General features: G+C 39.5%; 3 protein-coding genes, 1 long non-coding RNA gene and 1 pseudogene across 15 annotated transcripts; 4 read left to right on the forward strand and 1 right to left on the reverse strand.

The window, feature by feature from the left end:
• The first annotated feature begins 9,718 nt into the window (after window positions 1-9,718).
• mtmr2 (myotubularin related protein 2) lies at window positions 9,719-89,342 on the forward strand. 3 transcript variants are annotated; one of them, XR_011342082.1, is made up of 16 exons: window positions 9,719-9,986; window positions 36,031-36,130; window positions 40,208-40,283; window positions 43,747-43,841; window positions 51,359-51,469; window positions 54,485-54,586; window positions 57,824-57,907; window positions 62,268-62,417; window positions 71,439-71,627; window positions 72,449-72,634; window positions 73,399-73,605; window positions 76,116-76,208; window positions 77,223-77,336; window positions 78,219-78,395; window positions 79,240-79,830; window positions 85,170-89,342. XR_011342082.1 is itself a non-coding variant. In XM_069890780.1 (15 exons), the coding sequence occupies exons 1-15, from the start codon at window positions 9,889-9,891 to the stop codon at window positions 79,396-79,398; spliced, it is 1,941 nt and encodes a 646-aa protein (XP_069746881.1). In that variant the 5' UTR covers window positions 9,719-9,888; the 3' UTR covers window positions 79,399-80,551. The 3 variants fall into 3 exon arrangements, 2 of the variants coding, with proteins under 2 accessions (XP_069746881.1, XP_069746882.1); XM_069890780.1 differs by lacking the exon at window positions 85,170-89,342 and having other exon boundaries at window positions 79,240-80,551; XM_069890781.1 differs by lacking the exons at window positions 51,359-51,469; window positions 85,170-89,342 and having other exon boundaries at window positions 79,240-80,551.
• A 5-nt stretch (window positions 89,343-89,347) lies between these two features.
• On the reverse strand, window positions 89,348-145,888 carry LOC138739202 (centrosomal protein of 57 kDa-like). Of its 4 annotated transcripts, XM_069890784.1 has the most exons (12): window positions 145,498-145,888; window positions 145,171-145,350; window positions 135,197-135,353; window positions 128,303-128,482; window positions 124,683-124,804; window positions 120,611-120,724; window positions 111,919-111,996; window positions 111,311-111,424; window positions 110,505-110,582; window positions 100,913-101,157; window positions 95,789-95,933; window positions 89,348-91,519 (listed from the first exon to the last, which is right to left on the reverse strand). In XM_069890784.1, the coding sequence occupies exons 3-12, from the start codon at window positions 135,318-135,320 to the stop codon at window positions 91,280-91,282; spliced, it is 1,440 nt and encodes a 479-aa protein (XP_069746885.1). In that variant the 5' UTR covers window positions 135,321-135,353; window positions 145,171-145,350; window positions 145,498-145,888; the 3' UTR covers window positions 89,348-91,279. The 4 variants fall into 4 exon arrangements, with proteins under 4 accessions (XP_069746885.1, XP_069746884.1, XP_069746883.1 ...); XM_069890783.1 differs by lacking the exon at window positions 145,171-145,350; XM_069890782.1 differs by lacking the exons at window positions 145,171-145,350; window positions 145,498-145,888 and adding an exon at window positions 144,919-145,121.
• Window positions 102,054-129,715, forward strand: LOC138739204 (uncharacterized). Of its 4 annotated transcripts, XR_011342087.1 has the most exons (4): window positions 102,076-102,250; window positions 108,887-108,975; window positions 120,051-120,109; window positions 129,195-129,715. It is a non-coding gene; the product is annotated as an uncharacterized lncRNA (long non-coding RNA). The 4 variants fall into 4 exon arrangements; XR_011342085.1 differs by lacking the exon at window positions 129,195-129,715 and having other exon boundaries at window positions 102,054-104,263; window positions 120,051-120,580; XR_011342086.1 differs by lacking the exon at window positions 129,195-129,715 and having other exon boundaries at window positions 102,054-104,259; window positions 120,051-120,580.
• A 77-nt stretch (window positions 145,889-145,965) lies between the features above and the next one.
• fam76b (family with sequence similarity 76 member B) lies at window positions 145,966-186,377 on the forward strand. Of its 4 annotated transcripts, none has more exons than XM_069890788.1 (10): window positions 145,966-146,290; window positions 156,795-156,859; window positions 156,937-156,991; window positions 159,392-159,556; window positions 161,246-161,409; window positions 161,785-161,832; window positions 166,305-166,388; window positions 179,246-179,378; window positions 180,073-180,174; window positions 182,597-186,377. In XM_069890788.1, the coding sequence occupies exons 1-10, from the start codon at window positions 146,210-146,212 to the stop codon at window positions 182,684-182,686; spliced, it is 987 nt and encodes a 328-aa protein (XP_069746889.1). In that variant the 5' UTR covers window positions 145,966-146,209; the 3' UTR covers window positions 182,687-186,377. The 4 variants fall into 4 exon arrangements, with proteins under 4 accessions (XP_069746889.1, XP_069746890.1, XP_069746891.1 ...); XM_069890789.1 differs by having other exon boundaries at window positions 159,392-159,547; window positions 179,243-179,378; XM_069890790.1 differs by having other exon boundaries at window positions 159,392-159,547.
• An 85,267-nt stretch (window positions 186,378-271,644) lies between these two features.
• Window positions 271,645-275,499, forward strand: LOC138740045 (protein regulator of cytokinesis 1 pseudogene; annotated as a pseudogene).
• Window positions 275,500-288,358: the final 12,859 nt, after the last annotated feature.

The following is a 288,358-nucleotide window of genomic DNA, read 5'->3' on the forward strand; positions in this document are numbered from 1 at the left end:
ACAGTTTTTTTTTAAATGCAAACAGATTCTTGCTTATGTTAAATAATGTCTGCAGATGCTGTGATTGTAATTCAATCAACAAAAGTGCTGGAGAAGCACAGCAAAGATATGCAACCAACATTTCAGGCTTGAGTCCTTCATTAAGGTATGAGCAAAAAGTGCATTCTCTTCCAGAGAGCATTTGTGATGGCCACACAGAGCAGTGTTCCTCAGCACCTCTTCCTGCACGCTGCCATATGCAGGTTGACAGCATTCATTTCTGAATACCTTACAATGGACAGCCAATATGATTTGGGTAGACCAAAGTGCATCTTTCACCAAGGTGCTGGTCATCCTGCAGCGGTTGATGATTGTCTCAGTATGTGTTCCTGGGAAGAGTCTGCAGCTCACACAGTCCTCTGTGACACAGTGCTCGGGGTGCACATCGATAAGGCCTATTGCATCCTTTCTTGGTGATTGTCATAAGGCAGGAATAACATTGATGCGTTGTGACACATTTTTTTTAATTTCATGGTATATATTTTAAATTTTAATTTAAAAAAATTTAAATTTAGACATAGAGCACGGTAACAGGCCATTTCGGCCCACGAGTCTTCCCAATTTACACCCAATTAACCTACAACCCTGGTATATTTCGAACCAGAGCCCCAGGGAAAGTCCATGACCTGCTCTGAAAATTGTATTCGCGGTAGAACATGTCCAGTGGCCATTGCAATTCATGCCAATAGGAAAATCTTATCCAGAATAGTGATAGTAGCTGATGTACAATAAGCATAAAGAACTTATCAAGTTAGGTCACCTTTATTTATCACTCATATCATGTTCGCTTGATAAAATCAAGATAGCGTTTCTCCAGGACCACAGAGCACATTTACATAAATATGTTAGAATAAAAGTTAAACACATTAAAATATTAAGATGTATACAGTTACAGTCCACAGTATCCTATCCACAAATGTTCTGCGAATTCAGGAGTCTCATGGCCTGGGGGAAAAAGCTGTTGCCCAAACTGGACGTAAGGGATTGAGTGCTACAGTACCTCCTACCAGATGGTAAAAAGGGAGAACAGTTTATATGAGGGGTATGTGGAGTCCTTCACAATGCTTATTGCTTATTGCCTTTTGCCTGCATCGAATGTTGTAGATGTCCTTCATGGGAGGAAGAGAGCTGTCAATGATCTTTTCCACTGAATTCACTATTCTCTGCAGGGTCTTGCTGTCCGAGGAGGTTCAGGCAGTGATGCATTTGCTCAGAATGCTCTCAATGTGTCATCTGTAGAATGTAGTGAGGATGGAGGGTGGGAGATGAACTTTCTTCAGCCTTTGTAGAAAGTAAAGCTGCTGCTGGGGTTAAGGGACCAGATGAGATTCTCTGCCAAGTGTACTCCAAGGAACTTGATACTTTTGACGACCTCAACAGTGGAGCAATCAATGGTCAGTGGAGCGTGATCCCTCCCGGCCCTCCTGAAGTTGACAACCATCTCTTTTGGTTTGGAGCAAGGAATCAAGCAATTATTTTTTGCCAGCAAGTGCATCTTGTGTTTTGTGCTCCAAAAGGGCTTTCTGATTCCTTGCAGCTCTCTTGGCATAACTTTTGCTTCCTCGAAGCCTCATATTTTTATTCATCTTTCCTTTCAGTAAATCTGTTTTGCTTTCCTGAACAACCAAGATATTGAGTTCTACAATCTACCAAATCTTTGCTTGAAGAGATTTTCCCTCAACTTCCAATAGATTAATTTGTTTATTTATATATTTGTGACCATCAATTTTGATTTCTCCCGCAAGTTGAAACATCTCAAGAATTACATTTTTGAACCCTTTTGTAAATCGATCTGACTGAACAAATTTCATCTTTACCTTCCTGAGAGGCAATTACCCTACAGTTTGCTATTGTCTTTGTGAATCATTGCAGATACTTTTGAGTCTCTAAACCCTTTATATAATATGGAGCCAAATTAAATACCAGTTATATTTAGGACTTCCGGTGAACTGAGATGCGGTACACCTTTTCAATCAGTCTCTGAGCCATCCTGAAACAGGCCACAGCATCAAATTACACTCTTCCATGAAGATCAGGTCTTGAGGACTACACATTTTATTTAGCTCCTACAGGTAAATTCAATTAATGGTAATTTGCAATGAGTCAAAATTGCAAAAGCAACCTTTTAAGCAGGAGTGTATTATCATTATCCAACCCCCTTTTTCACTCTTTCCAAAAAATAACTCCTGTGTGTTTTATAATGTATATGAACTGCTGCAGTGCAGAACAATAACACAGGAACTGGCTATTTCCTGATCCCAAGGACAACTGAGAAATCCTGCTGCTTTGCAGATGCTGTTTAATGCTGCATTGAAGGAACTCTTTTTTCTTTGGCTTGGCTTCGCGGACGAAGATTTATGGAGGGGTAATGTCCACGTCAGCTGCAGGCTCGTTTGTGGCTGACAAGTCCGATGCGGGACAGGCAGACACGGTTGCAGCGGTTGCAGGGGAAAATTGGTTGGTTGGGGTTGGGTGTTGGGTTTTTCCTCCTTTGCCTTTTGTCAGTGAGGTGGGCTCTGCGGTCTTCTTCAAAGGAGGTTGCTGCCCGCCAAACTGTGAGGCGCCAAGATGCACGGTTTGAGGCATTATCAGCCCACTGGCGGTGGTCAATGTGGCAGGCACCAAGAGATTTCTTTAGGCAGTCCTTGTACCTTTTCTTTGGTGCACCTCTGTCACGGTGGCCAGTGGAGAGCTCGCCATATAACACGATCTTGGGAAGGCGATGGTCCTCCATTCTGGAGACGTGACCCATCCAGCGCAGCTGGATCTTCAGCAGCGTGGACTCAATGCTGTCGACCTCTGCCATCTCGAGCACCTCGACGCTAGGGATGAAAGCGCTCCAATGGATGTTGAGGATGGAGCGGAGACTAGTTCACAGTCAACTAACTAGTTTAATGGGGATGCCAAATGCCAAATGTATTAATTGATGTTGGAGCTTGAAAACTGCCAATGCCAATGAAATTGAGAACTAGTGTTACTTTGATAGCAAGGAAGATGATGCAAGCCAAAGTTTGTCTCTACAATTCATAATATCTGAAACAACTTGCATATTAATGAACGTACTACTGTATACTCGATCTGATGCATCTTCAGTCAGTGGTTTTAAACATCTGAAATAAAATTTAATCTTTTTAAAATTTCTTATAGTATTGTTTATGTGGATAAAGAATTATCAGTGATGATATTATTGAAATTACAAACTGAATGTAGCCTTTTTCCAATCATCAGGTTCTGACTTAGAAATGTGTTGACCAATTAATATTTAAATATTTTTGAAATTAAAGCCAAAATTGAAACAGTGAGCAGCTGTAGCAACAGCATGTGTTGCTATGAGAAAAATTGCAATGCTTGGGAATGTGTCCATCAAATGGTTAAAGGTTGTGTCGTCCCCACACTGGAGAATGGGCACCAGCTGGAGAAAATCATGTAAAAGTTAAAAGTTGAAATGCTGAGATTGCAACTGAAGACAATATAGGATAATGGATCAACTCACAGAGTTGAAAGCTGAGAGACAATGATGGTAGTTTTAAAATTTTTAGGCACATTGGTATGTCAGTTATATCCCCAGCATCGACTCCACATTGCTCTCTAGGGCAATCTTCGCCAGAACTGTTCACAGCTCTGGTTTCAAAGTACCCCTCTCTTTTCCAGCATTAAAGTGGTCCACGATTCTCAAAGCATTGACTCCACAGTAGTCCCAGCACATGTTCTAAGCATTCCGAATTGTTCCCTACGCTGTCTCCACAAGACCACAGCAATTCTCAACATGGACAAAACCACACTTTCCTATTCAAGATTCAAGATTCCTTAATCTTTATGTAATAAAACAGGTGTAATAATATTCAAAATTGCATTTAGTCTGCCATAAGGCAGACAAAGATTCGCCGTCAGCAGAAATTTCCCAGTGCCCCTTAAAATCAGAGAAAGAGAAGCAAAAAACAGCCGCCCCCACCAGAAACATTAATATTCCATGAATTCACCTCTAGTACTCTCACAGCCTCTTCTGTCTAAACCATCGGCAACTTGAGGTCCAGATGGAAACCTCTGATGTGATCAGGAAGCCTTCAGCACCCTTGCCACCCTCTCACATTCCAGTTCTGATTCCTGTCTCTAGCCAGTCTCCAGCAGTCCACAGCCTGGTGTGAGCCATTTGACTGCAGTCGCCAGCAGCCCACAGCCTGCATGGTTTCCTTGCCTTGAGTCACCACAGCCCCACACCTGTGTGCTTTTCAGCCTCAGAAGCCCTCATTGGTCCTTTGCCATGGTCACTGTTCCATAGGATCATCTCCTCTGCTTTTCCTTCTCAAGGAGAGGGGCGGGGGGGAGGGGGGGCGGTGTGGTCTCCACATTTTCTGGTGCCCTGCGCCAGTCCTCTGTTTCCCCAGAATCTGTAACCCCCGTCAGGCTCCTGTGAACACAGGCACCACTATCTTGAGCCGAGAACTCCCGGTTGCAGGTTTTTAAAATAAAGCACTGTTGACACCTTTAATAGGCCATTTAAAGCCAGTATGGAGCCGCTGGTAGTTGGACTGGGTGGTAGAATCTTCCTCTTCCTACACAACTGGTGAGTAAATTTCAGTGTTCAAAGTTCAGATTTATTGTCAGAGTTCATGCATGACATCACATACAATCTTGAGATGCTTTTTCCTGTGTTTCAAGCAGAATTTTTATTTATTGGTAGTGCAAAAATCTGTACTCAAGGAAAGATACGTATACAAAAGAGAGAAATGTAAAGAAAGAAAGAAATGCAAAAAAAACTGACTGTGCAAAACAGAAAACGAATATTCAAAAATAAATAATGTGCAAAGTGTCTCTGATTGAGTTTGTTGTTTAGGATTTTTATAGCAGAGGGGTAGCAACTGTTCATAACATGGTAGGAATCTGGTGGCACCTGTACCTCTTTCCTGATGGCAGCAGCAAGATGGAGCATATCCTGGGTGGTGTGGATCCTTGATGATTGACTCCCTGACAGTAGCATTCCATGTAGGTTCTTGAGTCCAGCTGTACCCTGGATCCAGACCACCCTCAATTGTTTGCAGCACTCACTGCACAGCACTGTTTGTGTTTCCCAACACACTCCACAATGACACCTGTGGTCCCCAGCAACACCTTCACAACACCACAGAAATTCCAAGCATTAACTTCAAAGCACCCCTCCTGTTCCCAGCACATGTAACAGTTTCTTCCAGCTGTTCCCAGAATTGACCCCTGATCCAAGCATTAAATCCATATTATTCCCAGCTGATTGGAGCATTGTCCATAAGCAACCCCTCTCTCCATAGTTCCCCCAGTTGTTCTAGCACTAAATGAGAAGCTGGAAAGACTGAACGGCTCAGAGAGCATCGGTGGAGAGAAATGGTCAGTCAATGTTTCAGGCTGGGACTTTGGAATCAAAGATTATCCCTATTTGAAATATAGATTGACCATTTCTCTCTACGGAAGCTGTCCCTCCAATTTCCTATTGTTTGCTCAAGATTCCAGCATCTGCAATTCTTGTGTTCCTCCATTCCAAGCACTAATTTTAATGCCCATCCTGTTCAAGGCACTATCATTGGTGCCCCCATCACTGTACAATGCCATCCACTATACTGTGCACTGACTCAGCAGCACCCCCACAAGATCCTAACAGTGACCAATGTCCCAACTGCTCCAGGATTCCCAACATTAACCACATTAAGAGAAAGAAGATAAATCGAGAAATAGGGCCTCGAAAAATGCTGACTGACCATTTCTCTCCACGAGTGCTGTATGAGCCCCTCCCCCCAACACCCCAACCCCCTCCAGCTTCTCTTGCTGAGTTTCTCCAGCATTTCTGTGTCTTTTGGCTCTTTATTAGTGAAAAAAAAGTGATTGTAAAGACAGATATTCTCTGTCTTTAAATCGCTTCACTTACCTCCATAGAAGGTCCGAAAGAGGATCGACTAGTCGAACTTGCTCCATCTTCCATCCTCTGGGGGGGGGGGGGGGGGGGACTCAGAGGTGGAGAGAAGTCGCTCCACCTCCTTTGTAAATGGATTGTCACTCAATGCAGCGCGTGTTCAAAGAGGAGGGCTGATGATGTTGCGATGACACTGTCAGCCCGCAACCCGGAAGTGCGAATTTTAAAAGACCCATATGGTCAAATAAGGTGATTAAGTTGCACAGGAGATCTGCCTGAGTCCTAAGACTACTTGCAAAGATCTCGACTAGTGCTCCTACCAGCTCTTCGGTTGCCATTTTCTGTATAGGCCATCAGTTTGGCGTCATGTTGGCAGGTGGTGCTACTATACTTCTCCCCTCGCCTCCTTTAGTTTCAGAAGTCGGCTCACGATTCACCCCTGCATAAAAGCACTGTGTGTTCCACATTTTTGGTCGTCAGCATAAAAGATAAATTTGTCTTTTTAAAAAAAATGTGAGCAAGCAATTACACACCTTTTGTGTATAAAACCCTTTTTACTACAATCACAGCATCTCCAAATTTTTGTGTTTCACTCCATTCAGTTGTTCAAGTGTGAAATCGCTTTGAGGGATGCCTACCTTAAAGAAATTAATATGCCTGTCCATGGTGTCACGGACTGAGATCACCAGCAAATTGGAAGTTTGTGACCCACCCAGCGCAGCTGGATCTTCAGCAGCGTGGACTCGATGCTGTCGATCTCTGCCATCTCGAGTACTTCGATGTTAGGGATGAAAGCGCTCCAATGAATGTTATGACATTGCCTATTGGCCAGGAGCCTTTAATGTCCCTCCAGATGCCTTATCCAGTGGATGTTGTGCTTCTGCGCACACCGGCCAACACCGCTCATTTTGTCAAGTTCTGTAATTTGCCATACTCAGTAGAAGACATCAGGGAGATGACTAGGTCATGCCAGGTCTGCGCTGAGTGCAAGCCACATTTACATCACCCCGCAAAAGCGCACCTGATCAAGTCATCCAGGCCCTTCAAATGGCTCAAATTTTAAGCGATCTCTCCCCTCCATGAACAGGAACATCTTTTTCTCTGTCATTGATGTGTACTCCTGCTTCCTATTCACCATTCTGTGCTCAGACACATCCGCTTCATCAGTTATGAAGGCCCTAGACTCTATTTTTATCCTGTTCATGAATCCCGGCTATATTCATGATGACCGGGGCTCATCCTTCATGAGCGATGAGCTGCGTTATTACCTGCTGGTGAAGGGATTCATGTCCAGCAGGATTACCAGCTACAACTCCCGGGGGAACGGGCGAGTTGAAAAAGAGAATCCCACATTCTGGAAGGCTGTCAAACTTGCCCTGATGCAAAAAGGCCTTCCAGATTCACACTGGCAGGATATCCTCCCTATTGTGCTCCTTAAGAAGCACATGAGGAGAAGCAAGACCAACCCCCTGGTGGAATGGATGAAAATTCTTCATGCCAATCCCATGTACACCTATGTGGAGTACCCAGATGGAAAGGTGGACATTGTCTCCATCAGAGACCTGGCACCGCCAGACCAGAGGGTTCGTTGCCTCAGGTGCCCCATGAGCTATCGAGCTCTTTCTCTCCACCCCCACCCAGGGCCTCAAGGGATCCAGTTCAGGAGAAGAGAGAAATCCCCTCTATCGTCAAGCCAGAGCCCCAGCCCACTACTCCTTCATCACAGGGGGACCAGGAAACCCAAGGAGCCCAAGGCCCCTCGGTGCTAAGGTACTCCACCAGGATCTCCAGACCTCTGGGCCGCCTAAATTTGTAAATAATGTATGTACTGTATATTCTTTTTTTCTGTCTTTTGCCAGCTTCTGATCCCATGTTCTCTTCATCCATAGACCCTTAATTCTGCAGGAAGGGGTGAATGCAGTGAACTGGGATTCGCTGGGAGAGTGTGGTATTGATGTCTGGCCCCACCTCCTGGGTCCACCCCCATATATAACCCTGGTTGCCTGCCTAAACCCAGAACCCCTCTGAAGCCTTCTAGTGAACCCTACTGGTTGTTGGAAGCTAATAAAAGTGTTTGTTCTCCCTCCAATCATGTGAGAGCTTTTATCTACGCTACACAGTGATTTCTCTGGTTTCTGTTTCCTCTACACCCCCGCCCCTCCACCATCTTTCCCTATGACTAAGTTCTGTCTCTCTTTCCCACTGTAGGCTTGTCCCCGTTCTGCTTTCAGAGCCAAAAACCACCCCCAACCAATTCTCACTTTTCTGCTCTGCACCCATCCCCCCCCCCAGTTGTTTAATTTAGGCATTTGCCTACTTTATACTCATACCTTGAGGAAGGGTGCAGGCCTGAAACATCAGTTATGTATTTTTCCCTCCTATGGGTGCTGCGAGATCTGCTGAGTTCCTCCAGCATTTCTGTGTTTTTTCTCATTGATTAATGAACGTTATTCCCATCATTGACTCCACAGTGCCCCACAATGTTCTCTGCACTTTCTCCACATTGTCCCAGGAGTCTAGAATTGTTCTACTTACTTTCCAATACTCTCCTTCGCTGCATTTCAGAAGTATCTTGAGGGATCGTAATCAGGCTTTATTTTAATGAACATGTCACAAAATTTGTTGTTTTACAGAAGCATCACAGTGCAAACATTTATAGAAACCACCTGACAAAACAAATAAAAATAGTGCAAGATAAAGTAATACGGTGTCTGTGGTTTATTGTTCTTTCAGGTATCTGATGGCAGCAGGGAAGAAGCTGTCCATGCGCTGTTGAGTGCTTGTCTTCAGGCTCTGGTACCTTCTTCCAGATGGTAGCAGAGTGAAGAGGGCGTGGCCTGGGTGGTGAGGGTCCTTTAAGATAGAGACTGCTTTCTTTAGACACCCCCTCTTGTCGATGTCCTCAATGGAGTGAAGTGCCCATGATGTCACAGGCTGAGTTAGCAACCTTGTGGAGCACTTGATTTGCAAAGGCAAAGTGACATGCATGTAAATGAAACAAGTATCAGTAAAGCTATAATCATCCCAGATCCTTTGGACTTTCTGAACGATTGGATATTACCCAAGCACACTTTTAATAAACTTTAAAAAAATGTTTTTCACTAGTACAATAAATATTGTGCAGTATTAAGATAAAGTTTTGAGCATAATAAATAACATGGTAAAGTTTCCGTGAACCTGGTGAGTTAATGAAATAGTTACCAAGTCATCAGAGTTTCCAAACAGATTACTGGATTTTACTGCAGATGAGTACCGTTTGGTTGCCAAGGACATGTTGGGCTCCCGGAGTTGATTCCCAATACTTATGGTCTTTAGACTGCAGGCGTGTAATGGCACAATCAAGGAATTCTCCTGCTACACAGGCAGTTTAAGAAGGAATATGCAGGAATTTTGAGTCAATTCCTGCACTGCGATTTATCCTGCAGGACCCCTACAACTTTTTGGAGGAAGCCTGCAGTGTAAATCGTACCAGAAAAACCCATTGATGGTCATCCACTCTACTGCATGTCCAACCACTGGAGTGTTGCACTCAGGTACTTGCAGTCAAACAAGGCGTCCAGTGTGAATGACCACACGGGCAGTAATTATGTTTTTTTTTGAGCTGCTCTCCCGGCATTCCAGTCTAAAAAACATTACTGACTCCAGATGGATCACTGGTTTTGATTGTCAACACTGAGCCCAAAGTGACTGCTGTGGGTACCCATCAGCGGGAAACAGCGCCCCTGGTGGCGATCCCAGGCACTGTCTTGGCAGTTCCTTGCACCGATCCCACAGCGCCCTCCGGTGGTGGCCACCACTGACCATTCCATCCGGCGGGTGGTCCCGGGACGGACTCCGCGCCGCCACCCTCTCCCTCCTCCGCGGTTGGTGGGCGGGCGCTCGACTCCTGCAGATGCCGCGTTGCGGCCTGGGTTGTGATGACACGGGCCAAGGGCGAGTGAGGAGCTGCAAGTCAGGAGCTCTGGGCGGACATGGAGAAGAGCGTCAGCAATGACAGTATTGCATCCAGGCAGTCGCTGCACAGGAGCGGCTCCGAGTCCAGGCCGCCCAGCCCTGGTTCCGTCGGCAGGTGGGAGCGGGTGTGGGGGTGGGGGGGGAGAGGTGACGAGGGGAGGGAGGGGTGGGGGGAGGCGGAGCAGGGACGGCGAAGTCCGCTCGTCTTGTTGGGATGCCGGTGGCGAGCAGGCGGCATCGGTTGACCATCCCTCGTTGCCCTTGGGAGGTGAGTGAGGAGCCAGGCGGGGGGGGGGGGGGGGGGGAATGAGTGAGCGTCCTTTGGACGGCATCAGGTGGACTAGTTCCCGCGGGGTGGGTGAATGGTGAGGGAGGACCAGGATTTGGAGTCAGCCACAGGGAAGGGACGGAGACCCGTTTCCAAGTTCGGATGGTTTCCCTGCATCTGCTGCCTCCGACCTTCTGGCAGAGATCACGTATTTGGAAGTGGTTACAGGAGTACTCTGGGAGAGTGGGGGAATGTTTCGTGTGGTTGATGATCAACTTATTATTGTGTTATTGGAGCTGAACTCATGTAGGGAAGTGGATAAAAGTCCACTGTGCAACATGTAGATGGATGGAAAAGTTTGGATAGCTAGGATGTGAGTCTCTTGATGCAGGGGTATCTCTCCTTTGGTCTTACTGTGCTTTTGTGACCTGTCTGCTCTTGGTAATTCACAATGTTGGTAGAGTTCCTGGTGATGGTAATTATGTTGGACGGTGATGCGGTCCTCGCTGGGACTCAACATCCCTCTCTGTAATTGGATTCTGGACTTCTTGACCCACAGGCCACAGTCAGTCCACATTGGCTCAGTGTGATTTTGATACCATAACACACCTCAGGGCTGTGTGCTGAGCTAGTTCTTGTTCATGCTGCTGGCTCACAACTGCTCCGCTAGATTCAGTTCTAACCGAATCATCGAGATGGGAGAAGGATACCACAGTATTTGGCCTCACTGGCAACAATGAGGAGTTGGCTTACAGTGAGGAGTTTAGGCGCTCGTAAAATCGTATGAGAGCAACAGCCCGAGTCTCAATGTGGGCAGGACAGAAGAAGTGATTTTGGACTTCAGGAGGGCAAACATCAACCATTCTCTATTACACATCAGTGGTTCTGTGGGGGAGAGCAGAAAGTTTCTTAGTGTGTCTATAAAGGACTCTCAACACCTTGTTAGTCAGGAAGATGCCTACACTTCCTAACCAAGGTTGAGGCTGGCAAGGCTTATCTTGACAATCTTTTATAAGAGCACAATTGAGAGTGTCTTGTCTGAGTACATCATTGCGTGATATGGTAGATTCAAAGCATCAGATCAGAAGTGATACAGAGAATCCATAAAAATGGTTGAGAAGATCACTATGGTCTCCCCTTCCTCTATTGATGATGTTTGCCAAGAGCAATGCTTCAATATGTTTGAAGAATTATAGAGAACCTTTTCCATCGAGCACACAGTGTATTTGATCCACTGCCATCAAAAAGAAGGTACAGGAACATCAAAACCAGGACTTCTAGGCTAGGAAGTAGCTTCTTCCCATAGGCTGTGAGATTGATGAACAGTTTCCTGTAACCATAACAAAACATTCATATTTATTTATGAGATATGTGATTATTGTGTTCTCTGTGTGTGTGTGTGTGTGTGTGTATATATACACTGTAGTCCAGAGAAATACTGCTTCTTTGGGTTGTACATGTGCACTCAGATGATAATAAACTTGACTGACGATAGATAAGATTGACCCAGATGTTTGTGTTGCAAATATTATTTCATACTTATTATCCCAGCCTGGCTGCTGTTAAGGGCTTGCTGTATGTGCTTATGACCTGGCTTATTTTCTGAGAAGTTATGAACATTAAGTTGTGCAATTTTCAGTAAATATTTTCATTTCTGACTGAGTGAAAGACTTTGATTCAGGTGTAGTTAATTTCGCTAAGGACTTGATTCTGAGAAACAGAGGTTGAGATGTATGACTTCCACAAACACAAGCATCTTCCTCTGTATGACTCCAGCCTGTGTGGTTATTGTACAGTCCTACCTTGGGGATTTGATGTCATGTCAAATAAATACTGTATTACCTTTTGTCAAGAGCAGTTTCCATCAATTACATTGGTGTGCCTGTAGTCACATTTGGCTATTCATGTTAAGGATAGTTGATTCCTTCCATCAGTACAATAATAATTCAGATAACTTATATGATCCCCTAATTTCAAAGTCACCATGTCATGATGCTAGCATTTTGTTACATTCAGATTTATTCAATTACTTGAATTTAAGTTTCCCAGATGCCTTGGTGGGATGTGAGTTGCCTCTGAATCAATAGTCCAGCACTCTAATGTAACAATCTTCTGGGAGGTTGAGCAAGTCCTAGATAAGACTTTTGAACAAGAGGTTACACCCAGAGTGCAGGATTCAACTGATAAATGGGTGAACACTGAGAGGGGTAAGGGGAGAAAGAAGTCAGCGCAGGATCACTCTGGGTATTCTCCTCAGCAAGAAGAATACCCCTTTGGATACTGTTGAGGGGGATGACCTATCTGGGCCAGACAGCATCCAGACCAATAGCACTGTGGTTGGCTCTGAGCCTCAGAGGGAAAGGGTGAAGTCAGGCAGAGTGATAGTCATAGGGGACTCGATATTTAGAGGAACAGGTAGAAGATTCTGCAGCTGCAAGAGATGCCTGGATGCTGGGTTGCATGATGGGTTCTTTGGCTCAGGATATCTCCAAGCGGGTGCAGAATATGCTTGAATGAGAGGGTGAACAGCTAGAAGTTGTGGTACTTACAGACACCAATAACTTAGGCAGGAATGGGTAGAGGTCCTGTGAAGTAAGTTTAGGAAGGAAGGTGAAAAGCTGGATTTCAAGGTGGATTACTCCCAGAGCATTGATTTAGGGAAGATCAGAACAGGAAGATAGTGCAGACAAATGAATGGCTGAGGAGATGGTGCAGGTGGAAGAGTTTCAAGTTCTTGGATCATTGGAACCTTTTTTTGGAAATGAGTGACCTGAATTGGAGGAGAATTAATATCCTGGAAGGGTGCTTTGCTAATGTTGTTGGGGGTGTGGGGTGGGTTAAACTAGATTCACAGGGTTTGGAACCAAAGTGAAGAGTCAGAGGAAGGGGCAGTTGGTGCACAAGTAGAGATATCTGGTAGGACAGACAGACAGGGGAAAATTGTAGACCGTGAGATGGACTGCAATGCAACAGGGTCATAGTAAAAAGTAACAAATATAGGAGTAAAGGTTTTGTATTTAAACACATGGAGAAATAAAGTGGATGAGCTGCACATTGGTAGATATGATGCTGTGGCCATCATAGGGATGTGGTTAAAGGATGGATGTCATTGGGACCTGAATGTCTAAGGATAAACAGTGCATCAAAAGGATAGACATTTAAGCAGAGAGGATGGTGTGGCTCTGTTGGGAAGGCATAACATTAAATCATTAGATAAATGTGATCTAGGATCAGAAGATTATAAAATAATTGAAGGTTGAGTTAAGAAATGACGAAGGGGAAAAATGCACTGTTGGTAGTTATATACAGACTTCCAAACAGTAGCCTGCATGTTGGCAATAAATTACAACAGCAAGAAGAAAAGGCTTGTCATCATGGGCGATTTTAACAAGTAGATTGGGAAAACCAGATTGGGACTGGATCTTGAAAGAATTTGTAGAATATCTATGTTTTAGAGCAGCTTGCTGATGAGCCCACTAGGGGATTGCTGTACTGGATTGGGGGTTGTGTAATGCACCAGAGGTTATTAGAGAGGTGAAGGAACACTTAGGAGGCAGTGATCACAATATGATTGAGTTTATTTTGAAATTTAACAAGGAGAAACTAAAGTCTAATGTGTCAATATTTCAGTGGCATGAGAGGGAGTGGCCAAAATGGCTTGGAAGGAGAACACCAGTACGAAGGATAGCAAAGCAGCAATGGATGGAGTTTCTGTGAGAAATTAAGGTGCAGGGTGGATACATACCACCAGTCTTCACTGTGGTAATCATTCGCAGTATATATCAGAGCAGGGAAATGAATGCAGTTACTATTAAAAGGGAAATGGTGCTCAGAAAGCTGAATGGTCAAGGGTAGATAAGTTTCCCTAACCACATTCAGGTTCTGGAAGAAGTAGAGGTAGAGATTGTGGAGGCATCAGTAATGATCTTTCATGAATCAATAAATTCTAGCATAGTTCCAGATAACTTCAAGATCACAAATGTCATTCCACTTGGCAAACTTTTACAGATGTGCTGTATAAAGTGTGCTGATTGGCTGCCTCGCGGCCTGGTATGGGGGCACTAATACCTTTGAGTGGAAAGCCCTGCAAAAGATAGTGGGCAAAGTCCAGTACATCACTGGCAAAACCCTCCCACCATCATGAATGCTACCGTTGGAGAGCAGCAGCAATTTATCAAGAATGCACACGAGCCAGCACACTTTCTATTCTTGTCACTGCCATCAGGAAGGAGGTATCTGTGCCACAGATTCAGGAACAATTGCTACCCCTCCACCATCAGACTCTTAAACAGCAGACAATCAGAGACTCATTTAAGAACTCTTACTTGCACATTATTTATTACTGGTTTTTTTTGTATTTGCATAGTGTGTTAACAATTTTTTCCTTGTTTACATTTTTTCCTTGTTTACTTTTCTCTCGTTGTATGCATATTTCTTCTTGAGTACAATTGACAGTTACCGATAAGTAAAAATTCTGCCTGCCCTGCAGGAAGAATCATCTCAGGCTTGTATGTAATGATATGCATGTTCTCTGACAATAACTTTCCACATTATTCAAGGGAGGAAGGCAGCAGAAAGGAACTTGTAGATGGGTTAGTCAGACATTAGTGGTTGGGAACGTATTGAAGTCATTTGTAAAGGATGAGGTTACAGAGTGCTTGGAGTCACATGACAAGGTAGGCCAAAGCCAGCATAATTTCCTTAAGGGACAATCTTGTTTGACAAATCTATTGGAATTTTTTTGAAGTGACAAGCAGTCTTAATGAAGGATAGGCAGTGGCTGTTGTGTATTTTGATTCAGAAGGCCTTTAACAAGGTGCCGTACATGAGGCTATTTAAGGTAAGAGCCCATGGTATAACAAGAAACATACTAGCATGGGTAGAGCATTGACTGATTGGTTGGGAGTCGGAATACAGGTATCATGGTTGCCAGTTGCTGGTGGTGTTCCACAGGGGTTGGTTTTGCTGCCGCTTCTTTTTGTGTTGTAAATCAGTGATTTAGATTATGCAATGAATGGCTTTGTGGCCAAGTTTCTTGATTATATGAAGATAGGTGGAGGAGCAGGTAGTGTTGAAGAAACAGAAAAGTGCAGAAGGACTTGGCTTAGGAGAATGGGCAGAAAAGTGGCAAATTAAATAGAAAATTGGAAACTATATGGTTATGCATTTTGGTAGAAGAAATAAATGGGATACTAATTTTCTAAATGGGGAGAAAATTGAAAGTGTCCAGATGCAAAGGACTTGGGTGTCCTCATGCAGGATGGCTTGAAGGTTGAGTTAGTGGTGAAGAAGGGAAATGAAATGCTGGCATTCATTTCAAGAGGAATAGAATGCAAGACCAAAGATGTGATGTTGATGCTTTATAAGGTGCTGTTGAAACCACTTGTAGTATTGTGAACAGTTTTGGGTTCCTTATTAACAAACTCTAATGTGGGAGAGGGTTCAGAGGAGGTTTACAAGGATGATTTCCAGAATGAAAGGGTTATCACGAGGAACATTTGATTCTTCTTTGCCTGTACTCTTTAGAATGTAGGAAAATTGAAGCATTTTGAATATTGGAAGGTATGTACAGAGTAGATGTAGAAAGGTTTTTTCCCATGGTGGGAGAGTCTAGGACAAGATTTCATAACTTAAGAATTGAAGGGCGTCCACTTAGAACAGAGATGCAGAGAAATGCAGAGGGTGGGGAATCCGTGGATTTTTTGCCTCAGCCAGTTGAGGACGCCAAGGCAAAGATTCTTAATTAGCCAGGTCATCAATTATTGGGAAAAGCCCAGGGAGTGGGCCTGTGGGAGAATGGATGACTCATAACTGAATGGAAGGGAAGACTCTGAGTCTTATGGTCTTAACCCTAGATGGAAACCAGGGTATACATGGGCAGAGAAAGCAATCAGGGAATAGCGTGGGATAGAAAGGACAAGTGAAAGGGAGTGATGGGGATGGGTGAGAGACAAGGAGATGGTAGAAGCAAGAGAGGAAAAAGGAGATTAAAAAAACTCAAGAAAGTAACATGCTTAGACCAGCTGGTACATTTAACAATAACAGAAAGGCAACCTCAGAATTAAAGTCTTTGAATATTTGAATTATAAAATAAAAATCATCTTATTTCTGGTATGTTATTTGCATATCTGGTTTGATATTTTACACAAAATAAATAATTGCTTTAGAATGTGTTACAGTATGCTAATGCATAAAAAAAAAGTTGAAAATTGATATCCAAAAAACTGAAGCTATTTAACTGTCATTTTTATAAAATGATGTAAAAGTAACTTGCTTCTGAATGTAGCACAGTAACTTCTGGTACATAGAATAGTTTAAAGTTTTGAACATTCATAATTTCCTTTTAAAGAATATGTCAGGCTTTAGTTGGCAATAGAGAGTTTTGGTAACCTCAAGAACTTGTATTGTCCATGTTAAAAACATTTTAATGGATGATAAAAGCAATAATTAACGAAGCAAAGTTTACTATTTGTTTTCAACTGAAGAGTGCTTTCAGTTTATTTGTAAAACTTGTTGCTTGAAAGTTAATTCGTTATAAGATAGTAAATGATAAAAAAAGATGCTCTTCCAGTGTTGCTGTATCGGCAGCTCTGCCACTGGTGTGGACACAGGAGAATATAGAAGCACTGCTGTTCCGAAGGGTCTAAGGGCAGCGGCTCTATACAGATTTTAAATGGGCTGTTCTGGGAGCTGATGGCTTTTTTTTTTAAACCAAAATCCTGCAAACATGGATCTGTGTCCAAGTTGGCGTTGCCTGTGCTTGGCAGTAGCCACGGGAGGTTGATAACTCTGGGGACAGGATAACCATTGCAGGGCACCAAAAATGGGGGAGCACCCCACCCCAGTTGAGAGGGAAAAGCAGAGGAGATGACGCTATAGGACGCTGACCACGGCAACGGACCAGTAAGGAGCTCAGCAATTGAGGGTCCCCCGCAGGCTGTGGGCAACTTGCAGTTGGGGGACTCGCACAGGCTGCAGGCTGCTGGAGACTGGCTCATCAGAACTGGGATTAGAGAGAATGTTGAGGGCAAGAAAGGCTCCCAAAAGACCTTGGGTGCTGAAGGATTCCTGATCATGTTAGAGGTTTGGATCTGGAGCCTGAGCTGCAGATGGATTAAACTGGAGTCTGTGCAGCTGCTGAGGCTGCGGGACCATTGGAAGTGAATCCAAGGACACTCGGTGACTGAAAGGACTTCCTTGCTTCTCTTTCTCTTGGACTGTGAGGGGTGGTGGCCGACACTAATGTCTGCCCTACGACAGACAGCAGACAATTTCACGTTATCACGTGTTCTATAGTTTTACATGACAATAAATAAATCTTGAAAGATTTTATTTAATTTGTTGCTTACAACAAAAAAAAGTTGTTTGCTATAATGAAGGGTAGGGATTGCAATTGGTGACTTTTCAAACAGATTCCTGAAAAAAAGGAAAATTTAAGTCTTTTTGATCAGGTGAATAGAAAGGTGTCATGTTAGGAAGAGTATCAGGTTTGGTAGGTTCAGAGAGATAAATCTGGACACAAGTGTTACTTTAATTAACACATGGGAGACAAACAGGACAATGTCAAACTGTACTCAATTACTATATTAAACAATGTTACAGATATTCACATTGGACTCCGATATCAGTGGCCGCACGATCACACATTTGAGTACACACTCTACGCACAAGGACTTCCACACACAAGCCTGGTTCCCTCTACCATCGGGGCAGCGGCTCTCTGCAAGTACTGATATATCGCAGTTCTACAGCTCAGCTTCAGTGTAATGCACACCTTACCCGCAACACTTACAGCGATGTACACAGTAGCAACCTGGCATGGAGCGATGTCTGAACTTGGACCATGAGGCAGAGAGAAAGAATGTATTATGCATTGATGTTTTATACAGTTCTGATCTGGGTATTGAGCCAATAATGACCCTAGGTGATTTAAATTAGCCAACGGCAAGGTGTGCACTAATGGGTGGCCGTAGTCCAACCTTGATTGACAGATGATGTGACCTCTGAAAAAGTTTCAGTCAGGGAGGACACATGACCATCCGCAAACCACAATATTCCAGACAGGCAGGGAGGCCATGTATTTCTCCACAATCCACATATAGCAGAAGACATCTTAAATAATCCATTTAAAATGGGGAAAATTATCGATCACTTGCAATCATCCATTTGATAACAATGGTTATTGTATGAATGATTTGTAAATAGCAGGTATTTCAGCTTGTTTTTATAAAAAAAGTGCATATCAGAAGAAGATTGACTAACTTCCGACTTCTTGCCATTCATGGCTGCTGATTTCCCCTGTGAAAATTAAAAGCTTACTCATAGAAACATAGAAGATAGGAGCAGGAGTAGGTCATTCGACCCTTCGAACCTGCTCCGCCATTCAACGAGATCATGGCTGATCTTAAAGTTCAGTACCCCGTCCCCGCCTTCTCTCCGTAACCTTTAATACCCTTATACTGAAGAAATATATCTAATTCCCTCTTAAATATATTCAATGAACCTGCCTCTACTGCCCTCTGTGGCAATGAATTCCACAGATTCACCACCCTCTGGGTAAAGAAATTCCTCCTCATCTCGGACCTAAATGGTTTCCCTATTATCCTCAAACCATGGCCCCGGGTTCTGGATTTTCCCATCATTGGAAACATTCCATCTGCATCCATTCTGTCCAGTTCTGCCAGAATTTTATAGGTCTCTATGAGATCCCCTCTCAATCTTCTAAACTCCAGGGAGTACAATCCCAATTTGCGCAATCTTTCCTCATAAGTCATTCCTGCCATTCCAGGTATCAGCCTGGTGAATCACCTCTGCACTCCCTCCATTGCAAGAAATTCCTTCCTTAGATAAGGTGACCAAAACTGCACACAATACTCCAGGTGGGGTCTCACTTAGGCCCTGTACAGCTGCAGTAAGGTATCCTTGTTCCTATACTCAAACCCTCTTGATATGAAGGCCAACATACCATTTGCCTTTTTAACTGCCTGCTGTACCTGCATGCTCGCCTTCAGAGACTGGTGTACAAGTACCCCTAGGTCTCTCTGCACTTCCCCATCTCTTAATCTATTGCCATTCAAATAGTAATCTGCCCTCCGGTTTCTATTACCAAAGTGGATAACCTCACATTTATCCACATTGTAGTGCATTTGCCAAGTATCTGCCCAGTCCCTCAATTTATCCAAATCACACTGGAGCTTCTTGACCCCCTCTTCCGTGCACACAACCCCTCCTAGCTTAGTGTCATCTGCAAATTTGGAGATATTACATCTAATCCCCTCATCCAGATCATGATCCCAGTACAGATCCCTGTGGCACCCCACTGGTCACCGCCTGCCACTCAGAAAACGAGCCATTTATCCCAACTCTGTCTTCTACCTGCCAGCCAGTTCTCAATCCACATCAATACTTTGCCACCAATCCCATGAGCCTTGATTTTGGTAGCCAGTCGTTTATGCGGGACCTTATCGAAGGCCTTTTTGAAGTCCAGGTACACCACATCCACTGGCTCTCCCCCATCTATTTTACCTGTCACCATCTCAAAGAATTCCAATAGATTTGTCAAGCACGATTTACCTTTGTTGACTCTGTCCGATTCCTTCTCTGCTAGTCATATGCTCTGCTATTACATCCTTAATAATGGATTCCATCATTTTGCCCATTACTGATGTAAGGCTCACCGGCCTATAATAACCTGTAATAGGGATCTTTTGGAGCTTAATCCCTATGTTAACTGGGGTAGTTCTGCACTAATCTTTTAATCAACAAAATTGAATTCCGATGGAGAGTTCTTTATCTGCCTTCTATGACTGTATGTTGCATTACTTGATTATATGTATTGAAATACAGTAAAGCCCCTTATATATAGCACCTATAGGAATTGGTAGGTGCTGGATAAGCAAGTTTTCCGTTTGCTTGGGACTCATTCTTAATGCACCTGCATTAAGAATAAACTGTTTAAAAGACAAAAATACTATATTGTACTTGCACTGAAGAAACTTCACCTGCATGAATATATAAACCTTAAAGCATTTTAATTTATTTTCAGTCATATTGTTTGAAAACATTTAACCTTCCCATCCGCAGATCTACCCGAAAGATGAACAATAACATCATAATTAACCACTCTCTACCAAGTTTACAGATAAAACCTTACAAATATACTTATTAATATACTAATAAAGATGATTACCTAAGCAAGGATAAGGAGACACTTTAAGAGAGTCATCCCAACAGTAAGCGTCATTAACCAGCACTTCATCCTGGGCAACACCATTTTATTCAAACACAACTTTATTCAAATAACTGCTACGAGCAAATCGCGACCAAGGCACTCCGATGGCTGAATATTTGTTCCCATCTTCACCAAAGATTTGTATTATTTCAGAGAACATTTATTATTACAATTTTAATTTTTAAAAAAATTCTTATTTATTTGCTCCAAATTATTTATTTTCCTTTTTTTGCTAGTTGCTTGAATTCTGGATAACAGAGTTTTTACTGTATTTATGTAAGTCATTTTAATTTTTGCACTATTCTGTTATAGTTGATGAGTCGTGTACTTTGATTGCACATGCCATGTCACATAAAATGCTGTTGTTCCATTTTAACCTTAAATTTGTATCATTACTGGATTTCATTCCTTTTACCAGCAATCCTTATTTGACTGGTCATAAGATTAATTTGAAACATTTCTGGAAAAATCTTGAGGTGAGCTATATTGCACCTTTAAGTGATACCTATTTTGCTGGTATGCTGAGAAATTGTGACAAGCCAAAGTGGATGCTGTCTGGCTTCAGATGTAGTTAAAGTTGTATGTACCAATTTTAGAAGAAACATTTTGCATGTATTTAAATGATGTAGGTAAATGTAGAATTTGAGCAGAACCAAGAATTAGAAGCAGTTGCAGGTCATGTGGCTCTTTTGAACCTTGCTTGCCATTTATCACAATCATGGCTCATCTTCTACTCCCCCTTGACTTAATTTTCTTGCAGTTTCCCCAGTTTCCTTGATACCCTTTAGTATCTAGAAAACCTTTTACAGCCCTCAATTTACCATGTTGTGAGTGAAGAAGTTTATTTCATCTCAGTTCAAGATGGTGTATCCCTTATTCTGATTCTGTGACCCTTGGTTCTGGACAAGGGGAAATACCCTCCCCACTATCACTGTGTCAGTGCCTATGGTGATAAGCGAAGGGTTAAGTACAATCATTTAAACACACGGACACACCTGCATCCACTAATTTAGATTTGCAAGTGTTGTTGTTCACTCATTTGAATGATGGAGTTGGCTTCATGGCCTTCTGTTTTGGTTCTTCTGTAACATTTACTTGAATCAGAAATGCAATTAACCGCTTCTCAATTTAATCAGTACTTTTGAGTTTGATAAGTCTGAGAACTGCCCTCTCATATGCCTCTTAATTATTCTGTGGCCTGTGGAACAATGTATCTAACTGATTATTCTGGCAACTTCAACACCAGACAAGCAATGTGGAATCAGCAAGGTGGGAGTTAGGAAGGTGAAGTCAAATTGTTCTTTCTTACAAAATACATAGAGCCTGATCTTGTTACCTCTTATCGCATATGCAAGTGCCAGATTTTATTGTAATACTTCCAGTCCAGAAGTTGTCACTCTTATTTTGTGGTTGTTTGCAGGTTTCCATGTCTCCCATTGTAATGATCTCTGGTGGACTGCGCATTGGCTAATCTCTGCAGTCTCCATCATCTTATTATAAAAGCACCAGTATCAATGGAAATGTTGCTGCAAAAATGATATTAAGCAGTTAAGGACCTTTTACATGTAACTATTAAACAGTGCCTTATTGACCACCTGTTAAAACAACATCAAGGCAACCACAAACTTCAGAGACGATGGGCTGGCCTGAAGCCCATCCTAACTGGCATTTCTGAAGAGACTATCCACATATTACCTCCTGCCTTTGGGATCATACTCCTCCCCTCATTCCATATTGTTCAGACACCTGCCGACATTTTTTTTAATACCTTGATGAAGGGTTCAAGCCTGAAATGTTATCTTTATATTTGCTACATCAAGTACATTGATTGACCTGATGAGCTTCTCCAGAATTGTGTTTTTATTTCTGGAGATTTTTGCTTTCTCTGCTAAGAAAGGCAAGAACTGTTTTGATGAGAATAATCATGAGATCTAGTGGCCAAATAATCACATATGCAAGGTCTTTATGGATTGAAAGTTCCTCTGCAACCTGAGAAAATAAACCGCTCTACATACACATTTGAAACTTGTGACTTAAGGAACATACATAATAGGGGGAGCCCAGAAACTCATTGACAGTCATGTCTTGCACAGGTTCTTCCTTCTCTGTTGATTGTCACCATCTTGTGGTGGAGAAGCTTGTATGGTCCTGTGATCCCGAGAGTGATGCTGTCTGGAGCTATGCTCCTGGTAGGGCCACCCAGGGTGGTAAGGTCAAGGGTGAGGTGAAAAAGAACAACCCAACCAAGACCTCAACTGTGGAACATTTAGGCAAAGTTACTTCAAGCTTGTGAAGTATTGTGTGCTTCTTGGGAGTGCAACATTAAGTACACATGAAACAAATACACGCACAGGCGCATTCACTCTGGACTATTTCCTCAAGTCTTTCAGCAATCGAGAGAGGGTGACAGGAGCAAGGAATGTGATGGCTGGAAGCTCCTCGCCAAGAACCAGCATGAAAGCGGTGAATACTTGATTCAGTCACTCAACCTTTGGATAGAAGCAGGAAAATTTTTCGTCAGTAGAATTCAAGTGTGAGCAGTCCTATTTAGGATCCACTCTGCTCACTCTGAACTGGGAGGGGGCTAGAAAAAGTGCCCTAAACATAGTCTGCTTCCCTCCATCCTGTCTGGAATCGCCATCATATGATTGAAAAACATAGAGAAATATAATTATGAAGTTGGAACCTGGAATATACGAACTCTGACAAACTCAGACTGATCAGAGAGGAGAACTGCCTTTGTTGCCTGGGAACTTTAAAAATTAAACTTTGACATTGTTGCTTTAAGTGAGACACAGAGCTGGAGAAAGGCAACTAAAGGAAGAGAACGATCAATATACCTTTATCCTGAACAACTGAGGATTCATGGAGTAGGTTTTCCATTCTGAAATAGCCTACTTCAGAGCAGCCACTGGGAATTAATGAACATCTCATGACTCTGCAAATCCAGTTCATCAAGAACCAACATGCCACCATCATAAGCACTTATGCTCCAACTCTGGATGCTGAAAATGAAGTCAAGATGAACTTCTATGCCCAATTTGATGATGTCCTTTCCTCTGTTCCTAACAATGACAAGATCATTGTCTTAGGAGGCTTCAGTGCCAGAGATGGGAACAGACATAGGCTCTGGACTGGAATAATGAGCAAAGAAGGAGTTGGCAAGGTCAATGCCAATGGAACACTTCTCACCAAATGTGCTGAACACAACCTGGTGATTACAAACACTATTTTGCCAGAAAATTAGGCAGAAAGTCTCCTGGCAGCATCCTCATTGACTACATCATCGTACGATCTCTGGACCAACAAGATGTCGACACCAGTCACAGGTCTTGTTACCAGTAGGAGTGCTGGACAGACCATTGGCTCATCTCATGTACCATTAGAATGAAGATTTAACACAAAAGGAAACCTCAAAATCAGAACGCTATTTAGAAATTCAACGTTGACACCTTTCAAGACATCAACTATGTACAGAAGTTCCAACAATATCTCCAAGAACAACTGCCTCAACAAATACCGCCATCTGCAGAAGAACACTGGAATCAATTGAAAAACACTATAATCTGCAAAGAAGCAATTGGGTTCAGAACAAAAAAAGCATCAGGATGGGTTCGATGATGAGAAATTCTTTCATCTTACAAAATGATGAACAATCAGCAAACCAAAAGGAAATGCTGTCCGCAATTCAAGGCTGCAGTCGAGAAGAATACCCGAAACCTGAAAAATCAATGGTGGAGGAAGAAAACTCAGGAAATCCAACAACTAGCAGATGCCAGTGACATTCAAGGGTTTTTCTTTATGCAACTAAAGTTATTTTTAGCCCATCTACTCACGGTCAAACCCCTCTCAAAAGCAAGGATGGTTCAACCATCCTGAAGAGCTGACATCAATTTTTGATGGAGGGAGCACTTTGAAGATCTTCTAAATCAAACCATCTCATTTGACAGGAATGTGATTAACAACATTCCAAAACAGCCCATTAACGACTACCTAAACAAAATACTAACAATTGAAGAAGTCAAGGGAGCCATCAAAACCTTTAATAATGATATGGCCAGGGGACCCTATGGAATACCAGCTGAGGTCTACAAAATTGGAGGTAACCTGCTTCATTACCAACTGCATCAACTTCTCATCAAGATCTGGATAAATGAAAATGTACAAGTAGACTTTAGAGACTCAGAAATGATTACCATCTACTAAAGGAAAGATGATCGATCTGAATGTGGAAACTATCATGGAGTTTCCCTGTTAGCAACAGCAGGAAAGATCCTCACCTGCATCATGAATGATTGGCTCCAGCCTTCAGCTGAGAAGATCCTTCTGGAAACACAAACTGGATGGAGACCATTACGTTTAGCAATCGACATGATCTTCACAATACCACAACTGCAAGAAAAATGTTGTGAACATCTTCAACCTTTGCATATGGCATTTTATCGACCTCACCAAAGCCTTTGACTCGGTATCACGGGAATTGCTATGGGATGTTCTTTCCACTTATGGATGTACTGAAAAGTACATGTGAATCCTGAGACTCCTCCGTGATGGCATGTTTGTCACGGTCATGGTCAGCAACAGTAGCCATGAGCCTTTTTAAGTCAAATCTGGAGTAAAACAGAGATGTGTGATTTCCCCAACTTTGTTCACCATCTCTATTGCAGCAAACATTCACATTATCAAGGATGATCTACCCCCCAGGAATCAAAATTGTCTACAGAACTGATGGCAGACTTTTCCATTTTGTCCAAAAACAAGACACCATGAGTTCCCTCATTGAGTTCCAATACGCAGATGACAAAGGTATTGCAGCTCTCTCAGAATACAGGTACACGGTCCTTTATTTGGAACCCTTGGGGGACAGTGTGTTCCGAATTTCAGATTTTTCTGGATTTCTGAAAGCCCACCCGAATTGTGCTGCCGTATCCACCCACATCCCTTTCCAGTCGCCTGACCGCGGTCCCTTGGCCGCCCAGACATCTCCCCCGATCGCCGGTCCCTCGGCCGCCTCCCCCAACCGCCGGTCCCCACTTGCTGGATTTTGGAGTTTTCCGGATTTTAGATGTCTGGATAAAGAATCGTGTACCTGTACCACCTACAACAGATTCTGACTGCCTTCGACCATGCATACACAAAACTTGGATTTGCCATCAATTCCAAGAAGACTCAAATCATCTATCAACTGTCACCAACTGAGATAAATCAGATAGAACCATCAATTCAACTTGGCGAAACAACACTGAAAAAAGTGGACCACTTTCTGTATCTTGGAAGTCACTTCCAATGTCAACTTTAATGACAAAATCCAATATCGTTTTAAATGCGTTGGAATAGCTTTAGGACGTTTCTGAATAAGAGTCTTCTACGATTGTGACATTTGAACAGACACCAAAATATTAATGTACAAGGCAGTGGTGATCCCAACACTTCTGTATGCATTCGAAACATGAACAATATACCAACAACATCTGAAGACTCTTGAAAAGTTCCATCAACGGTATCTTTTAAATGTCTTAAATATCAGCATGCTAAATGAACCAAAAACATCAAGCGTTGAAGTCTACATCATCAAGAACCAACTAAGATGGAGCGGACATGTTGTTCAGAAGGAAGATAAATGTCCTGCCTTAAGGAAGGCAAGTGTAAAAAGAGGGGGACAACTGAAGAGATTCAAAGACGTCTTAAAATCCAACATGATAAAATGTAAATGACATCAATGGTTAGGAAACCAATGCCAAGGACAAAAACTCTGGCAAGCCATCATCTGAGAAGTATCAGCAACTTTTGAAGCCAACAGATATGCAGAACTAGAAGAAAAGAGAAGTAAACGGAAAGAGAGGCAGCAACAACCAAAGTCTGATCTGCCATCCTGAATCTTTCAAAGCCAAGATTGGACTTGTAAGCCACTTGAGAGCTCATAAATAGATGAATAGAACCAAATCTATCATACTTAACCTCATGGGATCACCACAATGATGAAAGGTTCTTCAATTCTGTCCAGGCTTTGAAGAGCCCAATCTCTTTCAGTGAGATCAAGGTGCAAATGCAATTGAAATATGCGGAAAGGAACACCTGAAGACCACCTCCACTGTGACCATGTTCTTGATGTGATTACCCTTGATTCCACTCCACAGGGAGCCAGTCAGTCCCAATTTGTTGCCAATAATGATACAAGAGGCTTAATAGGCCACGAAGAGTAGAAAAAAAAACCAAAAGAACTCAAACAATGGTGTCCTTGCTCAAGTCTTAAAACTAGGTAGTGAGAAGCTTGATGACAAATCCGCAGCTTCGTAACCCAAACAGAAAATGTGCCAGTGGACTTCAGTGCAAGGGTAAACAATGCCAACAAAGGAGACATATCCAACTCTGGTATGTAAGGAGCTACATCAGAGGGCAAGTCATTACCAATGTCTTCTTTAACCATCTTCCAGTGCCCGAAGAGCTGTTTCTATTGTGATTCTAATCACTGAGCTCCATAGTGAATGTGATCTTAACTGCATTTTATTAAAGGAACAGCACCAGCGCAGTCTTTTTATACATCACAAATATCTCCAAGTGGAAGGGATCTGATTATGAAACATTCATTTTATTTAGTGAGGTCTTATTTGACTGTGATGCTAGTGAGATTCAATCTGCCTTGTTCTGCTTTCCAATGTGGACAGTTCTTCAATGATAATCTGTCGTCCTTGTTAGCCCCTGTTCAAGGTGGTAAAGTCGCAAGTTTTTTTTTACACATTGTCACCTAACCAGATGAAAGATCGCTTCTCTGGATAACACTGTAGCTGTGTATTATGTATATGTACATAATAATTGAAAAGATAAATAAAAATATAAATATTTTGAAATAATTTGCTTGTCTCATTTATGAGAGACCAAAGATTAAAAGATACTATTCATCAATCTTGCAGCCTGTGGAATAAGCTATTTCCCAGCCTGGCAATCCTGATTTTGATGCTTTTGCACATCCTTACTCATGGCAGTAGGTCAAAGATCCTGTAGGGATTCTCAATAATCCTTGGGTACCATTTAAGCAATTGAATGTCATCAATAGAGGAAAGAGTAATCAGTAATCTTTTTGGCTGTTTTTATGATCCTCTGGTCCGATGCTTTGCAGCTATTATGCAGCACAGGATGCTCTCAATTTTGCTGTGTGACAGAGTATATAGATATGTTTTTGGGAGATAAATTGGGAAAGGTTTGTTAGAGTAGGTCACATACAAACACTTTAAAACAGATCTTATTGGAAATACTGGAGCTCTGCTAATGCTAGACATATCGACCCCACAGCCTTTGCAAGAGCTTTGGAGAGTGCTAAAGAGACTTCACCAAAGGATTGGTGTTTACAAAAAAGCAACAGATGAAAGATCTTGTCGGAGCCGTGTTCTGTCTGGAGGGGAGTTTGCTGTTCTAGGACGGTCATGTGGTTTTGCAAGCAGAGAGAGTCAAACAGGCTTTCTTTGAGAGAGAGAGAGAGAGCGACACACAGGTCAATTCTACAGTGATATAGTCAGTAACAACAGCTGAAACCTATTTCTCTGCTTGCAAACCACATGTCCCTCTAAGAACAGCAATGAATGGAGTAATTTCTTTACTAATAGTGTTGCCAAAATTATTTTTAGTTTCTACGTGCTGTGTCATGCAGATATGATGTGTCATGCAATTATAAAAATGAGAAGAACTTGTGTTCAATTATTCTAAATTTCTAGGAGAAGCATTGTTTTGTCAGAAGCCAAATGTAAAAAAATCTTTGGAGTATTTTGATACAATGAGGGAATTAACCTTGCTTCTTCAACCTTCATTAATAAAAGATTGTTTTATTATTAGTTGGTCCCACTGCTTTCATATTATCCTGTTTTAAAGTGATCATTTGTGAAATCTAATGCTCCCAATTTTGGAGGCTGCATCCTTAAAACCTGTGTGGACTAACTGGCTGGAGATTTTGCAGACATTTTCAACCTAGCACTATGGTTTGAAGTTCCCAACTGCTTCAAAATAAGAGAAAAATGATCTGCCTCAATGACTACTGGCTTGTGGTACTTGTTTCTGCTTTGATGATGTGTTTCGACAGGTTGGTTGTGAAGCAATCAACTCCTATCTCAGGAAGGACCAGACCCACTTCAATTTGAGTGTATAGTTCCTATACACTCATGATTGCATAGCTCATTTTGGCTCCAATGCAATTTATAAATTCGCTAAGAATGATGCCATTGTTGGCCAAACTAAAGGAAAGGATAAGACAGAACTTGGTATGGAAATGAAGAAGTGGTTGTGTGATTCCGGAACAATAATCCTGCTCTCAACATTAACAAGAGCAAGGAGTTTATTGTGGATTTTAAGAATGGAAGGCAGAGGGATCATGCACCTGCCTACATCGACTGACTGGCAGTGGAAAGGATTAATACTTTCAAGTTCCTTTGAGTCCTCGTATTGGAAGACCTCTCCTTCAACCAGCACATTGAAGCAACCATGAGGAAGACACACCACACTTCTACATTTGAAGAAGTCTGAGGATATTTGGCATGTTGTAAAATACTTGATTAAAGTTCAACATGTATACTGTGTAAAATATGCTGATTGATGCATCACAATCTGCTTTTGAAACTAAAGTGCCCAGGAATGCAGAAGACTGCAAAAAGTGGCAAACCTAGCTGAGTCCATCACAGGCACTAATCTTTGTGCATGGAAAACATTGTGTCAGATGTTGCTTTAAAAGGCAGCCAACATCATAAAGGACTGGTATCTACTTGGTCAAAATCTCATCTTGTTGCTTCCTTCAGACAGAAGGTACAGAAGCCTAAAGTCCAGCACCTTTAGGCTCAATAACAGTTTTACTGGAACAGCTTTTGGTTATCAAACCTTCCTCGACAGCCTGAACCAGAAACCACTTCAGGATTTGGAAAGATCCGTCTGCACTACTGAGACATCACTTTTATTCTTACATTACTGCAACTATTAATATTTATCTTTCTGTACAACTGAGACATCATTTTTATTCTTGCACTAACAGCCAATGTGAATATTTATCTATCTATCCTTTGATTTTTATTATCTCTTTCTGTATTGGCATATTGTGATAATTTATATTATAATTAGTATATCTTGTATGACTGATTACAGCAAGTAAGAATTTTGGTGCATTTATTTGTGCATTGTATTAGAATCAGGTCATTGTGTCATGAAATCTGTTGTTTTGCCATAGCATCACTGTGCAAACAGTACAAATAAATAAAAATGGTGGACGAGTATTTGTGTATACGACAATAAACACTAATCATTGGACCTCAATAAATACTTTGGAATGAGATTTTTGTTTAAAATAACCATATAGAGATCCTGCAAGAAATTACATTTTACAACAGTCTTTCTTTCTGACGTCTCATTCCATGTGGTTTATTGCAGAAGTAATTTTATGCCCCCAACATTAGAACATGGCATTTATAATTATAGTTGCATGCTAGGATGGGCTGCTTTGTTTTCAGGGAGATTTCAGTGGTCTATTCAGCATATTTTTCTGTTGGAAAATTTTATAATTCATCAGTTATGTCTTTATATTGGTGTAACCACAGGCACAGATGAAATAGCTATCTCAGTGCACTTTAACTTTTTTAGATTTCAGAGGTCGGAATTTGACTTTTGCCTTTGTTTTGGTCTGAATGCTGCTTCATTATGTGTGAGAAATCCTTGTTGATTTAATTTGCATTTTCAATAGCTGTGATAGTCAGAACATTTTATTTAAAAAGTTACATTTCAATCATTTTATTCATTAACCCTGTCTTGCTATGTGTGAGAAATCTGTTTTTGGCAACAATGGAATCCATTCTTCTGTTTTTGAATTGCAATCTGAGTAGAAGAATGTAAAAGAGTTTGAAGTTTAAAAAAAAGTCCATTTGACTTGCAGCAAATGTCAGACCTCCAAGAATATTAACCACTTTATGTCATTCTATCCCTTCTGTATGTTTTTCCTTTTACTTTTTAAATATTATTATGGGTTTTGCATCCACTGCCGATTTAGTAACTTGTGAAATGTTTATATGGATCTTGTACAGGCTGAAGAGTTTCAGCTTAATGTGGCATAGTGTTCAGTGGAGACAGTGTGGGTTGAAGGGCCTGTTTCTGTGCTGTACTCTTCTAAAACCAAATCTCTTGACATCACCTTGTGACATTAATTTTGTTCCAGTTGAATATCCACTCTCCAGCTGTTGGAAATGTTGCTGAATTTACTGTTTAAAGATTTTCTTCTATTGCAAACCATCTTCTCAAGTCTACTCTAATCTCATATCCATCCATCCAAATCTTTGAATGTGTTTTAGCCTCCCAGTTCATGCATCCCCATGTGAAATGTGTTTGAAACCCTCTACTTACATGACATCACATATAACCCTGAGATTCTCTTTCCTGCGGGCAAGACAGAATTACCACTTATTGTTGGTGCAAAAAATCTACAGGGCGTACGCATGAAAACAAATAAAGAAATGTAAGCAAGTAGTACAGAAAGAAAAAAAAGTCAATAAAGTGCAAATGTAAGAGTCCTTGAATGAGTCTCTGATTGAGTTTGTTGTTGAGAAGTCTAATGGTGGAGGGGTAACAGTTGTTTCTGAACCTGGTGGTGCGAGTCTTGTGGGACCTATACCTCTTTCCTGATGGCAGCAACGAGAACACTGTGTGTGCTGGGTGGTGTAGATCCTTAATGATTGCCACTGTTCTCTGACAATAGTGTTCCCTGTAGATGTTCTTGATGGTGAGGAGGGTTTTGCCTGCATATCTAGCGGTACTAATACCACAGATGAGGACCAACTGCTGAAAATCCACGTAAATTCACTTCTAGTTAGAAATCATTAAATCATTTTTATAATATTTAAATTTGAGAATATATTGAGCCATAATCTGGTTTATTCCTTGGAAAATTAGATAAACCTAAATGGGGTACAGGTACATTGTAATCTGGGAGTATACAAATTAAACAGGACAATTTAATTAACACTCTGTAGAGGATTAATGCTGAAGTGTAATTCTTTTTATTTAACCTTGGTTAAGCTACAGAGTAGCTCCGCAGGGATCTGTTCTGGGACCCCCTCCGTGAGTTTTGTAAATAACTTGGATGAGAAAATGGAAGAATGGGTTAGTAATTTTGTGGTTGGCATGAAGGTGAGTAGTATTGTGGCTAATCTCTAGGGTTGCCAGAGGTTACAAAGGGTAATTGATAGGATGGAACGATGGGCTGAGAGGTGGCAGATAGAGTTTAACCCAGGCAAGTGTTAAATGGTTCATTTTGGCAAGTCATATTTGAAGGCAAAATATAATGTTAGTGGGAGGACTCAGCAATGTGGACAAACTGAGAGATCTTGGGGCTAGTGTCCACAGGACGCTCAAAGCTGCTGCACAAGATGATAGTTTTGTTAAGAAGTCATATGGTGGTTTGGCCTTCATTAACCGCGGGACTTCAAGCCAAAGCCCAGGAACAGTAAAGCCCCCAGAAAGAGGTTCAATGTTGGAAACCTGCAGTCAGATGAAGCGAGAGGAAACTTCCAGGCAAACCTCAAAGCAAAGCTCGACGATGCAACCCGCCTCACGGACCCGTCCCCTGAAACCCTCTGGGATCAGTTGAAGACTACCATACTGCAATCCACTGAAGAGGTACTGGGCTTCTCCTCCAGGAAAAACAAGGACTGGTTCAACGAAAACAGCCAGGAAATCCAGGAGCTGCTGGCAAAGAAGCGAGCTGCCCACCAGGCTCACCTTACAAAGCTGTCCTGTCCAGAGAAGAAACAAGCCTTCCGTCGCGCATGCAGCCATCTTCAGCGCAAACTCCGGGAGATCCAAAATGAGTGGTGGACTAGCCTCGCCAAACGAACCCAGCTCAGCACGGACATTGGCGACTTCAGGGGTTTCCACGAGGCTCTAAAGGCTGTGTACGGCCCCTCACCCCAAGTCCAAAGCCCGCTGCGCAGCTCAGACGGCAAAGTCCTCCTCAGCGACAAGATCTCCATCCTCAACCGATGGTCAGAACACTTCCAATCTCTTTTCAGTGCCAACTGCTCAGTCCAAGATTCCGCCCTGCTCCAGCTCCCTCAACAGCCCCTAAGGCTAGAGCTGGATGAGGTCCTCACCCAGGATGAGACATATAAGGCAATCGAACAACTGAAAAGTGGCAAAGCAGCAGGTATGGATGGAATCCCCCCAGAGGTCTGGAAGGCTGGCGGCAAAACTCTGCATGCCAAACTGCATGAGTTTTTCAAGCTTTGTTGGGACCAAGGAAAACTGCCTCAGGACCTTCGTGATGCCACCATCATCACCCTGTACAAAAACAAAGGCGAGAAATCAGACTGCTCAAACTACAGGGGAATCACGCTGCTCTCCATTGCAGGCAAAATCTTCGCTAGGATTCTACTAAATAGAGAAATATCTCGTGTCGCCGAGAATATTCTCCCAGAATCACAGTGCGGCTTTCGCGCAAACAGAGGAACTACTGACATGACAGCACCAAGAAAAGTGCAGAGAACAAAACAAAGGACTCTACATCACCTTTGTTGACCTCACCAAAGCCTTCGACACTGTGAGCAGGAAAGGGCTTTGGCAAATACTAGAGCGCATCGGATGTCCCCCAAAGTTCCTCAACATGATTATCCAACTGCAGAAAACCAACAAGGTCGGGTCAGATACAGCAATGAACTCTCTGAACCCTTCTCCATTAACAATGGCGTGAAGCAAGGCTGTGTTCTCGCACCAACCCTCTTTTCAATCTTCTTCAGCATAATGCTGAACCAAGCCATGAAAGACCTCAACAGTGAAGACGCTGTTTACATCCGGTACCGCACGGATGGAAGTCTCTTCAATCTGAGGCGCCTGCAAGCTCACACCAAGACACAAGAGAAACTTGTCCGTGAACTACTCTTTGCAGACGATGCCGCTTTAGTTGCCCATTCAGAGCCAGCTCTTCAGCGCTTGACGTCCTGTTTTGCAGAAACTGCCAAAATGTTTGGCCTGGAAGTCAGCCTGAAGAAAACGGAGGTCCTCCATCAGCCAGCTCCCCACCATGACTACCAGCCCCCCCACATCTTCATCGGGCACACAAAACTCAAAACGGTCAACCAGTTTACCTATCTCGGCTGCACCATTTCATCAGATGCAAGGATCGACAATGAGATAGACAACAGACTCGCCAAGGCAAATAGCGCCTTTGGAAGACTACACAAAAGAGTCTGGAAAAACAACCAACTGAAAAACCTCACAAAGATAAGCGTATACAGAGCCGTTGTCATACCCACACTCCTGTTCGGCTCCGAATCATGGGTCCTCTACTGGCATCACCTACGGCTCCTAGAACGCTTCCACCAGCGTTGTCTCCGCTCCATCCTCAACATCCATTGGAGCGCTTTCATCCCTAACGTCGAAGTACTCGATGGCAGAGGTCGACAGCATCGAGTCCACGCTGCTGAAGATCCCGCTGCGCTGGGTGGGTCACGTCTCCAGAATGGAGGACCATCGCCTTCCCAAGATCGTGTTATATGGCGAGCTCTCCACTGGCCACCGTGACAGAGGTGCACCAAAGAAAAGGTACAAGGACTGCCTAAAGAAATCTCTTGGTGCCTGCCACATTGACCACCGCCAGTGGGCTGATATCGCCTCAAACCGTGCATCTTGGCGCCTCACAGTTTGGCGGGCAGCAACCTCCTTTGAAGAAGACCGCAGAGCCCACCTCACTGACAAAAGGCAAAGGAGGAAAAACCCAACACCCAACCCCAACCAACCAATTTTCCCCTGCAGCCGCTGCAACCGTGTCTGCCTGTCCCGCATCGGACTTGTCAGCCACAAACGAGCCTGCAGCTGACGTGGACTTTTACCCCCTCCATAAATCTTCGTCCGCGAAGCCAAGCCAAAGAAACCACCGGATTGAGTTCAAGAACCGTGATGTAATGTTGCAGCTATATAAGACCTTAGTTTGACCCCATTTGGAATGTTATGTTCAGTTCTGGTCCCCTCATTAAAGGAAGGATGTGCATGCTATCTGGATTGGAGAGCATTGCCTTATGAGGATAGGATAAGTGAACTTGGTCTTTTCTCCTTGGACGGGGGATGAGGATGACCTGATAGGTGTATAAGATGATGAGAGGCATTGATTTTGTGGATGGCCAAAGGCTTTTTCCTAGGGCTGAAGTGTGCTTGGGAGTAAATTTTTCAACGAGAGTAGTGGGTGCATGGAATGTGCCTAAAGCAATGGTGGTGTACAATAGGATCTTTTAAGAGACTATCAGATAGGTACATGGAATTGAGAAAAATGGAGGGTTATGCAGGAAGGAAAATCTAGGCTGTTGTTAGAATAGGTTATTAGGTCAACTTTGGATTCACAACCTATGTTGCGATTGTAAAGCCATTTGACAGTTTAATTTGAGTTATATTTCCTACTATTTTGAGTTCAGAAAACCTCCAGTGTTTAAATGGAGTAATATTAAGGAAAAGTTTGAGAAGCATTAACGTGGAGGCAGTGAAGAGGATGATTGGGATGAAAAATGATTTTTAATTGCTGCTGTTAAAAAGAGATGAACAGGTTGAAGCTCTTTTATGAAAATATACTTGGTTAACCCAGTAAAGATATTTAAGATTAAGAAAGGTTTTGATAGCATAAATACTTGGCTATAACACCAGCAGCCATTAATATATTTAAAAAATTGTCAGGTGATCAAAGGATTGTGTAGATCTGAGAACTACGAGGATTGTTAGATAGTTGGGAAACTTACTGAAGTGTACAAGGGGAAAGGAATAAAACAGTTATGCTGATAGGTTTAGGCAAGGAAGAATTTTAGGAGGCTGTTGTGATGGAGAACAAATGTAGAATGAATGGTAAGATTCTTGGGAGAAAGTAGAAGAGGGACATTCATGTTTTACCTAGTCTTTTGCACTCATGTTGTGCTTTGCCATCTTAATGGGTGGAGGATGTGCATGGAGCCTTCTTTTCATTATATTTGACCCTCAGCCTTTATCCATTCCCCATTGGCTGAACAGTAGCAGTTAGCATGCTGCTTCCACTATTCAACGTGCACAGTTATGAATAAAGGTGGCCCCCTACTTTCAATCTATGCACATTATGACCATCTGTACATCCAAAAAAATACTGCATAAAAATTTAAAAATGTAAATATAAAAATTACATGTCGGTCCCGGGGATCCAGGGCTGTTTATTTTGACAATCCAACATGGCGGTGGCCATGGTCCAAGAGGGTGCCAAAACTCCACTGCTGTATTATGCATTCTATTTTCAGGACACGAAGACAGTGATGGACCCGGTGTTTGAGGTAGGGGAGGTGAACATAAACCAGGTGCTGGGTGGTGGTGGTAGACAATGGGTCTTTCCAGTGCCAGGCGGTTGGGCTGTGGATGAAGTGCCTCGGCTCCAGTTTAAGAATGTGTCAGCCCGGAGTAGCATGCATCTGACTTGCTTCCATTTTGAGATCTGACCAGTTGGTCAGAACGGAACTTGGACATATGTACATTACTCACAGCTGAGACTATTGAGTAGCACACTGCAATGATTTGTATGTCATGAAATAAAATTTGTTTTCAATTTGTGGTTGTTTTGTACAAGTGTAGAATCAATAGAGTGTAAATTAGCTTCTTAATATAACTTTTCAGCTGAACTATCTTTACCCTTTCTTTCCATAGTATCTCATCGTCTGTATCTGAGCAGTCTGTGCATGACAAGCCTACTACAGTTATGTCCTCTGATTCTGTTTCTTCTACAGATTTTTCTTCAGATTTCAGGGTAGGTAACTGTTTTTCAAGGAGCATTTTTGTTTAATTTATTCACAAATGCCAGAAAAAAAATCTGCTTGCTAAAAACTGTGATTTGTAGCAATTTGCTTTTCTTTTTCAAATTTCAAACTTGTGTTTGAAATGCTAGATTTGCAAAATCTAGATTTGCAGACATGTCTATCACAGTCAAATAGGAGGATTCAAGAAAAAGTAATAATATTATTTATTTGTTACTGTTCTGGATGAGTATAGGCAGTACCCAGATTATGAACAAAATATGTTCCTTGGCCTGTCTCAGTCAAATTTGTACATAACTCAGAACTTGCTGTATATGCAGCTTTTAAATCATTGAAAGGGCTTTGAGCCTTTTCTTGCACCAAAGTACAGGCTAACAGGCATATTATGCTGATTTTGATTGTCAACGGCAGCACGATCAACTCAAAATGGTGGACGGCATTCTCCTTCCTCAAGTTGATGAACCGCTGAAGCTGCGTGTAGTTCGTTTGTAAGTACGAGTTGCTCATAACCTGGGAACTGCCTACATGTCATGACTGCCTCTTCCAGGCATTGTTCAGGGCATTATACTTGTAACTTCCTAATTTTTTTTTTCTCCAATATTTTGCCAGTTTAATTAACTATTAAAAAGGTCTCAGACCTGAAATGTTGGTTATATATCTTTACCTCCTTTGGATGCTGCTTCAGAGTCCCCCAGCAATTTTGTGTTTTTACTACAATCATGGTGTCTGCAGATTTTTGTGTTAATAACTCTTGTATTGTTTTCAAATATGAATGTGTATCAAAATTAATTATTATTAATTAACATGACAATGCAATCTGCAGTGTTAAATGAGATCTGTACAAGTTAATTAGACCCAGTGATTCAAGATGCAGGTTCCATGCATTGACAAAAGGTGGGACCATCTGAAAAGCAACTGGTTGAGGTTTTTTTTTAACCTTTTTTGCCTTGGGATCAACTTTGAGTTAAACCTCGACATTTTGAAGATTTGATTTCTGAAAATGAAATAATGTGGAATAATGTGCTTTATTTTATAATGTTTTCAATTCATAGGGATTAAAAATAAATTGTTTGTTTGTCATAAGTCCACTGCTATTATTAGTTAATTTAATCCAAAATTTTCTAGGTACATAAATAAATTTCAAAGTCAGTTAAGGTTTTGGTGATTGAGTGTTCAAATCTGCATGTTTCTTTCCGCGCCACACTGCCCCCCCCCCCCACCCCCAACCAGCTAACCACCTAAGCATCCCATTAGTCACCACCCGCCCCATTTGTCAGCAATTTCACACTGGCTATGTCAGAACCAACCAGAGTGGAACTAAGTGAAGCAAGTCTTCCACAATCCAAAGGGACTACTGAAGGAAGAATGAAAGCATATGTGACAATTATGCTTTCCATCTACATATTCTGACAATATATATCCTTGCAATACCCTTGACAATAAACCATTTCTGTTTTTTTTAAATGTCTTCATTAATTGAGGATAAGATAGTTCTGTCCTATATTGGTTTATTATCTAGATTTTTTTATTTACTGTCCTGTTTTAAGCAATTAAGTATACTATGGTAGTTTTTAGTTGCTTTTTTTGTACGAAGTAGTCATTCAGTTGCAAATTAAGAATTTGGTGCATGTGTACAATGTGTATGACAATAAACTCATCATCAACTTGCCGAGAAAATCAAAAGCTGCAATTTACTGGTATAACTGAATGGGTCAGACAACATATGGGCCAGTCAACATTTTGGGTTGTAACCCTCTATCATGGCAAAGATAAAAAATATGAAATTACATATACAAAGGGGAAAAGATCTGGAGGAGAGGTCCAGAGGTGTTGGGATAGACCACAAAATGTATGGAAGCTAGAGAGACAGGTAGATGAAAATGTGAGGAAGAAAAGTTAAAGAAATAAAATTAAGTAGATAAAGAAGAGGAAATATTGAAATTGGATGAGGGTTACTTAAAATTAGAACAAATTATTGTTCATGCCATGAGATTTAAAGCTATGTTGCAGGAACAAAGTGTTGTTCCTCAGTTTACATCCTGACAATGGATGAGGCTGAAGACCAATGTATAGCTGTAGGATATGTTGGGGTAGTTAAAATGGTTAACTAAAGAAAGATCAAGTTTAGACCCACAATGTGAATGCAGATGTTTAGTGACATAGTCAATCAATCTGCATTTGGTCTCTCCAATGTAGTAGAGGAGACGACACCTGATACACCAAGTGAAATAAATTAGATTGGACCATGAGTATGTAAAGTTCTGCCTCATCTGGAAGGTCTTTTTGTGGCTCTAGATGGAGATGAGGAGATGTCTGGACAAGTTTTATACTTTTTGGAATTACAGTGAGAAGTTTCTAAGGAGATCGAAGGGTGGGTGGAGAGGGTGGAGCAGACAAGGGAGTCTTGGAGAGGCTCATCAATGTGAAAAAAGATCACGTGAAAATTGATCACATCTAGGCTCCTCCTCCAACTTCTTTCTATCTTTTTAATATTTATTTCTCCTTTTTGTCTTTGCCTTGGTAACCCAAAAACCCAAAATGTTGACTGACCTGCTGAGTTTCTCCAGCAATTCTTTGTCACATCCAGTTCTATTTTGAGTGCTGTTTAGTTTGCAAATTTTTAGTTGAATTTGATTTATTTTTGTATCATCGAGACACTGTTCTTAACAAATGTGGAAAATATCTCACTTGGGTGTTTTAATTTGAACATTAGCTTCTATCTTGGATGGATGTATGTGAAATCTTTGGGTGTTTTCTGATTTTTCCAGATAGTTCTTTCCCCTTCCTTACCTGTATATTTTCATGCTGTGTTGAAGATTTATATAATGGGCTGTACCTTTTTAGAAGCATTTGTTTCATGGAAAGGGTAGGTTGTAGAAATTGTGAACTCAAAGGAATGTGACTATTGGACTCTTTTTTTGCTGGTAAATACTTCGATCATGAAGGAAAATTGCTACCAAAATGTATTCTTTCACGCTAAATTGATTTACTGTAAGTGATTGGTAACAGAGTAATTCTCTTGTTTTTGCATGCAGCAGTTTAACATTTCTAATCCTACTATCATTCATTGTTGTGAGCTTGGCAACAGTTTCTTCACACTTTGAAGAGGTGTTTTTATAGAATAATTCTTCTCGTGCTTTTTTTTTTGATGGGAGCTGCAAGGATTTTTTTTTAGAGTTGTCTGTAAGGAATTTGTAGGTTCTCCCTGTGACTGCATGGGTTTCCTCGCACATTTCATCAAGTAAGTTAATTTGTCATATGCATGTACTTGGGTGGCATAGGCTCATAGGTCAGAAGAGCCTGTTACTGTGCAGTATCTCTAAATTAAATTAAATAATTATCCTTCTCATTTTTTTCTTAAGCAATCACTTGAGATCGAGGATTATGCAATTCCACTGTGGTTTTATGGGTTCTGAGTTGACTATTGATGGCAATGTGGAAATCTCAGACTCATCCACAGATGATGGGAGTTAATGGTGGCAGGTAGTGCAGGTGGATCGTTGATGATATGATGTAGTTTTACCACTTATGCAGGGTCACTACACTGCCAACGCATGGTTCTGTTCTCTATGCTATCCTTCATATTCCTCTACTTAGAAATTGTGAACTAGTAAGTTCGGGAATCAGTGGGAATAATGTTCTTTCTCAGAGAGTTTGAGTATATCCTTGAATTTCTTCTGTTGGTCTCTGAGTGACAAAGTTTGGAACTTTTTTTTTAAGGAGTCTGATGTAGGGCATTCAAAGGATATGGTCTGTCCAATGTAGCTCTGTTTCAGTACTGGAGATCTTGGGGTCCGGAGAGAATGCAGACATTAGTTTGGTTTCCTTCCAGTGAATCTGGAGGATTTTCCAGAGAATGGTGGTATTTTTGCAGTGCTGTGGGATGCCAGCTGTAAGCAGTCCAAGTCTCAGAAACATGTAGAAGGGCAGGGATCAATTTTGTGTCAGGTGCATTAGTGATAATGTTAAGAAAAAATACTATTTTTTTTAAAAAGTACAAAATATAACTATCCTTAAGAAGAAAATATTCTTTTGTCATATCAGCTTGAGTTTATATGTTCTGCTTTTAGGTTTTAAGGGATGGCAATAAACTGGCTCAAATGGAAGAAGCACCATTGCTACCAGGAGAATCTATAAAAGATATGGGTATGTCTAAACAATCCAAATACATGGCTCACAGTGCAAATCAACCATTCTGAAATAGAACTTTGACTGGTGTTTCTACGATTAACTATTTGATCTATTTCTTTTCATGGCTTGTGACTGACCCACTGAGTTCACCACTTGCACAAGATTCCAACATCTGTGGTTTTTGTATTGCTTCAACTATTTGGTACATGTAGTGCCTTTATGTTAAGTCTGCTGATATTTAAGTTTTCTAGTGTAGCGGCACGTTACCATCGCAATTGGGCCGGCGCTCTGGGCGATGAGTGCAACCAGGAGCCACAGACCACGCAGCAGCACTGGCCCCAGCAAGCAAACTGGCAGTCATACGGCTAAGGCAACATAGGGGCCAGCTTCCCCAACATGGCGCTGGCCCCCGCTGCACAGCTTGGGGATAGCTCGCGGGGGAGGAAGGGATTGTAATGCAAGAAGGGGACCTATGCGCTGGGAAGAAGGCATTGTAATGCAAGAAGGGGAGCCATGCGCGGGGAAGAAGGCATTGTAATGCAAGAAGGGGAGCCATGCGCGGGGAAGAAGGCATTGTAATGCAAGAAGGGGACCCATGCGCGGGGAAGAAGGCATTGTAATGCAAGAAGGGGAGCCATGCACAGGGAAGAAGGCAACGAAATACAAGAAGGGGACCCGTGCGTGGGAAATCCGCTATTGTTATGCGGGTGGTGATGTCAGTTGATGGGGAAAATGGTGGGAATGGCAACAATATAAAAGCCAGGCTTTAGCCTCAATAAAATAGAGATCTATACCTCACTACACCCATGTGTGCCTTTCTTTGAGTAGTGAGCGGCTACTCTAGGAGGATTTTTATTAATTATAATCCTCACATCCTGAATAACAAAATAACTAAAGTAAATAAAATTATCTATACCAGCAGAATCCATTTTTAACTATCTTAAATTTCAAAAAGGTGGGATAATTTTTTTACGTTTGATAACTATGCTTCATTAGGTGGAAATCCAATGTCAAATTTGTAAAATTGTTCAAATATTGAAGCACGATATGTAAAACTAGGTTTGAACTAACAATTGTGATGCAGAGCTTTTCAAACTTGTATGTCTTTGACTTGCATCATTCATGTTTATTTGCTAATAATAGATGCAAGTTGCTGCAGCAAGAGGTCAAGATTTTTAATTTTAATAAATGAATAAAAAAAATCATGCACTAGTTTAGCAAAATGTGTATTTCATAGGTAGAACACATATTTAAATTAAAAATTCCTATGCAGTATATTTTTTATATTTAGAGATAAAGTACAATAACAGGCCCTTCCAGCTCATGAGCCCATGCTGCCCAATTACATCCTTTTCTTTGGCTTGGCTTCGCGGACGAAGATTTATGGAGGGGGTAAATGTCCACGTCAGCTGCAGGCTCGGGATAAGCAGATACGGTTGCAGCGGTTGCAGGGGAAAATTGGTTGGTTGGGGTTGGGTGTTGGGTTTTTCCTCCTTTGTCTTTTGTCAATGAGGTGGGCTCTGCGGTCTTCTTCAAAGGAGGTTGCTGCCCGCCGAACTGTGAGGCGCCAAGATGTACGGTTTGAGGCGATATCAGCCCACTGGCGGTGGTCAATGTGGCAGGCACCAAGAGATTTCTTTAGGCAGTCCTTGTACCCTTTCTTTGGTGCACCTCTGTCACGGTGGCCAGTGGAGAGCTCGCCATATAACACGATCTCCAATTACATCCATGTGACTAATTAACCTACTAACACACTGGATAGGTAACCAGGCTAGCAATCCAAAGGCTTGGGATAGCAATCCGAAGTCAAAAATTCAAATCCTATCACATCTATTGTGGAATTGAAATTCAATTAATGGAAAAGATTGGAATTTAAAAATTCATAGTTTTATTAACAAAGTTTAGTAAAATGCTGGAACCTTGCAGGATTCCATCTGATTCAGGAACATCTTTCAGGACAGGAAATTTTGTGCCCTCACCCAGACCAATACTAGTGTGATTTAACACTCTGCCTTTCTGTAAAAAAGCCATTGACTTTTTTAAATAAAAGTATCTGGTTTAGAAATAGCACCTAATTCAGACACAGCAAAGTTGCTTTCAGCCCCAGACCTCTTTATAAGCAACTTGGAGGATGAGTGGTCTGGAGGGAGGGACCAAGGCCTTGGCATTTCTTGCTATTGACTCAACGCATGGGGCTTCATAGCAACAGATCTAAGCATTGTGGTTACTACTGATCTTGCTCAACCAAATAAATACTTTCAAAGGCACCTTGAGGATAAGCAAGCAGCATACTGCAGTTAACTCCCTAATACTTAAATTGGGTTTTTTTCAATGCCTCATTAGACTTGGTCGAAACATGGGCAGGTGAGGGTGACTTCCTTAGTATCATGGAAGCATTTAATTCAGTGTAGCATCAAAGAACTGGTGAACATGAACAATTGTTTTCTCTTTTCCCACACTGGATTCGAGGAACTATAGCTGATCTCTACATTCAAGCCAGGAGCTCAGCAGATTATGACTTTGAATACAAATCTGAAGCTGCCAATTTTAGTCTTGTCCAGGGGTTAAATCCTGAGAAAGCACAGTGCACCATTGAAACTTCTGCTTTGAAGCAGGTTCCTGTTATCTCCTGCTATGCATTCTGATGGTTTGAATTGGTCTAGTTTTGGCTTTCAACTTGTGTTTTCCACCTTTCCAAGCTGACTTGGATTGGATGAGGAGGGCTGATCTAATTATCCACCCAGACACTAGGAGGCATCCAGCAAAACCTACTCAGGTATAGAGGCAAATAGGTCTCAGGCACCATTCTGACAATGCTCTTCCCTTAAGTGCTCTGATGATCTTTGATTCAGGGCATAGCTGAAGTCAGAGGTTTGTATGTTGATTAAGCCAGGACTGTAATATAAAGATTTTTAAATATTTCTGATATTGAGGTATTATAGAGGACATAAGTGTCTTCAAAATGTAAGTTATTGATTTTTTTTTAAATATAAAAGTGAAATGCATTAAATACAGCTTTAAAGTACAGTACAATCTTTTTATGGAAAAAACTTTGTTTTCTTCATAATCTCCAAATTTTACTGATGTAGAATGACAGAGAAACCTCCAGTATAATGCTAGGGAGAACTCTCCTTTTGGACTCGGGAGTCCAGTGATTACCAGTGATGGATGTCTTGGATGTGTCACTTGTTTCGTTCTGGATTTGTGGTGGGTCACTATGTCTTGAACTTGTTTGCAGAGAAGCTGCTAAACACCACCTTTGAAACATTGGTCACTTTCTGAAGATTTTGGCCTGTTGTAATTTGGAAGTTTTTCCTTGGCTGTATTTTGATGGCTAATGGGAAATTTATAATTTCAAATATGATATTTATTACGTATTTGCAATATGTGATAATGTTTGCACTTGACATAGTGAAATGCAATTTCTTAATTTTCAATGTTGCAAGTTATTAACACCAGTTTCGTTTTTCTTCCACAGCCAAAGATGTTACTTACATTTGCCCTTTTACTGGCACTGTGAAGGGAACACTGACTGTTACAAACTACAGGCTGTATTTCAAAAGTTTGGAGCGGGTAATCAGTTAAAACAAATTTCTTTGTCCAATTTTGAACTTGAGACTTTTTATATTATTTAAGGTCAAAACTGGATGGAAGGTTCAACATTAGGAGGTTAAAAAAATTATATGAGAAAATAATTATGTTAACATGATCTCTCATCAATGCGGAATCTGAATAGCCAAACAAAACCAAACTGTTGCATCTATTCAAATCTATATTGCAGTTTAAATTTTAAGATCTTTCCTAATGCATGTGTATTTCTTTGGCGATGTTGTGAAAGCTGTATTGGATGCTCTCTTTGCCTGTGCTTCTAAAAAGCTCAGCAGCTCTTCATTTTTAAGGCAAGTTAACTGAGGGCCTCACATGAGGGAACTGAAGATAGTAAACAATATAGATAAGTATAGAAAATACACGATTAGAACAAAAAAAATTCAAATTAAAACATTAATGCAGGACAAAAGTTAGAATACAAATAAAGACTGATAATGGAAATCTTCGCACTAACATGAAATGGACTTCAAAGGATTGAAACACTAAATGAGCAAAGAAGTACTTCTGTACTTTTTGGCCTAATTTAAGTGTGATTTTGATTTGAATACTTTTGTCATTCATTCTCGCAATCACTGGATTTATAATTTTGTAGGAGGACGTTCCTCCACTTTAATATATTGCTTAGAGTATAAAATCTACAATGTCGATTAGCAATTACAAGTAAGTTAGACTCTATTAACATGAATTATTTTATAGAGGAAATTGTTGTAGGTTTCATGTACTCAAAGGATGAATTAAGGTAGTAGCTATATTCTGAAGCCAATTGTCAATTTATTCAATGTGTATCAAATTCTGTTCCAGAAAGCATCCACAGTTTCATTTCAAAGCCATGACAGCCTGATATTTAAAAGTAAAGGCAGATAACAAATAGCATGAGTAGGTAACTAAGAAATTTTTCACCTTGACCAGTCGTTTTCAAACTTTTTCTTTCCACTCACATCTTCTTTGGCTTGGCTTCGCGGACGAAGATTTATGGACGGGGTAAAATGTCCACGTCAGCTGCAGGCTCGTTGGTGGCTGACAAGTCCGATGCGGGACAGGCAGACACGGTTGCAGCGGTTGCAGGGGAAAATTGGTTGGTTGGGGTTGGGTGTTGGGTTTTTTCTCCTTTGCCTTTTGTCAGTGAGGTGGGCTCTGCGGTCTTCTTCAAAGGAGGTTGCTGCCCGCCAAACTGTGAGGCGCCAAGATGCACGGTTTGAGGCGATATCAGCCCACTGGCGGTGGTCAATGTGGCAGGCACCAAGAGATTTCTTTAGGCAGTCCTTGTACCTTTTCTTTGGTGCACCTCTGTCACGGTGGCCAGTGGAGAGCTCGCCATATAACACGATCTTGGGAAGGCGATGGTCCTCCATTCTGGAGACGTGACCCACCCAGCGCAGCTGGATCTTCAGCAGCGTGGACTCGATGCTGTCGACCTCTGCCATCTCGAGTACTTCGACGTTAGGGATGAAAGCGCTCCAATGAATGTTGAGGATGGAGCGGTGACAACGCTGGTGGAAGCGTTCTAGGAGCCGTAGGTGATGCCGGTAGAGGACCCATGATTCGGAGCCGAACAGGAATGTGGGTATGACAATGGCTTGATGGCCAATGACAATTTTTCTCAAGCAAAATATTTCAGTAACAATTGGTCTAGAGCAGTGGTTCTCAACCTTTTTCCCCCCCAGTCACATACCACCTTAAGTAATCCCTATACTTTAGGTGCTCTGTGATTAGTAAGAGATTACTTAAGATGGTAAGTGAGTGGGAAGATAAAGTTTGAAAAACACTGACCTCTACAGAGATAAGAGACTGCAGATGCTAGAATCTGGAGTTAAAAAAACAAACTGCTGGAGGAAGTTAGCAGGTCGAGCAGCATCTGTGAAGGCAAAGGTTCTTTACCAACCTGTTTGAAAATAGTATTGAGGCTATCACAAACCTAGACGCTAGGATCATTATTGTATATATCAAGAGCATGCAGAAGCCTATTTAGATGTCTGGAGGTAAATTGGTGATGTAATATTTCAGCCCAACCAAGACTTTCAGGATCAACATTTATTGTCTGTTGTATTACTTTACCATCAGGATTGAACAAGAACTTGAAGGGCAGAATCAAGAGGGGAGTGAAACATGAAACCCACCAGCACCAGCATCTACCATGACTGCACCTCTTTACACCCTGTCCTCTGTAAGAATTCCATTCCTTTCTCTCAATTCCTTTGTCTCTGTTGCACCTGCTCCCAGGATGATGTCTTCCATGACTGATTAACAGAGGTGTCCTTCAAACAATGTAGCTTCCCATCTACCACCATTAACTTGGCCCTCACCTGCTTGTTCTCCATTACCCACACATTTGTCCTGGCCCCCTCCACCCCCAAGTGCAACAAGAACAGGATTCCCCTTTGTCACCTACCTTCCCACCAACCTCCCCCATTTCTGCCACCTACTGTGTAATTCCAACATTAGACGCATCTTACCTGCTCCTCCCCTCTTTACCTTATGCAGGGACTGCTCCCTCCATGACTCCCTCATCTACTCCACCCTTCCACTAATCACCCCCTTGGCACTTACCCGTAGGTGCTCCACTTGCATCCATACCTCCTCCCTCACCACCATTTGGGGTCTCAAACACTTCTTCCAAGTGAAGCAACAGTTTACTTGTGAATCTGCAGGAGTCATCTACTGCATTTTGTGCTCCCATTATGGTCTCCTCCTACATTGGAGAGACTGGATGCAGACTGGGAGATCGCTTTGTTGAGCACCTCTGTTCTGTCTGCCACAATAGCGGGATCTCCCAGTGGCCAGCCATTTTAATTCCCCGCCCCCTTTCCTTGCCAACATGGTCTCATGCACTGCCAGATTGAGACCATCTGCAAGTTGAGGAACAACAACTTGAATTCCATCTGGACACCTTTCAACTGAATGGTAACATTGACTTCACCAGTTTCTGTTAGCTCCCCACCTTTGTCTTTCCCTTTGTCTCCTTTCCTCATCTCTGTCTCACTCTCTCTTCCTTTTTCTTTGTCTCCATTTCCCTGAGTCCCAAACAAACCCCTCCTCCCTCAGTGAATTTTCACCTTTCCTCTTTCTTGTGTCTCAAACATATCCAATTAACACCTTTTGGGTGTTTTCTTGCTCATTTCCCCTCCCCAACCTTTTAATTCAGGTGCCTGCCTGCTTTTTACTCACACCTCGAAGAAGGGCTCAGGCCTGAGATATATCTTTTCCTCCTATGGATGCTGTGAGACCTGCTGAGTTCTTCCAGCAGTTTTGTGTTTTTACTAGAATCAAGTGTGGACCAAGGTACCCAGAATTCCTGATGAAGTGTGCATTCAGGCAATAAAAATTTTGGATAAGACCTTGTTGCTATATACTTCACAGAAGTGTCCAAACTACTCAGCGCTTCCCTTCCCCTCCCCAAATGGACATATTGAGTTGGGCAAATGCCTCTAAAATCCCAAATTACTATTTATCCCATTTCTTTCCTTTGGAAGTTTTCATCATTCCATGAAAGATTTCAGTGCTTATCACTAGTATTTTTGCATAAGTGCATTCTTTGTACGTATTTTCTGTGACCATAGCCTAAATTGCCACTCCCTCAATGTAGTTTAGTTTGCTAGCTGCTGATTGTCAATTTAGGTTTCAGTGGCAGTGCTGGATCACTGTTCTGCAATGTTTGATTCTACAGTCACTTTTGGATTTATCTCTTTTTGGGTCTAATGCTAGTTATTTCAGTCAAGTTTTCTTGTTGCGCAACCTATGGCATCATCCTGTGCTCCCGAACCCTTGTCTTTCTTCTCTAGATATGCTTGTGTTCCAAGTGCTTCAACACAATCAGTGAATGACTAATTTTCCTTTGGTTCCTCTACTTATTAATCCTGAGCAAGACTCTAAAATTTGGAAATCATAGAAACTAAAACAATAATCTGTTCCTAAAAGATATGGCGTGTGAAGATGGGACCTCTGTTATTTGTGTTCTATCAGTTTGTGTTAAAATTCTTATTAACTTAATGGTTTGATTTTTGGTTTATTTTCTGGCAGAAAATCTGATATGAAAGGCAGCAACCATGAGATGCATTTGGGAATTCATTATCCACTTTACATTATTTTCATGCTGTGCTTCACTTGTCTCACTTAGTATAACTTTTTGCTCAAAATTCATTGTGATTAATGATATAAAAATGTCACAGTTTATAGATTTGGGTGTGTTTCTGAGTCTGGGCAAACAATGTCCTGTTATAAATAGTTAAAATGCATCAATGAAAGAATTGCTTGGTTTGTGCCTGACTAAGAGCAAAAGGAATGGGGAAAGAGGGTATTTAGGGTGGAGGGGGAAAAAAAAGTTTATCTGAAAAGATTGTAGCTTTTAGGCATTTTTCAGCTTTTGCACAGCTCAAAGGTATTATCCTGTGTCCAAAATCGCTGATTTGGAAGCCTTCACCATTTTGTATCTGTGCCCATTAGTTTATGGGTTTTAATTCTCAAGACACAATAATGGTATTGAGATGCAAAAATTTAAATTTCAAGTAATATGCAGGCAAAGACCCAAATGGCCAAATTCCAAATCCATCTTGAGTATGAATCGGGCAGTTTTTTTTCAGTGTGATAATAATTCTTGTTTTTTTTCTCAAATTTCTATCTCTGTACAAGGATTTATGTCTGCATTGTCTTAAATTCTCCCTCAAAATGGGAGAATTAAGCTATTCTTAATAATTCAGGCCAGGATAAGGAGTAAATAGCCTTAGTATTAATCATTTTTATCTTCTGTAATAATACTAAGCTGTCATTATAGCCTTTCTGCAGATTGTAACTGAACATCACAAATGTAAGCTTAAACAAAAACCTACATAACAAACATTTAATCAATTTAGTTAACATCCTAATGAGGTATCTCATTCAAATTTACTCTAATACGGACCTCTCTATGGATGCTGTTGAACCTACTAAGTCCCTGATTCATCTTTGTTTGCTCAAGATTCTACCATGTAGTTTCTTGTTCCCACCTTCTATACCCACCCATGGTAGGGGATTCTTAACTGAGAGGGCACAGGTTTAAAATGAAAGGAGAGATCTGAAGGGTAAGTTTTTCAGACAGATGGTGGATATGCAGATCAAGCTGCCAGAGGAAGTGGTAGCTGGAATTGCAATGTTTAAAATGCATTTGGAAAGGAAGAGAGGGACACTGGTCTATTGCAGAAAAATGAGATTCACGCAGCTAGGCATCGTGGTCAACGTGAATGAGTTGGGTCAGAGGATTTGTTTCTGTGCTGTTTTACTCTGTAATTAATTAATTCCCATTTTGTGTCATTAATGTTTTCACTTGTGTTCTTCAAAATTTATCTTCAGAGACATTCCCTTAGATTAGAAATGCAAGTTGTCATTCTGTATTTTAATGAAAAGGAAAGAAAAGAACAAGTTCCAACAGCTAATAGTGACTATGACAGAGTGTGCATGCTATCATGGAATCTAAAACAAAGCCCAGCAGTACAGAATGCAGCAGATTTTAAAAAAAAATAAATTTGGATATAAAGCACGGTAACAGGCCCTTCCATTGAACCATGGCAGAAACCATTCTCTAGCTCTCCACTTCGCCTTGGAATATCTGGATGCTAAGCATATGTATGCTAGACTACTGCTCATAGGCCTGCCTTCACAACCACAGCCTCCAGCAAACTCATTCCCAAACTTCAGGATCTGGGCCTCAGCAGCTCCCTTACCCCATCTATCACAACTGGATCCTTGTGTTCCTGTTTAATAGATTGCAATCGGTGAAGAATTTCCTCCACAATCAAAATCTGCACCAGTGCTCCCAGAGGATGTGTACTCAGTCCACAACTACGCTCAACTGTACTGATATATACTGACCCACCTCCATCTTCAAATTTGCTGATGGTATCACAGTAATGGGCTGGGTATCAATTATCAATAAGACAGAATGCAGGAACGGGATTTTAAATCTAGTGGCATGGTGCCAAGATAACAACCTCTTTCAATGTCACTAAGACAAATAAATTAACATAATTTGTGGAATTGCTAGAGTTTACAATTAAGAATGTCGAATGTGTGTCGTGGCTTCGTAAAGGTTATTTGATGCATGATGAGTCTGAATGAAACCTTGAAGAGATAACTAATGTAGTAAGCTCAAAACAAAATATGGATAATAATTATTAGCAATTAATATAGTACTTCATTTTTGTACTTAGCAAAATTTGAAACTCAGAGTTTGGTTATTGTTAGATTACATACATGACATCATCTATATCCCTGAGATTCTTTTTCCAGAGGGCCAGGCAAAATTTAACATATTAGTAGTGCAAAAAACTTTACTGAAGATACATATACAAAAGAGAGAAATGTAAACAAAAAAATGGAAACAAACTGCAATACAGAAAAAAAAAATATTCACTAATAAATAATGCACAAAGTAAGAGTCCTTAAATGAGTCTCTGATGGAATTTGTTGATTGGAGACTGATGAAGGGGAAGCAACTGTTCCTGAACCTGATGGTACGAATCTTGTGGCACTTGTATCTCTTTTCTGATGGCAGCATTGAGAACAGAGCGTGGGCTGGGTGGCGTGGATCCTTGATGATTGTTGCTGCTCTCCGATGGCAGCATTCCCTGCAGATGTTCCCGATAGTGGGGAAGGTTTTGCTTGTGATGTCCTTCGCTGTGTCCACTACCTTTTGGAGGGCTTTATGCTCAGGGGTATTGGTGTCCCCATACCAGTCCACGATGCAGCCGGTCAGCACTCACTGAATTTTTCACTAGATGTTTGCCAAGTTTTTGATGTCTTACCAAACTTCAGCAAACTCCTGATGAAGTATAGGTGCTGATGTGCTTTGCACATGATGACATTAGTGTGTTGGGTCCAGGAAATGTCCTCCAAGATAATGACTTCCTGGAATTTAAATTTCCTCATCCTCTCCATGTCTGATTTCCCCCAGTGATCACTGGATTGTACACCTCTGGTTTTCTCCTCCTAAAGATCACAATCAGCTGCTGATTTTTTTAAAAATTGTTATTGTTCGTGCACTATTCAGTCAAGTTTTCAATCTCCCTCCTATATGCTGACTCATTGCCACTTTGTATTTGACCCATTACCATGGCATGATCAGCAAATTTGTAGATGGTGTTGTTGTAAAACTGAGCCACACAGTGATTGGTATAAAATAAGTAGAGCGGGGAAAATTCATAGAATTGAAGACAAATTCTAGAGCTTGTTTGGGTACTAACAATGACAGGAGTTTGGATTATGAATAGGCTCCAATTGGCGGAATGCTTAGAGGGTCTGTTTTGAGGCCCTTACATTTGCTGTTTTTCTAAATGAGCAAGATGATAGTATAGAAAACTGCATACCTTGATAAATTGTTTCAGTTTTGTGTTGGATAATTTATCTGAGTTTTATCTTCATTATTATGTCGTATTTTTAATACTACTCGTAGTGAAGTTGAAATGCTTTTGTTTGCATAATCTAGAAATTTTTGTTTGCCATCATTTTTGTAGGATCCACCTTTTGTTCTTGATGTTCCGCTGGGTGTGATAAGCCGTGTTGAAAAGATTGGTGGCGCATCCAGCCGAGGGGAGAACTCTTATGGTCTTGAAATTTTCTGTAAGGTTGGTGTTTGTGTTGAAAAAGTTGATTTGTCTATTGTTTTTTTTCCCCACATATTATCTTCATTATTTCTATTCATTGGTAGCCTTCACTGACAATTATTAGTTTGAGAAAAAGTATTGCACACACACAGTATGATTAAACTGGACATTCCAAAGTGGTAGACAACAATGAGCTGTTTTAAGGTGAAATCACTTTATGCCGATAGGTTCAGATAGTTGAGACATTACTCCATAACATTACCTTATCTTATTCTTTATCATAAAATTTACTGTATTTAGTATACAGTTTCTCTCCCAGATGATGCTGTTTAAAGAAGTATCCACTGTTTTACAAAAGTTTTTGCAACATTAACAATTTGCATTTGTGTGCCTTTTTAAATCTCCTGCAGGATAGTATTTATTAATTTCTTTGTTTGAATCAATTAACATACAATTTGTCAATGAAGATGAATATTGGACAAGTGGAAATATTCCTTTTGACACAACTTTTGTGCAGTGCCACTACCAATACTGGCCTTTGTACTGATTCATGGTGACGTACGTCACGTTATTGAGTTGGTATGCTGCATAAAAAAAGGATATCAGTGTGGATGGACATCAAATCTTTCCATTTGGACCCAAAAGAATACAACTGAATAGCTAATTCTGAATAGTATAGCACTAGAAACAATGGAAGTCAGAGAAGGCTTTAGGATTCAAGTCTATAGATAATTAAAATGTCATGGGCACAATAATGGTGGAATGTACATTTAGCATTAATTTTACAATTCTTTGCAGAAGGAAATGGTGAAAAGTCTGAGGTGTTTACTTGGAAGATAACATTTTGGGTCATTTCCATTAAATGTGATTAATAAAGAAATGACTGGATTGATGCTCTGTCTTGTCTTTAAAAGCAGCAGTTGTGCTGAACATTGGGACTTAAATAAAGATAAAAGATCTAAACTTATTCACAGTGGTACAGATAAAAAGATGATTTCCCAGCACTTTCATTTGACATTTTATTCTGTTGATTTACACATTTTTTTTTAGGTGCTTTTAATAGTCCATTCAGTCATGTTTGAATGTCTTTGATAGATTTGGCAACTGTTAGATCTTACATGAGGATTAATTGGTTCTCAAAGCAGTTCTGGGATGGTAGCTATTGGTTTCAGTTGAAAAGGCCATGTGCTGCACAGGACCTTGCAAATTAATTTGGAATTGGCTTCCTGAAAGAAGAATGGGGTTGATGATCTATCCATGAAAAGCAGATTTCAAAGGCAAATAAATGCTGAGTTTATGGGACTCATTCATCAGCAGAAGATTCAGGCGATTGTTTTCAATCACAAAAGATATCTATAGTAATTTTGTAAAATAAAATCAGGATTTAAAAAAAATAACTGATAACATGACTTCTTGGTAAATTATTTGGTAAGTTCTTAGTTTCTTGCCATCTGCAGAATGAGTACATTGACCAAAGTTTAGCCACAAGTCTGAAGAAACTGGAACTAGCATGTTAAAGTGAGAAAAGAGAGCTTTTTGTTCTCTTGGTTTTGTGCTTTATTTTGGAACAACAGTGTGAAATTCTTAGTGTTTTAGTATCTATTTCATTGGATCCTTGCTGCAGTTGTCAATTCATTTGTTACAGGAATAGCTTTCCTGTACAAATGAGTCTGGGGAATTATTGGAATTTTCTATTTTAATTACAGTACAACCCTGATGATTTGAAATGGTCAGGACCAGGCCTATTTCGGATAACCTTTTTTTAGAAACAGCCCGGTTGCAACAGCAAATCACTTGTAACAGTGTTTAAAACAACAGCAAACAACAAGGGAAGGCTTTTTAAACATTAAAATAATGTTTAATTTTCCCCCAAAATTGCTGGCCATCACTGAGGTCTGCTGCTGCCAGCACGGGGAGCCCAATAACCCCGGTCAGTTCGGCTCAAAAAATTTGGATAAATGAGGATTTCTGATATGTTTTGGAGAATCTGATTTTGGATAATTGGAGTTGTGCTGTATTTTTTTTTTAATATGTGCAACAGAAGAATGCATTTATTGCGTATCACTGGTTATTTATGGTAGACCACTTATAATTCTTGTAAAGCTAGTTATTTCTCAGTGCTCAATACACATGTTTTGGCTGTTTTATTCCTTATTGTGTCCAAAGATGCTACCTGTAGCAAGCTGCATACCTTCACCGTTGACGTGCGCAAACAAAAACTTGATTTTTAAAAAATATGCTGACATAAGTGCCAACCCAATTTGGCAAGGCTGTGTTTGGTAGTTGGTATCATATGCCACGGCACTTCAAATTGTTACAGCAAACCAAATGTTCTGTTACCAACATGAATTGACAAGAGGTGGTGGAATGAGCTCTGACCAATCGTGAAAGCTGAGCATATATAATCAATTGTATAAATGTGGAACAAGAATATAAGGGATTACAAAGGTTGTTCATCAACAAATTTGTTGATGAACAACCTTTGTAATCCCTTATATTTGTTAACAAACAAACCTTACTACAAATATTACAAATGGCTACAATAAATGCCCAAGACTGAGCTTTTAATTGAACATAAATACTACAGCTTCCACGTACAGTTCATTTAAGGAAACAAAGTTGGCAAGCCACCTTCTTTGAAATGAAAGGAGTTGGTGTTCTCTTGCAATTCTCTTCAATTAGAATTGACATCATGAACCTGTTAGGAAATTGCCAGCATGACTTTGTCAAGGTACTCCTGACTTGATCATTTATGTGGAAGTCCTGAATTTTCTTACAGAAATTCCAGTTTTTCCATGTGGGTCTGCCAATATTTCTCTGGAAAATCTCGACCAATGTTTAGGGAGTGATATTATTTTATTTTGAAATAAACTGGTTAAAATATTCAGTATAGTCTGAAAAATGTTTTATTTTAAAATGTCTTTCAATTACTCACAATACAGTTTTAAGCTCTAAGAACTAGGGAAGAAATTATTTTAAAAAAAATGTGTTTTGTAGGGTTGAGTGACAATTTAATAATCCCTTTTCCATTTACAGGACATTCGGACTATCCGTTTTGCTCATAAACAAGAAGGTCACACCAGGCGACCAATTTTTGAGAACTTAACGAAATATGCATTTCCCACATCCAATAACTTGGTATTTTATTCATAATTAATCATGTTTTCTGCATGCTTTAAAAATTGTGGTTTATGTGATCTGATGTAAAGTAGTAATTGTTGTAAAGTAGATTTTAAATAGCTATGTATATCTCCAAAAAAAACTTGAAAAATTTTGCATGTTTAAGTCTGTTTAATGTTCTACTCTTCATGAAAAATAATATTAAATGTAAAGCTCTGTACAGGATTACCTTGGGTACAGATTGCTATTTTCACAGTGTTTATACACTTCACCTGTGAAGTGAGTAAAAAAAAAAATGGCAATAAGCAAACCACACTGGAAGGTGATCGTGTATGTTGGGTTGTTCTTTCATGGAATTAGATTACAGGCAAATAAACCAATTTCATTAATCTTGGTGTTTACCTGGGAATGATTAATGTTCTACTAATAAACAGAATGAAGATAAATACAAAATGGTCAAGTGATAACCTGCACTTAAATATAATTTGATAAAATAGAAGCAAATAAAGACTATGTTGTCACTTGACCCTGTTGTGCCTTTCAGTTAGATCAAGACCAACCTTACCCTGAGTTCTATTGTCCTGTATGATGACCAAAAACATAGATTTTAGTCCATAAAATATTTATTCTATCTTGGCAGATTCATAACCCTCTGAGAGAAATACTATCTCATCTCTTATTCTGAAACCATGCCTCCTAGTTCTTTATTTCCCCACAGGAAGAAGCAACTTCAGAGCATCTACAGTAACTTCACTTTTATCCAAACAAATGAAACTTTTCAATAATATTTTTGTGTAGTCAGTCTGTGATCACTACATTTACTGTTGCCTCACACCACAAAGATGTACGTAGTTTCAAACTATAAAGGATGCTAAATGAAAAAAAAATGGTTCATCCATAAAAATTGAAATAAGTGTTAAGTATAATTGATGTAAAAAAATTATAGTTAATCATTGCATAATGAGCATTTATCAATCTAGTTACACTATCATAACATATCTAACCAATCATCTTCGGTAAAAATAAAACCAGTATCCGCCTCCCATTTACTTTTAGATCTATCCCAACCCTTTTTATCCATACCATCCTGTAATGTTTGATACATATATGAAATATAACCCTTCTCTGGTACCTTCATAAGAAAAATCTCAAATTTAGTCATTTCAGGTAAAATCATATCTCTACCAAACATACATCTTACCAAAGATCGAATTTGATAATAAAGAAATAAAGAGTTCTTATCAATACCAAAACCTTCCTTCATCTGATTAAAAGATAAAAATTTACTCTCTTTAACACCAATCTCCCAAATTTTACACACCTTTAAATCTCCAATGCAATAAACTTCGATTATGTATTGAAAAAGGAATAAGTTGATTATTATACAACGGAGTCAAAGCCGATAATTTACCCCTAGACCCTGTCATTTTATTTTTCTTTATCCATAACTTCATTAAATGTTTTAGTATAGGCACATTATATTGTTGTAACAAATTTATATTCCATCTAAACAAAAATTGAAGTATTTCAATTTCAGAAATATTTGCCATCTCAATTTTGGCCCAACTAGGAGGCCGTACCAAATCCATCAATGAACTAATAAATTTAAGTTGGGCTGCTTCATAATAATTTTGAAATGTGGTAAACGTAATCCCCCTAACTCGTATTTCCAAGTTAATTTATTCAAAGCTACTCTCAAAAATTTACCTCTCCATAAAAACTCCCTAACCATTTTATTCAAGTCTCGAAAAAAAATTATTATCAAGTAAATACGGAATAGATTGAAACAAATATTGTATACGCGGAAAAATATTCATCTTAATTGTATTTATCCTACCCATTAAATTAATAGGTAAATCTTTCCATTTGATCAAATCAGTTTTAATTTTTTTCATTAATGGAACATAATTTAAAAAAATTTTAAAAGTATGGTTTTCATGAATCTGATTTGTGTTTTAGATGTGGTGATACAGTTGGAACTTTTTTTCATGCCGTTTGGTCATGTATACATATACAATCTTTTTGGAAGAAAATTCATTCGTTTTTAGAATATCTGTATAAGATTAAAATAGTTTTAGATTCAACAATATTTTTATTGGGTAGTTTGCAACCTTTTAAAGGCTTGAGATTAGATAAGTTTCAGCTTGCTTTTGTATATTTAGCTTTATCCGTAGCCAAAAAATGTATTGCTAGTACGTGGAAAGATACAAATATGACTGATATTAATGGATGGCATAATGAGATGAAATATTGTTTAATAATGGAAAAAAATTATGTATGTTTCACATGATAATTATATTTTTTTATTAATAAGTGGTTGTTATATTCAGAATATTTACATTTCAATTTACATTGATTAGATTTTAATATGTATATTTAATTTTTCTTTAATATTTTTTCTTTTTTCTTTCTTTATGGCTCTCCTTAGGAGAGTTGGCTAAGGGGGGGAGGGGTTCTTTTCTCTTATATATAAAAAATAACGTTCATGTTTATGGATAATTGTTGTATATGTCATATTATTTGTTTTTGAACGAATAAATAAAGTTTAAAAAAAAAGAAATTGAAATAAGTTAAGGCCGAATGAAGAGTACTGCATGTGGTCTAGAACTTAAAATAATTTTAATTCCATCCCTGAAAATAAACAAAAGCTGCAGATGCTGTAAATTTAAAAAAAAAAGAGAAATTGCTTGAAATACTAAGGGGTTAGTCCTCATCATTGGGAAGAGAAAGAGTTAATGTTTCAAGTCAAGGACCCTTTATTAAAAGAAGGTCTTCAACCTTAATTTTCAGCATTTTGTCTGTTATTTTAAATCTGTACCTTCTGTCTGGATGTTTGGTCTTCTAGCAGTTGGTGCCTGTGATCCATGAAAATTTTTCACATTTAATAATGTAGGGCAATAAAATATGACTGGACGACACAAGGAGGTCTACAATAAATCTGCAGATGTTGGGGTCTAATGCAGGTCATGCCACATCGATTAAAAAGCAAAAGGTAGTTGACATTTGAATTCTTCCTCACCGGTTAATAAGAAATCCACAGATGCTGGGGTCTAGTGCAGTAAACAAAAATGATGGAAAATCTCAGGAGGTCATGCAGCATCCATAGAAGGAAAAAGGTCTGAAGAAAGGCACAAGCCTGAAACGTCTGCCTTTTGTATACTGCACTGGATAACACAAACCTTGTAATTTTTCTGTTTGGACATTGTGAATTTTCAACATGCTGGCACTGAAAAATTATTTTTATTTTTCCCTCAGCCATTATTTGCATATGACTACAAGGAAATGTTTCCAGAGGATGGGTGGAAAGTTTATGACCCAATTGCAGAATATAAAAGAATGGTAAGATCAATGTGTTTATTAATTTTCTTCAGTGTATGTTCCACTTGCATGTTAAGTTTTTGGGATCAATGTGTGTGTGCATCTGTGTCTTGGAATTTATAATTTTGAAGTTCTTTATTCATTAACTGAATCTTTAATTAATGTATGAAGAGGATTTACTCATCCTCGTCTTCATCTTAAACATTGGTAAAAATATATACCCAGAGTTTTGTTGTGACTGCTGCAGGAGCTGAAGTGTTTACATTACAGGAATATATTTGTGTGATATCATTTCCAAATGTTTAAAGTTATTTGGTTTTTGCTAGTATTTACAATGTGACAAGTAAGTGGAAATTACCATTTGTTAAAAATCCATACATAAGATACAGAAATTTAACTGTGACAATTAAGTGAATATCTAATACATTGCAGATGATTGTAGTTTAATGAGTTCTTGTGTGGGAAAAGTCCTAATCTTGTGCCTGCTTTGCCAAATGATAAACATGACTGACAAACACTATTTAAGACACATACCTTGCATACTTTCGGCTTTTCAACTGCTTTAAGGCATTTTCTTTGATTATTTCCTCCATTTCACTGATGACTGAGTATTTTGGAAGTGACTGTAACTTGGGCTGTGATAGAAATAGTTTATTTCACCTACAGGTGCTTTGATAGATAGTATCTTTGGATCTGAGCAAGGGAGTGAGTAATATGAACAGGTTTTAGAATATGCACCCAGACTTGTCAACAAAAACTTTGTCTTTCAATTATGGTACAATCTAAATGCTTCACACAAATACCGGATTACAGGCTGGCACTAGATTTTTCCTTGCATTCATTTTATCTGTGCAAGTTCATTGGCAGTGTAGCCTGGTCTCCAAAACACACGTGCCAGTCTTCGAGCAGATGCCTACTTGAAATTGATCAATTGATCTTGCATCTTCTTGAAGGCTCTCCTGCTTCTGAGTTACCAGAGGGACTCATTTTCAACACCAGGGAAAGAGGGAATGAGTTATGGAATGTGTAAATAGGCCTTTTGGCCCAACTTGCCTATGCTGACCAAAATGTTCCACCCTCACTAGTCCCACCTGACTGCTTTTGACCCATATCCTTCTCAACCCATTCTATTCATTTTTTCTTAGAAGTTGGAATGGTTCCTGCCTCAACCACCTCCTCCAGCAACTTGTTGCATACTCCATCCTCTTTGTTTTTTTTAAAAAGGTTGCCCCTCAGGTTCCTGTTAAATCTCTTTCCTTTCACCCCCCCCCCTCCACAAATCCTCATCTTAAATGTATGAACTCTGGGCAATGCTTTGGGCAAAAGACTTTATGCATTCTCCTGATCTTGACCTGTGATGCCTTCATGGTGAGATAGAAGGAACTATTGAAATATGACTTTTCCAGCTGTGACTTGGCTATGACTTTCCCCCTAGTCCATGATGTTGGAATATTGTAAGTGGTTCCCTACTCTCATGAGTCATTGTCCCTTTTAAATTATTTTCACTTCTTCCTTCATCTTTACAAAATATTTTGGTACCATTTCCTTTTGCCAAGGGCTGATCCATATCTCCTTTCTCTCTTGGGTTCTGAATGCTTTTATTTATTGATTTTTTTTTTCCGGTATTGCAGTCGATTTGTTTACATTTCTTTATTTGGTTACATGTGTATGTTGAGTCGGTTCTTTTTTGCACTACGTGGTAATTCTAACTCACCCACAGAAAAAAAATCTCAGGGTTGTATATGATGTCATGTATGTACTCTGATAATAAATCTGAATCTGCAACATCTTGCCGTATTATTTATATCACCATAGAATTGTTATCTTTGAGATTCAGTTTGCCTGGTTCTTTACTTGCCTATCCACCCAACTGGAGGGTATCTTTGGAAGTATTTTCTCTTCTCACCTATTGTCTACCTTGGTGGTCTCCTATTACTTTGTTCTTTGTTACAATGTCATATGGTGAGTTTCACAGAAAAAAAAAGAATATTGAAAGAGAAATCAACCAGTGTGCTTTTTTAGTTCTTTAATTAGGGAGCAAAGTTTGAGCTGTGGAAAGGAGTGTATAGAAGAGGAGTATAGATAGATTTTTATTCATTATGCTCCAGACCTCGGATTGCAGAATTATCTAGTCTTTTCCTGCATGCCAGTTTTATAGAATTATGTACATTCCGCCATTAACATTATTCAAAGGAATAGTGTCAGTTTGGCCATGTGTATTAATGGTTCTGTACTCCACCTCACCAACACCTTGATTTCTCTTTCCGCGAGCACTGTATTTCTGCATGTCTCTTCTTTGGCTTGGCTTCGCGGATGAAGATTTATGGAGGGGGTAAAAGTCCACGTCAGCTGCAGGCTCGTTTGTGGCTGACAAGTCCGATGCGGGACAGGCAGACACGGTTGCAGCGGCTGCAGGGGAAAATTGGTTGGTTGGGGTTGGGTGTTGGGTTTTTCCTCCTTTGCCTTTTGTCAGTGAGGTGGGCTCTGCGGTCTTCTTCAAAGGAGGTTGCTGCCCGCCAAACTGTGAGGCGCCAAGATGCACGGTTTGAGGCGATATCAGCCCACTGGTGATGGTCAATGTGGCAGGCACCAAGAGATTTCTTTAGGCAGTCCTTGTACCTTTTCTTTGGTGCACCTCTGTCACGGTGGCCAGTGGAGAGCTCGCCATATAACACGATCTTGGGAAGGCGATGGTCCTCCATTCTGGAGACGTGACCCATCCAGCGCAGCTGGATCTTCAGCAGCGTGGACTCGATGCTGTCGACCTCTGCCATCTCGAGTACTTCGACGTTAGGGATGAAAGCGCTCCAATGGATGTTGAGGATGGAGCGGAGACAACGCTGGTGGAAGCGTCCTAGGAGCCGTAGGTAATGCCGGTAGAGGACCCATGATTCGGAGCCGAACAGGAGTGTGGGTATGACAACGGCTCTGTATACGCTTATCTTTGTGAGGTTTTTCAGTTGGTTGTTTTTCCAGACTCTTTTGTGTAGTCTTCCAAAGGCGCTATTTGCCTTGGCGAGTCTGTTGTCTATCTCATTGTCGATCCTTGCATCTGATGAAATGGTGCAGCCGAGATAGGTAAACTGGTTGACCGTTTTGAGTTTTGAGTGCCCGATGGAGATGTGGGGGGGCTGGTAGTCATGGTGGGGAGCTGGCTGATGGAGGACCTCAATTTTCTTCAGGCTGACTTCCAGGCCAAACATTTTGGCAGTTTCCGCAAAGCTGGACGTCAAGCGCTGAAGAGCTGGCTCTGAATGGGCAACTAAAGCGGCATCGTCTGCAAAGAGTAGTTCACGGACAAGTTGCTCTTGTGTCTTGGTGTGAGCTTGCAGGCGCCTCAGATTGAAGAGACTGCCATCCGTGCGGTACCGGATGTAAACAGCGTCTTCATTGTTGGGGTCTTTCATGGCTTGGTTCAGCATCATGTTGAAGAAGATTGAGAAGAGGGTTGGTGCGAGAACACAGCCTTGCTTCACGCCATTGTTAATGGAGAAGGGTTCAGAGAGCTCATTGCTGTATCTGACCCGACCTTGTTGAATGGGTTTAATTTTGTCCAGACAAAATCTGTTGAAACCTGATGAACATCTTTCACTTCTGAAACAAATTCTGTAACATCTCCACCAATTCTATTTTATTTCTCTTTGGTGGTTTGATCTAGACAGTTTACAACTGATGTAATTGGTAACCTAAATTATATTTTCAGTAATGATTCATTTCACATAAAAAACTGTCATGTTGTACTTTGTGGTATCATTCACTGACTCGACAATAGGTTGTCTGATATTTTCAAACCCCAGCTATCCTCTATTTGTCCTCCATTCACTGCAGTCTGTAAATTCTAATGTCCAGAATTTGCATCCTGACTTTCACAGCAACTCTCCCTTTCAGTCTCCAACCCAAACTCCGACTCTTTCATTAGTGTCGATCCTCACCTCCCTCCCTACCATCTGCTCTTGGTGCCATTTGCTTCTTCACTTGCACATTCAGGAATTTCATACCTTTGTGGTTACCCCTCCTATTTCTTCTTTATTATTTTTAACCAAATTATTGTCTATCCTGTTAAACTTGATATTTTAAGAATCCTACCTGATCTGTAAGTATTTGGTAAATACTCACACAATCTATTAGCTAGTGCCTTGCTATAATTTTGTAGTCTGCATTCAGACGTGATATTAGTCTGTATGAAGAAAAATACAAATGCTGGAGAAATCCAGCAGGTCAAACAGTGCCTTTATATAGCAAATGTAAATTAATCTATCAATTAATTTATGATTTTCAGGAATTCTTTAGTTCCACATTAACTGTTGTGAAACTTTGTAATTATGCATTGATGTGAATTTCAGCAAGAAGAATCACTTCTTATTTCTGCTAACTGCTTTAGGGTCTCCCCAATGAAAGCTGGAAACTAAGTAGGATAAATGAAAATTATGAACTTTGCGATACTTACCCTGCTCTACTGTTAGTACCAGAGAATGTTCCAGAAGATGAGTTGAAGAAAGTAGCAGCTTTCAGATCTAGAGGTCGTCTACCAGTAAGTGCAAAGTATTTATGGATATTGATGATTCTTGAATTATATTTGAGCATCTGTGAAATGGCATCTTCCTTAATCTATTTTATACATGAAGAACAGTTTCCTTTACTTTGCTGTGAAACAGTTTTTTATTTAAATCTGGCGATTATCACGTATTGAACTTTGAATCAATCATTGGTTGGCTGACTGTTTAGAAAACAAAATTAGAGCATCAAATAAATACCCCTTTTTTTATAATTGTTTGACATTTATTTTTAGCTCATCTTATCAAATATATTGAAATAGTGAGTGACACAACTCTAATTTAATTTCAGAAAATACAGCTACAAATTTCTCTCTGGTTTTAAAAAAAATATGCAGTTAAACTGATATTTTGCTATTGACATGAGGTTAGCACATTCTGAGATATTCATAACACTGGTTACATTTATATCTTTTCTTTTCATCTTTGTTTTAATTAGTAGTTGAGGTGCAGTTTGTAAAAATATTTTGTTTTTTTCCATAAATATATATATCAAAATTTTCCATTTTCAATAAATATATGCATATAACTTTCTTTGTTCTTGCAAATCAAAACTCAACAACCCCTTTTCCCTCCCTCCCTCCCTCTTCCCAGTATAAATACATACACCGTCAGGGCTTACAATTAGATTTAAAGAAAAAGACAATTTTCATCAGGAAGGTCACATATATTTTTATAATAAATGCACATTTTTATATTTGGGACCCTATATAGTCCAGATATGGTTACATATTTTTATAAATGTCATATTTTTAAAAAATTTATGTGATTTTTTTTTTCTCCCATAGGAATACAACTATTCATCTCTGTCTTCCATTGTGCTCTCTGTAGAGGGGAGTTGGACTTCCATGTAATCGCAACACATTTTTTGCCACAACTAAAGCTGTTTTACCAAATGAAATTTGGAATTTAGTTAGTTTGTTACTTGTTTCAATAAAATTGCCCAAAAGATAAAGCTACAGGTCGTCTGTAGCCACCCTTTTATCATTGTTAGTATTTCAGTAATATCATGCCAGAAAGGTCTCACCTTCACACACAACCACATAGCATGTAAGAACATTCCTATCTATCCCAAACCTAAAACACATTTCCAATATTTCAGATTTTGATTTATGCAACTTCTGTGGTGTGAGATATAATTGGTGTAGGAAATTATATTGCACTAATCCATACCTTGCATTTATAATTGACGTCATACTATCCAAACACCAATCAGACCAACATCTTTCCATTATTGCGACTCTTAGATCTGACTCCCATCTCTCTCTTGATCTCTGTAAACCTGGCTTTGCACTTTCATTTTAGAGAGAAAAGTACATCCTAGATATAAATTTAGGTATATTCCCCAGCCAAAATTGTTCTTTCCATCTCACTAACTTCAGGTGGGGCCAAGTTTGGTCCCCATATTTTTCTTTAGAATGATCTTAACTGGAGAAAGCAGAAGAAAGTCCCATTAGCTACTCCATACTTATTTCTTAATTGTTCAAAAGACATAAGAGATTCTTCCATATAACAATCATCAATATATCTTATTCATTTGAAATACCATGAATTCAATATTTTGTTACCCAGATTCATAGGCAGTCGTACATTTTTACATAATGGTGTCCTCTGTGATAGACCTACTTTTTCCCCAATACATTCATTTATTTCTTGCCATATTCTAATCGATCATGTGTATTAATATAAGATTATCTGGTTATTTTTGTTATTGATTTGACCTTCCACTTATAAAGTCCTTCATTGTATCCTCTTTAATTGAATTCAGTCCCATTCATATCCACGAGGGGGACTTTTTTCTTCAAAGAAAGATGATAAAAATCTTGCTTGTGCTGATAGATAAAACTTCTTAAAATCCAGAAGTCTAAGTCCTTCCATTTTATTCCAGTGCAATTCTGGTTTTTGTTATTCCATAGGAATTGTCTTATACAATTATGTAATAATTTAAAGAAGTTTTTAGTTAGTACAATAGGCAACGATTGAAAGAGATACTGTTGTCTTGGCATTACCATTTTTATACAAGTTACCCTTCCTATTAATGTCATCGGCAGATCTTTCCATTTCTGTAAACCTTTTTCTATTTTTTTTTCTAGAACAGGGATATAATTAAGCTTATATAAATTTTGTAAATTTTTATCTCGTAGCAGCCCACGCATGGAGATGTGGACTGGCGCACAAAATGTTTGATGAACACAGTGACCACACGGACCTTGGGATGACACTGGCTGTTGTCCCAGGTGACCTCCTGCATGACGGGAAGACCGTGAACTGTGGTGGGAACACCTGCCAATCCTAGGGCGGCACTCCGATGATGCAGTGCCCCGACATCAGCACCTGGGGCCCATATAAACGTGATGGCTAGTGCAACAGACCAGTCTCGACTTCAAGGCTTTGGTGTGCATGTCAAATTTCTAACTGCCAGCTTAGCATAAAACTACAATCTGTCATTATTCCTAAATATTTAATTCTATCCTTCTATTTAAATCTACTGCCTTTTTGATATAACTCATAATCAAAATTCGGCAAGGTATTCTCACTTTTATCCATATTTATTTTTATATCCTTATACTATATTTTTTCTAATATTGTTTGTAATCGTATCAGTAATTCAGCTGGGTCAGACATATATAATAGCACATAATCAGCAAATAAACTAATTTTTTTGTCCTTCTTGTCCAATTTTGAGGCCCATCCATAATATCTGGATCTTTTCTTATAGTCTCCACCAGAGGTTTAATAGCTAGAATAAATAATGCTGGTGATAGGGGACACCCCTGTCTACTCGATCTACTCAAGGGAAAAATAGATGACAGTTGGTTATTAGTTATAATTTTAGCTTGTGGTTTATGATAGAGTTTTAATTCAATTTATGAATTTCTGCCTAAACCAAATTTTTCCAGTGTTTTGTATAAGGAAGGTCATACTAATCAGTCAAATGCCTTTTCTGCATCTAAAGAAATAGTTATGTTTGGATTCAATGATTTTGTCATATATGTATTATATTGAATAATCTACTTAGACTATTTAAAGAATATCTTCCTTTAAAAAATCCTACCTGATCAGTAAGTATTTGGTAAATACTCACACAATCTATTAGCTAGTGCCTTGCTATAATTTTGTAGTCTGCATTCAGACGTGATATTGGTCTTTATGAAGAAAAATACAAATGCTGGAGAAATCCAGCAGGTCAAACAGTGCCTTTATATAGCAAATGTAAAGATACATCACCAATGTTTCAGGCTCCAGGTGATGTATCTTCACCATTGCTATATAAAGGCACTGTTTGACCTGCTGAGTTTCTCCATCATTTGTGTGTTTTTTTTTTCACTTAAACACGGTGTCAACAGAATCCTGCATTTTACACTTGGTCTGTATGATGAGGTTTTTAGTGGGACTCTATCTTTCTTAGGTAGCACTGAAATTGGAGCAGTTGAAAAAGTTTCCAGGGGGGTTTGGGTCTCCACCACCTGGTCCAACACATCCATCAAAAGAGGCATTAACAAATCTTTAAATTGTCTATAGAACTCAGGAGGAAACACATCTTCACCTAGAGACTTATTAGCTTGTAGAGTATCTAAAGCTTTCTCTATTTCTTCCCTTGTAAAAGTTGCATATAAATAATCTTTTCTCTCTCTTCTAGTTTAGGAAATTCAACATTTATTAAAAATTCTTCCATTTTCATCTCCTACTAATTTTGATTTATATAGTTTCATATAGCATTGTCTAAACATATTTCTTTCTTTTTCCTTGTATGTTATTGTATCAGTTTCTGTTTCTATTGCTTTTATCATATTGGATAACTCCTCTGCTTTTATCAGCCAAGATAACACTTTGTGTACCCGTTCTCCTCGCTCATAATATTTTTGTTTAGTTTTTAGTATCATTTTTTCCATTCTTTGTTTGTAGTGTGTTATATTGTAACTTTTAAAATTCTCTAATACTCTATATTTTTCTTGTGTTCCTGATAACTCTTTCTTTAAACCTTCTAATTCTCTTGCATATTCTCTCTCAAAAATTTTCATATAAGAAATAATTTGTCCCCTCAAGTAAGGTTTAAGTGTATCCCATATTAGAAAACTATTGTCAGTTGAAGGAAGAGAGTTTTCACAAAATATTTCTGACTCAATAAATTCATAAAAATCCTTCTTCTTTAGTAATGTAGCATTAAGACGCCATCTGTACATACTTTCTTGATTTTCCGTTATCATAATAGTTACATTAATAGCGAGTGGTTTGATAGAAGTCTTGCCAAATATTCTGTTTTTACCACTCTACTTTGTAACTGAGTTGACATTAAAAATAGGTAAATTCTTGAATGTGACTCGTGTACCCTTGAATGGAAGGAATAGTCTCTTTCTAAGGGGTTGAGCCACCTCCATATATCAGTTAAATTTAAATCATTCATATATATTAATGTTGTTTTTGCAGATTTCACCCTTGTTATTGTTCTCACTGATTTATCCAATATTGGATCTAAACAAAAATTGAAATCTCCCTCAATCAATATATTTGTCTTCCCCCTGTGGTTTTTAAAACAATATCTTTCATAAAGTCTTCATCGTCATAGTTTAGGGGGTAAATGTCCATGATTCAGCAGGAATTTTACAATGTGATATTTCAAATTTTTCAGCTTGATTTGTTATTGCCTCTTCTATTATTATTTTTATTAATTAAAGTCCCTACACCTCTTGCTTTTGATGCAAGTGAAGTTTGATATTACTTGCTCTCCATCTTTTTTTAATTTACATATTCCAATTTGATAAGATGTGTTTCTTTATATTTTTAAAGGTATGCCAAGACCCATTTTCTCTTCCATTAATTCCATTGATATTAAATCTAATACATTTTAATGTTCTATCCATATTCTTCTTTTTTTAAAATATAAAAATATAAAGAAACACATCTTATTCTATTTTTAGCAATTAAATCTCTTAGACTCTTTAAATAGTAAAGAAAAAACACTCAATTTTCCTGCCCCGATGGTGACATGTATGTAGATCTCCGAAAGCCTGTGAAAAAAGCCCATGGAATCTCCCAAGGAAGAACTCCTCTCTTTAGTGCCATCTTTTTAATTACTCGTTTCCAGGTGCCATTCTCCCCCTTAGACCAGGGACTCCACCCTGATATTGCTTTTCCCAGATTATTTTTTTCCCTTTTACTGAGCTCGCCATGAACATTTCTATACTTATACTTTTAAACAGTAGGTACAAGATGATAGCAAAAATTTAAAAAAAAAATACTGTTACTAAGTTCCATAAATATTTCACAATCTTCTACCTTGGCAACCTCTATCTTTTTTTACAAACTTGGCAGAAAATCCTTCACCTCATTGGCATTGGTGAGGCCAAGTTTGCAGTATTGTGTGCAGTTCTGAGTGGTGGACTAGCCTCGCCAAACGAACACAGCTCAGCGCGGACATTGGCGACTTCAGGGGTTTCTACGAGGCTCTAAAGTCTGTGTACGGCCCCTCACCCCAAGTCCAAAGCCCGCTGCGCAGCTCAGACGGCAAAGTCCTCCTCAGCGACAAGATCTCCATCCTCAACCGATGGTCAGAACACTTCCAATCTCTTTTCAGTGCCAACCGCTCAGTCCAAGATTCCGCCCTGCTCCAGCTCCCTCAACAGCCCCTAAGGCTAGAGCTGGATGAGGTTCCCACCCTGGATGAGACATATAAGGCAATCGAACAACTGAAAAGTGGCAAAGCAGCAGGTATGGATGGAATCCCCCCAGAAGTCTGGAAGGCTGGCGGCAAAACTCTGCATGCCAAACTGCATGAGTTTTTCAAGCTTTGTTGGGACCAAGGTAAACTGCCTCAGGATCTTCGTGATGCCACCATCATCACCCTGTACAAAAACAAAGGCGAGAAATCAGACTGCTCAAACTACAGGGGAATCACGTTGCTCTCCATTGCAGGCAAAATCTTCGCTAGGATTCTACTAAATAGAATAATACCTAGTGTCGCCGAGAATATTCTCCCAGAATCACAGTGCGGCTTTCGCGCAAACAGAGGAACCACTGACATGGTCTTTGCCCTCAGACAGCGCCAAGAAAAGTGCAGAGAACAAAACAAAGGACTCTACATCACCTTTGTTGACCTCACCAAAGCCTTCGACACCGTGAGCAGGAAAGGGCTTTGGCAAATACTAGAGCGCATCGGATGTCCCCCAAAGTTCCTCAACATGATTATCCAACTGCACGAAAACCAACAAGGTCGGGTCAGATACAGCAATGAGCTCTCTGAACCCTTCTCCATTAACAATGGCGTGAAGCAAGGTTGTGTTCTCGCACCAACCCTCTTTTCAATCTTCTTCAGCATGATGCTGAACCAAGCCATGAAAGACCCCAACAATGAAGACGCTGTTTACATCCGGTACCGCACGGATGGCAGTCTCTTCAATCTGAGGCGCCTGCAAGCTCACACCAAGACACAAGAGAAACTTGTCCGTGAACTACTCTTTGCAGATGATGCCGCTTTAGTTGCCCATTCAGAGCCAGCTCTTCAGCGCTTGACGTCCTGCTTTGCGGAAACTGCCAAAATGTTTGGCCTGGAAGTCAGCCTGAAGAAAACTGAGGTCCTCCATCAGCCAGCTCCCCACCATGACTACCAGCCCCCCCACATCTCCATCGGGCACACAAAACTCAAAACGGTCAACCAGTTTACCTATCTCGGCTGCACCATTTCATCAGATGCAAGGATCGACAATGAGATAGACAACAGACTCGCCAAGGCAAATAGCGCCTTTGGAAGACTACACAAAAGAGTCTGGAAAAACAACCAACTGAAAAACCTCACAAAGATAAGCGTATACAGAGCCGTTGTCATACCCACACTCCTGTTCGGCTCCGAATCATGGGTCCTCTACCGGCACCACCTACGGCTCCTAGAACGCTTCCACCAGCGTTGTCTCCGCTCCATCCTCAACATCCATTGGAGCGCTTACACCCCTAACGTCGAAGTACTCGAGATGGCAGAGGTCGACAGCATCGAGTCCACGCTGCTGAAGATCCAGCTGCGCTGGATGGGTCACGTCTCCAGAATGGAGGACCATCGCCTTCCCAAGATCGTATTATATGGCGAGCTCTCCACTGGCCACCGTGACAGAGGTGCACCAAAGAAAAGGTACAAGGACTGCCTAAAGAAATCTCTTGGTGCCTGCCACATTGACCACCGCCAGTGGGCTGATATCGCCTCAAACCGTGCATCTTGGCGCCTCACAGTTTGGCGGGCAGCAACCTCCTTTGAAGAAGACCGCAGAGCCCACCTCACTGACAAAAGGGAAAGGAGGAAAAACCCAACACCCAACCCCAACCAACCAATTTTCCCCTGCAACCGCTGCAATCGTGTCTGCCTGTCCCGCATCGGACTTGTCAGCCACAAACGAGCCTGCAGCTGACGTGGACTTTTTACCCCCTCCATAAATCTTCGTCCGCGATGCCAAGCCAAAGAAGAAGAGATGAGTACATGAATGTGAGGGGTTTGGATGGTTTTGGGCAGGGAGAAGGTAGGTGGAACTAGTTGAAGTTTCACGTAAATCAGTGCAGACTAGAAGGGCTGATATGGCCTGTTTCAGTACTGTAATTGCTATATGGTTATTCTTGGTCTTGAAGAGTCGCCAGTTTCCTTCTGCTACTTCGACCCTCAAAATCGTGGGGCATATCATTGAAAATTTTTCCACGTAATCGTCTTTTCACATCTTCAAATTATTTTCTTTGTTTAATAAAAGGTTGGGCTAAAGTCTTGAAAGAAAAAGTACCTTTTCATGATCAACCTTGGGCTTGCCATTATTCTGTTCAGAATAGTTAAATGCTGCTCCCAGAATTATCTCCTGTTCTCAGTAGCTTAAAAGCCTCACCTGAACTGGTCTTGGTCTCTGGCTCCTGGGTCCAAGTGTTCGGTGAGCTCTCTCGATGTGCAGTTTTTCTCCAAATTTGTCTTCTCCCAACACTTGTGGGATCCATTTTTGCAAAAAGTTCATGGGGTCTCTTCGCTCAATTCCTTTCTTTAGTCCAATAGTTCGGACATTGTTCCATCGCTTGACGTTCTCCATATGGTTAATTTTATCCAGCAGTCGTTGTTTATCCAACTCCCATTCTTTGACTTTTTTTTCCAAAGCTTCAAGTTTTTCATGCGTTTTCGTCAATTCAACTTCTGTTTGACCCATTCTCTCCATCAGATCTTCAACGATCTCTTTAATTTTGTTCTTTTTTTTCCTTCATATCTCTCATCGCTGTTTCAACACTAATGATTGATTACTGAGATTCTCCAGTTTTTACAGGATGATGCTCAGCTCTTGACCTGACTCCCCATTTTGCCTAGTTCTGCTGGTCCCATCCCCATTTTTGCACCACTCCCTTTTGGGCTTTCACCCAAAGTTCCCTGTTGAAGAGGAGCTTCTTCAGTCTTGTTCTTGGTTGCCTTGGCTTCTTTGTGTTAGTTTTATCTATTTTTGATGAAGAAAATCTTGACTTTCAAGCTTTAAACACATATTTAGCACTCTTAACGGAGAGCTCAACCAAAACACGTCTGTCTAGGTCCTTTGCGTGGCCACGGCCACGGTTTAGGTGCAGTTTAAAGGAATCGATGTTTCACTTCTCCTTAATGTGTGAATTTCAATCACCTGGATTTATTGTATATTCTAATCATTTCAGTGCTAGAATTGTGAACAGAGGACTAATCTAATAAATTGGGTTATTTGGTGAAATTATAATAATAATCAAATATCGTGATCATTTTTGCCATGGTGATATGCACATGTGGGTTTGTTAGTAAAGTAGTCCTTTTCTAATCTGATTTTTTAACTTTTAAAAATGCAATAGAAAGTTTGTCAAAATACTTCAGATTCAATCTCAATGCCACAATTTAAACACTGTGAATAGACAAAGTTATTTTTTGAAAGTATATTCCAAAGATCTATGGTGCAAATGGCAGCTTTGCAAAATAAATTCACATTTATATCTACAATAAATTATGATTTTATGATAATTCATCTTTTTGGCAGGTGGTGTCGTGGATGCATCCAGAGAGTCAGGCGACAATCACTCGCTGCAGTCAGCCTCTGGTTGGTATGAGTGGAAAACGCAGCAAAGATGATGAAAAGTTTCTCCAGATTATAATGGATTCCAATGCACAGTCTCATAAAATCTTTATCTTTGATGCTAGGCCCAGTGTTAATGCTGTAGCTAACAAGGTAATGTAGATTTTATTAAAATTTATTTGGAACTAACAATTTTCTAAACTCAATTATTAAAGAATTGTGTATTATGCTCTTTTTGACATATTACTCACTGAATTCTGTCCAATCAATGATTTATTTAAATGCTGTTGCCACCAGTATTTTTTAAATGTGCTAGTGCGGTGAGTGCATCTTGTAGGCTGTGGAGCTGGGGCAGAAGGTGGTGTTGACTGGGAGTGCGTGTGCGTACAACTGAAACCAAGTTGCAATAAGTGGGTGAAGGTGAGATGAAAGGTATAACATTTAGTGAATGTTCATCACATTTTTTATGTTTAGAGGAGGAAGCTTTGAGGTTTAATATCTTAGTCAATTAATTGCATTTAATTTTCCTAAGGTGCGTGATTTTTATTTGCAGTGTTGTTCTTGTAGAATTAACCCAAGTTTGCGTTCTCTGAAATATGCAAACAGTCTTCAGGTTTGTCATGGAGGCTCATAGCTATCAAATATTGTTTCTTTAGTTGAGCTTCCTTGTCATCTTTACCTTCTAACATTGTCCCTTGGTGATAAATGAAGTAGGTGTCAAAAACACAACATCCTTTAGACTTACAGCTTTAATACATGGCACTAGATCTACAATGAGTCCACAAACATTTTTCATAGATAGTAAAGCATGTAACAAATATCCTTGGACTTGGCTTGTTTCATTCATCATGTCACTAAGGATAGAAGATGACGCTGACGTTTTTTTTCCTTTGTAGCTTGATTTGCCAGTGTATTTATGTTTAATTACTGACTTGGGAATAGTGATTATTTTGCTTGAATTATGTTTTGCTCAGGCAAAGGGCGGTGGCTATGAAAATGAAGATGCTTATCAGAATGCAGAGCTGGTCTTCCTGGATATCCACAATATACATGTAATGAGAGAATCCTTAAGGAAATTGAAGGAAATTGTTTATCCCAACATAGAAGAATCCCATTGGTTATCCAATTTAGAATCCACACATTGGTTGGAACACATAAAAGTAAGTTTGACTACAAGATAATGTTTTGGTCTTTGGGAGATGCATTTATGTTTTTAGCATCTTGAAAGTGGAAATTTAAATTTTAAACTTAAATTTTTAAATAAATTTTTACATTTAAATTTAAAGTTTTAAATTCCATTTTTTTTAAAAAATGCAGTCCTACATCACAGTAACAGGCCCTTTTGGTCCATGAGCCCGTGCTGCCCCAATTACACCCAGTTAACCTTCAACTCCGGTACATTTTTGAAGGGTGGAAGGAAACTGGAGCACCTGGAGGAAACCCATGCAGACACAGGGAAAATGTACAAATTTCTTATATATAGCACTGAATTGGAATCCCGTCGCTGGCACTATAACAGCATTGCACTAAACCACTACGCTAAGCATGAGGCCTGAAAGTTTAGTTCATCCACTCCTGGGCTTTATCCATTCAATGTAGCATCTATGTAATACTTAGAATAAAGTAGAAAAGTTGGCTGTTCTTAAAACAAAATTCAGGTACATGGTCTCCCAATAACTTAAAATAGTATTAGTTACTATATTACCTCGTACTTCTGACACATCAGCATAATGAAGAGCATGGACACTGTTAGAAATTCATATAAAGCGATGCAACTGCTAAAGAATGTTGCAAATTTTAGTGAAATTATTTTATTTCGCGTATTTATTATTATGACTCTATTTTCAATTTTTTCCATTATTCAATTAACACTTGACCAGTTCACTTAGTTTACATGTTCAATTTATGCTTATTATTCTTGTAGCTTATTTTAGCTGGTGCTTTGAGGATTGCTGACAAAGTTGAATCTGGAAAGACATCTGTGGTGGTACATTGCAGTGATGGTTGGGATCGAACAGCTCAGTTGACATCTTTGGCTATGATAATGTTGGACAGCTATTACCGCACAATTAGAGGCTTTGAAGTCCTTATTGAAAAAGAATGGCTTGGCTTTGGCCATAGATTTCAATTTGTGAGTATTTGTGCTTTTTGCAATAATTCAATGCAACATTTCAAAGTAACCCTACCTGAAAAAAACATGGAAGAACTACACAAAATTATCCATTTACTCCATTAAAGATATTGAATGAAGTTTTGCATATTATTTAGTGCCATTCTCTCAGTTTTAATGATTTTGTCAATTTGGTAGTTTCTGCTGAGATTGTGACGTCTGTTTTAAATGTCTTATTTTTGCCATTGTGTATCAATCCAACTGTGATAAAGTAGAATATTTTAAACGTCTCCTAGAGTAGAAGATTGGAGCTAGACTCGAGTGTATTTATTTTGGACCCAAATGCCAGTGTTTTTATTTTCCCCTTCGCTCAAAACAATCTGACCATCATCATTCGTGGCAGCAGTTTTGTTGTTGCTGCTCGCATTTAGTGCTGCTTAGCAAGTCATCCTGTCCTGAAATACATAACTCAATCCAATCCAAATTTGAATGTTTTATTAATAAATGTCACCAGCCTCCGGTTGTGACTCTTCAGGCTCAGTTGGGTAGCTAGTCTCTTGCGGCTTGGTCTTCTCCAGTTGTGTTTACTGTGTGCATATCCTAAAATGTTGGGCAAGAAATTGCTGATTTGACTTGGGGTTAACAGAGATGTTCAGAATTTTTGATCATGTAAAGATACAAAAGCATCAAAATAATATTGGTATAGGAATATTAACATTTCAGCTGTGAACTTGGCAATGGTGCAGTTGCTCGTCTGCTCAGCCAATAAAGGACAAGGAAACAAAAAAAAGTGAAAAACAGGTGCAGAAAAGGAAATGGAGAATGTAAAATTGGATTAAGATGGAAAGAAAAACAAGAAAAAGTGCAAATATAAATTAGAAATTGTAATTTGGGCAGTTACTTGCATTTAAGACACCAGATTGGATTGCGAACTAGTGTTCAACTTTTTAAATCAAGGAAAAAATCTAGACCTTTCAAATCTTTAAAATTTATACAAACCTCATACATCTAGCCTATCATGTTTCTTCAGATACCTTGATGAGGGTCTCAAGGCTGAAATGTTGGTTCTGTATCTTTATCTTTGCTTTATAAAATACACTGTTTGCCTAGCTGAGTTTCTTCAGCATTCTTTTTACTTTAACCACAGTGTCTGTAGACTTTTGTGTTTTATTTGTTTTTCCAGTTGCCAGTTTTGAGAGACCCTTTCATTTCCCGTCTCCATGTCGTCTTTGGATCACGCTTGCACTCTATTTTTACCCTGCAAGTTTCAAGAAAGAAAAAAAATTGAGCTTTTAAAAAAGTTCAAGTTCATTTGTCATCCGATTGTACCACACCTCAATTAAACAGCATTCTCTGGTCCAGTGTGCAGAACAATGCAAAACATGCATTCAGACCTAATACAGACAAATGAGTACACATAGTACATATGAACATGTATTGAAATATATATTCTTAATAAATAGTGGAATCACGGAGAGTTGTTTTAGTATTCAGCAGTCTCACTGCTTATGGGAAGAAACAGTTCCTCAGCTCGTTACTTCTGTATCCTTTGCCCAACAGGAGTAGCTGGAAGATGCTGCTTGTGGACTGGTGAGCGTCCTTCCTGATTTTGAGTGTTTTACAGTACCCAAATCTGCTCTGCTGCCACAGTTCCTCAAAGTTTAGGATACAATTTTAGTTTTGACATCTAGGTCTGTTGTAAATCCCTTGAATCTCCGTACTTGATACCTTGTGACTTCTTCAGTGGACCATTATGGGTTTAACTATTTCCCCCCTCCTTCCCCTACAAGAGGATGAACTGTTTGAATCCATTCTCAATCTTCATTTTTTAGCATATCATCTTTGTGCTATCTTTCAAAGCAGTTCACTTCTTTAAGGGCCAATTAGTTTTTATTCTGTTTTAGTGTACCACTTTCTGTTAACTAGTTTTATATTATATTTATTTGTCTCTTTTATGTATTATAATATAAGTCATCAATAAATCATATCTAAACTGTTAGCAAACTTAGATATCATTTAATAATTTAATATCCTATATTTAATTTTAATTGTGTTATATTTATTTTGAAATCTTTTAAAGTTATACCCACCTGTGAGTAAGTACCAAAACAATATGGAAATTCACTTGCTCTTTAATACTGAGTTTATTGAGTGAATTATTCCAATAATACAGTAATGCATTATGCACCAGTACTTAACACTTTGACAAATGAGATTGTTCTGTTTTACTATAAGTCTTCCTGTAATAGCTTGAGTTGATTTGATTTAATCTGTTCCCAGTGCTATTCCAGGTTTTTGCTTTAATTTGTCACTCTTATTAAAATATTATGCTAGATTTCTAACCACTTTCCCTAGTGATTCTTTGAGTTGTAGAATAATTTGTTTATTTGAGGAAGTACTTTGCATCCTTTTGTTACTTCACATTGCGATTTATGCCCTCTTTGGAAATAATGTTTTTTTTAGCTTTAACTCATGCGTTCCATTAAGACTACTTTAAATGTAGATTATTTAGTGCGCAACTCTCTTTACAGAGAGTGGGACATGGTGATAAGAACCATACAGATGCTGACAGATCACCAGTCTTCTTGCAGTTTATTGACTGTGTGTGGCAGATGATAAGACAGGTAATGCCTTTCAACTTGCTCCTTTTATCTCATGTTATCAATCACAACCATGAAGAATTTGACATTTATATTACTAATAAAATCTGTTTTCTTTCTCCCAATAGATTATATGTTTGAATAATTCTGTTGGTAACTGATTCAGTTGTGTTGATTTTTCTCTGAGCTCCCCAATTCCATTGACTGTGATATTGTCTACTTTTGATTTGGGCTCTGTAGTTGTCTCAGCACGGAGAACAATTCAATCTCTATGTCTGGTTTCAATTCTTCAAATGAGGGATAGTGTCTATCTGCAAGTGACATCGTTGGACGGACAAAATTTGCAAATCAAAGTCACCACTGTTAGCTTTGTATGGCAAAAAAAAAGTGATTTGCCCCCTGTCCACCCCATAATCTTGGTCTATTCTTTTAAGGTGAAGTTTTCTGGTGCTGGCACTTCTATAGGTGTGGGTGGAGAGTGCAGATGTTTCTTGGTCTAAACTCGTAGGCTATGATGGAAAGGGTGCCACATGACTCACCAGATGGCAATTGTATCTAATTCTTTAATTTGACAAATGTAATAATTCAAGTTGCTATGAAAATTGACTGAACTGTTCTGCAGAACAGACTCTATCCTACTGATGATTGCAGTTTAAGATGGGAATGAAATTTTGTATGGGATTCTTCTTATCCAATTAAAATTTGGACAAAAGTTCCTAAAAGATTACATTAGAGAGATATGTATTCATTCTTTGATGTATGATTAATATTACTATATTCCAAGGTGCTGTCTCAAAGGAACAATGTAGAGGTAAAAATACAATTTGAAACTTGAAATATAATCCCAGAACTGAATATTACATTTCTTAATCTCTTATTATTGATTTTTATTTTATTTTGGATGATTAATAATAGAACAAAATTGAGTTTGTTGATCTTCAATTTTAATGTTTATCCGTTCAGTTTGCTCAGTTTTGTCTTTTGTTATTAAATGTTAGTCAACTTAAATTGAATGTCTGCTAACTTTTATTTTCTCAGTTCCCAACAGCCTTTGAGTTTAATGAGTTTTTCCTCATAACAATTCTTGACCATTTGTATAGCTGTTTGTTTGGAACATTCCTTTTAAATAGTGAACAACAGAGAGTGAAAGAGGTGAGTCTGATCAAATTCTAGATGTTAATTTACCCTTTATTGTCATGGACCAATGTTGATCTTTATAATGGAGGTATGAGTAGAGATATAAAAACATGCATTATATACACTGACAAATGTGTAAATTGTATTAGATTTTGTTAATAAACATAAAATATGTGTGATTCTATACTCTTTAATATTCCAACAATTCCCCATAGTTTTAAGTAGGATTCCCATGACTGTTTCCCTAACAGAGGAAATGTTCTTTGCTTTTTAATTTTAATCAAAACTTTAAGAATCTTATAATGTTCTAAGTGCTTTGGAGAAAATAATCACAGTTTTAATACAAGGATTTCTGTTACCTGACAAACCTATACCCTTCATAGGTTCCTAGACAGATCTAAATTATAATCATAACTTCTGTCAAAAACAATGGTATTTTATAAATAATTTCTTCTGATCAGCATCCAGTGATCTCTGCTGGAAAGGTTTATCAATGCTATATGGGGTATGAGTAAGCTTGATTCATTGTACTGGCTCAAACATGAAGAGTAACCACTTGGGAAGAAAATTGTAATTATATGCTTGGATATCAAGGTGACTATTATAACACAAAACTTACATTTATCTATGGTTTTTTTAAAGTATGCACGATGTTGCACAATAATTAACAGATAAATATTCCTTTGGGATATAAACATTGTTATTTAAGATGTATAGCTAATTAATACATAGAACTTACATTGAAGACCATTTGTACAATGGGTTTGTCAGTCTCATTTGACATAGCAGCAGTTGACAAAGAAAGAGACATATAAAGTGTAATTAAGCATATTAAAGTTAGAAAATGTGCATTGAAAAATGCTCTCTGCAAAATTGTTATTTAATTTTTTTTCATAGGAACTTCAAAAAAATACTGTATCATTATGGGCTTACATAAACAGCCAGTTGGAAGAGTTTATCAACCCCCTGTACGTGAATTACTCTAACCATGTGTTGTATCCTGTGGCAAGCTTGCGCCATCTGGAGCTCTGGATTGGATACTATATCCGCTGGAACCCAAGGATGAGGCCACAGGTAACCATTTTGGGTGTGTGGTATAACTGCATGTGCATTTAACCTATTAATTACACCAGACGCCAACATAGCACAAACTTTTCATTCCTTCATAATCTTCCTTGAGTTTGTTAGTCCTTATTGCTACAATGTTTTGCATCACTGCTACCTTTTGAGATCTGTGCTAACTTCTGTTTCCATGCTTTTCCCCTACCTGGCTTGCCTCATCATTGATAACTCTCCTTTCTTTTTTTCATCTTTTGGATGCAGCCTCTTAGCTTGTAAGCATCACGTTTAGACAGTAGTTCTAATCACTTGTCTGTGCAGTGATTTCTTGATAAAAGTTGATGCTAATGTTGCAAATTTATTTAATTCTTTCTATTTTACTTTTCCTGTACTCTGAAATGTCATCCTTAAATTTTCCATTCTGTCACTTCTCCTTCACTTTTTAAGATCATATTTAAAAGCCACCTCTACATCTGTTTTTAGATCCTTACTAATATCTCGTGGTTCAGTATTATGTTTTGTAATTTGTACTTCAGTAAAACCCCTTTATGTTTTATTGTTACCATTGTATTTTACATGCAGTTGCAAAAAAAAATTTACCCAAATCTGCTAGCTTAATTGGCATTTTCTGAATTGTTGGCCAAAACAACATTGTTTCATTATCCATTAAAAATTAATAATTTGAAATGAAAACTGTTGAACATGCTAACTGAATCTTTTAGTGAGACCTAAAGATTTGCTTCTTAAATTAACTCCGTTTCTTGGGGAGGAAAAAAAGCCAAGTATAATCATGAATATTGTTGAATGGTGACAATAAAAAGACTTTGCACTCTTTTTAATGATTCCTTTCTGAATACAGGAGCCTATTCATCAACGTTACAAGGAACTTTTAGCAAAGCGAACAGAGCTTCAAAAAAAAGTAGAAGAATTACAACGCGAAGTTTCCAATAGATCAGTTTCTTCATCAGAGAAAGCGGGCTCACCATCACGTTCAGTTACACCAGAGCAGACTGTTTGAAAATGGAATGCATTTAAGATTATAATAATAGATGAGGGAAACACAAGGATATTCTGGTATTTGCAGAAAAATTGTATCCAACCAAGAAGCATACATAAAAAGGATTACTGTAAATTATAAAGTAACTTTGTAGGAGCAATAATAACATTTACTGCTATTTAAAATAATTCAAGTGTTCCCAGCAGATATATTACGAAGTAGTCTGTTGATTTGGAAGCAAATGTTGTTTATTACACTGACATTATCTGCCATTCTTTAATGTAATTCTAAGATTAACACTAAAGCTTGTGGTAATAACTAATGTGTTTTAGACCTGTCAGCATTCTACAGTTTAATACTACAGTTCCTAACAACCAACTGTTCCATACTGGGTCTCTTGTCCCTCTTCCTTTTAACAAGGAGCCATAATGACAAGACAATTCAACATACTTGGTGAGTACAAAAGTTGAAATGTATATATGATAAAATATTTAAGAAAAACTTATAAAGGAAAAGATGGACAACTAAACAGGGAAGATATGTTGATAGTGATTGGAAATTGTAATTTACCAATGTATGCAGTGTTAATTTTATATTGTCATTTTGCTATTACAAAATATTTCCATCATTGTTGCGCTGCAGTTCCGTTCACGTTGCACTGAAAAGATTAGTCCAGTTAAAGTATTTTTCTATATGAAATGTATATGAGAGTCAAATGTTACAGTGGGGTTTCCATTGTCCAAGCCACGTGTCCAAATGGCAAGACACGGGAGAAATGCAATTAGTGCCTGCTTGGTTTTTTTTTTCTGTAAACTACCAGCCTTCTTGAATCCTATGTTTAATTTGGCTTTGGTCATATACTTGAACATCGCATTGTTAAGCAAGAATTGAAAAAAATCTGTTATTTTATCAAAATATTTTCATATAAAAATGTTGAAGCTAGAAAATTTAATTGCGTGTTAATAAAATGTCTAGTTTTTAATAAATTGGGAAAAGCTGTTTATATAAAACACCATTTCCAATATAGACTTGGTCATTAAAACCAAACCTGAATTTCAGGGAAAGTGTTACTAAAGTGTAAGTGGATTTAGTAAAATGCATAAACATGTATTTCCAATAATCACTCATATAAATTGAGAAACATTTAATCCCACATTTAAGGATCTTGATTGATTATTAATTTAATTTGCTAATGAATCAGTTTGTTTTATGGACTAAAATCTTACTCCATGTTTAATTGTGAAGTTAGATTCTTGTCAAGTTGTTCATGATTACTGATAAGCAATTTCATGTTTTGTGTCCAAAATTTGTCATAAGTTTTCATATTCCAGATAATACTGTAATGTCGTCTGCTAATGCTCATCCATTGTGAGCCTTGATCCTAATGCCATAAACATTACTCAATGTTTGCAAAATCAATAGCACCAAGGAGGTGCCTTGCATCTGCAGTCTAAGTGTACTTTGAAGGAAAATTCATTGCATTTTTGAATTTTAGCTTGATGTTTAATCTATTTAACATTTAATTCACTGACAATTACTGCTGCTGTAATCAAATTATACAAAAATTATAAGCAAGAATTTAATATGGCTGCAAATTTAAGGAATGTGGGATTTTTCGATAAATTATAAAGAGCTAAGATCATTTAATCTACTGCCATTACATGAATGATTATATCAAGAGAAGTAGGAAATCAGGGAAATAAATAAACTAGGAACTCAAAGCATAGACTTCCTCTATTATTTTTATTGATACTAAAACATTTTTTATTAACTTAATTTTGAAATAATTAGGATGTGACTTGGAAATTGCATTCTGTAAGTAAGCCATAGTACATACATTGCAAATGGAAGCTAATGTGGAAATAATTTTGACTTTTTGAACAAAAAGATAATTTTGGCAAATTAGTCGTGTTATTTGATTAGATATTGTGAACAAGTTCTTAAAGAACATAATGGCTGCGTTGTGCTAGAAATTGACTTGACAGTGTTAAACTGGTGGTATTGAAAGCATCATTTCAATATTTAAGATCTATTACTTTAGAAACTGGATCTGCCACTTGTTAATAAGCAACATCAAACTTGTCAATTCAGTATCACTTATATTGGAGAAAACAATTCACTCAGAAAATGTATGTTAAATTTAGTGTATCAAGTACATTATTGGCTGCTTTTGATGACATTTTGGGGCTATAAATCATTTCAGTGCCCAAATTACCCAATTCAGAACTACTTTTTTGCTTACTATATATAAGCATTTCAATTTTCACATTTTACAGTAACATTGAACAAATGTGAAAATCCACTATCAGATTTTTTTCAGAAATCATATATTTGGCTCGTGATTCAGTTTCAGCACATCTTTAAACTAACCAGCAGTCTATTTCCATGTTCCCTTTAAACTCAGCAGGGCATCATTTCCATACTCTATTTAAATTCACATTGGACCTGATTCCTGAACTCCCTTTAAGCTGTTAACTGCAGTGTACCCTGTTAAAAGTTAATTGGTGTACTTATTGGAGTAATATATAATCTGGTAGATCTGATCTGATTGCAAATTGTTGGAATTTTACTGTAATATGCCAATGCAAGACTTCAAAATAGAATTGGGAAGAGAAAGTGAAAACCCAAAAATGCAACACAATTACTGATATCAATTATGGTTTGGTGACGGAGAGGATTGAGACAGGATTTCCAAGTCATGATCAACACTGGAACACCAAGTCTAAACATTTATTTTTCTTTTTAAAAAGACTCTTGCCTGAAAGCCATTCTAATAATTTGGCTCCCTGTCATGGGGAATACAGTCCAGGAAAAGAGGGGTTTAATGTTGGTTAAGTTGCATATGGTAACAGGAAGTGGGTATGATGTGGTTTGGGGAGTGAATGTGGGATGGGTTAAGGTTAAGTGCTTCTGAGGATGGAACACTTAAGCAGGGAGAAAGATATTTAGCTGTTGAGCTTCCTGAACATGAGGCAACTCAATCAGGGCACACTAAAGCTGGCAGAGATGTAAAATCTGTGGCCCATGCATCAAAATGAGCAACTGAGAATTGATTAGATAATTGCTTCTTTTTTTTTTCTCCCCTCAAGATTTGCATCTTAGTACCTGCTTTCCAGTTTTAAAATTGCTTGAGGTTCTGAGGATACAAAGTTAAAATTCCTCAATTATATGGAGATGTGCTTTAAGTCCTGTTCACAGAGACAGTGACATTTTTGTTGGCAGATTGCTATTCCTCAAATAATATTAATGTATTAATTAACTTGACTATTAATGATAAAACAAAATTCATTGTTGTAATATGTACATTACATCTGAATTTTTTTGGTTGAATTGTGACTGCTTATAAATGTGTGTATTGATAACATTGAATAGTTGCAGAATGAAGTGTTTCATTAAATCCTAAAGAAATCAATGTTTCATAAGAGAAGGAGCAGGAGTAAGCTATTTGGCCCATTGAGATTCCTTCACCAATCAATAAAAGCATGGCTGATCTCATGATAGACTCATCTGCAGCTACCTGCATTTTCCCCATTTCACTGAATTCCGCTACTATTCAAAAATTTATCCAATCTTAAATATGTTTACTGAGGTAGCCGCCACTGTTTCCATGGCAGGGAACTCCATAGATTCACCACTCTCTGGGAAAAGCAATTCCTCCTCATCAGTGTCTTAAATCTACAACAAATTCTGAGGCTATGACCCTCATTCTCATCTCACCTACCTGTGGAAAAAATCTACCTACCAATATCATTTTTATAATTTTATACGTTTCTATAAGATGCCCTCTCATTCTTCTGAATTCCAGCGAGTACAGTCACAGATGATTCAATCTCTCCTCATAGGCTAACTCCTACATCTCTAGTATCAATCTAATGAACCTCCTCTACATTGTCTCCAAGGCCAGTATATATCTTTCCTCAAATAAGGAGACCAGAACTACATACATTTCTCAATATGTGGCCTTACCCATACCCTGTACAGTTGCAGCATAAGTTCCCTGCTCTTAAATTCCATCCCTTTAGCAATGAGGGCCAATATTTCATTTGCCTTCTTGATAGCCTGCTGCACCTGCAAACTACCTTTTGCGATACATACACTAATACTCCCAGGTCATTTCTGTACAGCAGCATGCTTGCCATTTAAGTATTAATTTGATCTTCCACTTTTCCTTCCAAAGTGAATAACCTCATATTTACCAGTCTCTTGCCCATTCACAACCTATCTATATATCTCTCTGCAGAGTCCCTGTATCCTCTGCATAATTTGCTTTTCAACTCAATTTAATGTCATCAAACTTGGATACACTACACACAGCCCTCTCTTCCAGATCATTAATGCATATTGTGTACAGTTTCAGGCCCAGTACTGACCCCTGTGCCACACTGTTCACCAGCAATGATGGCCAACTAGAAAAACACCCATGTACCACAACTGTCTACTTTCTATTGGTGAACCAATCCTCTATACATGCCAGGACAGCACCCCCAACTCTATGCATCCTTATCTTATCGATAAGCCAGATATGTGGCACCTTATCAAATGCCTTCTGGAAATCCAAGTAAATAATATCTTCCTGTTCCCCTCTATCTATAGAACCATAGAACACTACAGGACAGAAACAGGCCTCATTGGCCCTTCTAGTCTGTGCTGAACCATTTTTTTTTGCCAACTCCCACTGACCTGCACCCAGTCCATAGCCCTTCATACCTCTCCCATGTATCTGTCCAAATTCTTCTTAAATGTTACAATTGAGACCATATTCACCAATTCATTTGACAGCTTGTTCCACACTCCCACCACGATCCGTGTGAAGAAGTTCCCCGCCTCCCAAACTTTTTCCCTTTCACTCTTAACCCATGTCCTCTGGTTTATATTGCACCTACCTTCAGTGGAAAAAGCCTATCTACATTTATTCCATCTATCCCCCTCATAATTTTAAAAACCTCAATTAAATCTCCCCTTATTCTTCTACGTTCCAGGGAATAACCTGAGGATGTGAACAAAATAGAGTACAGAGCAGATTCACCAGAATGATACCTCGGTTTCAGCACCTAAGTTACAGAGAAAGGATAAACAAGTTAAGTATTTATTCCTTGGAGCATAGAAGGCTGATGGGGGATTTGATATAGGTCTTTAAAATTTGAGGGGGATAGATAAGAGTAGATGTGGATAGATTTTTTTCATTGAGGATAGGGGAGATTCAAACAAGAGGATATGAGCTGAGAGTTAGGGGGCAAAAGTTTAGGTGCAACACAAGGGGAAGCTTCTTTGTGGTGTCTGTGGAATGAGCTTCCGGAGGAGGTGGTGGAGGCAGGTACAATATTATCGTTTAAGAAAATTTGGATAGGTATATGTAAAAGGTATGGTGGGTTATGGGCAGAATGCAGGTCAGTGGGACTAAGAGAGTATTAGTGTTTTGGCACAGACAAAAAGGGCCATGATGTTTCCATGCTGTAATTGTTAGATGTTAACTTTTCCATGTATCTCAGTTCCTGAGGTCTGGGCAACATCCTAGTAAGTCTTTTCTGCACTCTTTCTACCTTTCCTGTAGTTAGGTGACCAAAACTGCATACAATATTCCAAATTTGGCCTCACCAATGTCTATTACAACTTTACCATAACATCCCAATTCCTATACTTAAGACTTTGATTTATGCCAAAAGCTCTCTTTACAACCCTATCCACTTGTGATGCCACTTTCAGGGAATTATGTATCTGTATTCCGAGATCCCTCTGTTCTATTGCACTCCTCATTGCCCTAACATTTACCATTTTTCACCCCATTTTTCCAGCTGGTCCAAACCCCTCCTCAAGCCTTGAAAAATGTCTTCACCGTCATCTGCAAATCTGCTGATCCAATTTACCACATTATCATCCAGATCATTGATATAGATGACAAACAACAATGGTTCCAGCATCAAACCTTGAGGGACGCCACTAGTCACAAGCCTCCAGTCTGAGCAGCAATCATCCACCACCTACTCTCCGGCTTCTCCCATGCAGCCATTGTCGTATCTAGTTCACTATTTCACCATGAATACCTAGCGTCTGAACCTTCCTGACCAACCTCCTATGTGGGACCTTGTTGAAGGCCTTACTAAAATCCATGTAGACAACATCCACAGTCTTTCTTTTGTTAACTTTCCTGGAAACCTCAAAACTCTATACAATTGGTCAAACTTGATCTACTCAGTGGCGTTACTAGGGTTGGTGTCACCACCCCCCCATACCAGATTATACAGAATCCTTCATAATATTTTTTGTACTAATGTTATATAGTTGTAAAAATGTAGAATAACGTGTGATAAATATAGTTGTAAATTGCTTAATTGTAATATTTCTTAGATTATATGAATACTAACAACAAAATTGTTTTGTAATTACATTGAATTACAACATTATTAGTAACTGAGTAGAGGCTTCTCTTTTGTTTTTCTTTTTCTTTAATTGCTACTTCATTCTCCAAAAAGTTATTGATATAGGTTCACAAATACTAATTACCACAATATCATAGCTAAAGCACCAGAAAATTTGACAAAAACGGTGACTATAAAACACCAGCAGCAACGAAAACAACAGCGTGTGCTTGTAGTGCACTCGGACAAACCATGTGATTCGAAGTGTCTTTGTAATTGGGTAATTTGATAGCTCTGACCAAATGCACGAGAAGGTTCAAAAAGTAAATTCGAGTTTTAATTTTGTGGGTACATGTAAACTGGGCTTACATAAAAATTGTTTTTGTGGTTATAACTATAGGGATATTTTTTTATTTAAAAAAAAATTCTGCTGGAACACCGCACAAAATTTTTTAGGCAGCCCTTTTGGTGTCACTTCATCTCATGGTGTTACCCATTGCCGTCCGCACTGCCCTAATGATGCCAGTGGACCTACCATGCACAAAGCCTTGTTGATTATCCCTAATCAGTTTCTGGCTATCTATATAATTGTATATTTGATCTCTTAGAACACCTGCAAATAATTTGCCTTCTACTGATGTCAGGCTCACTGGCCTATAATTTCCTGAGAATCCCATGATCTTGATCGATCTTAGACCCCGGCACCAGGGAGGCAACATGCCATTTGGGATACTCAATCTCTCTTCCACAGAGCCTATCTGTCACCCCATCTATGGAATCCCTTATCACTACAGCTCAACTCTTCTCCTCCCTTCCCTTCTTAGCCACAGGTTTAGACACTGTGCCAGAGACCTGATCATTGTGGCTTGTCTCTGGTAGCCCCACACCGCACCAACAGTATCCAAAATGGTATACTTGTCATTGAGGGGGACGGCCACAGGGATGCCCTGCACTGCCTGTTCCCTTTCCTGTCACCCATCTACCCTCCTCCTGTCTCCTAGGTGTGATAGTGTCTCTGTAACTCTTGTCTATCACCCTCTCTACCTCCTGAATGTTCCAGTTCATCCATCCCCAGCTCCAATTCCTTAACACGGCTTGTCAGGAGCTGTAGCTGGATATACTCGCAAATGAAATCATCAGGGATACTGCTGGCTTCTCTAATGACCCACATTCTGCAAGAAGAGCATTCCTCTCCCTTGGCTGCCATTTCCACGGTTTATGAGTAGTGAAACAAAATGTTTATCTGAAACCTGCTCTTATCTGTGCCTACCTGCTGAATCCTTTTTGTTTCTTGAATAGGGTGGCCCTTTCTTACTTCACCTCCTATTATCCCTCATCTCCCACCTGTTCTCGCTGAACCCTGTTGAGCCAAAGCCTGCTCACTGATGATGACTGCTCACTTGATGTATCTATCCTCAAAGAATTCCAGTAAGTTTGTCAAACAAGACCTGCCTTTCCTGAATCCATGCTGCATCTGCCAGATGGTTCCAATTCATTCCAGATGTCTCCCTATTTCTTCTTTAATGATAGCTTCAAGCTTTTTCCCCCCCAGTACAGATGTTAAACTAACTGGCCAAAAGTTCCTTTCCTTTTGCCTACATCCTTTTTTGAATAGTGCCATGACATTGAGCATGTTTTGGCAGATTGGAAGATGGTGAAAGTCCAAAGTGTCAACTATAACTTATGCCATTTATTTCAGTACACTGGGATGTATTCCATCAGGACAAGGGATTTGCAGAATCTATCTTTAGGCCCCAAATTTGCTAAGCACCACTTTTTTCAGTGATCGCGATTATATCCAGGTCCTCACTTCCCGTCACATGCATAACTTACATATCTTTGGCATGTCCTCCACTGTGTAGATTGATTAAAAAGTGTCATTTAATGCTTTGGCCATTTTTTCACTACCCAATACCAATTCTCCAAGGGGCCTACATTCACTTTAGCCACCCTTTTCCACGTTTTATAATTGTAAAACCTTTTCTGTCTGCTTTTATATTTCATGCCAATCTTTTTTTTTCATAATCTACCTACTCTTTCTTTATTGTTTGTGATTCTTTGTTGCTTTTTAAAGTTTTCCTAATCTTGTAGTTTCCCACTGCCCTTGGTGACTTTGTATACATAGGCTTTAAGTTTGTTTTATTTCCTTCATTATCCAAATATGGCTGTCCCCACCCTTACTGTCCTTGCTTTTAACTGGAATATACTTTTGTTGAGCACCATGAAAAATCTCTTAGAAAGTTCCGCTGTTCTTCAACCAATGATCTTTGCTTTAACACAAAATTTGAATAGGAAAGGAAGGCATTAGCAAATTGATGTAGATTTGCAACATTATTCATTAATAACAGCTTCTTGGAAAAAAAAAGTTTTATTGATTTTTACAGGATCTGGGTGCTGCTGAGACTGGTATTTGTGGTGATCATAATAAAATCTAGTTGTTGAAAATTCTAGATTATTAACCCTAATTTAAATTCCATAGTTGCATTGGTGTGGTTTTTTTTTGAACACTGATCTTTGGGTCCAGGATTACTAATTGCTGTGCCCACTGTTGAACAAGACACGCTGGCACTGCTACCTATAAAGATAATTGAATGCAAAACAACTATCAGGAAAGGGATTATTTTATAGTTTGCCAATTTTAACACAAAAACTATATTTTGTTCAAAAATAGCTGATGATGCTGGTTTATCCGAAATTCTATAATAGAATTTATTGTAATAGAAAATATTATAAAACCTAGCAAAGTGATTTTGTTACTTGTCCAGTATTCATGTTGAAGATTCAATGCTAGTTGTAAAAACTTTTGATAAACCATATTCTAACATAAATGACAAGTTTTTGCCTAATAACGTGAAAGATTTATTATAGTTCCCTAATTATCCACATATTTAAGCAAGAATACAGCAACCAATATATTTAATCTATGCAAATATTAATATTTTAATTTTAGATATGACATCAGAGTATGTGTTCACTTCCTAGTAGATGTAGTTTGTTTGTCTATTCCACTGGCTGCTTTAAACTAAATTCAGATGAAAAAGTCTGTTAGTTTAACAATGTTTTACAAAGACTATTCATTGTTTTATAATTTGTATGAAAATGCATTTTTCTGAGAAATACAATTGCACTACAGTAAAATCCAAATGGCAAACTATTCTGAGAGGGTTAAATACCATTCAACAATCATCTGATCAACCAGCTCAAGTAATTTTTGCCTCTATGTTTAATGGTGTTTTCTGACATCATTTACCATTTTGTGCTGTTATGGTTTAATGAAGCATGATTAAGTACTCAGGATTAATCTCCAATTATTATAAAATAGCTGAACAGAAATTTCTCCGTGGTGGAAAATGGTGCTCCTATTTTTGAGATAAATAAGTTAATATTTGTGCCCATGATTATAGTTTTGTTGCTGCTGGTTTTGATCTTTGAGTTACAAATTATTCTTGTATAGTCCCAGCATTAAGAACAATACTGTATTTACCATTGTTAAAGCATGTTGTGAGTTACTGGAACAGGAACTGCTTTTAAAATGCACTGTACATTTTATTTTAATCCATGTTCTTCCAATTGATGCTATAGTATCCTACAATAAAGACTTGCACGAGGTGGACTATTTGCAGTGTCCTTTATTACACACTTTTACCCACGCCCCTATTTTGGAGCTTCAGCACTAACTAGCAAAACAGAACTTAAAGTAATCAAGTATGTTGCAGAAAATTAGAAAAAAAACAGGCATTTGGATTCCAAGATACAACTACAGGACGATAGAAACAAGGCAGAGGGTTGGGAAGTTTAATTTACTGGATGTAACTTGATCTTGGGTAGCGTTTGGAGCAATGAAGGAAGCAGTCAGAATGACAGTGGAATGGAAAATTAAGAAGTGCCTGAGTTTCTCATTGCCTGTCATTTTAATTCACTGTTTCCCCATTTGACTTGCCTCTCTCCTATTCACTCAAATTGACTCACCCAATTCTCATTTTGTGCTCTATCTTCCTGGAATGCCTGTTTACTTGTAAAGATGCCTCTGTCTCTAGTCTTGATGAAGGATCCAGTCTGAGTTCACCCAACAATTCTTTGAAATTATTTTGACTACATTATGATTTGACTAAAAGTCCCCATTTAATACTTTATTTCACATCACAAAATATGTTCAAGTATTATTTACATAGCTACAGAAGTTTCATATTCTCCTCACATCCCAAAGACCAGAAATAATGATGTATCCAGTATTTTAGAGATTCTCTTTCCTTTAAAAAATGTGCAAAAGCTTGAGCTATCTCAATAATTTCACATGGTGGTTATTGAAATGGAGACTCAAAGCATTGTCATAAATACTCTATCAGATATATTTAAAAAGACAGAAAATGTTTTCTTCAATATAGACATTTGGCTGCCAAATTAAATCAAAAACACTTTTGGTACACAGTAATCTTGTGCTGAAATATTTCTGTGAATTCAGTCACCTTCTTAATGGCAGATGGGTTAAAACTACAATTCAAAACAATAGTGACATACATGGCCATTAATTTTGTACAAATCATGAAACTGACCGTCAGTATTGCTTAATGCTTCAGCAAAACAAAGTTAAAACTTAGACTATTTGCAGTATAGTAAATTAGGAAACTAAAGGGCAAGTCTCAAATCAGCACATTGGGGTTTTTTAAATATTCCAAAGACGACATTTAATTAATGAAACGAGATTGAGCCGTACGAAGCCCTCATAGAAAATGGATTTTCTTGTACACAAAAAATCAGAAATCCAACATGAAACAAATTCCTTTCACTCTTCGAAATAGTTGAAATGAGTTTTCCCACCCCTACTTAAAAATTTTTTTAAAAGCCTATTTTTGGAACACCAATATTATTTTGGTTTATTAATAAAAATGCCTGTAAATTAAAATTCTGCAAGCACAAGGTACTAAAACAGATTTATTATTTGTAGAGGGCTAACTTGTCAAAAGCAAAAATATTAATGGTCTATTAAATTTTAAAACTTGATTATTTTGCACATTCCCTATACAGATCCCTCTAAATTGTAGTTTTAATAAGAATAATTACAAAAGGATGATCACTAAATGAGATCATTATTTGTACAAGTTCCCTGAGTAAATACACCAGCCTGAAGTTCATTTAAAATGAAGTCTTCAAATTCTGTTGCATGTTAAAAATTGTGCAAGTTCAGTCACATTAATTATCATCAAAATGACCACAAAGGAATTGCTCATTGGTAATTTGGAAGAGCACAAATACAGATGATGGCAAATCTGAAAATAGCAAGCATCATTCCAGAAGTTCACTAGTCCACAAATAGGATGAAGGTAGATTTTACAAAAAGTGTATGGATTTTGACATTTCATCTTCAAAGCCCTACAACTCATAAGCAGAAATTTCCATTGAATAATGGAATTAAGTAATTGTAAATGATTGCAGCCAAGATGCTTCATTGACAGGATGACCCATGGTTGGAGAATCAGCTATAAAATGCACATCCTTCTCATGTAGACACCTGGGACAGAATTACATTCACTTTTTAAAAAAAAACTTCAATAACCCCACTGTATATCATCTTTTCGGAGGGTGGTTTGTAGAGTCTGCATATCCCTTAACAAGCAAAGGCTCCCCTTGGCTTTATTTCTTGGTTGTACTTTAATAGCAGAGGCATCCTTTCCTTTAGTCGTTACAGTGGTTGTAATTTGCACTTCGTTTGCACCACGAGTTATTTTCTGATTTGTCATTGCTCTGGCAGAATGTTTTTTCCTTGATGTTTCCTGGAATTTTTTAAGCTAAAAGAGAAAACAAAAGAACAGAATTTGAATCAACCACAGAACAAAAGGAGTATAGATTTAACAAATATTATATATTGTATTTTTAGTCTTTTACAATCTGAAACATCAGCCAGGGTTCAGATGGTAGTTATCCTGCCTGATCATGACAAGTGGCAGACCCAAGAGGGTAGTGCACTGTGCTCAAAATAGATTTCCAGTATAACAGAATGCTGCACTATTAGAACTTCGAACAAAGAAATCTACAGTCCACATTGTTGTACTGACCTAATAACCTACTCTAACGCTGCTTAGAATATCCTGACTCAATAACACTCCTTTTTTTTCCCCATCAGTTCCAAGTACCTATCTAACAGTTTCTTAAAAGATCCTATTGTATATACACCACCAATCTGTGGAAAACACAATTCTTACATCCCTCACATACTTATTACTGCCCCGCTCCAAAAAACTATGCTCCTTCATGTTGGTCACCAGCTCTGGGAAAAAGCCTCTGGCTATCCACATGATCAATGCCTCTCATCATCCTGTATACCTCGAAAGGCCCCCCCCCCCATCTGTTGCTTCAAGGAGAAAAGACCAAATTCATTCAACCTATAAGGCATGCTCTCCAATCTAAGCAACATCTTTGTAAATCTCCTCTGCACCCTCTTTATAGCATCCACATCTTTCCTGTAATGAGGGGACCAGACTGAACACGATATTCCAAATGGGGTCTAACCAAGGTCTTGTATAGCTGCAACATTATCTCATGGTTCAAGAACTCAATTCCATTGTTAATGAAGGCCAACACATCAGACATCTTAACACCAACAACCTGTGCGGCAGCTTTGAGTGTCCTAAGGATTGGTTAGAGTCCTTTCATTAACATTGTATTCTGCCTTCAAATTTGACATGAAATGAATCAGTTCACACTTTTTTGGGTTAAACTCCATTTGCTACTTCTTAGTCCATCTCTGCATCCTACCAATGTCCCTTTGAAACTCCTGGCAACCCTCCAGACCAACCATATCTCCACCCACTTTATGTCATCTGCAAATTTACTAACTCACCCTTCTACTTCCACATCATTTATAAAAATGACAAAGAGGTGGGATACCAGAACAGATTTATGCAGATCAACACTGGTCAGACCTCCATGCAGAATATGAATCATCTACAGCTACCCTCTGCTTTCTCTGAGCAAACCAATTTTGTAACTACAAAGCAAAGCATCCTTGGTTTCAAGCCTCCTTACTTTCTGAATAAACTTTGCATGGGGAACCTTATCAAATCCATTAGTGAAATCCATATACACTACATTCAATGTTCTTTGTTCCATCCTCAAAGAATTCAATCAGGTTTGTGAGATATGACCTTCCCCTGATAAAGTCTTGTTGACTATCCTTAATCAGATGATGTCTCTCTAAAGGCTTGTAAATCCCATCTCCTGGATCTTCACAGCTTGTCCATCACTGAACTCAAGTGTCTATAATTTCCTGGGTTAGCTGTACTCCCTTTCTTGAATGGGGGAACAACATTTGGAAATCTCCAATCCTCCAGTACTTCTGTCCCCAGTGAAGATGCAAAGCTTATTACCAGTAACTTAGCAATTTCCTCCCTAGTTTTCTGTTTGATCCTGGTGAGTTATCTAACTTTGTGCTTTTCAACACATACTTTTTCTTAAGGTCAATATGCTCAAGTGTTTCAGTCTGATTTAAGTCATCCTCAAAATTGCCAAGGACCTTCTCTCAGGTGAATACTGAAGCAAAGTATTCATTAGCTACCCCCTCTGACTCCATGTATGTTTCTATCATCACCCTGGAGAGGTCCTAACTTCACATGACTTATCCTCTTCTTCACATATTACTGATGCTATCATTCAGAGAGAACTTTAAACTCATGTCCTGACCACAGTTTCAGTTATACATACCAATACTTACAGGATATTCTGGCAAATATCTATGCCCCAGTCAAACCCCAAACACGGATAACCTGTGTATTATCTGTTGGTGAGAATTGGCTACTGTATTTTCTATAGTTACAAAAATTCACACACACAGATCTTTGAGGATTAAGTTCAAATATATATTTTTAACATGACCAAACATCATTAAATCAATAGAAAACAAAAATAGTAGAATTATTTCACTTTATGATCAGTAAGGTCCCAAATGAACACTGCTCACATGCATTTACCATGGGGAAAGGGAGAGGCTAAGGATTTCAAAGTAGCAAACAACAATGTCTTGAGGAGGGACTGGAGGTCTAAAAATACATAAAGGTAGACAAATCCCCACGGTCTGATTAAGTGCATAACAGAACATAAAGAAACTGCAGAAGCCTTGGCAGATAGATTTGTATTACTGTTTCTTACAGGTGAGATTCCAAAGTAACATTGTCCCTTTGTTTAAAAAAGACTGTAAATGACAAGCCAACAAACTACAGCCCAGTGACCTTAATAGCAGTCATGGGTAAGTTACTGGAGGGGGTTCTGAGACAGGAGATCCTTTGCATTTTGAAAGGCATAGTATGGCTTTCTGCATGGAAAATAATACTTTACAAATTTGATTTATTTAAAAAAAAGAGGTTACTAAGATGATTGTCAATACGCAAATATGCTGGAAGACTCAGCAAGTCACATAAGAAAACATAGGAAGTAAAGAATAACCAATGTTTATAGCCTGGGCCCATTGTCATATACCCAGTTTCTCTAGCACAGCAGCTGCAGAATTGTTTAACACTAAGACAATTAATCTGGGAGAGCAGTAGATTTTTTTAATCTACATGGACGTTATCAAGGCTTTTGACATAGTCAATAAAATTCACTTGATGGTGAGAGTCAGTCGGTAGTAGTGAATGATTATTACTCAGACTAGAAGCCCGTGACTGGGAAAAATCAGTGCTAGGTCTACTATTCTACATTAAAAATGACTTCAATGACCACATAGTTAGTTTTATTAACAAATATGCAGGTGTCTCCAAAATTGGTTACCTAAGATTGCCTCAGAATCTACATGAACTCTGGGCCAAGGAATGGCAGATGGAATTAACTATGAGATGTGCAAGGTGCTATACTTTGATAGGTCAAACCAAGACAGGACTTGCAAAGTGAAGGGTAGGCACCTAGTGGATGCTATAGAACAAAGAGACTTTAGGATCCATGAAAGTGACAATTCAGAGTTGTGAACAAAGTGTTTGGTATACTTGCCGTCATCAATCAGGGCACTGAGTACAGGAGCAAGGATGTCATGTTACAACCGTGTATATGTTGGAGGGAGCTCCTAGAAGTATTGTCCACAGTTTTGGACACCCAGCTATAGAAAAATTATTATTATGCTGGAAAAGATTTAAAGAAGACATATTACCGAAACTGGTAGATGAACAAGGAGAGGCTGGGTCTTTTCTTCTTTCCTGGAGCGGAGGGGTTGGGAACCTTATGGAACTCGAGAAAATTGAGGGGTGTAGATAAGGTAAATAGCCATAGTCTTTTTCCCAGGGGAGAAGAATGAAAAATTAGAGGGAAAAGATTTGCTTTTTCATCTGGAAGAAAATGCTCTCTCACCTTCCTTCCAACTTTTCACCCACAGCAAGAAGCCTCTAAATATCATTTGGCATGTCCTGAGTGTATTAGAGTCTGAATTTATATATCTTTACACGGTGACCTTTTGCTATTAAATTATGCTGCTGCAAACGATTACCAAACGATGCTAAGGGATGTTTTCCATTCTTTGTTTCCTTAAAATTCAAATTGATCTCAACTTTGAGAGAGCCTTACTTTACAATATACTGACAGCAGTTATTTTTAAGTAAGGCTCTCTCAAAGTTGAGATCAATTTGAATTTTAAGGAAACAAAGAATGGAAAACAAATCTCAATTAAAACAATTCTGAAACTTAGAGCCATGTGAAATTCCATGCAAGGATAAAAGATAGAAATAGAGCCTCAAATCACTTCCATCTGTAATGAAAAGCACTGCATAATTATTAAGATTAAAATAACTTACCAAAACAAGGTTCCTTCAGTACAACATTTCTCATAGGCTGGACATTATTAACATTGCATTCAATGGAGGGAATCCCAGCTTAGTTCATTCCTGTTATCATCCTTTACTTTCAAACAAAGTTCCAGATAAGGAGTAATGATAGAAAGTGTGGCAAAGTGCCTCTTGACTGCAGCTATTTACAGCAGCTAAAACTTATGGAGCCCAAAAACAATCATGTATTCAACTGCATTTTTTATCTTCTGGAATTACTTTATAAATCTTAAAAAAATATAATTTTAGTCTTACTGATGCTTGATGTTTGCGGACTTTAGAAATCTGATCTCCTTTTGCTTCCATTCTTTTCACCAATGCTTCTAACTCTCGCTCCAAGTCATCTCTCGTTGCATTTGTTTTTGCTCCATGTATTTGTTTAACCAATTCTTGGTGCTCACTAGACAAGATAAATAAATAAAATCATTTGTACTAGCTGCAAGAAAATTATGTTTATTTCTCCCCCCCCCCCCCCCCCACCCATATACAAGCAGAACTCATTACTTTTACTGGTGCCGAGAAGCACGAGAGAAACAAAATAGAGAATGCTTAAGTTTAGCTTGCTTTCTTAATACAGAATGTTTCCAATTATCCGAAAATCAGTTAACTGAAAATCTCAGTTATCCGAACTATTGTTCAGCGGCAATATTACATCACAAGTTGAAAAATAATTTTCACCTGACATGCTCACATTGGGCTCTGTCACACTGCTAGCGCCAGTTTGGTAACAACAGAGCTCAGAACCAGCCGGGAAGACATACACTGAACAGCTGGATACCAGCTCTGAGAAGCAGGCTGGAATCTTGAGCTATCAGTGGAGGAAGTTAGCAGGCCAGGCAGCGCATGGGGAGATTGTTCTCATTTCAGGTAACTCCCGTTCCTCTCTCTTTCCATTTCTTATTTACCGTCTACTGTACTTGGTCTTCCACTGTCCCAGCTTTAACAAGGAGAACAACCACAGGCAGGAGCGGGATTTTGGGTTCCCAGACAGGATTGGCAACAGCGGATACAAGTAATTGACCGATGCTGCTGAGCTGCTTAAAGCCAATATTCAGTTAACTGAAAAACGCCTCGTTCCAAGCATTTCAGATGATGAGAAACGTATAAACAGCCATATATTTCCACATCATTGGTTTACATCCCTTCTGAAGCCAACAGCATTTAAGGTGTACAAGAGATGAGCAAAGTACTAGAGAATTTTTTTTTTTTTGAACACCCACATTTCCCCTCCTCTGCACTCTTGTCACGCCTACCTCTAATGTGCTCAGTGTAAATTAAGTGCAAATAATGGAAAACATGTTTTTATTCTCCCTCCCCAACCCCCACTTCCCCAGGCAAAATGATATGGGACTGGGGAAGAAGGCAACGACATGAGGCCACATGGAGTTGGCTGTTAGGAGGTTGCAGGGATCAGCTACAAACTGGAAAGAGGACCAATGTAACTCGATGAAAAATATTTTGTGCAGCAATCCTTGAGAAATGTAAAAAGTAATTAGGAATGGATCTTTGTGGCATTAATTACACTGGACAAACAAGAATTCGCTTCCTTTTGGGTGTATTTTATGGATTTTGGGCTGCTGATCATGAAAAATTGCAAAATTTTCCTATCATGTCCCATTTTTAGGTATAGCGTCATTGAAAGTTCATTTTCTGCATTTCCACTTGGACTTCTCTCCCCTGCTGATCTTGGTGCAGTCAATAATGAACATGGTGAAAGGTTTCACCAGGACATTGCGACCATGGAAAAGCGGTATCAGGGCAACTGGATTCCATCATTGCTGGCTGGCTATTGTTGGACACCGACTCAAGAGGCATCAGAGGCGGAGGACAAATGAAAAGCAGCAGCAAAAATTTTTTAGGTCAGTTGAACTAACAATGTATCAGCATCATTATGTGATTAAACTTGGTCAATTCAATATTTCTCCAACTTCCTACTTGAGACAGCAAACCTGAAATTATCACTGGTTCAGCTTGAAGTTGTCCATCATAATCCTCCCCAAAAAATTGTTGTCCACTGGTATAGGACATACTATTTTTTTTTCACAAATGAACAGAAGCATGAAATCAAGTTTAACATAACATGGCAAAACATCAACATTTTCTAAAATTTCACACCGAGCTCCCCCAAGAGATACTAAAACAAGCATTGTCAGAAATGTATTTTAAAGATGCAAGCTGTCTATACAGCTGGAAAGTAGAAATGATCAATGGTGGAAAAATGTAGACCAGATAACTGAAAGGCCAGGTGCAGTTTCACAGATAAAGATAAAGAATAATATTCAAATTCTTAATTATGTGCCTGATTCTATAAAGAACATCCTTTCAATTTAGTATATGTAAATAACTTGCACGCTGTATAATTTCTAACATTACAGAAGCACCAGATTTTTAACATGATCCAGGTATGCAGCATTTGAGATAAGAGAAAGGAGAAGGAGTAGATCCTCAACTTGGTGTTAATACAGACATGTGTAAGTTTTTGGTTTTACCACGCAGGATTTACAGTAGTTTGATATACCAAAAGGTAAATGCACACATTTGCACTATTGTAAGAACCAGAGCCCCAACCTCAGTGACACCCGTTTGCAGGCTTCCAAAATCTCTGCAGAGAGAAGTTTTGGCTGCCTTTCACATTCTGTCTCAGGTTTGCACATTGTCAATACATTTTAATTGAAATGGTGGCCACATCCTTCTGGAGGAAACTGAACATTCTGGATTTCCACCACTCCTTAGATAATAAGAGTTCTCAACTTCATTACTGCCTACCCTAGTTCTCAAACCCAGAAGATTTTTTTTGTTTAAAATTTAAATTATAATTACATTCACAGCTCTGGATACAATCTGCCTCAATTTAACTCAATAATTCAATCATGATTTTGCTAAATTTGTACAACATTCCTTCCACTGTCAATGCATCTACTGTGAGACATGTTCTCTTTTATAAATGATGCTAAACTGAAAATACACATGTCCTCAAGTGAATGCAAAAGGCTCTAAGCTACTGCAAAAGGCAGTTCCATATAACATCCTAGTCAATATCTATTCTGTCTTTAGTAGTACAATTACCTAGTATTTATGGGCTGTTGCAGTACACATTTTACCCAATGTAATTTTTTGCATAATATTATTGAGCTTTGGAGAATTACCTTAAAATTTGGCGTATAAGACAGCCCTTGAAGTACCCAAAAAATATTGCCATAAACAAGTGCCGTCTTTTAGGCCAGATTCAAACACTTGACCCTAAAAATCTACTCACTCAAAATATCACTCGATTGGTTCCATAAACCACCCTACCACAAATTTTTAAGATACTGGAATATTAGAAATAAATTTTTATTATATAAAAAAACCATCTAAAATCCTTCAAAATCACTATCATTGTCTAAGGCAAAGAAGCCAGTAAGCACACCTGGAGTCTCACTAGGTGCTTTCAAATTGCAGCACCCGGGTAGCCCTCCCTGGACCTAGGTGAGATTACTGGGTAGTGTTGTATTACCAGATTTTTCCTGTTCATGACACAGTTGCTTAAGACTACGGTCTTAAAATCTCTACTGTGTCCTGGGTTTGACCTTGCCATCTTCAGTGGATATGCTCTGATTTTATTTCTTGTGACTATGTAGCTATCTTGCGTCCGTTGGAGTATGCATTCTACAACGAATGATTCCTCAGATGACGATAGTGATTTTGAAGGATTTTAGATGATTTTTTTTTTAAACAATAAAAATTTATTTCTAATATACCAGTATCTTAAAAAAAATGTTGTTGGGTAGGTCTGAGTAGGTCATAGAAATATTTTAAGGTCACATTTTTGTATCTTTAGCATTTTTCTTGAAGCATTTCCATTCTTACCATCTTCTCATTTATGTCAAATTTGCTTGCACAATTGGTCGATTCCTTGGCCACTTCAATGACTTTTAACTTAAAACTGGCTTCACACTTTGGTCATTTTGCTGGAGGCTCCATGATAACATCCATCTTCTGGCCACACCCAACAGTTCAGTCAACGCAACATGAACTCAGTCAACACACGTATTTTTTTTGGTGGGGGGGGAGGTTGTCTTATACACACGATATATGATAAAACGATGAAATTCAGGCTGAAATTGGGTCATCTTATAAGCCAAAATGTACAGTAATACAATTTTGTCACCCACTCCTTTTACTTTATTGGGCCAGAAACGCATCTTAGAGATGGATTCATCTCAAAATTCATCTCCAATCTAACTATCAAATTCATGAAATGCTCCATTTATTTTTAAGCCCATCTTGTATTTTGTAGTCCACAACAAAAATGGAGTCAAACAGCACAAATTTAATATCTTTGCATTTTCTCGCCCAACATTCATTCTCCCTGCTTCAACTGAAAAGCTTGCATCTTTAATTTTCTTGAGATACTGGAAGGTGGAGACTTGAAGGGTTCCAGCCTTGAATGTTGACTGCATTTTACTGCAAAGGGGCGTTGACAGACTTGTGTTTTAGTTCCAAAATGTTGACTTTTCTTCTGCTAATGCTGCTCAACCCAGAGTTCTCCAGAAGATTTGTGTTTTGCTTTCATTTTCTTCCCATGTTCTTTAGCAACCCTTATCATTTTCCTTACAGATTGTACCTCTTTAATCCAGCTATGTTGGGACCTAGCCATTGCCTGACCACAGAAACAGTAAATGAGCCCTAAGGGAACTCCCTATGTAAACATATCAAAGGTAGAACAAAGCTTAAAACAGGAAGTAATACTGTGGGGTGGCGTGGTTAACGCAACACCTTTACAGTGCCAGTGATTGGGACCAGGGTTCAATCCCGCACTGTAAGGAGTTTGCACCAACGGTGACAGATTCAAGCGTGCCGGACCACAGAGTGCTGGATAAGAGGCACAACCTTGTATCACGCTGCTTTTTAAAAATAACTTTCCATTCTACCCATTTAGCACACAAGGAAATCATTGAATCAATCAAGCATTTTCGATTCCTTTATCTCAACCATCTTTTCTTTTCTCAACTATCTCCTTTTTAAAAAAAACCTGAAGTAATACTCCGTCCTTTTCTGTGAATGACAAACAAGTTGCAATGATAGCAACTTGAGATATTTTTTTAATCCATCCATTTAAGACAGGACCTCTATCCTGCAGTTTTCTTATCCAACGTCTTCTATTCAGTACACCAATCTGAAACATTTTCACAATTGCCACTTAAACTAGGTTCAGCTGAAAACCTTGCAGAGTTCCAAGATAGTGTCCAGTCTACATCTAAATCTTCATATTATTTTGATTTATATATTGTAATATTACAAATAAAGTGACTTCAATATTGTTAAGCTATAACATTTCAACAGAGAACAATAGAATTAACATGAGAAATGCAAGGCAGACATGAGGAGAATACTTACAAAGTCATTTGTCCAAATTCATCTTGTAATGTCAACAAAAGTTCAGACAGTACCTCATGGGAACTGGAAGATATAGTAGACCCAGAAGAACTTTCAGTCACTGAATTGGAGGTTTTGGAGTCTTTTATTTTGACCATCGGCTGCTCACTCACCACTCGGTCATTGCAAAAGATTTTGTTATGTTGCTTTAACAAATGCAATACATGCTGAACATTTGCACGGACTGAATGACTTGGACTAGCTGACTGGAAGACAAAGATAACAATAAGCTTTAAAAGAAATGAGTAAAATTTGAAAAAAAAATTCTAAACTGATGTCTGTTAGAGTCATACAGCACAAAACAGGCCCTTCAGCTCTTCTTGACCCTGCTGATCAATCTGGCTGATCCCATTATTCTTCATTTGATCCCTATCCCTCCAAGCCCATCCTTTCCCCATATCTGATCAAATGCATTATTAATGTTGTTAATCATACCGCTTCCATAACTTCTGGCAGCTCATTCGAAAAACAGTCCACCCTCAGTGGAAAAAGTTGCCTCTTATCTCTCTACTCTTACTTTAAATCAAATGCCTTCTCATGCTAGAATTGTCTACCATGGAAAATGGACTGTGAGCATTCACTTTATTTATGATCCTCATGGTTTTATAAACCTCCATCACCTTTCAGCCTCCGACGCTTTTGGGAAAAAAGACCTCTCCCTATAACTCGACTCCTCCAGTCCTATCTTGGTGAATGTCCTCTGCAACCCATCCAATCATAGCATATTCTTTCTATGAACTGCAGAAAATTCCAAGTGTGGCCTCACCGTCTGATTCAGCCGAATCATGAAGTTCCAATTTTTGTACTTTAGCCCCACCCAATGAAAGGAAGTATTCTCAATCATCCTGTTCACCCAAAGACCCTCCGCATCAGTAAGAGATGTCAGAGTACTCTTAAGAGGGAATTAATCAGGGCAAATAGAGTACTTTCTCAAGAATACCCCTGCATCTCTTACAGTCATGGAGAAATTTGTTATCTTTAATCAATGAACTCTATTCTTAGATTAACCAAAAATGGAATAGGCAAAATGCTTTTCTTTTAAAGAACATATTGTGGTCGGTATGCTGTGTAACGATGAAAAAAAAACACACACACAGAAGCTGTGAGTGAGTTGAACCAACCAACTTACTTTACTGGATCTCTCAGAGCTCATCAGCATCACTCCCATGATCCTTTTCTGCCCCTCCCACCAGGACGATTGTGATGTCAGCCCAGTGCGAGTCTGCACCTCCGTGACTCAGTTTGCTTGTGAATCAATACAGCCTGCTACATGACCCTTCCCAGAACTGGCGTTCAAAGGTACCAAGTCTACAGTTTGTAAACAGTCTGTACATTTGGGAGGCCGACCTCTCTGCTGAAGGGCTGCAACAGTTACTGGTTGGTGGAGGTTCAAGTGAGCTGGTTTGAGGCGGTCAACCGTAAGCATTCCCTGCCTACCACCAATGTTGTCCCATTGTGTCGTAACACTTTGTATGAATACTCGTATGGGCACTGAAGGGGTGTCTGATGCGCCCCTCTCCTTATGAAGATGTATTCGCAGTCTTCGAGATCCTTTGGGATGTAGAATGGAGCTGGACAGTGGCATGAGGTTGGTACGGGGACCAAGGTACCCACCTTCTTGTGAAGTCACGTTAGCAGGGCCGAAGGGATTTCCTCCTGGCTGCAATCAGATACACAAACATTCCTGGTACTGTCAGCAGGGTCCCATAGAGGTGTCAGCAGAGGACGTGACCAAATCCTCTTTTGGCGCTGTGCGGATGCCAAGGAGCTCCCAAGGCAGCTCGTCCACCCAATCCAGGCCTCGGAGCCGCACCACGAGGGCCATCTTCAAATGCTGATGGAACCTTTCCACCAGGACATTAGATTGTGGGTGGTAGGCTGTGACGTAATGTAACTGGGTCCAAAGAATCTGTGTCAATGCTGCCCATAGGCCGGACATGAACTGTGGCCCCTCGTCCAACGTGATATTGGAAAGAAGGCAGAAACGGGTTATCCAATTGGCAATGAGGGACCTGGAGCAGGAGGTCATGGAGGTGTCTGAGAGTGGGACAGCTTCCAGCCATCTAGTGAACATGTTCACCATTGTGAACAGCTACACAGCGCCTCTGGAAACCGGCAACAGCCTGACGATGTCCACGTGGATGTGATCAAATCATCTGTATGTGGGCGGGAAGGACTGAAGAGAGGCTTTCACATGCCTCCTGCACCTTGGATGTCTGACAGCGCAGGCAAGTTCTGGCCCAGTGGCCGACCTGTTTACGCAGGTCATGCCACATGAATCTCTCTGGAATCTGTTGAGTTGTCGCCCGGATGGATAGGTGGGCCAACCCATGTAGCGGGTCGAAGACACAATGCCTCCACGCAGCGAGAATGATGGACCTAGGTCGGCCAGTGGACATGTCACAGAAAAGTGTGGCTTCCAATGGCTTGAAACAAATGTCTTCCAGCTGTAGCCCTGAGACTGCAGTGAGGTAGGATGGTATCACCATCCTGTCACTGGGCAGCTATGAGCACAGTATGGTCAATTCCGTGTGACAGGGAGTGCACAGTCAGAATGGATGTGCAGGACAGTGTCAGCCACAAGGTTATTCTTGCCAGAAATATTGCTTGATAACCATTATGTTCTCTGAGATACAAGAGAGGCAACACTGCTGCCTTGCCGACCATGGATCTGACATCTTGGCAAAGGCCAAAGTGTGGGGCTTGTGATCGATGAAGACTGCCCTTTGAGGAAATAGCGAAATGGCATACGGCGAGGAAGAAGGCTACAACTCCCTGTCGAACAACGCACTCCTCTTCTGCTCTGGTGGGGGGGGGGGGGGTCCACAGATGTCTGCTGAAGAAAGCAAGCTGTCTCCAGTGTCCATCAATCAGCTGCTCCAGGATGCCGCCAACGGCCGTGTTGGATGCGCCAACTGTGAGGCCAGTGGGCATATCAACGTGCAGAAGGGTGGCATTTGCCAGAGTGTCTTTGGCCTGGTCAAAAGCTGCCGCAGACACCGCATCCCAGTGGAGTTCTTTGGTCTGACCGGACAGCAGCTTGAAAAAGAGGTTACATGATCCTGGCAGCTGGCGGCAGGAAGTGATGGTAGAAATTGACCATCCCAACGAACTCCTGCAAACCTTTGACCGTAGTTGGCTTGGTGAACTTACGAATAGTCTCAACTTTGACGGAAGTGGGACTGCCCCATGTCGGATTGATGCAGTGCTTGGGCAGCCACTCTCCTTGAAGATACCGGGACAAGGGATTCTTCTGTCTGCTTGCAGTTAGGAGGCACAGTTTGAGAGGGAGAGAAAAGTCAATAGGGGTAGGTAAGGAAGAAATAGAATGAGAGAGGGGAGGGAGTTACCTGAAATGAGGACAATCATTGTTATAATTTCATGTCGAGTGAGGATTTCGGAGTATCTGATTTCAGATAATCAGAGTTGTACGGTATTTTCTTTCAGATGAGCACAAGAGGCTAAATGACCCTGTTAAATATCAGATAGCTAAATGGATGGATCGGCCAATATTTATTCCTGAATTAAAATCCCTTTGTACAAAAAGATGTTGTTTGAGAGATCCAAGCAGATATTGTCTTCTGTGTTTCATCCATTACTGCAGCAACTTTATTTCAAATTCAAAAATGTTGAAATTGGAATGAAAATAGCTGTCCTATCTAAAATGCCTTTGATACAAAATCGTTTTACTCCATTTTTAATGGATAACCCATTTTTAAACATTTGGACTCAGAAAGGAATTAGATATATAGAAGATTGTTATGAAGGAAAGAATTTAATGTCATTTGAACAATTAGAATTATCAGATACCAAACAATACATTTTTTTGTTACTAGCAATTAAAGGCTTATTTAGATAAATTGGGTTTATCTCTTACCAAAATACAGTGATGTAGATATGTTGATATGTAGTAAATATATCAGGAAATTTATTTCAGCTATGTATACTTTATTGTAAAAGAGGACTTTTAAACAGGGAATACCTAGGTCCAGACAACATTGGGAGACAGATCTAAATACTAAGAGGTAAAACACAGGATCCTGTTGACACCATGGTTAAGTGAAAAAACACACAAATGCTGGAGAAACCCCACAGATCAAGCAGTCCCTTTATGTAACAAAGGTAAAGATACATCACTAACGTTTCGGGCTTAAGCCCTTCATCAGGGTATGGGGGACCATGAGAGATGTCTGAACAAAGTGGGGGGGGGAGGGGAGGGGTGGTGAAGGTGGGAGATGATAGGTGGAGGGTGAGGCAGGGAAGGACCATAGGAAGGGGGTGGGTGGAGGAATCTAGGCTAGGTGGAGAGTGAAAGGAAGTAAGAACTGGAATGACTAGTTAAGGGGTGGGGGGGGGGGGAAAAGACAAGCTGATTAGTGGAATGCAGTGAACTTGATGTTCATGCCCTGGGATTGGAGAGTGCCCAGACGAAAAATGAAGTGCTGTTCCTCCAATCTGCGGGTGCTCAGGGTGAGGTAGTGTGAAAGGCCATGGACAGACTTGAGCTTGAAAGTGTGTCTCAGAATTGAAATGGTTGGCTACAGGGAGGTCGCTTTTGTTGCGGACAGAGAGGAGGTGCTGAGTGAAGCGATCTCCTAATCTGCAACCGGTCTCTCCAATGCAGAGAAGGCCACAGAGGGGCCCTGGATGAAGTAAATGAGTTCTTTGGAGGTCACCTGAAAGGTCTGTTTGGGACCTCGGACCATGGTGAGGGAGGTGTGGGTGCAGGTATTACACCTCCTACGAACACAATGGCTGATGCCCGGGGTGAGGGGGGGGGGATGCGTGAGGAGGGATGAGTGCACAAGGGAGTCATGGAGGGAGTGGTCCCTACAGAAGACTGAGAGGGGAGAGGAGAAGGAAGGAAATATGTGTCTGGTGGTGGGGTCCTGTGGTAATGGCCGGAAATTTCAGCAGATAATGTGTTGGATGCGGAGGCTGATGAGGACGAGGGGGGCTCAGGCAGATAAGCAGGGAATGGAGGAGATGTGGGTGAGGGCCGAGTTAAGAGTGGTGGAGGGGAAGCCACGTTTGTGGAAGAAGATAGACATTTCAGAGGCTTTGGACTGGAAGACTTAATCTTGGGAGCAGATGCGGCAGAGACTGAGAAATTACGAGAAGGAGATAGACTCCTTACAGGGGTGTGAGGACATGTAGTCCAAGTAGTTGTGGGAGTTAGAGGATTGCAATAAATGTCAGTGGAGAGTCTGTCTCCCGAGATGAAGACCGAGAGATCCAGAAAAGGGAGAGGGTCATCAGAGATGGACCAGGTGGGTTTGAGGTCAGAGTGGAAATTGATCGCGAAACTGACGAGCTCATAGCGGGTGCATGAGGCCGCCCTGATGTAGTCGTCGATGTACCGGAGGAAAAGTTGGGGGGTGGAGGTAGGAGGTCTTGCTTGTGTAGGCTTGTCATATGTTTTTCTCCACAAAACCCACAGACAGACATAGCTGGGACTCATGCAGGTACCCAAGGCTACTCCTTTAATCTGGAGGTAGTGGGTTGAATTAAAGGAAAAATTGTTAAAGGTGAGGACAAGTTCTGCCAGATGGAAAAAGGTGGTGGAGGAAGGTGACGGCTCAGGTCTGAGGTCCAGGAAAAAGCAAAATGCTTTGAGGCCTTCTGTGTGGGGAATGGAAGTGTAAAGGGATTGGACATCCATCATGATGATGAGGCAGTCCGGTTCAGGGAATCTGAAGTTGGTGAGGAGGTGGAAAGTGTGTGAGATGCCATGGATGTAGGTGGGGAGGGATTGAACTAGGGGAGAAAAGACGGAGTCAAGGTAGGATGAAATTAATTCCATGGGGCAAGAGCAAGCAGAGTCAATGGGTCTGCCTGGAAGGTTAGGATTATGTAGCTTGCATGGAAAGTAGAAATGGGCAGTGCGAGGATGGTTGGTGGCCTTGTGGGGGGTGGGGGGGGGGGGGGAGAGGAGGTGCCAAGAGTCAATGAGGTGAGAGATGGTGTTGGAGACAGTGGCTTGATGGGTGATGGTGGAGTCTTGTGGGAGGGGTTGATAGGAAGAGGTGTCAGAGCTGTCCACTGGCCTTAGCAAGGTAGAGGTCAGTGTGCCAGATTAACAGCACCACCCTTGTCTAAGGGTTTGATAGTGAGGTGAGGTTTTGATCTAAATACTAAAATTGATGAAAAAAATTGGTCAGATTTGTGTCGAGAAAGTAGGACAATACTATAAATGTTTGATATAAATTAGTTCAATACATGAACTATACCTCACACCACAGATGTTAAACAAATTTAAATCAAATTTATCAAATCAGTGTTTTTGATGTAGTCAACAGATAGGTACCTTTTTACATTCTACTTGGTCTTGCCCAAAAGTAAATTTTTTTGGTCAAATTTGGCAATTTATTTTGAACAGGTTATAGGAATTAAATTTCCACAAAATCTAATGTTATTTTTATTAGGTAATATTGAAGGGATAAGACCCAAATTGAAATTATCTATATAATCAAAAAGAATTTTTAAAGATGGCCTTGGCCAGAAAACATATAGCAGTTACATGGAAATCAGATACGCACCTAGGTATAGAGTGATGGAACGCAGAGATGCATAGCTGCGTTCCTTTGGAGAACATTACTTATAATCTGAGAAATAAGTATGATGTATTTTTGAAAATTTGACGCCTGTATTTACAAATTGAGGGACCTAATTTATAGATGTTTTCCTCAAGCCTCACTACTCTCCGTGGATGTATTAAAAGATACAAATGACTAGCACCATGTAGTGAGGGGTGCCCTCCAGCAACCAGGTTTCTATTCTTGTTTTCCTTTTCTTTATGGCTTTTCTTATTTATTTTTTTTCTTTGGGTTTATTTGGGAGGGAGGGGGTTGGGGTATGTATTATCATGTAATGGATTTGATACTAATATTTGATTATTGTATATTGTGTCTGGCTACGATTACATGTATGGAAAACTTAAATACAATTTTCAAAAAAACAAATTCAAAAATGGTTAAAACATAAAGTGGCATATTATGAGGATATGAACTTAATTTAAAATTTACATTAATGTCATTCACAACATGAATACACAGGATACAAAGGACCAAAAAATGCAAGGTAGGCTTCTCTCAGCATCTCTAAACAACAGCTACGAGTAAGTAAATGAGCAAAGGTTAAAATACATAACCGAAGTTTTGGGCCAAGTTTCAGCCCGAAACGTCAGTTATGTATTTTTACCTTTGCGATATAAAGGACACTGCTTGACTTGCCGAGTTTCTCCAGCTTGGTGTTTTTACTTCAACTATGGTGTCTGCAGATTTTCATGTTTTACTTTTTGCTTTTCTAAAGATCTAAAATCTCTAATAAACAAATGACACTGGTCATTTGATTGTCATAAGATAGTGGCCATCCCAAGACCTCTATCGCATTCAAGTTCTTAAAGGCAGACAGAAGGGCTGGGTTTTACTGTGGGAATAATATGTAACTAGAGGCCTGGATTAAAATTACAAAACACTCACATGAGACTCATGTGGGGAGTGAGGTCCTTGATTGATCCAGTGGGAGAAATTTGCATTGAGCAAGTTGGTTTTGCAATTAGTTCAGCTAGTCATCCCACAGTACAGCAAGTAAAATGCAGTGCAGAGTTAGAAAGAAATCAGATAGGAAGAATGCGTTTACAAAATTTAATCTCTAATTGAAATAAATTGATCAATAGAAATATTGGACCAAAAACCTAAAGATTATTAGTGAAGGTGGAATACAAAAAATAAAACTTGGGACCCATTATTCAATTTGGAAATCAGAAAGTTTATGATTATTAATTAATAATGACAACCTCCTCAGTCGAGGCACTTTACTGTTTTGGAGTTTGAAAATGGAGATTTTTGTGCATAATGGATCTTTGGATCAAGTTTTTCTTTTGCAAAGAACACGGCATGACTCCAGCATTTTTGTGTAAACTATTTTTTTCAGCATCGCCTTGGCCACAGTCTGCTGATAGGATGCTGACTCTAAGCTGTTAAGATATGTCCAAGTGAAAGAAAAACAGAGCAAAGATTTAGGTGGGTGATGGCCTCCTATCTCAAGCTGCTGGCTGCAAACTTTTGACAGCTTTGTGGGGATCCCACACCAAAGTCACAACCTCTCAAAGCCACTTGACCTCAGCAACTCCCCCACCCCTGAAAATGGATCCTTGACTTGCTTTCAGTGAAAAACGTGAAGCAGCAATTCCTCCATAATCAGGCTCAACATCTGCACCTCTCAAAGAGGTGTACTCAACCTCCTACCATATTCAGTGACATCAATGTCACTTCGGTCAAAGAAATATCGTTCAAGCATATCTACAGGTGCCCCATTGAAAGCATCCTCACTGAGTGCATCACAGCATGGTACAAGAGCTGCTCTGCCCAAGATCAGAAGTTGCGATAGGTGGTGAATGCAGCTTAGATCATCGCACAAATCTTCCTCCCCTCCATCAACATCATCTACACCTCCTGCTGCCTCAGAAAAGCAGCCAACACAAAAAGAACTCATCTCATCCCCATCACACTCTCCCCCCTCCTGTTAGTGCAAAGGTTCGAGTGAGATTGCAAACAAAAGGTTTAAAGAGATTTTTCCTCACAGTCATCAGACTCCTAAATAATGTCTCATGAATGAACTCATGCTGCCATTGCTATGTATTAATTGATCTTTTCACTGTAACACTACACATTGTAATGTGCTCTTGCTTTTCCACTTTGTACTGCTGAATGCACATTAGAGTTGACTTGCATGAATACTCAGGAAATGAACACTTGTCATTGTATCAACTTGAACTCATCTTGAAATTGTGGATATCTGAATGCTTTGTGGATACCAAAAAAAATTGTAAACAATTTTAAAATTACAAAGACATACGATAAACTTAATCAAACAAAATAGCCGATTTGCTATTCTTTTGACAGCCATTTCTTCTAACTGAACTATGATTTAGGGACGGCACAGTTGCACAATGCTGTTATAGCACCAGCGAATGGGACAGGGGTTTGAATCCCACTCTATAAGGAGTTTGTAGATTCTCCCTGTGTCTACGTGGGTTTTCCCTTGGTGCTCCAGTTTCCTCCCACCGTTCAAAAAAAATAACATACTAGGGGTTGAAGGTTAATTGGGTAGCACAGGCTCAAGGGCCAAAAGAGCCTGTTACCGTGCTGTATGTCTAATTTTTTTTAAAACTTAAAAAGTAACATTCACATATAGTCAAACCTGACAGATGGTCAACTGGAAAATCTGTGCAATTACTCCCATTGAATTCTAATGCATTCCAGTCTAAGCTTTGGAATCCTATACATTCATTGAGATGTGCAGTCAAAAGTACTTACAAAAATAAATAGGAAAAATCTAAAATTTCATATGCACATATTTCAATATTTAAACTCCTTGAAGAACATATCTATTTGAAACAAACATGAGAAATTCTAGGTAATCAGCCATCGGTAACATTGGAAATTGTATAAAGAGTTGGTTAAAATGAATAGAAACATAATTCTGTAGTATAATAGAAACAAGACAACATAGTAGCACATGCAAAACTGGTGCAATTGTTAGTACTCACTTTTCCTGCAACAAATGGAATATCACCCAGATTAAAGCGATAATGGGGTTGTGCATGAGAGTGGTTTGTACAAGATTTCTAAAAGAGAGGAGAGAAAACCACGTTAACTAGACAATTTCAATTCATCAAGGTTCCTCTCAACTGCCAAACGTTGACCATCAAAACTTTAAAAATCATAAGTAATCTAATTTTAATTTCAAAATATACGCACCAATTGATTCCATTTTCAGTCAAATTAGATGTTTGCAGGTACAAGTTTGCTCATACGACATGAGCACAAACCAAGCCTGATACTTCCAGGGAGGATTGTAAGAGCTGAATAGGTGTGTAATATTAGAGCTGCCAACTTTAAGGCACAGCATTAAACTGAGATGCAGTTTTCTGTCTCATATGGACACACAAGAAGTTTTGGCATTATTTTGAATAAGAACATTTGGCAATACTTTTGATCTTCAGTTCATCAAATTTAATTAATATAAATACTTGGATTTCTGCAGTTACTGGCTCTTAATTGAAGTACAATTTCCACTGCGGAACACAGGCACCACCACTTTGGCCCCAGAACTCTCAGTTGCAGCATTTTAAAATAAACCATCATCAGTTCCTTTAACAGGCCATTTAAAACCTGGATGGAGCAGCCGGTAATTGAACCCCACTGTTTCACTGCGGGTCTGCACCCATGGCAGTGCTGCCATTTTCTTTTCTATCCACCAATTCTCACACTAAACCACAAAAAGCTTTTGTTCTAAAGCATTTTAAACGCCTACACACCAGATAGTGATCAACTTTAGCACAATTAAATTTACCTTCACCAGATGCTGGTTCTTGTTCTTTACTTTCTTTGCCCTTGGTTGTGTTGGTTCTTGTATTGGTGACACTGATTGTAACAAAATTCTATTTCTTTCCAGGCCAGTCTGCAACTAAATTTAAATAAATACATACTTTAAAACACAAATATGATCAAAGAATTACAGCTTTAAATATGATCAAAGAATTACAGCTTAATTTTACAGAAAAGATGTATTAAATTGAAAAAGGTAATCAAATCAATATCGTGTTTGAACGAACGTGGGCAGCAACCCTTCATAGCAGTCTATAATTATTGTTCAATTCTGCAGTTCCTCCCCATATCCTTATATTATCCTGGGTCATATACTAATTTTTGGCAGCTGTCATATGGAACCACATAAAATTTAGTCACTGTATTATTAATTAAATGTGATTAATAGTCTTAATGGTAGAAATCTAAAATTTTCTAACTCTATCCACAAGCAATAACAATTAAATATTTTCTCTCCAATCTTAGATTAGATCCTAAGGAATGTTATATATTGAATATGACAATTAAGTACTTTTTGTTGGTAATGGTGGGCCCCAACTACTTAAAAGAGTGTATAACAATGCTTGCACAAACCTGTGCAGCTTTATCCTGGATTAGTTTTCGTTGATGTTCTTCCTCACGTAACTTCTGTTCTAATTCACATATTTTTTTCTGGATGCAAGAACAAATTAGCTTTCAATTTATCAAGAGTATGAAAAGGCAAATTTAATCAAATAAATTTTAATTGTTACACTCTGGAATTTGGTAGTGTTACACTGTCAGACTTCCTGGACTCGTCAAGTTTATTGTCATCTGATTGCACAAGTACAACCCAACACTTCAGTGTTCTACGGTCCACAGTGCAAAACACACAGACACACAACCAGACCTAACACATACATATGCAGGACAAATATTCATAAATACAAATAAATATTGCTTCATGAACATTAAAATGTTGGATGGTCAGTGGGAGCAGTTCCTTTGGTCATTCAGCATTCTCACCATCTGTGGGAAGAAGCTGTTTCTCAGCCTGGTGGTGCTGGCACTGATATTCCTGTATCTTTGTTCCAACAGGAGCAGCTGAAAGATGTTATGTGTGGGGTGAAAAGTGCCCTCAATGATCTTGCATGCCCTCTTCTCTGCAGAAACTGTACAACACTGCAGCCAGTCAGAATACTCTCAATGGAGCTAGTGGAGAAAGTTGACCTAATGGTGACCTGTAGCCTTGCCCACTTCAGTCTTCTCAGGAAGTGCAATCCTGTTGTGTCTTCCTGACAAGTGAGGAAATGCATATCCATGATGTTACTAGTTAAATGAACTCCAAAGAACTTGATGCTCTCCACTACAGATTTGTTCATGTGTATTGGAGGGTGGTCAGTCCTGGTCCTCCTGAAGTCCAGTATCATCTCCTTCGTCTTGTCCATGTTAAGACTCAGGTTGTTACTCTCTCACACCATATCTTGAGATTTTTCACCTCTTCTCTGTAGTACGACTCACCGTTGTTGCTGATGAGGCCAATTACTGTTGTTCCATCTGCAAACTTGATGATACTGTTGTAGCTGGATCTGGCAAAGCAGACGTGGGCCAAGAGCACGAGCAGGAGCAAACCTAGCATGCAGCCCTGAGGTGCGCCAGCGCTCAGCATGACAGTTTTTGACCTTCTGCTACTGACCCCGACACACTGTGGTCTTTCCGTTAAGAAGTCCAGAATCCAGTTACAAAGAAAGGCATTGAGCCCCAGTGAGGACAGCTTCTCCACCAGCCTCTGAGAAATGATCGTATTAAACACTAAGCTGAAGTCAATGAACATCAGCCATACGAGGCTTGATTATCCAGGTGAAGGAACAAGACTATAACATCGTCTGTGGAACCATTTCTTCTAAAAGCAAATTAAAACATGTCCAGGGTATCTGGGAAGTGTACTTTGATGCATTATATCACCAGACTCTCAACATTACATAATGGCGGAGGTCAGTGCCACGGGCAGTAGTTATTGAGGCCTGTTAGTGGCAGTCTTAAAACTTTCAGGAATGATGGACTACTGCAGTGAATTGTTTAAGATGTTCATGAAGAAAGATGCTGGCCTGGTTAGTTTTTGGATAGCATGACATCAATTATGAATGCAAGATACAGATTATTACAATATAATTTTCTACACCAATTACACTTCACACCACAGATATTACATAAATCAGAGATGAACAGTTGTATTCTTTTGGGGGGAAAAAAAAAATCACTTACAATCCAAAGAACAAATACGACTTATTTATAAAACTATGGCAACCCATATTTAGACTATATTGGGGCAAAAATTATATAAAGGTGCTACTATGGCGGCGCACATCTCTGTGAGCAAACCAGCCCCGTTTGTACCGCCACGCTGGCGGGGCAGCTGCAGAAGAAGGTGCCGTCGGGGCTTGCTCATTGCCTTGTGGCTTAGGCCACAGTTCGTGCCCCGGGCAATGTGATGATATCACCGCTGTGCTGGACAGAACTCCCATTGGCCTTAAAGGGGCGCACGCAAAATTCAAATAAACAATTCTACTGGAAACCCCACGGAGTTCAGTGGTGTGTTTTCGGTGTTGTAGCAGCCCAGACGTTATCTGGTCTCACAACATGGATTCATAAGCGATCAGTGCTGTCTCTGTGAAACTCTCCCCCCCCCCTCCCCTTTTGGACACATCTCCCCCACAAGTGATTCCGGCAGGCAGAGGTGCAGTTTCGACTTAAGCAAATCATCTCTGACTCCACCATGTTCTACCATGTGGTGAGCATCCTCAATGAAGACACGGCGGCCAGAGTGGACAACCTAATCCACGATCCTCCTGAGGGGGGGGCAAGTATATCACCCTCAAAATCCTCCTCCTCCTCATCACCTTTGGTCTCTCCCGTCAGCAGCGCGTGGCCAGGTTGATGCACCTCAATGGCCTGGGGGACAGAGCCCTGTCCGCCTTAATGGACAAAATGCTCACACTGGCAGAAGGTTACAAACCTTGTCTGATGTTTGAGCAAGCTTTCCTCAAACAAATGCCAGAGACATCCAGCTCCTGCTAGCGGACGAGGATTTCTCGGACCCCAGGAAGGTCACAGCCCACGCCAATGTGTTGTGGCGGACTAAGCGAGAGAACAATGCCACCAAGAACTATGTCACCCACCCCGATCCCAGCCGACCAAAGCACGCCCCTAGACAGAAGACAGAGGAGCACCAACTGACCTGGTGCTACTATCACCTACACTGGGGAGCACAAGCCTGCAAATGCCGCCACCCTGCTCGTACCAGGGAAACGACTGGGCCAGCCGCTGCTGACGGCTGCAACAGCTGGCCACACGAACCGCCTCTTACACATGGTGGACAAGACCAATGGACAGGGTTTCCTGGTGGACACCAGAGCAGAGTTGAGCGCATTGCCCTCGACCACCCTCGAGACCTGCACGAGACCCCAACCTGTGGGCAGCGAACGGCACCGACATAAAGACCTTCAGCACACAGATTGTTCAGGTACAGCTGTCCAGCACGCACAGCCCAGGGATAACAACCGTATGCACACCCAAAGATGAGTACTCCCCACCATCTTACCGCCACCATGCCCCAGCAGGGAGTCCGCCACCACATTGCTACGCAGGGCCGTCCACTCCACGCCAAGGCCAGACGAATGCCAACGGAGAAGCTGCAGTTAGCGAAAATGGAGTTCTCCCACTTCCAGGAGCTCGGCATAGTTTGCAGTTCAGACAGCCCCTGGGCCTCTCCCCTGCACATGGTCCGCAAGGCCTCCGGGTGTTGGCACCCGTGGAGGGACTACCATTGGCTCAACGACGCAACCACGCCTGACCGATACCCCATCGCCCACGTCCAGGACTTCACGGCCAACTTGCACGGCGCCAAGGTTTTCTCCAAGGTTGACTTAGTCAGGGGCTGCCATCAGATCCCCATACACCCTGATGACATTGGCAAGACCGCCATCATCACCCCATTTGGACTTTTCAAATTCCTTCAGATATAATTTGGCCAGAAGAACGCAGTCCAAACCTTCTAGCGGCTCATGGATGCAGTGGGGAGAGACTTGGACTTTGTGTTCATCTATATTGACGACATCCTCATCGCTAGTTGAGATCACAATGAGCACAAGACCCACATTCGCACAGCGTTCGTCTGCCTGGCTGAATTTGGCCTCATCATCAACGTGGCCAAATGTCAGTTTGGGAAGGAGTCGCAACAGTTCTTGGGCCATACCATTACCGAAAATGGGGCAGCACTGACGCAAGACAAGGTCAAGGCCATACAACAGTTCCCCAGGCCAGACATCCTCAAATGCCTGCAAGAGTTCACCGGGATGATCAACTGCTACCACCATTTCTTTCCGGGGCTGCATGCTTAATGCGCCTACTGTTCACCCTGATCTCCACTAAACAAAAGACGCTCGAGTGGTCAAAGAGGCAGAGACAGCCTTTCCGCAGACCAAGATCACCCTCGCCGGCGCCACCCTACTAGCCCACCCATGACCTGACGCCCACGCGGCATTCTCGGTGGACACGTTCGCCACAGCTATTGGGGGCGCCATTGAGCAAAAGGTCAACAGGATTGGTGCCCATTGGCATTCTTCAGCCGGCACCTCCGACCACCCAAGTTGAAGTACAGTGCATTCGACAAGGAACTCCTGGTCTTGAACCTATTGATTAGGAACTTCTGCTACTTCCTGGAGGGCAGATCATTCACCGCCTTCACGGACCACTCAGGTCCTCACCATGGCTAAGGATTTCTGGTTGGTGCGCCAGCAGCGACATCTTTCCTACATCTTGGAGTTTACCACTGACTCTGACACCGGGCAGGTAAAGACAATGTCGTTGCCGACACGCTTTCCAACTTGTCCCCTGGCCTGAACTATGGCCAATTAACTCAGGCCCTGAGGGACGACGAAGAGATGCAGGCCCTCTGAACCGCCATCACCGGCCTGCGCCTTGAGGACATGAAGCTGCCAGGCAGCCACGACACGGTCTTGTGCGATGTCTCGACCGACTCGCCACGACCAGTATTCCCCCCGCATTGGAGGCAGGAAGTATTCCGGATGATCCACAATCTGGCTCACACCTCAGTCAAGACAACGATGTGCATGGTGGCAGAACGTTTCATCTGGCATGGGTTGAAGAAACAAATGGCCCAAATGGTGAGGAAATGCACACTTTGCCAAGCATCCAAAGTTCAACGCCATGTCAGAGCCCCGATACAGCACTTCAACCTGCCAGCCAGGAGGTTTGACCATATCCACATTGACATAGTGGGCCCCCTACCAGTGTCCAGGGATGCCCGCTACCTCCTGACCATGGTCGACTGGACGACGAGGTGGCCGGAAGCCATCCCTATCAGGGACACTTCTGCAAAATCCTGCGCCAGAGCCCTGCTCACAAACTGGGTCGCCCATTTCAGCGTTCCAGCCCACATGACCAGCGACAGGGACGCCCAGTTCACCTCTGCCCTCTGGGCACATCTGGCAAACTACTTGGGGATCAAACTCCACCACACCACGGCCTATCATTCCCAAGCAAATGGACTCGTAGAACGTTTCTACTGACACCTCAAGGTGGCTCTCATGGCGTGGCTAAGAGGACCCAATTGGACAGACAAGCTGCCATGCGTCCTGCTTGGCATTCTAACGGCTCCAAAAGAAGACCTCCAGGCGTTGTCCGCAAAACTCATGGGATTCTTTCGGAACAGGTGCTGAACCCGGAGGTGAGACCTGGGCCCTGCTCGTGGATCTCCGCAACAAGCTTGCTTCATTAGCAACCCCACCGCCTACCCACCACGGCAAGCACCCGGCGAACATCCCCAAAGAGCTGGACTCAGCGGAGTTAGTGTTCATCCGGTGTGGCCCGCACCCAACCCCCCTGCAACGCCCATATGAGGGCCCATACAAAGTCCTCCATTGATCAGGAAAGGCCTTTACTCTAGACATTTATGGCAGGGATGAACTTTACATAGTCGATTGACTTAAAGCCAGCACACGTGGACTTAAACCAGCCCATGCAGACAGCCCAACCTAAACAGAGGGGCCAGCCGCCCAAGCGGTGGGACACATAAGTCAGTTAATTTGTTGTGTGGCGGCCCACATCTCTGAGCGAACCAGTCCCATTTGTACTGCCTCGCTGGCGGGGCAACTGCAGAAGATGGCGCCGTCAGGGCTTGCTCATTTCCTCGTGGCTTAGGCCACAGTTTGCACCCCAGGCCACATGAATACGTCACCGCTGTGTGGGACGGAACTCCCGTTGGCCTTAAAGGAGCGCACGCACAAAATTCAAATAAACAGTTCTACTGGAAACCCCACCGAGTTCAGTGGTGTGTTGTAGCAACCTCTACACTACTATTATAAAAATAAAAGTGACCTCCCCAATGAAGATTTTCTTTTTTAAACTGAATTGTAAGCTCTGGTGTACAGATTTATACTAGGAAGAGGGAGGGAGGGAGGGGATTGTTGTTTTGTTTTGTAAGAAAATGTTATCTACATATATATTTACATATTATGAAAATGGAAAATTTAGAAATGTATATTTATGAAAAAAATTTTAAAAAATGCCCATCAAGACCTCAGTAAATTGGTCTGCGCAGTCCTTCAGTACCCAACCAGGTAGGGTGTCTGATTCTACCGCCTTGTGTGGGTTCACATTGGATAGGGTTCTCTTCACCTGGGCCCTGGCAATCCAGGGGGCCCATTTGTCAGGGGGACACGCTCAGTCTATTCGGATGGGAGGGGTCATTGTCCTCAACTCGCAAGGTTGATTTGTGATCCATTATAGTCTTGATCCCTTGTCACATGTGCCTCGTGTCACTGCTGTCATACAGCAGTCTCTGGATCTTTGATGTGCACCCCTTCTTTGCCTTCCGATTGCACAGGAGAGTGCAGCCCTGGCTGATCTTAGTGCCATTCTACACCCTGTCCAGAAAGCAGCATCATGAAATCTGAGAAGTACCTGGACCTCTGCATCCACCCATGTTTCTGGTTAGCCCTGGTGGTGAAGCAGCTGATCTCAGTGACATCCTCAATGCACTTGCTGGTATAGCCAGTCAATGAGTTTGTGTACCCCTTAATGTTTACATGACAGTTGTAGCTGGTTGCCTCCTTGAAACAGCTCTTGTCCATGTTTTCAAAGCAGTCTTGTAACGCTGCTGTGCCCTCCTACCCCCAGCCACATCCTGATCTTCCTGTGAACTGACCTAGTTTGCTTTGCTAGCGCTCTGTACGCCAGGGTTAGCTGGATGAATATGTGATCCGAGTAACCAAGGTATGTGCGAGGGGCAGATCTGTATGCAGACGGAGAACCAGGGACATTGGTGTACACCTGATCCAGGGTGTTCTCTCCTCTGGTGGCAAAGTTGACATGCTGTTAAAACTATGATAAAACTATTTTCAGGTTGGCGTGATTGAAGTCGCCAGCAACAATCATGGCACCATCAAGGTAGGTCATCTGTGCTTTGCAGATGGCACCATAGAGCTCTTTCATGGCTTCACCCTCATTAACTGAAGGTGGAACATAGACTGTGCAATCATTGAGGTCAAGAATTCCCTGGGCAGGTAGAAGAGTCTGCATTTCACCAGCAGGTATTTTATCTCTGCTGAGCAGGATTTCACAATAGAGACATTGGCACATCAGTTCTCACTGATGTAGAGGTGCAGTCTCCCTCCTCCAGTCTTGCCAGAAGCAGCAGGATTTCTGACTGCCCTAAAGGAGACAAGGCCATTCAGCTGGATCACAGAGTTCTGGAATAGTGTCCTGGAGCCATGTTTCTATTAATCATCAGAGCAAAGCATCCTTGCAGTTCTCTCTGGCTCAGATGCAGCCTCAGGTAGCCCATTTTCTTCTCCAGCAATCTTGTATTTGAGAGCAAGATCATCAGGAGTGCGGGTCTGAAGGGGTTAACTCTCAGCTTAACCCCGATAATGGCCCATTTTACACACTTCTGCCTTCCCCAGCAGCAGTCCCATTGTCCACCCACTCATCTCCCTTGCTCCACTCAGCAGTTTCCTGCAGGCTATGTTCCCTGCTTCAAGAGGTTAAAACTGCTCAGAATCTTACCAAATCGATCTGCTCCACTCATAACTATCATATGGCATTTCTATCAATACCCCAAAACACTTTTAATTCACATTTTTGATGTGTTATTTTCATGGTATTATAAGCAAAATTCCAATGAATACAACAAAAAAGAGCATGGCATTGGGTGTATTTAAGGCAGAGATAGGCTCTTGTTTAGCCAGGACACATGGAGAAAGGGACAGGCAGTGGGGCTGAGTAGGAAAACCGATCAGCTCAAAATTGAATGGTGTGGCAGACACGATGGGCTGAATAGCCTATTTCTGTTCTTATGCCTTATGGCAAACATCAGCTGGCAAGCCTGATGCCATCCATCAGGATCTCCAAATAGAAGATTATCAAGTTTTGCTTGATAAAATAAATATGTACTTAATTTATTGTAGTCGCATCTCAAGAGAAGGATATCTGTGATGACTCAAAATGAAAACATGACAAGCTGTTATTCATGTTGAGCCTTTATATTGAAGATAAAAAGTCAATTAGTACAGAATTTAAAATTACATATTTTTTTTACTACTTGCTTCTCATCTCTCATTTAATTCTAACTTCCTTTCGCTAATCAGGTCACTAAAGCATGATTTAAACATTGAATTTGATTAGAATTAGACTGATGATTTTTTTTTTTTTTACCCCAATTACAGGTACAACAGCAGTACTGCTTAACCGGTTTACATGCTACAGAACCCAAGCAAAGAATGAGGTAATCAACTGTATGCCCAACAAAAACAAGATTCTGCTCTAATCCCTAGTCTGAGAATATAGTGCAGCACAAAGGATGGCAAATGGAACTTCCTTGCTATCTACCAGTTACCAATAAGAGTGAGGGAGTTTTGTGCATAGACTTCAAACTACTACTACAGTAAAACATTGGTAATTCAGTTCTCTCAGGATTCTGGTGGTGCTAGATTACCAGATTTTCTGGATGACTGCAGTTAAATGCATAACTCACTTTGATCCACAAAATAATAAACTGTCCAGCAAGCCAAGCAAGCAGGAAGAAAGTGTATGAACCAGGGCCACAACAAAAGGGAATGCAGCAGACATTACTGATGAACCAGATGCCAAACCATCAGGATTTCCAATTTATTGGAGCTTTACAGTATACCAAAATATTACTGAACATTAAGTGACAAATATATATTTATTTCTAAATAAAAAGATATTTTAAATCAGGAAATAAATTTTAGATAGTATCATTTACCTCTGCTGCAGACTGCGTTGCTGTGAGCTTGAGATACTCTCGCTCAATTAAGTCAAGTTTTTCAAGCTTTGAGTGCAAATCTGAATGCTCCATTGAGCTCTTTTCCAAAGAAGCCTGGTTTAAAAAAGGATGCAATCGAAATCATTATTCTTATTGTACTGTATTTATTCAAATTTGTCACTTCAGAGAATATAATTTTGTGCATCACCTCCCAAAAAAAATTATAAGCACAGAGGAAAAAATAGATCCTCTTAGCTCATCACTTGTCAGGTAGTTATGAGTGATCTTATTTTTAACTCCATCTGATTCTGCAATGCTAATATTGAAGAATACCACAATTCTGTCATAGCCCAACTTCTGGAGATAAATGTTAAAATTATCCCATTTGGTTTTCATACCTGAGTTTTTGTACTTGGGTCTAAATCTTTCTGAGGCCTTTGCAGAGCCCATTAAAAAAAAAATTCATATCTATAATTTGCTCTTAAAATTGAGTCTAGCTCATTGTATTTTTATATTTTCAACTCTGACAGCTTATCCTCAATGTCTTAAGGATAAATATGCAAAATAGCCTGCCACCTCATGATTGCCAATAATTTGTTTGCCTCAATCATTGTTCACTTTATCCTCTTACATTTGTAAAAATTATTAGCACTTTAGGTGTGATATTTTTTACTGGCAGTTTCTCGCTCTTATTTCAGATCTTGCTAATGTCTTTGTATCTTTTTTAATTTATGCAACTTCCACTATGCCATGAAAGTCATCCCAAATATTTATATATATTTATTTTGATTATTTATGTGATCATTATATCCTGTGTCTTGGTGTGAGCTTGCAGGCGCCTCAGATTGAAGAGACTGCCATCCGTGCGGTACCGGATGTAAACAGCGTCTTCATTGTTGGGGTCTTTCATGGCTTGGTTCAGCATCATGCTGAAGAAGATTGAAAAGAGGGTTGGTGCGAGAACACAGCCTTGCTTCACGCCATTGTTAATGGAGAAGGGTTCAGAGAGCTCATTGCTGTATCTGACCCGACCTTGTTGGTTTTCGTGCAGTTGGATAATCATGTTGAGGAACTTTGGGGGACATCCGATGCGCTCTAGTATTTGCCAAAGCCCTTTCCTGCTCACGGTGTCGAAGGCTTTGGTGAGGTCAACAAAGGTGATGTAGAGTCCTTTGTTTTGTTCTCTACACTTTTCTTGGAGCTGTCTGAGGGCAAAACCATGTCAGTGGTTCCTCTGTTAGCGCGAAAGCCGCACTGTGATTCTGGGAGAATATTCTCAGCGACACTAGGTATTATTCTATTTAGTAGAATCCTAGCGAAGATTTTGCCTGCAATGGAGAGCAACGTGATTCCCCTGTAGTTTGAGCAGTCTGATTTCTCGCCTTTGTTTTTGTACAGGGTGATGATGGTGGCATCACGAAGATCCTGAGGCAGTTTACCTTGGTCCCAACAAAGCTTGAAAAACTCATGCAGTTTGGCATGCAGAGTTTTGCCGCCAGCCTTCCAGACTTCTGGGGGGATTCCATCCATACCTGCTGCTTTGCCACTTTTCAGTTGTTCGATTGCCTTATATGTCTCATCCAGGGTGGGAACCTCATCCAGCTCTAGCCTTAGGGGCTGTTGAGGGAGCTGGAGCAGGGCGGAATCTTGGACTGAGCGGTTGGTACTGAAAAGAGATTGGTACTGAAAAGAGCTCACACCAAGACACAAGAGAAACTTGTCCGTGAACTACTCTTTGCAGATGATGCCGCTTTAGTTGCCCATTCAGAGCCAGCTCTTCAGCGCTTGACGTCCTGCTTTGCGGAAACTGCCAAAATGTTTGGCCTGGAAGTCAGCCTGAAGAAAACTGAGGTCCTCCATCAGCCAGCTCCCCACCATGACTACCAGCCCCCCCACATCTCCATCGGGCACACAAAACTCAAAACGGTCAACCAGTTTACCTATCTCGGCTGCACCATTTCATCAGATGCAAGGATCGACAATGAGATAGACAACAGACTCGCCAAGGCAAATAGCGCCTTTGGAAGACTACACAAAAGAGTCTGGAAAAACAACCAACTGAAAAACCTCACAAAGATAAGCGTATACAGAGCCGTTGTCATACCCACACTCCTGTTCGGCTCCGAATCATGGGTCCTCTACCGGCACCACCTACGGCTCCTAGAACGCTTCCACCAGCGTTGTCTCCGCTCCATCCTCAACATCCATTGGAGCGCTCACACCCCTAACGTCGAGGTACTCGAGATGGCAGAGGTCGACAGCATCGAGTCCACGCTGCTGAAGATCCAGCTGCGCTGGATGGGTCACGTCTCCAGAATGGAGGACCATCGCTTTCCCAAGATCGTATTATATGGCGAGCTCTCCACTGGCCACCGTGACAGAGGTGCACCAAAGAAAAGGTACAAGGACAGCCTAAAGAAATCTCTTGGTGCCTGCCACATTGACCACCGCCAGTGGGCTGATAACGCCTCAAACCGTGCATCTTGGCGCCTCACAGTTTGGCGGGCAGCAGCCTCCTTTGAAGAAGACCGCAGAGCCCACCTCACTGACAAAAGGCAAAGGAGGAAAAACCCAACACCCAACCCCAACCAACCAATTTTCCCTTGCAACCGCTGCAATCGTGTCTGCCTGTCCCGCATCGGACTGGTCAGCCACAAACGAGCCTGCAGCTGACGTGGACTTTTTACCCCCTCCATAAATCTTCGTCCGCGAAGCCAAGCCAAAGAAGATATCCTGTGTATTGTGCATTTTTGTACATCCACCATGGTCTGGAGAGATACCATTTCGTTGGGTTGTAAATATACAATCAGATATACAACGTGATCTTGACTTTCATACATCTTTCATTGAGAAACATTATCCAATTACACACAGAGTTCTTTAGTAGTGTTCATAATTATGAAATTCTCCAAATGCTTTTCTTTTGAATGATCCCTATAGTTCATCTGCGGTTTCATCTGTTAATGTGTCTCTAAAGTTAGTCCAACCCAAATATGAAAACTTGAGTCATGACTCATCCTTCTTGCTTTCAAATATAATATCCAAAATTAATCATATTATAGATGTTATTTGCTAGGTTTGCTCAGTACTTAAAGCTTTTTGCTTAACATCCAATAGAGGGGGAAATTTGTTTGGTCAAGAGCACTAAGTGTCCTCAGCAAAAGCTGTTATTGGAAGCAAAACTATTCTGGCTTCAGAGTCTGTTGAAAATGAAGTTCTTCTGTTGCAATTAGTTTTTACAATAATTTTCTTCATTCTCTAAATGCTCATAACTTGCTCCTTTTACACTCTTGTCTAGAGATTCATACACAATTGTCAAAGGCTTCTATTCCTGAATTTTACTGTAACATTTCAAATGCACATACTAAAACTTCCCTTTCTAATGCTACAAGATCCTCTTATCCTGTTCCAATTTCCCTGTACCTTATTTGGAACTTGGAACTAAATGGCATTATGTCTGAAGTGACAATGAAAAAGAGGAATATTCGTGCAAGCATAAGAAATGACATACTATTTTTTTTTTTAAATGGCAACAGTACAAGACACAGAATTACATTTGGGCTTTGAGATAAAATGATAGAGTATGTATTAAAATTTCAAAAACTGTTAAAGCTGTTTTAAAACTGTCCATATAGAAAGGCATTCTTGACATGAATTAATTTTAAGAGTATTTTACAAATTTGGCAAAATAATATTCACTATTGCCAACTAATTTTAGTGCTTTAGATTTTAAAATTGGAACAATTCATTTCAGTTTACTTTCTTTCAAAACTGTCAGCCAGTAATATTGATCTTTTATTTCTTTCAACAGTCCAAAAAGAAACAACAATTACACAAAATCAAATAGAGGATTCATTCTGAAATTGACTGTATAGTTGCAAAAAAAAAAAAGAAATGTCGATTGTAAACTTTCACATTTGAAAATTACAACTTTTCATTTAGCATGAAAACAATATTCAGTTCCTAAAACCACATACAAGGTGATTTGAAGCAATGCTTTGGAGAAACACCTTTAAGATTTGATCCCCTCTCCCAAGTATTTTAATCTGCTTAACTACCTTATCAGCTTTACCTGTCTCTGCAACATTGCTCCTCGTTCCATTTCAGCATTTTGGACCATTTTTCTCATGTATTCTAGCTGTTTTTCCAGAATGTTACAACGGGATTCCGCTGCTGACAACTGACTTGCCAAGGCTGTAAATTAGTCAAAATAAATTACAATAATTATGGAATTATTTTCTTTGCTACAAATAGTAGCCTCTTTAACAACAAGGTCATTCTCACAAACATTTTCAAATATCAAAATAGACAATATACTATTCAGAGAATTAAAGCAACATTCCTTCATTTCAACAAAGGTCATTTCAGAATAGAAGCCACTTCCAATTAGAAATTCTAAAAATAGAATAAATAAAAGTAAGTAAAATATCACTGAGCAGATGATTATTTCTCAATGACATTTAGGATTGCACAAAACCAATTGGCTGTGCTTTGCCCCCACCCCCCCCCTCATAAAAGTAAAACAGGTTAAAGTTTTCAAATGATTGATTTGCTAACCACATATTTGTTCCTAATTAGGCTAAAGTCTGCAATTATTTCACAAAGTAACTTTTTTAATTATTTAAAACTTTCTTGATAAGTTCACCGTAGGACAGTTTCCCCCAAGATCAGTGAGAAGCAAGAAAGAACTCCAACAAAGAATCAGGAAGGATAAAAGGGATCGTGAAAAATTGTTGGCAAGTAGGGTCAAGAAGAATTACAAATTAGAAGCAAGAGGATAGCTAGGATAGACCCAGGAACAAGGAGAAAATTACCGCTTTTGACGGCATACAAGACATCCCCACCCCCCACTTCAGCAGGGAATATTATTTTTTTAGTGTATTTAAGAGTAAGCATTTAATGTTATTGAAATATGTAGCTATAGTATAGCAGAAAATAAACTTGGACAAAGCACGCAACCAGGACAACAGAAAGAATCTTTTTGAAATAATATTGCTGTAATTTACAAAAGAAAACAAAAGCAGCTGAGCTATAGCAGAAAACTGCTGTCGGTCCCTGTGCTGGTCCCAGTGACTTGCTCACTCCTGGGGGGTAGGGAAAGCGGTGCAGTGGGATCAGTTTGCAGGCTGTTGGGAGGGAGCAAGGTGGTGGGATCGGTTTGGGGACTGATAGGGGGCTGCCGGGAGATAACGGGGTAACAGGAGCAGTGCAGGAATCTCCTGACAGCCTGCCACCAGCCCTCACACTGATCCCACCTCCTCACTCCCCACCCCTGACAGCCCACCACCAGACCCTAGCAATAAATGGCAGTGATGCCTGTGAGCTACGCAGCAACCGCGATCACTACCGGCATCTCCATTATCATCTTAATTTCAACTTTGCATACAAGGCACAGAGGATATTTCTGAGTCATTTTGGGGAGAAAAAAAAGAGGATCTTGTATGCTATCAAATATGGTAATACCTGGAGCCAGAAGAAATAGGATACAGATGCTGGTGTAAACAAAAAACAATTCTGTAGATATTCTAGGGAATGTCAGTATTATGGGGGAGGCAGAATTTAGGGTCATGAAAAATATTGAGGTGGATAGGTCCCTAGAGCCTGATGCAATCTATGCCAAGATATCGAGGGAGGCAAGTTAAGCAAATGTTAGGACCTTGATCGAGATCTTTCCATCCTCATTAGCTCCAGAAGATTGTTGTTCCTCATTTAAGAAAGACACTGGGGACCAACCAGGAAATTATAGGCCAGTGATCCTTTCAGTGGTGGTTAAGAAATTATTGGGAGAATATTCTTAGGAGCAAGATTTACGTGCACTTGGAAAAGCATGGATTTAGAATGGAAAGTAATCACAGCTTTGTGTGAGGCTGGTTCCATCTCACAAATTTGATCTGATTTTTTTTGACAAACTATAATGATTGAAAAGAGAGGGCAGTGAGGTCAAAATTGACTTAGAAGACAGGTAGCAATAAGGGAGTGTTTCTCTAATTCAGACCAGTGTTTCATTGGAGAATCAGTATAGGGACATCTGCCTTTTTCTGAGAAATAAATGATCTGCATGAAAATATGTCTATTATGTTTGCATATGACACAAAATTGGTGGATTTGTAAATGGTGAGAAAAGTTGTCCAATGGAATAACAGGATCAGTTGGAAATTTACCAATGTTTGATAGCAATGAGGAAACAGATAGATCAGCTAGTTGACTGGTGTCTTACAAAATCAACCTTGCACTCAAATAAAAACACAAAATGCTGGAGAAGCTCAGCAGGTCAAACAGTGTAGTGTAGCAAAAGTAAAAATACATAACTGACGTTTTGGGCTTATTCCGTTTTACATGCTGAGGTTCTCCAGCATTTTGTGTTTTTACTTCAACCACGGTGTCTACAGATTTTTGTGATTTACCTCATAAAGTTAATAAAACCAAGAAGATGACTATAGACTAAGAGGAAATCAGGAGAACACAAACCAGTCCTCATTGATGGGTCAGCAGTGGAGATGGTCAAGAATTTCAAATTCCCAGGTGTAAACATCACTTGAGGATCTGTCCTGGAGCATCCATGTCAATGCAATCACAAAGAAGGCTCGCCAGCAGAAATACTTTGTGAGGAGTTTTAGAAAATTCAGTACATCTCTAAAGATGCTCGAAAACTTCTACAGGTGTACCTGGTTGCATCATGTATGGAGGTACAGGACAGGAAAAACTCCAGAGGGTTATTATCTCAGCCTGTGACATCACAGGGACCAGTCTTCACTCCATGAAAAACATTTACAAGAGGTGGTATCTTAAGAAAGCAGCCTCCATCCTCAAGGACCCAACCACACAGGCCATGTCCTCTTCACTCTGCTACCATTGGGAAAAAGGTATGGTGCCTGAAGACAAGCACTCAGCAATACAAGGTCAGCTCTTTCCTCTCTGCCATCAAATTTCTGAATGAACAATGAACCACAGACACTACCTCACCATCTTTTTCTTGGTTCATCAAAATGTTTACACTGTGATGTTGCTGTAAAACAACAAATTTTGTGTCATTTTCATGAGAATAAATTCTGATTCTGAAATTTGGACAGAAACATTACAGACGGAGTTTAATTAAGACAAGTGGGAGAGGCTGCATTTTGGGAGGTCAAATGCAAAAGTATACAGTAAACAGCAGGACCATGAGGAGCATTGATGTACAGAGGAATCTTTAGGTGCAAACCCTTAGCTCCCTGAAAGTACCAAGACAAGGGGATAGAGTAGTAAAGGGACGCTTTCCATCATCAATTAGGGCACTGAAAACAAAAGTTGGGAACCCATGTTGCATTTGAATATTTAAGCAACATTTGGAGTACTGTGTGGAGTTCTGGTTTCCATATACTGGGAAGGATCTGGAGACTTCAGATATAGTGCAGAAGGGCTTCACCAGGCTGTTGCCCGAATTGGAAAGTATAAGCCAAGAGAATAATTGAACAAAACTTGGATAATTTTCTTTGTAGCATCAGAAGTTCTCAGGTGAAGACATAAGTATATAACATAAGAGCAATAGTAGAGGAGTGGGTTCAACAGATTGTCACCTTAAAAACATTCAGATCAACTCTTCAGTTTATTTGCAATGCACACCAAAATCAGAAGCATTTTCATACAAGGATTACTGAAGAAAAATTAGAAAACTTTTTCAAACTTTAAAACAGAAAACCCACTTCAACAAACCTCTATTATCCTGTGCTACATCTGTCCGTACATCATTGTCTCCTCGTTGGCTCTTATCTAACATTTTTTTGTACTCTGCTGTCTCCTTAGAGATGCGTTTTAAGTTTTCCTCTGCCTGCATTCGCTCAAGCTCCAACCTGCGAATCTTCTCTTGAAGATTTCTTAATGCAGAAAATACCGCTAAAACAAAAAAAAGAGTCAGATCAGGAGGATATGGAAGGCAATTTTGATAGTTTATTAGTTGAACAAGTTTGTCTGAAATTAAAGGCTACAAAATACATTTAAGCTGTAAATATAGTTACATACAATTTTGTTGCTATATTCAGAAGTACATTCATTGCCAAGGGCAGTCTAAGAACAAGGATTTTTGTTTCTCATTTAGAAACTATTCAACTTTATATTTTTCAAATGTGACGTAGACACCTCACATTTCTGCTCCACTGAACTCATCTGCCAAAAGTTTTTATTCCTGCTCCAACGTATATGACTTAGCTTGTGACCTGATGAATAGCAGGATTATGATGAAACAGAAGATTGGGAGTTGTTGAAATTAATTGCTCACTGCTTATAATTTGAACTCAGGAATCAGAGGTGAAATTTAAAATTTGTGGAGGATACCAGATCAGGAAGATTGGTCAATTCCAAGAGAACAAGCAATAAAATGCAAGAAACTGATAATGAAGGAAGGGGGAAATGTACTATAGTACATTTTAGTAAAGAAAATCTGAAAATCAAAAAGATCCAAAAACATTTTTTTTTAAAGCATTGTTATGACAACAGAAGTGGAAAAAAATTCAACACCTAACTTGCCCATGTTTGGCTCTGATGCTCTGTTGGCACCAGTTTGATTACAATACCAGTAAAAAAAAATGAAATCTTTGCTTCTGTACAGGAAGATGCCAAATGAAGCTGGGTCCAAGTCTTCAGCATCAGCTGCACTTAGAGTCGGCATGGCTACTCTATTCTCAAAATACGATACGGAGCCGTCTGGATCGAAGAAGTTGCCTCAGGCTAGATCTATATTTATTGATTGGATTAAAACTTTGTATAAAAAGCCTTCTGCTAGAATGGTAACTAATGGACAAATTTCTTCAACATTTTCATTGACTAGATCAACGAGACAAGGATGTGCTTTATCTTTGTTGTTTATTTTAGCAATTGAGCCTTTAGCAGATTTAATTAGAAAAGATACCAACATTGTAGGTATTAAAGTTGGAAAAGAATATAAAATTAATGTATTTTAAGATGATGCACTAATTTGCTTGACAGATTTAATAAATTCTTTAAGACTTTTATCTGTAAGATTGAAAGAATATGGTGAAATATCTGGTTATAAGATTAATTCTGATAAAAGTGAAATTATGTCTAACAAATGGAGACTATACTAAATGTAAGGATGTTACACAATTTAAATGGTCACATTTAGGAATAAAGATAGATAAAGATCTAAACAATTTGTACAAATTAAATGATTTATCTTTACTTCGTAAGATTAAAAATTATTTAGAAAGATGGAATGATTTACCTATTACTTTAATAGGAAGAGTAAATTGTATAAAAATGAATATTTTTCTAAGAATTCAATATTTTTTTCAATCAATTCCATACGGGAGTCCTCAAAAATTCTTTAAAGACTTAAAATTGATACAGCTGTAGTAGGACATTTTTTATGGAAAGGGAAATTGGCTCAAGTTGGTATGGAAAACTTAATATGGAAATATGAATTAGAGGTTTACAACTACCTAATTTTCAAAATTACTATAAGGCAGCTCAACTGAAATTTATGGAATGATTGATTCAGAAAAATCATTATCTGATTTGGGTAGCCTTCAACAGCTACATTTTCAAAATTAGTATCAGGCTGCAGTTGAAATTTATTAATAGGTTGTTTGATATTGATCAACCGCCAATGTGGGCTAATGTAGAAATGGATCAGGTACAAGAAAGTTCAGTTCAGCATTTTATATAAAAATGGAATTCATTGCTTTTAAAAAGATATAAATTTCATGTGTTGAATCATTTGTTGAGGGTATGGAATAAATGGAATCAATGTACAGGAGCGAAGGATGTGCTTTCGATTAAAACTCCATTATATCAGAATCAATTAATTCCATTTTCTATGCATAATCCTTATTTGAAGGACTGGGATTCAAAGGAGTTGGTATTAGTGCAAGATTGTTTTGAAGCAGGTTTATTTTTTGTTTGATAGACTTAGAGAGAAGTTTGGTATATTACAGAACATATTATTTGTTTATTATCAAGTATGTGATTTATTAATGAAGTGTTTTGGGCAAGAGTTAATATTACCTAGTTTGTCAAAGTTTGAGAAATTAGTTACGGATAAAGAGAAAAAAGGGTTTGTTTCAGAAATATATGTTGTTACAAGAAAATATGAAAAAGGTAATGTTTTTAGAGTAAGGGATAAATGGGAGCAAGAGTTATCTATTCCTATTTCTAAACAAGAATAGTCTGAATTATGTTTGGAGAGTATTACAAAATTAATTAATGTGCATTATAGTTTAGTTAATTATAATTTTCTACATCAGTTATATTTAACCCCTGTAAAGTTAAAGAGATATGGTTTTAGTGAGTCTGATTTGCGTTTCCGATGTGGGGATCAGACTGGTACATTTGTGCATTCGGTATGGGAATGTATTAAGGTTAAGCCTTTTTGGGAGAAAGTTATTAAATTTTTGCAAGATTTATTCTAAACAGGATTATATGTGGATCCATGGATGTGTTCATTGGGCTACACGAATCCAATTACAGTATGCATGGAAAACCTCAAATCGCATTTATTCGGTGGTCAGAAAATCTATAGCAATAATGATGTTGAGTTAAGTATACAAAGATGGCATAAAGAAATTCAATCTTGTTTGTACTTAGAGAAGATAACATATAATTTACAAAATAATTACTTTTTTTGTTTAAATGTGGTCTTTGTATTTGGAATGTATGGATTTTAATGTAAAGTAGATACTTTATTTATGCTTAAAGATGTAGATTGACATGTAGATTGGTAACTTAACCTATTTTGATTTTGTATAATTTTTATATATATATAGCTCCAAGGGGGGGTAGGTATAAGGGGTGGGATAGTTGGGAGTGGGGTGGGGGAAGGGTTATAGGGGGTAAATTTAGTTTTACTTTGTGTTTTATGTTTGTATTTTTTAAAACTAAATAAAATTTTCAAAAAAAGAGAAAAATCTTTATCTTGGATTAGAGTATAATTATATAATATAGAAGATTCAGAGGAAGAGGTTAGAAATAGAATACTAAATTATTACTGGGAACCAAAGCTTCATTTATTTTAAAACCTTTGCTAGAAATTTGCCTTTATAATCAAAATAAGCATTCAATTTTCTATGAATAATCAACTTTTAAAAACTTGGTTTCAAAAAGGAATCAAAATAATAGATAATTGCTTTGAAATTAGTAAATTTATTACGTTTCAAAGAATGAAAGATAAGTTGAATATACTTCTTGCTTATAATCAAGTAAGAGCCTTTTTAATTAAAAAATTAGATCATAATTTAATTTTACCTAGACAGAATGAATCGGAAGTATTAATAACTAATGGGGGTATTAATAAGTTTATTTCAGAAACGTATAGATTACATCAGAAAAATGCTCCAATATTGGGAATTCATAAATCAAGATTAAAATGGGAATCTGATTTGAATGTTGAAATAGATGAAGATCATTGGCAAGAAATATGTAAACAAAGTATGACTAAAATTATTAATGTTAGGTATAGGTTAGTACAATATAATTTTTTTAACATCAATTATATTTAACATCTAAGTAGATGAAGAAATTTTATTCAACATTATCAGATTTATGTTTTAGATTTAATTTTAAAAAGTAGGTTATTTTATACATTCTACTCCATCAGCCAGCTCCCCACCATGACTACCAGCCCCCCCACATCTCCATCGGGCACACAAAACTCAAAACGGTCAACCAGTTTACCTATCTCGGCTGCACCATTTCATCAGATGCAAGGATCGACAATGAGATAGACAACAGACTCGCCAAGGCAAATAGCGCCTTTGGAAGACTACACAAAAGAGTCTGAAAAAACAACCAACTAAAAAACCTCACAAAGATAAGCGTATACAGAGCCGTTGTCATGCCCACACTCCTGTTCGGCTCCGAATCATGGGTCCTCTACCGGCATCACCTACCTAGAACGCTTCCACCAGCGTTGTCTCCGCTCCATCCTCAACATCCATTGGAGCGCTTTCATCCCTAACGTCGAAGTACTCGAGATGGCAGAGGTCAACAGCATCGAGACCACGCTGCTGAAGATCCAGCTGCGCTGGGTGGGTCACGTCTCCAGAATGGAGGACCATCGCCTTCCCAAGATCGTGTTATATGGCGAGCTCTCCACTGGCCACCGTGACAGAGGTGCACCAAAGAAAAGGTACAAGGACTGCCTAAAGAAATCTCTTGGTGCCTGCCACATTGACCACCGCCGGTGGGCTGATATCGCCTCAAACCGTGCATCTTGGCGCCTCACAGTTTGGCGGGCAGCAACCTCCTTTGAAGAAGACCGCAGAGCTCACCTCACTGACAAAAGGCAAAGGAGGAAAAACCCAACACCCAACCCCAACCAACCAATTTTCCCCTGCAGCCGCTGCAACCGTGTCTGCCTGTCCCGCATCGGACTTGTCAGCCACAAACGAGCCTGCAGCTGACGTGGACTTTTACCCCCTCCATAAATCTTCGTCCGCGAAGCCAAGCCAAAAACTTGGTTTTGTCCAAAGGTATATACATTTTGGTCTGAATTTTTTTTTAAAAAACGAATAAAGTATTAGGAGTTACACTTCCAATGGATCTTATGATATTTTAGGATATTAAAATTATTTGTATTAAATTGGATCAACTATGTATCAAATAGAATTTTTACAAATTGCTTTAACTATTTCAAAGAAATGTATTGCTATTACATGGAAATCTAATGTAGATTTAGGGTTAGATAGATGGCATATGGAATTGTGTTCATGTATTCCACTTGAAAAAATAAGTATCATTTCTTTTGGAAAATATGGAGCCCATATATAAAAAGTGTTGGTTTAAAAATTTAAAGATCTCTCAATATCTGGTCTGATGGGTGAACCTGTGCTCCACAATTTCGATCAATTTATATTTAGATTTATATTTTTAGATTGACATTCTCCTATATTATCTGTCAATATATCTATACCTAATGTTATGGGCCCAGAGGACCTCAAAATCCAGCAGCAATAGAAATTCACCAAGACAAATGGTTACTTAAACAAAAGTTACTTTTAATTATCTTTAAACGTGAAAATAGGACCACACTTTAACTTATCACTATTAACTTAACCCCCTTGTAATTCTAAGCACACGTGTATGTAATGTGTATACAAGTTAAAAGTTCTTTAATTCACAGTCCAATCTCACTACTCAAAGTTCACCGGTATCAGGCAATTCTTGTACTGCGCACAGGATTTAACATTTATAAATTTCACCAATAAATGGTTACCACTCGGGAAGGTTCTTGTCGGTTTTCAGAGAGAGGTTTGTTGCTCATTGGACACAAACTGATTCCTTCTGATCAGCCACTTCAGTGTCTTGCCAAAGAAACTTGCCCCATCAGGGTTTTCCAGATGATAAACTCTTTCTTTCAGGTCACCAGAGTTCCTTTTCTGTTTCCCTTATTTCAAGTAAAACATTATAAGCCAGCCATCTCCTCTTCGAACAGGCTGAACCAAGAACTCGCAACCCGTCTTCAACATAGGGTTTTTTCCACAAGTTTGCCAGCTTGTCCTGTTCCAGTCCCAGCTGCTGCTGCTGAACTGTAGAAGTGAGTTCTCTCTCACTCAGAGAAAACTACATAACCCTATTAGAACAGCAAACTGCACTCAGACTGACCGCGGCAGCGGATCCAATCTTCTGAGCCCATTCATCTGTTGCTTTCCAAAACAATAATCCATTACTCTACAAATGTCCAATTAACACCTACTTTTGAAGTCTCTATAGGCATTTTTCAGATTTTGCAAAGGCACTCGGAGTATGGACTGTCTGGCTTGAGCAGAGCCCTGGCATTTTAAATGAGATCTCTGTGGTGAAGTCTTTGTATCTGTGTGTGACCTAACTAAAAACCCCACAATCTATCTTAGAAAAACGTATTTATATACAATATTAAATATAACATATTCCATCACACTATATATTTTAAAAATCTATTCTTTATTTTTATTGTTAGATCAAAAAGGGAGAGGGAGAGAGGGAGGGTTGAAAATATTCACATGTAATTTGATATCTAATTAATTTTTTAAAAAAAAAAGTCACCTTGGGCTCCCGGGCAGGAGCGGGGACCGTAGTTGGGAACTGGCAGCGGTGGAAAGGTGTTGAGGACCAATAGTGGGGGAGAGGTGCCATGGACCGGCAGAGGTTGCTGGTTCTCTTTTGTAAGCAGAGATCAAGTTTTTTTTGATAAGTACTAAAGATTACTTCATGTGAATTTTCCACTTATGACATCATGTCAGTGTTCAAAAACTCTGCCATTGTTGCTGATACAGGAATTCTGCTTATGCTACTGTGCTGTTTAGTTCCATTGTTTCAAAATCTGAAAAAAAGGGTCTGGTCCAAAACATTTTGGATAAGAGATACTTGATCTGTGCTGCTGTCCAGTCTAAATCGTCTATACAGACAACACAAAAAGTGTTCAGGACAATAACCCAAGTTACCTACATTAATCAATCAATGATTAATTTAATTATTTTGTTATCCCTTATGATTATTCGGCTCATACCGAATGGCAAGGCACCCGAACATCAAAAATTATGATGCAAAGAAATAACTGTTTTCTAACAATATCAAACAAATCATTTAATTAATTGAGGTACTAAATTGATTACATACCTCTACTATTACTCTCTGGATATGCAACAACAGGCTTATCTGGGGATCGCCTCAAGTCAGCATTGATGAAGGGTTTATCCGATGGGTATTCAGCAAATGACGGCAGGGACAAGGTGTCGGACATTGGTAACACTTGAAAACTTCCATCCAGACAGAGCTGTAGGTATTGAACAAAAATGCAATGATTAGCACTTGAAAATAATGCTGGGAACTACATACAAATGGGGTTGGAGAATGGGTCTTGAACATTTGAGAGTTATACTTCATATTACTACTTTGTTGATGAGTTATCTGATAACTAGTTGATCGACAGAATTCCAACAATTCTGGTTTGAAAGCAAGGAATAACAATGTGGCAAAGGCCAAGTTGTTTGTAAATCTATATTGTAAGAAACATTTCTGAACCCTTCATTTACCATTAACCATCAACATTAGTTATGGACTAGAGATAGGAAGGCAACAGATAGATTTATAAAGCATGTGCACAGAAGGCAATTATCAAATACTTACTTCTCAATTGTAGCATATTTCTCAGAAAGACATGTTACACAAATATCAGTAACCTATTATACAATGCAAAAAAGAGCAGATGCACAAAACTTTTATTCCTCCAAAAAAATTAACGGTGCCCCTTGACAAGTTTCATAATTTATCTAATCTTACATGATGGAATATGATCTATTTAACTCCAACGATGAACATATGTAAATGCTTACAACAAGCAACAAAATGAATCATTTATATTTATATGGAACCAGTAATACTGCAGTGTCTAAAGGTGTCTACAGAAACAATCAAACTTGACATCGAGCAAATGTTAAGGCAGATGACCAGAGTGTGGATGCAAAGGATTTTAAGAAGCATTTTTTTTAAAGACAGGTTCAGAGATGAGTTCCAGATTTAAATCCATTGTCAACAGCAAGCACAGTTCCCTATCATGGCAATTACAATTGTGGATACTCAAAAGGTCTCAATTGGAGGCATGCATATTCTTACAAGATACAGTGGTACCCAAACTTTTTCGAGCTGCTGCCCCCTTGGCTCACAGGACACATCCCTAGTGCACCCCCCCCACATACATACAACAAATACACACCTCTTTCTTGATATTAGGTCTACCACAAATTTCAAACAACAACTAATCTAACACTAGATACAAGCTCGTAGTGGCGCTATAGATGGACTACAACTCCCAGAAGTCGGCACAGGACATCATAACATCATGACAGGCCGCGTGTGGTTCAGGGTTTAAAAAGAATACATTCGTGACTCAAGTAAACAAATTCTAATTTACCCTGCAACTGCGTGTGTCATTTTGCATTCATCAGCCACCACTGTGTCTTCAGTGGCTACAAATTGGTGACCCAGACAGATTCAAAATGAGCTTTTGGACACTACTAGATACTGTAGTTGTTGCTGTTAAGCTACCGCACTGATGGATGGCTGAACCAGAGCTGTGGTTTTGATAGGCTTATGCACAATTTCACTTCAGGAAGATCAAGGTGAACACAACTTGGAATTACCACCTCGTCAGTGCCTTGGTCCATGTCAGTGCCTTGGTCCATGCCAGGTGACGTCCTGTGCGATCCACCAGAGCCCAGAGAACACAAGTATGACAATCTAAAAGCTCTCCTGTCACGAATTTACAGCATGTCCCACAGAGAGGGGGCCGCCAGAGTGTTACACATGGAGGACGTAGGTGACCGTGCTCCATCCAAACTAATGGACAACATGCTATGCCTGGCATCCAACCAATGGTCAGATATGTTATTTGAACATCTTCCTGGAGAGGATGCCAGAAGACATTAGACTCTTATTTTCGCAGAATTCTTTTGAAGACCCTTGGGAAATAGCTGCAAAGGCAGACATCCTGTGGCTAACAAAAATAAACACACACACACCAGAAGGGCTTTGGACAATGTCACTGCATCACAGATGTCCACACCCAACACCACAATACCCTATTCCCCATATTCAAGATTTTTCCAGTGTATCTGCATGGAGCAAAAATCTTTTCAAAAGTGGACTTGGTATGCCAGTGGAACCAGACAACTTCCCGAAAATGGCATTACCCCTTTCGGATTGTTCTATTTTTAAGTATGCCTTTTGGGCTAAAAAATGCAGCTCAGACCTTTCAGCAAGTTATGGACGCAGTAGGACGTGGTATGGACAACGCCTTCATTTATCTAGACATATTAGTCTTCAGCAAAACTAAAGAAGAGCACATGGAACATCTGCATACACTCTTTAGACATCTGCGAGAATTTGGACTGACCATCAATCCAGATAAATGTGTTTTTGGAAATGTTTCTGTCATTTCCATTATTTTTTTGGCAGGCAGTCACTTCACCACGTTTAGACCATAAACCCTTGACCTTTGAGTTTTCGAAGGTGTCAGAGCCCTGGTCAGTTCAACAACAGCGGAAGTTATCCTTTCAGAATTCTCTACCAGAATAATGAACATTTCTGGAAAAGACAACGTCGTGGCTGATGCACTTTCCCGATCAGTTGCGCTTGAGGTATCAGCTATGACCATGGTATGACTACACGACTCTCGCCGTTGCCCAAGCACAAGATGGTGAAATGGAATCGTATCGCATCTCGATAACCAACCTACAGTGGAAGGATGTGCAAATTGATGCCGATGGCAAGCTGCTCTTGTGCGATCTATCAACCAGACATCCATGGCCAGTGGTTCCAGCTTTGTGGAGGACATCACATTTTTCTCATCCATCCATCAGATCATCTATTCATCTGATTTCAGACAGATTTGTTTGGCATGGTCTGAAGGACATCATGCAAATGGGAAGATCTTGTGTAGCTTGTCAAAAAGTAAAAATCCACTGGCATATGAAAGCACCGCTCCAACCCTTCCCACTGGCAACTTGCCACTTCAACCATGTCCACATGGTCATCGTGGAACCAATTCCAGTTTCACGAGGCTATCATTGTCTCTTCACGGTGATTGACAAGTTTCTGAGATGACCTGAGGCAGCCGTCATGGCAGATTCTTTGCTGGATTTTTGAGTACAAGCATTCCTTAATTCCTAGGTGGCTTACTTCGGCACATCACTTCTGACAGAGGACCTCAATTTACACACTCATTATGTACAGCCTCATCTCGGTGGCTCAGCTTCATCCTACAAGCGCCTATCATCTGCAGTCCAACAGGATGGTTGAATAATTTCAATGTCATTTAAAATCAGCCTTAATAGTTCGTTTGAACGGTCCCATCGAGCAGACGAATAGCCATGGGTGTTGCTCAGCATTAGGACCAGGGGAATTTGTTCCACATGGATCCAGTAAAGATCAAGATCTCAAAGAGCAGCTGAGATGACTAAGGGATACCATAGGCAAATTATCCCCTGTATCACCATCATCACATGGCAAACAGGTTTCATTTGCACCACACAAACTGAAAGACCGTTGTAGTGACCTATCTGATGACACTACCTTACACAAGTGTCAATGAATGACACTGGAGACAGTGGAGTCAGGAATCAGTCCCTTTATTGTGCTTAACCACAGCTTTTATAGTTCCCTCTGCGCATTTCACGCTGAGCCTCCTGGGATGCGGTAGTGACGTCTCTTTCCAGCCTCGGGTGTCATAAAAAGTGCAGGCTCTTATTCGCATGCTTTTCCTAATTGCTGGTGCCTGGCTTGTAGCTGGAAGACTGGGACATCGTTGGAGGCTATGCGCTTTGTTAATGCACTTGCTTAACTGTTGTGGCTGCGCGCAATTCTGTTGTACTTGTGGGGCTCCTGCTACACCGTGAATACGTGTTCGTACATAGAGGAACACATGGACAGCCCTTGCAGGTGCCATATGAGGGACCATACATCATGATAAGACTAATGAGGTCAACCTGCATCTTGGACATTGCCAGGCAGCCTCTGCCATTCACAATTTACACACTCAAACCTACCTATGCTGGCAAAACAGCCCCTATTCAACAGCCTGCAGTCAGACACAGAGGTCGATAGTGCCAGTTCTGGGGATGGGAGCCATGTAATGGCGCTGTAGCTAGACTACAACTTCCAGAAGTCTAGCAAACTGGCACGGGTCATCATAAGATCATCGATGGATGGGCAGCGGGTCAAGGATCAGCCGTCAGGAGCTCAATAGGCAGTCAGACTGAGGATCAGTCGTCAAGTGCTAGATGGGTGGGCAGTCGGGGGTGATGATCAGCCGTGAGGTACTAGATGAACAGGCAGCTGGGGGGAGGATTAGTCATCAGGTACTAGATGCACGGGGAGCCGGGGCAAGGATCAGCCATCGGGAGTTGGATGAATAGGCAGCTGGGGTGAGGATCAGTCGTCGGTTGCTGGGTGAGGATCAGTATTGGGAGCTCGATGGGCGGACGGGGCGAGAACCAGCCATTAGGTGCTAGATAGGAGGGTGGTCGGGGTGAGGATCTGCAATTGAGCCATCAGGAGCTTGGTGGGCATGCGGTTGGGGCCAAAAATAAGAGGGAGGGGAGGGTTCAATCCATTTATACGCAATCTAAATGTACCTTACAGCCTGAAGATAATTTGAAATTCTTATAAACTTGGAGCCTTGGACCTTGGAGATGTGAATGTGGTGCGTGTTGTATCCAGAGCACATCACCAAGAAACAAACAAACATTCACCACCCTCTTTTTCTTCACCACCTCCTTTCTCCTCACTGCCTCCTTGGGAGGCAGCACCCACTTTGGGAATCACTAACAAAGAGTCTTTGAAGCTTTCAGGAAGATGCAAGAAAACAGATGGATTATAGGTCAATATTTTGACAGCAATACAAGTTAACTAGTGCAAAGGTGACGTGTGCAAAAACTTGATAGCAAGCTGGTGACACAAGATCTAATCGAGTTCAAGGGTCATCAAATTCATGAGCAATACTTTCAAACTGCTAAGGATAACATATAGTCTAAAAACCTCTGGGTATGTTGAGGGAATTTAAACATGTATATTGATGTCACAGTGTTGTGTTGAGAATAGATTTGATGAGTTCAAAGAGAATCAAGGTGGGACATGTGTAATCATGAACCAGTGGTCTTTATTTACACACAGGGGAATTCACAAAAGGGCACACACTCACACAGACTTACCCGGAATAGTGGATAAATGACTACTAAACATTGTGAACTCCTGATTGGGAATGCAAAACCCACCAACCCACACTTTAACTTATCACTATTAACTTAACCCAACTTAACCCCCTTGTAATTCTAAGCACACGTGTATGTAATGTGTATACAAGTCAGAGCATGTGTTGGACAGCAAGTTAATTACAACTATCTAGCTATCCATCCCATAGGATAGCTTCAGGGCGCCATCAGGAGCGAGTACAGGTGCTTGTAACTTATAGGGATCTGGGGCTGCCGCAAGCAGCAGTGATCGTCAGTTTACTAAAAATTAATTTATGTTTTAATTTCAACTGTAACTACAATTATTTACTGAAACCCCCATTTAGCACGACCCTGCTTTTTTCGTGATGTGGTTTATTGGACCCAAACCATTGCATTATAACGGGCTTCCACTGTACTTGGCAGGTGAGGCCTGGAGGGGCAGAAGGTCTGTTGTGACACTTCCTGTGCCTCTCCTCTGTTTTTTCTTTGAGCTTGTCCTCACCTTTTCTGATGGTGTCCCTTCAATGTGAGCGATCTCGAGCCAGATCCTCCCATGTTGAATAGGAGTAATAACAGCTTTCTTGAGGCTCCTGAGCAGAACATCCTTATACCATAGTCACTGGCCTCCTTCGGTAGCACTGGACAGTTGACTGTACAAGATATGAAGTCTTCCGTTGGGCATTCTGACATGTCCTGCCCAGTGCAGTTGGGCTGACGTCACCAAGGTTGAAACAGCCAGTATTCCAGCTCAAGGAAGGACCTCGACATTGGAGGTGTTGTCTCACCAGGTGATCTTCATCAGAGAATGTAGGTGAAGCTGCTGCAATTGGTCAAGCTGACATGACTCTGATATGGGCACCACATCCATATAGCAAGGCTGATATAACAATGGCCCTGTACACCTTGCACTTGGTAGCCAACCTGATGTTCTGTGATTAAACCCGATCTTTCATCTGACCAAAGGCAAAGCAGGCTAACAAGTATGTCAAATTAACCTGATTTTTGGCATAAACCATGGCATGGGATCCAGGATGGGCCCCTGCAGTCAATCCTCTGGTACCCACCCATGGCCTGCAGCCTGGACTTCAATGCTGGTCTCAAGGCAGCAGTAAACAGGGACAAAATAGGTGCCAAGCATGGCTTTTCAATGCAGGACCTGTTCAGCCTCATCTGTGGGCAGATCTACCAATTGATTGACACTAAGAGGACCAATCACAGTTCAGCTACAAGAACCAATCACACATCAGCCTCACAGGTGGGCAGATCTAACCCTTGATTAGCAGGTGAGGTCATTTCCGATGTCAGACTTGCTGGAGAGGCTACATGACCCTTCACACTGCTACCCAATTCTTCATAAGCCAGGATCAGAAACCTTCATCAGGAGCCCAGCTCCTTAGTCCCTCTACTCTATTCTGTAAACATTTGTGAATCTGTAGCCATGTTTAGCTACAACTGTTCTACAAATTTGCTGACAACACCACCATTGTTGGTTAAACAATTGGAAATAAGTCAGAATGGAAATTGACAATCTGGTTGGGTGGTGCCAGAACAACAATCTTGCTCTCAATGACATCAAGACCAAGATTATTGCTGATTTAAGGAAAGAGAAACAGAGGGACCGCACACCTACCTGCTTTGATGGGACCCCTACTATAGATATTACAGAACTACTACTTCTACAAAGGATTCTGATGAGATACGGCATGTTATAAAATATTCTATCAAACCTCTAAGGTGCATTGTAGAAAGTATACTGACAAATTACATCAAAGCCTGGTTTGAGAATTCTACTGCCCAGGAACACAGAAGACTCCAGAAGGTAACAAACATAACTAGGTCCAACACAGGCTCTGACATCCCATCCACTGAATGCATCTATGTGAGGTGCTACCTCAAGAAGTCAACCAATGTCGTAGAGGACCTCCATCACTTGTCACAATTTGCTATCCTACCACTCCAAGGAAGATTGTGTCAAAAATCAAGTGGCTGGTTCTTAAAACACAATCTCCCCATCACCAAGTTGTAAGTTGGAAAACTGTTGCATACAGCAGTCTCATTTTTTTAAAAATAAAGATTCCTTGCTGCCTGCATGTCTGTAGCTTACTGGCATCTATATACATCGTTTATCAGTGAAACATGTACTCCTTCCTTAAATACTCTCTAAATACCCAATGTAGAATAGCAATGTGAGCATCAAGTCCTGCTGTTGCCAGGTCTGACTAGCTATAGTTCCAGACTGCAAACTTTCAGGGAGTATATTGGACAGACTGAGTTCGACATATTTATGTCCTTGAGATCAAGGCCAGCAAGACAGATCAAATCCAACACAATCTGTAAAGACTTTGAACATTCTCCCCATGACCCCATGGGTTTCCTCCAGATGCTCGGGTTTCCTCATATATATGTAGAGGGCGAGTAAAAGAATTGATCACGAGTGTAATCGGGCAGTGGGGGCTCATAGACCAGAAGGGCCTGTTACTGTGTTCTAGCTCTAAATTGTTAAAAAAAATGTCCGTAACGTGATGAATTCTTATTGTCACTCTGGCATCACAATTTTTTAAAATTCATTTTTGAGATCTGGGTGTCACTGGATATGCCAGTACACTCTATGTTGCCCATTTTTATTTGGCCTTGGAAAATAGCATCGTGCAGGACCATTTCGGAAGTCATTTGACATAAGTTTAGAAATAGAATGGATAAAACACTACAGATTTCTTTATTGACCAAGTCTAAGAACAGCCTCATTTGGAAATCTTGAGATCTGCTCAATGTCACTGTACACAAACATTAGTAGCACAAGATTAAGGAATATTTACATATCAAGGAGCTGGGTACCATCAAAGTAAAAATTTCTTTCTCTGAGGGGCATAATTTAACCAGTAGTGTTTTCACAATAGGTTACTAAAAAAATCCACATTAACCAAATGATTTGAAGGGTCCTAGTCTTTGATTTACTAATAAACAGACAGACTATTTTCTAAATTGGGAGAAAATTAAAAATACCCAGAGATACATTAGATGGTTCTTGGACAGTACTCCTTGGAGTTCAGAAGAATGAGGGGGACCTCATGGAAGAATTTTGATGTTGAAAGAGCAGATGTGACAAAGTGGTTTCCCTTGATAAAGGAGTTAAGGACAAAGAGGGCACAACTTCAGGATTGAAGGGCACCCATTTAAAACATTTTTATAAAACATTTAAAACAAAAAAAAGGAATTTCTTTAGCCAAAGAGCAGCAAACCCCTGAAATGTGATGCCATGGGCAGCTGTGGTGGCCAGTTCTTTGGGTGTATTTAAGGCAGAGATTGGTGGTAATCTGAACAGTCAGGGTAGCAAAGGTTATCAGGAGAAGGTGGAACTGAGTGAGAGAATGGATCATCTCATAATGGAATGACAGAGCAGACTCGACAGGCCAAATGGCCTATTTCTGCTCCTATATCTTGTAAGGATAAAGATTCCATTATTGTCACATAATGCTACATTGAGAATGTAACATACATTAAATTATTTAACTTTGTCTACCGTAAAGAGATGCCACTTTGTCCAGCACCCCTCACAGAAATGAGGCCCCCAGCGAGGAACGAACTCACAACCCTGGTTAACAAAACCAATGCTCTAACCACTGAGCTATGCAAAGGGTCCTGGGAGTCCTAATTCAGGATAGCCTGAAGGTAAACTTACATGTTGAGTTGATGATGAAGAAGGCACATACAATACTGGCTTTCATTTCAAGAGGAATAGAATACAAGAGCAAAGATGTGATATTGAGGCTTTATGGGGTACAGGTGAGACCTCACTTGGAATAATGTGAGCAGTTTTGAGCTCCTCATTTAAGAAAGGATGTGCTGACATTGGATAAAGTTCAAAAGGATGATCCTGGGAATGAAAGAATTATCAATACAAGTATTTGATGACTTTTGGGGTGTGCTCATTGGAATGGAGAATAAGGGAGATCTCATTAAAACATTTTGAATGTAGAAAGGCATGGACACAGTAGACATAAAAAGATGGTCACCCATGATGGGAGAGTCCAGGACAAGAGGGTGCAACCTTCAAATTGAAGGGCATCCATTTAGAACAGAGACACGGAAGAATTTCTTCAGCCAGAGGATTGCAAATCTATGGAATTTGCTGCCAAAGGCAGATATGGAGGCCAGGTCATTGGATATATTTAAAGCAGAGATTGATAGGTTTTTGATTAGCCAAGTCATCAAAGGTTATGAGGTAAAGGTCAGGCCTGGGATTGAGTGGGAAAATGGATCACCTCATAATTAAATAGTAGGGCAGATTCAATGGGCTGAATAGCATACTTCTGCTTATGTCTTATGGTCTTAATCCACTATATGACTACTGAACCCTTCTACTTTGGGAAAGATGTGGCAGGACACAATTTGTATTTCCTCAAGTTAAAAGAGGATGGCTGAGCAGTAGTAGTTTAAGAATAGATTGTGTGCATCCTTGATGATTGCTGCTACTCTCAGCTCTCAGATGGCAGGGCTCAATGGGGGGGGGGGGGGGGGGGGGCAGGGAGACCAGTTTTGCCTGTGATGTCCTGGGTTGTGACCTCTACCTTTTGCAGGGCTTTACGCTTTGGGGCATTGATGTCCTCTTACCAGACCATGATGCATCTGGTCATCACACATCTGATGAAATTTGCCAGGGCTTCTGATGTCATACCAAACCTCCACAAGCTTCCGAGGAAGTTGATACGTTTTCTTGATATTGCCATTAGTGTGTTGGCTCCAGAAAAGATCCTCCGAGATAGTGACTCCCACGAACTTAAATTTGTTCACCCTCTCCACCTCTGATCCCCCCCCCCCCCCCCCCCCAATGATCCCTGGATTGTACACATGGAACCACTGAACCTGTGCCGTAACGTCTGAAGTTTCTTCGGACCTTAACAGGCCTTTACTACTGTAAAATAGGTTGGGTATCCTTTTCGTTGTGGTGCAAAGCTTCCATTACAACGAGAACCCATTTGTTTTGTATCTTTGACATGATCATAGTGATTGGAATCTGGAAGAACTCAGCAGGTCAAGTAGAGTCTGCGGAGGTAAAAGGTTCATGTCGTTTTGGTTAGGTACAATCCAACAGAAGCAGACACGCCTTGCCTGCACCAACGAGCATCCCTGCCCTCTGGAGTAGGAACCTGGGTCCCAAGCCACCCCCATCGCATTGAAAGAGGACCTTACCTGCTGAGTCCTGGGAACAGCGGCCATGTCCGGGTACTTCAGCGTGCAACCTGACCCCAAGGGCCACGACAGGTCAGACTGCAGCCCACTCGCGCACACCGGAAGGCAGGCGGGCGGGCGCGTGGGCAGCGGCTGGTACGCGCGCTCCCTCTCAGCTCCGGGTGTTACTCAGCCGGCCTGTCTGCCGGTCACAATCCCAACGTTTTTATAACAATAAAAAATAAGAGCAGGCAACACCGACTGATGAGACGGTAACTTGGATTGACCCAAACTTATTTTCCTCGCCAAACGTGGAGGGAAGCTTTTCGAACTGATCAAGTTTGGTTGCGCCGCACAGCTGTTCGCGCGCCAGGGTTTCCAACCGTCAGGGTAGATCGGTGTCCGCGCATGCGGGGAACTGCGCTTTGACTGGTTGTAACAGGTCGAGCGTTTCAGCACCTCGCCATATGGAGCCTTCCTATTGGCTCGAAGGTCATGTTGCGTTCGCCGGCGTCCGGCTTTGATGTCGCAAGTCCGTGTGGTGTGACGCCGGGAGGTCAGATTCGTTATATTATTCTTCATTTTTGATCTCCCCTTTAATTTGTTTTAAAGAGTAGATTTTTCATTTGTCCTTCGAAGTCGGTGTCTCGTTTCCGCGTATGTCTGAAGAAAGTGGCCGAGGTGTTGAAATTTGACGGCGGGTGTTTGCGGCTATTGATTGGTGTTTGAAATAATGGCCGCGCTTTACGCCTGCACCAAATGCCACCAACGGTATCCGTTCGAGGACCTGTCTCAGGGACAGCAACTGTGTAAGGTTCGTAGTCAACATTAGCTCCTCCTCGACGTTGATGCGCTGTCCGTTTCATTTCAACTGAGACTCATCGGCTCTGAAATTCGATTAAGGCCTTCGCACTCGGAGTCCCTGGTTCAGTCCGTGTTCCTCCCTTGTTGGTGACATTCCTGGTGCGGCACCGGTCTGTTTTGTACTCGTCATTTGCAGATGTATCAGTTGTTTTATTTACTCCTGTTGACATAGGCACGCTTATGAACGGCTAGAACGGAGATTCGACCTCGTTTCTAAAGTTTTAAATACAGTTGCACTTTATCCATTCTTCTCTCCCTGACTCCTTGCTCGATCCTGCTGCTATTTCATCCAATTATTCAGAAGATTATTTCAGCCAATTAGATTTTGTCTGCCAAGGAGCAATTTACAGTGACTAATGAACGTGCCAACCTGTATCAGGAAAAATGAATCTGAAGCCAAACTAAAATATTGAAGTTGCAAATACAATGGTTGAAGTAAACCCACAATGCTGGAGAAGCTCAGCAGGTCAGTGTCCTTTATATAGAAAAGATAAAAATGTGTATCTTATCTTTATATAAAGGTCACTGACCTGCTGAGTTTCTCCAGCATTGTGTTGGAGCAGTTGTCTGAGGGAATATGCAAACTCCATGAATGTAACATTAGAGATGGGGATTGAACCATGGTCACCAGCTGGAACTGTAAGGCATTAACGAATTTTGAGTTATAAGCACGCAAGAGAAACCGAATAGCATTTTGTTTGTTCTTATAAACAAATCTATTAATTTGCCTTGTTTACCTGTGGGAAAGTACCAAAGTTACCTAAACTACACATATTATTAGTGCAAAGGCATTTAAGCATTTTTATAGAAACCTGAAGACTTTCAGAGGACCCATCTATCACTCATTTCTTCACATTGATCAGACAATGACTTGAACTGAAAACTGGAATATTATATAGTATTTATTTTAATGTCGAGGTCATTGATTATTTTTGTTGTAATGCCTGGACTGTTTTTAAACCCCATGCAAAACGGTAGTAAGCATTTGGTCACATTTGCAGTAGTGTGAGACCATCTGTCAATATATCAGTACAAGCTCTTAGGAAAAGTCCCACATAGGATTTTTTTAATTCCAATTCAAATATGAAGTTAAATCAAAATAGTTACAAATGTTGAACATCAGAATTAAAAACAGAAAAAAGATAAAACACTTAACATTTCAGGTCATCCATTCATTAGAACTGACAAGAAAGAAAGCATAAAGAATATTTCATTTGGAGTAGGTCAGGGTGGCTGTGATGATAAACTGATGACAGATCAATGCAGACAAATACGTTCCCTTTGTCCTATCCATTTCTACCCACTTATTTTCTTTCCCAGTTCTGACGAAGAGTGACAAACCTGAAACATTAACTCTAATTTTAAGTTCAAGTTCATTTGTCACAAAATGCCTGGTATAGTGAGAAGGATTATCCTGTGAATAAACAGTTAATCTCTCACATTCATACAGCTGTATAAAGAGCATAATTTACTGAGTATAGGATTGTAATGAAAGGAAAAATAACATCGAACAAGGGCAGCATTTTTATGGAGTTTTTTCAAGGGCTGATGGTTTCTTAACACAATCGTTAAGAAACCTTACAGGAAATTCTGGGAATGTGACTGTTATCCTGTGTGTTATGGGAAATGAACAGAATATGTTCTTGGGAATTTTAAAAAAAAAAATATTTTTATTGCGTTTAACAACCATCCATATACAAAATATTAAAAAGCAAGACAAAATAACAACATATACATTCCATCCCTTAATATTAATTGTGATTATCTGTTAAAACAATTATATATATATAAGTCAATTATTATTACAACAAATCACAATATCTTAATATCTTAAAAAAAAGATATTAAACAGGATCATTATAATTATTACCAACAAATCCACTTATCTAAAAGAAAGAAAAAAGTAAAACTAATCTAGTCCCTCCTGCTAATCAAGGTTACAAGAAAAATGGATCAGGTTGCGACCTCAAGAAGATGGACGGAACATTCCTAGAGCATCCAAATCCTCTAAAACTGGCAATTATGAGAATATTTGATAAATGGATATCTCATCAAACTGAAGCTTTTTATCTTTAATACTGTACTTAATTTTCTCAAAGCTTAAATATGACATTACATTGTGTAGCCACTGTGCACAAGTCGGTGGGAATTCATCTTTTCATTAAAACTGCCTGTCGAGCTTTCAACATGATAAAAGCTAAAACTTTCTCTTGAGATACCGATTTTGTATATAAAAATTATCTGGTTTACGTGAAAAACCAAACAATGCAGTTAAAGGGCAAGAATCTAATTTAATCTTAAAAATCATTGACAAAGAAAAATATTCTGCCAATAGCTTTATAATTTAGAACATTCCCAAAGCATGAATCAGTGAGGCTTCAGAAATTTTACACTTTTCACAAAATGGATCAAGATCGCATAGAAATGGGATAATTTAAGTTTAGAATGTCTTCTATGTAAATTGTAATAAACAATGCCTTTTGCAAAATGACGATTAATTGATCAAACTGAGAGTGATCAATCCTCGTCCGAAAAATTTATATTACGATTATGTTCCCAAACATTTCTTTTGAACAATTGTCAGTTAAATTCAAGCTAATAGACATTTTTTTTCAGATATTTGCAAGTTAGGAATTTTGCTCGGTCTAAATTGGTCGCTTCCTCGAATTGCAGATTCAAATATTCTGGATTTACTTTTTGATTTATGATTTGTTCATGGTGGATTGATATCATGTATTTATATTGATCTATTGGATTTAAGATTAGCCTCAATGGCTAAGATTAAAAATGATGTTCTTGGGAATTTGGACTAAATATGTAACATAAACATTTTCCTGGTTTATGTTACAAACTTTATTACATTTTAAAAAATAGATGTTAATAAGCAGCCTGAATTGTTGTGTTATACAGTACAGAAATGGGCCCTCCAGCCCACTATATCATGTCCACTGATTTACAATAAGACAGACTGGAGACTGCAAATGCTGGAATCTGAATCTAAACACAATATGCTGGAGGCATTCAGTTGGCCAAGGAGCATTAATCAGTGCAAGAAAAAGAATTGTCAACATTGCTGGTGGGAGCATCCTGATTAAGCATTTTGGCCTGCAATGTTGAATATTCCTATTTTTTCACTGATGGTCCTTGGTCTGCTCCACAGGTTTTTGTTATGGATTATGTTATATATTATATTGTATATAAATATATCTTTAAAAGAGATAGATTGAGGGGGAGGGGGTTAGTGTAGGCCACTTCACAAACAGATACTTACACTTCACATTTCATTTAAAATGCAAGAGCTTTGTTGAAGCTAGACATTCAGGCTCCGTGACTTTGCTTAGACAATGGAACTGCTTTGGAAAGAATTTCCAAAGCAGGTTCAAATGGAGGAGTCCAAGCTCAAGTGCTGATAAAGAGCCTTGGGAGAAGATTGTTTTTACAAGCGGAAAGAGGAAAGAAAACAGGATTCTTCTAGAGAGAACTGAGTTCTGCAATACCTTTTAGGGCTGCAACTTGGCAAGCTGCCAGGCTTGTTGAAAACCCATTTTGAAGACTGGTTGTGAGTTCTGAGTTCACCCTGTTCAAATCCCTTGTAGTCCTTACAAGAGGAAATGGCCGGCTAGAGTGTTTCTCCTTAAATAAGGGAAACAAGAGGAACTCTGTGGTGACCTGGAAGAAGAAGTTATTATTTGGAAAACCCATGATGGGGTAAGTTTCTTTGGTAAGACACTGAAGTGACTAATCAGAGGAAATCAGTTTGGTTTGTGTGTGTCCAACAAGCAACAAATATCTCTCTGAAACCAACAAGAACCTTCCTGAGCAGTAACCATTTAACTTTTAAGCACCAGAGCCTGGTGAAAATTCATAAATGTTAAATTCTGTACAGTATAAGAATTGCATGATTCTGGTGAACTTGGAGAAGCGAGAAGTGAATGATTGGACTATTAAAGCAAAGAACTTTCCTGAACATATACACATTACATACTATTATATGTACACATTACATTACATCCTATTATGTATGCTTAGAATTAGAAGGGAGTTAAGTTAATAGTAATAAGTTAAAGTCTGATCCTGTTTTTATGTTAAAAGAACTTTTAAGTAACCATTTGTCTTGGTGAATTTTTATTGCTGCTGGGTTTTGGGGCCCTCTGGACTCGTAACATTTTGTATAGCTGATCTGCACTAAACCCATTTATCAACCTTTGGTCCATAGTCTCTGTATTTGGTGATATTTCTGCTCATCTAGATGCTACTTAAACAGCATTGGGATACCACTATGCAGAAAATGCACTCTAGGTTCCGTTCACCAAATAATTATTTCTCAGATCCCTGTGTTAAACCTTTTATCTTTGCCCTAAAGTTACATCCTCTGGTTTTGGACACCTGCTCTAGGGAAAAATGTTATCTATCTGTGCCCTTCATAATTTTGTTTACTTTTACCAGATTCTGCCCTCTCCCCAATTGAGCTCACTCATAGGAAAACAAGTCCAGCCTCTCCAGTCTTTCCTCTTAAGTGGTACCATTCTGATGAATCTTCATGCAATTCTGGTTGCCACACAACTGGAAGGATGTGACTGCACTATGTGGCCTAAACTATATTTTATAAAGTTGAATCATAGTTTCATTTCTGATTCTGTTGAATCTATGCCCAAGCTAATCTAATGAAAGCAGGTATACCTTCGAAGCCACCTTATCTGCCTGTGCTGATCAGACTTTTAAAAAAAATATATAAGTAAAATTTAGACATACAGCATGGTAAGAGGCCATTTCGACCCACAGTCTGTGCCACCCATTTAACATCCCCAGTACATTTTTGAATGGTGGGAGGAAACAGGAGCCCCCAGGGAAAACCCATGCAGACATGGGGAGAACGTACAAACTCCTTACAGATAGCGCAGGGTTTGAACCCTGGTCCCGATTGCTTGTGCTATAAAGGTGTTGCACTAACCGCTGTGCCAACTGTGTTTAAGGCAAGATCCATCTGTTCCTCAATACTCGGCATTGCCATTTATTGTTCATGGCCTAACCACATTAGTCTTCCCAAAATTCATCATTGTCCAAATCAAGATCAAAATCCATCTGCTATTGCTGTTCCTATCTTTCTAACCAATGATTATCAACCTGCAGCCTAGGACTATCCTCTCACTGTCAACAATGTAACAAATTTTCCTGTCATTCTGAAAAATTACTTATTTTATTTCCTATGATCATATCCATTTTTTTTTATTATCCTATTGGTACACCACTTGTAACAGGCTACCAATCTGAAAAAGCAACCCTCCACCATTCCCCTTTCCTCCTGTTACCAAGCCAAATTTGGATCCATTTGTCAACTTGCTTTGGATCCCATGGCCTCTAACCGTTGGACCAGTTTCCAGCTGAGTGAATCACTGAGTGAAAATAGAGATGGTAGAATTCCATAGTAGTCTGTGAGTGTGGCTCATAGAGAAATGGTACCTGGATGCCATCAAACTTTGCAGCTGGCACAGAATGCCATGTGAAGTTGGCACTTCTATCTTGGTATTTAGAAATATATGAACTAAAATGCATTAGTATGACCATTAAATACTGTATACTATTTTAATATAAATTACTTGAATAATGTGGGCAGGAGATGGGTAGGATTTCTGTTTATATATTTATTTGAGGAATAATTCTGGAGAACCACTTAGTTACAGATTTCAATTTTCCAAATTGTTTCATACCTTCCTTAAAATTACAAATAAAATTTATCACTTAACAGAACTTTATTATTTTGATTTATTGAATACTGTCATTAAGTAATGTTTTAAGTTCTAAATCTTCAGTTTTGTATTCATACACCTGATTATCAGTTTTGCATCGTAAGCGTAAGCAAGGATTGTACTATTAGTAGAATGCAGATGGCTTTATACTACTTAAGTGCACTTCCTTGTTGCCTAAGCTATTTATAACTTCCTTCATTTAAATAAAATTGCACCAACTTTCTTACTCACAAACATCCCATTACTATATAAATGCAGTAAATCTATTTGATTTCAAGACGTAACTGCATGAAGCATTTAAAAACTCAGGAAGAAAATAGAGTGTACAGCCCTCGAAATAAACTGGTGTGGCCAGCAGAGATGTACTTTGCTAATGTGGAATCTGAAACTGTGCCCTCAATTAAGTCTGATGAGGTTTTGTAGTTGTGAATGAGAGAGATTGTTACCATTACTTGTAGTTCATTTCATGAGAAGAAAAAAGGCTCAATATCTGCCTTTAAAGTTATCAATTATACACCAATGCTGTAAAAATGAGCTTAATGTTTTGGTGAAACTGATCAGAGACCTGATTGAGCATAACAAATGAACAAATAGAATGAGGATTTGGAAGTTTATACAAATAAAAATTCATGAGGCAGGTTCAATAAATTTTGTAAAATTGAGGCTACATGTGTTTGATCCAGAGAAGTGTCCAAAAAATGTTTGTAGACACAGTTCAACTCTGATTATTTGGAATCAGATTCTCAAAAATCTTCATTTATCAATTTTTTTTTTATTTTACAGACTCAAAATTTTTTCAACAATCTTTTTTCAACATACATGGAACATTCATGGGTCTATGCTTTATTTCGCCCCCCCCCCCCCTTGCCCCAAACATATAACAATTTAACATATAAATACAAGTGGAGTTCAGAGCCTAAAAATCTTTTTAAAAAAAAACACAACCTAATTAACTAAATGACACAAGTAAGGAATTAATGAAAAGCTTAAAATAAAACAAAGTAAAAGCAGGCTAAAAAGAAAACATGCACGTCGCCAATGGTATGTTCCATTTCCTTAACTCTAATCCTTTCCCTAGTGAGATGGATCTTTATAATCTGCATGCCAATGTAATTCAAATAGGGTTTCCACACTTTAACAAATGTCATATTTCCCCATTAGATTGTAAGTAATTTTCTCCAAGGGAATGCAATTCTACATTTCATACACTTTCTGGCTACTGCCAAGGCAACCTTCACAAACTGAATTTGATATTTGGACAGTCTAAAACTCACATTTCCAATATCTTCCAAAAGGTACAACTCCGATCTTGTGGAAAATCTACTTTTGTAATTTTTCAGAATATCCCCCAGTTCTTCCCAGAAGGGTCTCACCTTTGTATATAGCCAGGTGGAGTGAACAATGGTTCCAATCTCCACACCACACCTAGAGCACATTTCTGAAATTTCAGGATTTGATTTGTGTAACTTTTGTGGTGTGAGATACCGCTGATGCAAAAAGTTATATTGCACTAACCTGTACTTGGCATTAATGACCCCAGTCACTCTGTCCAGACACAGCTCTTACCACCATTCTTCATTGATTGTTGTGTCCAAGTCTGACTCCCATCAATCCCTTGACCTGTGTAAGCCTGGCTTCGGTATATGTAATATATTCGAGAAATAAATTTACACACATTCTCTTGATGAATTAGAATCTCCACATTACTAAACCTTGGCAGGGTCATAGACGCTCCTATTTTTTTCTCTTTTTTTTAAAAAAAGATCTTATTTGCAGATAGCAGAATGTTCTATTAGACAATATAAAATTGCAAAAGCATCGGCTAACAGGTGGTAAAATATTTGTCAAAATTAACAAATCTAGATCAAGCCAGATTTGTAGAAAGGAGGAAGTCCGCAAACAATATTGCTAGACTGCTTAATATATTGCATCTGGCACAGTTGGTTGTAGATCCAAGAGTGGCTGTATCTCTGAATGCAGAGAAAGCCTTCGACAGACTGGAGTGGGACTTTTTATTTAAGATTTGGAGAAATTCGAATTGGGTCAAATGTTTATGTTGGGTGAAGGCATTGTATCATAAACCCCAAGGCAAAAGTTATTACAAATCGGCAGATATCTCCAGTGTTCCCATTGAGAAAGTCCAGTAGGCAGGGCTGTCCATTGTCTCCATCGCTATTTATACTTGCAATTCAGCTACTGGCGGAAGCCATTTGGCAGGATCCAGACATAAAGGGGTTTACAGTGGGCCAGGTGGAACACAAAATCAATCTTTCTGCTGATGATGTTTCATTGGCCAGTCTGAAGACCACACTGGAAGATTTCTGGAAGGTAAATCTTGCTCTTTTAAAATTTCAAATAAATGAGGATATCCAAAACAAGTCCAATATCCTCATTTATCCGAAAAAATTTCGGAGCCAAACTGACCTCACAGGTTGGAAAAAAAAAATTCACTCGATGTGGAATTAGACGACAATTGTCCTCGTTTCAGATAACTCCCTCCCCTCTCTCTTTCATTTCTTCTTTACCTTCCCCTATTGACTTTTCTCTTCACTCTCCCTCTCACTGTCTCCCAGCCTCAAGCAGTTGGAAGAATCCCTTGTCCTGGCATCATCAAGGAGAGCAGCTTCTAGGCAGGAGCAGGACCTTGGGCTCAGTGGCATTCCCTTCCCTCCCTCTCTCCTCCGTACAGCAAAGCACCTGACGCTGACTCCGAACCCTTGCCTCGGCCTACTACCACACATGAACTCATCAGACTCTCCAGTGTGAATGTGCAGTAGGCCTTGGGGAGGATTTGGAGTTGGGACTCTGGCGTCAGGAGCTCCGATGACCAGGGAGACAGGAGCCTGTCGGCTTGCCAGTGAGTGTTCTACCGGCCTGGGAAGCTTCCCCAGGGATCAGCGGCAGCGTGTTGGGGATCGGTGGTGGCAGTTGGGAGGTGTTGGTGATTGGCAGCAGTGTTGCAGCCAGGTATTTCCTACGAACCATCCAACTAGTTCTACCAGTGGCTTTTTGAAAGTTCTGTGAAATCTGATTCCATCATCTATTTAGGTAGTTTCCTACTGGATAATTTCAGTGGTGCAAATGCTTTTCCTTTAGTTCTTTTTGTCTGTTATTTTGTATCTGTGGACTCCCAGTACCAGTTTTCTACCTAGAGAAAATCTTTTTTTACATGGAGTATCTAACTCCCCCATGGTTTTGAGGATCTTCATTATGTATCCTAGTAATTGATCCTTCTATGTAATCTTCATTATGTCCTTGTATTTTATCTACATGTGCATGTGATTAAAGAGAATCTCAATGCCCTCTGCACGAGCTTGACATCCCTCTTAAAATCAGCTGGAACACAGGTTAAAGTTAACCAGTCATGTATTGCTCATACTTAAGAGGGAGAGAACACAGACTGCTAGCAGGGCAACAGGGACTGGTATCTATAAGCTGTTCTCTCTCTCTATATACAGGGTTCAACGGGCTTTAAATAAAGTTCAATACAACAAACAGGGCAGCAGTCAACAAGTTTTACTGAAACATCTTTTTGTAAGAGATAGCTTCACCCAGTTTCAGTTATCCCCCCCCCCCCCCCCCCCCCACAAGATTAGACAAGATCAGCAGCCTGCAAAATTTGTTATCCCAAATAAGGCATTCAAGATAGTTCACATTCCAGGTAACCCCAAGGCTGAATTAATCAGGTCTCACTTCCCATGTCAATTAAATATTTCACCGCAGCAAAACTTAAGTATTGCACAAGGTAAAATGCAATAAATTCCTACACTAAAACCTGGTGCCTGAAACTAAGTGAAGTACTGTTAAGATTTATGAAAGTTTAGTAGACTGACATATTTATTGCCCTTTTTAATGAAGACAGGCATCCTTAACATTTTCTTAATCATTAAAATAGCACACTCAACCACCATAAAAAAAATTATGATTGGGTACCTATTTTGCTGTTCTTACAGATTGTTTTGTTTTTCAAATTTATTTGCACCCAATGTGCCTGCTTACACCATTACAGTTTTTGATAGGTGGCCACTGGTTTTGGAATGCAACCTGGATACAATGTGAATGCCTGTATAACTATTAAGCAGTGAGAATGATTAAGTATCATTTGACACCTTCCCTTGTTTGATTCCTGAGAGTGCAAGAATGGACTGGTTTCTTTGGAAAATTCATTTTACTGCTGAGAGCAAGTTTTTTTTAAAATGAGTTTTTTAGGATATCCGGTAGTCTGGAAAGGTTGTCAGTCCAGAACCAACAAAGTTCTATTGAGCATCCCAGAATAATGGAGTTTTACTGTATGAATTATGCATTTCAAACTTGTATATGCTGAGAGTTTGCTTATAATTCAAATATTTAATTTAAAATTGAGTAATTCGAACGTTGTTTTCAATTGATGTTTTAATTAAGATTTCTGCTCATTTTAAGTAACTGAAATAATTGAGGTTATATCCTACTGTGTCTTTTCTGAATTTCAGAGGTATCTAATCATTTTTTTTTAAATGAGGCATGCATCAGAAGTTAAACATTGAACTTGCTTCCTCCTTACATTTGACTTAAGTTTCCTTTGCACTTGACCAGTTGCATGTGATATCTGAAAATTTCACTATCAAAAACTTATTTTAGTCTTTAGTATCTCTAGAACAATGGGCTGCTTTAGTAATGAGGTTCCAAACATGTTTGGCTACTTTGATATCTTGTTTCTCTTCTAAATAGGAGTGTCGCATAGCACATCCCGTAGTCAAGTGCACGTATTGCAGAACTGAATTCCAGCAAGAAAGGTAAAATGGTTATGATATGTTTTATTTAGTTCCTTGAAATCACAACAATTTCTGAATTGTGTTTTTATTTTATTTAGCAAGACCAACACGATATGCAAGAAATGTGCACAGAATGTGAAGCAATTTGGAACAGTAAGTTGATCCAATAGCTTTATATTTTATTAGAGAATAGAGCTACTGGAATTTAATAAATGAAGCAGAGCATATAGAGTTGTTAATATTTCTGCATCAGTGGGAAAATATTTGTGGATAATTTCAGTAGATTATTTTGATAAAGCTCCCAATTCCAGTTTTTGAGTTTGAGGGTTAAACAGGTTTTTCTGTTTATTTCTGCTTAGCCATTTTTAACATTTCATTTTTATCTGCTTTTTTAACCTCTTAAACTTTAGTTTATATGAAAATGATTGCTTTATCATAAAACAGGTTTACCAACAAAAATGGAATGAGAAAAGTAAATCATACGAAAGAAAGAAAAAAAATGCATTTCATTTTGAACTATAAAAATTAATAATTGAATTGCTGGAGACACATGGTCATTTGTGGAATTATACTGCTGGTTATTTTCAGTCATTTCCATAAACGAAAATGAGATGATAGTAGGATAAATGTAAGTTTATAACTGATTTTTTGAAGAGTTATTATATCAGTCCTGTGTTTTACATGCTATTCATAATACTGTGGTATCGTTGGCATATCGACTGCTTTGTGTGTATTTTCCAACTTTTGAACAAAATAGGCTAAAAGTGTGTAAATTGGAATGTGTTTGACCAGGGATAGTCTGTACAGGAAGAACCGATAGTCAACAACATCAAAGTGCATTTGCCCATTTCAGAAAAAGGATTGTACATCTCTATTTCAAATGTTTAAATTAATACCTTGATCAATATTCAAAGTAGAGTTTATTGAAAGAGGAAATGTTTTATTTAAAATAAATTACCTGCTTGAATGAGCTCCCAAAGTTTTTACAGAAATTTTAATTTGATCTTTAAACTATAGTGGGATACAAGGTGGTTATCATGTCTTGACCAAATGATTCTATTTGCCATTTTTACCTTCCTCTTAAGTAAAGGCGGGGAGGTTGAAAAGTTACACCAAAGCAACTTTGTTAATTATTGATCAGGAGGAAGTGCAAAATTATAAAAACAATATAATATTTGGCTAGTCTTTATGCAAGTAAACACTGATAGGTCAGGCATCTTTTTTCTTCTTTCATGAAATCCACATTAATGTGTTTTTTTGTCTTCCAATATCAGGTTATGGACGATTCTTAAGCCTGAGCAGAAAGGGAGTGTATGAAAAGAGGTTTTTTTCCCCCTGCAGATGTTTGTGTAATGAAATTGCCATTGCAAAAGCAATTTGCAAGCTAATAATTACGTATTGTAAAAATACAAAATTTCCATATATTGAAATTATTTCCAGGCCTCTGGTTATTGGACTATTATATTTTGCGCATTATAGTTTGCCATGGACCTATCATTACTCTTCCTTCCCCTGCCTTGGGTGTCAATCCATTCCACTAATTTTCCAGACACAATCCAGCAGGAAAGCCAAACTTGTTCTGTGATAGTGAAACCAATAATACAAGATCAATCACTTAGGAGGAGTGCAGAAGAGATTCACCAAGATGTTAACAGGACTCGAAAGAGGTTGGATAAACTGAATCTTTAATCCCTGGAGCATTGGAAGCTGTGTGATGACCTTATAAAAGCTTTATAAAATTGTGAGGAGCTTTGATAAAGAGAATGCTCAGTCTTTTTTTCTCAGCGATTATAATTTTAGAATTGGGGGGCATGGATTTGTGGTCTGCGGAGAAGATTTAAGAGGAATCTGGGGAACAATGTTTTCACACGGAGAGTATCTGCATCTGGAATGAGAGGAAGTTATAGAAGGAGATGCAATTATGACATTCAAAAGACATTTTGACAGATATATGGTTAGGGTTTGGAGGGATGTAGACCAAATGTAGTCAAATGAGATTGCTCAAGAATGTGAATTTCGTTGGGATGAAGGAGATGGGCCAAAGAGCTGAATAGCGATGAGTTGATAACATTTGATTAGGGATGTACTTTAAATGATTTAAAGCCTGATTAGCTCAGTGGGAACTGAATTAACTTGCTCTTTGGATACTTTTTTTTTCACCTTTCCTAAATTAAAATGTAAATTAATCAACAATTTCCAATAGTTATTTTACCATTTTTAACGTGTTGGAAGATGATCAGATGCAAACTGTCCAAGATTACAGTTATTTTGCAAAATAATTTAACCTTTACATATTCGAGTCAACATCATAATAATTCCTCTGATAAAGAGGAACTATTCTGTTCATTTCTGTAAATCTCAATATGAATCTGAGAAATAGTGTAGAGTGAAATAGTTGATAGAATATTGGGAGATTTTGTTTTTCCATTAATCTAGACAACAAATACAAAATCATTAATTGGATCTGTTATGCAGTACAATGGAAGTACAGGATTTTGTAAAATTATCAGTGTTTTATTTAAGGTGACATTGATTTTGTTTTTATTCATGCAGCCCAAACCATGTCAATATTGTAACATTATAGCAGCTTTCATTGGCACCAAGTGTCAACGTTGTACAAATTCAGAAAAGAAGTATGGGCCTCCACAGACATGTGAGCAGTGCAAACAGCAGTGTGCCTTTGATCGAAAAGATGAGAGTCGGCGAAAGGTAACTGAAGTGAGCAAAAATTAATTTTGTACCTTTAGCTTTAAATTACCTAATTTGGACATTTTTGATTGCGAATGTGAGTCATTTTAAACTGCATATATTTTAGTTCATGGGATATTATCATTGGTACCAATTGCAACATTTGTTCTCCAATCCTATTTTTGAATTGAGGAGGCCAACTCATGTTAGCCACATTGATTAAGGAAGGCAGATATCCTTCCATGAAGGACTTTGCTGAACAAGGTGGGTTTTTACAATCTGATGATATTCTCATTTTTACTTCAATTAGCTTTTTTTTATTATAAATTTTTAAAATTATCATTTCTGTCCACACTGCTGTTGTGGCAAATGGAACTTTGTTTTTGGATCTTCACTCTGGTTGTTATGGACCCTCTCAAATACTACATTTTGCTTTTTATTTGTAAATTATATTACTTTTACATAAAGTTATTTTCATACAACTTCAATTTTTATCATGTTTCAGTAAAAATGTAATAGCATTTTGGAATAGATGGAATGATAGAAAATTAAATCTGACATATCATATAATAACAGCTATAATTAAAACACTTCAACTTAATCGTGGATATGTGATGACCGGAGTGTTCCCACTGTGTGCATTCACAGCATATTTCATTGATCTGAAATGATTTTGTGCCATCTTACATTTGTTTTTGTAACTACTGTATTGTTAATTTTTATCCAGTGGATAAAATACTACTTGTTGCAGTCAATAATTTGCATTTCTAGTCAATCCAATATTGACACTTATTTCCTGTTGAATTTAATTCTTTTAATGTTTTGTGCAAAGGTTTAGAAATAATGGGGAAAAATAAAAAAAGCTGCAGATCATTATTTATCTCTGAGGATGTTATATTTCAGTAATTTATTTCAAAAATATGAGTCATAAATTTACTAAATCCTGAGGTTATAATACCTTTAATTTCCACTTTCAACCCCTGTCTATTAATTTACCGTATTTTTAGTTTGGTATTCACATTCTGACCTAATATAATTGGCATTTGGATAGCTTTGAAGGTTTAAAGCCTTAAATTGGTACTTGTATTTTTAAGAACGGAAAAATTAAATGAATAATTGTAAGTAAAAAAAAAAGTTTCTTTCATCAATGTTTACACATAAAGACTTGAAAAGGCTCATGTATGTTTTCCCTCAATTTCTCAGGATAAATTAATTACTTTTTTCTTTGAAAAATTAATTAACATTTCCTGAGGGTGGTGAAAACATTGAGTCACTAAAATAGAGGTATAACATTTGATAGAATGACAAAAATGTTTTCAAACCTATCTGAAAGTTTGTTACATCAAAGCAGAACATTTTGCAGTAAACATCCTATGTTAGATTGGTTTGGCATTAATAAGACTTACAGGATTCAAGATCTTTTAAAATGGCAAAATGTATATAATGCAAACTATTTTCTAACCATATGGGCAGCACAGTGAGCGCAACATTGTTACAGTGCCAGCGATTGGGATCGGTGATCAAACCCTCTGCTGTCTGGAAGGAGTTAGTATGTTCTCCCTGTGCCTGCATGGGTTTTCCCTGGAAGCTGTTCCCTCCCACCATTCGAAACGTGGCGAGGGTTGTAGGTCAATTGAGCGGCAAGGGCTCATGGGCTTAAATACTGTGCTGTATAACTAAATTGCATTTTGCCATGGTGTGACTTTTTGTTTTATAAAGGTTGATGGAAAATTGCTGTGTTGGCTCTGTACACTTTCCTACAAGCGTGTTCTGCAAAAAACGAAAGAACAGAGAAAAAACTTGGGTTCACACTCCTCATCATCTTCAGCTTCACTGCCTGAAAAAGACCTCTCAAAGCATCATCACAGTAGTAGTCGTCACAAGTGAGTGAGACTAATGATTTTCAAATAATGCTCCACCATAATCCTCATCCTACTTTAATATGTCCACATTGTTGCACAAGTTTCTTTAGTTACTGCTTTGAAATTGTCCTGAACCATAACTTTTTTTTGCACCATATAATGGAATTTTATTTTAAAGCCTGATTACAAAATGTGATTGAGTCGTTTGAGCACTGATAGTTGTATTTCCATATTTTCTGTCAGAGTTCTCCATTGGCAAAGTTTTTTTCCATTCTGAAAAAGGGTGGTAAAAAACTTTTGTGAAAGACAACCTGATTAACAGGATTACTGCACATAACTTTATAAATTAAGAATCTCCTTGAAAAACTAGTGATGACTTGACCATTTATCTTTCAGAATCAGCAGCCTAAGTCCAGAGCAGCAGCATGGAGTATGGAAAATGAGGTAACTATTTAGTTGTTCTGTTTAAAAACAAAATACTCTTTGTTTTCAAGACTATTTTTAATTTTATATTTGTACCTAATAGGAACATTTGCACTGCTTTATGTCATTATCTATACATTGCCACCAACTGATGATAATAAAAACAGTACAGCACGTTAGATAGAATAGTAAACTTTAAAATGTTTTGTTTCCATGTTAAGAATGCTGCATTGTATGTGTGCCAGATAATTGGGTTGAAATCCTATTTAGTAGCTATGAGGATTTTAATTGAAATCACGTGAGTGTTCTACCTTTGCATGCGCCTGCTCATAATTTAGTTTTATTAGTCATTCACTGTTAAGTAGCACATGTAAATGATGAGTTGCTAAGATAATAGGTGCTGTTACAATAAATTAAATTACAATAGGTTGTTAGATCAGTGCTTTTGCTGTTTGCTCTATTCCATCCAATGTGGGGAATTTGTTCCTCAGCAAGGTTAAATCAGCACTTAAAAAAATAAAAATGGCTTGCATTTTTAATATTATTGTTAAACTTGATAAAATATTGGAAGATGCTGTATAATGCCACAAATCAATTTGTCGCTGACAGTGATGTAGCATCAAGTGACCACTTGTACCAATCCTACAATACTGCAGCATGTAAAGCGAAATATTGGTCAGAGTTTTTGTAACCAATAGAAATTTGGGGCAGAAATCCTGAGGTTGGCCTCTAAAGAAATAAAGGCATAGCTTTCAGTGGTGGAACAATTCACAATGAACTAGAGGACAAATGTGGAGTTGTGCAAAAAATTTGAAATCTTGTAGACATTACAGAACTGGAATGGGGCACGTGCATTGGGGATTTGAAAACAAATGTGCTGGGTGAATCGCCCTTGGCATGAATTGTGAAATGGGCAGGAGTTTGGGTTTTGATCAAGTTAATTAAGGATAGAAGATACAATACCAACCAAGAGATTACTGGAATGTTCCAGTGAGTATTTCAGTAGTAGATGAAGTAAAGTAGGGTTGAAATTTAAAATGTTGTGGAGTTAGAAATAGATAATCTTGAAGTTAAAAATAACATGATGTGATTAGATACAGTTAGCAACACAAAAATAATTCAGCCTTGGCTGTAGAATATTTAAAATTAAATCAGCTGTGATTAAGTTACTGAACTTCAAATGTTACCAAGTACTATACCTCTTGGAGCTTAGTGTTTAACAAGCCTGCATAAATTCCTGTATCTCGTATGAATTGTTCAAGTATAGTTAATCACTCTCAGGTAGCTGGAGTCGGAGCTTCACATTCATTGGCACTCTCATAATGGCATCAGCAAAATTTCTGTTTCTGTCTGGTTGATTTCATTTGAATGGAATTCTTCAGTGATTTGGATGTTTTAATACATTGGTGCCAAGAAGTGATTTTGTGTGTGTGTGTGTGTTTGTTGTTGTTAGGGTGTGAAATGTGCTAATGAGCTGAAGATGGATCTCTTCAATATGGACTGAATAGATTTAGAATTTTTGATTATTTTAATTTCTAAAGCTTGCCTGATCTGTTTGTAGTTTTTTTTTGGGAGGGGGGGGAGCTCATTTTTAATATCCTTACCAACTAACTGCCTTAGCTTTGAACATTTTTTGGCAACAGGTAGTGTGTGGTTTTTTTTTTACACAGCTATTGCTGTGAAACTCCAGTTCAAAGGGTGAGTAGCAGAATTTCCTCCAGTAGATGGCATATCAGTATCAAAGATATTTATTTGGCTTAAGACATTAATTGCAATCCATAAAAATTAAATATACATTCAGAAATGCTCTCTAATCTCCACAGAACTATAAAGCAAGATATCTACATTTGTTGATATCTGAGTTGGTCCTTGTTTCAATGTTTTATGCTTTAGAGCTGCTGGTAATAGACGGCTTGGGCGCAGCCATGACAATAAGAACAAGAAGAGTAGGTTTCGGGCAGCATAGTGCCCATAGAACGGAGCTACATAATACCAAAGCATGAAGCAGAATAACAAGGGCAACAGAGATACTTGTATAGGGTAGGTATTCAAACTAGAGTTTAATTTAGTGGGGATGAGGGACAGATATGGCAGATTTCAGATTTATTTTGTCATTTGATAATTTGCTAGTACGATTCTTGTATTGCTGCATCAAAATGATTTTTTTTCTGCAGTGACGGTACTGATTTTTTTGGGTGGTTAACAGTATGTCAATAAATCAGGATGCCAATAACCTGATTCAATGATAGCAATATAATTAAAACCCTTTAGAATGTGGCAGAAATATAAATGCTTCTGATTTTAAATGTTATATTCTCTCATTCAAAAAGACTGGGAAAGATTAATAAGGTTTATTGTGGAAGATAATGAAATAATATTCACCTGGTAACTCATGATAGTTTCAATTTCTAACTGTTACCAGAATTAATTATCTTCAGATTCTTCACAAATAAGTCTTAGATTTCACTGCTCCAATACCAATTACCTTCCAGTTCAAATGTTCTGCTCAACTCTACCAATGTTGATGGCAGAACTTGGCATTCCCTTCCATTATTCCTGTTACATTTCTCCCATTTCACAACTCGCTCTCATCGGTTTTGTAGTTTTACGATAAATTTTTAAAGGAACTACTATATTCCTTTTATTTTGCTGCTTCCCATTGTTCATTAAAAGTTACTTTTTCACTCTCAAGCACAGCTATTTCCCATTTGCGATCAATTACCTTTTTCTGCTCTTCCCATCTTAATCAATGATTAAGATACAAAACATTACATCTTCCCATTTGTGTATTAAACTTATCCCACTTAATTTCTTTGGGAGCAGGTTTTTTCTCCATTTCATTTATGGCTTGTGACACTTAGCTTTGTGTCAGGCTTGGTGCACTCAGTTTGGAGTTTACTAAATTTTTAACCATTAAATAAAAGGATGGAAAAATGGACATACTGCAGAACAATTATATTCACTTCAAGATCCACTACTTTGTGTCCTCTTGTTTCTTGGTATGATAATAAAATCTGTCCAACTGATGGAACTTTTTGCATGCTAACGTACAATATTTCAAAACGCGTGCTTTTTTACCACAAACCATTAAATATCTTGAGTTTTGTATTTAAAATTTTCCCAGTTCATTTGGTTTTCAAAAATCTTATCTTCTGTTTTTAAATAAATTGCTTCCCAGTATCTTAAAATATACTAAATTAATGATGCATTATTACAGTACCTTATCAAATACAACAAATGCATTTACCTGTTTTTGATTATAGAATCCAAAGCTAAAACTAGCACCATAACTTAATGTGTTATTCAGCAATGTAAAAATGTGCACACTTACACAATGTTGCTTATAATGTGCATTGGGTTTATAATATTTTGTTCAATATCTAGTAATGCATCGTGTACAATTGGAGATCAATGTATTATCAGTTGATATAGACTAATTAATTAAACTAACTGCTCCCGTGGCCTATAAACATTCATTCTACACTACTGAGCTGTTTAAGTATGTAATCTTGTCTACTTTGGTAAAAGTGGAACTTACTTTTTCTGTGGAGAACACATGACTGTAGACACTGGCATATAGTCATTTCTTGGTTATACTGGGATTTAGTAGCTGTAATAGTAAATGCTCTTCTGTATTTATTTAATGAAACATTAGCAAGAAACATGTCCCATCTTTAAAAGGTGTGGAAGCAAAGGGGCAGAACTAAATCTTGGAGTGCACTAAAATAAAATTGGACAGCGTCCTTAATATGTTGAAGTGATAAATTAATGTGTAGATATTCTTGAGATATGGTTGTACTAGTAACTACTGTATAAACAAGCACAAATTCTTGATTGATAACTTAATACTAATTATAGTTAAAATTGCCCTTGTTTGCTGTGATCATTTGCACATCAGTAATCTGCTCATAGCCTTATTTGTCATCTCTAACATCAAGGGGAGAGGTATTGGTCCCAGCCCTATACAAATTAGAATACAAACATGCAGTTTGAGATCATATTTTCAGAATAAACCTCTATTAGATAACAGTTGCATAAAGTAACTTTTTCTTCCCAGAACAGAGTGACCTAGGATTTGAATCACGTTGATTCACAGTCGGTTTTAGATGAGCATCAAGAGGTGAGAGTTTTGTTCTGAGTTAGAATCTGAGTTGTTAACTCCATGTTTAACAACTAATGCAGATTTACAACTGTCAAATGAATGGAACTATAAAGTGGAATTACTGAGTCCATTCTTCAATGCTGTGAGAATCCATGATAGTATTGCCTTCTGCCAATAATTCTAATTTTTCAGCCAATTTAGCTGATTGTAGCTTATTGGATAAATATGTTGGTTTTTGCTTTTGGCTACATTTTGCTATTTAAGGTAAAATGTGATTTTTTTTCTATGAAAGTTGTCAATAATTAACCTCAACAATCTCCATTACTTCATCTTGGAACATGTGATAATCAACTTGAACTAACTTGATCTAAATATTTCCAATTGCTTACAGCCATAAGTCATCATCATCCAGTATTCAAAATGAAGCTCCAAAGAAGAAGCCAAAACTTGAAACAAAACCCTCTAATGGAGACAGGTAAACTATATAACTGTCTTCAAATTAAATTGCTGTTATCTTGTTTGGTACGTGAGTAATGTTATTTTTTATACAGTTGCACAGAACATTTAATTGATATAAATGTACCCCTGCTCAAAAGTTGGTATGTTGACAATATTTTGTTTAAATACGGATTATGTTTTGGTTAGTAGTGGACTTTATTGAATTCAATTCAATAAAAATAGACAGTAATAATGGGAAGAAATTGAACAGATCTTTAATTCAATAACTGGTTGGAGACCCTTTGTTGATTACATCTTGAAGATGATTTAGGGAGTGTGTTTTTTCCTTGTTCTCTGCCCTCTTGCTCTCTGTTGAGTCTTTTATAAGGTTCAGTGGTAGCCACAGAAATGGCCTTTTGTGACCTGACTTGGTGTTCTTGGTAGTTAATGATTTATTTGAATAGTTTTATCCTACATAGATATTGTCTCCTGTTTTGATTTGTTTCAAATAGTTGCTTTCTATTCCCATTATTCATTGTAATAATTACTTCATTTACTTACTATTTGCTCACAACATTCCATCAAATAAAACTTTCTGATCTATTGTTGTAACCTGGCCAACGTTCTTTCTATTTCATGTAACTTCTTCCAACTAAACATGCTTGAAAGCCTCAAAGGGTTCTAGAAACTTGGAGTATGTACCAATCTTTCTGTCGTGACTTGATGGATGGTATGTCAGCCAAACCATGAGCAACAGATTTCCTTAACATGGCACACCAAAGAAATAACATTTCGTTGGTTGGGGTGATGTGCATAAAACGTTTATTTGAGAATAAACTTCCCTGTTCTGTGTTCTTTAAGATTATGATGTGTTGCTCTTGATCCAAAGCAGCAGCAGAAGTGGAGGAACATCGGAGAATATGGGGAGATTTTATGGAGGTATACAAAATTATTAGGAATATAGCTAGGGTAAATAAAGGTAGGCTTCTTCCACTAAAATTGGGTGAGACAAGATTTAGAGGATGTGGATTAATGGTAAAAGGTTTGATGTGAACATCAGGGAGAATTTCTTCACTCAGTGTAGAGTGGTGGATGCAGATTTGATTTTAACATTTAAAATGTTATTTCAAGCCCAGAGGACCCCAAAACCCAGCAGCAATAGATATTCCCCAAGACAAATGGTTACTTAAACAAAAGTTGCTTTTAATGATCTTTAAACATGAAAACAGATTCACACTTTAACTTAAATCATTATTGACTTAACTAACCTAACTTAACCCGTTTCTAATTCTAAGTGCATGTAATGTGTGTGCAAGTTCAGAAAAGTTTTTTGGTTCACAGTCCAATCTCACTTCTCATTCCTCCAAGTTCACTGGTTGCAGGCAATTCTAGGCAATTCTTATACTGTGCACAGAATTTAATATTTATAAAGTTCACCAAGCTTTGGTGCTTGAAAGATAAATGGTTACCGCTCAGGAAGGTGGTTCTTGGTTTTCAGAAAGAGATTTGATGTACACTGACACCCACAACTGATTCCTTTTTTTAATCAGCACTTCTGTGTCTTGACAAAGAAACTTGCCCCCTCTGGGTTCTCCAGATGATAACCTCTTTCTTTCAGGTCACCAGATAGTGCCTTTTTGTTTCTCTTATTCAGTGAAATATTATGCAGCCAGTCCTCTTTTCTTACATAAACCACAAGGGCTTTGACCAGGCTGAACTAAGCACTCACAACCCATCTTCCAAATGGGGTTTTCCACAAGCTTGCCAGCTTATCCTGTCCCAGTTTCAGCTGCTGACTATAAAACTGTAGAACTGATCTCTGTCTCCATCTCTCTCCAAGAGAAAGCCCGTTTGACTCTCTCTGCTTGCAAAACCACATGATCCTCTTAGAACAACAAGTTCCCTTCCAGACAATCTGCGGCTCTGACAAGCTCTTTCATCTGTTGCCTTTTTGTAAACAACAATCCATTAGTGAAGTCTCTTGGGCACTCTCCAAAGCTTTTGCAAAGACTGTTGGCCCTGACATGTCTAGCAGGAGGAGAGCTCCAATATTTTAAATAAGATCTGTTTTAAAGTGTTTGTATGTGATGACTTTTCCCAATTAATCTCCCAAAAACATACCTATATTCTGTCACACTTTCCCCGTCAAAAGAATTTTAACTTGAGTTAAATTTCAGTTATAACTAAACTGTTTTTAAAATCACTAAAGGGATAACAATATATAACATATTATAATAAAGTAACCCAATGTTGAGAGAATATTTTTCTATGCACAATCAATTTTAACATCATGACAAACAATCTGCTATCACATTATTTGTACCTCTGATATTGCAGATTATATTCTTGTAATATTAAACTCAAGTTTAATAATCTTCTGTTTTTATTCTTCATTTTATTCAAAAACATCAGAGGATTGTGGTCAGTAAATAACACAAATGGTCCATGAGAGGTACTGAGATATACATCAAAATTCTGCAGAGTGAATATTATAGACAACATTTCTTTTTCAATAGTGGAATAGTTCCTTTGATGAACAAAGAATTTTTTTTTAAAGTAGGCAACTGGATAGTCAATTTCATTATGTTTTTTGAAATAAAACTGCACCTGCTGCTCCCTCACTTGCATCCACTGCTAAAGAAAATGTCTGTCACAATCAGGAGATCTTAACACTGGGCAAGGGCAAATCTCCTTTAAATTTTCCAAAGCTATCTGACAAATTTTAGTCCATAAATTTTTCCCCTTTCTTCAAAATGTTGGTTAAAGAAAGAGCAACCTTAGTAAAATTTCTGCAAAATTTTCTATAATATCCTGCCATTCCTTAAAACTTTCTCACTGCTTTCTTGCCATTGGGAATAGGAAACTCAGAAATTGCATTCACCTTGGCTTGAATAGGTGCAACTTTGCCATGGCCAACTACATAACCCAGGTATGTTACAGTGGCGTTTGCAAATTGATTTTTTGCTAAATTAACAGTTAAGTTTGCTTTGGATAATCTTGCAAACAATTTGTCCAATTCCCTTAGATGTTCTTCCTATGTGTCACTTTTTGTGACCAAGTCATCAATATAAGCATCTGTATATGTTAACCCTGGATAACCAAATTAATCATCCTTTGGAATGATGCAGGGGCATTTTTCATGCCAAAAGGTAACACATTGTTCTCCCATAAACTGGATAGAGTTACAAAAGCCAAAATATTCTTTTTTTTTTCTCTCAGTTAGAGGCACATACCAGTAACCCTTCAACAAATCCAACTTGGTAAGAAATTTAGCTTTCCCAATTTTATCAATACAGTTATCTATTCTTGGAATAGGATAAGCATCTGTCTTAGTTACTGAATTAACCTTCCTATAATCAGTACAGAACCTAACAGTTCCGTCTGGTTTCGGTACCAGAGTACAAGGAGAACTTCAATCTGAGTTTGAAGGTCTAATAATATAATTTCTCAACATGTATTCTACCTCCTGATTCATGCTTTTACCTTTCTGAATGTTTATTCTATATGGGTGTTGTTTTATGGGACTTGCTTCTCCTATGTACACATCATGATAAATTACTGATGTTCTTTTTGGCACATCAGGAAACAAATTTGTATATTTCAACATTAATTCTTTCAACTGCATCTGTTCTTGTGACTTAAGATAGCCTAACTTTTCCTCGAAATTTTCCAAAATTGCTGATTTAAACAGGCACACAGGAACCATGGTTTCCTTAAGATTACCCTCAAGATTCTGTTTCCACAATTTTATGATCCATAACTTCCTAAACCCTGTCAATAACTAATACTTCACCTCTGATTGAGATTGTTCTCCACTGACCTTATCTTCGTAATAAGGTTTCAACATATTTGTATGACAAACTTGAGTTTTATACCTTTGATCTGGAGTGTTAACAACATAGTTAACATCATTTAGTTTTGATTGAACTGCATAGTCAAGAAAATTTGGCTCTCAAAGGATTGTCTTGTTGGAAACAAATTCAAAACTTTACTTCCTGTCCTAATATTCCTCTCTTTAGCTTTCCTGTCAAATAAATGCTTTATTTTACCCTGAGCCATTTCCAAATTCTCTTGAGCCAAAGTCCACACTCTTTGTAACATATCTTTAAATTTAGAAACATAGTCCAGCAAGTTCAACTGCACATCCTCATTAACTCACTGTTCTTTTATCAACATTAATGTCCAAACACAATTTCAAAAGGGCTGAAGCATAATGAATCCTGCACAGCCTCCCTTGCTGCAAATAATAATCAATGAATACCTTCATCCTAATCTTTTTCCATTCTCCAAACAATAAATCCTCATCATATTTTTAAGAGAAGAATGAAATTTTTCCAAAGCTCCAAGATTCAGAATAGTACTCAGATGAAGTGATTTGTTTTATTTCCAACTCTTAAATCAACTACTGAAACTACCCGGAAATAAAGTTTGATCCGTGATCTCTCTGGATCTCTTTAGGTAATCCACAAACTGTGAAAAATCTTTCTGGAGCCTTTACCACTGTTTTGGCTTTAATATTCCTTAATGGTAGAGCCTCTGGAAATCTCGACGCTGTAAACATAATTGTTAATAAGTACTGATTCCCAGACTTTGTTTTAGGGAGGGGACCTACACAATCCACAATAACTCTAGTGAAATGTTCCCCAACAACAGGAATAGGTTGCAATGAAGCTACTGGAGAACCTTGGTTAGGTTTCCCCACAACCTGACAAAAGTGACATGTCTGGCACCAATTTACAACATCCTTCCTCAAACTAGGCCATAAAAATTGTCTCAAAATATTATTCATGGTTTTCTTTACAACAAGATTGCCACCAAAGGTGTACTGTGGGCTCGATTTAAAATTTCATTCTGGTAATTTCAAGGAACAACCACCTGATGTATCAGATATTCATTAGCAGGAATATTAAGAGGTCTTCATTTTTTCATCAACCATTCACTCTTCAAGTAATATCAACAAGCCATTTCTTTAATCTTCTGTTCATTTACTGCTTTGTCCTTTAAGTCAACAAGATCTCTATCTGTTTTGTGTTGCTGAATTAACTCTTTGCTTGACAAAGATAAATCATTACTCTCACAATTACCCTGCTCTTTCAAAACTATTTCCGAAGCACTGGGTAAGTCTCTATCAACTGGATCTTCCTCCGCTCTCATCATTTTTTTAGACAAAGACCTTGAAACAGCACATGCAATGAGGAATAAATAAATGAAATGGGAAAATTGTTGCATCTGCAAAAATTTGTTTGATGATAACAAACTTTGGGATGAAACCAATTTATATAGAATAACAAAATGGGTAATATAGTCTATTTCAAATGTCTCAATACCTAGACAAGCTTGTATGTCCAGTGACCTTGAACAATGTCATCTTTTCCTTTATAAACCACTTCATGAAATTTTAAAGTTCTACACTTAAGGAATGAAATTTCTTTCATTTTGCTGAATCCAAAATGATCAGAGGGTATTCCTATAAACAGTAGAGTAAGATATTGGATGTCAGCTTTATTTCAATCCAGCGATACATGGAGACTGCAAATTCCTCCAAGATAAATGACGATTGGTGGGGACTGCATTTAGGTTAATATCCAAGTATGGGAAACTGTTTAAAGTGTGTGTGAGGCCAGAAAGGGTAATTTGACATAGTCAAAAACATGAATAGATTTTGTGAAAAGAAAGACTGAAATTCTTCTAATAGCATCAGTCATATGAAAACAGAAATTGCAGTAGAATCCCCATGATCCAGTCCCTACAAGGATAGCGGATGTCAGATAACAAATTTTTCAGTTGACTGAGAGTAACATTTGGAATACACTTTTAAAAGACAAAAGAGTAATTGGGAGAAAAAAAATCAGTATTATTGTCTTTAATTATGTAATATTCACTTTAATCAGGTAATTCCTGTGACTTACAAAATTCGAACCCCAGTCACTGGCACTGTAATAATGTTGCTTTAGCTGCTAAGCTAACTGTGCCACCCTGAACAAAGTCTCAAGGACTCTTCCCCCGCCCCCGCAAACACACCGTGGAGTACATCCGTTCAGTCTTGTGCATCTGATTTTTTTATTTCCTCAAATTGTTTTTTCTCATTGTTTGAGTTTCCAATTGATTGAATTCCAGATAATGGGGATTCTACTGGACATGATCACTTGAAGTTCTAATAGCATCAATCAAATGAAATCAGACATGACGTGGACAGCTGGCGTCATTCTAAGAAGATCAATCAAATGAAATCACATGATATGGACAGGTGCCGATCTTCTAAAAGCATTAGTCAAATGAAATTGGACATTATATGGACAGGTGGCATTGTTCTAAGAACATCACTCACATGAAATTGGACACTATATGGACAGGTGGCATTGTTCTAAGAACAACATTCAAATGAAATTGGACACTATATGGACAGGTGGCGTTGTTCTAAGAACATCACTCACATGAAATTGGACACTATATGGACAGGTGGCATTGTTCTAAGAACAACATTCAAATGAAATTGGACACTATATGGACAGGTGGCGTTGTTCTAAGAACATCACTCACATGAAATTGGACACTATATGGACAGGTGGCATTGTTCTAAGAACAACATTCAAATGAAATTGGACACTATATGGACAAGTGGCGTTCTAAGAACATCACTCACATGAAATTGGACACTATATGGACAGGTGGCATTGTTCTAAGAACAACATTCAAATGAAATTGGACACTATATGGACAGGTGGCGTTGTTCTAAGAACATCACTCACATGAAATTGGACACTATATGGACAGGTGACGTTCTAAGAACAACATTCAAATGAAATTAGACACTATATGGACAGGTGGCATTGTTCTAAGAACATCACTCACATGAAATTGGACACTATATGGGCAGGTGACGTTCTAAGAACATAACTCACATGAAATTGGACACTATATGGACAGGTGGCGTTGTTCTAAGAACATCACACATGAAATTGGGCACGATGTGAATAGGTGCTGGTGTTCTAAGAGCTTTAGTCAAATGAAATCAGACATGATGTGGACAGGTGCTGGTGTTCTAAGAACATCAATCAAATGAAATTGGACACTATATTGATAGGTGATGTCGTTCTAAGCATCGATTAAATGAAATTGGGCACTATATCGACAGGTAGTGGTGTTCTAAAAGCATTCATCAAATGAAATCAGATGTGATGAGGACAGGTGGTGAAGTTCCTAGCTGAAAAAATTACATTCAAAAGCTTTTCAATTTTGGAACCTTTTTGATTAGGTAAATCAGATAGAAATATAACCCATAGATCTTGGCATAAAAGTAACAAGTCTGAGGATCCTAACCGAGATGCTAATAACAGAAGATTAATCAAAACTACTGATGTTGGGAATAGTGCAGAACATAAAAGTGCTGGAAAAACCCAGCAAGTAATGCAGGATCTGTGGAAAGCAAAAGCCAGTAAACATTTCAGGCCTGAGTTCTTTAGCTGTGCTGAAAATCGGGCAAACATCTGAGTAAGAAGGTGGAAGAACACAGGCTGGTGGGTGATGGATGGAAACAGGTGGGAGGGGATTGAAGAGAAAGGAGCTTGGAGGCAATGGGCGGAGGGGCAAAGGGCTGAGAAAGATGGCTCTGATGGATGGAAGGGAGGGAAGGGAGTACGTAGCTGGAGGAAAAGAGTATGGGGTAAAGTGAGGGACCGAGGGGAAATTGGAGGTTAATATTGATGTGGTCTGGTTGGAGACTGCTGAGATGAAATACAAGGTGTTGTTCCTCCAATATGGCCGTATGTGAGGCAGCAGACAGACAGACCAACGTGGCAGTGGGTTAGAAAATTTAAGTCGTTGACCACTGGGAGGTCCTTGCTGTTCAATGAACAAAGCACATATGTTCAATAAAGTAATCCCTAATCTCCCCTATGTAGAGAAGGCCACATTAGTAAAAAAAAAATGATATATTAGCTGACCCCTACCTATAGATTCACAGGTGGATTGTTGCTTCATCTGGAAGGGCTACTTGGGGCCTTGAGGTGTGGTAAAGGAGCTGCAAGCGTATCACTTGCAGTCACAGGGGAGTGTATCAGGGAGAGATTAATTGATAGAGATGAGTGGACAAGGGAGTTGCAGAGTGAGTGATCCCTGTGGAAATGGGAGGGGAAGATGTGTCTGGTGATGGGATCACATTGTAAGGGCAATAAATTGCAGACATCAGGATACTCTTTATTGACTACAGTTCAGCTTTTAACACCATCGTTCCTTTAAAATTGATCAGCAAACTCCAAGGCCTGGGACTCAAAACCCTACTATGTAATAGATCCTGGATATCATCACCTCCAGACCACAATCAATGAGGAATGGTAAGGACATCTCCATCTGTACCGGAGCACCAAAGGGCTACATTCTTAGCCCCCTGCTCTACTCGCTGTATACCTATGATTGTGTGGCTTAGTACAACAATATCATCTGTAAATTCGTTGATGATACCATGGTAGTGGGTTGTATAAAAGGGGCAATGAGTCAACATACAGGAGGGAGAATGAAAACTTGGCTGAATGATGCTCCAACAACTTGGCACTCAATGTCACCAAAACCAAGGAGGTGATTGCTGACTTCAAGAAGGGAAAACCAAAGATGTATGATCCAGTGATCAATGGGGTATTGGAGGTGGAGAGAATGAGCAAATTTAAGTTCTTCTGATTCACTATCTCAGAAAATCTTTTCTCGACCCAGCACACAAATGGCATCATGAAGAAAGCACGTCAGCGCCTCTACTTCCTCAGGAGTTTGCAGAGGTTTGTTATAACATCAGAAACCCTGAAAATGTGCTGACCAGCTCCATCGTGGTCTGATATGAGGACACCAATTAAACCCTGCAAAATGTAGTGGACACCACCCAGGACATCACAGGTTAAACCCTCCCCACCATCGAAAATATCTACAGGGAATGCTACTGTTAGAGAATAGCACCAATCATCAAAGATCCAGGTGCATGCTCTGTTCTCGCTGCTACCATCAAGAAGTATAGGTGGCACACAATTCACACCATCCGGTTTAGGAACACCTGCCTCCTCTCCACCATCAGAGTCGACAACAAACTCAATCAAAGACTTATTTAAAGACTTACTTTTGCAATTTATTGTTCTTTCTCAATCTCTGGATTGTATGTGATCTTGTGTACATAATTTTAATTTACATTTGCAGCACAGTAACAGCCTATTAGCCCGTGTCACCCAATTACACCCAATTGACCAACAGCATTTTGAAAGATGGGAGGAAACTGAGCACCCGGAGGAAACCTATGCAGACATGAGGAGAACATACAAAGACCTTACAGGCAGCACGGGATTTGAATCCCAATCGCTGGTACTGTTAACTGTGTTGTGCTAACCATCCTGCTCCAATTTATTGTACTCTGACAATAAATCTGAATCAAGATGATAGATGAAGACAAGGGAGCCCTGTTCTTGTTGTAGTGATGGGGAAGGGGCCAGGGCTTATGGGTGGGGAAAATAGAGGAGATATGGGTAAAGGGTGAGTTATTGCAGTAGAGAAAAAACTATGTTTTCTAAAGAATGACCATATCTCTGATGTCCTGGAATGGAAAGCCTCATCCTAGATGTGGCAAAAATGAAGGAATTGAGGGAAAGGAAAGGAATCCTTGCAGGCTACAGGGTGGGAAGAGGTATAGTCAAGGTAGGTGGGAGTCAGTGGGTTTATAGATGACTGTATATAGTTTATCTCCTGAAATAGAGAAAGAAAAATCAAAAAAGGAGAGAGAGTTACTGGAGATGAAGCAAGTGAATTTGAGCACAGGGTGGAAGTTGGCAGCAAAGTTGATAAAGTTCACAAGCTCATCTTGGGTAAAAGAGGAAGCACCAATGTTGTTGTCAATTTCACAGCGAAAGAGTTGAAGACCCTTGCCTTTGTAGGTTGGTAGCACAGATTGCTCCACATTGAAAATCATTGGTCTTTTGGTGGTGCTCTTTCAGTGCCCAGAGAGTGAATGTTGGTCATAAGAGTCCACTAACGTTTTGTCAACGACTCCATGAAGACTTTCATGTCAATCTTAAATTATGCAAAATTACTTTATGGTATATTTTTAATTGTATTTACCTTTTGAAGTCAACACCGAGTTCCTTTGAAAATCTTTCAAAGCTCGTTATTGAGTGAGAATTCAACCCTAATTTTTATTTATTCTAGCAGCAGGTTTTTTTTTGTTTTTCTTAAAGGATTTATTTTAGTGCCTTGTTGCTGCCAAAAAATGCAATTAATTGAAATTACTTTCTTCTGGGGAATTTGGCAGTTATAAAAGTTAACTTCTCCAGGAGTAAATTTACATTTATTAAAATTGTGTTGTCAATAGCCAGGAAATGTAATAACAGTAATGTGGAAATCCAGTTCCCTGCTTCACATTGATCGTTGGAACGTGGAAGTGCAAAGCTGTCTTCCCCTTGAGAAGTTTACTTATAGTCTTAGGAATAGATATAGAGTGTTCATTGAAAATTGGCAACCTTATTTAGATTACTTAAATGCCCAGATTGTATAATTTATTTTAATATTTGTGTATTAGAAATCTAATACTTTTAAAATGATGTGACTCTGAGGTGTCAAACTTTGCTTCTGTTGGTTTTTATTTTCTACTTCCTTTCTTTTTATCTCCCTCTATTCCCTGCTGTTGGTCCCCTTTTCTTTCGAATCTGAGGAGGGGGTGCTTGGAGAAGAGGGACTCTTTTTTTTCAGATCTTATTGTTTTTTCTATCATTTTATATTCATTGTATTATTGTTATTGAGTCCTATATTCTGTATTTTCTTAAATCTTAAATAAAATATTTTTAAAATAATAGAATTTACTTTCAAGGTGTAGCCAGTCTCGAAGAAGGGTTGGGTGAAACTACTTGTTTCTAAAACATTGCCTTTGAAATTAACTGATGGTAGAAAATCGAATTGCACTGGATCTAATTTGAAAACTGTTGCCCTGGTTATTGTTAACAGTGAAGAACTGATGTGGAAGAGTAACAACACAATCAGGCTTTGATGTGTGCATCTCTCGGAGCTTCAACTCTGTGGGCCAGATTGTTTAATACATCAGGATACTGCAATAATTCTTGAAATACCTTTCTTTTCACTTTAACTTGGCTTGCTGATTGCCAAGATGGTTAGCCTAACATCAGTAGTTGGGAAGATTTTGGAGTTGATTGTCAAGGATAAGGTTACGAAGTACCCGGAGGTGCATGACAAGATAGGCCAAAGTCAGCGTGGATTACTGAAGGAAAAATCTTGCCTGACAAATCTATAATTATGAGGAAACTTCAAGCTGGCTAGACAAAGGAGATGCAGTAGATGTTGTATATTTGGACCTTCAAAAGGCCTTAGACAAGGTGCTGCACATGAGGCTGTTAAAGGTGAGAGCCCATGGCAAAGGAAGAGCATTGGTTGATTGACAAGAAACGAGAGAGAAAAAGGGATCTGATTTTGGTTTACTACCGGTTGCCAGTGATGTTTCATAGGAATTGGTTTTGGGGCTAAATGTTAACTTATAACTTGAGGCGGTGGTAAAGAAGGCAAATGAAATGTTGGCTATCGTATCTAGATGAATAGGATACAAGAACAGGGATGTGATGTTGAGGGTTTATAAAGCACTAGTGAAGCCTCACTTGGAATACAGGGTCCAGTTTTGAGCTCCTTATTTAAAAAAGGATATTCTGACATGGAAGAAAGCTCAGAGAAAATTCATAAGAATGATTCTTGGAATGAAAGGATTAACATATGGTGAACATTCATCGGCTCTTAGTCTGTACTTCATGGAGTTCAGAAGAATGGGGGGGGGTGCCTCATTTCGAATGTTGAAAGGCCTGGACAGAGTAATTGTGGCAAAGTTGTTTTCCATGGTAGGTGAGTCTAGGGCAAGAGGGCAAAGCTTCAGAATTGAAGGGTGCCCATTTAAAACCAATGCTGAGTAATTTCTTTAGCCAGAAAATGGTGAACCTATGGAATTTGCTACTAACGCGGCTGTGGAGACAAAGAGCAGTTGGGTGTGTTTAAGGCAGAAATTGATGAGTCTTTGAATAGTCACAGTATCAATGGGGAAAAATAGGGGAATGGGACTGAGTGGGAGAATAGATCACCTCATTAAGGAATGGTGGCATGGATGATGAGCCAAATGGACGACTTCTGCACCTCTATCCTTATGATCAATTTCTAATGGCGCACTTGCCTACAAAACCAATCCCTCACTATGCCATGGTGCGAGGAGGAAGGATCAGGACTAGTCTAGGACTTGGGAATGGTGTCTTGCTGGTGATGTGGGGAAATGGTTTACGTGATCCATATAATTATTTGCATATAGTACGAGCAATTTAATACAAAGTATTAAATCTTTCATATTCTTATCTCCTCCTAGATGATTGACATGGAAATCTGTGGTATTTCTTAAATGTGCAAGTTTTTTTAGGGTTATAGATGGAGAACATCCATTCTCCATCTATAAAAGACAACAAAGAGAACCATCACCAATTCATTCTGTGTCAATTCCCCATAAAACAAAGGGAAATCATTAATGTCTTCTTGGTCTGGTTGATGTGATCCTCCTCATGTGCTGATGAATGCTGAGCAGAGCTATATGTAGTAGTGTCTGGCTTGTCAAACTCGGTCAGGATTTTTAAGTGCAGTGAATGGACTAAGTTATAGTCACATCTGACTCATAAGTAGTGAGGGGATTTTGGGTCAAATTATCTAGCTATGCTTTGAAGCAGTGGCTCAATTACATTATGTGAAATATGGCAATTGAACTCAACTCAATCAAGCATGTTTTTAAAAAAAAACTTAGCTCAGCTGTTAATGCAAAAATAAAGTGAGCAAAGATGTTTGCAAATTATTGATTTGATTTTATGTTAAATTATTATTTTGTTTTGCTAGTAGCTCATTGACTCAATCAATGGACTCTGGTGGGACAGACAATTTTGTTATAATCAATCAGTTAAAAGAAGAGGTGATGTCTCTGAAAAGGCTTCTGCAGCAGAAAGAACAGACAATCTTGGAAAGAGATAAAAAGGTATTTTTTGAAATATATGAACTAGTAAATATTTGCAACATGATAGAAGCTTATTCTGGTTACTTAAACCTGTGCTGCCCATTTACATCCAAATTAAATAACTATACTGTACGTTTTGAAGGATGGGAGGAAACTGGTGTGCCTGGTGAAAACAAGCCGGTGCACCCGGTGGAAACCCACCCAAACACTGGGAGAATGTACAGAATGCTAACAGGCAGTACCGGATTCAAACCTGGGTTGCAGGTATTGTAATAGTGTCACAAAAAGCGTGCTGCCCCGATTAAATAAAATTTTGCAATGTAGCTAAAGGAGATGCATATCAGAAAATTGCAGGTTCAATAGAAGCCTATCCCAATTTGAATTAATTGCCATTTCCTCGAGCAACTGTAGGATGTTACATGTGCTCGATGTATTCCTCGAACAGAAAATCAGTAGCATCTGCTGAATTGACTTGTCTTTTGTCACTTAACATGTTGATGCATAAATAGCAAGCATTGAAAATGTATTGATAATAAAATGACATGTAATCAGAAGATTACTAGTGCTCCTTTTCATGAAGAATATGCATGGGTACCAGTTGATTTCATAAAAGAAGGAAGGTGGGAAAACAATTTACTGCAAAGTAAAATCCTAGGTTTTTATTTCCCTGAAAAAACATGTTTTTCTGAACTTCATTTCTTTTTATTCTTTAAAGTTGACCGAGTTGAAAGCAGATTTTCAATACCAGGAATCTAATCTTCGAACAAAAATGAACAATATGGAAAAAGCTCATAAAGAGGTGGTGGAACAGCTACAGGTATTTACCAGGGTTCTTATTAATATGGTTTGTTTTTAGTTGCATTTATTTGACTTTATACAGTTATATAATTTAACAACTTCTACGGAAAATATTTAGACATGCATCTGTCATAACATTGTCCCTGTGCATTGCAGTTGTTTAGCTGATGTGAAACCTTAAAATTCTACAAGCTACACGTCTCCTCATTAGCTATATATTAACATTATTGCTATTAAAAAAAAGATTGTATTGCTATAACTGCAATGAGCTTTAAGTTATTTCCTTGGCATATTACCAGCTTTATTTAATTCATTGCATCTTCACTAACTTACTATTTCTAATAATTGTGATTGACATTTTAACATAATTGGGAAAGATTTTTTAGAATAGTTTATGGTAGTGTGGTTTATCCCAAACTTGTTTACCATATTTTCACTCGTATAACGCGCACTTGCATATAACACGCAGATAATCATAAATTGTGTAAAAGTATTTTCATATAATGCACACATGCATATAATGTGGGTGTAATATCATGACTGGCAAATAACAATTTGCATTTAATTGTGGCATGAGACAAAGCACATTCCAGGATATGCCACAATTAATCTCCCACAATGAACACCCAATCAACTTCCCACAGAGATGTCAATTGCCCATTATATAGATGATATCCTGCTGCGATATATTAACAAACTTTGGAGAGGAATTAATTAAATAGATTGAAGACTGGCATCAGGGTTAAACAGGATTTTAATTCTAATGTTGTCTCAAATCAGAGGCACTTGATATGTTAATCTCCTCCTTCAAGGATGGGTCTGAGCAATTAAACATGATAAGGTGCAATTCCCTAGTCAGAATGTCATATTTATAGGAATGCCATGGCATTCAGTACTAAGAGCTATTCCCAAGATCAAAATTTTCCACACCTGGTTTAAATTGTGCCCATTCTTTATTCTCGTATAATATTCTCATCTTGCTACAAATTTGCTGGCGCATCTTTCCCACAGCCACTATCAATTGTGCACGTTCTTTCAATGCTGCTATTATATTACCACGCCCACTATAAATTGTTGGTTCAGCTTTACCACACCAACTATTAATTGTGGGTGTTCTTTCACCATGTAATAATATTCTCATAGCGCACGCATATAGCGTACGGGGTGGGGGGGGTACCTAGTTTGTAAAATACACATATAATGTTTGCATTATATGCATGAAGATATGGTAAATCTGTGCATTTGATGAAATATTCAAAGCATATTGAAGTATGCCTACATCATCTTAGTTAATAAGCAAGTTTAAAAACTATTTTCATGAGAATTTAGGACCATTGTCATCATTTTTGTTAACTGCTTAATAATATTGTAAACACTAGTTATATTTCTGTTTCATTCACTAAATCATAGTACATGTGTAAAGTAACAGAGAAGTCCCTGCAGTCTTCACGCAATGAATCTGCAAGGGTCATTTACTGCATTCGGTGCTTCCAATGCAGCCTCTTCTATGTCAGTGAGATTGGAAACAACTGGAAGATTGTTATATTAAGCACCTTCAGTCTGCTGCAGTAGCAAGGACCTCCCCATAGCCAACCATTTTAATTCCACACACCTTTCCCACACTATGACCTCATGCACTGCTAAACCGAGGCAACTCGCAAATTGGAGGAACAACACAAGATGGTATTAACATCAATTTATTTCCTACCCTCTTTCCTTTCCTCTAGCTTACCATCCATCCCTCTCCTATCAGAGAACTACCTGCTCACCCATCACTTCTCAGCTTTTTTTTTTCTTCTACCCTCTCACCTGTATCCAACTCTTGCCTGTTCTCGCTTTGACTCTGTCTACCTCTCTTTAGCCTCCTCCTCTGCTCGCCTCCTTCCTTCTCCCTCTCTGACCGCCCCTTCCAGCTGCCGCCCTCCTCTGGTGCTGCCGCCGCCCCCCCCCCCCCCCCCCCCATTTTTCTCTGTGCCCTCTCTTGATTGTATTTTGATGAAGGGCCCAGGCCCGAAAGATTGATTATCCTTTATTTCCTATGAATGCGACGTGACATGCTGATTTTCTTCAGTATGTTTGTGTATTGTACTCAACCCCAGCATTTGAGACTTTAATTTTTAAAAAATGTTTTGCTGTAATGATTGTTACAGCAGTAATACTTTAGCTAGATTTTTCACTAATTGTCTTTTGCTAAGTATATATTAGTATCTGTTGTTAATGATTAACTATCCAATTATATTTGAACCTGGATCATCATGTAGATATTGGCATTAATGGTGACCGTTTCAGTCAGGATACTTCATTATTAAACACAGATGTCAAATAGGCAGTGGATCCATACATCTTTAAACTTTACAGTCTTCTTTTGTGATGCATGTTTTTGGTCATTTAGTTTTAGTATGTTTTTAAAGTAGTCATTCTGTTATCCAATTTTTTAAAAGGCCAAAAATCGAGAATTATTGAAACAAGTTGCTGCATTGTCAAAGGGTAAAAAGATGGAGAAGACTGGAAACATTCTGCTGTCTCCTTAAGGGGTTTCTTGGCAGGTCCATCATTCAAGTGAGAGTAACAACTGCCATGTTTTTGAAGTTTACTGTGAAGTCTTTAAATATTTTTGCACCCAAATTGTTTTCCAAGTGGTTAGATTTTTTTAAATATTTTTTAACCAGCAATAAGAACCAGGTTTGTCTTGTGTGAGCAATGCTATGTGACAGACCCATTTTATTGAATCCATTTTATTATCTTGAATTTGTGTATTTTAAAAAGGATTGGGAATGAAAAGTAATGAGAGTACTGAAGTATGTTATTACTTCCTGATTGGGGGGGGGGGGGGGAGATTTCTTTTTAATGCAATAAAGCACTAAAATTAGTCACACTTTGCAATAGCTGTTGTTACAATTTTACAGAAATTATTTCATTTCTTTATTTCTGAGGTCTGATCTATTTCTACCAATCAAAATTGCTCTTGTCTTGAATATAATTATTTTTAACAGAAACCAGAGAAATGGCTATCCATATGTAGAATATAAATCTGAACTCTGTTGGGAACAGTGGGAATAACTCCAACCAGTTAAACTGTGGAATATACATTATGCAGCTTTTCATTTGGAATTTGTTTTTACTCAAATGCTACAGACTCTTGAACAGTGGATTTAGCCGATAATCTTAAAATGTTTAAATAGATAGACACTCCTTTACAGCAGCATTTTGTTTAATTGTCACCATAATGAACGAATGGATATGTGGTGATATTTTTGAAAATTAATTTCATTTGAGAGACATTACAAGATTACAAGCAAATATTTTATAAAATTTAGGAGCTCTGTAGTTTTGAAATGATATATGAACACTCCTCAGGTGGCACAAGCAGCTTGTTTTTACCTCTTCAAACTTTAATTTGTAAGAACATCTTCTAGGTATCACAAAATTATTTCAGTCCATCAGAAGTACATTGAATTTTTTTTTTTTTTTTGCAACTTTCAGTAATTTTGATGGTAGTTATTTTATGGTAAATGAACAATGATTTTGTTCTTGGAGTGTCTTCTGAACATTATAGGTGTAAGTTTACAAGCTTTCTGTTTTTTAATTTTATAAATAAAGTTTATTGAATGGATAGAAAACTTGATTGCTTTGTGGTCAAAATGTAGTGCCTTAGGGAAATTAACTAATATGTGCATCTTATTAAAGGAAAAAAAGTTTAACATGCTAAAAATAGATGTTTTTAAAAATTACTGTTGTGATTCAAATTATATGATTAAAATGTTTCATAAATCTATTAGAACAACCTCCTTATGAAATGTGTAATAAATCTCAAATCTCTTTCATAAAACCTAGAGTAAACAATCAATTTTAAACAATTCTTTTGCTAAATGTAGCAAAATCATAAATTGAGTATAAAAAATAAGTGTAATTTTTTTTTAATTCAGCTTTTTGATAAAATTAAAATTTTCATGTAAAGGTGCTTTTAAATAACATAATATCAATTTCATTACCAGACATAGCCTGTTTTAATGTGTTTATTCAAAAACTGTTCAAAAATTTTGAAATTGAAGATTTTTTTAAAAATTTGTACCATAGCTTTTTTAAATTGCCCAAATGTTAAAAAAAATTTAATGTTACTCATAGGATTTTTTAAAATTGAAATAATTGTGAAATAATGTGATGATGTAAGAAACACAAAATGTTTTACATTTATATTTTCAACAACATGATAAGTCACCAGGCTACTGTTAAGATTTTGTCTACTTGCAGAGCTTAACGACCTGTTTATACATTGATATTTTGGTTTAGTTTAGATTGTTTTGAAAAGTGATAAACCACAACCTGTATCTTGTACAGGTATACCCCACATTATGAAACTAGAGCGTTCCTACGGAACCTTTTGTAAGCCGAAATGGCATAAAGTGAAGAAGTGATTCCCGTTGATTTCTATGGGGAAAATTTTTAAGCATTCCCAGACCCAAAACATAACCCACCAAATAACACACAAAACCGAAAATAACACTAACATGTATTAAGAGCGAGAATGATATGATAACTACACAGGCTATATAAAGTAGAAATTATAACAATTTACAGTATGGAAACAGGCCATATCGGCCCTTCTAGTCCACACCGATTTACATGAAACTCCACTAGTTCCACCTACCCACACCCATGCCCATTACCCTCCAATCCAATCCCCTCCCATCCATGTACTCATCTAGCCTCCTCCTAAATGACAGAATTGACCCTGCCGTAACTACATCTTCCGATATGTACAATGTAGTTTCAACAACCAGAATCGGGAAGACAGCAAGTTTTGACTGCCTCTTTTTGTAAAAGCAAACACTAGTTTCTTCGTAAAAGCAAATTTGCGTACAGCGAATATTCATAAAGCGGGGTATACCTGTATTCTGGCATCACAAGAGCAGGCCTTGTTTTCTTGAACAGTATTCTCCACCAGCAAAAGGTTGAGCTCTAGCCCATAAAAACCTATGCATGTTAAATGTACAAAACGTCAATGATATAATCTTTATAACATGCTCAAAATGAGAAGTAGTAAAAATCTACACTCTCAGGCTGATGCAATATCCTTGATAATATTGCAGTGCTACTGGGGGAAAAAAGTAGGCTTTAAAACTTCCAGGAGACAACTTCCAGAGGAGGGCATTATAAAATTATTATAAGTATATAACAAATCATAAAATTTTATTTTAAAACATTTGGTTTCATAATGGTGTGGAAATATTTGTTAGCATCTTTTCATTATAAATATGGTTAACTGTAGACTTATGAAATATCTTTGTTAGAAATGTTTGAGAACTTGATAAAACTGATTTTTAAGCATGTTTGGAAAGACTGGCTGTTTGGTGAAAATTGGACCATTTTACAAAAGTTGATGGAACAGAATTGAAATATGATACCACTCCACATTGTCATCGACTCCCACCAGCAATAGTGCCTTGTCATTCCATGGTTTTCAAACTTGGTGTTTATTTTGGGGATGTGGTACCATTTGAATATAAATTTTGCTAATTCATCAGTTTTCAAGTACTCAAAGGCTGTTGTTTTCTCTGCTATAGGGTGCAATCATATTTTTTAAACATTGTTTAGTCATGTAAATCTGCATTTTCACTGAGTTCTGGTTAAGTATATGAAGGATTATCCTTCTCATTTGAGCCTCAAAGCTTGAACTGACATGTTATTTGTAAAAAGGGGTGCATAGAATTCAAAGGCTTCACAGTATTTAAATTGGAATGATCAATTTTAATCATGTACTGAATTTTAATATGGTTTCTATTTGTTTTTACCTCCATTTATTACTTGAAAATTTTAAGTTGTAAAATAGTCTGAAATGTTTCCTTGCAACAATAGACATAGACTTATGCTTATTTTTATTTTATTTTGATAAGAATTCTTCTGTATAAGTGGTGAAACTACAAAGTAAAATTGTACTGTACTTCATGTGTATGTAACCATAAACAAGTGTTTTTTTTCTAATGGTATAGGATTGAAGTCAAAGCTGCCAGTTGTATATTTCAAAATATCATAGCTCACCTTATTTCCTGTGTGTCCTTACAGAGCTAAAGACATTGACATGGTTGGACTGTGTTTCTCCAAATTTGTAACTGTACACAGGAATAGATTAAATTCTGTAATCATAACTTGGTCAATAACAGAAATTTTATACTTGCTCTTTTTAAAATCTTGATAATTTGAAATAAATCTTCTTAAATATTCTGCTTCATTGTATTGAATAATTCCAATGACTATTTTAGCAGTTCCCCTCTACATCACTGAGAAACTGAATCCTACAGACTAAAAATGACCCTAAACTGTATTACATGAGCCAGTTTTGGTGGTTACACTCCCCAGAAGCAATTGGGAGGCACACAAACAAATGGGTTAAGTTTAACACAAAATTTATTAACAAACTAGCAATAATAGAATGGACCCAATAAACTTAACACCCGAACACCAGCCTTATTGGCAACTCTATATAAACTCTATGTACCCCCCCCCCCACCCCAAGATCAATCACGTCAAGTCTGTCAGTCAAGAAGGACCAGCTCATGGATCTGGCCTTCAGGCTTGGGTTTTTGTTTCCTTGCCCACTGTTCTTTTAATTTGAAGTTGTATTCAGATGACCATGGTCCCTCTAGACCACACATGTCAAACTCTGGCCCGCGGGCCAAATTTGGCCCGTGATATAATTATATTTGGCCCTCAAGATCATTTCAAAAATGTATTAGAGGTGGCCCGCCCTGCAGCGAGAGCCGATGCTGTTTTTTGGTAATGTCACCCCCACCATCCTCCTCCTTCATTGCACATCCTTCCCCATTGTAACACGAGAAATTGTAACACGAGAAGTCTGTCGATGTCATCAGCCGGCAAGCCAGTTGGAAGGCTCCCTGCACAACCAGTCACTTCTCCCACCTGTCGAGCAGTGCGATGGATTGGCGAGCGCCTGTGATTTCCTGTCGGCGCGACGGGCATGGCAGGCTGTGCACGGCCCCTGGGCAGCGCGAGCCCCGCGCGACTGGCACCAGACGGCCCATCCACAGCGCGAGCGCACTTCTCCCGGTCGCCACGGCCTTCAGCGCTTGCACCCGCGCGGACCCCAGGGACGGCTGGTTCGGCCCTGCACGTAAAGAGAGAGATGGTGGCTGTCCGCAAATGCTGATCGGCAGCACGCTGGGCCTGAGTGGGTGGTTAAGCAGGGGTGGGCAGAGGGTGTAGGTGAGGAGTAATGGGCAGGGGAAGTTATGGTGGTGCGAGGGGCGGTTAGAGGGAGGGATGAGTAGAAGGAGGGGTGGATAGGGAAGAGGTAAAAGGGGAGGGGCAGGGTGAGTAGGGGAGGGGTGATTAGAGGGTGAGAGACGGGTAGAGGGAGGAACAGGTTGAGGGGAGAGGCAGTAGAGGGGCGTGTATAGGATGGGGTGGGTAGAGGCAGCGAGTGGAGTGAGGGGTGAGTAGAGGTTGGGTAAAGGACTGGTCAGGTAGAGGGATGGGTCGAGGGTGAATAGAGTCTGAGGAGTGAGAAGGAAATGCTGAGTCCTGATGCAGGCCAAAATGGACACAGCCTGTGAATGCTGACTACATCTCCACAGGGACCAAATATGTTTCCCTCAGGTCAAGCAAAGGGTGAACTTGAGCTACCTACTCCTGACCTGTAACATTATCCTCCTAAAGTTATATCCTAAAGTTTAATATTACATATGTTGAAAGAAGAGAAAACATGCAGATGTTGTTGAAAATTTTCAATAAATATTTATTTCGGCCCTCGACTTAGTCCAAGTTTTTAATTTTGGCCCTCCGTGAATTTGAGTTTGACACCCCTGCTCTAGACTTTCAACCCTGTCAGGGGAACATGAGACTGGCTTGAGTTTCCTTCACCCAGGAATTTTCCCAGTGAACTACTGGTCACCACATGAGGTTCACTCCTCCAAAGCCCTCCATCTGTCACACGAGTCTTTTGAAGCCCTCTTTAGTGTTAACAAGTAACCTCTCATGCAAGTCCTCTCCTTTGGACACCCTGGCTTGAGTGGTCCTGTGACTCCTGTCAGAAGTCCTCCTTTTGAAAGGGGACAGGAGAGGTACTGGTCAGTCCCACACACACACTGTGTATCTGAGTTTCCTAAACTGCTGTCAGACAGTGCTTACACCCATGAACAAAGTAGTTCAGTCTTCCTTCATCCACTGAAACTACTAGGTGATCACACTAACATACGGCTCTAGACAGCAGTGCTAGCACCCGTGAACAAAGCAACTCGGCGTGTGGCTTGCTGAAGCTGCCGGATGAGCACTCATCATCAGACCAACTGTCTGACTGCAGTCCAATCCACTGACCAACCTCTTCAAAACCAGTGTGCTGGACCTTTTAAATTGTCCAGTGGGTGCCTCCATCTCTCTCCATTGGTGGAGAAAGGTTAACAGCCGTAGACTCACTCTTGTGAGCCCACGGACTTCCAGCACGTTGTTCTTGTGCTTTGACAGCTGTCAGAGTCCCCTTCTGGTAGCCCAATGCTATTACAGCTCCTAGCAGCAGTCAAATCCCCTGCAGTAGGTTCAAGTCCTGTCCTCAGTCAAAAAAATTTAAATTGCCCAAGGTCCATAACAGTGAGGATGTGTGGATTTGTAGGTAAAGGTAAAGTTTTTGGGCTCTGTGATGGTTTCCTTGGAAATATAGCTGTTGAACTTGACTACATGCTGTGGAGATTCTAGGGGATAATATTGCTGTTGAGTTATATCTGAGTAATTAATTATCTTTTGGCCAAAACTAGATTATTTGATGAGAGAAAGCTAAAATAATTTCTTGAGTCATTTCTCATTGAGTAAAACATTTCATTTATTTACCAACATTGGCATTTTGTATGTTTGTCTTGGGTTATTCTTCAAGGAAAAATAGGGTTATATTTGATTCACCAGAGTGTTCAGTGGCAGCATTGAGAGCAGGGAGTGGGAGCAAAACTGAGATAGTTGGCCACTGGGAGGTGGCCAACCCTGTCAATAGTGCGGAGAGAGCAAAGGTGCAATTATTTTTTAAACATTAAAAGCAATTTCCCAATCTTTTTGTTGTAGAGAACGCCACAAAGAGAGCACAGATGCAGATACACAAACATTGCTTCACTTGAAAGACCTTTTTGGGCCCCGGACTGTGGTGATGGGGTGGTGTAGGCTCAAGTATGGCACCTCCTGAGGCCACAGGGGAAGGTGCCAGGAGGGGGTGCGATTGTTAGGGAGTGATGAATGCTTGAGAGAGCCATGAAGGGAGTGGTCCCTATGGAGGGCAGAGAGGGATGAAGGGGTAAGATATGGCTGATGGTGGGACCCTGTTGTAAGTGCTCGAAATGTGTTGAGTATGGAGGCTGGTGAGGTGATGGGTAAGGACAAGGGGAATCCTGTGTTTGTTGCATCTGGGGGCAGAAGGAGCCAGGGCAGATGAGCGGGAAATGGAGGAGATGCGGGTGAGGATTCTATTCCCTTCACAATTTCTCCATCTCCACTGCATCTTTTTGTAAGGTGAGGTCTTTGAGGTCCAGATGATCTAAAATGTCTGCCTTCCATAAAGATGGCTTCCCCTCCACCATCATCGACTTGGCCCTCACCTGCACCTTCTCCATTGGAATATAGGTATTTAGCAAGGTCAGAATTTACCACTCATCACTAATTGCCCTTTAGAACATATTGGTAAACTGGCCTCATTTGCTGCAAAGCAGCTCTATAATTTTTCCCGATGCACCTGTGCATCATCTTATCAAAAGTGTTCCCTCTGCCCTAACCGATCATCTATCTCAGGGGTGTCAAACTTAAATTCACGGAGGGCCAAAATTAAAAACTTGGACTAAGTCGAGGGCCGAACTAAATATTTATTGAAAATTTTCAACAACATCTGCATGTTTTCTCTTCTTTCAACATATGTAATGTTAAACTTTTTCTTATTAAAATAAATGTTTAATAATAGTTTTGGATAAACTCTTTCCAGAAGCATTAACAAATGAGAAATAAAATATTCAATAAATAATATTTTTCTATAGAGGATTTGTCAAATGTTGCTAGTGTGCTGTCGAATAGTAAAATTCTCTATTGAGAATGTGGGAGAATAACATGATTCCTGAAACCATCAAATGGGTGACTGATTGTGGGCATGAACTCTAGCAGGGTTATTTGCCATGCCCTTTTTCCATTGGTACAGATATCCTTTGATTTACACACTTTTCAAGTTTTATGCCTAATGAGCTTGTATCCAGGTGCAGGACCACTTTTAACCAGGAATATATTTATCACTGTGACATGAAACTATTGGAAGATCGTTTTATCCTGAGATTAAAGTTCATAATACTTACTCAGGCCTGTGTGCGGGAGGGCAGGGTTTGCAGGCGATCGGGTTGGACAACGACAGTGCGGGGGCATCGCTCTCGCTGTAGGGCGGCATCTCGGCGGATCAGCGGCCCTGTCACCGTGAGTCGCGGGTTGGCCTGCGGCAGGGAGGGGGAGTGGGCAATGGTCCTGGCGAGGTCAGGCCCCACCCTGAGTTTCGGCCGGACCCCCTTTGACCTGCTGAGTTTCTCCCTTCTGGTGTTTTTACGAGAACCACAGACTTTCGCTCATACATTGATGAGGGGGATCAAGGGCCAAACATTGTCAGGTACCTCTCTGCTGGATAAAGGATATGGTTTAACCTGCTGAGTTTCTCCAGGGTTGGGTTTTCACGAGGTAGAGTCAAAGGGCCGAAGGGCCTGTTTCTGATCTGTAATGTTCTACAGACTCTGCTCTTCTTTCCGTGCCGGTGTCCCAGGACCTTTCCAGGGCAGTCTCCGCGCTCAGGACCGCGCTGGGATCCCGGTCAGCGGTGGAGGAGCAGGTGAGCGCGGCTAATCCCGATCCAGCCCACGCCACTCCCGAGATTGGCGGGGGGTTCCACCCTACCTGCCCAACCAGCCTCGCTCTCCACGTGTACTCCGGCACCCGCCGCTGGTCCGGTGGGAAGGCGCACGGCGGCCGGCGCCCCCATCGCCCGGCGGGGAGCCCCAATCTACCCTCCGGCGTCCCGACTCCATCTGCAGCTCCAAGAAACACTGTGCCACTGGGGTTCCAGGCGCTGGGAAGCGGCCTTGGCTTCCCCTGACACCGGTCAGGCCGCGCTGCGGTGGAGGGGTGGGCGGGGGGACACGACAGCGTGTTTATAAAACCACCCACCTCTACTTTTCAAGGACCAGGATTTTTCTTTATCTCTCTCACCCTGGGACACAGCGGTTTTCTGTGCATGCGCTATACTGGTGCGGCGTCCAGCGGGCCACCTCTAATACATTTTTGATATGATCTTGCGGGCCAAATATAATTATATCGCGGGCCAGATTTGGCCCGCGGGCCAGAGTTTGACATGTGTGATCTATCTTGTCTGCAAATTGCACCTAACCTGTTTTCTTGCTTTCCCAGACTAGTTGAAGCATCGTAAATTCAAAATTATCTGCTTTTCACAAACGCTAAATGTATTTTCTGTATTTTGTGTTTTTATTTCAGATTTGTAGCAGCATCTCATTTTTATTCCAATTTTTTTTTTCTGTTTGTCAAGGAATTCTTGTATTTAGACTAATACTGTAAATGGATGATTATTAATTTCCAAATGCAAGTATCGGTCTCATGCACTTACTGTCTGTCCTTTGTATGATAGTTATGAATTTGGAAGGTGCAGTATGCTGCTATCAGCACTTGATGAATGATGCATGCTTACTGGGTATCAGGAAGTGAATGTTGAAGGTAATAAATGAGCTGCAAATCAAATGAGTGATGTGCGAGATGATCTGTTTGATTTCCATAATCTGACATTCAGTAAGATGCTGATCAAAACATAGCCTTAAATTCACTTTGATTTGTTACATATTTACTATGAATCATTGGATTTAAGATCAGACTCAATGGCTGGAATTAAGAATGTTTAGGAAGAGATTTGAATATAACCTTTTCAGAAGAGGACTGGTGCTCTACTCTTTGATTAATGATTCTTCATTTTGTGCAAAGTATTGCCTTTTGAGTTTAAGGTGGTGCATAGCTTAAGTTTAGATTTGTATTCTATCTTGTATTTTGCAGATATTGATGCATTATGTGTGAAATGCAACAATTTTAAAAATTTCATTGATCCACATGTTTTGGGAATGCCCCACTTTAGAGAGTTTTTGGAAAGACATTTTCCAAACTTTTTCCATGATTTTTAAAATCAAAATAGAGCCTTGTCCTTTAATTGCTCTGTTTGGTTTTTCGCATGAGCCAGATAAAGCTCTGTCTGCAATTCAAGAAATTCACTTTTCTCTGTGCTCTTCAAACCCTTTTCTTCCCCTATAATTCAATAATGCAACTATCTCAGCCTTGAATACATGTATTCCTCAATTTATAAAAGGGTTGTGTTCTTAGATAATCTATTGTTGAGAAATAAAATATATATATATATATTTTAGCTTTGAACCAAAGCTTCAATAGATGCATTTGGAAAAATTAAAAAAAATATATTTTATTAGCATTTAATTCTTTAATAAAGGAAGCTAACACATACATTCAGAGTGCTCCCTAAATGTAACATGCAAGATCCTGACATGGAAAGGATGTTTCCCTTTGTTAGAGAATCTGGAACTGGGTGTTGTGATCTCTAAATGAAGATAGACCCATTTATGACAGATGAAATAATTACTTTTTTTAACCAGAGTTTTGCAATTTTTTGGCACCCTCTTTCTCAAAGCCTGGTGGAAGCAATTACTACTTTGAGACAGGATCTTCATCAGTTCAAGTTTATTATCTGACTACATATACAATCAGATAAAACAGCATCTCTCCAGACAATGCACAGCACATAATAAACTCATGTCCATAAAATGATCATTTAAAATATATATAAATATTGTGCTGATTGGCTCAATTATAGCTTGTGCATAGGACCTATTTCTGAGCCCAATAGTCCATGATGTTGATGCTCCTGTATCTCCTTGATGATAGTGGATCAAACATACTGTGTGCTAGATGGAAAGGGTCCACTAATTATTTGAGCCCTATTTAAGAAAATATCCCAGTAAATATCATCAATGGAAGAAAGGGAAGCCCTAGTGATCTTCAGATTTATTGTCAGAGTACATGCATGACATCATGTAACCCTGAGATTCTTTTCTTTGCGGGTGAGGCAAAATTACCACTTGATGGTAATGCAAAAAAAAACTACTCAGTGTAAACAAATAAAGAAATGTCAACAAATTGTGCAATTCTGCGAGAAACAAAATTAATAAAAGTGCAAAATGAGTCCCTGATTGAGTTTGTTGAGGAGTCTGATGATGGAGAGGTAGCACCTGTTCCTGAACCTGGTGGTGTGAGTCTTGTGCCACCTATACTTCTTTTCTGATGGTAGCAGTGAGAACAGAGCATGTGCTGGGTGATGTGGATCCTTGATTGTTGCTGGTCTCTGATAGCAGCATTCCCTATAGATGTTCTCAATGTTGGGGAGGGTTGGCCTGTGATGTTCTGAGCAGTGTCCACTATGTTTTTCAGGACTTTACATTCAAGGGTATTGGTGTTTGCACACCAGACCATGATACAGCCTGTCAGCACACTTTCTACCACACATCTGTAGAAGTTTGCCAGGGTTTCTGATGTAATACCAAACCTCCGCAAACTCCTAAGGAAGTAAAGGTGCTGATGTGCTTTCTTCACGATGCCAATAGTCTGTTGGGTCCAGGAAAAATCCAAGATGGTGACTCCCAAGAAGGTAAATTTGCTCACCCTCTCATCCTCCAATGATCACTGGATCGTACATCTCATATACCTCTAGTTTTCCCTTGCTGAAGTCAACAGTTAGCTCCTTGGTTTTGGTGACATTGAGTATGAGATTATTGTTGATGCACCATTCAGCCAAGTTTTCAATCTCCCTCCTGTATGCTGACTCACTTCCCTTTTTATATAGATATATATATATCCATGATCTCGGTCATTTTGATGATCTTCTTTATTGACTTCTGGTCTGATAATTTGTAGTTACCATGCCACACAATAACAGCCAGAACAGAAAAGAATGCATCATGTGGCTAGTTGGTCTACCCTTGCTCCTAATTCATATTTTTTTCATATACGTGATGGTGGTAACTTTGCATGTCAAAATAACTAACAAAGTTGTCATGGGTCTTGATATTGGAGTTTGTGATGTGGCCTCCACTAATGCAAAAAATGCAAGGGATCTTTCTGTGAACTAACAGCTGATAACCAAATTTTCACCTTTTGCACTTCTATTAATTATGTCCAGCATTGTACAGTTTAGATTACGCTTATTTGTCACATTATAACTGATGATAATGAGATTAGAAATAGGTGCTATCGTCTTAAGATTCATGGGAGTAGATTTAGGATGGAGACAAGGAACTGCTTTTCCCAGAGAGTAGCAAATCTGTAGAATTCTCTGTCCAAGGAAGCAGTAGAGGCAACTTCATTAAATAGCTTTAAGACAGATTTGTGCATTGATGGGGGGAAAAAGGAAGGTAGGTGGAGCTCAGTCTAGCCATGGTTTTATTAAGAGGTGGACAGGCTCAATGACCTTCTGCACCTATTTATATGGTCTTATGAAAGTTTATTGTCATATGCATGAGTACATGGTGGCACAGTTGGCGTAGCAGTTAGCGCAACGCTGCTATAGTGCCAGCAATCTGGACTGGGGTTAAAATCCCGCACTGTCTGTAAAGAGTTTGTATGTTCTCCCTGAGTCAGTGTGGGTTTTCCACGTGAACTCTGGTTTCCTCCCACCATTCCAAACGTACTCGAGGTTGTAGGTTAAATGGGCGTCATGGGCCAAAATGGCCTGTTACCATGCTGTATGTCTACATTTAAATTTAAAATGCACAATGTACAACTCCAGCTGCACAAGTACATAAGCAACTGCAATAGTATAAATTGCCAAAACAGAAAGAGATGTAAAGTTAATGTTGGAATAAGTTTGATCATCTGAGCTGAGTTTATTTAGTTTGAGTGATTGATGGTTCCGTTACCGTATCAGTCAGCAGAGAACTACAACGACCAGAGGAATTAAACAGGAAAGTCTACAGATGCTGCTGTTGTAGTGTAATACACAAAAGTGTAAGAGAAACTCAGCAGGTCACACAGCATCTAGAGAAAGTAAAAGATGTTTTGGGCCTGAGTATGAAGGTATCAAGGTATGAACAACCTATTTCCACTCATGCCCTCTTACCCGTTAGCCTGTCCTCCTCCTCCTGTCCATTCCTCCCTTCCCCTCACATTTTTATTCTGGTGGCTGTCTGCTTTTTGCTCGTGTCTTGACAAAGGGCTCAGGCCCAAAACATTGGTCACACTCAACTTCCTATAGATACTATGTGGCCTGCTGAATTTCTCCAGCTCATAAACTCTTACTATTGTAGGCTACAAAGGGTCAGCAATGAACACATGAAGTTGAAGGTTGGTGGCTCTTGCTAAAGGAACATATTTGGCTTGTTGAATCGATGAAGGGCTCAAGCCCAAAAATTGGTTATGTATCTTTATCCTCTACCGGCACCACCTACGGCTCCTAGAACGCTTCCACCAGCGTTGTCTCCGCTCCATCCTCAACATCCATTGGAGCGCTCACACCCCTAACGTCGAGGTACTCGAGATGGCAGAGGTCAACAGCACCGAGTCCACGCTGCTGAAGATCCAGCTGCGCTGGATGGGTCACGTCTCCAGAATGGAGGACCATCGCCTTCCCAAGATCGTATTATATGGCGAGCTCTCCACTGGCCACCGTGACAGAGGTGCACCAAAGAAAAGGTACAAGGACTGCCTAAAGAAATCTCTTGGTGCCTGCCACATTGACCACCGCCAGTGGGCTGATAACGCCTCAAACCGTGCATCTTGGCGCCTCACAGTTTGGCGGGCAGCAGCCTCCTTTGAAGAAGACCGCAGAGCCCACCTCACTGACAAAAGGCAAAGGAGGAAAAACCCAACACCCAACCCCAACCAACCAATTTTCCCTTGCAACCGCTGCAATCGTGTCTGCCTGTCCCGCATCGGACTGGTCAGCCACAAACGAGCCTGCAGCTGACGTGGACTTTTTACCCCCTCCATAAATCTTCGTCCGCGAAGCCAAGCCAAAGAAGAAGAGATACTGTTTAACCTGCTGAGTTTCTCCAACATTTTTTTTTAAATTTCAACCACAGTGTTGGCAGACTTAGTTGTTTTACTTTATATTTGGCTGGTTGATTAATTGTTTATAACAGTATACAAAACACACCGAAATGCCAGAGGATCTCAGCAGTTGGTTTCCTCAACTTCCCACCATGCTTCCAAAATAGGATTTAACTCATCACTGCCCAGCTGCTGAGTTTTCAGCCATGGTTTTATTGAGTCGTGGACAGGCTCAATGGACCAGATGACCTTCTGTTCCTAGTTATCCATGATGATCTTGTTTTCAGTGAAATTGGTCCTGAAAATTTTTTTAAGTATTATTTTCTAACTCCTTACCTTAAGTTGCCACCATTTATATAAAAAAATTCCATCTGTCATTCACTGGACATCAGCACTATTGCTTGCACAATTTGGTGCAAAGAAACCTCTGAAACTTGCGTGTGATGCATTCCCTTTTGGAGACAGAGTAAACAAAAATGCTGGAGGAACTCAGCAGGTCAGCAGCATCCATAGAGAGAAATTTTATTTTTCTAATTTTAATTAATTTTAGAATTAAAGCACAATAGCAGGCCTTTCCAGTCCACAACCTGCTACAAACTCATTACAGACAGAGCCGGATTCAAACCTGGTTCACTGGCGCTGTTGCAGTGTTGCAATAACCACTATGTTAACCGTTCACTAAATGAACAGAAACGTTTTGGGTCAAGAACCTGTTTATTTCTCTCAGTTGATGCTGCTTAATCTACAGAGGCCCTCCATCTTCTCTTTGTTTTCTCCCTATTCCAGCATCTGCAGGCTTTCAAGTCAACATTTTTTTTGTTGCAGTCAATAAATTTAAATTGCATTTGGGGAACATTTACCTTTTGACAGATCACAAACTTTAAGCCAAAACCAGCAATACCAACTTTTGCAGTATCAAGAATATAGCATTGGGCTTTGGCCTTGTTGGCCCATGACTACAAAATGGCAGACTGATATTCTTAGGACCCTATAAATGTCAAAAGACTCTGAGGCATTGTGCAAAATTCACACAGAAAGTGGCGATATTGGAACAGATTTGAAGTATTACATATTAGGAGCTTGATATTATAATAGAAGCAAGACATAATCCTGTCCTTCAAAAAGTTTTGTACTTAATCCTAACTGGCTGGCCTAATCTCCAGAGAGAAATTGCTTTGTTTTCTTCCTTTGATTAAAAACAGGCCAAATATCAAAGTAGCAATCTGACAATTTCCAGATAGCTAATACATCCAACATTCAGGAAACGGTTGCTAAATGACCAACATAATTTTTCTCCCTGGGATTCCTTACATGAAGGCTCTGGCCTGATGACCAGGACTGGATTGAGGTGTGCAGAATTTTGTCTGTCACTGTGCCTCCTCTGAGGCGATTCTGCATCCATGTGTCTGGGCCACTAAGCTGCAATGGACAAACAGCAGTTTCTGGTTGTGATTGACATCCACTTGAAAGGTCTGCAAGTGCTTTTTGCATAACTGGGAATTGTCTGAAACCTCTTGGGCTTCTTTTTGTCCATCTTGTGGATTACTAACGGAGCTTGTGTTCCAATTTTGTTGCATGTGAATATGAGCTATTCCTGAGATAAAGGGAGGTCTGTCATGTGTGGTTCCCACTACAGTAAAACCCCTGGGAATTGTTAGATGCCGGATAAGTGAATTTTACGGTGCTTGAGGCTACTGGTTGCTTGAATTCCAAATAACGGGTTTTACTGTATATTGCCCTGTAACTAATAATTCTCCTTGTATAAATCGTAAGGGGGGCTTGGATGAAACAGGATTCTTCCCAAAATTTGTTACAATTCTTATTTGCAGGTTGGAACCCATTTCAATCCGGTCATTTACTTGGCTCAAGCTTAAGTGATTTTTTTTTTTACAATTGATTCCAGTAACCATGATGGTACAATGGAACAACCAGTAGAGATGGTGTCTTACAACATTAAGGATGTGGGTTCAACCCTGATGTGGTACCAATTATGTAGAGTTTGCAAATTCCACCAGTGAATGCATGGGTTTTCTCCAATATTCCAAAGACTTGCAGATTGGTATTTTAATAGGCCCTCTAAATTGGCCATGTATATCAGTAAGTGATAGGATCTGAAGGGTGTTAATGGGAGAATGGGTTACTGGGAAAATTAGTGGAAGAATGGGGTTACTCTCTGAGCTGGCATAGACCTCTGTTAATGTCGTACAGTTCTTGCAGACAAGATCTGAAACACGGATAAAATGAAAGGCCTGTTGATCTAATTTTATTGATGTTTATAGGAGGAATGTTGACAAGTGTAATGATAGAACTTCTTGTTCCACTATGAATGGTCTCAGGGGATCATTTACACCCATGGACCTGCAGCAACAACGCTTGAGTTAACATTATAAAGTTACTAATGAAAGATTAAAGTTTCAATTATCGTGTTTCACTCGTGCCAACTTAGTTAACAAAGCTAAACCTTGGAGATTAGCTTTCTTTATCACCACCTGACAGTGACAGGACAAAGCAAGCTACCAACATCTTGTGGAACTTGTCTGGTTTTCATTACACTGAAATCAGAGGCTTCAAAATTATGTAAGTTTCTAAAAAGAGCAAGCTGTCAGCTCTTACAGATTATTACCTGAGTGATGAAATGGAAAATTCATGTCTGGAATCTTGCTTGACTCAATAATTTTCCATTTCAGTTTTGAAACTATTGTATTACTGATCCAGGTAATCTGACAGTGACTAAAAATAATTATAAACTATTTACATATTTCTTGTGCTTAATAACTTTGTAGTGTAAATGGGTACTTCTTGCTACCAAATTAAATCAATCTCTGTATAGTGCCTGGAATAACACCATATGTAAATGAGGTACTTGAGGAGTATAAAAAATGCAAAAAAGCCCTTAGGAAAGAAATCAGGAAGACTAAAAGAAAGCATGAGATTGCTTTGTCAGACAATGTTGCCCATACCTGTGATACACCTCTTTCTTTTTCCAAACCAGATCCCCAATATCCCTCGAAAACCAAGGTTCCTTATGCCTTCTAACCTACTTTAGATCCTGACAGGAACATACAAACTCTGTACTCTCAAAATTTCACTTATGAAGGTCCTCCACTTACCTCATACTCCTTGCCTGAAAATAACTTGACACAATCCACGCATTCTTGATCCTTTCTCATTTCTTCAAAATTGGCCTTTCTCCAATTTATAATCTCAACCCAATACCTATCCTCCATAATTAACTTTTTAAAATATTTTATTTATAAGAACAACAACAATGATTACAGACAATAAAATAAAACAATATATCAAAATTTAAACATGGTTTATATATTTAGAAAAACTAAGAAACTACTAAACAAAACCAAACCGCCTCCTCCTAACCTAAAACTTAATATGGGTTAAGAAGACTTGGGAGCACCCAAATCTCTATCTTTAAATTTTCAAATTGAAATAATCCTAATAAGGGCTCCAAATCTTTTTAAATACATATTATTTATCTCATAATTTATCTTCTCCAATGGAATATATGACCTTAATTCCAAATGCCATCTTTGTAAATTAAGATCCATTTGATCTTTCCATGATATAGTTATACATTTCCTCGCAACTGCTAGCACTGAAAAGCTCATTGAAATTTATCCAATTTATAAAACAAAGCCAATTCACTAATATCTCCAATTTTTAAAAAATTTGGATCTAAAGAAAATTTAAATTTCAAAATATTCTATAAACAATCTCTGACCCGATACCAAAAAAAACCTAACCTTATCACAAGACCATACTGAATGTAAAAACATACCTTCCTGGTCATTACAACAAAAACACAAATCGGAAACACGAGATTATATCTTTTCAAATGTTCCGGAGTCAAATACAATTGGTGGATAAAGTTATAAGTTACAAGCCTATATCTAGCATTTATAATTTTTGTCATACTATCCCTACAAATATTTTTCCAATATTCTTATCAAAATCAACTCCCAAATCCTTCTCCCATTTAAGCCATGGTTTATGCAACTTTTAGGCATTTTTTGTTGTAATAATTTGTACATTTCTGAAATAAAAACCTTTCTTCCCTCCATCACAAATCAACATCTCAAATTTTGACTCTTTAGGTAAAAGCAAATGCCTCCCAAAATAATCATACAACATTGATTTAATTTGATAACAACAGAAAAGTGTATGAGTTGGTATTTGATATTTTTCCTCCATTCTTTCAAACGATAAAAAAAAGACTCAATTCATAAAAATGACTTATCATCTTAATCCCTTTCTGGTCCCAAATTTTAAGAAGGTAATTATTAACCATAGAAGGAAAACATTTATTCTGATACAAAGGAATATATCTAGACAATTTACCATAATTACCAATTTCTTTCTTTATCCTTTCCCTAATATATCAAATTAGATAAAATAGATAATTTATAAAAACTTATTAATTTAACATTCCATTTATAAAATAAAATAATTTCTTCTATCTTCGCCAAATCTATTTAACTCTATATCTGCCCAAGTCAAAGGTCTATCCAAATCAAACATTCTATTAATAATTTTTAATTGAACAGCCTTATAATAATTTAAGAAATTTACAAGTCACATACCAACTAATTCATATTTCCATGTGTAAGGTAAAACATCATGAGATGGGAATGTGTAGGGAGTTACCCTGTACAGGGCAGTAACAAGAAGGGGAGGTGTCCTTGTACTCCTGTTAGGTAAAACATCATGAGATGGGAATGTACAGGGCTGTAACAAGATGTGAATGCATCCTTGTACTTACAAGATAAGAGAGACATTGATGGATTGAGAGGCAGGAAGCTAGCAGGGAAAGGATAGCAACAGTTTTAGTCATTGGACAAGTAATGATATGATGATGTTCTAAGCACATATCCAAGGGTATAAAAAATCACCATTTTGCTGATAACGGCAGAATGCATTCTCCGACTAACATGGTTGGTCGCAAGTGTTACAATCCGGTAATAAAGAACAAAGAACCCTGATTTCGACTCAGCCTGGTGTTTGTCTCACTCATTCATGAACAAAGCAGACCTAACACATGTTAATTTATGCATAGAAACTCTTGCTAATTTTCCATTCCATAAAAATTTCCTAACCATCGTATTCAAATCCTTAAAATTGTTTTTAGGAATATTACAAGGAATATTTTGAAAAAAAAACTGAAGCCTAGGAAATATATTCAATTTATACAATTCACCCTTCCCACCAAAGTTGATGGTAAATTCTTCCATTTATTTAAATCTTTTATTATAGAAATTAACGATAAATAATTTAACTTGTATAATTGATCTATATATTAATTTACTTTAATACCTAAATACTTCAACTGATTTGTCCATTTAAAACGTACCACTCCTTTACAACCAGAATAATCAGCATCAGACAGTGGCACAACTTCAAATTTATTCCAATTAACTTGATAATTCTCCATCCTGTATTAACTTTTCCTGCAACACCTTCAACGACTCCAATGGTTCAGTTAAATAAATTAATACATCATCTGCAAATAAACTAATCTATATTTATCCAATCCTGATTTAATACCCTTTATATTTCTTTCCTTTCTTATTAATTGAACTAAACGTTCAGTCATCAATGCAAATAATGCTGGTTATAAAGGGTGACCCTGTCTAGTAGATCTTTCTAAATTACAAGACTCAGACAAAATCTCATTTGTCATAACTCTAGCTCTAATTTGTTTATATATTGCCTTAATCCAACTTATAAACATTGATCCAAACCAAAATTTCTCCAACATTTTAAATTAAAAAAAAACCATTCCACCCTATCAATTTGCTTTCTCATCATCCAATGATAGGGCCATTGGTAAATTGGATTCCTCCAGAGAAATATTCATTAATTTAAATACATTATCTGCAGAATCTTCCCTTAATAAAACCCATATGATCAATATGGATCAACCTTGTTAATACTGCACCAATCTATTAGCCAAAATCTTAGTCAAAAGTTTATAATCAACATTCAATAGTGAAATTGGTCTATAAGATCCAGGATTCAAAGAATCTTTATCTTTTTTAAGAATCACCGTAATAATAGCTTGTGAGAAAGTTTCCGGTACAGATTGTGTATCCAAAACTTGTTGTAAAACTTTACCAAACACTGGAAGCAACAAATTCTGAAATTTCTTATAAAATTCCTCAGTAAAACCATCTTCTCCTGGAGATTTACCATTCGGCATTGAATTCAAAACCGACTTAATCTCTTTCAAATCAATTAGTTTCTCCAGTTGTTCCCTAGTCCAATCATTCAATATCGGTAACTGCAACCTATTTAAAAAACCCTCTGTTTTATCATCATCCTGTTGCACTTCAGAAGTATATTTTTTTTAATTCAATTCTTTAAACTTGAGGTCTATCTTAATATCTTGAGGTCTCTAAGAAATTATAGAATTTTTCTTAACTGCCTTTATCATTTCTAGACATTTGTTCAGATTTCAATTGCCGTGCCAAAACTTTATGCACCTTTTCCCCTAACTCAGAATATTTCTGTTTAGATCTTTGTAATAAACATTCAACTCTAAGCTTATGTATTATATTTCAATTTCATAGAATCTAAATAACCTTTTTTCTCCTTATTTAATGTACTTTTCTGTAACTCTTTTTTCCAAAACACTAATATCGTTTTCCAACTTATCATCTTCTGCAAAATATTGGTTTTTTTCAACTTAACTATAAAACTAATAATTTGACCCTTAAAAGGGTTTTTTAAAGCATTCCATAATGCAAACTTACTATTCACTGAGTTCCTATTTGTATCCAAAAACTTGAATTTGTTCATTAATAAACTTACAAAATTCATCATTTTTCAACAACAAAGAATTAAACTTCCAGCGATAAGAAGAAACCATCTTATCCATTCTTGCATATGTTAATAAAACCAATGAATGATCCAACAAAATCCTAGATCTATATTCAGTCAAAACTACATTATCCAATAACTGAGTCAACAATAAATAAAAATCAGTTCTAGAATAAATATCATACTGAGCTGAATAAATACAAATAATCTATCTCTTTTGAATTCAACTTCCTCCATGCATCAACTAAATTAAATTCTTTCATCAAAAACAACAATTTCATAACCATCTTATTACTGAGTGTCACTTTACCTGATTTATCAACCAAAGGATCCAAACAACAATTAAAGTCACCCCCTATCATAATTTGATCATGAGAATATGATAGATTAAGCAAAACATGCTGAAACAAAACATCTCGTTATCCACATTTGGTGCATAAATATTCACCAAAGTCCAAGATTCTGAATAAAATTTACAATTAATTATCAAAACCTTCCAATTGACTCATATTCCAAATCCAAAGTAAAAGGTAAGTTTTTATGAATTAAAATCGCCACCCCTCCAGCTTTAGAATTAAAAGAAGTATACAAAACCTGTCCTTCCCAATCTCTTTTTAACGTTTGATGTTCAATTTCCGTCAAATGAGTTTTTTTCAAAAATGCAATATCAACTTTAAATTTCTTAATATAAGTTAACACCTTCTTACATTTAATCAGATTTTTAAGCCCATTCACATTAAATGGATCAAATGTTAAATTAGCCATCTGCAATATCATAACCATAATCCATGCAGCTAAGTCTCCATTTCCACAAAAATACACTTCTCCTCAAAGAATAAAAAAAAGAAAAGACATGCATATTCAAAATTTTTTTTTAAATATTTTATAAAAACCCTTCCTGCTTCCCTTTTAAGTACCAAGTACTACTCCCCCCAAAACACGGGTAGCAGCGTAAGCCACTAAGTGAGTGTCGGTGTCGGTTGAGCTACAATGAGATCTTACATCACCCCCGAGAAAATTAACCACATTATATAAGTACATAAGCTTCTATCATTTCTTCATTCACTTGATCATCATCAATCAAAATCTCTTCAGAATCACTTGAATCTTTCTGCTGCATCTCTTCTAACCCATCTTCCTTCCCTTTCTTCTTTTTTTTCCCCTTCTAATCTCCAATACCATTCTTTTTAACAGCTCCATTCAATTTTTGCATTTGAGATGATGAAGACTGACCTTTCTTAAGATCCATCAAGGAGTTAGCAAAAAATCTAAGCATCTCCCTCATCATCAAAAAATTGAGACATGTATACCCCATAAAAGACTGTTGAAACCGCAGGGAATCTAAAAGCAAATTTATAACCATTCTGCCAAAGAATAGTTTTTGCTGAATTAAATTCTTCACGTTTTTTAATTATATTTTGACTAGGATCCACATAAAAATCTTCTGTTTTGAACCATCAGAAGCCTCCATGTTGCCTTGCATTTTGAACTGCCAATCTTAAAATTAACTCTCTATCCTGACACCTGATCAAAACAGATCGGGGTCATTACTTTCCTTCTCAAAGCTCTATGTGCTCTGTCCAATTCCAAACCATTCAGAAAGATTTCCGCTCCTAAAACATCCCGTATCCATTTTTGAAAAAAATTAACCGGTTCCGACTCTTCAAAATCTTCCGGTAAACCCATAATCTTCACATTGTTCCTACGGCTCTGATTCTCCAATTAATCAATTTTCTTCAATAAATCAGCCTTCTCAATCCTCCATCCCATAAAAGAATCATCATAAGTATCCAGTTTTTGTTGATGTTGATCAATATCACAAACACAATCTTCCAACTTCCATCTTAACTTTTTCTTGAACTTTATCAACCAATTTTGTATATTTTGCGACATCAGCTTTAACAGTTGAAATATCTTCCATTACATTGGCTAGCTTACTATTAATAGATGTTAAGCCCAAAGAAATCTGTTGTGACATTGCCTGAAACTGTACTTCAAAGTAATCTCAATATTTAAAGAAGTTCCTTCCCAGCCTTCTCATGTATTTCTTGTTCACTGACCAAATCTTCTTCAGAGCTGGTTTCTGGATACCTCTCCTCTCTCACTACACCAATTCTTTTAGCTTCTTCTTCTACCACAGTAACTCCCCCCCCCCCCCATCTGGTTTGGGGCCTGTCCTCTGCCAATCCCGACTCACTGGATCAACGAGCACTAGCACCCCCCCCCCCCCACCCCGCCTCCCGATGCACCAGGGTGGAAGATGCTTGGAATAGTGTGCATGCGTACAGCTTCCTCAGCTTCAGTAGAAGAACATCGGGCGCCATCTTGATCAGAGCTCCACAACCTGGGTGCCAACGTCACTTTCGGAGTTGCCTGCTGTTGATGCTGGACATGAGGAGAGAGGATACGCGATGTACCTGGTTCCAACTCAAAGGTAGGCTGAATTTCTTATAAACTTGTTTTAAAATCGGTTTCTTCATCATTTGGGCTCTCGTTTTTTTTTCATTCTTATATTTAATTACTTATAAAAACAAACACTAAAAATTTTATATATATAAAGGGCACTTAAAAAAAATTTTTTTGTTCAAATCTGCTGGGACAGATGACCACTCATGTTTCTCCCCTACTGCCAGCCACACCCCCTCCATAATTAACTAATGGCATTATGATCACTGGACCCAAAATGTTCCCTTACACATACTTCTGTCACTTGTCCTGTCTCATTCCCTGATCGGAGATCCCATATTGCATTCTCTCTAGATGGTACCTCTATATATTGATTTAGATAACTTTGTCAATACATTTGTCAAATTCCAAGCTATCCAGCCTTTTACAGTATGCGAGTCCCAGTCAATATGTGGAAAGTTAAAATCTACTATCACAACCTTGTGTTTCCTGCATCTGTCACCAATCTCTCTACAGATTTGTTCCTCCAATTCTCGCTGACTATTGTCAGCCTATAATACAACCCCTCGAGTGTGAACATATTCCCATACTTCAGCTCCACCCATATAACCTCAGTAGACTAGCCCTCTGGTCTGTCCTGCCTGAGCACAGGTGTGATATTTTCCCTGATGAGCAATGCCACTCCTCCCCCCTTTTACTGTCATAATTGCACATGCCAATCCATGCTCTAAGCTCATCTGCTTTTCCTACAATACTCCTTGCATAGGAATAGATGCACCTGAAAATATTTCCACCACGTCCAAACCATTGACTTCTAACGATGCATGCAAGTTTTACATCATATTTTCCCTCCTCCACTTCTCTAACTGCTCTATCACACTGGTTCCCTTCCCCTGCAAATCTAGTTTAAACCCACCGGAGCAGCACTAGCAAACCTTCCTGCAATGATGCAAACTGACAGTCAGAACAGGTCCCACCTTCCATGGAAGAGAGCCCAATGCTTCAGAAGCCTGAAGTCCTCCCTCCTGCACCATGTTTTTAGTCACGTGTTAAGCTGCATTATCCTCCTATTTCTAGCCTCACTAGCACATGACACGGGTAGCAATCCTGAGATTACTACCCTAAAAGCCCTGTCCTTCAACCTAGTGCCTAACTCCCTGAACTCTCCTTGCAGGACCTCCTCATCTTCCTACCTACATTATTGGTCCCTACAGGATGCTCACCCTTCCTCCTGAGAATACCGTGAACTTGATCTGAGATATTTTGGACCCTGGCACCAGGGAGTCATCATACCATTCAGGATACTCAACCTCTTCCATAGAAATTTATCTCTCCCCCTAACTGGAATGCCCTATCACTACAGCTCACCTCTTCTCCCCCCTTCCCTTCTTAGCCACAGGAACCAGACTCCATGCCAGAGACCTGATCTCTGTGGCTTGTCCCTGGTAGGAGTTGCAGCTGGATGTGCATCTCACAGATGAAGTCATCAGGGATAATCCTGACTTTCCTGATGATCCACAGTTTGCAAGAGTAGCATCCCCCTGCCTTGGCTGCCAATCCCACGAGGTGAACAAAATATATGATATCTTAAAAACTTGCCCTTCCTTTCCTGTGTCTATCTACTAAATACTTTTTTGTTCCTCAAATAGGATGGCCCTTTCTGACTTCAACTCTTACTATCCCTCCCCTCCTACCTATTCTCACCAAAGCCTGTTGAACCAAAGCCTTGCCACTCTAACTCAGTCCACTCAAAGTCGTCGGATTTGTGCGGAACTAAAAGAGATGGGAGAGATCTTAAATGTTTTGTTTTCATTAGTATTCACTCAGGAAAAGGTTACAGAGTCATGGGTAGTAAGTAAAATAAGCAGTGAAGTCATCCAATCTGTAATAAGTTGTAATACCTCCACCCTCTAGCTCCACATTGTGGATGGAAGTTGAATCTCCACTGAGGTCTGGTTGTGAGGACTTGGAATCCATAGCCTCCATTTTGAATAAACCTGCATGTTTATCTCTGTGTGAATATATTACAGAGTCTCTACAGATTAAAGAGAAGGAAGTGCTTGGTGTCTTAAAGCAAATATGGGTGGATAAATCCCCAGGGCCTGACAAGATATTCCCTCGGGCCTAGAGGAGGCTATTGTAGAAATTGGAGGAACTCTGGCAGAAATGTTTAAAATGTCCTTAGCCAGGGGTGTAGTGCCAGAGGATTGGAGGGTTGCTTCCTCATTTAAAAAAAGGCTCCAAAAATAACCTTGGAAATTATAGGTCAGTGGGCCTGATGTCAGTATTTGGTAAATTGTTGGAAGGTGTTTTAAGAGATCAGATATACAATTGTTTGGATAGCCATGGACTGATTATGGATAATCAACATGGCTTTGTGTTTGATAGGTCATGTTTAACCAATTTTAGAGAGTTTTTTGAGGAGGTTACCAGGAAAGTTGATGAAGGAAAGGCTGTGGATGTTGTCTACATGGACTTTAGTAAGGTATTTGACAAGGTCCTGCATGGGAGGTTAGTCAGAAAGATTCAGATGCTAGGTATTCATAGTGATGTAGTGAACTGAATTCAATAATGGCTTGATGAGAGAAGTCAGACAGTTGTGGTGGATGACTGCTTCTCAGATTGATGGTGTCCCTCAGAGATTAGTGATGGGACCATTGTTGTTTGTCATTTGTATCAATGATCTGGATGGTAATGTGGTAAATTGGATCAGCATGTTTGCAGATGACACTAAGATTGGAGGTGTTGTGGACAGTGAAGACAGTTTTCAAAGCTTGAGGATGTGTCTGGACCAGCTGGAAAAGTGAGCTGAAAATGGTAGAGGATATTTAATGGCGGCATGTGTGACATGTTGCATTTTGGAAGGACAAACCAAGAAAAGACATACATTGTAAATGATAGGGCAATGAGGAGTGCAGTCGAACAGTGGGATCTCGGAATACAGATATATAATTCCCTGAAAGTGGCATCACAGGTGGATAGGGTTGTAAAGAGAGTTTTTGGCATATTGGCCTTCATAAATCAAAGTAATAAGTACAGGAGTTAGGATACTGAAGTTGTATAAGACATTTATGAGGCCAAATTTCGGTCATCTAACTACAGGAAAGATGTCAATAAGATAGAAAGAGTGCTGATAAGGTTTACTAGGATGTTGCCTGGACTTCAGGAACTGAGTTACAGGGAAAGGTTAAACAGGTTAAGATTTTATTCCCTGGTATATAGAAGAATGAGCGGAGAAATGGCTTTTAACCACCTCTGAAATCACATTGCAAAAGCCATCATGCCCGTGGTGGATGAGAATGTACCTTTCCAGGTGGAAAGGTAGCCATGGCCGCTACCTTTTCCCAGGCAATTTTTTTGGGGGGGAACATTACAAGGCCACAGTCTCCAGAACCCATCTGTGGGAAAAGGAGGCTCAAGCCATTGTAGAAGCCGTGAGGCACTGGAGGCACTACCTGGCTGGTAGGAAATTTATGCTCCTCACTGACCAGCACTCCATCTCATTTATGTTTAATAACATCAAGAGGGGAAAAATCAAAAATGACAAAATTTCTACGAGGAGGATCATGCTCTTCACCTACAGTTATGACATCACCTATCAGCCAGGAGCCCTTAATACACTCCAGAAGCCTTATCCAGAGGAAACTGTGCCTCTGCACACGCCGGTCAACTGCAGTCTCTGCATAATGAGCTCTGCCATCCAGGGGTTACCACATGGCTCATTTTGTCAAGGCGCCCAATCTGCCCTTCTCCTTGGATGTCAGGTCTTGCCAGGTCTGAGTGTAGTTCAAGCCACACATCTATCGCCTCGCAAAGGCACACCTAATCAAGTCATCCAGGCCCTTTGAACAACTCAGTGTCAATTTTAAAGAACCTCTCCCCACCATGAACGGGAACACTTTTTTCCTCTGTTTCATTGATGAATACTACTGCTTCCTGTTCACCATTCTGTGTCCAGACAGTCATAAAGGCCATATAGATTCCATTTTCGCCCTGTTCTGGTATCCCAGCTATATACATTGCAACTGGGGCTCACCTTTTATGAGCAAAGAACTTTGTCAGTACCTGCTGGCAAGGGGCATCACATCCAGCAGGACTACTAGCTACAACCCACAGGGGAACAGGCAGGTTGAAAAAGAAAACCACATTCTGGAAGGCTGTCAAAGTGGCCCTCAAGTCAAGAGGCCTTCCAGACTCACACTGGCAAGACTTTCTTCTTCTGGTGCTCCATTCTAACCGGTCACTACTATGTACAGCGACCATGCTACTCCTCATAAGCTCCTATTCAATTTCAAGAGAAGGTCTGCATCGGGAGCTACACTCCCAACCTGGCTCACCACTCCTTCTCAGGAAGCATGTGAGGAGAAGCAAGACCAATACCCTGGTGGAAACTGCTTCACGCCAATCCCACATATGCCTATGTGGAGTACCTGGATGGCAGGGAGGACACCGTCTCCATCAGGGACCTGGTACCCACCAGAACAGAGGGTCTATTGCCTCAAGTGTCCTACGAGCTGTGGAGCTAATTTTCGCAACTCCAATTCAGTGCCTCAGAGGATCCAGTTCAGGAAAAAAATGCATCCCCTCCACTGTAGAGCCGGAGACCCCGCCCGTCACATCTTCCTCATAAGGGGACAAGGACCCCAAGGCTCTCCCATGCTTAGGTGGTCCATCAGGGTCTCCAGACCCCCACAAAGCTTAAATACATAAATAACTATATTTTTTGAATTTATTTTTCTGAATCAATGTTCTCTGTCTTCATCCACAGACCCTAAAGTCTGCAGGAAGGGGTGAATGCAGTGAACTGAAATTCACTTTTCTTCTTTGGCTTGGCTTCGCGGACGAAGATTTATGGAGGGGGTAAATGTCCACGTCAGCTGCAGGCTCGTTTGTGGCTGACAAGTCCGATGCAGGACAGGCAGACACGGTTGCAGCGGTTGCAGGGGAAAATTGGTTGGTTGGGGTTGGGTGTTGGGTTTTTCCTCCTTTGCCTTTTGTCAGTGAGGTGGGCTCTGCGGTCTTCTTCAAAGGAGGTTGCTCCCCGCCGAACTGTGAGGCGCCAAGATGCACGGTTTGAGGCGTTATCAGCCCACTGGCGGTGGTCAATAAGGCAGGCACCAAGAGATTTCTTTAGGCAGTCCTTGTACCTTTTCTTTGGTGCACCTCTGTCACGGTGGCCAGTGGAGAGCTCGCCATATAACACAATCTTGGGAAGGCGATGGTCCTCCATTCTGGAGACGTGACCCACCCAGCGCAGTTGGATCTTCAGCAGCGTGGACTCGATGCTGTCAACCTCTGCCATCTCGAGTACTTCGACGTTAGGGATGAAAGCGCTCCAATGGATGTTGAGGATGGAGCGGAGACAACGCTGGTGGAAGCGTTCTAGGAGCCGTAGGTGGTGCCGGTAGAGGACCCATGATTCGGAGCCGAACAGGAGTGTGGGTATGACAACGGCTCTGTATACGCTTATCTTTGTGAGGTTTTTCAGTTGGTTGTTTTTCCAGACTCTTTTGTGTAGTCTTCCAAAGGCGCTATTTGCCTTGGCGAGTCTGTTGTCTATCTCATTGTCGATCCTTGCATCTGATGAAATGGTGCAGCCGAGATAGGTAAACTGGTTGACCGTTTTGAGTTTTGTGTGCCCGATGGAGATGTGGGGGGGCTGGTAGTCATGGTGGGGAGCTGGCTGATGGAGGACCTCAGTTTTCTTCAGGCTGACTTCCAGGCCAAACATTTTGGCAGTTTCCGCAAAACAGGACGTCAAGCGCTGAAGAGCTGGCTCTGAATGGGCAACTAAAGCAGATACAGCAATGAGCTCTCTGAACCCTTCTCCATTAACAATGGCGTGAAGCAAGGCTGTGTTCTCGCACCAACCCTCTTTTCAATCTTCTTCAGCATGATGCTGAACCAAGCCATGAAAGACCTCAACAATGAAGACGCTGTTTACATCTGGTACCGCACGGATGGCAGTCTCTTCAATCTGAGGCGCCTGCAAGCTCACACCAAGACACAAGAGAAACTTGTCCGTGAACTACTCTTTGCAGACTGAAATTCACTGGTGTTGTGTTATACTGATGCCTGGCTCCACCCCCATCAACCCATATATAACCCTGGTTTCCCACCTAAAACCTGAGCCCTTCTGAAGACCACTGTAAGACCCTACCCTCAGTTATAATATAAAAGCCTAGGCCGAAGAATGACGGATGCAATTAAATTTGGGTATGTGCAATGTGTTGCACTTTGGTAAGTCAAACTCAGTTAATACATGTGCACTTGATAGTAGACCTCTGGGGAGACAGGTAGGACATTGCTCTTCATTTTCTTTACTCTATTGATGCAGCTGTTGAATCAACAGTTTCTGCCATGACTAACAAGAAATGAACAGGAACACTTCTTCAGTATGTTTCAGTGTATGCCATAGAATGTTTCTGAGGATAATGAAGAGGAAAAGTTTTCTATCCTATCAGTGTAAGTTAATGAACATATTTGAATAGAACCCACAGCTTCTAGTCTAAATTTACATCATTATTCATTTTTTAATTCATGCATATCTGTTCCATGAGTATTCACTTTGCAATTTCACTTTTGACAATGTGATTTATCCAATATTCATTTGGCAATTGAAGTATAATTCCAGAGCTGAAATAGAACAACCCATACTGTTTATCCATCTGGCTCTTTGGAGCCTAATGCCAAATCATTCTGTACTCTTATTGCTTAAAAAATATATATTTTGTTCTGAGATCTTGCTTAATAATTGTTTCCAGGCGTGGAACCATTGTCCTGCTGGGTTTTTTTAAAGTCCTGGTAGTCTAGTTGGGTGAATTTACAACTCTTATGTCCTGATAAAATTAGAAACATTCTGCTCTGGGACATAATTCATATATTCGTATATTAATTAACCAAATTAATTAAAAACTTTGTTTATCTCCAGTGTAAGATAGTCATGGAAGATGCAATGTTTTGAACAGATCAGTGTTCAAATTGTACTGATTTTTACAATTATTCTCCTGCTTTGCTCATACAATTTGGAACTATACAATCCCCCCCCCCACACCCCACCATTCTGTTTTTTTCTCATTTTCATGAATGTTCAGCTACTGTTTCTTTAGTGACAATTCATCTTATTTGGGGAGTCATTAATTAACCTTGATCTGAATCGTGTTTCAGCAAACCTATTCAGTTATTTAAGTGCCAGAGCCAAGTTTAATCTTTTCTCATCCGAAGTGCGGGCAGGCTGGTGGATGTTGATCACAAGCTGAACCAGAAAGCATACTTAGCCTATTTGTAATGTTCCCCTATACCAGGGGTGGCCAACCTTTCAATTTTTAATTTAGATATGCAGGCCATTTCAGCCCACAAGTTCATGCTGTCCAATTAGCCTACACCCCCGGTAGATATTCATGGGCTGAATTGGCCTGTTACTGTGCTCTATGTCTAAATTAAAAATTAAAAGGTTGGCCACCCCTGTCCTATTCCAATCTAGTTCATATCAACCAATGGACCAAGAATGGAACCTGACCTTCCTGGTCTCTTCGGTCCAAGAAGTTTCACTAGTACTTTTTATGTATTGCTCTGTTTTGTCCAACATCTAGCTCTGCTGCTGAGTCAACCAGGGAGATCTGTTGCATAATTTAACATTAATTATCAACAATTAAGTAAATAAAGTTATATTATTTAAGATATTCTTTCAGATTTTATGATTTTTTAAAACTGCTTTAAATATAAGGAAGTATGTAGCAGACTTCAGCAAGGATTTTATCTGAAGTTTGCTCTGGCAATTGGGGTCAGGTGACTCAGGCAGTTGGATTTTAAAAGCTCAGATCAGCAGGAACCTGATGGGGCAAAAGAGATCAAGTCATCCAGGAGATTTTTTTTAAGGAACTCGTGACACAGGGCTCTATTAATTCATTTCAACTCCCACCAGTCTAGAGATGGAAATATCGACCAGATTTCCACACTGTACACGCAGCAGTGAGTAGGATATTCACAACTAACTAGTTTTTTTTAAATATAAGAATAAGAAAATCTATCATTTCAAATTGCAAGTTATAATCCTTCTTGGACTTGACTGCAGTTAAAGATTGTGTCAGAAATTATGATGATCTTTAATCACATCTATTTTGGAAAATAAACCGGTTCCCAATTTGTCATCAATCTTTAATCTTTTATTGATGTGTTTCCACCTGTTTGTGTTATCACATTGATGTTTAAATGTCTTTGAGTTATCATCTTCAAGATGCAGGTATTAATAGTATTGTAGCTGTGCGATACTCAAAAGAACACACACACACACACACACACACACACACACACACACACACACACATCAGGTTAAGCTCCTAGTTTTATTAGGGCTCATGCCCAACTCTTATACTCGTACTATTCCCACTGTGGCCCCCACCTTGGCTGATGTCACAGTGTGCATAACAAAATCAGGTTTCTCATCCGTGGGTACTTCTCTGCATAACAATGCCCTTCTTCCCCACTTGCTGTCCCTGTCTGTTGGCTGTGCAGCAAGGCCAAAACCATAAGCTGCCCTTGCCATTCACCCGCCAGTTCGCTTCTTGGGGTAAGTGCCACTGCGCGGGCTGTTGGCCTTTGGTTATGCTCGCTGCTGCTGCAGTGAGCTGCCATGTAACCCCCTCCCCATCCCCCAGAACTAGCAGTCTTGTCCATGTTATTGTCCTTGGTGCCCGGAGGCAAAATCTATGCAGCCTACCGTGGCCTGCCTCTTTGGCGTGGTGCTGGTGTCTCGACTGGGCGCGCCGAGTCCAGGTGTGCCAGCTTCAGCCTTCTGTGGTGAAGACCTCAATCCTGCCTCCGACCTCCAGCTTGAATGTGGCTCCATTGTTGCGAATGACCCAGAATGGACCCTCACATGGCCTCTGAAATGGTGCACAATGTGAACCCCTGGAAATGAAAATATACTCACAGTCCTGCAGGTCTGTGAGTATATTGGTCCTCGCGTGTCCATGCCTGGGAGGTGGAATCAGGGCCAGGTTGCTGATTCTTTCCCTTAGCCTGCTGAGGAACTCTGCAGAGTTGTCCTGCTGTCCACCTGGGGATGGTACGAATTCTCCCAGGACCACCAGTGGAACTCCATAGACGAGTTCATCCGAAGAGGTGTTGAGGTCCTCCTTGGGTGCTGTGCGGATGCCCAATGGTGCCCATGGTAGCTCATCTACCCAATTGGGACCTTGGAGCCTGGTCATGAGCGTGGCTTTGAGGTGTCTGTGGAAGTGCTTCACCAGCCCATTGGACTGTGGGTGGTAACCTATGTGATGCAGCTGGGCACCCCACAGACTGGCGAGGTTGGACCACAGACTGGAGATGAACTGGGCCCTTCTTTCAGATGTGATGTGGGACGGTAACCTGAACTGTGTCACCCAGGACAAGATGAGGTCCCTGGCGCACCAAGTTGTGAACGTGTCTGCCAATGGGACTGTTTATGGCCACCTGGTGAAGCAGTCGACCATCGTGAACAGATAGCGGAAACCCTGGGATACCAGCAAGGGTCCTACTATGTCCACATGGATGTAGTTGAACCTTCATACTGTGGCCTCAAAGTGCTGAGGTGGGGTCTTGGTGTGCTGCTGTATCTTGGTTGTTTGGCACTGCATGCACGCCTTTACCCACCCGCTGACTTGTTTCCACAATCTATGCCACACAAATTTTCTGGCCATCAGCCAGACAGTCCTGATGGATGGGTGACCCAGTCCGTGGATGGAGTCGAAAACCTGTAGTCTCCAAGCCGCCGGGATGATGGGTCTGACCTGACCAGTGGCCACGTCACACAGGAGGGTGGTGTTACCTGTGCCAACTGGGATGTCCTGGAGCTGCAGTTCCAATATGGCAGTCCTGTATGGGGGAATCTCCTCATCTTTCTGCTGCTCCTCCACCAGTGCCATAAAGTCCACTCCCCTTGATAGTGCACAGATACTTTGCTTGGAGAGAGTGTTGTCCTTGCTGGACATGTGCCTTATATCTGTGGTGTACTCCAAGATGTAAGGCAGGTGTCATTGCTGGCGGGCTGACCAGAAGTCCAAGATCTTAGCCAAGGTGAAAGTCAGGGGCTTGTGATCTGTGGAAACCATGAAGGACCTGCCCGCTAGGAAGTACCTGAAATGGTGGATGGCTAAGTACAGTGCCAGTAGCTCTCTGTCAAAAGCGCTGTACTTCAGTTCTGGAGGCTTCAGATTTTTGCTAAGAAAGCCAGCGGCCGCCAACTTCCTTTGATCTGCTGCTCCAAAACTCCACCGATTGCCGTTCCTGAGGCAGCCACCATCAGGGCCATTGGAACATCTGACCTGGGATGTGCTAGGAGAGTGACATCCACCAGGGCTTCCTTGGCCTTCACAAAGGCTTCTGCTAACACCTCGTCCCAGGTGATGTCCTTCGCCTTGCCTGCCATCCAGGTGAATAAGGGCCGCATGATCTAGGCAACTGAAGGGATGAACCTGTGATAGAAATTGATCATCCCCACGAACTCCTGTAGTCCCTTGGTCGTGTTGCATCTGGGGAACTTCCGGATGGCCTCCACTTTACTGGGTAGTGGTGTGGCTCTTTCCCTGATGATCCTGTGGCCCAGGAAGTCGATGGCCTCCAATCCGAACTGGCATTTGGCTGGGTTGATCGTCAGGCTGAACTCGCTCAGTCAGGTGTAGGGGTTGTGGATGTGTGCCATATGGTCCTGTTGGTTCCTGCTCACCACCAGGATGTCATTCAGGTAGATGACTCGACCCACTGTGTCCATGAGTCGCTGTTAGGTCTGTGTGGCGTTCTTTAGCCCGAACGGCATTTGGAGGAATTTGAAGAGGCCAAACGGAGTGGTGATGATGGTGGTCTTGGGGATATCATCGGGGTGTACCAGGATCTGATGATTTCCCTGCACAAGATTCACCTGGAGAAGATCCTTGCCCCGTGCAAGTTAGCTGTGAAGTCCTGGATGTGCGGCATGGGGTACCGATCCAGTGTTGTGGCCTCGTTGAGCTGGCAGTAGTCGCCGCATGGTCTCCAGCCCCCAGTTGCTTTGAGTGCTATGTACAGGGGATAAGCCCATGGGCTGTCTGACTGCCGTACAATGCCAAGCTCCTCTAGCTTCCTGAATTCCTCCTTCGCCAGCTGGAGCTTCTCCGGAGGAAGACGTCTTACTCTTGCGTGAAGTGGCATGCCCTGAGTCAGGATGTGATGCTGTACTCCATGTCAGGGGATCATGATGAATTGGGGGACGAGTACTGCAGGGAACTCAGCAAGGACCCTGGTGTACTTGTCCGATCTCTGTACGGAGTCCAGGTGGAGTCCTGGGAGCCTGGCATTTTTGAGGGGGAAGGTTTGAAAAGTCTTGGCATTGACCAATTTTCTCTTGTGGGGAAACAGAAAGTCTGCAATGAGGAGCGGCTGTTCCGCTGCAGTCAGCGAGAACACCCACAAGAAGAAGTTGCCTCCCAACTGCAGTTGGACCTTGCGGGTACCATAGGTCTGAATCGTGCTGTTGTTGGCATCCCTCAGTGTGGGTCCCGACGGGGAGAGGATGCTGACCTCTGCTCCTGTGTCTACGAGGAAATTTCAACTAGACTGGTGGTCCTAAATGTACAGGAGGCTGTCTTGTTTTTGGAACAATTGTTTGGAACTTAGCATGCAGTTTGAACATCTACCACTAAATATCAATTTCACCTCATGTTAAATTTAAAGACATTTATTATGTTCTGCCACCAGTCTCTTATTATGACCCTTGTCTCAGTCCAATGCACTTACCCTGTGTTAGCTCTTTCTACATGTGATTAACAAAGTTTAAATCATGAGGTGTGATTTTCATAAAATACAAAGATAAATCATTCAGTTTAGTTTAGTACAATATTCAAAAGTAACATGCTGAGTAAATGTTCGGGATGATTGGGAAATGTTTTTTTACTCCTCTATCTCCAAATTAGTAGATACAAATCGTATATTCATTTTAAAAAATCAGACAGCCTTTTTGTGTGCTATTGATGCTGGGAAGATTGTGCAATTTAATTTGTTTGAGATGGAAATAATATAAACATCAGTGAAAATGCTGTGTTAGGGTGCAATTGTAGTTCATCGGAGTGAAACATGAAAGTCTGCAGACACTGATTATAGTCAAATCACAGAAATGCTGAAGGAACTCAGTAGGTATCATAGCGCCCATAAAAGATACATACCGATGTTTCATGCCAGTGCCCTTCTTCAAGATATCTTGAAGGTGATTATTTGTACTCTTTTTCTAACAAAGAAATAGGAATACATGACCTTAAATCATTTTTTTTTCAAAAAGCAGCTAACTTGTATATGCATCTTGTTTAGCATCTTGGTAACCACAATTAACAACAGTTGGAGTTACCGGTATATCAGGAGTTAATATGGAATAGCATGTTTAGGCTATTTCTGGTTAGCTACAGCATACGATTCATGGTAGTAAAAACACAATGCTGGAGAAACTCAGCAGGTCAAACATTATACTTGATGTAGCAAAGGTAAGTTAACATAACCAACTGCTTGAGCCCTTCATCAAGGTAAGATGCATATTATTTGTGTTGTTCTATCTATCTCAATTTCATGACAGACTCGTTAATGATTGCACTGTTTTACCCTCTTGTGAAATCTGAACAATAAGCTCTCACTTGATAGCTGAAGAAGTAGCACAGTCTGGTTCTAATGCTTGAATGTCGCACGGGTACCCTTCACGAGTGCTGCTACAATTGTAGTTTTCCAGTTTCTTTTGTGGTAGTAAAAACAGATTAGGCAGCATCTAGGTCAGGGGTTCCCAACCTGGGGTACATGTACCCCACAGTGGTACATTGCACTTTTCAGGGGGTACATTGAGTCTAAAAGAATAACCACTACTGTACAATACATGGTGTTGTAATCTGCAATCTGTCGTGTATTTTTTATCCTTAATTTTTAGGGGTACACGGGAACCTATAAAAATGCCCAAGGGGTACAGAGGAACAAAAAGGTTGGAAACCCCTGATCTAGGTGATGTTTCTGGTCAGGTGCTCATAGTAGTGCTGGTTGGGATTTGAAAGCCACTGCTCACATTTATTGCACCAACAACACTTTGTAATCCAAATCAACTTTCAGTTTCTTCAAATATTGTTAAATAAATTTGCTGAAGCCCAAAGCAATTGTTCAGATTGAAGAAAAGAAAGTTGCTAGCTGAAGATCTCTGATTATTTTTATTTATTTTGGCTGTTCATGTATAGATATATTTTTCAATTGATTTAATTTGAAAAGCAGCATCTACCACATTAATATTATTTGTTTGCTTGCATGCCAGCAATGTTGGAGAATTTGGTTTTAATTTTGCATTAAAGTTAAACGGAGAGATGGATCTGTGCAAGCAATGACACAAAAATAGGTGTGTAGTAAAGATTAGGGGGCAAAAGCCATAAAATTGAGCTACAGTGTGCATAGATTATATATGGGTTTTATAACATTTTAAATGTCAACTTTGGATCAGACCATTCAGCGTAAATTGTCCATGCAACCAAGTTCACACTCTGAGCTGGTTCCATTTGCCTACATTTGATTGAAATACCTCTAAACCTTACCTCTCCATATGTCTAGCAAAATATCATTTGAATGTTGTATTTGTACCTGCTTCTATGGCTTCCTCTGACAGCTCATTCCAGACACAGACTACTTTCTGAATGAAAATGTTGCTTTCAGGTCCCCACCTAATGTCTCACTTCTCACCTTAAACCTATGCCTATGAGTTCTAGAATCATCTACTACGGGAAAAGCACTGAGCTTTCCTTTTATATATGCCCCTCATTATTTTATAAACCTTAATAAAGCCACTCCTGAGGTTCCTACATTTCCAGGAAATAAAGCCCAGGATATACAGCCTCTCATTATAACTCAGGCCTCCATTCGCAGTGAATCTCCTCTGTAGCCCTTCCAACCTATTGATATCCTTTCTAACGCTGGGTCTCCTGTACACAGTACTCCATATGGTTTCACCAATGCCTTGTTCCACCTTCTCCACTCAATGAAGATGACCATGCCAAACACCTTCACCAACCTGTCTACCTAAGTCGTTACTTTTACAACCACGTCCAGGGCTATAGCATGTACTATTTAAGCCCTAAGTCAGTTTGATTTACCAATGTACATCACACCACACTTGTCAGAGTTAAATTCCATTTGCCAGTCCTTGGCCCACCTTCCCAATTCACATCAATCCCATTGTAAATGTTGATGTCTTTACTTGCTGTCCACTACACCATCATTTTTCTTGTGTCATTTATTAATTACATTGTCAACCAAATCTTCAATAAACATGACAAACAACAGTGGACCTAGTGCTGATCATGTGGTACATCACTGATCACAGGCTTCGAATCAGAAAATTATCACCCTTCCAATTCCTTCCACTGCCAATTTTGAATCCAATTGGCCAGCTCACCTTGAGTCCCACATGCAGAATCTTGTCAAAGGCCTTGCTAAATTCTATATATGCAACATCCACTGCTTTGCCTCATCAATCTTCATGGTTACTTTATCAAAAAACACCATCAGATTTGTGAGACTTGATTTCCCATATAGGAAGCCATGCTGACTAACTCTAATCAGTCCCTGTCTAACCATATGCTGATAAACAAACTGATTAGAGGTAGCCAGCTGTAATCCTTCAGGTAACAGCTACAAATGACATCAGGCTCACAGGCCTACAGTTCCCTGGCTTATCCTCTTGACTATTTAAATACTGCACAACATTGGTCATCCTCCAATTTTCTCGCAGTTTCCCAGAGGTCAACGATAATGAAAATATCATTGACCTCAAGGACTTCTGTAATTTCTTCCTTATCTTCTCACAAGGTCCTAGGATAAACGTGATCAGACCCTGGGAATTTGTCCACCTCAATATACTTCAAAGCTGCAAACACACTCATATATGCTCTGGAACATTGCAACTTATTTGATTCAATTCCTTAGATTCCATGATCTCAGAAAAGACAGGAGAAGTTTTCACTTAAAATCTCAACTTTTTCCTATGTCTCCACACAAAGACTCCCAAGATTATCTTTAATAGGACCAATTAATTATCTTCCTAACTGCCCTTTTACTTTTCATTTCCCTGTAGAACTTATTGGGATTTTCCCTTATCCTCTTTCACCCTTCCAATTTCCTTCTTCAGTGTACTCCCCAAAGAATTTGTTTGATCCAACTGCTTATATCTGATATGTGCTCCCTCCTTTTTCCTAACAGTCTTAGTTTTCCTTGTCAACTGGGATTCTCTATTTATCATTCATCCTAACAGGAACATACTGTCCCTGAACTCTTGCTATCTCACTTTCAAAAGCCTCCCACTTTCCAGTTGCCCCCATATCTGCAAACATCCTCTCTCAATCAACCTCTCTAAATTCCTGCCTAATATCTTCAAAATTGAACTTGCCCAATTTAGGGCCTTAACTTGTGGATCAATCCTACCTTTTCCTTTAACTATTTTCAAATTAATAGTAATTTTCACTATTTCCAAAGTGCTCCATCACTGACACTTAAGTCACTTGCCCTTAACAGAGGTCCAGTGTTGCACCCTTTGTAGCAGGTCCCTCATTATATTGATCAATTGAGGAAGCTCTCTTGGACATTCCACCCCATCTAAGCCCTTAGCAATGTGGGTGACTCAAACAATATTAGAGAAATCAAAAACCTCTAGTAATACTCTTCTCTTATTCTTACAGCTACCTTCAATTTTCATGAACATTGTTTTGTCAGTTAAAAGTTGACCAAAAGACATGCAAGCAGAAGTAGGCTATTCAGCTCATCAAGTCTCCCCTGCCATTTAATCATGAGCTGATTAATTTTCCTACTCAGCCCCACTGCCCGGCCTTCTCTCCATAACCTTTCATGCCCTGGCTAATCAAGAACATCAGTTCCACAGATTTACCACCATCTGGCTAAATAAATTCCTCTGCATCTCGGTTCTAATCGTTTGTTCAATCCTAGAAGTTGTACCCTCTGAGACTCTCCCACCATGGGAAACAACCTTTCTACATCTACTCTATCCATGCCTTTCAACATTTGAAATGTTTCAGTGAGATTGGCCCTCATTCTTTTAAATTTCAATGATTGCAGGTCAAGAGCTGTCAAACGATCCTCATATAACTCTTTCATTTCTGGAGTCATCCTTGTGAACCTATCAGAACCCTCTCCAATATCAGCACATCCTTTCGTAAATGATGAGTCCAAAACTGTTAACAATACTTCAATAAGATCTTACTGGTGCCTTATAAAGCTTCAATATCACATCCCTGCTCTTGTACTTTCCTTCTTCACCACTGACTCAACATTCAAGTTTAGTTTAGGCTTTCCTGCACCAGGACTCAAAGGTCCCTTTGCATCTTGTTGTTTTCAATTTTCTCCCCATTAAGAAAATAATTTTCCCGTTTATTTTTTTTCCACCAAAGTGCATGACCATACCCTTTCCAACATTCTCTTTTATTTGCCACTTCAAAGTCCTTCTGCAGCCTCCTTGTTTCCTCAACACCATCTGCTCCTCCACTGACCTTCATATCATCTGCAAACTTGGCCACAAAGACATTCATTCCATGATTTAAATCTTTGATATACAGCATAAAAGGATATGGCCCAATATCAAACACTATGGAGCACAACTAGCAATCAACTAGAATATTATCCCTCTATTCTGACTCTCTACTTCTTGCCAATCAGCCAATGCTCTCCTCATGCTCATATGTTTTCTGTTATACATGGGGTCTTAACTTGTTAAGTAGCCTCATGTACGGCACCTTGTCAAAGGCCTGAAAATCCAAATAAACAAAATCCACTGCATTTTGTATCTTGCCTGCTTGTAAATTCAAAGAATTCCAATAATTTTCTCAAGCAATATTTTCCCTAAAGGCTTTGGCCTATCTTTTCATGTGCTTCCAAGTACTTTGTAACCTCATGTTGACAATCAATTCCAACATCTTCACAACCACTGATGTCAGGCTAACGGTCTATAATTTCCTTTCTGCTGTCTCCCTCCCTTCTTGAATAGTGGGATGATATTTGCAATTTTTAAACTTTCTTGAAAGATCATTAACAATGCCTCCACAATCTCTACTGTTACTTGTTTCAGAATCAGAGGGTGTAATCACAGTCAGTGCCGGGGGGGGGGGGGGAGGGGGGGGGGACATTCGCAGGCATACCTGCCCCCCCATGAGGTGTTGTGCCCCCATATGTTCCAGCCATTGCTTACTGTCAGACCCACCCCTGCCCAGCTTGATGCACGTTAGTGACTCTCCAAACAACAATGCTTTGAGAGGTTTGTCATGGCCAGAAATAACTCCCCCCCCCCCCCCCACCACCATAACTGGCTCCTTCATCAGATGATCACAGTCAGTGCAAATTGGAAACAAAATCTCCCCCTCACTGACAATCATCACAGACGCACCTCAATGATGCATGCTTCATTCACTTCTCTACTCAGTTTTCACCCATGACTGTGTGGCCAGGCAAAATTCTAATGCCATCTACAAATTTGTCAATTACACTATGGTTGTCGGCAGAATTGCAGATGGCAATGATGAATCCTACAGGAGTGAGATAGATCAGCTAATTGAATGGTGTCCCAAAAACAACCTTGCACTCAATATTAGCAAAACTGAAGAAATGATTGTAGATTTCAGGAGAATGCAAACCAGTTCTCATTGAGGGGTCAGCACTGGAAAGGGCTAAGAACTTCAAATTCCTTTTTGTCAACATCTCTGAAGATCTGTCCTGGGGCCTCTGTCTTTTTAAAAACATTTTATTTAATGTTCCATACATGCAGTAACTACAATCATTATAATATACAGATATAAAAAAAATTGATTACATACATGGCTTTCACTCCACCCCAAAACTCTTCCCTCCCATCCAACCATGCTCCCCTCCAAAAAAGACAATATATAAACTGAAAAAAAAAATCTTTATAGGTTTTAAAAAAAGAACAAGGAAAAAATATCTTTGGATTGCAGAGAAAGATGCGTGCAGTACAAATGATCAGTTTTAACATAAAGGAGAATTCCAGTGCTGGAGGGATTAAAAATATATCACTACAAATTTAATCTCATTATTTAAGTCCATGGGCACCAAACTTGTAAAAAATTTTTTTCCAAAGGAATACAACTTTGAATTTCAGCATGCCACCTTGGCACAGTTAAAGATGTATCTGATTTCCAAGTAATTACAATATATTTTCTTGCTACTGCTAATGCTTATTTAACAAATTTCATTTTATGAGTTGTGCCTTCAATATTTCCTAATAAAAATAATTCAGAACTTAATGGAAAAGCAACTCCTGAAACTTGTTTTAAAATGTTACATATAGTCATCCAAGAAGGTCTTACAATGGGACAAGACCACATTGAATGTATAAAAGATCCTACATCTTCACCACATCTAAAATATTGATCTGATAAATCTGATTTTAATCTATTCATTTTCAGTGGTGTAAGATATAAATGATGTAAAAAATTATATTGAACTAATCTATATCTTACATTGATAGTATTTGTCCTACAATTCCTACATAAATCTTCCCACATTTGTTGATCTATAGTAATTTTCAAATCAATTTCTTATCTCTGCCTTGATCTATATAATCCTAATTTAGGAGTTCCTCTTTGTAATAATGAATATATTAAAGAAATAATTTTTTTAACAATCCCACTCCTAATAAGAAGTTCTACCTCAGCACAACTACACTGAAACATTGTTGGTCCTAACTTATCTCTCAAATATGCTCTTAATGGAAAATAACAAAAAGGGTATTATGTGGTATAGCATTAATATTTCTCAATTGCTCAAATGACATTAATTGATCTCTCTCGTAACAATGTTCAACATCAACAATCCCTTTACGGTGCCATATATTTAAGAACTGATTATATCTTGAAAACAAAAACAAAAGAGGGTTAATCAGTGGCATTTTAGTTCATACCAATATCCTGATTTATTTTATTCCAAACATTAAGCAAATGTTTCAATAATGGTGTAGCCGACCGCTACAAAGAAACAAACACACACAGTGTGACAGGTTAAGCTCACTCACTTTATACCTCAATGGATGACATCATAGTATGGGGAACCACGAGAATGGAGCATGATGAGAGACTAAGGAAAGTGCTGGAAGCAACAAGGAAAGCAAACCTGAAGCTGAATAGAGAGAAATGCCAGCTCGGGGTGACATAACTAACATTTGTAGGAGATATTATTGGCAGTGAGGGCATCAGATCAGATCCCAGAGAGGTGTCCGCCATTGGGAACATGACAAGACAAAAATGATTTATAGAAGTTTAATGGAATGGTCAACTATATGGGTAAATTCATATCTAACCTCTCAGAAAAGATGGCTCCATTGAGAAAGCGAACAGAAAAGAACATTGAATGGGAGTGGGATCATGACCATGAAAAGTCATGGAGGGAACTAAAGAAACTGCTCACGGAGGAACCAGTTCTGAGATTTTATGACCCAGCGAGACCCATCAAGATATCATCAGATGAATCACATAATGGGCTCGGTACAGTTCTTCTGCAAAAATATGATGACTGGAAACCTATTGCATAAGCATCACACTCAATGACAGACACAGAGACGCGATACACTCAACTTGAAAAGGAGCTGCTCAGCATCACATTCGCCTGTGAAAGATTTCATCAGTTTGTGTCAGGACAAGCAATCTGTGTAGAGACTGACCATAAGCCATTGATTGCATTGTTCCAAAAGCCATTAAATGAATATCCACTTAGAATACAAAGAATGATGATTAGGCTGCAATGCTACACACTGAATGTAGTGTTCACTCTGGGTAAGCTAATGTACACAGCAGACACGTTGTCTAGAGCTGTTGATGTGAGAGAGCCTGCAAACACCAAAATGGATGATGACATGAACACCTTCGTGGACATGATCACAAGTGCACTACCGAGGGATGGTGTGATGGTGTAGGGAGAAGACGTGGGAAGACACCTCCCCTGGCAGAACTATTCAAAACCCATTTAAGAGTTTGTAAAAAAATGTTTACAACTGTTGACTATATTGCTGAAGTACCTTACAAACAGTCATGAGGAAGACTACAGGCCAAACAGCTAAGAAAAGAGCCATTAAACAGTCAACAATTTCTGAAGAAACTCGGCCTACCTTGCACATGGAGCCTCCGGAGTTGATTTCAATACAGCTCCAACCACAGTGTCAATCTACAGGTAGGGTGTATATTACGCCGGCACTGACCTCGCGTATCACTGCGCAAGATGGCTGCACCAATTGACATCGATCTCCTCCAGATCAAGAAGATCAACTGCACATGCGCAAAACTTTGTGCATGTGCACTGTGTTTGAAATGGCCCTGGCTGCGGGGGTCCCGACCTCCCTCAGTGCATTGACTCTGGGCTGGCGGGGGGGGGGGGGGCTTCTGCACCCGTAGCCAGGTCGTGCTGACCCCTGTTTCGATGGAGGAGGTGAAGGACATCGCTGGAATGGAAGAGGAAGAGGAGCAATTTGTGAAAGAAGAAAGCATATTTAAGGGTAGGCTTGTGCTGAAGCAGACTTTTAAGCTAAAGTCTGACCCTTCTCATTCAGATTCTGCTTTGTCTGATTTATCTAAGCAAGTGGAGAATTTGGCTATGCAAGTAAGCCCAGGGGTTTCAGTTGTGAAGGAGCAATTGGCTGAAATGAAGGGTGAAATGTCTTCTATTAAAATGGATGTAACTAAGTGCCTGAAAGCAGTATATAAGGTTCAAGATAAATTTAAGAAGATTGAATTTATTGATTGTAAAAATGATGTGGACCAGTGTAAAGAAAGGATGGGACAGATGGAGGATTTTTTTATTGGTTGGGAGATTCAGAAAAGTGACTTGTTGAAGAAGATTTAAGTTTTGGAAAATTAGAGTCAGAGGAATAATGTTAAAATTGTTCGTCTTTCAGAAGATTTTGAAGGTTCAGATCCAGTTCAATTCTTTCAGAAGTGGATTCCTGAAGTTTTGGGAATAGTTTACTTTCTGAATGGTTTGGAACTGGACAGAGCTTATCGAGCAATAAGAAGGAAACCACTTCTGGGTCAAGCGCCATGGTCCGTTCTGATTCGATGTCTGCGTTACCAGGATAGAGAATTGATTTTAAGGCTTGCAGTACAGAATGCTAGAAGTAACCAGGGCCCTTTACTTGTTAAGAATAATGATCTTTTTTTATGCTGATTTGAGCCAAGCTGTAATTAAACGTTGTAAAGAATTTAATTCTGCTCAAGCTGTTTTGTGGAAGAAGATATATGATTTTTTTTTGTTAGCCTGCTGTGTTAAAAGTTTTTTATGGGGATTATCAAACTCAGTTTTTTTAACGATGAAGCTGAAGCTCTTACTTTTGCTAATTCTTTACCTGTTAATAAGCAGGGGCAAGATCAGTTTCCTCAACAGCTTGTTCTGGCTCCGATAGGGAAGAATGGGAAGCGAGAGATGGAAACTCAACAGTTAATTGATTTCGGAATTGATGATGATCAAGTTAATCGAGATTTGGAAGAAGCATTTCATACCTGAACTGATCAAATTTTCTTTTTGCTTGTTCTTTTCGGTGGGGGGGGGGGGGGGGAGGGTTCGATTGCCAATCCTTCTGAAGTTGTCAGCCACTTTGCGGCATTTGTCACTCCCGCACAATTGAGAGGGGGTTCTACTACTATATTGGTGTCGTTTTTTTTTTTCTTTTGTCATTTCTTTCTTTGAGGAGATCTTTAAACATGTTTGCAATGGAGCCATGGGGGTAGGTGCTTCGCCACTGATGTGGGATGAATATGTAATTTGTTATGGCTAATTTAATTTTTGCCAATTTTAATGTTATCGGGCTTAATGATCCGATTAAGAGAAAGAGGGTATTAGCTTATATTAAAAAGTTGAATGTTGACATTGCGTTTTTGCAAGAAATACATTTGAATAAAAACAAACACCAAAAGTTAAAAATAGATTGGGTTGTACAAGTTATAGCATCTTCTTTTAATTTGAAAGCAAGGGGTGTCGCTATTTTAATTCATGTTATCTTTTAAATTGGACTCTGTCTTTGAAGCTGTGGGTAGGAGTCGAGTGGAGGAGGGGCATGGAGTGTCTGACGACAAGGTAAGTGCTTAAATAAGAGTACTTACCAGGGCTCTGGCCTAGTTAGTCTGGTCAAGCTGTCGGAGGAGTCGAGTGGTGGAGTCAAGTGGTAGAGGGGCATGGAGTGTCTGATGACAAGGTAAGTGTTGAGGCAGTGATTAGATAGAGAGTGCAGGTGAGGGAAATTGAGTAAATTGTCTATGGCTGCAGAGTAGTTATTTTTCACAGACTAGCAGCACATAAAAGTAGGAACAGGTCTGGGAACGGCCAGCGAGGAGTGGACTGGTAAAGGAGTGGGACACCAGAGGCTTTGACACAGAGAGGCGGAGGCACAGGTAAGAAATAATAGAGGGGTGAGTTTTTCTATTCTTTTCATTTAATTTTATTTAGACATAAAAGGTTTGATTCAGCCATGGCAGGTGAGCTCAGACCTGTGTCATGCTCCTCCTGTGCTATGTGGGAGCTCAGGAATACTGTCAATGTCCCTGGGGACTACGTATGCAGGAATGTGTCCAGTTGCAGCTCATGATTGACCGCGTGTTGGCACTGGAGTTGCGCGTGGACTCACTTTGGAGCATCCAGGATGCTGAGATGCTGGTGGTTAGCACCTTTAGTGAGTTGGTCACACCACAGCTTCAGGGGGTAGAGAGGATAGGGACTAGGTGACCAACAGTAAGAAAAATATTAGGAAGGTAGTGGTGGAATCCCCTGCGGTCATCTCCCTGCAGAACAGATATGCCGCTTTGGATATTGTTGGGGGAGATGGCCCACCAGGAGAAGGCAGCAATAGCCAAGATCATGGCACCATGAGTGGCTCTGCTGTGAGAGAGGGCAGGAAAAAGAATGATAGGGCAATAGTCATAGGAATTCAATTGCAAGGAGAATAGACAGGAGTTTCTGTGGTCGCAAACCACAGACTCCCGGTTGGTATATTGCCTCCCGGGTGCAAGAGTCAGGGATGTTTCTGAGTGGCTAGAGGACATTCTGGAAGGGGAGGGTGAACAGCCAGCTGTCATGATATATATCAGTACCAATGATATTAGAAAAAAAGGGATGAGGTCCTGCAAGATGAATTTAGGGAGTTAGGAAATAAATTAAGGAGTAGGACCTCAAAGGTAATAATCTTTGGATTGTTACTAGTGCCACGAGCTAGTCAGTGTAAGAATAACAGGATAGCTAGAAAGAATATGTGGCTTGAACGGTGGTGTAGAAGGGAAGGCTTTAGATTCTTGGAACATTGGAACTGATTCTGGGGCAGATGGGACTGATACAAACAGGACAGTCTACATCTGGGCAGGGCCAGGACCAATGTTCTTGGGGGTTTGTTTGCTAGTGCTGTTGGGGAAGGTTTAAACTAATGTAGTATGGGTACCATTCCAGAGAGTCAAAGGGGTGTAAAATGAAGATAGCAAGTTGAAAAGCAACAGTGATAGGCCGGAGCAAAAATCAAAAAGAGACACTTATTTAGGGGAGGAGTCACGTGATGGAGTAGTGGCCGGACGGTGAACTCCAGCCCTCTCCAGAAAAGTCGGGAAAAACAAGAGAAAATACAAAGGCACAGAAATACAAGTTAAAGAAAAGTGAGTATAAAGGTGGAAAGAAGATGGAGACAAAAGGAGAAAAATCAAAATCAACGGAAAGAAGAGAGGAAGAGAAGACAACGGAGGAAAAAGGTGAAGGCCTTACCTGTCCGAAGAGGCCCGCTGTGGAGAGAGGACCCCACTACCTCAGGTCGGTAGAAAAAGAACTACAACAATGGCTCACAGAGCCGAGTAAAAGTGCGCAACCGCGCAAGCGCGACTCCTCGCGCATGCGCGATGCGCATGAAAAAAAACACACCGACGGGAGGGGGGACCAGCTGGGGAGTCGATCTCCACAGCCGGCAACGACAGCTGCAGAACACCTGCAGCAAGAAGAGACCACAGAAGACAATGGAAACAAGAAAGAAGAGGAGGAAAGGGCATCAAAGAAACAACAGATGGCCAACCCAGAGGAAGAAGAAGAGGAAGAATACAGTGAAATAGATAAAGGGAAAGGCAAGGTAAAGGATATACTTGCTCTTGTTAGAGGATACATGGAGTCATTTAAAGAATGGCAAACACAGGAATTCAATGATTTAAGAAGAAGAATAAACAACACAGAAAAGAAAATAAATAAAATGGATATGACCTTAACAGAAATGGGGAAAAAAATGGACAAGATGGAAGAACGGGCAATAGCAGCAGAAATGGAGGTAGAAGACTTAAAAAAGAAATTGGAGGAATCTAATAAAAAACTAAAGAGACACAAGAATTACTAGCCCAAAAAATAGATATAATGGAAAATTATAACAGAAGAAATAACATAAAGATAGTGGGCCTTAAGGAAGATGATGAAGGCAAGAATATGAGGGAGTTTATAAAAGAATGGATCCCTAAGGCCCTAGGATGTCCAGAACTACAGCAAGAAATGGAAATAGAAAGGGCACATAGAGCATTGGCCCCTAAACCACAACCACAACAAAAACCAAGATCTATTGTAGTAAAATTCCTAAGATATACTACAAGAGAAAAGGTACTGGAGAAGACAATGGAAAAAGTAAGAGAGGGCAACAAACCACTGGAGTATAAAGGGCAAAAAATCTTCATTTATCCAGATATAAGCTTTGAACTCCTAAAGAAGAGAAAAGAGTTCAATACAGCAAAAGCGATTTTATGGAAGAAAGGATATAAATTTACACTGAAGCATCCTGCGGTATTGAAAATATTTATTCCAGGACAACAAAACAGACTGTTCTCGGATCCAGAAGAAGCACGAAAATTTGCAGAACAATTACAAAAATAGACTGAGGGATGAAGACGGGTAATGAGAGCAAAAATGATCACGATTGATATGTATGTGGGTAAAGACAAAAATAGACTGAGGGATGAAGACGGGTAATGAGGGTAAAAATGACCACGATTGATATGTATGCGGGTAAAGAAGTATAAGAATGAATAGAGACAATGGGCATACGTGAAAGTATCTGTAATTAGAGGAAAACATAGATAGAATAGACAAGAATTAATAAGGGAAGGTAATGGAATAGAGAGAATAAGGAGGGAATTAAAAGAGTAACCTTTGTGACATATAAAAAGTGAAATCTTTTCTGGGGGAGGCTGGGTGGGGGAAAAGAGCGGTCACTGCAAAATCAGTTGACGCTTGTGAGTGGATTCGCAAATCCAAATGGAGAGGGGAGATGTGGTTGTCCGACAAGGGATAAAGGACAACTCAGGAGGGGAAGGGGAGATTGGGGATAAAGAAGATAGAAATAGGAGAATAAGGAAAAGGTTGGATGTTGTAGGAATGTTGTCTGGTAAAGAGTTGAAAATAAGAAAACAGAAATGGAAAAGGAGGAAAGGTAATGATGGAAAAACGGAAAGAGAAGATAAACAAAATATAAAATGGCTACGCTGAACTATATGACTCTAAATATTAATGGAATACATAACCAAATTAAAAGGAAGAAACTACTAAATTTACTGAAAAAGGGGAAAATAGATATAGCATTTGTCCAAGAAACACACTTAACTGAATTGGAGCACAAGAAATTAAAGAGAGATTGGGTAGGACATGTAACAGCAGCATCGTATAATTCAAAAGCAAGAGGAGTGGCTATATTAATTAGCAAAAATGTGCCATTTAAAATAGAAGAGGAAATAATAGATCCAGCAGGGAGATATGTTATGATAAAATGTCAGATATATTCGGAGCCTTGGAATCTACTTAATATATATTCACCTAACGAAGAAGATCAAAAGTTTATGCAAGATATCTTTTTGAAGGTAGCTAATACGCAAGGGAACATACTAATAGGAGGGGATTTCAATCTGAATTTGGATCCAAATATGGATAAAACGGGGGAAAAAAATTAACAGGAAGAACAAAGTAACCAAATTTATAATTAAATCAATGCAAGAAATGAAACTTGTGGACATATGGAGGAAACAAAACCCAAAAGAAAAGGAATACTCATACTACTTGACTAGACATAAAACATACTCAAGGATAGACCTATTCCTGTTATCAGCCCACATTCAAGGGAGAGTTAGGAAAACGGAATATAAAGCTAGACTATTATCGGACCACTCACCCCTGTTATTGGCAATAGAGCTAGAGGACATCCCTCCAAGAATGTATAGATGGAGATTAAACCCCATGCTACTTAAAAGACAGGATTTTAGAGAATTTATTGAAAAACAATTAAAAATGTACTTTGAAGTAAATACGGAATCAGTGGAAGATAAGTTTATACTATGGGACGCAATGAAAGCATTCGTTAGAGGACAAATAATAAGTTATGCAACCAAGATGAAGAAGGACTATAATCAGGAAACAGAGCAGTTGGAAAGGGAAATAATAAACATAGAAAAAAAATTAGCAAAAAAGGAAGATACAACCAAAAGAAGAGAATTGGCGGATAAAAAAATAAAATATGAAACATTACAAACATATAAGGTGGAGAAGAATATAATGAAGACAAAACAGAAATATTATGAACTAGGTGAAAAAACACACAAAATCTTAGCATGGCAGCTTAAGACAGAGCAAACTAAGAAAATGGTATTGGCAACAAGGAAAAAAGACAAACAAATTACATATAATCCAAAGGAAATTAAGGAAAACTTCAGAGAATTCTATGAACAATTATACCGAACTGAAAACGAAGGGAAAGAAGGGAAAATAGATGAATTTTTGACTAAAATTGAACTACCAAAACTACAAATAGAGGAACAAAATAAATTAACAGAACCATTTGGAACAGTAGAAATACAAGAGATAATAAAAAATTTACCAAATAATAAGACACCAGGAGAGGATGGACTCCCAATAGAATTCTACAAAACATTTAAAAATCTAATAATACCGCCCCTCCTGGATGTAATCAACCAGATTGATGAGACACAAAACTTACCAGATTCATGTAAAACAGCAATAATTACAGTGATACTAAAACAAGGGAAAGATCCACTCTCACCAGCGTCATATAGACCAATATCTCTGCTAAACACAGATTATAAGATAATAGCTAAACTATTAGCAGAACAGGTACCGAAAATGGTAAATTTAGACCAAACTGGATTTATCAAAAAAAGACGCACAACAGACAATATTTGTAAATTTATTAACTTAATTCATGCAGTAGAAGGAAATAAAGCACCGGCAGTAGCAGTTGCTTTAGACGCAGAGAAGGCCTTCGACAGAGTAGAATGGAATTACTTGTTCAAAGTATTGCAAAAATTCAGTTTACCGGAGAAGTATATTAATTGGATTAAAGCATTATATGAGGGACCGTTAGCGAAAGTGACAGTAAATGGACATGTATCAAAGCAATTTAACTTAAGCAGGTCAACGCGACAGGGATGCCCACTATCACCATTATTGTTTGCGCTAGCTATAGAACCACTAGCAGAATCGATAAGAATAGATAATAATATAAAAGGAATAAAAATAAAAGACAGGGAATATAAAATCAGTCTATTTGCGGATGATGTGATAGTGTACTTAACAGAACCAGAACTATCAATAAAAGAACTAGATAAGAAATTGAAGGAATATGGAGAAGTGTCGGGATACAAGATAAACGTAAATAAAAGTGAAGCAATGCCTATGAATAACGCGGATTTCTCAAAATTTAAGGAGGAATCCCCATTCAGATGGCAAATGCAGGCAATAAGATACCTAGGTGTGCAAATAAACAAAAATCTAGGCCAATTATATAAACTCAATTACAATCCACTAATGAAAAAATTACAGGACGATTTAGAGCATTGGAAAGAGCTACCACTAACACTGATAGGAAGGATAAACTGTATTAAAATGAACATTTTTCCAAGGATACTATACTTATTTCAGGCATTGCCAATACAACTGACAGAAAAATCCTTCAAAGAGTTAAAGAAAATAATAAGGAGATTTTTATGGAGAGGGGGGAAACCGAGGATAGCACTAGATAAATTAACAGAATGGTATAAACAAGGAGGCTTACAATTGCCAAACTTCAAAAATTATTATAGAGCCGCACAATTAAGGTACCTATCAGATTTTTATCAAACAAGGGAAAAACCAGACTGGACGAGACTAGAATTAGATAAAATAGGGGAAAAGATACCTGAACACATATTATATAAATGGGACGAAAAATTGGTACAACATAGAACTTCTCCAGTATTACACCATCTCCTCAATATATGGAAGAAGATTCATGTAGAAAGAAATAAAATAAATTATCAAATACAAAAACTAATATTGACGCAAAATAAGCTACTCCCTTTTACAATAGACAACCTTTCCTTTAGAAAATGGGAAAAAAAAGGGATTAAAAGAATAGAAAATTGTTTTTCAGGAAGTAGATTCTTATCCTTTGAACAAATGAGAGATAAGTACAATATAACTGGAGATACAGCGCTGGCATATTACCAACTGAGATCCTACTTGAAAGATAAATTAGGAAACAATTTGAGTTTACCAGAGGGAAGTAACCTTGAATATGTGATTACAGATACAATGTTAATCAAAAGATTTATAACAAATATGTATATCAAACTGCAAGAAAAGGAGAATGAGGAAACAAATGGTAAAACTAAACAAAAATGGGAACAAGATTTAAATATAAAGATAAAAAAAGGAAACATGGGAGAAATTATGTTCTGGAACGATGAGAAATACAATAAATACGAGGCTGCGTATGATACAATATAATTGGTTACACAGACTATACATTACACCGCAAAAGTTAAATAAATGGGACCCAACAGTATCTGATAGATGTTTTCGATGTAAAAAAGAAAGGGGAACAACAATTCATGCAATCTGGACATGTGAGAGAGTAGAAAAATTTTGGGATGATCTCAATCAGATATTAAATAAAATAACAGAAAACAATATACCAAAGAATCCAGAGATCTTTCTCCTAAGTAACATAAAAAATAAAGAATTTGGAATTGACTTGGAAGATGCACAAAAAAGATTTGTCAAGATAGCCCTAGCCGTAGCAAAAAAATGTATTATGTCAACCTGGAAATTGGAAGATAATTTGAAAATACAACAATGGTATATAGAAATGAATAAATGTATTCCATTAGAAAAAATAACATATAGTTTAAGAAATAATATTGAAATATTCGAACAAGTATGGGAGCCTTACATTAAATACAATAGCGAAAACCTACCGGGGACAATCATTACCTAAGTTGATGGAAGGAGAAGAAAAGAAAAGAATGGACTCAGTAGAATTTCTGGTGTATTTTTGTTGAATGACAACATTGTCTGACTGAATTAATGCAACCTAGATTGTATACCTAAAATGGATGAGAGGGGGGTGGGGGTGGGGGGGTGGCTTGGGAGGAGGGAGGGGGGGAGAAAAAGTCACTGTAAATGTGTGGAAAAGAAAAAGTGTATATCATGGCTATTGTGATTTATGGTGTGAAAAATAAAAAAATTAATTAAAAAAAAAGAGACACTTATTTACATAATGGTAAAAGGGATAAGAATGTGGCTAAAGTAAGTCTGAAGCCCTTGTGTCTCAATGCAAGGAGCATTTGTAATAAAGTGGATGAATTGAATGTGGAGATAGCTATTAATTACTATGATATAGTTGGGATCACAGAGACATGGCTTCAGGGGGACCATGACTGGAGCTCAACATTCAGGGTTACTCAACATTCAGGAGGGATAGACAGAATGAAAAAGGAGGTGGAGTAGCGTTGGTTAGGGAAGAGGTGAATGCGATAGAAAGGAAGGACATTAGCTTGGAAGATGTGGAATCGATGTGGGTAGAGATGCGAAACACAAAGGGGCAGAAGACACCAATGGGTGTTGCGTACAGGCCACCTAACAGTAGCAGTGAGGTTCGGGATGGCATTAGGAAGGAAATTGGTAATTCGTACAATGAAGGGACGGTTGTTATAATGGGTGACTTTAATCTACATGTAGATTGGGTGAACCAAATTGGTAAGGAGGAAGAGGATTTCTTAGAATGTATGTGGGATTGTTTTCTAAATCAACGTGTCGAGGAACCGATGAGGGAACAAGCCATTCTAGACTGAGTACCGAGTAATAGAGAAGGGTTAATTAACAATCTTGTTATGAAGAACCCCTTGGGCAACAGTGACCACAATATGGTGGAATTCTTCATTAGAATGGAATGTGACAGAGTTGATTCAGATACAAAAGTTCTGAACTTTGATGGTATGAGTTGTGAGTTGGCTATAATAGATTGGCAAATGGTACTTAAAGAACTAATGGTAGAAATGCAATAGCAATCGTTTAAGGATAGATAGATCTACATCCTAGTTTGTAAAAAGAATAAATCAAGGAGGGTAGCGCATCCGTGGCTAACAAAGGAAATCAGAGAGAGTATCAAATCTAAAGAAGCAGCATTTGAATTAGCCAAGAAAAAAATATTCCTGATGATTGGGAGAAATTCAGAGTTCTGCAAAGGATGACAAAAGGATTAATTAAGAAAGGTAAAAGGGATTATGAGAGGAAGTTGGCAGGGAACATAAAAATTGACTAAAATTTTTTATAGATACGTTAAAAGAAAGAGGTTGGTTAAGACAAATGTGGGTCTATTGTGAACAGAAATGGGTGAGTTAATCATGGAAACAAGGGTATGGCAGACTGAATGACTACTTTAGTTCTGTCTTCAACAAGGGGGACAGAACTAATCTTCAGGAAATTGTTGAGGATCGGAGACCTAATGTGAGGGAGGGTATAAAGGAAATAATTGTAAGTCAAGAGGTTGTATTAATTAAATTGCAGGGATTAAAGATGGATAAATCCCCCAGGGTTGGATGGACTACATCCAAGAGTGCTAAAGGAAGTAGCCCAGGAAATAATGGATGCATTAGTGATAATTTTTCATACCTCCTTAGATACTGGATTAGTTCCTGAGGATTGGAAGGTGGCTAACATAACCCCACTCTTTAAGAAGGGAGGGAGAGAGAAATCGGGAAACTACAGACCAGTTAGCCTGACATCGGTCATAGGGAAGGTGCTAGAATCAGTTATTAAATATGCAATCGCAGTACATTTGGAGAGTACTGGTATCATCGGATGGAGTCAGGATGGTTTTGTGAAGGGAAAATCATGTCTGTCGAATCTAATAGTTTTTTTGAGGATGTAACCAGTAGAGTGGATAGGGGGAAATCAGTGGATGTGGTATATCTGGACTTTAGTAAGACATTTGATAAGGTTCTTCACAGAAGACTAGTGTACAAACTTAAAAAGTATTCGTATAGGAGGTATGGTATTAAGGTTGGTAGAGAATTGGTTGATGGACAGGAAGCAAAGAGTAGATATAAATGGGTTCTTTTCAGAATGACAGCCAATGACTAGTGGGGTACCACAGGGCTCCATGGAGGGGCCACAGTTGTTTACAATATATACTAATAACTTGGATGTTGGAATAGATAGCAATATCTCAAAATTTGCAGATGAGGCCAGAAATTCCCATGACTCCGTGGGGTTGTGTGTTTCAAGTTAACAGAGGAATTGTATCCTCTGTCCACGTCTTTTTTTTTAAGAAAAAAAAATTTGCAGATGACATGAAGTTAGGTAGCGGGGTTGACTGTGTTAAGGATGCTAGGAGGGTGCAAAGTGATTTGGACAAGTTAGGCGAGTGGGCCAAGATGTGGGAGGTGCAATATAACGTGGATAAACCTGAGGTTATCCACTTTGGAGGTAAGAACAGGAAAGAGGACTATTATCTAAATGGTATCTATTTTAGAAAAGGGGAGATGCAGAGAGACTTGGGTGTTGCTGTGCATTAGTCATTGAAAGTGGGTGTGCAGGTGCAGCAGGCGGAGAGGAAGGTGAATGGTATGTTGGTGTTCATAGTGAGAGGATTTGAGTACAGGAGTACAGAGATCCTGCTACAGCTGTACAGGGCCTTGGTGAGACCATATCTAGAGTATTTCATGCAGTTTGGTCTCCTTATCTGAGGAAGGACAATTTCACCATGGAGGGGGTGCGGAGAAGATTCACTAGATGATACCAGGGATGGAAGGACTTGCATATGGTTGGATAGACTAGGCTTGTATTCTCTGGAATTTAGAAGACTGAGGGGGGATCTTATAGAAACATAAAATTCTTTAGGGTTTAGTCAGACTAGTCACAGGTAGGTTGTTTCCAATGCTGGGAAAAACCAGAACCAGGGGGTCACAGTTTAAGGATAAAGGGGGGATGTTTTTTAGGTCTGAGGAAAATTTTCTTCTCTCAGAAGATGGTGGATCTGTGAAATTGTTTGCCACAGGAAGTAATTGAGGCCGGTTCCTTGTTAATATTTAAGAGTAGGTTAGATTTGGTCCTTGTGGCTAAGGGGATCAAGGGGTATGGGGAGAAGGCAGGAACCAGGTACTGATCAGCCATGATCATATTGAATGGTGGAGAAGGCTTGAAGGGCCAAATGGCCTACTCCTGCACCTATTTTTCTATGTTTCTATGACTGTTAATTGCAAAATGTTTTCAGAATCTTGGACTTTTTTTTTTATTAAATTTTTTTCTTTTTCACACCATAAATCACATTAGCCATGATATACACTATTTCTTTTTCACACATATACAGTGACTTTTTCTCCTCCCCCCCCCCTTTCCTCCCAAACCACCCCCCCACCCCCCACCCCTCTCATCCATTTTAGTTATACAATCTAGGTTGCATTAAGCCAGTCAGACAATGTTGTCATTCAACAAAATTACACCAGAAATTCTACTGAGTCCATTCTTTTCTTTCCTTCTCCTTCCATCAACTTAGGTAATGTTTGTCCCTGGTAGGTTTTCGCTATTGTATTTAATGTAAGGCTCCTATACTTGTTCGAATATTTCAATATTATTTCTTAACCTATATGTTATTTTTTCTAATGGAATACATTTATTCATTTAAATTTAGTAGTTTCTTCCTTTTAATTTGGTTATGTATTCCATTAATATTTAAAGACATATAGTTCAGCGTAGCCCTTTTATATTTTGTTTATCTTCTCTTTCCATTTTTCCATCATTATCTTTCCTCCTTTTCCATTTCTGTTTTCTTATTTTCAACTCTTTATAAGACAACATTCCTACAACATCCAACATTTTCCTTATTCTCCTATTTCTATCTTATTTATCCCCAATCTCCCCTTCACCTCCTGAGTTGTCCTTTATCCCTTGTCGGACAACCACATCTCCCCTCTCCATTTGGATTTGCGAATCCACTCGCAAGCGTCAACTGATTTTGCAGTGACCGCTATTTCCCCCCACCCCGCCTCCCCCAGAAAAGATTTCACTTTTCATATGTCACAAAGGTCACTCTTTTAATTCCCTCCTTATTCTCTCTATTCCATTACCTTCCCTTATTAATTCTTGTCTATACTATCTATATTTTCCTCTGAGTACAGATACATTCATGTATGCTCATTGTCTCTATTCACTCTTATACCTCTTTACCTGCATACATATCAATCGTGATCATTTTTACTCTTATTACCCGTCTTCATCCCTCAGTCTATTTTTGTCTTTACCCACATACATATCAATCGTGATCATTTTAACTCTCATTACCCGTCTTCATCCCTCAGTCTATTTTTGTAATTGTTCTGCAAATTTTCGTGCTTCTTCTGGATCCGAGAATAGTCTGTTTTGTTGTCCTGGGATAAATATTTTCAATACCGCTGGATGCTTTAGTATAAATTCATACCCTTTCTTCCATAAAATCGCCTTTGCTGTATTGAACTCTTTTCTCTTCTTTAGGAGTTCAAAACTTATATCTGGATAAATGAAGATTTTTTGCCCTTTATACTCCAGTGGTTTGTTGCCCTCTCTTACTTTTTCCATTGTCTTCTCCAGTACCTTTTCTCTTGTAGTATATCTTAGGAATTTTACTACAATAGATCTTGGTTTTTGTTGTGGTTGTGGTTTAGAGGCCAATACTCTATGTGCCGTTTCTATTTCCATTTCTTGCTGTAGTTCTGGACATCCTAGGGTCTTCGGGATCCACTCTTTTATAAACTCCCTCATATTCTTGCCTTCTTCATCTTCCTTAAGGCCCACTATCTTTATGTTATTTCTTCTGTTATGGTTTTCCATTGTATCTATTTTTTGAGCTAGTAGTTCTTGTGTCTCTTTAGTTTTTTTATTAGATTTCTCCAATTTCTTTTTTAAGTCTTCTACCTCCATTTCTGCTGCTACTGCCGCTCTTCCATCTTGTCCATTTTCTTTCCCATTTCTGTTAAGGTCATCTCCATTTTATTTATTTTCTCTTCTGTGTTGTTTATTCTTTTTCTTAAATCCTTAAATTCCTGTGTTTGCCATTCTTTAAATGACTCCATGTATCCTTTAATAAGAGCAAGTATATCCTTTACCTTGCCTTTCTTTTCTTCTTCTATTTCACTGTACTCTTCCTCTTCCTCTTCTTCTTCCTCTGGGTTGACCATCTGTTGTTTCTTTGGTGCCCTTTCCTCCTCTTCTTTCTTGTTTCTATTGTCTTCTGTGGTCTCTTCTTGCTGCAGGTGTTCTGCAGCTGTCGTTGCCGGCTGTGGAGATCGATTCCCCAGCTGGTCCCCCCTCCCGTCGGTGTGTTTTTTTTCATTCGCATCGCGCATGCGCGAAGTATCGCGCATGCGCAGTTGCGCACTTTTACTCGGCTCAGCGAGCCATTTTTGTAGTCCATTATTTACCGACCTGAGGGAGCGGGTTTCTCTCTCCGCAGCAGGCCTCTTCGGACAGGTAAGGCCTTCACCTTTTTCCTCCTTTGTCTTCTCTTCCTCTCTTCTTACCGTTGCTTTCGATTTTTCTTTTTTTGTCACCATCTTCTTTCCACCTTTATACTCACTTTTCTGTAACTTTTATTTCTGTGCCTTTGTGTTTTCCTTTGTTTTTCCCGACTTTTCTGGAGAGGGCTGGAGTTCACCGTCCGGCCACTACTCCATCACGTGACCAGAATCTTGGACTTTAATGAATGTTTATGCTCCTAATATAGATGAAAAATTCACGGTAGATTCTTTTCTTAATTTAAATCAAGCATATGTTAAAATTTGGTTAGATGTGATTTTAATTGTTGTTTAGATCCATTGCTAGATATATCTCCAAAATCTAACAAAAATGGCTAAACAGTTAATGACAGTAATGAAAGATATGAATTTAGTAGAGATTTGGAAGAAATTACACCCTACGGAGAAAGACTTTTCTTTTTACTCATCTCGACATGACTCTTATTCTAGAATAGATTTATTTTTAGTATCAGGGCAATTACAAGGACAAATTTTGAAAGCTGAATATAAGAGTGGGATTTTGTCTGATCATTCTTTATTGTTAATTACTTGTACTGGTTCTGAGATAGTGGAGAATGTGTATAGATGGAGATTTAATTCTATGTTGTTGAGAAATCCTGAATTTATTAAGTTTATGAGGGATCAAATACAGTTATTTTTGAAAATAAATGTAGATTTGGTCAGTAGTAAATTTGTTTTATGGGATGCTTTGAAAACTTATTTGTGGGGACAAATTATTAGTTATACAGCTAAAATTAAAAAACAACATTTGGTCATAAACTAGAGAAGGAGATAAAGATTTTGGAAAAAGATTTTCAGCGGGATTACACGGAAACAAAAAAGAGTCTGTTTAACTAATTTGAAATTGCGGTATACCTCATTACAAACATAAATTTGAGAAGTTAATGCAGAGGACTAAGCAGCGTTATTATGAGTTGGGTGAAAGAGCCCATTAAGTATTAGCATGGCAATTAAAAACTGAATAGGCCTCTAGAACAATAAATGCTATTAGACATGGCTCACTAATTACCTACAAGCCTCAGGAAATTAATGATGAATTTCATTTATTTTATGAGAAATTGTATACTTCCAAAGTATTGGAATACAGTGTTAAAATTGATACACTTTTTGTATAAATTTGCTTTACTGTCTTTGAAGAATACAGATATTAAGGATTTAGATGCTTTTTTTTTAACTGTTATAGAGGTGAGGGAAGCATTGTGATCAATTCCTGGTGGGAAATCTCCAGGGGAGGATGGTTTCACTTCTGAATTATATAAAGAATTTCAGGATTTAATTCCTATATTGATGGATGTATTGAAGCAGGTGACAGAGATTGGCTCTTCTCCGGATTCTTTTCCTAGAGCACTTTATCACGGTTATTCCTAACAAGGACAGGGACCCATTAAAATTGAGATCATATAGACCTATTTCTTTATTAAATGTAGATTATAAAATTGTTGCAAAGGTTCTAGCTAATTGACTAGCTAAATATTTACCAGATTTAATTCATGTAGACCCAGCGGGTTTTATTAAAAATCAGTATTCAGCAGATAATATTGTGAAGTTGATTTATTTAATTAATTAATATTTCTCAGGAGCAATCTGACCAACCTATGGTAATTGCTCTTGATGCAGAAAGTAGAAAAGGCCTTTGATAGAATGGAATGGAGTTTTTTTTGTTTAAAGTGTTGGAAAAGTATGAATTTGGGCCTCTTTTTACTAGTTGCATTAAGGTTTTATATAGAAATCCTACGGCTAGAGTTGTGACAAATGCATGGGTATCTTCTTCTTTTGTATAATCTAGATCGACTAGACAGGGCTGTCCTTTGTCACCAGCTCTATTTGCATTGGTCATTGAACCTTTGATTCAGTTAATTAGACAAGATAATAATATTAATGGTATTTGGATGAAAGCGGATGGATACAAAATAAATTTATTTGCAGATGATGTTTTGATTTATTTAACACAGCCTTGGCAATCTTTGGGGAGTCTGCATGTAAGACTGGAGCAGTATGGTGAATTATCAGGATATATGATTAATTGGGATAAGAGAGAAATTTATGCCTTTGGCTGACGCGGATTATTTGTCTTGTAAACATATTGTGAAATTTACGTGGTCTGATCGAATTAAGTATTTAGGAATTATAATAGATAGTAATTGTAATCATTTATATGAATTGAATTATTTACTTTTGTTGTCTAAAATTAAAAATGATTTAAACCGGTGGAAATATTTACCAATAACATTAATAGGACGTGTTAACTGTGTGAAAATGAATATTTTTTTCCAGTCTATTCCTTGTAGAATTTCCCCAAAAGATTTTAAAAGATTTGAATGCTTTGGTGAGGAAATTTTTATGGAAAGGTAAAATGGTGAGAGTGTTGTTGCAGAAATTGACTTGGAAATATGCTTTAGGAGGACTGCAGCTTCCTCATTTTCAGAATTATTATGAATCGCGCAGTTGAAATTTATTAATAGAATGTTTGAAGTGGATAAACCTTAGATCTGGGCCAAGATTGAATTATCTCAGATTGACTTTAAGAAGATGGATTATTTAATTTATAAATGGAATTCTCAGCTCTTACAGAGTTATAATTTACCAGTGTTGAAACATTTAATGGAGTTATGGACTGAGAAGAGTGGAATTATAGGTACGGAAGGCAAAATTTCTGCTAAAACTCCTTTATTTCTAAATAAGCTTTTTCTTTTACATTAAATAATCAACTTTTGAAAGCGTGAGAACAGAAAGGAATAAAATTGGTAGAGGATTATTGAGGCTGGGTATTTTATTTTGTTCCATAGAATGAAAGAGAAATATGAAATTTCTTCAAATACTTTGTTTACTTATTATCAAGTTAGAGAATTACTGTTGGATAATTTTGGGCGTACGTTACGGTTGCCTCTAAATTTGAAAGTTTACTTACTGAAGGGGGCAAGAGAGGATTTATATCTGAGGTGCTTGCTTTCTTACAAAATGAAATGTCTAAGCCAGATATTCATAAATTTAAATTAAAATGGGAAAAAGATTTATCCATATCTATTTCTCAAGATGATTGGATGACTTTATGTGAGTATAATATGACTAAAATTGTAAATGTATTGGTTCATTATAACTTTATTCACCAGTTATATTTAACTCATAAGAAGTAAAGGAAATAGAAGTTTAATTTTTCTGATTTATGTTTTAGTACTATAAGCGAGTTGGCTCTTTCTTGCATTCTACTTGGTTATGTGAAACCTTTTTGGATTAGAATTAAGGAACTTTTAGAAGTTTTATTTAAATTTAAAATTTCACTTGATCCTATGGTATTTTTATTGGGTTATATTAAGAAATTGAGTTTGGAATTAAAATTAGATAAGTCTCGAATTGCCTTTTTGAGATTGGCATTAGCTGTGGCTAGAAAACATTTGGCAATTACTTGGAAAAATGAGACTGATTTGAGTATTCAACGGTGGCATTCAGAAATGAGATCTTTTATTCCATTGGAAAAGATAGCATACAATTTATGTAATAATTATCCTTTCTCTGTTAAAGTTTGGAGCCCATATACGAGATATATGGAATTGAATTTGTAATCATTTTTTTTTCCCCCATGGTCATAGGGGTGGTACTAAACCATGGCAAAAGTTGAAGGTTGTTATGTAAGTTGATCTCTTCTATTCTCTTTTTTCTTTTGGGTAGTTTAGAGGGGGGTTGGGATGGGTGGATGGGTTAGGTTTGGGTGGTGGGGGGATTATATGGGATAAAATATTATGTATTGACTTGTATTCTTAATGTATGACTTATTTTAATTAATAAATAAAATTTGCAAAAAAAAATCAAAATAAGTGCACTGCCCATATCAGATGCAAAAATGGAGCTCAAAGTCAGAAACAAAGATGAAACATTGAGACAACTGAGAAAAACATCTTGGATGGATGGCCCAACATGAAGCAGGATTGCTCACCTGATGTTTCAGAGTACTGGAACTGCAGGGCAGAACTATCAATGGTTGAAGACATCATCTACAAAGGAAGCAAAATCCTTATCCCAAAGGGTCTGCGAAAAGAGATGCCAAAAAGGATTCATGGAGGAGATCTCAGAATCAAAAAGTGTAAGAAAAGAGCATGGAAGGTGATGTACTGGCCAAGAATCATCAATGATATAACAAACGAAGTCTCAAACTGTACAATATGCCAGAAATATCAAGCAAGCAATCCTGCAGAAGGTAGGTGCTGACCTATTCAAATGTTAAGGGAAGGACTATCGTCACCACAGACTATTACTCCCTGTATCCAGAGGTGTGTAAATTGAACACCATCACTGCATATGCTGTAATAACAGGTATGAAAGCCATTTTCTCCAGACATGGTGTGGCAAGCGAGGTCTTCACATACAATGAACCCCAGTTTTGTAATTTAAAGTTCTGTCAGTTTGTCAAAGAGTGGGACTTTGTACACACCATGTCAAGTCCTCATTTTCCAAAGTCCAATGGTCAAGTGGAAAAATCAGTACAGACTTATGAGCAAAGCAAAAGACAGTGGAACAGACTTCTACCAGAGCATACAAGTATACCGCACAACACTACTCGAGTGTGGTTATGTCACCAACACAACTTCCAAGATCAAACCTACACATTCAGGAGAACCTCCTAAAAACAAAAGAGGGGGGAAAAGTGAGGAAATTCAAAGAACAACAAGAAAAGCATAAATATTACTTTGACAGAGGAACAAAAAAACTACCGGAACTCCATACTGGTGACCATGTAAGGCTAAAAGATTAAACAAACTTATGGACTCAAAAGCGAACTGTCCTTCGTGAAGTCCAGCCAAGATCATACACCATTCTGACAAATGAAGGTGTTGTTCTGCGATGAAATCATTGAGACCTTCAAATGGGACCAGTCACAGTAGATGGAAAGACAGATACAGTTGAACAACCTGAATACACAGCTGAGAAGACATTGTCTGAGGCAACAACTCAGATTCAAGGACAATCAATCAGGAGATCGTCAAGACATGTGAATTCTAAGAGACTCATTGAGCAAGTTTAAAGACTCCTGTTATAGAATGAAGTAGTGCTATCTTATTCGTTCTTCTCGTTTTAATGTATATAAATGTGAGCACACAAAACAAATTTTAAAAAATTTGTTAACAATGTTGATAATAATGAAAATGCAAGTTCTTGGTGTTAAAGTTAAAATTGCAGAATTATACAAAGAAAACATGTAAGTTAAAAATAAGCTACTTTTGTTTTAAGAAAGGAAGATGTAATAATAGTGATTATAGCTCCTGTTTGATTAGACTTGGCTGTCAGCAGGGGTTGACACAGAGCAAGACACGGTATGCAAGATCTGTAATGGAGGCATGACATGCTTCACAGTGCTGTTTACAACTTTAAAGTAAAGAACCTTTTCCTTCATCCATGTGTTGTCTCAGACAAAACTCAGACAAATGAATACAAGATGAAACACAGACCTGTGGAAGTAAGCAGAAAAATGGTTCAGCATAGACTAGAAGGACTGGAGGGGCCTTTTTCTAGTGCTGTAATATTCCATGGTTCTATGGTCTCACAGCATCCATAGGAGGTAAAGATATATAACTGACATTTTGGGCCTGTGCTCTTATTAAGGCCTGAAACATTGGTTATTCAAGATTTAATTTATTCTCATAGTAAAAAAATGTCACATTACAAGGCAGACAGATTCACCACCGGCAGGAATTGCCTAAGTGTCTCTTACAGTCAGAGAGAGAGAAAAACAAAAGAGTCCCCTCAGAGTCACCAAGTCTCCATAGATTCGCCTCCAGTGCATCCGCAGCCCCAGCAGCCACCCAGAGTCCAGTCTAAACCAATGGCAACCTGAGCTCCAGATCCAAACCTCTGATATTGTCAGGGACCCTCCAGTGCCTCTGGTACCTCCTCGCAATCCAGGTTCCGATACCTGGTACCCCTCCAGCCAGTTTGAGCCAGTCTCCAGCAGTCCACAGCCTGGCGTGAGTCAATCAAAAGCAGTCTCCAGTAGCCTGCAGCTTCCACAGATTCCTTGCTTCGAGTCACCGGCAGTGGTCCCTAAGCCACAGAGCCCTCTCACTGGTTCGACACCGTGGTCACGGACCTCGCGGGTCATCTCTCAAATAATGCGTGATCTTTCTGTCCTCTAGTGTCCTGCTCTAGTCCTCCCCTTCCCTGGAGTCTGCTGATTAATAGCCACCACCATCTTGGACGCAGACCTATGGTCACGGGATTTCAACTAAACCCTCAATGGGCTGTTCAAAGCCTGTGTGGAGCCAACGGCAGTTGATTGGGCAGCTGCACCCCGTGGAGCACTGCATCCCTGCTCCGTCACTCTGCGCAGCTGCATTGCCACTACAGTGGCTCCAGCAGAGTCACCACCTCCATACACATGTATCTTTACCTCCTGTGGACGCTGCAAGACCTGCTGAGTTCCTTCAGCAGTTTTTTTTACTTTAAACACAAAACTCTTCTATTTTGACAAACTGATTTCAACAACACAGAATTTTAATTTGGAGATGTATGCATGAATTTTCTGCCCATTGTCTCTAGATAGCATTGCTAGGTAATACTCAAGATTACAGTGTTACAAGTTGCAGTTTCTCATGAAGAGTTACGGGCTGAATATCAGGTGGCATTCACCAACTTTGCAGTATTGATCTGACACATCTCATCTTTATACCAAGTCTTGGCAGCTTGGGAATCTGAATTCAAATGAATTGGAAGGGATATTTATGTCAGTGATGGTATCAATGGTAACAAGAGGCATTTAGAAAGGCAAATGGATAAGCAAGGAATGGATGGATTTGGATCATGTGCAGGTAGGAGGATTAGTTTGATTTGAACGTAAGAGATAGGAGCAGGAGTTGCCATTTGTCCTACTGAGTCTGCTCTGTCATTCAATAAGATCAAGACTAGGTGTGGCCTCAGCTCTGCTTATCTCTCCATTCCCTTTCACCTCCAATTTCCTGTTATTCAATAATTTATCTGTGTCTTAACTACATTTAATGAGGCATCCTCAACTGCTTCATTAGACAGAGAATTCCACAGATTCTCTATTTGCAGTTCCTCCTCATCTCTATCTCAAATCCATTCCTTGAAATCTTGAGGCCTACAAGATGACAGCCCTGGTCACCTTTCAGAGGAATCAACTGCTTATCTTATATATTTCTTTCATAATTTTATGTCTCTATAAGATATCCCTTCATCTTTCTAAACTCCAATGAGTATAGCCACAGGCAGCTCAAACTCCTCCTAAGATAACAGTGAAACACAGAAGTCTGCAGATTTTGTGATTGTAGTAAAAACATACAGAAATGCTGGAGGAACTCAGCTGGGCTCATAGTGTCCATAAGGGTATTGATGCACTATCAATGACTCAAAGGACTGGAGATGTGCAAAACGAATAGGCTTTTATTCACAATAGAATGAAGGCACATCGCTGCTGGTCGACTGTCCTGAAACGAGGAGGGGGCTGAGGGATAGTCACCTTTATTCAGGACCCTGTGGAACGGGCCACAGATATGGGTGTGCCTGGACAGATAACTATATACATACAGTGGTTGACCACATTCACCTAGTTTTTAAAGAGTCTGGTGGTGGAGTGTTGATGATATAATTAAAAATTAAGTCTTTTGGACAGTTTGATTTTCTGCTGTGACCTCTATAGTACTGGCTGTGACTGCAGTGGAGCAATGGGGTCCTGGACAGTCTGGGGCACCTGTAGGCAGTCCATTGGCATTGAGCTGGTGGGTGTGCGGCAACAAGTCTGGAGTGTCATTTGTTGAAGCGAAGGTCATGTGCCATTTACCTGGTGCATCATGAGTGGTGAGGGATGGGAAGGGTGTGGGGTAATCCCTGGTGGTCTCTGGAGTCCCTGTGCTCATCGGGGTACACTACATAGGTGTATTGGGGATTGGCGTAGAGGAGGTGGATCCTTTCAACCAATGGTTCAGACTTTTGACTCCTCAGATTTCCAGAGTAGGAGTGGCTCTGGGGATGTCAGCCATGCCAGCAGCAAGTCCCCTGTCGCTGATTTCCTGGTGAAGGAAAACATAAGTTCATGCAATGTGGTATTGGTGGCCATACGTAGAAGGGACCTGATGGGGTGGAGAACCTCAGGAAGGCCATCTTGCCAGTGGGAGACTCTTAGACTGCAAGGCTAGGAGGACAGCCTTCCAGTCCATAGAGTTCTACCTTTCCATCTGCCCATTCCCTCAGGGGTTGTAGCTGGTAGTCCTCCTCATGGCAATGCCTTTGGCTAGTAGATACTGGCGCAACTCATCACTCAAATGAGGACCTCCAGTTGCTATGAATATAGCTAGGAAAGCCAAACAGAGTGAAGAGACTGCGTAGGGCCTTGATGAATGTGGCAACTGTCATGTCGGTGCAGAGGATGGCGAATGGAAAATGTGAGTACTCAATGACATTAAGAAAGTATGTATTGTGGTCTGCAGAGAGGAGGGCTCCTTTGAAGTCGATACTCAGGTGTTCAAAGGGGCGGGTGGCCTTTATCAACTGTGCTCTGTTTGACCAGTCGAAGTGTGGTTTGCACTTTGTGTAGACCTGGCATATTTTTTAATCTCTTTGATGGAGTAAGGCAGGTTGTGGGCTTTGATGAAGTGGAAGAACCAGGTGACTCTGGGGTGGCAGAAATCATTGTGAAGGGCTTGTAAGTGGTGGATTTGTGTGCTGGCACAGGTTCCATGGGATAGGGCATCTGGGGGCTTATTGAGTTTCCTAGGCCAGTACAAGATATCATTTGAGTTTTGTGTGCCCGATGGAGATGTGGGGGGGCTGGTAGTCATGGTGGGGAGCTGGCTGATGGAGGACCTCAGTTTTCTTCAGGCTGACTTCCAGGCCAAACATTTTGGCAGTTTCCGCAAAGCAGGACGTCAAGCGCTGAAGAGCTGGCTCTGAATGGGCAACTAAAGCGGCATCATCTGCAAAGAGTAGTTCACGGACAAGTTTCTCTTGTGTCTTGGTGTGAGCTTGCATGCGCCTCAGATTGAAGAGACTGCCATCCATGCGGTACCGGATGTAAACAGCGTCTTCATTGTTGGGGTCTTTCATGGCTTGGTTCAGCATCATGCTGAAGAAGATTGAAAAGAGGGTTGGTGCGAGAACACAGCCTTGCTTCACGCCATTGTTAATGGAGAAGGGTTCAGAGAGCTCATTGCTATATCTGACCCGACCTTGTTGGTTTTCGTGCAGTTGGATAATCATGTTGAGGTCAACCAGTTTACCTATCTCGGCTGCACCATTTCATCAGATGCAAGGATCGACAATGAGATAGACAACAGACTCGCCAAGGCAAATAACGCCTTTGGAAGACTACACAAAAGAGTCTGGAAAAACAACCAACTGAAAAACCTCACAAAGATAAGCGTATACAGAGCCGTTGTCATACCCACACTCCTGTTCGGCTCCGAATCATGGGTCCTCTACCGGCACCACCTACGGCTCCTAGAACGCTTCCACCAGCGTTGTCTCCGCTCCATCCTCAACATCCATTGGAGCGCTTACACCCCTAACGTCGAGGTACTCGAGATGGCAGAGGTCGACAGCATCGAGTCCACGCTGCTGAAGATCCAGCTGCGCTGGATGGGTCACGTCTCCAGAATGGAGGACCATCGCCTTCCCAAGATCGTATTATATGGCGAGCTCTCCACTGGCCACCGTGACAGAGGTGCACCAAAGAAAAGGTACAAGGACTGCCTAAAGAAATCTCTTGGTGCCTGCCACATTGACCACCGCCAGTGGGCTGATAACGCCTCAAACCGTGCATCTTGGCGCCTCACAGTTTGGCGGGCAGCAGCCTCCTTTGAAGAAGACCGCAGAGCCCACCTCACTGACAAAAGGCAAAGGAGGAAAAACCCAACACCCAACCCCAACCAACCAATTTTCCCTTGCAACCGCTGCAATCGTGTCTGCCTGTCCCGCATCGGACTTGTCAACCACAAACGAGCCTGCAGCTGACGTGGACTTTTTACCCCCTCCATAAATCTTCGTCCGCGAAGCCAAGCCAAAGAAGAAGACAAGATATCATAATTGTAGGTTGAAAGTTCAATTCTCTACTTCAATATCTTGTCGGTCTTGATTTTACCTCGCTGCTGGTTATTGAACATGAACGCAACCGCACGTTGGTCAGTTAGCAGCGTAAATAGTTTCCTGGCCAGGTAATGCCTCCAGTGCCATTCCGCCTCGACAAAGGCTTGGGCCTCCTTTCTGACAGAGGAGTGTCAAATTTCAGGGCCTTGGAGGGTGCAGATAAAGAAAGCGACGTGTCTGTCTGCCTGGTTAAGTGCGGCAGTCTGTCCCATCATTCTTCACCTGGACTGGAATGGATTCATCCGTAGCGTGTGTCCTGGCTTTGGTGATGTCAGTCTGATGCGGCTGAAGGCTGTACGGGCCTCTAGTGTTAGTGGAAAAGGGTTGGATTTTACAAAATTTAAAAATAATTACCAAAGTGCATCTGCTAAAATAATTTGTGAGAAGATGTTATAGAAACCCATCAATTGTTCATTTATTGTTGGAAATAGCAACTCTTATTGAAGTTTTGAGAAGTAATGTATGAAATAATTAGATCGTTGGATTCCATTAATTGCATTTATTGGCATTATACTTGCAGTAAATGATATCTAATAGAGTACAAAGGAAATTGTACAAGGACTATAAATAAATATGCTACCAGCAAAATTATACAGAAACCCAGTGCAAAGGTGCACAGATCTTTGGGATGAAAATCCAGAAGTATTATTGCCTGTCTGATGCCCGTCGTCTTTCCGTTGTCTTCTGGCTTTTACAAGTCTTTGCTAAACAGACACGATGGTCCGAGCTGCCTGAAGGAAATGGAATAATTACGAGTGCAAGATCAAGTCCCTGAGACAGGATTAACATACTTAGAAAATTATTTTCATAATAATAATTTTCATGATATACAAATTTGTGGATTCATGGGGATCAATACCAAAAATAAGCATAAGAAAATCAAGCTGGGTTTGGCTGAAATTTTGATATTGGTTATTTTTGAGATGGATTGCAAGCTGTAAAGAGTTGCTTTTTTAACTGATGGTATTTTATAAATACTGAGTGGGAAACGTAAACCACTTATACAACAGCACCTTATGAACATCCCAAAAAAAAAGCACTTCTGGAGGACACACAGTCCTGATACAGATGGATTCCTGAAAATGAGCCAGAGGTATTTATTTCATTATTTAACTTTATTGTTTCTTCTATTGTTCATTTTAATGAACAGAATAGATTTACACTGGCATGTTCTTTCATATTAATTATTCCAAGTTAATAGAACCCACATTTAATAAAAAGCTTCGTAGAGTTTTGAGGGAATTTTGAAGTTTGTAAAATGTAAAGGCCAGAGTAAAAAACAAAATTGAATTGCTTAATGTCTCTGTTTTTTGATAATTATGATACATTTCAAACTTCAGATAAATATAGAAAAGGGTAAATGAATCCACACAGCTGGAAAATCTTCATTTCAACCATATTGTTTGCTTTGATTTGTTGATTTCAGTCAGAATGTCACAATATTCCTTGGGGCTGTTATTGTGGAAGGGTAAATCTTCTACAGTTTGTGCTCCCTGGTTCCAAAACTGCTCTCTTTTCTTCATGACATGTGAAATACCTGGAATCAGGATGAAGGTTCCTCATTTTACTGTTTTGTTCAAGTTAGATACCCACCAGACGAGGAAATGACAAAAGCCTATGCTGTGTGAACACTTATTCTCCCGCTCTCAACTCCAAATGGGTTTACCAGGCAATATTTAGCAGTTTCTCTCCTTAACAATGGAATTGAAGATTCTCTGTAGCTGGGTCAGGACTGGGGCCAGACCATCTAAAAATTATTCACATCTACCATTGACTGGTCTCAACTTTCCACGATTGGTCTGGAGCTTCCAGGAATTAATCTCTGAAGATTAATCTCTAATGCTCAACCCTATATAAAAATCACAAAAATATCAAAAAATATTTGTGTAGAAAATGAATTTAAAACATTTTAATGCATCAAAATATTAGCCTCGAAGTTGGATAGTGTATTAATGCAGCAAAAATAGATGAAATCCAATTTCTAAGTTGCACTGGAGACAAATCAGGGACCTCTCGAAAATTAATGAAGACAGTTGAAACATTGTTGAAGTGGTTTAGCCCCTGTATAAAACTAGATTTGTATTGTCTCCAACAACACCAGGCTCACTTGAAGGCAACTGCTGAAACTAAGCTAAGCAGCAATCATGAAAAGGCATCAGCCCTTTGTGAATTAGTGTGGGCTTATTGTCACATACATGTACAATGTAGAGGTGCACCAAATTTCTGACTTTCTGTACACATGCAGGTATGTAAAATACACCAACAACAATAGTATAAATTAAACTGCCATAATATGCCTTGAGATTAAAAAAGGTAATAAATATAAAATGATAGATGAATATTTACATTTGTGTGGTACAAAAAATGTGCTGTTTTAATAATTTTTTAGTTTAATTTTTAAATTTAATTTACACATGCAGCATGGCAACAGGCCCTTCCGGGCCATGAGCCCATGCCACTCAAATACCACAATTAACCCATAACGCGCCTCGGACAATGAGGAGGAAACTGGAGCACTCGGAGGAAACCCACACAGATGTGGAAAGAACATACAGACAGTGATGGATTCGAACCCGGAATGTTGGCATTGTAATAGTATTGTACTAACCACTATGTTAACTGTTTTGCCCATCCCATCCCATCAAATGCAGACAGATCTCTGGTGGTCCTTGAGTAAATTTCTGGTTCAAAGGCCAGTGTTGGAGTTCAAGAGTGTATTGATTCAATAGTGCAGAGAGATTGTTTGGTGGTCCAGGAGCAGTTTGTGATTAGAGTTAGGATAGTACAAAGAGATTCAAGAGCCTGATAACTGTTTAAACAAAGTGTTTTTAAACCTGGAGGTGCTGGAATTCAGGTTTCTGAGCCTTCTACTTGAAGGTAGCAACACTGCTGCTGGTGTAGACCGGAGAGAGCAGAGACAACGCTATTCTAAAGGGCTCAGCCACCTGTTCCTAATGCTGGCAGCTCTAAAGGGTATAGACTTTAAACTGCCTGTTAGAGGAGCCGACAATGTTTTTAAACTAAAATCCTGGAACCAGGGTCTGTGCCAAAGATGGCAATGCTTGGCAGCAGCCACAAGGGGTTGCAGGCTCTGGGGTAGTAGCAGACCAGTGCAGAACACCAGAAATGGGGAGAACCCACCCCACATTGAGAAGAAGCATAGGAAATGACTCTACATGACAATGATCACAGAGGCAGACAAGTGAGGAGCTCAACAACTGAGGTACCCACACATGCTTCAGGCGACTTCTGGTCTGTGGACCCTCATGAGTTGAAGACTACTGGAGACTGGCTCATGGACCCAGGTACTGGAACTGGAATTTGAGAGGGTGATGAGATCAAGAAGGTTTCTCGAAGGGCCTCAGGACTGAAGGCTTCCTGAATGTGTTGGAGGTTTGAATAAGGGTCTGTGTGGCTGCAGGAGCGCAGGAGACAAATTCATGGACACTGGTTCTTTGAAGGAACGCTCTTTTGCTTCTCTTTCTCTTGTACTGTAAGGGGTGCCAGGCAACACTAATGATGACTCTTTGGCTTAGGCAGACAGAAGGCAATTTGATATAATATATGTTCTGTACTATAATATGACAATAAAGGAATCTTGACAGGGCAATCTTTTATTATTTGACTGCCATCTTGAGGCAGCATCTCACATAGATGTCTGTGACGGACCTGGCTATGTGCGCCTCTTCTGCATTCTATCGATGCTGGTATAGGCCTTCAACCAAGTTTATGTTCCAATCTGCCAATAAGATTCAATTGCACTAAGCTCAGGCTTGTTGTTAGACTTCAAGACCTCAAGACTGTAGCCTGTGGTATTGTCTGGAGCGGTGGTATATTTCTAAGTGAAATTTACCAAATGACATTTCAACTGCCAGATGGGACTCCATAGAGTACTAAATGTTTTGAGGATTTTTTAATTGTTCTGACAGATATTACTTTATTGGACACCAGATGATGAGGTGATACTGTTTGATCACAAAAATGACTCTGTGTGGATTTGGAGCACATTCTCAAAACTATTTCCCCTTTTATATCATGAAACTGAAATATTGCACTCATTTTGTCTCATTCCATCATATGGAAATTCCAATGTATTTAACTTTCAACCATCTGGAATGAATAGTAATGAGGACTAGAATTTTCTTTTTTAAAGTTATTATACAAGAGTGCCTTCACATGTATTGGTCTGTATTGCTGTCAGTTCGTACAGTGGCTGGTCAGAAAATCTGATCAAGGTTCAAACATGGCCAGTAAACAAAACAATAAAAAATGGCCTTTCTTATAACCCATCCTATAGGTTCCATATTTAATTCTGCTCTTAACTTTCATCTTAAAATTACAAATATTACCACATATGTTCACTTTTTAATAACTGTGTTTATAAGATAACTGATTTTTATCCATGCAATTCTGTGCCTCTGAGAATCCTTCAGGAGTGTGTTTGCAATCACAGGCCAACATTGGATCTTTTGTTTATTTGTTCTGCAATTTCAGTTGCTGTCACTAGAATATCATCCATCAATTATCAATACAAATAGCATTTTCACATCCTATATTTGCGTTCTCATGAGGTAGTTTGAAAAAAGCATAGAATTAGAGAACTGTGCAGCAAAGTAACTCATCCAGCTTATTCAGGGTCTCCTTATAACTCAAACGCTCTAATCCTAGCAATATATTGGTGAACTTCTTCTGCACTCTTTCCAACTTAATGATATCCTTCTTTGAGCTAGGCTATTTGATTGGCTTGGATTTTCTCTTTCACTGGATCCCTACCATATGCATCCACACTTAGGCTCAGATAATCTCAATTCCAAATCACTCTTGCATCTCTTCAGAATGTGAGATGGTAATCACTCCTACTGAAAATCACTTTTCCCCGTATCTCTTAATTCTTCTACTTCGTGAAAATCTATCCAACCTTATCTTAAATATATTCACTGAGGTAGAGTAGCCTCCACTGTTTCAATGGGCAGTGAATTTCAAAGATTCGCCACCCTCTAGAAAAAGCAGATCTTCCTCATCTCTGTCCTAAATCTACTACCCTGAATCTTGAAGCTATGTCCCCTTGTTCTAGTCTTCCTCACCAATGGGAACAACTTGCCTGCCTCTATCTTATCTATGCCTTTCATTATTTTATATGTTTCTATAAGATATCTTCTCAATCTTTTAAATTCAAGTGAGTACAGTCCCAGATGACTCAATCTCTCCTCATAGGCTAACCTCCTCATATCCAGAATCAACATGGTGAACCTCCTCTAGGCCACCTCCAAAGCCAGTACATCCTTCATGAAGAAAGGAGACCAGACTGCATGCATTACTCCAGATGCGACCTCACTGGTACCTTGTATAGTTGCAGAAGAACTTCCCTGCTCCTAAATTCAATCCCTCTAGCAATAAAGCCCAACATTCCATTTGCCTCCTGCTGCGCCTGCAAACCAACCTTTTGCGATCTATGCACAAGCACACCCAAGTCCTTCTGCATGGCTGCATGCTGCAATCACTTTCCATTTAAATAATAATTTGTTCTTCCATTTTCCTTCCAAAGTGGATAACCTCACATTAATCCGCATTGTACTCCATCTGCCAGACCCTGCCTACTAATTTAACCTATCTACATCTCTCTTCAGACTCCATATCCTCTGCCCAATTTGCTTTTCCACTCAATTTAGTGCCATCAGCAAACTTAGAAACACTACACTCTGTCCCCTCTTCCAGATCATGAATGTATATCCATGAACAGTTGTGGACCCAGCATCAACCCCTGCAGCACCCCGCTCACCACTGATGACCAACCAGAAAAACATCCCTGTATCCTCACTCTCTCTATTGGTGAACCAATCTTTTATCCATGCTAATACATCACCCCCAATACTATTCATTCTCTGTACAAGTCTTTTGTGCAGCACTTTATTGAACACCTTCTGGAAATCCAAGTAAACAGCTTCATCATCTCTCCTTTATCTACCGCGCTTGTTATATCCTCAAAGAACTCCAGTAAGTTCGTTAAGCAGCTTTTACAAAGCTATTACAATATAATCATAAGTATGAAAAAGAATGATTTGTGTTTTGTATAATTTGATGGCTTTGAAAAATTTAGGAGACAATTTAACCTTAAAAGATCTTAACATAAAAGTCTCCCTTGTGCATAATTAAAGTTAAGTATTTTCAAGTATCTTAGTCAATATTGACTTATGCATCTGAATCAGACAGATCCAGTTCTGTCTAAACCTTTGCTTTGGTCAGTCTGACGATGCCCTGTTGGTGATGAAAATTTTCATCATCACAACTTTATCAAATGTGAAAATCAAAAAATCTGTGGATAATGGAAATCTAAAATAATACAGAAAAATACTTAGCAGGTCAGGCTGCATTGTTGAGAAGAGAAATAGAACCAACATTTCAGTTAGAATACCTTTCAGAACAAACAATATTAAAACAATACTAATGTTTCATGTTGAAGAACCTTTGTCAGATATACAGTATGACCTTGTTAATTGTGATCCTGCGATTGCCTCAGAGCCTCTATTTTTGCACAAAAATCCTGGTCCAACCACTGATTCATCTCATTAGGCACTCCATACTTTTGCAATGTATTCCATTTCTATTTAACTGGGCTTTGAATATAAGTAAGACACTGTTATGTGTGGAAAAATTCTGTTCTTCATTTAATACCAATGTTCACCTTATGGCTTTCAGTGCCATTATTCGAATCAATGACTATATCTTCATACTTGTTCAGTAGGATGTCAAGGCACATCATTTGCCACCTCTGAAGTGGATACATTTTCCTAATTCGCTTCAAGTTAACATACAAATCCTAATGCACCAAGAATTTTATCATATTTTGTCATAGCTGTGGTAGTATCATGGCCTCGCAATTATATTTCACTAAACAATCAATTTATCTCAATAACTGGGATTTCCTTCCTTATATTAGGCTACATTTTCTTTTAAAGATAGACCACAAAAAAAATTATAAAGCAGTTTGTGCCATAATTTAAAATCTTGATACACAACATTACATCTTGTCTGATTCTGGCATGCAAACTATGTATCTCAATTTCTTCATTATTCTTATGAATTTCTTCGCAATGGGTTAAGATAAGCAACTGACTTCATCTTCAATTCCAGTTTGGTCTTCAACTGATCCTTAAGTTGACATTTATAACACATGGATTTTACATTGCCAAAGTGGAGTTATTGTCAACAAATGCCGCGGAAGTAAGTCATGAAACTGTCTTCCTTTCCTTCTATGTTTAACCATATTGGTCTGAACAATAGTTCTGTGACTATGTACATCTCCTTTGGGAACAATAACATTCTATAATATTTAATACCACCATTGAAACATGCAGATTAATTGGGACTGAAACTGGACATCAGTCAATATCCTCAGGCCCTACTGAAAATCTCTTCAAAGTTGCAAAGCAGCAAACAGTTCCTCAGTGCTACATTAACACCAGAGACAGGTAACGAGCAGCTCAGGATCATGCTTGCAACTACACTAAGGTTTGTCACTGAGCAATCACTCAATCTGTATTGAGATTTGCCAACAAAAAGGAAACCATTTCAGGAGCTGCAAATATATCATGTTGAAAAAGATGTGGAAACAATTTGTTATCCTGACACAAAAGCGTTTTGGGTCCTGGGATGAGGAGAATGTGTTGATGAGTAAAACAAAGTGTCACAAAGGGAGAGATCCCTTCAGATGACGAAAAAAGAGGGAGGAGCAAATTTGGGTTTACATTCAGGATTACTAAACCCAGAGTTGAATACAGTAAAATCTCTATTATTCATCACCTACAGGAATTGTGGGTGTCAGATATGCAAATTTTCTGGTTGAATGAGGCCCACTCTTCCAATGCCTAACTAATACACTTGCATTAAAAATAACCATTAAAAGACAGTGAAAAATGTAAAGTTATTTGAAAATTATTGTAGTCTTTAATTATGTAAAGTTCACTTTAATCAAATAATTCCTGTAACATAAAATTTAAATTCAAAACCCGGCTGCTTGTGCTATAACAGCATTCTGCTATCTGCAATGCCAACCATGCCACAATCAAAATTAAACCTCTCCACCAAGTTTACAGATAAACACTTATTAAAGTACTTAATGCTGATAAAGACTTGTACTAGGCAGGGATAGGAGGACCCTTTAGGAGAATCACCCCACCTTCACACAAGTGACAACCGCAAAAAGAATGCACGTGCATCGCGGGGCAAACCTCCGCATGTCCAATGAAGTTTCAGTACTCCCCCATTGGGTCCATCCATCCTGTTTTATTCATTAAAATTATTTATTTATCTTTTTTTTCCCCACTGGTTGCCTGAGTTTCCAGTTGATTAAATACCAGATAATGGAGATTTTACTGTATTGGACTTTTTGCATTTCTAATCAATGAATAAAGTAACAAAAAAAAATGAGTTAAAAGAATAGAAACATTTAAGCACTGGTAGGCTGTAAGATGCTCATGGCTTTGAGCTCTTCAGTTATTTGAAGCAGTAGCATTTTCAGCAGACCGTGAGCATAATACCACAGAGATTATTTGAGGCAAATAATGTAAATGCCCAGAAGTGGAAGCTAGATATATAAAACATATAACCATAAAGCACAGGAATAGGCCCTTTGATCCACTATCTCTGTGTCAACCACGATGCTAGTTTAAACTGCACATCTGCCTACGTGTTTCTATAATTCCTTAATCTCCTGCCAGTTGGCGTATCTGTTTAAATACCTCTCAAATCTTCCTATCATATCTGCTTCCACTATTTCCCTTGGCAGCATATTCTAGGCATCTACCACTCTGTAAAAAAAAGAACTTTATTTGGAAATTTCCTTTAGATTTTCCCCCTCTTGTCTTAAAACTATAGCCTATAACATTTATTGGAATGACTTAATCACCAACATCGAAGTACTCGAGCTGGCAGAGTCCGCAAACATCGAATCCATGCTGCTGAAGACCCAACTGCGCTGGGTGGGTCACGTCTCCAGAATGGAGGACCATCGCCTTCCCAAGATCGTGTTCTATGGCGAGCTCTCCACTGGCCACTGAGACAGAGGTGCACCAAAGAAGAGGTACAAGGACTCCTTAAAGAAATCTCTTGGTGCCTGCCACATTGACCACCGCCAGTGGGCTGATCTTGCCTCCAACCGTGCATCTTGGCGCCTCACAGTTCGGCGGGCAGCAACCTCCTTTGAAGAAGACCGCAGAGCCCACCTCACTGACAAAAGACAAAGGAGGAAAAACCCAACACCCAACCCCAACCAATTTTCCCTTGCAACCGCTGCAACTGTGCCTGCCTGTCCCGCATTGGATTTGTCAGTCACCAACGAGCCTGCAGCAGCATACCCCTCCATAAATCTTCGTCCGCGAAGCCAAGCCAAAGAAGAAAGAAGAAGAAGATAGTGTTTAAAATTTCTATCCTGGGAAAAAAACGTATTCTGCCATGCTACCCTGTCTATGAAGGGGCACAGAGCTAACTTTTTAGCTACTGAAGCTCAAGGAGGTGACAGAGCTGCCCCATGAGGTGACGGAGCTGCCCCAAGGTACTGGAGCAGCACTCTACTGAGCTCTGGCAGCACTACACCCATGTCTATGCCTCTCACAATTGATGAACTTCTATCAGGTGTCCCCCTTGGCAACTAATGGGCCAGAGAAAAACAATCCAAATTTGTTCAGCCTTATAGCTAATACCCCCTAATCCAAGCAATATCCTGGTGAACACCTTCTGAAGCCCCACCAATGTTTCTATATTCTTCCTGTAAAGAAATGGCAACAACTGCACACAATACTTCAAATGTGGCTTCACCAAAATTTTATACAGGGGCAACACAACTTCCTAACTTTACACTCAACACCTCAACCGATAAAGCCAAACGTGCACATCTTCTTTATCGCCATTTGTTTTACCACTTGCAGCGAGCTATGGACTTGCACCCCACTGTACAACAAACCTCCTGTATAGACTTATAAGGAAGAGGAGCATCTAATGGTAGGCTATTAAGTTTGCTACAAGAAGATTCAGTAATATATACAAGTATATATACTGCAAAGGTCTGGTTGGACACAATGGTCTGTTCCAATGCTTTATTTTTTCATATAAGTCTGTGTTATGAATGGTGACATCACTTGCCAAGTTGGCTTGTACTCCACACAGAACATTGATGAACACAACTGGTAGGATCATTGTTTATGTGGTTTTTATGCACTGCCTAGTAACAGCTTCTCTGGGATAAATGACCCTGAAAATAAGTGTAGTATCAATCACCAGTCTTTTGACAGAAAGAAATAGAGCAGAAATTCATGTGACCAAAGCATGTCACAGTGATGAGCTGAAACAACAGTTCCATTGCGTCCTGTGGAAACAAGGTGTGTTTTGTCTGAGACAGATAGCAATAGCTGATCTATGCAAACTCAGACAATATTCAGAATTAGTATTGACACTAGCTTTGATTACAGTTCATCGACTCTGCAATTTCAATGGCCAAAATAAGTCAAATATGATTTTTTTTTTCCAAACAATCCAGAAAGACCAAATGAGCTGGCTTCTTTTTAGCTTTTCTGGACTAACACATTGATCTTCATAAACCTGAAAACTTGGTGGTAATTTATTCATAGACCGGAACTAGTATAACTAATATTTTACTATTCAAAACAATCAGAATTATAGAGCTGATTTTAAAAGATGAAGCTTTCCTGGATGCAAATTATTTTAACAATAAGAAATTATTTTACTCTCTGATATTTTCCTAGTTTAATTTATTAGGAAAATAAGTTTACTTAAACTTTGTGCATGTGAAGTATAATGGTGTAATTGTTAAGACAGTTGTTTAGCAATCTAGTAATTATGAATCAAAACTCCTTATGGCAAAATTGAATAGAACTTAGTAAATGTGAGCCAGTCATGTAAAACGTTTCCATAAAAATAGTTGGATCTTTCAATGAAAGCTCAACTCTATACATGTCTTTTTGGTATGGGAATTGCCACTTCAGTCGGTCTGGGTTTTATAAAGTGCAGAACGAAAGAACACACAAGAGGATTATCCAGCACAACTAGTCTACAGCAACAATTATATTGCAACCTGTCGTCCTCCCTCACTTAACACCATCAGCTTTAGCCTCTATTCCCTCTTTCCCTAATATTTATGCAAACTGGTGTTGACACATTATTTGTATTCTCTTACTTTTTCCCACATTGCTGTGTACTTTAGACATGCATGCACCTTTGCTTTTGAAAATTATTGAGTCTTTTCCCCCACTTTCTCTGGTAGTGCTGTGAGAAACAGAAGTACCTTCACAGATTTCGCTCGAGACAAAAATTGAGAACAAAGAAAATTTATTATACAACAGTGCAAAGTTGGGTGTTTCCCCTTACCATGGGAATACACACACATACTGGGGCTCACCCAACTTTTATACAGTTCATTTCAGTATAGAGATTTCCCCCCCCCCCCTAACATTCTTCTGCCTCCTGGATTGGTTTGGCATTTGGTAATTCTGTCTGCCTACGTGCAGTTTTTACTTAGAAAACCATGGGGTATCCTGTCTGGGTCCCATCATGTCATTGTCCTTATTCATGAATCTGCCTTTGTCCTTATTCACACCTCTCAACCCCCAGAACTTACTAATTCTATATGCAGAACCTGCTAATTCTTTCTATCACTATAAGACCTTTCTTCTATTGTACTTGAGTAACCCTTCCTCACACTCTTATTGGAATTCATCCCTATTCAGCACTTACTTAACTTCCTCTAGTCTAGTCTATTATTCTTTATTTTATTACTAACTTTACTTCCTATAATCCATTATCTCTCACAGTGGAGTCTAGATCATAACAACTTGCTATCCACCCTCCTGAAAGCCACAACACCCATTTTAAACTGTAATATCAAAACATAATACAATGCTCTAACTGAGATTGATTTAGATTTTATAAAGTACGGTATGACAAAAGTTTATTTTGTACTCGATGTATCGAAATAGAAAGAAGTAATCTCCATGGATATTTTTTTTCTTGATGGAGGCATCATTCTCCTAAAAGGTACCTTGTTTGAGCTGGCAAGATTCCATCACTTAAAATATATTCTCCCCTCCTCTATCAGAATTTTGAAGGATGACCCTCTTTGCAAATCCCTAGTCCTCTTTCATCCCCACCTATCGGTCACCACTCTATGGTACCTGTAGGATTTGTAACACCTGCCCTTTCACTTCTTCCCTTTACGCTGTCCAGGTAAAGCAGCAATTTACTTCTGTGTCTTCCAAACTCGTGTAATGCATTCAGTGTTCACAGTGTTGTCTCCTCTATATTGGAGAACCAAACACATGTTGTGTTATTGCTTTGCGGAGCACCAGTGTTCAGTTTACAGGAACAACACTAAACTTTCAACTGAATGCCAGTTTAATTCTCATCCCATTCCCACCCTTAACTTTCATTCTGTGATCTTCTGCACAGTTATAATGAGACCCACTTCAAGCTTGTGGAATAGGACCTCATGACCTCATCTTCTATCTGAGCATATTACAGCTTTCTGGGCTTTACATTGAATTCTTCAACTTTAGGTAACTAACTCCTTCTTTCCATCTGCATTAGAACTGGCCATTTCTGCCAGACATTCATCTCAAGTCAAATTTATTGTCATCTGTTGGTACAAGTACAACCCAATGAAACAGTGTTCTCCGGTCCTTGATACAAAACTTACAGACACACAACCAGACATAACACATACAGACAAATAATACATATGCAGGACAAGTATTATATTTATAAAAATAATTAAATAAATATTGATTTTTACAAATGAGAATCTCGGATTGCAAATGTGAGCATTTCCTCTGATCTGTGATTTTGATTTTGTTTTTCTTTCTTTATTAATGCAGCCTGACCTGGTGGGCATGTACAACAACCCTACTACTAGCAACACATAACAAATGAAGAACTTTGAACTGTAACATTACTATTTTTAAGCCCTCGATGTTGTGCTGACACATGTTCCTTAAAAAAAGTACTAAACCCTCCCTAACCTGTAACCCTCTATTTTTCTTCCATCCATCTGCCAGTCTAAGCATTTCTTAAATGCCCCCAATGTTTCAGCCTCCACCACATCCCCAGCAAAGCATTTGAGGCACCCATAACTCTTTAAAAAAAACATACCCTCATGTTTCCCTTAAATTTACCATCCTTCACTTTGCACACATGTCATCTGGTGTTTACTATTCCTGCCCTGGGAAACAGGCACATCTTTATTCACCCCAGAAAGAAGTCCCAGCTCTACTTATAAGACTTTTTTTTCCAATCCAGGTAACATCCTGGTAAATCTCCTCTGCACCATCTCCATTGCTTCCACATCCTTCCTATAATGAGTTACCAGAATTGAACACAATAATCTAAGTGTGGTCTCACCAGAGATTTGTAGCGTTGCAACATGGCGTCTCTTCTCTTGAACTCATTCCCCCTATTAATGAAGCCCAGCATCCCATAGGCCTTCTTAACTATCCTATCATCCTTTAGGGATGTATGGATTTGAACCCCAATGCCCCTCTGTTCATCCATTCTCTTAAGTAACCAACCATTAACCCTCTACTCAGCCTCCAGGTTTGTCCTTCCAAAATGCATCACCTCACACTTATCCAGATGCACAATGTTCCAACATTAACATTTTGTTTCATCCAATAAAGAAAATTTTCTTCGTTCAATCTCTCACCTTTCTCTGCTGCTAAAAACTAACTTGCTTTGATCTTTTGCAACTCTGATAAAGAGTTTCAGTCTTAAACATTCACTCTATTTTCTTTTTCCATGGATATTGCCTGCCTTGCTGAATATTTACAGCATTTTGTATTTCTGTTCTTTTCTATATTTTATCTATTGAGATGGATACAAAATTTCCCATGCATATTTTCTGAACATTACAAAGTTTGGTGTATGACAATTTTGTTAGCATTCCCTATTATGCTAAGATCTCTAAATTCAAAAATATGGATAACTATTATTCTCTCTCTCTCTCTCTCTCTCTCTCTCTGTATGTGTGCATCTATACACACACATTCACAATTTAACACTGGTATTTATGGTTTTCATTTCCTAACATTTGCACTTGGTCAATAATGTAATGTAAATCTGCAATATGCATATGGTTAAGTCTTCGTGGGTTATAGAAGTGATGCTTATGAACAATAGGGCAAACCTGTCTCACAGTAAAGGAGGAATCCCTGTCATCAAGCTGCCAGGTTTTCAGTAGTTGTGCCTTGGTCTAACACCAAGACAGGTGTCCAAGTTAAATATGAAACATTTTCAACATTGTTTCCTGTTGTCCAGCATTGGTCTGCTCCTCAGTGGCCTGGCCATGTATTAAATATCTATTCCCCTGCACTCAATTTGTGAACACATTTGATTATTTTTGGCAAGGTAAACAGATTAGTTGGACAGCTTGAATAATGAGATCAGTGTAAAACACTGGCCTGTGCAAACTTGTCAACCAACAGCTTTTTGAGCTGACTTGGCATTTCAATCCATGTGCTAGTTTATCACTACAAACAGAACATCAGCTTTTTTTGTTTTGAATCAGAGGTTGCCAATCATTTCATCCAGTTGGTAGGCACTTTGGTTTCTGTCGGAGCTGACACATCAGCAGGTTATTTTAATGAGGTAAATACCTCTGTAAAGATAACTTGATAGGGAAAGTTTGACATATCTGCTTTAAAAAAAATCACCAATTTGTGTTTAGCGTGCCAAAATTTAAAATCATTTGAAATGTAAACATAACATTGGATAAGACAGGGTTTTCTTAATCAACATAACATTGATTAAATCATGTTTTCCTTAATCATGGCTTCCCCTCTAGTTGACAGGGCTCTCAAATGCTTCTTCTCTCTTGCACAATCACCACCAACCCCACCCCTCTCCCATTAACTACAAGTTTGGTGCATTGTTAGCCAGAATCAGACATACACAAAGTTAAAGACTGTAGAACAGGCTTTAATCCACAAAGACATCCACAGAGCCAGGCTGGCTGTGGCTGCAGCAACTCTGAGTGAGGCCTTGAGAGGCCGGTGCAGGCTTATATCCCGGAGGGTGACTGACACCAGGCCGGGTGGGGCTTGATCCATTCAGGCCAACTGAATGACAGCCGGCCAGGTGTTGTCCTGTCCCCTTACACTCCTGCAGGTTCAGAGGTTGCCCCTGCAGTAGGCCGGTGGTGTACCACCACACAAGGATAGGACTTTCCTTGTCCTGGTGTTTTGCCACACCAAGCTGAACATTTAACAGATCATCTTTCATAGTTTCTGCTAGGTTGAACAGAATTTAACCAGACATATCATCTCTCCTCCTCTCTCACAGAAAGATGATACCAAGCCACTTCCATCGACAAGAGCAATATAAGCCTCAGCAGTGCTCACCCTTTTTACAAGGTACCCAAATAGCTAGTCCACCTCTCTAATCACTACCAATGCCATAAATGTCAAGTATATCTTCATTAACCAAAAGGGTGCTTTTCTTGAATCATATGTCAGCCAACTAAAATTAGCCTTTCCATAGCACAATTTAATCTCGTTGTCTCTAATAAGATCTCCCACTACAACCATTTCCATTTTCCCAGGTGTATTCCTGGATTTAGGGCTTCCCCTGAACTCAGAATCAAAAATCACTCCCTTTGAGGTCCTCTTTCTTGATCTATTTGCTATCTCCGATAATCACAGCCCCTCATCCTTATTTCAGCCTTTATTACGGGACTTGTTTCATGCTGAGGTAAATATTCTCTTTAATGTATTTCAAAAGTTATGCTTCCTTAAATTTGATTGCCCCTGTTGATGTTTGGGTAGTTAAAAACAAATAATATCATTGCTTTGTTTTTACATTGCTCAGAAATGTTACTGCATATATTTTAATGAAACAAAAGCTACAGATGCTGTAATCGTGAGCAGACAAAGTATTGAAGGAGGAACTCAGCAGGTCAGATGGCATCCATGGGTAAAAGTGGTCAGTTAATGTTTCAGGTCTAAACCCTTTGTAAAGATAAGTCTCAAATAAAGGATTAGATCCAAAACATGGACCAACTATTTCTACCCGTGGATGCTGTCCAAACTTTTGTGTTCCTCCAGCAATTCTTTGTTGATTATATTGGTGACCTTCTGTCTCCCTCTGCTGATTGATGATTCCCAGCAATGTGATTGGCCCTTTATTCTTCCTCAGTTTGTCCCACATGGCTTTATTTATTCAACTTCTAGCAGCTCATCCTTCCACGGACTTGTAATTATTTCCTTACTAAATATTCCTACTCCACACCACACTTTCCTCCTGTCCATCTCATCTGAAAACCTGCAACCATGACTGTTGAGCTGAGTTTATCCACTAATGACAAGGTATCATTCTCCCACATGTGTCTCTATGCCCTCATTTCCTTGCCATTGTTATTAGACACCTTCTGATTTAAAAAAAGGCAGGGAGTATTGTTAAAAAGCAATTTTCCCAAATGTTTCCATTGTTTCAACTGCCCTCTGTTCTTGTTCCTTTAGATCTCATATTCCTTTACTTGTTACAATCCCCAGGCCAATATAATTTGAATCCTTCCCAACATCACCAGAACATCCTAAATTATAATGAACTTTGCCCTCTGTTGACATGCAAATTGGCCAGCTAGTGTAGATGGAACCTTCCTCAGAAATAACTCCTAATGCTTGTAGGATATAAAACCCTCACTAGGACCACATCCTTAGCCAAATATCATTTACACCATCCTCCTACTCCTATAGGCTCTGGTACTCAGAATCAATAATATTATGAAATTGATACCTTAAAGGTCCTGCATCTTGATCTCCTTCCTCTCTTCATGTAATCTGGCTTCAGGGCTGCATCCTTCTTTCAGTATAAGCCTTGAAATCCGATAGTTTACCTGCCAACCTCAGAATGTTCTGCAGTCATCTAGTGACATTCTTAACCCTGGCACCCAACAGACAATTGATCAATTTTTGATCCCAGATGTGTCCACCTTTCCTCCTACCTACAGAATCCCTCTTCACTGGCAATCTCCTACTCTTTCTATTCCAACACATACAGGTGTCAACCATGGTGCCAATTGAGTGTGGCTATATTGTCTGAGGAAACCATGATTTCTCCAGTGTTCAGAGGTGGATACCAGTGAGCGCAAGATATACTGAAATAGAGGTTGGGGGTGGAGGTTGAGTTACCTGTGTTACTTATGGTTAAGCTTGACCTCTATACCTGCAAATGCTTAGAATATGGCAGTCACTTCCTTAACATGCTATCCACATAACTCATAACTCCATGGATGAATTGTAGAGATGCTGGCAGTTGTTCAAGATAAAATACTCAGATCTGGGGTATATTTAGTTGTCCATGACATTTTCCATATGATTCAGGTTCTGGATTCTATATGGTTGACAAATTTTGCAATGGTTTTGAATCAGCCCTCTAAACTTGCATTCCGATTTAAATATTCCCTATGCCATAGGTGCTCTGTGATTAGTAAGGGATTGCTTAAGGTGGTATGAGAGTGGAAAGAAAAAGATTTGAAAACCACTGTTTTCATTGTATCTAATTGACTCGTGCATGGTTTAATAACTCCAAAGGAAATGGGCCAATTTTTCTCAAGCAAAATTATTCAGCAACAATTGGGTCTATGTTGATTCTCAACCTTCCCTTTCCACTCAAATACCACCACAAGCAATCCCATATCAATCACAGAGCACTTATGGCATTGGGATTGCTTAAGGTGGAATGTGCGTTTAGGGGGGCAGTTACAAAACCACTGGTATAACTAAATATGTGAAATATTTTTTTAAAAAATTTGGACATACAGCACACTAATAGACTATTTCTGCCCATGGCCCCATGCTGCATTTTGAATGATGGGAGGAAACCGAAACCCCTGGGGAAAACCCACTCAGACCCACGGGGAGAATGTACCAACTCCTTACAGACAGCACAGGATTTGAATCCCAGTCTAAATCGCTGGCGCTGTAGAGGCATTGTCCTAACCACTACACCAACTTCGGTGTCCCTAAATAAGAAGGAAACTCCAGTGACATTCTCAGGTCAACACAACACCAGGCTGCTTTAATGCTTTAAATAATTGAACAATAGCTGTTTTTTTTGTTAATTTAACACATAGCTATCTCATGGTATATCAAATTCCTGCACTTAGTTTTCTATAAAGTTTCATTCAGATGAAAATGCTTACAACTAAAAGTCTTAATATTTTTTGAATACCTTAAAACCACTCCCAAATTTCTCACTTATGAACTCATCTGACATTGTAAATATCTATTCAAGTTATAAGTGAACACCTAATGCACAGAGTAATTAAAAAAAATTGATAAAGGTAGGGCGCTAGATGTGGTGAATATGGATTTTAGTAAGCCATTTGACATGGTCCCATGGTAGACTCATTCAGTAAGTCATGAGGCATAGGATCATGGAAACTTGGCTGTGTTGATTCAGAATGGATGCATGAAGGTCAGTGACTAGTGGAATATGGGAACTCTGCTCTTTGTGATATTCATAAGTCATTTGGATGAAGAAGTGGAATTATGGGTCAGAAAGTTTGCAAATAACATGAAGGTTGGAGGTGTTTTGGATAGTGTAGGTTGTTGTAGGTTACAACAGGATATAGACAGGATGCAGTGTTGGATGGAAAAGTGGCAGATAGAGTTCAATCTGGATAAGTGTGAAACGATGCATTTTGGAAAGTCAAACCAGAAGGTTAAATAAAGGGTTAATGACAGGATTCTTAACAGTGTGGAAGGACATAGAGACCTTTGGGTCCAAACCCTTGGATCTCTCAAGGTTGCCACAAAAGATGATAGGGAAGTTAATAAGGCTTTTGGTATGCTGGCTTTCAATAATCAAGGAATTTAATTCAAGTGTTGTGAGGTAATATTGCAGGCTCTATGAAACCATGATTAGACCACACTTGGAATATTGTGCTTAGTTCTAGTCATATCATTATAGGAAGGATATGGAAGCTTTGGAAAGGGTGCAGAGGAATTTACCAGGATGAGGCCTGGATTGGAGAACACATCTTCTGTGGGAAGGTTAACAGAGCTGGGCTTTTCTCTGGAGTGAGGAAGGATAAGAAGTGACTGAATAGAAGTCTATAAGATTATGAGAAGCATAGATAAGGTAGCCAGTACCTTTCTCCGATAGTGACTGTACTAAATATCAGAAAAGATCTGTACATGAGAGGAGAAAAGTTTATGGGAGACCTCAGAGGCAGGTTTTTACACAGAGAGTAGTGAGTGATGGATATGCATTTGTGGTGGAGACTGGTACAATAGTAACATTTAAAAGACTCTTAGACAGGTACATAGATGCCAGAAAAATGGAACATAGAACATTACAGCACAGTAAAGGCCCTTTAGCCCACAACCCATATACCATATCTTCACTCATATAATGTGCACACACATTATAACATGTAGAAAATCATAAATTGTAGTAAAGTATTTTCATAACTTGCACACACATAATCTGTGTGGGTGTAGTATTCTAAATTCTGACTGACAAAAGCAATTTGCATTTAAATTGGGCATGAGACAATCAACATCCCCCAGAGGTGTCAATTGCCCATTATAAAGATGATATCATGATGCAACATATTAACAAGCTTTGGAGAAGAATCAATTAAAGAGTTCAAAGTCAGACTTCAGAGTTAAGCAGGATTTTAATTCTGATGTTGTTGCAATCAGAAGCACTTGATATATTAATATCTTCCCTCAGGGACAGGTCTGGACAATTAATATTGATAAAGTGCAGTGTCCTTGCCAGAATGTCCTGTTTATAGGAATACCATGGCATTCAGTACAAGGACATATTTCCAAGAAGAAAATTTCCCACGGCTGCTATAAATTGTGTGCGTCCTTTCATTTCCACTATTGCATTCTTATGCTGGCTATAACATTCACATCCTCGCTGGAAATTGCATTTTTCCTCCACAGCCGCTATAAATTGTGTGCATTCTTTCATTGCCATGATTGCATTTCTCTGCTCACTATAACAGTCCCACACTCACTATAAGTTGCCGGTGTATCTTTCCCATGGCTGCTATAAATTGTGCATGATGTATGCATGCACGCATTCTATATTTGAAAATATAATAACTGTTGATGGCAGTGGCAAAATATATTCTGAAATAATGTGAATGAGGAAACAGGTTTGGTAGGTCTCAAAGGCAAGGACTCTGGACACAGTTTTGATGGGGAAGGATTTTATTTACAGAAGGCAAGTGTGGGAAATTTCAAAGGTGAAATTTTGAGAGTACAGAGTTTGCATGATCCTATCAGGATTAAAGGCAAAGTTAACAGGCATATTGGCTATCTGGTTAAGAAGAAGAGAGAGGTGTATAGCAGATATAGGCAACAAGGAGCAAATGAGGTATTAGAAGAGTACAGAAAATACTTATGAAGGAAATCAAGAAGGCATGAGGTTGCTTTGGCAGATAATATGAAGGTAAACCCAAAGGGTTTCTACAAGTATGCTAAAAGTAAAAGGATAGTAAAAGGAAAAATTGGTCCTCTAGAAGATCAGAGAGGTCATCGATGTGTGGAGCCTCAAAAGATGGGGGAGATAAAGAGTTTTTGCATCAGTATTTACTCAGGAAACTGGCATAGTGTATAAGGAAGGAAGGGAAACAAGCTCATGGAACATAAAAATTAAAGACGAGGAGGTACTTGCTGCCTTACAGCAAATAAAGATAGATAAATCTCTTGGGCCTGACATGATATTCCCTCAGACCTTGAGGGAAACTAGTGTCAAAATTGCAGGGGCCTTTGCTGAAATATTTAAAATGTCCTTAGCCGTGTGTGAGGTGCCAGAGGATTGGAGGATTGATTATGTTGTTCCATTGTTTAAAAAAGGCTCCAAAAGTAAACTAGGGAATTACAGGCTGGTGAGCCTGACATCAGTAGTGGGTAAATTATTGGAAGGTGTTCTGAGAGATCGGATTTACAAGTATTTGGACAGTCAAGGGCTGATTAAGGATAGTCAGCATGGCTTTGTGTGTGGTAGGTTTTGTTAACAAATCTTATAGAGTTTTTTGAGGACTGGAGATGAGACAGCCATGGGCCAGACCCCTAGAGAGTGGTGGAACAGTCAGGGACAGGATGCCCACAGTGTTACCGGGCAGATGGGACTGCTGGGACAGGCAAGGCAGGATGCTCATAAAGGGGCCAAATAGCTGGGGGCCAGATGCCCAGGGGGAGGCCAGACAGCTGGAGCCAACAGCCAGACACCCAGGACTGGACAGCCAAGGCTGGACGCTACCATCCCGGTGGATGGTGTGGAAAAGTGATCTACTAGCCAGTGAGTCAGTCAACTGTATCAATCCAGCACTTTCCCACCTTCTAAATATCTGGGAAGAGATTGGAATTCCAGAGGATCAAAGGCTGCAAAGAAGAGTTGTTGTTTTTAAAAAAAGGGTACTTTAAGGGCTTTTTGGATATGATGACCATAGAGGAAGGAAATTTAAGGCAGTGGCTGAAAAAGAGCATTGATGTGTGCCAGAAAGAGCTCCATTGAGTGTGTCAGGAACAAGGTTTGGATGCATGTCTTCCAGAAGAAGATTGCACAATACTGCAGATGGAAAAAGATTTGCAGATACATTTGAATGTTCTTTTGAAGGAGAAGAAAAAGATGATGACATCTTTGTGAGCTTTGTGATATATTGTGTATAACAGGCTTCTCCACTGATTATGATACAGTCCCCAGTGTGGAACAGCTAGATGAATTTCGTCAGCACATTGCTTCACTTAATGAAGAAAAGGAATGCAGAAGGGATGAATTTTTAGAAATTAAGAAAAAATCATTTTGTGCATGGATGAACTCAATCAACTGTCTGACACTAGCTTTGTGTGTGAGGGTGAGGATGTGTTCTGTCTGTCCAATGAGAATAAGATAGACTTGAAAACATTACTTCAACAGCTTGAAATTAAAAGGGCTCAGAATGAAATTAAGTGCTCAGAGCTGAGCACTTAACCTATGGGACTGGTTGAAGATTTCTTATGAAAACCGAAGGCATTGAAGCCGTTCAGCTGAAGTCTTCAGAAATGAATCATGGGAAACGAGGACTGTTATGAAGAAACTCAAAGAATTTAATGTCTTCAGGTCACTTAAAGTAGATGAGATTAACTTTAAAATCTTCAAGGAAATGAGAAAAGAAATGGGAAAACACATGAGAGGGAAGGATGAAAAGAAGGAAAAAGGTGAAGGGCTCAATCCCAAAATGTTGGTGATGTATCTTTACCTTTGCTGTATAAAGGCATTGTTTGACCTGCTGAGTTTCTCCAGCATTCGTGTTTTTTTTTCACTTAATCACAGTGTCAACAGAACCCTGTGTTTTACCCCTATCCCATCAGTGCTCTGTGATTAGTAAGGGATTGCTTAAGGTGGTATGTGAGTGAGAAAGGAAGGTTGAGAATCGCTGCTCTAGTCCCAATTGTTACTGAAATATTTTGCTTGAGAAAAATTGTCATTGCCCCATTTTTTTTGGAGTTATGAAACCTGCACATAACAAGACAATTAGGTATGATTAAAACAGTAGTTTTCAACCTTTTTCTTTCCACCCAACTTTGCACACTCATTGAAACTGGAGGCATGGTAGGCCCTCTGCTATTGCCACACAGAGTTTTTTTTAAAACAGCCTTTGACTCAGTCACAAAATTCAACTTTCTTACAGCTCCAGAGTTGAGTTTGTTTGAACACCACAACCTTTTCTTAACCCCTAACAAACCAGTTGCTGATTAAAAATCCCTTTAAATATCACAAGAGTGGACCTGCTTCCTGCCTCTTTCATGTGTGCTGGATACTGTTAGGTCTGCTTTGTTCATGAATGAGTGAGACAAACACCAGACTGAGTCGAAATCAGGGTTCTTTGTTCTTTATTACCGGATTGTAACACTTGCGACTAACAATGTTAGTCGGAGAATGCATTCTGCCGTTATCAGCAAAATGGTGATTTTTTATACCCTTGGATACATGCTTAGAACATCATCATATCATTACTTGTCCAATGACTAAAACTGTTGCTATCCTTTCCCTGCTAGCTTCCTGCCTCTCAATCCATCAATGTCTCTCTTATCTTGTAAGTACAAGGATGCATTCACATCTTGTTACAGCCCTGTACAGGGTAACTCCTTACACATTCCCATCTCATGATGTTTTACCTTACAATACCCAGGAAAATTTCAAGGGATATGAGCTGGAAGATACTATGTGAACATTGCAGCAAGAATGAAATTGCAACTCCTATTCTGCAATTATCAGGCATACATGCGATGACAAGGAACTGTGCAATGCAATGTGCCAAAGTTGCACAAGACCTGCTTTAATGTTGCAATCATGAATCATCTCCAAAACCATACTCAATTTATAATTTATAAAAAAAATACATTTGTTGGCCATTAATTTATTAATTTGAGATCACTAACTCTTGTAAATAGTGGAGAGAACTTTTTCTGATGGTTAAGCACTGTATAGCTTAATTCCAGAGCCTAAATCATTAATACCAGCATGTAAGCATACACAAATAAACACACAGACACACTCACATAAATATGCAAGTACACACTCACCTTTTAGAACTGAAAGACTTTGTAGAAAACTTAGGTCTTTACAATAATAAATACTCATTGTAATTTTATGTATGAATCCTCTAATTCTTCTTCATTTTTTTCTGATTAGTTCAGTATATTTCCCTTGTAATAAAACTCTATAAGGGCCCAGGCCCTTGTTTTTGATTGTTCCCTGACTGATTTTAATAATTTAAATATAAACTACAAAAAGCCATTTTTTGCCTAGGGAGCGGTTTCCTGAGGTGAGGGAGTTTTTGAAATGCTGGGGGTTCAATGCTGGGAGTTCAGGAAGTGCTGCAAAGCCAAGCAGTACGGCAACACCAAGCAGTGTGGTGGGACCTTGGCCAGCAAACAGTGAGTTGGGCGCGAAGCTGGGCCAAAATATCCAGCATCAAACTGTGGGTTTCAGAATATATGAATGGCTATAAAAGTCTTTTTTTTCTTCAAAATATCCAGCGCCAAAATGTCCATCGCCAAAATGCGAGTGCCATAAGATCTAGTGCCAAACTACAGGTGCCAAAATGTCCGATTTCACCAAACTGAACTTTCCCATACAATGTAACTTTCCATATAATGTCACACACACATGCGAATTCCCATAACTGGTGCAAGTTCAAAAACTGATTTTCTGGCATGACTGAGGAAATGTGCAACAAGTTCATACGTGACTCAAGGTAATGACTGGCAGAATTGGCGAGGAAGTTTGGGACTTCTAAATATTCAAAGGAACTGCTAGCTTTTTCCAACAGCCAGTTCATGTCAATCACTAGTGACCAAAGGAGATGGATGGGAGTGGCGGGGGGGGGGGGGGGGGGGGGGGTGTGGAGGGAGGGAGAGGGAGAGGGAGAGGGAGAGGGAGAGGGAGAGGGAGAGAGAGAGAGAGAGATCAATGTATCTTCTTCCACCACATCAGCAAATCTAAGCACTGATATTAGCTTCCTGTGTCCTTCATTGATTTTCAAGGGCTTTCTTATTGAAAGATCTTAACAGCACCTTTTATATGTGTAAAGTAAACTGAGTATCCAGCACTACAGGATTGGTAGCTGCCGGATAAAGGAGTTTTCTGATTGGTTGTGCCTCACTCTTAAAATGCATAACTAAACACCTGCATTAATAATAAATAGTTTAAATGACAAAAATACTATAATGTACTTACACTGAACAAATTTTACTTGCATCAATATGTAAACCTTAAAGCAATTTACTTTATTTTCAGTTATATTTTTTTAAAACATTTAACTGTTGCTGAATCTGCAGTTTGCTTCCCCTCCACAGAGCTGCCTGAAAGATGAACAATAACATTATTGATAATTAACCCTGCAAGTTTACAATTAAAGCCTTACTAATATACTTAAAATATACGAATGAAGACAAAGACTCTTACCAAGCAGGGATAAGGAGACATTTGAAGAGAGTCACCCCAATGGCGAGCAGCATTGACCAGCTCTTCATCCTGGGCGATGCCATTTTATTCAAACAGAACTTTATTCAATCAGCTGCAATGAAAAAAGCATGAGCAAAGCACTCCGTCGACTGAATATTTGTTCCCTTCTTCACTGAAGGTTTATGCGTTACTTCAGATAACATTTATTTTTATAATTTTAAATTTTTATTTAATGTTTTATTTATTCTTAAAATTTTAAAATTCCATTTATTTATTTATTTTCCTCAAACTATTTTGTTGGGTTGCTTTAAATTGCTGGTTGCTTGAATTCTGGATGATAGGGGTTTTAACCTGTATCAGAGTGATGGCAAGAGCAACATGTGGAGGCATAAAGGAACTCCCCAAGGTCCAAAGCATACAACCTCTTCTGTGAAACATGTTGGTGAGGATGTTATGGCTGCCACAGGTACTGGCGCACTTATTTTCACTGATGATGTAACTGTTGACGGCAGTAGCAAAATGAATTCTGAGGTGTATAGAAACATTTTATCTGGTCAGGTTTGAGGAAATGCCTTCAAACTCATTGGATGAAACTTCATCCTACAGCAAGACAATGATCTCAAATATGCTGCTAAAGCAACAAACTGGAAAATTCTTGAATAGCCAAGTCAGTTATCGGATCTAAATCTAATTGAGCATGTCTCCCATATGCTGAAGAGAAAACTTAAAGGGAAAGCCCTCAAAACAAGCAGGAGCTGAAGATGGCTGCAGCAGAGGCCTGGCAGAGCATCACCAGAGAAGATACTTAGGACCTGGTGATGTCTATGAATCATAGGCTTCAAGCAGTCATTACACATGCAAGGGATAAGCAAAAAAGTGCTAAACATGACTACTTTAATATATATGCCATTGCTATGTCCCAAACATTATGGTGCCCTAGGATTGGGATAAAAAGTCCTGTAATTTCTACATGGTCAAACCAAAATCTACACAAATAACCTTGAATAAAATTTAGAATGTGCACTTTAATTGCATGTGAATTGTTTGATTACAAATTTACAACTGTGGAGCACAGGGGCAAATAAAGGAAAAAAAATCTTCTTCCCAAATATTATGGAAGGCACTGTAAAGGTGATGCAAATGGTTGCATGTTGCCAGCAAAGGACAACACGTCAAATAAACCTCTTCTGTACTGCAAGGCTTCATGATTCTGAATTTTTAAGTCTGCTAAGCATGCTGAGTTGTCATTTTGTCCTGTTGTTTATTTTATCCAAGTGTCTGCTAACAGGTCTACACTTATCTCCCTCTACAATGTTACTAAGGTGACCTGTGAGACGAGCTCTTATGCTGTTGCTCGACTCATCTACATATAAGCTGTGGTACTGTTTGCATCTAATTGCGTAAACTAAATTTTGTTGCTCACGTTATCCTTTGTTCTATCTGGTCTCTCTTGCCTGTATTTCTATTATGTCTGCTTTTTTGTGCTTTATCTGTCAGAGAGGAGTTTGGATCTGAGATCAGGTGTTGGGGGAGGTTAGCGGAGAGGCAGGTAGAGGTATTGACAGATGTTGCAGTTGATGAGAGAATTAGCGGGCCAAGTCTATGGACAAGGACAATGCAGGAGCAGTGAATAGGAGTAAATGCTGTGAAATGCAGTGAAAAGGACCTGCTTGGAAGACAATGGGTGACTTGGACTGTGCAATGGCCCTGTCAAAGGAAGATTCACCCCTCTGGTTTGAATGTCGATGTTCACAGGCTTCATACCAGCAGATCACTTTTCTGCAAGTGATGTCAACCTTGTGGCATCCTGTTTGATAAAACTATACATGTTGTAAATCCCACCCCCTCCCCCACACCCTCCCCCCCACATCGGCATGCATATCATCTGCATTGAGGACTCTCATTAAATTTCTTAAAGTACTATAAATAGTTGATTGCATTCAGAATATCTCAGGAAATCAAAAACAGATGGCCAATGGGAAAATATTGTGCATGTGAATTTCAAATCCTTTTTTAGCACATAAATCAAAATGATTAAAAAAAGTAGGGTTGTATTATGACTGATGGTCAAGACCAAGGTCACGATAGATGATTATGCTGGAAGTACTCTTGTAACGACTGCCTTAAGAATTCAAGACAGTAAAATACAATATTTCACTGTCACTACTGTGACAGAGTAAATAGAAATGTTTTTGGGAGATAAATTGGGAAAGGTTTGTTAGAGTAGGTTACATACAAACACTTTAAAACAGATAATACTGGAGCTCTGCCCCATGCTAGACATATCAGCTCCACAGCTTTTGCAAGAGCTTTGAACAGTGCTCAAGAAACTTCACTATGGACTGTTGTTTACAAAAGGCAACAGATGAAAGATTTTGTCGGAGCCGCCTTCTGTCTGGATATGTTCCAAGAGGGTAATGTGGTTTTACAAGCAGAGAGAATCAAAGAGGCTTTTCTCTCAGAGAGAGAGAGAGAGCGAGAGAGATACAGAGATCATTTCCACAGTGTTACAGCCAGCAGAAGTAGCTGGGATTGGAACAGGACAAGCTGCCAAGCTTTTGCAAGAGCTTTGAACATTTGGAATATGGCCAGGTCAAAGCACTTGTGGTTCATGCAAGAGGAGAGAACTGGCTGTCTAATGCTTCACTTGGAATAAGAAAAACAAGAAGGAACTCTGTGGTGACCTGAAAGAAAGAGGCTATCAGCTAGAGAACCCTGACGGGGCAAGTTTCTTCGACAAGATACTGAAGTGGCTGATGGAAGTAAAAGGAACAACAAATCTCTCTCTGAAAACTGACAAGAACCTTCCTAAGCGGTAACCATTTATCTTTCAAGCACCAAAACCTGATGAACTTTATAAATGTTAAATTCTGTGCACAGTATAAGAATTGCCTGCAACCAGTGAACTTGGAGGAATGAGAAGTGAGATTGGACTGTGAACCAAATAACTTTTCTGAACTCATACACACATTACATACACGTGTGCTTAGAATTCGAAAGGGGTTAAGTTAGGTTAAATAAGTCAATGGTGATAAGTTAAAGTTTTATTCTATTTTCATGTTTAAAGATAATTAAAAGCAACCTTTGTTTAAGTAACCATTTGACTTGGTGAATATCTATTGCTGCTGGGTTTTGGGGTCTTCTGAGCTCATAACACTATAATAACTTCCCAGTTGGAAGAGACGCTGACAGCCCATCATCTTTCACCTGCCATCACTCTTTCCCCACCATTCATTCTGATTTAACCAGCATTTTTTTAATATAATAACTTCAATTTTTTTTTGTGGTTGTCCCTGTCATGGACCATGGTCACTGAACAGTGTTGAAATTTTTTTTTCAAAATGAATGAGATATTCATGCTACCCTTATTCAAAGGAAGTGGAAAATAAAACTAATTTTATTTTAAATGCTAAATGGCTGAACAGATGCAATAGTTTTAATCCAAACAACCAAGGCCTATTTGCTAATAAAGCTGCATTGTTGGTTAATATTAAAATTTCTCTCCCTCACACTACAGTGGTAAGTATTGATTTGCAGTCATGATGCAATCAGTGAATGAGATCATCTTGGTAAAAACAAAGCAAGAAGGTCCCATTACAGATGGGAACTGGCAAAGTCTGCAACCTAACATCATATTTGGCTTGCTTCCCTGTATTATGGTGCCAAAAAGCAATTTTGGAAACATCTTTTAAATATTTGAAATGTGTTTATCCACTACAATGGTTGAAATTATGAACCACTTGATCTAGTCCTATTTCTAGAAAAAAGCTAAGCACAATTTTGCTTGTCTTCAGGAACAGAATCCCTTTCTCCAATTTCAGTGGTGCTATAATTACATGTGACGTGAGTTAGCTTAGGTTCAACTGTATAAATATAGAATTCCTCTTTGCTAATTATAGAGCATCATCTCAAAAATCCTCTTGTATGTTCAAAGTCAAAGAATATCAATAGAGCATTATATTGGACATATCGGAAAAGAATTGCTACTTTGTTATGGGTAACTGGTGATTGTAGAAGAACTTCTATTTGTCTATTTTTGTTTGAAGTCAATACTGAATATGAAATATTAGACTCTTCCCTTTCTTGACTGTATGTCCAACCTGAAATTTCAACTCAGTGTTTTGAAGATGTTGTTCCACAAGACTGAACTGCTCAAGTTCCAGAATAACTTGGCAATGAGTAGGGAATATGAGTTGGGAGGTCTGCATGCTGTTGATACTTGTGTCTAAAACAGAAATGCCTTCCATTCTTTAGCATTAGTTTCAAAGAGTATAATATTCAAAGGAAGTAGAAAAAAACATTTTGAATAAATGATCACTTTTAGATATTACATACCTTATTCTTCATTGTTAAGACAGGAACTGACAACTTGCATTTCTATATTTTCTTTGCTTATAAGTTATCCATAAGAGTAATTGAATCAAACAGCACAGAGAAAGACTCCTTCAACCTGACTCATCCATGCTGACTTGGATCCCTATCTATGCTAATCCAATTTCCTTGCATTTGGCTCATACCCCTCTTGTTCTTTCATATCCATGTATCTTTCCAAACACTATTTAAACACTGAAATTATACCTGGCTCTACCACTGCCTCTGGCTTGTTCCGTATACCCACCACTCTCTATGTGGAAAAACTTGGCCCTCAAATTCCCTTCAAATATTTTTCCTCTCACCTTAACCTCTAGTTTTAGATTTCCCTTGGGAACAGGCTATGGTTATCCTTGTAATTTTACCACTTTTCAGCTCTTGAAAACTCCAGTGATATCAATACCAGCCGATCAAAACTCTCCTTGTAATTAAACCTCAATTCCATGCAAAATCCCAGTGAATCTCATGAGCTTTTTTTTATCACACTACCACATCTTTTCATCAGCATGGTGACCAGAACTGCACACAATATTCCAAGTGTTGCCCAACCTATGTCGTTTACAGCTGCAACATGATATCCTGACTCTTATACTCAATACCCCTGTCTATGAAGGTAAACACTGCCTTCTCTACCTTATCATTTTGAAGATTTTATTAACTTGCATCCCATGATCCCCCTGTACATCAATGTTTGCAAGGTTCCTGTTGTTTATGACCTGACAGTACTATATTAGAGAATCTAACATGCATTACCTCACATTTGTCTAAATTAAATTCCATCTGCCACTGGTCTGCCCAACTTTCCAGCAGATCTATATACCACCATATCCTTAGGTAACAATCTGTAACTTAATCAACCTCCATCTCATCAGTAACTTACTTATCAGGTCATAGATATATATAACAAACAGCAAAGGTCACAGCATCAATCCCATTGATTTACCAGCCAGAAAAGTAATCCTCTTCCAGTATCCTCTACCTTCAATTTTAGATCCAATATGTTAAAATGCCTTGGATTCTATGTGCCTTAATTTTTTGGAGTAGCCTCCTATGGCTCTAATATTCCCTGAGGCCTTGAGGGTGTTTAGTGTAGAAATTGCAGGAGCCCTGGCAGATATATTTAAAATGCCTTTAGCCACAAGTCTTTAACCAGATGTTTGGATGGGAGCTCATATTGTTCCAATGTTTAAAAATGGCTCCAAAAGTAAACCAGGAAATTACAGGCTGATGAGTCTGATGTCAGTAGTGGGTAAATTAATGGAGGGTGTTCTGAGAGATCAGGTATAGAAGTATTTGGACAGCCAAGGGCTCATTGAGGATAGTCAACATGGCTTTGTGAATGGTAGGTCATCATTTAAATAACCTTGTAGTTTTTCTAGGAGATTACCAAGAATGTAGATGAAAGAAAGGCTATGGATGTTGTCTATATGGTCTTTAGTGAGGCCTTTGACAAATTGAAGGTTAGTTCAGAAGGTTCAGACACTAGTTGTAAACTGGATTTGAAATTGGCTGAATGGAAGAAGACTGGATGACTGCTTCTCAATCTGGAGGCCTGTGATTAGTGGTGTACCTCAGGGATTGGTGCTGGGATCATTGTTTTTTGTTGCCTATATCGATGATCTGGATGATAATGTGGGAAATTGGATCAGCAATTTTTCTGAAGACACTAAGATAGGGGTGTTGTGGTCAGTGTGAAAGGTTTCCATAACTTGCAGAGGGATCTGGACAAAATGGAAAAATAGGCAAGAAAATGGGAGATGGAATTTAATGCAGACAAGTGTGAGGTACTGCATTTTGGAAGAACAAACCAAGTTAGGACATACATAATAAATGGTAGAGTACTGAGGAGTGTGAAGAAACAAAAGGATCTGTGAATTCAGGAACATAATTCCCTGAAAGTGACATCACAGGTAGACAGGGTTGTAAAGAAAGCTTTTGGTATCTTGGCCTTCATAAATCAAAGAAAGTATTGAGTACAGGAGTTGAGATGTTATGGTGATGTTGTATAAGACACTGGTGAGGCCAAATTTGATTATTGTGTGCATTTCTGGTCACTAAACTACAGGAAGGATATCAGTAAGATTGAAAGAGTGCAGAGAAGATTTATTAGGTTGTTGCTGGGTCTTCAGGAGTTGAGTTACAGGGAAAGATTAAATAGGTTAGGACTTTATTCCTTGGAGCATAGAAGAATGAGGGGAAATTTGATAGAGGTTTACAAGATTATGAGGTGTATAGACAGAGTAAATGAGACTAGGCTCTTTCCACTTAGATTAGGAGAGATAAAAACAAGAGGACATGGCTTTAGGGTGAAAGGGGAAAGGTTTAGGGCGAACATTAGGGAGAACTTCTTCACTCAATGAGTGGTGGGGGTGTGGAATAAGCTGCCATCTAATGTGGTAAATGCGGACTCACCTTTAAGTTTTAAGAATAAATTGGATGGATACATGGATTGGAGAAGTCTGGAGGGTTGTTGCATGGATGCAGGTCAGTGGGACTAACAGAATGATGTTTCAGCACAGACTAGAAGGGCCAAATGGGTTGTTTTCTGTGCTGAATTTTTCTATGGTTCTATGCAGGACCTTTTAAAAAAATCTACTGACTTGCTTGTTTCAATTTTCTTAGTAACCTCCTCAAACAAATCAGATTTGAGATACAGGGTTTCCCATGCACAAAACTATGCTAACTTCCTCTTGTTGGTCCCTTCCTTTCCAAGTGAAAATAATTCCTCTCCTTAAGAATTTTTACCAATAGTTACCTGACTATTGGTGAAAGGCACACTGGCCTCCAGTTTCACGGCATATCCCTACAGTCCTTCTTCAATAAGAGGATAGCATTAACCACCCTGCAAGACCTCACTTGTGGCTAAAGATGATCCAAATTTTCAATCAGAGTCCTAGCAATCTCCTCCCTTACATCCCTCACAATCCTAGGATAGATTTCATCATCCACTGAGGATTAGTCCACCTTAATGTGCATTGATATCTCTAACATGTTCACATATGTTCCAATGTGTCAGTGTGTACCTTCCCTAATAGCCATTCTCCCCAATCTTACTTTTGGTGAGTACAGATGCAGGACTCCACATACAATATATCTTCTGGCTCCACATAATATTTCCTTTTTTTTAGATGTTTTAAAAATTTTTTATTATTATAATAAAAAATGACTTCCTTTTTGATCCCTGAGGGTCTCTTCTCTTTCCAACTTTCCCACTTACTTCTAGGTTTTGGAATTCTTGTTAATTCTGTTAGCCAGGGCCATTTTTATGTCTAATTTTTGCTCTCTTAATACTTTTTAAGATCTTTCCCATATCCTCTATAAATCTCAAAGGACTTAAAAGATAACAAATTTTTATATCTGACATACATTTCTTACTGTAACTTGCTGACCCTGAACTCTTACCATTTTGCCAGCGATATTTGGATCTACCATTATCACCAAAATGATTCTGGGTGCCTTGAGCAAGATATTAAAGAATTTCAACATTATCTATGCAATCAAGATGCTTTTTCTTTCATCAAAGTTTCAGAAAAGATTCTGAATACTTGACAAAGTATTCAGGAAGTTTCAAGAGCTTGTAGCGACTACTCCAGTAGAGCTGCTAAATGAATACACATACACAGGTTAGGTTAGCAAAGACTGTCTCCCTACTGTTCTGGGCTCCATGAGACCGGGAGAGACATCACCACATGCTTGCCACTAATCTCCGGGGCTGGCATGTATAACACAATGGGAGCCCCATGCCCTCTAGAAAGAGGCACAATGGTCCATGGTGCTGCTGCTCAGCTCACAGTGCCGCATGCGTGCAGTTTCTTGCCTAGGTGAGTGAGCAGCGACCCAGTCCGCAGCTCTACACTTCCGCTCGGTGAGCTGCCCCAGCGACGGTTCACAATACCACTCCACGTGGCCTCTCGGCCCGCTACACAGCCACTCAGCCTGATACATTACCACAGCCACCAGAATCGTTGCCGAAAACAATGAACTGACTGCAGACGCCTTGGGCAGACTCCCTCGTCTTGTGGGCTGGAGCAATGAATAGGGGAAGTAGGGTCCACATGTGCTGGTTTGAGTCTGTCCACATGAAACAGTTGCAAATGTCCCCCAGTGTCCAAAATATATACAACCCCGTCCGTTTTAACCACATGGAAATGTCCATCATATGGGCATTGCAATGGTGTTCCTGGGGCCTGTCTGCACATAAATACAAAGTCAGTGTTGAGGAAAGTTGGAGGCACATGCTGTTTGGGGGGTGGGGGGTGGGGGGGGGGGGCGGGAATTCCATGCCAGTTGTTTGGAATGGGTTTCCTTACTGCAACATTGTATCGAAACTGCTGAAGCAGGTCTAGGTCAGAGAAGCAGGAGTTGGTTGAGAAGTGAACGTCACCTGGAACTGAAAAAACCAAACCATAAACCATCTCTGCAGATGATGCTGGCATGTTTTCCTTTGGGGCAGTGTCCACTCCCAGAAGAACCCATGGCAAATCATCTATCCAATTGGATCCGGTGAATCGGGCTTTGAGTGCAGTCTTGAGTCGTCCGTGGAAGCGTTTCACAAGACCATGGTTCAACCTTCTTTAGCAGTTGTTATAACAGTATCTGTTCTATTGAGAGGTCTAGCAGAAATCTGGCATAATATTGACCCATCATGAGAAATGATTGATGATCTTTTGATGTAATTAGGTTTTCTAGTCTCAACAATGGTTTTAGCCTTTCCCTTAAGCGTTTGTAAATTATTTAATTGTTTATGTTCATCTTCAGGCCCAAATCAATCATTTCCTTTTCCACAATGGCATATTTACCTTTCTTAGGCTTTATCATTAGCTTGTAGCGGGCCAAGCAACCGTGTAGTGTGCCAAGCAGCTGTGTTGCACGGTATTGTGAACTGTTGCCGGGGCGGCTCTCTGAGTGGACCCACAAGACTGCAGGTGATATGCTGTAGTGCGATGCAGTTGTGTTCCACAAAAGTGCACAAAGGAAGCCCATAACGCGGAGGTGAATTGAGCTCCACGATCTACAGTGACTTGTGTAGGAACCCCAAATCTCGAGATCCAATTGGCAATGAATGCTCTGGCACATGCCTCAGTGTCACTGAACGGCAATGGGATGGCCTCTGGACAGCACGTGAATCGGTCTATGACCATCAGGATGTACCTCATGTTCAGAGACACTGGCAATGTTCTGATCAAGTCTATATGCACATGTTCAAAATGTCAGTGTACTGCCAGGAAAGGCTGGAGAGGCGCCTTGGTGTGGCATTAAATTTTGGAAGTTTGGCAAAGGGTACATGTCCAGGCCCCCTGTGCAATGTTTTTCTTAAGTCCATACAATACGTATTTAGTTGTCATGAGCTTAACGGTTGCTCTGATGGAGGGATGAGACAAGATGTGAACTTCATCAAAAAGATGTCATCTCCAAGGCCCTGGAAGTACCGGCCTGGGGTGGCCCAAGACATGTCACAAAGCAGAAATGGCCTGCCTAGTTGTGGTGTCAGCTGTTTATGTCCAGGTTCCTAATGGCAGTACTGTATGCCTGAACATTCAGTTCTATGGCCTATGCACTGGTCAAGTCAGAAATATCAGCGCCACCCTGGATATGATGCACTGTCAGTCTGGATAGCATGTCAGCGACCAGATTGTTTTTCCCTGAGACGTGACACACATCCGTAGTGAAATCAGAAATGTATGACAAGTGTCCTCAGCTGTTATGTCACAAAGGCGAAACTGGGTGTCCTGAATAAGCCACACCGGAGGTTGTTGGGTCCAAAAAGGAGGCAAGTGAATGCCTAATGCATTAACTGTAGCAGTGGGAGCAGTTGCTGCTACTACTGTTGTTGATGCCAAGTGACTGTAGATTCAAACTTCGGCTGAATCTTGCAGTTGGGGTCACCAATTGTAGCGACTCCTCCAGTAGAGCTGCAAAATGAATACACATACACGGGGTTAGTCAGCAAAAACTGTTTATTTGAGTTTGCTTCCTCCTTTTGTATCCCTCCCGGTTCAGGCCTCATGAGACCGGGAGTGATATCATCACGTGCTTGCCACTAATCTATGGGCCTGGCGTGTTTAAAGTAAACACGATGAGAGCCCTGCACCCTCTAGAAAGAGGCACAACAGTTCAATGTGTCTCTACTCGACTCGCAGCGCCACGTGCACGTGGTTTCTTGCCCAGTTGAGTGAGCAGCGAGCCAGCCCACAGCTCTACGCATCCACTCAGAGAGCCGCCCCGGCAACAGTTCACAATACCGTGCTACACAGCTGCTTGGCACACTACACGGTTGCTTGGCCCGCTACAAGCTAATGATAAAGCCTAAGAAAGGTAAATACGCCATTGTGGGAAAGGAAGTGATTGATTTGGGCCTGAAGATGAACATAAACAATTAAATAATTTACAAACGCTTAAGGGAAAGGCTAAAACCATTGTTGTGACTAGAAAACCTAATTACATCAAAAGATCATCAATCATTTCTTGCGATGGGTCTATATTATGCCAGATTTCTACTAGACCTCTCAATAAAACAGATACTGTTATAATAACTGCTAAAGAAGGTTGAACCATGATGCTGGGGAAAGGAATGGTAGAAGACATAGGAACTCTGTCACAGAACCATGAATGGTGTATCCCTCCTGCTGCACTCCATCACAATTTACACGATAAAGTTCTCTTGTGATGGCTCTGATCATGTACTTGAGCTAATTGTCGGACACATTATGGGTGAAGACCAGGAGAAGCAATTTGCCTTTACATTTTTGCACAAAGGACCAGAGAATCATAGAATGATTAAGTTCAGGAGGCCATTTGGCCCACTGTGTGCACTCGCTCTCTGCCCTAGAGCAATTCATCATTTCATTTCTCTGGCCCTTTTTCTTCACCATAGATTCCCTCACATCTGCATGTGGTGTATTGGAACTATGTTGTTTTAAAATGTTTTGACTTGTGGCATCTCTTTCACATATCCCCTTTATTTTATACTGCTGGTCTTAGATTTTGACCCCCTCCACCGATGGAAATAGCCTCCCACTAACTCTTGCCTTCTCAGTATTAATACCTCTCTTTCCACCTATAAAACACATCCTAAAACCTTCTTAATGATGAAGGATTTCAATATCCATTCCCACCTTTATTGTGCACTTGAATTTAAATTTTGTTGACAATATTTCAGTTCAGTGGCTTGGGATATTATGCTATGTTAAAAATGCTATGCAAACGCAGTTGGTTGTTGTTGCTATGCTGCCACAGCAAAATTGTTCTCTATATAAACAGAAAGAACCTGTGTGTGAAATACTATTCATACCTGGAGTTGGGAATACCAAATTACTTAAAGAATAAGCAGACTAGGCTTATGCTCTCTTGACCACAAAAGAACAAGAGATGATCTCATTGAAACATACAAAATATTTATGATGTTTGACAGGATAGATGATAGAGATTCCAACAAGGGGTGAATGGAGCGAAGGTTAACATTATCAAAATAAGGGATGGGCTTTTTGGGATGAGAAGAATTCACCCAGAGTTTTGCAAATCTTTGGAATTATCAATTCAAGATAGCTTTGAAAGTTCAGTTGATGAAAATATTCAAGAGGGAGATAAGTAATGTTTTTGATATTTAAGGAAAATGCTGTTAGTACAGAAATTCAGTGCTGAGCTGAATGACCTTACTTAATGGCATAGCAGATGCAAGGGGTTGAATGGCCTATTGCTTTTACTTTTCATAATTTTGGACTCATATAATTTCTTAAATATTTGTAGATCTTATTGGTGTTTCAAATGGATGTCTCAGCGCAGATAGACAAACAAAACTAGCAACAAATTCAAGATTCCTTTATTGTCATGTAATAGTTCAGAACATGTAATATTACACAAAATTGCCTTCTGCCTGACATAAGGCAGACAAAGAGTCGGGATTAGTGTCACTTGTCACCCCTTACACTATGAGAGAAAGAGAAGCAAAAGAGAGTCTCTTCAGATTCACTGAGTGTTCGTGGATTTGCCTCCCGGGTTCTCGCAGCTTCTGCAGCCACACAGATCCATTGGCAACCCAAGCTCCAGATCAAAACCTTGGACACAATCAGAAAACCTTCAGCACCGAAGGCCCTTCAGGAGCCCTCCTTGCCCTCAGCACCCTCTCGAATCCCAGCTTCGATACTTGGTTCTCATGAGCCGGGCTCCAGTAGCGCACAGCCTGTTTAGATTCCCTGACCACAAGTCACTCACAGCCTATGTGGGTCCCTCTGTCACTAAGCCCCTCATTGGTCTGCTGCCATGGTCATCATCCTGTAGGGTCATCTACTCTGCTTCTCCTTCTCATTCTTCTCCTTCTCATTGGGAAGTGTTCTTCCTGTTTCTGGTGTCCTGTGCCCTCCCCAGAGTCTGCAACCCCTTGTGACCACTGCTGAGCACAGGCATTGCCATCTTGGGCTCAGACACTTGACTGCAGGATTTTAGTTTAAAAACCCTATCAGCTCTTTTATCATGCCATTTAATGCCTACATAGAGCTGCCGGCATTAATACCAGGCAGTTTCACCCTTCGGAGACATGTGGTGTCT

This window comes from Narcine bancroftii, chromosome 7 (genome assembly GCF_036971445.1).
Source record: "Narcine bancroftii isolate sNarBan1 chromosome 7, sNarBan1.hap1, whole genome shotgun sequence".
In the NCBI taxonomy this organism is placed as follows: Eukaryota; Metazoa; Chordata; class Chondrichthyes; order Torpediniformes; family Narcinidae; genus Narcine; species Narcine bancroftii.

Bases quoted from the DNA above. Each gene is read 5' to 3' on its own strand.
- mtmr2 (XM_069890780.1), top strand. From the start codon at position 9,889: ATGGAGAAGAGCGTCAGCAATGACAGTATTGCATCCAGGCAGTCGCTG. The intron at 62,418-71,438 runs GTAAGTGCAAAG...TCTTTTTGGCAG, and splicing joins GATCTAGAGGTCGTCTACCA to GTGGTGTCGTGGATGCATCC. The intron at 73,606-76,115 runs GTGAGTATTTGT...CTCTCTTTACAG, and splicing joins TTGGCCATAGATTTCAATTT to AGAGTGGGACATGGTGATAA.
- LOC138739202 (XM_069890782.1), bottom strand. From the start codon at position 144,948: ATGTGTGATGACCAGATGCATCATGGTCTG. The intron at 111,425-111,918 runs GTTTGTGCAAGC...ATTTAAATTTAG, and splicing joins TCCAGGATAAAGCTGCACAG to TTGCAGACTGGCCTGGAAAG. The intron at 101,158-110,504 runs GTGAGTACTAAC...TTTGTCTTCCAG, and splicing joins TTCCATTTGTTGCAGGAAAA to TCAGCTAGTCCAAGTCATTC.
- fam76b (XM_069890786.1), top strand. From the start codon at position 146,210: ATGGCCGCGCTTTACGCCTGCACCAAATGCCACCAACGGTATCCGTTC. The intron at 146,291-156,794 runs GTTCGTAGTCAA...TCTTCTAAATAG, and splicing joins AGGGACAGCAACTGTGTAAG to GAGTGTCGCATAGCACATCC. The intron at 179,379-180,072 runs GTATTTTTTGAA...TATTCTTTAAAG, and splicing joins TCTTGGAAAGAGATAAAAAG to TTGACCGAGTTGAAAGCAGA.